Consider the following 288,358-nt stretch of genomic DNA (forward strand, 5'->3'; position numbering starts at 1 on the left):
GCACTTACAACGTCCAAGAATGAACTTAGACACTGTAGGGGCATATTGCTCATGCAGCTATGCCCTCATCTGTGGCATAGTGCACCCTGCCTTAGGGCTGTAAGGCCTGCTAGAGGGGTGACTTAACTATGCCACAGGAAGTGTCTTGCAGGCGTGGCACCCTGAGGGGATGCCATGTCGACTTTGCTTTTATCTCCCCACCAACTCACACAATTTGCAGTGGCAGTGAGCATGTGTTTGGCCAATAGTCCCTTAGGGTGGCACAACACATGCTGCAGCCCTTAGGGTCCCTCCCTGGCCACAGGGCCCTTGGTACCACTGGTACCTTTTACAAGGGACTTATCTGCGTGCCAGAGGTGTGCCAATTGTGGAAACAATGGTACATTTTTAGGGAGAGAACACTGGTGCTGGGGCCCGGTTAGCAGGAACCCAGCACATTATTAGTCAAGTACGCATCAATATCAGGCAAAAAGTGTGGGGAGGATAAATGGAACATGGGCCTGTTTCCTACAAGGAAGGTTTGGCCGAAGGGCCTGACATGACCAACCTACCATAGGCCACCAGCCCCACACAGGCAACCAATAGTCTCTGAACACTGCCTTCAGCCATTCATAGGGATGTTAGCACAAGTCAGGGGTCTGTGTATAATTTTTTGGTGTGTAACTGTGCTTGTCTACTTTATGCTATATTACATTTATTGTTTAGATTTTTGACTGTATTTAGCTTTCATTGTTTCATTTATATGTATAATAATAAATAGACTCTTATTTTGCTCTTACATAGGTTTTCATCTTGCCAGTTATGCATTTTGTTTAACAGGTCCTTTTGCTTGACAAATTGTTTACTTTCAAAGGGCACTTTTTGTGTCTAATGGTAATCTTTTTATAACCATTAGAGCCTTTGTTTCTTTAACTTTAGAGTCAAATTTCAGTTCGGATTTGCCATTAGCTTTAATTTACCTTGAGCTTTCAAAGCTTTCAACACAAACAATTTTGCATTATAGCTCACCATTTTCCAGATGTTTTGCAGTTGAAAAACACTAAACCTAAGAGGTAATAGTGCTTATGTACTGGGTTTTTGGGGTAGACATTTTATAAGGCTATATACAAGACATTGACTGTTTTTCTTTGAGTACCATTTAGGCACCAAAGAGGTGATTTAGAGAATGGCATTTTGCCCACTTGCCTGCTTGGTCAGTAAAAGGATATGGCCTTCACTCTTCGGGACCACCCAACCAATTTAGAGAGCTTCATCTGCCTGGCAGGAATCTCAGAAGCATTGAGCATAACCACTGCAGCAGTGGTCTCATTGAACACAGAGACCTTTGCCAAGTAGGTGCTATGTTTGTTCCTCCCACTCCGTGAGTTTTTTGTTGTTTGATAACAAAGGAACAAATTTGGAGTTTATTGTAGAAAAAAAGCCAAACAACTTTTATAAGTAGGGAGTTTCAACCTGCGTGTTGGAGGCATTAATTGACTTCCCTGCCTGGGACTTCCATACCTCATATAGTAGGCCTGGCAGGAAAATCTAGTAATGGTGCCCTAAATAGGGTGGAGCAACTGTTACTGTGACCTGACAGCAGGTTAGTGGTGTCTAACTTTGGATTGAGCAAAAACTCTTCCATCGGAAAACCTCTGGTTGTTCCACCTCAAAATGTGGTGGGGAAACCACGAGTTTGATGGAGGGGGTATCCACCATTTTTGAACTCTAAATGACCAACCAGGTCAGCATCACAAGTGAAACTAATATTCTAGTATGTTTGCCTGTATCCTATCAATAAAACATCTCTAAAAATAGGGGGATTCAAGCACTTCTGAAGTCTACTAAGTCAACATGAAGCATTCATTTAGGAAATGACTACCTTTTGCATGAACCTCCAGATTTTTGTCTTACCTGTTTTTGCTGGTTTTAGAGTTCTGTGCACTTTACCCCTACTAATGAGCAGTAAAGTGCCAGTCCTGCCTGTTGTGAACATGGTTGAATTGGCATAACCCTAATTGGCATATTCGACTTCCCTAGAAGTTTCCAGTATACGGTACAAGGTGTACCTAGAGTCTGTAAGTTAAATGACATTAGTGACTGCAGCACCCATTGGGCCACCTATTACATTGGCAGTGCAAACATTACATCAGGCCTGCTATTGTAGCCTGACTGTAGCAGTATAGAAAACTGCAATTTGACCTGTCAAAATACACCCCTTTACAGGTAAAAAAAAAAAACACCCTCTCCAATATTAATGTCATCCCTATGTTGGCCTTGTAGCCGACAAGGCAGGGTGCGTGATATTTAAAAGTAGGACATGTCAAAATTTAATGTTGACATGTTCTAACAGTGACTAGTAGCCTAATACTGTATCTTGTGAATGGGACCAACTTGAAAAATATTTAATCAACTATTTTCATTGGTGATCAAAAATCCAATTCAATGGTAAAGCCAAATTTGTAATAAATGTTAAGGAAAAGTAACTTTTAGAAAGTTCCCTTTTTTCGTGCCTCCAGTTCCTGAGGCTAATTTGCATTGACTCACTAGCATCTTCCAGCTAGTATTTAGCATTGAATGAGTTTGAATATGTGTGAAATTCCTCCCAGGAGCAAACAATAGACTGATCTGAATGGGTAGAGATGACTCCTCTGAACTCCATCGAATTTGCAGGGTGGGAGCTGTGGATATCTGTTTGGCAATACAGTGTCATTCTGCTTCAGTGTAAAATCCTACTTGATACACCTGCTGAGTTCACATAGGGCACACTTCGAAGGGGAGAGAACAGGATGTCGAGATAATTCATGTGGATCTACTCTCTGGCTGCTGAAGGACTATTCTTTTGTTCCGCCAGATGTCTATCTCTTGATTTTATCGTGGTTACAGTGGTTGCTTCAAACTCAATTTTAGTGTGGGAGGACACTAGGAGTACCTTAGTCCACTCCACACGCACGTCCCTAACATTCAGAGCCCATATTAGTGTGGCTGAAGACTTTTGCCATCTTGAAAATGCCCAAATTAGGTAGGGTTGGTCCAGGGAAACATTTATCCCATTGGTTAGGGCATGCCCACAAGTTATTCCCACCCTATAGGTAATGGCAGAGGATGGCAACCACTTCAGAACACTCCTGGACCTCAAGATATTCAAAAGAGGACTGGGCCTGCTCCTGAGAGGAGATGTGAAGGACTGGACCTGCTCCTCTTGTTCCCAGGACAGAGAAATATAATCCAAGGGTCATAAGTAGGCCTGGGTGGAGTTTCAATTATGCCCAAGTATTTGGAGTAATTTCTGTAATCCTGTGTTACTCTTTGACACAGAATTACTAATAATTATGTGATTACTCCTCCTTGTGTAATTAAGAGTAATTTGGGGGTAAAAATCCTAATGCCCTCACTATTTGTGTTCTGCTGCATTTAGCACAGTCCCTAAGCACAAAATGCACCTAGTTTCCATTTTGGATGCAGGAGTCCATTTTGCTCTATGAAAATCATGCTTGCTATTCGTGTTGTGTTGCATTTAGTGCTATTTTGTAGCCATTATGCATTTTTGTGTCCATTTTGGATGTGAGGATTAATTTTTGCTCTAAGAAATAGTGCTAAATGCAGTATTGCTCTTCCCGCATAGCTCATACGTAATTTCACAGAATTGTTATATAATTCTGCATGATTGCACTAAACTGAATTACAGGAGTTACACCCATCCCTAGTCATAAGGCTGACCAGGGCTGACTTTAGAGTGCTGCAATAGATGCAGTAACCCTGGCTGCTGACCTGGAAGGGTGGTGGGGACACTGGCCTCAGGTGGGGCACTGTGTTTAGCAATAACTTATGATTCAAAAACACCTGCTGCACAGTTCCTTGTGCAATCAGCTTTCAGGCACCAATACAAATGTCAAGATAACTCCTGTGATTAATGTTCCTGCTTGAGAAGTGCAGTTTTGACTCGCCAAACAGCAGCACAGAGGGTTAATATGTTTGCTGCTAAGAAAAGATCGATATTTTATGTAGTTAGCTGCGTGGATTAGTAAAGCCAGCCTTTACCAGTCCTTTCAAACAAATAAAATGTATGTAAGAGAGGAGCTATGGAGAGATGATGAGCACTTCTGCTGGGTGGTGGAAACCAGGGAGGACTTCATGGGTGCCTAAAAATATTGTCACACTGGGCGTCACCAGTGCTAATATGGACTGTGAGGCTGATCTCCTGTTCAAGAAACAGGGATACAACAAGCCACAAGAAGCCTTTCCTCGGAAGTGCCAATCTGACCAGTGACACCTTGACCTGGACTGGACCTTGCATTTGGTTTCTGCCTGACACCCAGTCAGTCCTGGAGGACTTTAGAAGTGTACACATATGGTAGATTTGGTAGATTTGAACATAAAGGACTAAGTCGGAAGGTAAAATCTTTGACCATGACAAACTTAGTTGGTATATATGATCAACATTCCTTCAAAGTCAGCCTCAAATTTTGCCTAGGTCCTGGTCTACCGCAACTAGTGACATTCATTGGCACTTTGTGTTTTTTGGCACCACTTCTAATTAAATATCTCCAGTTCCCCTTGTTAGATTTTTGTAATTTTGGAGTGTATTGGGGCTTACAGGACTAAGTCATAACTCAATATCATAGAGCAGGACCAACCTGGCTTGAGTATCTAGCTTGTGTTCCACGTGGTCAACTTCATATTTCACCCATGTCCTTGAGTACCCCAACATTCACTATAATTGGCGCTTAGTGCTGTTTGGTCTGTTGCTACTTAACATTTAAAAAAATAATATTTCATGCACCACTTGTTGGAATTTTGGAATTTTGGTGTCATTTTGCTTATTAAATTATACTGTATTTGTCTCATTCAGTTTGGGACTTTTATTGTTTTGTATTTTTACTTTATTACTGTTTTGGAACTGCACAAATACTTTACACATTGCCCTAAGTTAAGCTTGTCTGCTCTGTGCCACAGCCCCAGGGACTAGAGATCAAATTAATTTGTTAACCTTGAGGGCTCACCCTCACAAGGGTTTTGATTGTTTCTTGAGGGGAGTAGCCACATACCCCAAATAATAAGTATTTTTCTTTTTATAAAGTAAAGCAAGGAGTGGACATGAAAGTGAAGTGTTATCAGTGCTAGAAATGAAGAATAATTTTCTCTGGAAACCCATAGGTTTGGGTGCAGACAGGTGTTGTGCCATGAAGGGGAGAGTAACGAGGAACAGAGTTTACTAGTCGCCAGTCCATATGATTTTTAACATGTATTTTTTTAACACTGGTACAGCGTAGCATAGTCAGCCAATAATTGTTTTGAATTAAGTTTCCTTCTTCTATTTATCTCTACATTGCGTAATCTTGTAACACACCAATAAACTGAATGCAATACATAAAAACAATCAACATTTACACAATCTATCACAGTGGTCCTTACACAGTTATGCATAAGTCACAGTCAGCAGGTCAAAAAGGTGGAGTAGCACTGAGCTGTTCATTTCGGTGAGACATGCGTTCCAGCTATAATACTATCTGTAATGTCCCTATATACAATACATTGTTCCTCAAAAAGTGTGTCCCCTACTGCATATCAGAAGTCAGGTTATTATTCACAGAAGTATGAGTGGGTCAAAACCAAATAGATATCAGCAGCCATAGCCCACTGCCTTCTAATTGGTGGCAGAATTTAGAAAACTTTAAGAGGCCAAACTATACTCCTGATCACTGAGAGAAATCATTGGACGTGACTGTTAAAGCTAAAATAATCATGTCCATTGTGTTCCATGATGCAAGCCTGCTGTTCCCATATGCCTTAGTTTTACATAGTCTGCTTCCAAATAAATTAACAGCAAGGAAAAGATGATCATAAAGATTTCTGGCTTGGTTTATTGGCCACAAACTGCATTTTAGGGTAGAATAGGGACTTAAGGCCTTGAGAAAGTGTTTTAAGGAAATTAATCAGGTGTGGCCCCTCCGTTATGGCGGAGGAGCATCACCCCACTGCTGAAAGGCAGCAGAAAGCAGAAAAATAAAATGAAAATAAAAGTATTTTAATATCATTTTATTTTTCCACTTCAGTCCGCCAAGTATGGGGTGGGGTGGCGCGGGGCCATCCTCTACGTCAGCAGTGGGAGGAAGAGTAGTCAGTGCACTGTAAGTGCGCATGTCGGTTTGGCCTGCCATCTTACGCCAGCCAAACCGACATGTGCACTTAGAACTCTCCACTTGAGTGTGTTACACAGCTGCCAGGTGGAGAACCAGTGCAGGCTCCCAGTCCCTAACTGAGTGGCATTTCAGCCAACTCAGGCCAATCCAGGCACTTCTCTCATGCTGGGTAATAGCATGCGAGAAGCGTCTGGTTTGGGTGGGGAGGGGAGCAAGTAAAGAAGCAGTGAAGCAGCAGTAGCGGAGGAACATGGAGGGCCAGCAGAGGCAGGTTAGCTTTTTTCATTTTTTTTATTACCCCGACCCTGCTCGACACACTGCCGCACCAAGCCTTACTGGCAGCAGCAGCCACTGAACTTAGGGCCAGATGTATCATTTTATAAAATTGCGCTTCCCTAATTGCGATTCCCTGTGAATCGCAATTACGGAATCGCTATTCAAATGTATGAAACTCATGGAGTTTCCTTTTGCGTTTCCCAATGGGTCGCAAAGCGACCTAGCACATTAATATTCATGATGTTGATCGCAATTTGCGGCCCATTTGGAAACGCTAACGGCACAGAGATGGTGGCCTGCTAGGTTTAGCAGACCCCCATGTCTGTGAATGCTTTTAAATAAAGCAATCTTTTTTTTTTAAATGCTGCCCGTTCTCCTTAAATGAAAATTGGGACCACTGCCTGCTCTTAAAAAGTGTTTTCGCATGCATTCACAAAGGGAAAGGGGTCCTTTTGGGACCCCTTCCCATTTGAGAATGAGTTACCACCTACTTGAAGTTTTAAGTGGTAAAATGTGAATGTTTTGCGACCACATTTCGGTCACAAAACCTTCCTGCATACCGCTGCGATTCGGTATTAGGAATGGGCACCCTTGACACACCCCTTCCTAATACTGAATCGGTATGTAGTCACAATTCCAATTTGTGATTCGGTAACAAGTTACTGAATCGCAAATTGGAATTCATACATACCAAAATGCATTTTTGCGGTCGTAAATGCCCATTTGTGACGCAAAAATGCATGATACATCTGGCCCTTAATGCATAATTTAAACACTGTTTAGGCCTCAGTAAGCCTATATTGACATATGTTTCTATTTGCAGAAAGTAGCATGCACCTTTATATTTATTAAAACAAGCTTCTCAAGTTCATGTGGTTAGAAAACTGGATTTCTGCATTAATAAAATGTATTAATTTGTACTATACTTATGAAACCCTGTTCAGGATGTTTTTGTGTTTGTGACATTCAATTCCATTTGCTCAAACCTTTCGTAAAGACCATTCATTGAATGAACTGACTATTGCACTGTTGCATTAAATAAATGTAATGTTATTTTCATACTTGTTGTGCAAAAGTAGAGCACATGTATGAGTTTGTTCAGGAAAGTGTTTTTATTCAGAAGCAAATCAGGGTCTCTCTGCATGTGTATTTTTGTAAATAACAGTTTACTAGCTTCCTTCTAATGGACTAAAAGTAATAATCTGCAAGGTTATGTCTGTTGCTGTGAATGTACAGAAGAAGCTAACTCTGTAATGTTTCATTTCCTTTCGGTGGTGAGATCATGTATGAGCTAAACAACCACACACTTTTGTAAGTAGGCAATGTCTATAGTGATTGCAAAATAATAATTGGATTGGTTGCTTTGCAAAATTACCATATTTTTACAGCCCATTTATGGAACATCATGCTATGATTTTGTTTGTTTCCATTGTCTGAAAACCTTGGAAAACATGATGTTTTTGGGTAATTTCTCATGGAATTAAACTAGTGTAATTTTAAACAGTGGTAGAGTTATATAATCATAAAGTACATGTGATCCAAGAAATTGCTATTAGAATGGAAATTCAAATAAGAAAGATAATATATTCAAGGAGGTTTGGGTACTTCATCAGCTATGGGTTGATGTGTAAATGTTTTTGCAACTGAGGAATCTAGAAAAATGTTTATTGAAGACCAAAGATCATTTCACTTGATAGTTAGAGATATTGAAATTTGTGTTGATATGAGTGAGGAGAGTGAAAGATGGATTGAGCTTGTGAAAAAGAGATAGGTGAGTGTTTATGACTCAATTGAAGATCCCATAGTATACATTTTTCTCTCCATGCTTTCCAAAAAATAGCTTTATTATTAATTTTAAAGAGTTTATTATACCAGATTGAGGATTGAAGGAATTGATGTAGAGGTGAAAGAGAAAAAATACAAAATGGACACAATATTCTGCAATCATTTTTAAGAATAGGAAGAGACATGGAATAAGAGCATTAAGTAAAAGATTAAAGTTCTACAAAGGAGAAAGGTTGAATATAAGATAACTTCAATTATGTTCATGAGGGAGGTAGAAATGTGGTTGAGCTATCTTGAAACTTTATTGATTGTTTTAAAAAGAAAGCAGTTTAATAAGATTAAAAATGAGGAACATTAATTCCCCCTTGTTGCTTATTCCTTTGTAATTTAGACAAAGATATACAAGGTTTTTTATTATTCCATAAGAATGCAGTGAGGATAGAATACAATTTTTTTAAAGTAGATGCAGGAAAGTTAATATGAATTGCCGAAATATAGAAAAGAATGACAGGGACTAACATCATCTTAATAGAATCTAACCTACCCCACCAGGAGAGAAATGGCGGATTCCATTGTGAAGTATGGCTAGCTAAAGTAGAAAGTAAAGAAGTAGAATTAAGGGATACATGTCTTTTACAGAATTAGTGAACCAGAGCCCTAAATATTTGATTTTTGTTGGGCTCCAAAGAAACCCTGAAGGGAGGAAATCATGCTTGAGACACAACTTATTAAGTGGAAGGATTTCACATTTGTCAGAATTGAGTTTATAACCTGAAAGATAGGCAACAGTGGAAAATGCATTTAAAAAGGGTTGTAAAGAAGAATCAGGAGAGGCTATATATAAAGAATATCATCAGAGTAAACGGACCATTTAATTTGCTTATCTCTATAGCTGAAACGTTGTATGGCACTATTTTGTTGAATTTTAGATTGAAAGGGCTTGAGAGCAAGAATAAAAAGAAGAGGAGATAGAGGACAGCCTTGCCATACATCTCTGTGTAATACAAAATGAGAAGTGATTAATCCATTGACAAAAATAGATGCAGAAGGGGAAGAGTATAAAAGAGAGACTTAGTTGATTAACTTCTTTCCAAAACCGAACCACGAAAGTGTAGAGAATACAAATTTCTAGTGTATCCAATCAATGGCTTTCTCAGCATCCAAGGAAATGGCAATGTTTATAAGCTTTAGATTTACTCAGAACATCTAAGAAAAGCCTTGTATTTTCAAATAGTTGTCTACCTTTAACAAAACCAGCTTGTTTGCGACAAATTAAATTGGGGAAGAAAGGGTCAAGGAGTAATGCGAGAATTTTGGCAAAGATTTTATAATCAGAATTAACTAAGGAAATGGATCTATAATTTTTGCATAACATGATCTTTATTATCTTTTGGTATGAGACCTATTAAGGCTTCTTGAAATGTCCTTGTAGCAGAATTAGAAGAAGTAAAAAAAGGTAAATAATCAATGTGATTTAGGAATTGATTTTTGAGAAGTGATGGTAGAATTCAATAGGAAAACCATCAGGTCCAGAAGTTTTGCCTTTTTTTAATATAATTAATAGCAGTACGGATGTCATGAGTTGTGATATGAACATCAAGCGAAGAAAATTCAGTGGTTAAATCGTGCTCCTTACATATATAAGAAAGATATGAGTTAACATAAAATTGTAGAGAATCTAATTCTGGTGTATAGAGATTTTGATAGAGGTTAATAAATTAATTAAGGATAACATTGTGTCTAAAAAGAGGTATGGAGTCATCTCTCGAAATAGTTTCTATTTTAGTTTGTTCCTTTTTAATTTTAAAATAATTTGCTAAGAGTTTACCTGCTTTATTTTGACCACCATAGTATCTGGAACTAGATTCAAAAAGATAAGACAAACTTTTTCCGTGGAGAGTTTATTTAACTCAAATTTGGCCTTAATTAAATTATCTAAACAGGTCTTGGATTTGGATGTGAAGTAGGACCTGTTCTAAAGATTGAGGCCCTCATTCTGACTTTGGTGGTCTTCTGGTGAGACTGCCGAAGTCGCGGCCGCCAGAGGACCGCCAGTGCTTGCGGTCCGCCGACCGCCATATTCTGAGTATTGAAGGACTTCCGCCTCAATTTGAGCAGAAATCCTCCAGTATTCGTGTTGGCGGTCAGCGGTGCAGGGGCGGGCCCACCGCTGGCCCAGCCCTGCCAAAAGGACTCTGCCCACAGTATTACTACCTGTAATACGGCCTGGCGGTGTCCTGATGGCGGTGCAGGGCCGGCGGTGGGAGAGCTAGGTCCCGTCCCCTCAGGGAGGAGCACCTCGTCAGACGAGGTAAATGTCCTACGCAAGGGAAGGGTGGTGGGGTGTGTGAATGGGTGTATGTGAGTGTGTGTATGCGTGTAATGTATGGGAGGTGGGAGGGGACTGTTTGTGTGTGTCTGTCTGTGTGTAATTGTGGTGATGCGTGTGTGTGTGTAAGGGTGTTGTGAGTGTGTATGTGTCAGGGTCTGCGTGTGTGTATTTGGGGGCAGGGTGCATTATGGGAATCGGGTCGATGGGGGGTCTCTACTGGGGGGTGGGTGGTGGGAGGGTCTCTACTCGGGGGTCACTGCTGGGAGTCGGGGGGAGTCATCTACCGGCAACAGGAATACAAATTCCTGTTGCCGGTAGCCTTTCCATGAGGGGTTTCACGGCGGTGCTCCTGCCACGGAATCCCTTGCAGAACTCGGAATAGCTCCGGCGGTATTGGGTGGCTTGCCGGGTCGGAGATGCTCATCTCCGGCCCTGCGGGTCCAGCCGCCCTGGCCGTAGCAAGAGGAATATGGCGGTTTGGCACAGACCAAACCTCCACACTCATTATTTGGCGGTCCGCACCGCCGCCGGCGTGGCGGTTCAGGTTCCGCCGAAGTCGGAATGAGGGCCTTAATGTGTTTCATTAGATGCAGCGCATTTTTTGAATTTATTTTCATTTTGGTGAAAACCAGTGCTTTAAATGGGCCGGTACTGAGTACCGGCACTTTTCTATTTTGAGCGGGAGAGTACCGGCACATCTCAAGAAAAACGTATTACTTTTAATTGGGGAGTACCAGCACTTCTCAGAAACAAACAGGTACTCTAGCACAGAGTACCTGCACTTTATTTTTTCCATTTCAAGCACTGGTGAAAACATAATCAATTATAATATCTCTAGAAGCAGCTGTGAAAGCATCCCAAATAATTTGAAATGAGAAATCAGGAGATTTATTCAAAGCAAAAATTTCCTTTCTAAAAGTATCAAAACGTTGTGTGAAAAAGGTATCCAATAAAGAGAAGTAGTGAAGTCCTAACACCTAACTTTTGGGGAAGGGGGAAGATGGTCTAAATCTAGAATTACCAGTGCATGGTCAGAAATTAACATGGTACCTTACTCAGCTCGTAGGATATGTTGAGATAAAGGTTTAGAAATGAAAATGTTGTAAATCCTAAATTGAGAGAACTGTACAGATGAGAAAAAAGTGTATTCTGGTAAACAGGGGTTGGTTGCAAATTCTACAGGAGTCAATAAGGGATCTCTGTTTGATGGCTGTAGTGAATTGTTTGTGAATGGAGGAAGGGACAAAAGAAGAATTGGAGGAGCAATCTAAAAAAGAATCCATTACCAACTTGCAATTGCCTCCAAAAACTAAATAGTCATCAGAAATAGAAATGAGTTTGGATGTAATTGAAGGCCAAAATGTTTTATCAGGATTTTTGGATGCATAAATATTGAAAACAGATATTAGTATTTTATTTACTTGTAACCACATGAGAAGCCACCAACCCTCTTGATCTGATTCTTATGATAACAAGGTAACAGCCAGAGATTTTTAACATGTAATTACAACTCCATTACGTTTCCTGTTACCTGGTGAGGAAAATGCATATCCCACCCAGTTTCTAACACATTTTGTGGCCTCCAATTCAGTAACATGAGTTTCCTGCTGCAAAGCAATATCTGTATTTAATGCGGCTAAATGACTAAGAGCTCCTTGTTGCTCAATAGGTGAACCTAACCCTTTTACATTCCAAGTAATAATACGTAAACTCATGAATAAAAAAAAATGCATTAAAATTAGCATATGCGTTAAGTAGAGAGTAACAAGAACATAAATTCCTTTACTCGAACAAAAAATACAACTTTGAAATTGTTAGCAGAAAGAGAAATACAAAAGAAAAAAACACATTGAAAGAGAAGGAACAAGATGGAAAATATGAAATGTCAAAAAGAGAAGAGATAGAAAATAGTATGAAAACAGAAGGGAAGAAAAAGAGATGCAGATAAAGAAAAGAAAATATGAAAAGGATAAAAGAAATAAGGATGTTGACAGGGACAAAGTAAGACAAAAGACATACCAAATATGAAGACAAAATAATTGGGCATGGTGCGTCCATAAAAGGGAAGATGACAACAACTGGGATCCAGAGGCAGCCAGAGGGAATAACATCCAGACTATTAAATTAGGAGCGGTTGCTGGACACTACACAGAAATATTACCTAAGAACTGAAGAAAAAGATACATATTGGTGGTCATTACAGCCCTGGCGGACAGTGTTAAAGCGGCGGTAAGACCGCCAACAGGCCGGTGGAAACAAATTGGAATTATGACCGTGGCGGAAACCGCCAACAAAGACAGCCACTTTAACACTCCGACCGCCACAGCGGTACAAACAAACAGCATGGCGGTCACCGTCAACAGACAGGCAGAGGACAATGTACCGCCCACAGTATCACAACCTACCAATCCACCACCATTTCCGGGGCGGATTCACCGCACACAAAAACACGCCGGAAACAGGACTTCAAAGGGAAAACGCTCACCTCTACACACCCCACGAGGAACCAGGACGCCATGGAACCCGAACTTCAATTTTTCCCTGCCCTTATCTTCTTGCTTCTCTACCAGGAGCACGAACGCCGGCGGCGAAGACCATGGTGAGTACTGCACCTACGACACAGGGGAGGGGTGAGGGAAAAAACAGGGACACACACACGCAACACCCTCACCCCCACCCTCACCCACTACAACACACACACTAATACAGCATGATACATCACAGTTACACCCCCCAAGCCCCCCGGAAGAATGCAAAGACAAAAGCAAATGAGTGTAACGATTGCAATATATTAAAATCCGGTACGCAAAAATATATATACACTATCAACAAATATATACACCAAGAATAGTAGTCCAGGTATAGCTCCATTGAAGTACGTGGAACACTGGGCCCACACGGCGTGGGCGAGACCCACACTCAATACCCGAACATGACGGAGAGAACACTGTAAGAGCATCAGATAGCAATAAAACAGGCACCTCAGGGGGAAGGGAAGGGGGGGCACCTCAGCCGGTTGAGTGCACGACGCCAAATCCACGAGGGGGCCCCATGCCCACTGTTCAATCCTGGGGAGTGCAAAGCCACAGTCTCTCAAGTCTCCCAAGTAGGTGGGTTGCCCACTGCTGCATCCTGGGGAGCGCAAAGCCACAGTCTCTCAAGACTCTACAGTGGGTGGTTTGCCCACTGCTGCATCCTGGGGAGTGCAAAGCCACAGTCTCTCAAGTCTCTACAGTGGGTGGTTTGCCCACTGTTCAATCCTGGGGAGTGCAAAGCCACAGTCTCTCAAGTCTCCCAAGTGGGTGGGTTGCCCACTGTTCAATCCTGGGGAGTGCAAAGCCACAGTCTCTCAAGTCTCTACAGTGGGTGGGTTGCCCACTGCTGCATTCTGGGGAGTGCAAAGCCACAGACTCTCAAGTCTCTACAGTGGGTGGGTTGCCCACTGTTCAATTCTGGGGAGTGCAAAACCAGAGTCTCTCAAGTGGATAACAGTCTCCACTGGTTCTGGAGGGGGCTTTGTGCTCAGAGTGCTTCATCCTGCCAAGGACTGAGGTAGTGAATGTCATTCTCCACTGGTTCTGGAGGGGGCTTTGTGCCAAGAGTGCTTCATCCTGTCAAGGACTGAGGTAGTGGATGCCTTTCTCCACTGGTTCTGGAGGGGGCTTTGTGCCCAGAGTGCTTCATCCTGCTCCTGGCGGACACAGTAGCGCCAGTGCCCTTGGCGCTCATGGGCCAGCGGTGCTTGTGGCGGCGGTGTCCTTGGCAGCGGTGCTTGTGGCGGCGGTGCCCTGTACAGCAGTGCTTGTGGCGGCGGTGTCCTGTTCAGCGGTGCTTGTGGCGGCGGTGTCCTATTCAGCGGTGCTTGTGGCGGCGGTGTCCTGTTCAGCTGTGCTTGTGGCGGCGGGGTACTTTGCAGCGACTCAGCTGCTGGCGGTCCTTTCTGGCCCAGCGGGGCTGGTGCTGGCGGTCCCTTCTGGCCCAGCGGGGCTGGTGCTGGCGGTTCCTTCTGCACCAGCGGGGCTGGTGCTGGCAGTCCCTTCTGGCCACACTGGCTGCCCTGCTGCCTGGTGCACTCCAGAATCCGGTGACTACTGGCACCACTGGTCCCGGAGATGTTGTGGCTGAGGTGCTAGGTTGGGACCTGGAGAGTCGGGCCCTAGGAGACTGACGGGGTGGGGGAGGCGAGGGAAAGAGGTCAAGGGTGGACAGGAAAAGTTTTTGGGGAACACTGGGACGGGTAGCTGGAGAGGGTTTGGGAGTGGAGGAAGAGGTTGTGGTTGTAGGAGGTGTTCGTTTGATTTCTTTGGGTGAAGGTGCATGCGCTGGAGGCTGTCGTGAGGTGGATGGCTGTTGGGTGGGTGTGTGCCTGCATTTGTGTTGTGTCTTGGGAGGTGGTGTCACAGACACACTGGAAGAGGACACAGGGGACGTGTGAATGATAGTGGGGGTGGTGACTGCACATGAGCGGGATGTGGTGGTGTGTGTGCTGGTGATGGAAGTAGTGGCTGTAGATGTAGTGCATGCAGGTGTGAGTGGAGACGAGACTGGGTGGGAGGAGGGATACGGGGAGGAGGGGGACACAGTGGAGGCAGTGGATGTTGGTGTGTCTGCATGTGTGTGATACTTGCGTGAGTGCCTGTGGGTTGTGCTGTGCTTATATTTGCCAGAGCTTCCCTTGTGTGTTGACGTGTGTGCATGCTGCTCTGATGGTGTGCTTGGGGTAGGCTGAGGTACAGGGGTGTGGGTCTGGGTGGAGGCAGTTGGAGGGGGGAGGCTAGAGACAGGGACAATAGCTGCCATCAGTGCTGAGGCCAGAGTCTGAAAAGCTCGCTGAAGGGCTGCCTGACCAGAATGAATGCCCTCCAGGAATGCATTTGTTTGTTGCAACTGCCTCTCTACACCCTGGATGGCATTCAAAACGGTAGACTGCCCAACAGTGAGGGACCTGAGGAGGTCAATGGCCTCCTCACTGAGGGCAGCGGGGGTGACTGGGGCAGGGCCTGAGGTGCCTGGGGCGAAGGTGATGCCCACCCTCCTGGGTGAGCGGGCACGGAGCAAAGGCTGAGGGGCTGCTGGGAGGGTGGTGCTGGTAGGGTGGGTGGCTGCTGTATATGTAGATGCGGGGGCACAGATGTGGCCGCCACCACAAGGGAGCTCCCATCAGAGGACGAGTCTGTATCACTGGTCTCAGCTCCTGTCCCCGCCGTGGAGCTCCCCTCGCCCTCCGTCCCACAGTTGTATTCAGACTCCGTAGTGTCGCCCTCCAGGGCCATGTGGGATGCAGCTCCCTCCTGCTCCTTTGCCACTGCTCCCCTGCCTGATGATGCTAATGCACTCAAGAACAGGGAGACCACAAAAAGGGGGGGGATGACAGAAGAAAGACATGTTGAGTGCATGCATTACCGCTACCGTTGGCAGACATGACAGACACAGAAGCCCCCTGCACTACGCCGCGCACTTGGGGTCCACTGTTCAATCCCTGGGTCATGGCCTACAAGGCTATGGCTGACATCTGCACACATGGATGTCACAGGAGCCTGACTAGGTGTAGTTGGCACTGTACACAGGTGGGGTGGGGTGGCACAGGGTCTGCTAGAAGAAGGGGACCTAACTAGCACACTCGCCCTGGCCTAGGGAAACCCACAGCCTACCTCCCCCACCCAGACACCTCCACTGCGCGCTGAATCAGCTGAATGAGAGTGTACTCACTGCCTTCCAACTCCGGGTACGCCACCGCCAGGATCCTGAACATCAGGGGGGTCATGGTGCGACGGGCACCCCTCCCACGTTGGGAGGCCATCCCCAGCTGGGCCTCCGCCGTCTTCTTGCTCCAGCGGCGAATGTCCTCCCAACTCTTATGGCAGTGGGTGCTCCGTCTGTGGTAGACCCCCAGGGTCCGGACGTCCTTGGCGATGGCCCGCCAAACATCCTTCTTCTGGGGGGTGCTGACCTACAGGAATTGTACAGGGGAAAAAGAGAAGTTATTACCAACTGCACCGTCACAGTCATTGGCCCCCATCCCTACCCTTCCCATGTGGCACATGCACTCACTGCCGTTTCATGCACGCCTCATTCTCACCCCCCCTATCTTTCATCCACACCACTCCACACAGGCATTGCCCATACAGCATGCTCCCAGTGTACTTACCTGTTTGTCTGGAGGACCGTAGAGTAGCGTGTACTGGGGGAGGACCCCATCCATGAGTTTCTCCAACTCCTCCATTGTGAAGGCAGGGGCCCTTTCCCCAGACGCACGAGCCATTGTCTCTTCCAGACTGAGGTCACAGCAGCACTTGCAGTGTAGGTCCTCACCTGTCGAAGATCAGGTATCGAGTGATTGAACAGATATAAAATGGCGGACACGTCCGCGGCGGTGCGTACCATCACCGCTGGCGTACATCATCATTGGCTTCTGGGACCCATAGGGTCCAATGTTAACCAATGCAGAATTGCGCCACGGTCTTCGACCGCCTACTGCGACAGTGTACAACGCCAGCGCAGTTACCTCACATCCCATTATCCCACTTTATAGGTCTGGCAGCCGCCATTTCAGGGGCCCACATGCCTTAATTTTTAACTGCGTCACACATACCTAGGCCTTTCCTCAACACTCCTACATGCAAATTCCGGATTATGAATCGTGTTCTGTGTAAACTGTGGGTACGTACCTCTGAGTTGGTTGACTCTGTGCTCGCTGTTGTCCTTCATAGGCACCGTCCGCTGGGACATGTGAGGAGATGGCGGCATCCTCCGGTGAACAGACCGCTGGTGGACCTGTCAACAATGGAGGAAAGACGTGTGATCATCACCTACAGGCTTGATCGTGCCACAATCCTGGAACTGTGTGCCCAGTTGGAGCCAGACCTGATGTCAGCTATCCGCCATCCCACAGGAATCCCCCCTCTAGTGCAGGTGCTGTCAGTACTCCATTTCCTTGCAAGTGGGTAATTTCAAACAACAGTGGCCATAGCATCAGGGATGTCCCAGCCTACGTTTTCCAACGTGTTGTCCAGAGTGTTGTATGACCTGCTGAAACACATGCGGAGCTACATCATTTTCCCTCAGGTGGAGGATTTGCCTACAGGGAAAGGTGATTTCTATGCCCTGGGACATATCCCCAACATCTTAGGTGCCATTGATGGGACACATGTGGCTTTGGTACCCCCCCGCAGGAGTGAACAGGTGTACAGAAACCGGAAGAGTTATCATTCTGTGAACCTATATGATGTTATTGCCTTTGAAACAACCTGTTAAAGTGCCTTTTCTTGGCTTATGCTTACTTGGCCTCAGTTTGGCCTCAACGCCATCTTGTTCAAAATGGATGTCTCATCCTGCATGTTCACTGTTTATTATTTCTGCTTCATGTGTCCAGGCAAGTCTTGTTTGTTTATTTTCAAATGATGTTTCCAAAAAGTACTCTCTAACATGGGCTCAGTAATGTTTCAACCTTCAAAGTTTCTTCATCCTTCTTGCTGTGTTGCATTCATTCACAAAAGTTCATGTTTTTTTGTAACTAGTTTGTTCATCAATTCCAGATGAGATTAGCATATAGACAGCCAAATCAATATTAAGGTAGTGTGATAGTGCTTAGGTGGTAAGGGTATGTGACACTTTATGATGTCTACTATTTCTGTGATTTGATTTTCTGAAATTGTAACTATTTTGCTCACATCATGATGAATCTGCACTCTCAATGTATTACTATGAGAAGATTTCTTACATAACCCTCAACTATGGGGGTGAGCCAGGTGACTTTCCGATGCTGATGATGCGTTCTAATTTTACTGCTCATTTGGCACTTGGAATAATTCTTGACCTTGCATATTGTTTGTATTGCCCTATTGACAAGAGCCTTCATGGCAATGACTTTATGCACCTGCACCTACAAATTCTGTGTGTATGTGCTTGAATTTTTGTAATAAATGTTGCTAAATTTTCTAATTCTGCCCTAGAACTCAGACTTATTGAGTTTGTCCTTGCTTAATTGACGGCATTTTTGATATGGTGTGTTGCACCTTATCTTGGGACATATTGGCTCATGAAATTTAAGTTAAACTCCGCACCGCCTCACTCACCTACAGGACTGCTGATGAGATGACTTTTGGGATGTAAGATTTTATAGGGTCGCGGCACCCACAGTACCTAAGGGCAGTCTTATTGGCTGCTTGGAGTGAATCGCTGGCAAGCAATAGTACACACAAGTGATCCTACTGCCCAGTGACATCTGATTGCCTGAGAACCACATGAAAAAGCATTTCAACCAAAAAGTACGGACTTGTGCTAGAGATCACATGGCTGCTATAGACCTCAAGAATGTGAGAATTATTTCATATTATGCCATGTCAAGTGCATGTAGCTAGCCCAGTTCTGGTCCTTTCTTTGCATTGGCGTACATTTAGTTTTGCTTTCTCTATACAACAGGCAGAACTCCAAACACTAAACTTTACTGTCCATCTCAAAGTGGATTACAGTTGCCTCTACTGATGCGCTGATGCACCGCTATGCCTTCTCGTCCTTATTGACTGCTATGTGGCCTGTCATCACGCGTGACCCTTACAGGTTCATCCTGCGTTTTTAAAGCAGCTGTAATTTTAAACAAGCACAAGCAAAGACAAGAGGCCTGGCCTTCGTACATCTTACACTTTTTTCTCTCTTTTTTTTTGCTACCGTGTGAAATAAAAAAGGAATACTTTAAAAGTTAAAAAAAATGATAAGAGCAATTGGTCCGATAGCCCTGGCATTGAAGTGCAGTACTGTTTTGGTGGGTGTGCACGTCATGAGTCAGAAAGCCTTCCGTCAGAATGCATGAGAGCCAGCAGCTGAAGTGGGCTGACCCATGCCCCGTGGAAAATGTCAACGATAGTTGAATAGACCAATGAATGAAGAAGGATGATCAAACCTCGTCTATATATGCATATGTGTATGACATTTTATTTATCAATTTTGAAGAAACTAACAGGAGGATACTGGAATAGGTAAAGTTTTCTCTAAACTAGACCTAAAATAATGGCGCTCAATCCATACAATTACCTGGCCTCCAGTAAAATGAAGGCACTCTTCCATAATTTAAGACAGGAAAAGTGAAATTACAATTAACAGAGGGATAATTGTTGTTGGCTAAAACTAAACAGTCAGTACTGGCTGAAGGCCACATACTGAGCTCCTGCGTTTGAGAAGACAATGCCTTAGAGGCTCAAGTAGTACAGATTATTTTAATTCTGTGACCAGTAGTACTGATAAACAGGACCACAAATTCCAGAATGCAGAGAAAAACACCCATCTGGTCTGGATGATCTACTCACATCTGGAACTGGAAATGTTGATGCCAGCTCGCAGATGAAACCATGGGTCATTTTGGCAGCTAGAGACCCACCCGGGGCGCTTGAAAGTCTATAAACCCCCTTTCTCTGAAAGGCTTCTTAGAGCCAGCCTGGGGGCTGTGAGCTCAGCGCTTTGGTGTGAAAGGGGGTCTTGTTTAAAGAAGGAAATAGCTTGACTTTTTTTTATTTTCTTGTAAAAACATAGCACCCTCCTCCCACACAGTTCAGATCTCGCCTCCTGCTTCCTCCCTGACTCCGCGTTGTAGCGTACCCGTCCCTGAGCAGGCACCGAGGCTGCAGATATTCGCCCAGAGCGCCCGAGCGACCTCTTTCCTTCAGGAGCTTCTCACAGACCCCCGAGAGAGACGAACCATGAAGTTCCAGGGGGGCTTGCTTGTGACCTGCACCCTCCTCCTTCTGGGTAAGGACTGCTGACCCTCTGACACAGCTCCTGTGTTTACCTCCCTATCCTCTCCAGCTCATAACCCTCCCTTATCTTGCTGCTTAGTGATCCCATAGTGTGTAACACATTGACTTTTTAAGTAACAGTTTTTTGTGGTCTTCAGCTTACAGGACCATACTTTGAATGTTAATTCCAACACTACAAGTCCCAGAATACAAATAATTGAAGCCTGTTTAAGGTGTTACGCATGAGATTTGGTCATCTTACTTTCCACACCACACACTCAGGCGCGGGATGAAATTTCTGTTACACAGGCATAATCTTGTGTGATTTTGCGTTACGCTCGCCGCATAATTATGCGTAGTTCACGGTAAAAATACAGCGTAAGCGCGTGGTACTATCGAACAAGCAGAGCACGTGTGGCTTTTATGTTTTTTGCAATATTGTTTTTAACGCCAAATGTGTCCTCGCGTCTATTTAATTTCACGCTAATATAAGGCGCAAAATGGCAGTTTGGATTTCATGAAACTTTCGAAAAGTTCACATAAATTCACGAATTTCAAAAAAGCCATAACTCACTAACCCACTCTGCTTGCCTTGTGTCATGACTTTCCAGACATAGCCTAGCTTTCACCTTGCACTGTCACTCCCCAATGTGCTTCCTTCATAACCTGACATTCTCCTGCCCAATATCCCAACAGACTCCGCCCTCGCGTACCCCTGCCCGCCAGTCCCCATTCAGGACACCCACCCCTCTCTAGTCTCACACCACTAATAAGGCCCCCTCCATTCCTTCATAACTCAATTTGTCCTCGTTTGGCAGAGCTGGCACATTCCAGGCCTGTGGCACAAATAAAGATTTGTTCAAGCCTGAGTTGGACAACAATGAAGGCTGTTATGTACTTTAGAGTGCATGAACTGTTAGAAGTAAACTGTTAATTTCTTGTGGGTTAAGAGGTTGTTGTTCTGAAGAGGATCAATGGGTTTGGTATGTTTGAAGTTTTTTTTATTTTTTTTTATGAAAGTACAAAATAGGTTTGGATCTGTTTGCTTTGTGGGCCTCCTTCAATATCCAATTACTTTAGATTTCCATTGCAGTTTATCGTGAATATTGCACAGCATTACTACAGTGGGTTTCCCAGCGCTTGCCCGGGGACGCACACATTGATAACAGCAGAAAGATTGCAGAAAACAAGCATTGCTAATGCCCCTGGGTCTCATCTATGAAAAGCCTATTGACTTGGCAAATGTGTTTTAGCCGTGTTGTGCACCAACGTGGCTGCTGTTCAGCATGGCTAAAAGTGGTGTAAAGGTGAGTGGTGTAAATTGGAATGCTGTAGAGATGAGTGGTCTAGAGTGGAGTGCAGTGTCATAAAGTAGAGTGTTGTAGGACAGAATAGCATAGAATAGAGTGTTGAAGAGCAAAATGGTGTGGTAGAGTGGATTGCTGTTGAGTGGCATACAGTGGAGGGGTGTACAGTGGAATGGGGTACAATGGATCGGTGTACAGTGGAGTAGAGTGCTGTGGAGCGGCACAGACTGTCGTAGAGTGAGGTGACATAGAGTGGTGTAGAACAGAGTGGATTAGTGTGTCAGAGTGGAGTAAAGTGGTGTGGAATGGCATAGAGGGAGTTGCATAGAGTGAATAGAGTGTCATAGAGTGGAGTGTCCTAGAGTGGAGTAGAGAGTCCTAGAGTGGAGGAACCTAGAGTAGAGTGGAGTGTTGTCAAGTGGAGTGTCATGGACTGAAGTGGCATAGTGTAGTAGAGGAAGTGGAGTAAGGTAGAGTGGCATAGAGTTGAGTGTAAAAGAGTGGAGTAAAGTGGCATAGAGTGGCTTAGAGTATCATAGAGTGGAGCGACGTAGAGTGGACTATGCATGGCGTGGTAGTGTACTGCCATCACAGACAACACATTTTCAATTGAAATGAGTATTACAGTTGCACAGGTATACACTTTTACTGATAAAACTATGCAGCACACAAGCTATAGTGAGTGGAAATGTCATCAAGTATTGTATTGATTTGTTTTGATTGTATTAAATATTTGTTTCCAGCACTCTTCAGAATCACAAAAGGTGCTTCATTGTGCTTTACTAAATCTGATATATTCTGAAATATTTGCACAGTTCATTTACAGACATTTACATTTTGTTGTGTGGTAGAAAAAACCTTTTTCTTTCACTTGCCCAGATTGTCAAATAAATCTTCTCACTTTGAAGTCAGAGAAAGAAAAGTAACCATCAAGCTCGCCTGGGAGATAGCACCCTACATTTGATCTCGGCCTTTGAATGCATAGCAATTGTGCCAAGATAAGAACAACATTTATAAGCCTGTTTTCAGAAAGTAAGCACTCCTGGAAGAATACAGTAAAAAGGCTATGCTCCACGGGAGGGACTAAATCAAGCTGGACAACCTAAAACAAATAAAACCAGCAAATAGAAACTAGCAACTGTGAGTTACAAAACCCAAAGCCAGCTGTAAGCAGCATATGGAATACATTATTTAGAATGTACCTAAGAATTCTTAAGCAAACCAGACAGGTTTGCTATCTGGGAGGCTTCAGCCTAAAAATGAATCAACATCCATGCTTTTAGCTCTCAGTGAAACCTCATGTGGTTGCTTGTCTGGGGTAGTTTGAGTTGACACCTGTCAAGTTTTTGACTGAAGTGACAGAGATTACATTGCTACTTTTAGTCTCTAGATTTTCAAACGGTCTTTTCCAGCTTTCATCCTCTCTTGGACCTTTGAGCAGTTTTTGCTGCAAAATAGCCCTGTGATTATTGAAGAAATGCTGTCAACTGTGTCTTGAAAGGCAACCAGTAATATATCCTATGTATTCAGGTGCTCATGTATGATTATACCGATCACGACCATTCACGTTGCCCACATAATTATTTTGGCTCTTAATAATATGTTAAGTGTTGTGAACACCACCTGCAGTTTATGTAACGTTTGCCACTCAGTCTTTACTACAAAGGACTCTGGCCCTCATTTCGACCTCTGCGGTCTTTTTTAAAGACCGCCGAGGTACTGCTGTGCTGAAGACCGCCAGTGCAGGTGGTTTTCCGCGCAGTGTATTATGACTGCTGGCAGCCCTCCGTCCTTTTTTCAGACGGAGAGCCGCCAGCAGCCATACTGGCGGTCAGCGGGGAAGTGGAGGCTGCTCTACCTCCACCCCACATCATCAGAACACCGCCCACCGAATCACGTCCCATGATTCGGCGTGGCAGTGTTCTGGTGCTGGGGTGCTGGCGGCGAAGCAGCCCCCATGGATCCCGTTCCCTCCCGGAGGATCACCGGAACAGGTAAGGTGATCGTCCATTAGGGGAGGGGGTGGGTGGGTGTTGTGTGTTGTGTGCGTGCATGGGGGTGTGAGTGTGTAGAGGGGGTGTGTGTGTGCGTGTATGCATGCAGGGGTGTTGTGTGTTTGGAAATGTGTGCATGTCTTTCTGTATGTATGTCTGTGAGTATGTGATGTGTGCGTGTATGACTGTGTGTGTGTCTGTTGGAATAATTGTTAGTATGTGTGTGGGTATGTGTGGTGGTAGTGTCTGTGTGCGTGACAGGGGGTGTGTGTCGATGTTGGGGGTGTGTAGGGAGTGGGGGTCCTGCCACGTTTGGAGGGTGGTAGGGGGGTCGTGGGTGTGGGGGGAGGACTCTGGGGAGGGAGGTTGGTGAGACCCCTATCAGAGCCAGGGAACGAATTCCCTGGCTTTGATAGTGCCTACCGCCATGGATTTCGTGGCAGTTCCAAACCCCACGAAATCCATGGCAATATGCAGGGCCCTGATACCGCCGGCAGTCTGGTGACGCCCGCCGGGCTGGAGACTGAATTCTCCAGCCCAGCGATCATCACCACCCTGGCGGTCGGAGTGGAGAAGTGGCAGTTGTCCATGGCGGTAACCACCATGGACATAATTCAATTTTTTTTCTGCTGGCCTGTTGACGGTATTACCACCATTTCTCCACCGACCGCCAGGGTCATAATGAGGGCCTCTGTCTTTGCCACACAGGTAAGTACCATGAAGGCCTTTTTCAGGGTGCTTAGAGGTTTGGGGGTAGTGGTAACAGTGTTTTGGGTTCATCAAACATGCCATTTGAGATGTCATCAAAACTGCCCTTGGTCATGTCATCCGTGATGCAGTATGTGAGGTCATGAACAGTGCACGGCAGAAGTGCAAGTTATACTTAGGTCAGTAATCTCTAACTATTGAATTTCAGTGTTTTTTCTAGTCCAATTTTTTTTTTAAATATAATTTAATCAAACCATAACTTCACTTTAAACTTTGTTTTTTTCATCGACTTTTTAAGGTTTTTCTCCAATGTAGAGTAAGATATTATTACCAGACCTAACTATAATGTCACTTTAACCTTCATTTGGCTTCAGTGCATTTTCTAGGGTTTTTTAAATGTAACATAATAAATTATTACAGCTATACTGTCACATTAACCTTTGTTATTTTCTACTAAATATCAAGAGTTTATTAACATAAAGCAAAATATTACTAATCTCCCTAACTGCATGTAGTACACACATGGCTACAAAAGGAGGTTTGAGTATGTGGTGAGTGACCTCTATTTGAAGAGTTGCACTTAGAAATCAGCCTGTGTAGTAGTGGCTTGTCTACCTATTAGGGCTTGGGTGCCTAGAGGGAGCTAGCGCTCCATAAAGAGCGTTGCAGAAAGTGCATGCTGTGTGTAATAAGGGCTTCCCCACCTAATAGGAGTTGGATCACAAGTGGGAGTGGGCTCTACCCACAGTCTGCACACTGATCGACGACTGTGTGTAGAGGAGGTCTGCCCACCAAATATTGCTTGTGTGCCTGGAGGGAGTGGGCTCTCTGCCCAGACTGTGCATAGTATGGACTTGTCCACCTCATGGGACTTGATCTCTGAGGAGAGTGGGCTCCGTGCACAGTCGGAGCACTGAGTGCTGATTGTGCATAGTAGGATCTTGCCCACCTAATGGGGATTAGATCTCTGGAAGAAGTGGGCTCTATGCACAGTTTGCACACTGAGCTCATACTACACATAGTAGGAGATGACCCACCTAATGGTGCGTAGGTCTCTGAAGGGTGTGGCTCTACACACAATCTGGACACTGAGAGCTGACTGTGTGTAGTAGGTGCTTGCCAATCTAATGAGGCTTGATTCTTTGGAGGGAGTAGGCTCATCGCACAGTCTGCATACTGAGCGGAGGCTGTGTGCAGTAGGGTCATCTAATAAACAGCTCACCAGTAGATCTGCCAGCCTTTTTAGTGGTAAAGCTGGGAATATTCTATCAATTTGTCCGAAACTTTACTGAAAGTCAGTACCTGTAAATGTTCCAGTCTAAGATGGCCATCATTCAACTTTCCTCTGTGTCCTTTTTCAAATCCGTCGTGGCTGTGTAGCTTTCCTATTCCTGTGAATCTTTTCCCGTTTTGTGTTATTTAAGGAGCCATACAATGTCTATCTCGCAGAAGGTATTTCTTCACCTGTTCATTGCCGCTTCCTGCTCCAGTTTTTGGCCAGTATCCTGATTCCGTCCTTTGCCTACAATCCTGGTCATCTCGAGCAAGTCTACAGCCTGGCACCATTCAATAATTTAAGTGGAGGTTTGTTGGCTTTTTGGCTTTTCCTCCTAAAACAGCATAGCCTCTCCCGAGGCACTTGAACCTTTCACGCGTTGTTTTTGTGTGGGATCACAGTGGCTACCAAGAGCTGCTGTTTTCTTAGCAATGAAAGGTCTAATTTGTCATGAAGATCTTCACATGCAGCCCTTGACGCACAAGTAGTTTCTGTCAGCATTATGAGCATACTGGTTGGCTGGACCAATCATAGATCTTGCAGAGTGCTAGTTTTAATTATTGCAGATAAAGCACGTTCCTGCTTCTTCAACCTTCTCCTCATCATAGTTATCTCATGTTCTGGTGATTAGCCTAGTCTGCACGTTCCTGCATTCCAATTGAAAAGGCGGAAGATCTCAACTTCTCCGAACCTGTGCTCTTCGTTCCTGCAATTTGTTTGTGCTTGTTCCCTCTTGGTCCCTAGCCTGCATCTGGTCCAATACCTGAAAGCTCCTCTAAGCCACCACACAGACATTATTGGTGTAGGAGTGCCTGATGGAGGTGATGGGAAGCGCCTTGTCGCCAATAAAGAGCATTATGGGGCTTCCTAGAGCAGTGCAATACCCTTTGCACCCGTGCATCGCCCCTGGTTGCAAATTCAACCAACTGTCTCTGCCATATGTGAGAAAGAGCTCGTGGGGCACTTCAGAAGCAGTATTGCTTCCTTGCACACACCCACTGAAGATTGCATCTTCTGCTTAGAGATTGCATCTTCCTCTTCTGCACTGTGTGGGAAAGCCTAGAAAGAGATTTGACACTGCATTCTAGACAAGCATTTGCAATGCAATGGGTGTCGCATTTCTCCGAGTTAGAGCTTTTAGCATTTGTAAACTCCCAACCGGACTTTTCTTGCCTCATTCAATGGAACAAAAGAGCGCGATCTCGCCGCTAGAGTTCACTCGTAGTGAAATCTATCGGCAAAAGTGCAATTATCTATGTAACCGGCAAAAGTGCAATTAACTATGTAACAGGGTCGATGTCATGCAAAGCGCTCAACTTCTGCCAAGCGAGATCATGCTGTGAAAAAAGAGAAAAAGTAGTCCACAAACCGGACAGAAAACAACGAGCCTCGTATGTTTTCAGTACTTGGTCGCTGCGCTTGAGGAGGGCTAACCACCGGACAAGGCATGACGTATGCATGCCTTGCACTAATGAAAGCAAGCATATTTTAAAAGGCAAGCCGATGAACTAATGAAAGACACTGACGTGACATGGACGGGGCTCCGAGCCCTTTTCTAACTACTACAGCGTCTCACAAGCGATACGCATGCGCAAGTGCATGCTAGCGCAAGCTCGACCTTAAAAATGATACAGTGCAATGGTTGCTAATTGCCTTGTCTTTGCTCTTTTTACTGTCTCCGTGTAGCTGCCATCATGATGACGCCTGCAAATTATTTTCCTACCCTAAGCAAGTGACATTACTCAAGGGCTACCACTTGCTTGATATCTACCTACTAATGATTCATATGCACACACAGATTATGCATTTCAGTATCTGATTGAATTAAAACCGCAGTATTTATGTGATATGCACACAAGAATTAGACATATCGCAAGTGTGACTATTTATCAAGTATCTTATTTTGCATAATTGGAGCTTCTGTTTACTTCTGTGATATACACACATAATCTTAAAACAGCTTTTTCATATTATTTGCGGCCCTGACTTTCATAGATTATTTGGTCTAATAGTTCTGTTCTGTCATGCAATTTCATCCTCCCCCTTGATTTCTCCAATTTAAAGTGAAACCTCCTATAAGGGGGGAGTAGATGGAAATAAAAAACTTTATTTTATATGAAGGCCATAGAGGCTGACAAGATGTCTGTAGAATTCCATAAGAATGGTATGTTTCATTGTTTGGCGTCGGAAGAAAAAGTTTTTAGAACCTTTCCTCCTACTGTTCCCCAGGAGTGACAAGAGGATATTAACGAGTTAAATAAGACTGGAGGAAAGATTGAAACCGGGTGCTATTGTAGCACTGTCCATGTATTAACTTCATAATAGGTCTCAAAATGAAGAAGATACCTTAGATACATTTTTAACAGCTCTAAGTGCATTAGATATGTCCTGCAATTTTGGAGAAATATACGACAAAACGATTAGGAATGATATTGTTCTTAATGGTATTAGTAAGAGATACAGGAACAGCTATCGGTTTTATGGGACGCCAGTCTCAAAGGCACTTTTGCCAAAGCCATTGAGCAGCCAGAAATATAGATGAGGACTGTGAAGGAGAGAAGAGTAGAGAATACATTTACTGGAGCTGTATGAACTACTGTATTTTGGGAATCAAGAACTGTGAAAAAAATAAATTACATTCAATTTGCTTTCTAAACATGTAGTAGGTCGAATCATGTTTCGTCCTTTGAATTCTGCCCTGCATTAGGAAAAACAAGTTGTGGAAAAGTAGCTCATTTCAGTAGAGTTTGAAATGAAAGCAAAATAAACCTTTAGTTTGCAAAAGGGAAGGCAGCTTGCACTTCTGATGGTGAGGATGAATTGTGTGGGAAACACTATTGCAAGAAGGAACAATCTGAAGGGGAGCACCCCTCAAGCTCCTCACTCACATGCACAAAGCCTTGCACTGACTAGGCCCCTCTTACATCAACAGCCACATCAGTTGCAACACCCCAACCACAAACCTATGCTCGGCCGGCCTCCTGCTCTCTCTTATCCCCCGCATCCACAGAGCCAGAGCAGGCAGCAACGCCGGCCTGGAATTATATCTCTGTGCACATCTTAGTGGCTCCCTAGTTCCTTGAGTTCCACAAAAAACTGAAGACATAGCACTGTATCTAGACGTCAGATTCAGCCAGCACAGTCCCCTTCTTATCTAGGGCCTGACTACCCGTCTGGGTGAGCTGTGCACTTTTCAAATGGACATACATAACATGACATAACATAACATTTTAGAACCTTTGAAGATTGTTGCAGAAGCATTTGATAGGAGTAAGTGGTGTTTGACATTGTTGGGCCACACCACTGTCTTCCAGGCAATTAACTCTATGCTTTGTTCCTGATCGATTACCATTCAAACTTGCATAAGGTGAAGTTTGCAAGTCACGTTCAAGTATACATCAGTTGTGATAGATTTCCTTAATGAAGTTTCCCCTGTGTCCAGGGGAGTGGGACAGCAGTTTCACCACCACGCCCACTTAGTAATTCTCCCAGGGCCAATGAGAGGGGCGCGAGTGTAAGAATCACTCACAGCTCTCCACCCACACTGCAGAGTTCACACACAGACGGGAAGGAGACCCAGGCACCAGCAGAAAGGGAATACTGGGTAGGCAAGGATCTGATCAGAACCACAATGACTGTGTGCCCTCCCTCATGGCCCCCAGAAATGAGGTCAGTGGTACCCCACTTGGGGAAGTGGCACGAGCTTGAAAGAAAAATTGCACATGCTAGTGGGTGCTTTTTGTCTGAAAGAAAACATTGCTTCCTGTTAGACTTGGCATCCTTGGCGTGGTCTTCCCTAACTTTTTGCCTCTGTTTCCCAGGTTGTTGATATGTGGTGGACTATCCAGTGCTAAAGTGCTCCTATATAAAATGTGTATGTAATTGGATTTCCATGATTGGCATATTTGATTTACTGGTAAGTCCCTATTGCAGTGCACTAGAGGTGCCCATGGCCTGTAAATCAAATGCTACTAGTGGGCCTGCAACACTGGTTGTGCCACTCACATCAGTAGCCCTGTAAACATGGCTTAGACCTGCCACTGCAGTGTCTGTGTGTGCAGTTTTAAACTGCCAATTCGACGTGTCAAGTGTACCTACTTGCCAGGCCTAAACCTTCCCTTTTCATACATGTAAGACACCCCTAATGTAGGCCCTAGGTAGCCCCATGGGCAGGGTGCAGTGTATGTTTAAGGTAGGACATATACTAATGTGTTTTATATGTCCTAACAGTGGAATACTGCCAAATTCGGTTTTCACTGTTGCAAGGCCTATCCCTCTCATAAGTTAACATGGGGGCTGCCTTTAAATATGATTAAAGCTATCCGTTCCCTTTGGGAGCAAATAGACATGTGGCGTTTGGGGTCTCTGAGCTCACAATTTAAAAATATATCTTTTATTAAAGTTGATTTTAAGATTGTGTGTTTGAAAATGCCACTTTTAGAAAATGAGCAGTTTCTTGCTTAAACCATTCTGTGACTCTGCATGTTTGTGAATTCCCTGTCTGGGTCAGTTTGACAGTTGGGCTGTTTGCACCTCTCTCTAGACAGTGACACAAACGGAGCTGGGGTGTAGCCTGCATATCCTGATGAGCCATCTGAGCTAGGAGGAAGGGGAGGAGTGGTCTCTCACACCTGAAAGGGCTGTGCCTGCCCTCACACAATGCAGTCTCCAAACCCCTGGTGTGTGTGTCAGAGGCCTGGCCTGGGCAAGGCAGGATTTCACAAACAAGAGAGACTTTCCTTTGAAGTAAGCCTACTTCAAAGGCCAAAATGGGTATAAGATGGGCACCCAAAACCACAGTCTTTAGATCACTTTTGGACATCAAAGGAAACCTCTGCCTGGGGAAGAGCTGGAGAGCTGAGAAGTGCTGCCCTGCATGTGACTGTGCTTTGTGGAGCTATCCTGCAGTTGCTGCTTCTGCCTGGTGAAAGTGGGCAAAGACTGGACTTTGTTGTGCATTCCTGCCTGTGAAGAAATCTCCAAGGGCTTGTCCTGAGCTTGCCTCCTGTTTTTGAAGTCTCAGGGCCATCAAAGACTTCCCCTGCCAGCACCTGGACTCTCTGCTGAGACTCCTACCCTCCCAAGTGGTGCCCTATCCAGTTCCTGGGGCCTTGACAGGTGAAGCTGGCAGACCAATATTGAAAATCCACGCACAGACCGCCGTGCAGGGAAATTTCTGATGCAACCTCCAAGACACAGCTGAAATAAAACAGCTCCGCCGGATTAGCGGCTGAAATCGACACTCCGCCTGCGGCTGGAAGATCAACGCACGCGGCTGGAGAAACGACATGCAACACCGCTAACGGAGGCTGGTAACATCGCAACCCACACAGCGCGGGTTTGCTGATACCGTGCAGCAGGATTTTTGACGCAAGCCTTGCTGGGCACGGAAAAACGACGCAACGCCTGCTCAGACCTTAATGCTTGCCCGGATCGACGCATCGTTCTCCTGCGGAGAGGAAAATTGATGCACGGCGACCCGACCGCAGGAGGAGAAACGACGCATGTTCTCGCTTGCAGGTGAGAAATCAACACATTGCTAGCCTTTTCGATGCACACTCGCCCATGCGTGTTATTTTGATGCTACTCAGGTACTTTTCAGTGCTAACAGTGTTTACAAAAGGATTTAAAACTCTTCTGCTTTTAAAATTAATAACTTGACTTGTGTATGTTGGATTTTTGTTGTTTTGGTCTTGTTTTGTTCAGATAAATATTTCCTTTTTTTCTAAACCTGTGTTGTGTCATTTTGTAGTGTTTTAGTGTGTTTGCTGAATTACTGTGTGTATTGGTACAAATACTTTACACCTAGACCCTGAAGTTAAGCCTATCTGCACGTGCCAAGCTACCAGGGGGGGTGAGCGGGGGTTAGCTGAGGGTGATTCTCCTTGACCCTGACTAGAGTGAGAGACCTAGCTTGGGCAGGGGGTAACCTGACGGCCAACCAAAGACCTCATTTCTAACACTTTCTAAAACGTAAACATTTATTGGCCCACCGACCGACTGAAGGGCTTGACATGGGTGGTACAGCATGCCCCCTAGGCCATTGCAGAGGCCTGGAAAAATGTCATACTGCCTTTGGTAGTGTCCAGAAGGAACAAAACACCACCAAAATGTCCTGTAGGCTCTATGGGGCTACCAAGCAGAGCAACAGTTCCCCAGCAAGGAGCTCCACATGTTTTGGGGTCCTCAACCCTAAGATTCCCAAGTCACAGAAAGGGTGATCTGATGCGATTGTTCCCCTAATTTCAAGCATCGCTAGGGCTAGGACTTGTGTCCTTAGCCTATCGGTGCCTGGACCTTTGTTATCAGGTTCTTTAGTTGCTCAGTAACCTTGTTTAATGTAGAAGACAGGTTTTAACAATGTATACTTCAAATATTGAAATCTATTGATATGTTGCATTTTAACAGTACATCACTGGATATACTTTCTAAAGTCAATGAAAGGTGGTACAATCATCAATGTGTTTCAAAATAGATTTGCATTAGATTTTAGTTTGTATTCTGGATTTGAATAGATGATAAAGCCCTAACAAAGCCAGTAGGCCTGGCTTTTTATTAATGCATTATTTAGGCTGGATTGAGCACAAAGTGGAAGTAGTGTGAGTTTTAGCGATTACAGCATGCTGGCGAGCAGATCATGTGAGGTTTCTCCAGTGCAGGTGTCAATAGTACATTTAGGGGGTTACTGGGCCTGTGTTTCCACACAGCCCCCCATCCTGAGCCACTATGGGCCGCTGGGCCCCGATCCCCATTGGGACGTTTTTTTTAATTAAGGGGAGGGGCACACTACCCCCAACCCCGAGCCAATAGTGGCCCTAGGAACTCCATCCTCCAGGACCAAAACATATTTGTATAGGGGAGAGGGGCACTCTGACATGCTTCCCAAGCCACGAGGGGCCTTGGGCACCCCATCCCGACTCCACTTAGGGGAGTGGGAGTGCATACTTCGAAAGAGGAAACAACAAGGAGAAATAAAGCTATTTCTCCTCGTTGTGCCTCTATCCGGAATGCATACAGTTTTGATGCATTCCCAGATTTGCTAGTCTTGGTAAATCTGGGAATGCATCAAAAAGCATAGGTAGACGTGTGGGAACATCCATGCTTCACCCACGGATTGCCTTCCCAGAGCAGAGTAATGGAAGGCAATGACTTATGCTGCCTTGCGATACTCGAGATTTACCAAGCCATGCAGAGCCAAGCATTGTGGCTTTACGTGGTTTGGTAATATTCTTTAAGAATTGTGTTGCCCTTTCATCAGCTTGCATGACAAAGGGGCAACTCAATCTTTTGATAAATCTGGGCATTGGTCAAATTGCCAGCACTTTCTGGGTTGTTTATTTCTGGGTGGCAGTTGTTGGGATCGATGCGCTTTCCCTTTGACCAGAGCTTTCTAGTGGTCAGTGCTTCTTGACTGTTGTGCTGCTGCCTGACATCGTTGACTAGGGCATCCTGGAACCTGGTTGCCTAGGTTCCCATTCAACTGCACTTGGAACAGTAACAAAAGGAGTAAGCGACATCCTTTTGTCAATCAGTGGCAAGCAGCTGTAAAACTGCAGGGAATTTAACAATTTCTATTGTTTTTGCATCTGCCTAACACTGGATCAAAAACAAGCATTGGCGAAGTCAATAGGTCTCACCTTCGCAATCTATTTGCCTTGGAGTGTATATGTCTGTGTTGCAGTGCATGAGGGGCTATTTTACATTTCAAAAGTACATTGAATCATCACACTTTACATTATTTATCTGATACATGCTTCATATGCGGAAGTAATTGTATTTCTTCTTTTATATCACCAGCGCAGGCTTTCTTTCGATATTGTAGTCTGGAATCATAATACATGTATGACCTGTATGTAATATAGTCAGGTCATACATTTACAAAAACAAAAGAGATTGGAAAACAAAGATTATTATTGCCTTAGCATGCTTTAAAGGCAGTGTTGGTTGGTGGTATTACAAACGGTGGGATGCTACATACATTTACATTACAGATATCACATTAAGTACATTACAAAATGACATAAAAACACATTACAATAAACAATTAAAAAAGAGAAAAATAAAGTTTCACTTACCTTATCCTGCAGGACATCCTCGATGCTCTCCAGTCCTGGGCTCCAGCCTCCTCCAAGCGCGAGGTGACATCACACAGTCAACTGCCTTATCCAATCCGACGATGCCCTCGTGCTGTTAAGCAGCATGAGTGAAGCGTCTGTATTGGCTGGAACAGGCTGCCACACCGCTCCGAAAGGCACTGGAGCCCTGTGCCTGCTCTCCACCCCAGCTGTCGAAAACAGCTGTGGTTAGAGGTTTGGAAATATTTTATGTTTAGACAGGGAGATATAACAATCCTGAAAGTAGGAGAATCTTGGAAATCAACCCCAAATACGAAGAAACTGGTTTATTGTTTGAAAAGCAATCGGCATATAGCACATGTGTTATTTGTCCGTGCCCATGATGACGAGGAAGAAAAGCTTATTATAAGATAAAAAACTCAAGCTGCAAACTAGCCTGTTAGTTTGTAACAACTAAAAGGATGTTGTTTGATGCACACAAGACATAGGGGCTGAACGCTATCTGTTTCTGACAAACTTCCTCAAATTCAATTGACCCTTAAAAGTTGAAAGTACTTAGAGGTATATGTTCAAGGCTCTCTAGCAGTACAAGCTATAGGAGACTGCACCCCTCTCACATAAGAATGACCTCTCTACTATACTGAAAGAAAAAGCTATATAACAATCTGCTATGCCTCTCTATTTAATGATGAGAGCAGCATAGACTTGGGTGTCCCAGGGGCCAATTGATCAGAATAATGTTGCTATAATTAAGTGAAACTACGAAATAAAATTGATGCACAAATGAAATAATTTGTGTTAATGGTCAGCTCTCACGCTTTCTGGATGTGGGCATAAGATTCACAACCTCACTGTGGGAGGCAACAAGATCCCCCTCATTTATTGTGTGCAGTGATCAAATCCATCACCTCAGAGGTCCCAGTGGCTGGCTAAAACAATGTTTTCTAAATTTTATTTCCCCTTTTCAGTTGAATGTGAACCAGTGGATAAGCCTTCAAAGGCAGTAGAGAAGAAGGTTGAAAAGAAAACCAAAAAAGATGTACAAAGAGTTGTCAAACCCCCCAGAAACCAACCCAAACCAGCTGCTTCAAAGCCCAAAGCTACCACCTCTCCCAGCAGTGGAGGCCCAGAAGAGAACATTCTTGCTCAAGTGCTGCAAAGGGGGCAGTTCAAGAAGGTGGGGGAAACACTGACTGTGCCGGCAGGAGATGTGCTTGAACTACGCTGCAAAGGAAGGTCTGTCCGCTGGAGGTACCCAGAAAACCTGGGGGAGGACGAAGATGGCCGTCTGAGGTAAGTCTCGCTGTGTGCGCTTGTTCAGTAGAAAGGAAAAGCTCTTTCTGTTTTATATGCATAATGCTGGATTCAAAGCCGCTGTGAAAAAGTTCATGATTCTTTACACAGAAGTAACTAACAGTTGAGTGCTAGTCATCTTTCCACAACAGGGGTATAGTTTGGGAGGGGAGGTGTTTGGGGTGTGACTCCGCCCAAATAAATGCCCACTTGGCTTGGTAGTTGGATCTGGGGGCTTGAGTCATATCTGTTCTGCCTGTGTTAGATTTTTCTGGTTGTTCTCAAAACGCAGAGGTTTTAACTTGTTTATGTTTCAGATGTGGAAGTTAAGAATATATAGTAACCAGTGTACCAACAAAGTAGTAAATCTGCACTCAGAGAAGTGTTCGTTAAATGACTGGAAATTACTTCTCTTCGGAGTTCAGAAACATTGGTCGTAGTAAGCAAGAACAGCTATGCTTTCTCAGTTTTCCAGACCTACTACTGGCAATCAATTACCCAATGTTGATGGGATGAATGCTTGCAAATAGTCTATTTATTGGCAGCCACTCAGGGTAGCATTTAATTGTATCATTTTTCGCTCACTGTTCCACTCTAGACAGAGGCCAACCCTAATGTAAATCGTTACTGAGCCTGTTCCTCTTAGGAATAATCCACCCGAACCCTAATCATCTCACTCATCCACGCTGTGGCCCAATGCTTTTTTTTAGGAGGCCAGGGATAAATGTAAAGTACACCTGTATAATTTGCATAATTTCAGGAATGCCACATTACCCTTGTTACGTTAAACTTTCAAAATAACACCATTACACCATATTGCGTTATTATGTACGATTCGCAGAAATAATGTGCTGCAAAAGAGCCATTTACAGTAAATATTCACAGCGAATGTGCCATTTACAGTTAAAATTTCCCCGAAAGAACAAAAACAACAGAGCGAGAGCGGCTGTTGCTCACAGTGCTTTTGTTTTTGTCAAAAAGTGTTGCAACAATGCATTAAGCACTAAAATATAGCGATAAATGACCGATTTGCATTTTATGTAATTATGTTTAATGTTACATTCAAATTATGCACATTTCACACATCCCTTTTTTTTAATTTTAGAAATTTGAGAGTCACACCCCCTGAATATCACTGACTAAGCAACGCCTGTAGGAGGCTGGACTGGCTTGTAGTGAGTACCAAGGGGTACTTGCACCTTGCACCAGGCCCAGTTATCCCTTATTAGTGTATAGGGTGTCTAGCAGCTTAGGCTGATAGATAATGGTAGCTTAGCAGAGCAGCTTAGGCTGAACTAGGAGACGTGTGAAGCTACTACAGTACCACTTAGTGTCATATGCACAATATCATAAGAAAACACAATACACAGTTATACTAAAAATAAAGGTACTTTATTTTTATGACAATATGCCAAAGTATCTTTAGAGTGTACCCTCAGTGAGAGGATAGGGAATATACACAAGATATATATACACAATAGCAAAAATATGCAGTATAGTCTTAGAAAACAGTGCAAACAATGTATAGTTACAATAGGATGCAATGGGGAAACATAGGGATAGGGGCAACAAAAACCATATACTCCAAAAGTGGAATGCGAACCACGAATGGACCCCAAACCTATGTGACCTTGTAGAGGGTCGCTGGGACTATTAGAAAATAGTGAGAGTTAGCAAAATAACCCTCCCCAAGACCCTGAAAAGTGAGTGCAAAGTGCACTAAAGTTCCCCTAAGGACAAAGAAGTCGTGTTAGAGGAATAATGCAGGAAAGACACAAACCAGCAATGCAACAACTGTGGATTTCCAATCTAGGGTACCTGTGGAACAAGGGGACCAGGTCCAAAAGTCACAAGCAAGTCGGAGATGGGCAGATGCCCAGGAAATGCCAGCTGCGGGTGCAAAGAAGCTTCGACTGGACGGAAGAAGCTGAGGTTTCTGCAGGAACGAAAAGGGCTAGAGACTTCCCCTTTGGTGGACGGATCCCTCTCGCCTTGGAGAGTCGTGCAGAAGTGTTTTCCCGCCGGAAGGACGCCAACAAGCCTTGCTAGTCGCAAATCGTGCGTTTGGCGTTTTTGGACGCTGCCGGGGCCCAGGAGGGGCCAGGAGGTCGCAAATTGGACCTGAAGAGAGAGGGGACGTCGAGCAAGACAAAGAGCCCTAACTGAAGCAGGTAGCACCCGGAGAAGTGCCAGAAACAGGCACTACGAGGATGCGTGAAACGGTGCTCGCCGAAGTTGCACAAAGGAGTCCCACGTCGCCGGAGACCAACTTAGAAAGTCGTGCAATGCAGGTTGGAGTGCCGTGGACCCAGGCTTGGCTGTGCACGAAGGATTTCCGCCGGAAGTGCACAGGGGCCGGAGTAGCTGCAAAGTCGCGGTTCCCAGCAATGCAGCCCAGCGAGGTGAGGCAAGGACTTACCTCCACCAAACTTGGGCTGAAGAGTCACTGGACTGTGGCGGTCACTTGGACAGAGTCGCTGGATTCGAGGGACCTCGCTCGTCGTGCTGAGAGGAGACCCAAGGGACCGGTAATGCAGCTTTTTGGTGCCTGCGGTTGCAGGGGAAGATTCCGTCGACCCACAGGAGATTTCTTCGGAGCTTCTGGTGCAGAGAGGAGGCAGACTACCCCCACAGCATGCACAAGCAGGAAAACAGTCGAGAAGGCGGCAGGATCAGCGTTTCAGAGTTGCAGTAGTCGTCTTTGCTACTATGTTGCAGGTTTGCAGGCTTCCAGCGCGGTCAGCGGTCGTTTCCTTATCAGAAGGTGAAGAGAGAGATGCAGAGGAACTCGGCTGAGCTCATGCATTCGTTATCTAAAGTTTCCCCAGAGACAGAGACCCAAAATAGCCAGAAAAGAGGGTTTGGCTACCTAGGAGAGAGGATAGGCTACTAACACCTGAAGGAGCCTATCAGCAGGAGTCTCTGACGTCACCTGGTGGCACTGGCCACTCAGAGCAGTCCAGTGTGCCCGCAGCACCTCTGTTTCCAAGATGGCAGAGGTCTGGAGCACACTGGAGGAGCTCTGGACACCTCCCAGGGGAGGTGCAGGTCAGGGGAGTGGTCACTCCCCTTTCCTTTGTCCAGTTTCGCGCCAGAGCAGGGGCTAAGGGGTCCCTGAACCGGTGTAGACTGGCTTATGCAGAATTGGGCACATCTGTGCCCAAGAAAGCATTTCCAGAGGCTGGGGGAGGCTACTCCTCCCCTGCCTTCACACCATTTTCCAAAGGGAGAGGGTGTCACACCCTCTCTCAGAGGAAGTTCTTTGTTCTGCCATCCTGGGCCAGGCCTGGCTGGACCCCAGGAGGGCAGCTGCCTGTCTGAGGGGTTGGCAGCAGCAGCAGCTGCAGTGAAACCCCAGGAAGGGCAGTTTGGCAGTACCAGGGTCTGTGCTACAGACCACTGGGATCATGGGATTGTGCCAACTATGCCAGGATGGTATAGAGGGGGCAATTCCATGATCATAGACATGTTACATGGCCATATTCGGAGTTACCATGGTGAAGCTACATATAGGTAGTGACCTATATGTAGTGCACGCGTGTAATGGTGTCCCCGCACTCACAAAGTTCAGGGAATTGGCTCTGAACAATGTGGGGGCACCTTGGCTAGTGCCAGGGTGCCCTCACACTAAGTAACTTTGCACCTAACCTTTACCAGGTAAAGGTTAGACATATAGGTGACTTGTAAGTTACTTAAGTGCAGTGTAAAATGGCTGTGAAATAACGTGGACGTTATTTCACTCAGGCTGCAGTGGCAGGCCTGTGTAAGAATTGTCAGAGCTCCCTATGGGTGGCAAAAGAAATGCTGCAGCCCATAGGGATCTCCTGGAACCCCACTACCCTGGGTACCTTAGTACCATATACTAGGGAATTATAAGGGTGTTCCAGTAAGCCAATGTAAATTGGTAAAAATGGTCACTAGCCTGTTAGTGACAATTTGGAAAGAAATGAGAGAGCATAACCACTGAGGTTCTGATTAGCAGAGCCTCAGTGAGACAGTTAGTCACTACACAGGTAACACATTCAGGCACACTTATGAGCACTGGGGCCCTGGGTTACCAGGGTCCCAGTGACACATACAACTAAAACAACATATATACAGTGAAAAATGGGGGTAACATGCCGGGCAAGATGGTACTTTCCTACACAACCCCCCCCCAAACGAAGGACAATACGACTAGCCATGACCTGATGAGTCTTCATTGTCTAAGTGGAAATATCTGGAGAGTCCATCTGCATTGGAGTGGCTACTCCCAGGTCTATGTTCCACTGTATAGTCCATTCCCTGTAGGGATATGGACCACCTCAACAATTTAGGATTTTCACCTTTCATTTGTTTTAGCCAAAGTAGAGGTTTGTGGTCTGTCTGAACAATGAAGTGAGTGCCAAACAGGTATGGCCTCAACTTCTTCAGAGCCCAGACCACAGCAAAGGCCTCCCTCTCAATGGCAGACCAACGCTTTTCTCTAGGGGTCAACCTCCTACTAATAAAAGCAACAGGTTGATCCTGGCCCTCAGAATTAAGTTGTGATAGGACTGCCCCTACTCCTAATTCAGATGCATCAGTTTGGACATAGAATTTTTTAGAGTAACAAGGGCTTTTCAGGACAGGTGCAGAGCACATGGCCTGCTTCAGCTCCTCAAAAGCTTTCTGACAGCTTTCTGCCCATAATACCTTTTTAGGCATTTTCTTGGATGTGAGGTCATTAAGAGGGGCTGCAATGGAGCCATAGTTCTTAATGAACCTCCTGTAATAACCAGTGAGTCCTAGGAAGGCTCTCACCTGAGTCTGAGTGGTAGGGGGAACCCAATCAATAATAGTTTGGATTTTCCCCTGAAGTGGTGCAATCTGTTCCCCACCAACAAGGTGTCCCAGATAAACCACCTTACCCTGCCCTATCTGGCACTTTGAAGCCTTGATAGTGAGGCCTGCCTTTTGCAGAGCCTCCAAAACTTTCCATAGGTGGACCAGGTGATCATCCCAGCTGGAGCTAAAGACAGCTATATCGTCCAAATATGCTGCACTGAAAGCTTCCAGCCCTTGCAGGACTGTGTTCACCAACCTCTGAAAAGTGGCAGGTGCATTTTTCAAACCAAAAGGCATTACAGTAAACTGGTAATGTCCTCCAATGGTAGAAAATGCAGTCTTAGGTTTAGCATCTTCTGACAATTTGATCTGCCAATACCCTGCAGTCAAATCAAAAGTGCTTAGATACTTGGCAGATGCCAGTGTATCTATGAGCTCATCTGCCCTGGGTATAGGGTGAGCATCAGTTTTGGTTACCAAGTTGAGACCTCTATAGTCTACACAAAACCTAATTTCCTTCTTTCCATCTTTAGAATTGGGTTTTGGTACCAGTACCACAGGAGAAGCCCATGGACTGTCAGAGTGCTAAACCACTCCTAGTTCCAACATTTTCTGAACTTCTTGCTTTATGCAGTCCCTGACATGGTCAGGCTGCCTATAGATCTTACTTTTGACAGGTAAACTGTCTCCAGTATCTATAGTGTGCTCACACCAAGAAGTGGTGCCTGGCACAGTAGAGAAGAGTTCTGAAAATTGTCCTAGGAGATTTATGCAATTGTCTTTCTGCTCAGCAGTAAGACAATCAGCCAAAACTACACCTTCCACAAGAGCATCTTGTTCTGTGGAAGAGAAGAGATCAGGTAGAGGATCACTGTCTTCTTCCTGTCCCTCATCAGTTGCCATGAGCAGGGTGAGATCAGCCCTGTCATAGTAGGGTTTCAGGCGGTTGACATGGAGCACCCTAAGGGGACTCCTGGCAGTGCCTAAGTCAACCAAGTAGGTGACTTCACCCTTCTTTTCAACAATTGTGTGGGGTCCACTCCATTTATCTTGGAGTGCTCTTGGGGCCACAGGCTCCAAGACCCACACTTTCTGCCCTGGTTGGTACTGAACCAAAACAGCCTTCTGATCATGCCATTGCTTCTGGAGCTCTTGGCTGGCCTGAAGGTTTTTACTGGCCTTTTTCATGTACTCAGCCATCCTTGATCTGAGGCCAAGTACATAATCCACAATATCCTGCTTAGGAGCTTTTAAAGGTTGTTCCCAACCCTCCTTTACAAGTGTGAGTGGACCCCTAACAGGGTGTCCAAAAAGAAGTTCAAAGGGGCTGAAGCCCACTCCTTTCTGGGGTACCTCCCTGTAGGCAAAAAGGAGGCATGGTAGAAGGATATCCCATCTCCTGCGGAGTTTTTCAGGGAGACCCATAATCATGCCTTTGAGAGTTTTATTAAATCTCTCCACCAGTCCATTTGTTTGTGGATGATAGGGTGTTGTGAACTTGTACGTTACACCACACTCCTTCCACATGGCCTTTAAGTATGCAGACATGAAATTACTTCCCCTGTCTGATACCACTTCCTTTGGGAAGCCCACCCTGGAAAATATTCCCAGGAGGGCCTTTGCCACTGCAGGTGCTGTAGTGGTCCTTAAAGGAATAGCTTCAGGATATCTTGTGGCATGGTCCACTACCACTAAGATAAACCTATTGCCTGAAGCAGTAGGAGGGTCAAGGGGGCCAACTATGTCAACCCCTACCCTTTCAAAGGGAACCCCAACCACAGGCAGTGGGATAAGGGGTGCCTTTGGAGTGCCACCTGTCTTGCCACTGGCTTGACAGGTTTCACAGGACTTACAAAATTCCTTTGTGTCCTCAGACATCCTAGGCCAATGAAACAATGGAACCAATCTGTCCCAAGTTTTCATTTGACCCAGGTGCCCAGCTAGGGGAATGTCATGTGCCAGTGTTAGGAGGAACTTTCTGTACTCCTGAGGAATCACTAATCTCCTGGCAGCTCCAGGTTTAGGATCCCTATGCTCAGTGTACAAGAGGTTGTCCTCCCAGTAAACTCTGTGAGAGTCACTGACATCCCCATTAGCTTGTTTGACAGCTTGCTGTCTGAGACCCTCTAATGTGGGACAGGTTTGCTGTGCCACACTCAGCTCCTCCCTGGCAGGCCCCCCTTCAGCCAAAAGCTCAGCAGTGTCTGCTTCCAGCTCCTCTGGTGTAGGTTCTGCACAGGGAGGGAATTCTTCTTCCTCAGAAGTAGAATCCACTGTAGAGGGAGGGATAGTAGGAAGTGGTTTGCTTCTACTAGCCCTAGCTTTAGGGAGCACTTGGTCCATTGTTCCAAGATCCAAGCTTCCCTGTCCTTTTTGCTTTTTGGCCTGAGCCCTTGTCAAAGCAAAAATATGCCCTCGGATGCCCAGCATTGCGGCATGGGCCTCCAACTCCACAATTGACCAAGCTGATGTCTCCAAATCATTCCCTAATAGAGTCTACAGGTAAATCTGAAGCTACCACAACTTTCTTTGGACAAGTTACCCCCCCCCAGTTGAGATTTACAACAGCCATGGGGTGGCTTTGTGTTATGTTTTGAGCATCGGTTACTTGGTACTGGTGTCCAAGTATGTGTTGTTCAGGGTGCACCAGTTTCTCAATCACCATTGTGACACTGGCACCTGTGTCCCTGTAGGCCTGGACCTCAACACCATTTATTAGGGTTAGTTGCTTGTACTTCTCCAAGTTATGGGGGCAAGCAACCAAAGTGGCTAAATCAATAGCCCCTTCAGAGACTAAAGTAGCCTCTGTGGTCTCCCTAATTAGACCAACCCCAACTAAATTACCAAAAGTGAGCCCAGCTACTCCCTTGGATTGGCTATTAGTAGGTTTGCTCCCACCACCACTGCTATTAGTAGGGACACTAGGTGTAGCAGTAGGGGTTGTAGTGGTAGGAGCTGTGGTGCCTTTCTTTGGACAACTGGGATCTGTTGTCCAATGGCCTTTTATTTTACATAAATAGCACCATGGTTTCTTTTCCTTGTTCTGATTAAAGGAGGATTTGGACCCACCACCCCCACCAGAGTGTTTTTGTGGGCCTGATGAAGACTCATTTTTAGATTTGTCCCCACCCTTGTCAGAAGACTTACCATCCTTCTTTTTGTTGCCATCTTTGTCACCCCCTGTATGAACTTTTCTGTTCACTCTTGTTCTGACCCATTTGTCTGCCTTCTTTCCCAATTCTTGGGGAGAGGTCAGATCAGAGTCCACCAAGTACTGGTGCAACAAATCAGACACACAATTATTAAGAATATGCTCTCTCAGGATTAAGTTATACAGGCTGTCATAATCAGTAACTTTACTGCCATGTAACCACCCCTCCAAGGCCTTCACTGCCTGGTCAATGAAATCAACCCAGTCTTGTGAAGACTCCTTTTTGGTCTCTCTGAACTTTATCCTGTACTGTTCAGTGGTTAAGCCATAACCATCCAGGAGTGCATTCTTAAGAACTTGGAAATTATTAGCATCATTTTCTTTCACAGTAAGGAGCCTATCCCTACCTTTTCCACTAAATGATAGCCATAGGATAGCAGCCCACTGCCTTTGAGGGACATCCTGTACAACACAGGCCCTCTCAAGTGCAGCAAACCACTTGTTAATGTCATCCCCCTCCTTATAAGGGGGAACTATCTTGTGCAGATTCCTGGAATCATGCTCTTTTGCAGGATGACTATGGGGAATACTGCTGCTGCCACCATGGGTATCTAAACCCAACTTCTGTCTTTCCTTCTCTAATTCAAAAGACTGTCTATCCAAATCCAGCTGTTGCTTTTTAAGCTTCAGTCTGGTTTGTTCCACCCTCAACTTATTGAGTTCCCTCTCTAACATTCTGTCATCAGGGTTGGTGGGAGGGACATTTCTAGAAACAGAGCTATGATGGGAATGAACAGAAGGAGACCTGTCCCTTACAGAAGCCAACTTAACAGCTTGGTTTACAGAAACATTACTACCAGTATGGTGAGAATAAATGCTTTTGCTATGATGTGAGACAACACTATTTCTATGGTGTGGCTCATCATCATTACCATCTATGCTAGATTGTCTAGTAATGGGCAGGCTAGGAAGTTTCTTTCCTGAATCTTTTCCTGGGGGAGTCCCTGAATCTGATTGGGAACTATTAGGTACTTTTTCAACAGATGGGGCACCTATGGCCTTATCCTGTTCTCTAAGCATGTTAATTAATAGTTCCAAGGCAGGATTCTTCCCTACACTCAAACCTCTCTCTATACAGAGACTCCTTGCTCTTTTCCAGCTAAGGTTGTCATATGCAAGTTTGGACAGATCAACACTTTGGCCTGTGCCAGACATTTTTAGAGAGAGTTAAAGTGATAGAAAAAGAGAAAAAAGTTTTCAGAACTTTTTGGAAAGACAGAAAAAAACTTTTTAAACTTTTAAGAACTTTTTGAAAGTTTAGGAGTACTTTTCAGCACTTAGAAAAGAGTGAAAAGAGGAAATGCAAAACTTTTTGGCTATGTGTATATACACTGACCTTGTTTTGTATATTTTTCTCTTATGAAAAGTACAATGACAAGAGTGGTAAGCAGTCTCAAGCACTTATCCCACCACTGCACAACCAATGTAGGAGGCTGGACTGGCTTGTAGTGAGTACCAAGGGGTACTTGCACCTTGCACCAGGCCCAGTTATCCCTTATTAGTGTATAGGGTGTCTAGCAGCTTAGGCTGATAGATAATGGTAGCTTAGCAGAGCAGCTTAGGCTGAACTAGGAGACGTGTGAAGCTACTACAGTACCACTTAGTGTCATATGCACAATATCATAAGAAAACACAATACACAGTTATACTAAAAATAAAGGTACTTTATTTTTATGACAATATGCCAAAGTATCTTTAGAGTGTACCCTCAGTGAGAGGATAGGGAATATACACAAGATATATATACACAATAGCAAAAATATGCAGTATAGTCTTAGAAAACAGTGCAAACAATGTATAGTTACCATAGGATGCAATGGGGAAACATAGGGATAGGGGCAACACAAACCATATACTCCAAAAGTGGAATGCGAACCACGAATGGACCCCAAACCTATGTGACCTTGTAGAGGGTCGCTGGGACTATTAGAAAATAGTGAGAGTTAGAAAAATAACCCTCCCCAAGACCCTGAAAAGTGAGTGCAAAGTGCACTAAAGTTCCCCTAAGGACAAAGAAGTCGTGTTAGAGGAATAATGCAGGAAAGACACAAACCAGCAATGCAACAACTGTGGATTTCCAATCTAGGGTACCTGTGGAACAAGGGGACCAGGTCCAAAAGTCACAAGCAAGTCGGAGATGGGCAGATGCCCAGGAAATGCCAGCTGCGGGTGCAAACAAGCTTCGACTGGATGGAAGAAGCTGAGGTTTCTGCAGGAACGAAAAGGGCTAGAGACTTCCCCTTTGGTGGACGGATCCCTCTTGCATTGGAGAGTCGTGCAGAAGTGTTTTCCTGCCGGAAGGATGCCAACAAGCCTTGCTAGTCGCAAATCGTGCGTTTGGCGTTTTTGGATGCTGCCGGGGCCCAGGAGGGGCCAGGAGGTCGCCAATTGGACCTGAAGAGAGAGGGGACGTCGTGCAAGACAAAGAGCCCTCACTGAAGCAGGTAGCACCCGGAGAAGTGCCAGAAACAGGCACTACGAGGATGCGTGAAACAGTGCTCGCCGAAGTTGCACAAAGGAGTCCCACGTCGCCGGAGACCAACTTAGAAAGTCGTGCAATGCAGGTTAGAGTGCCGTGGACCCAGGCTTGGCTGTGCACGAAGGATTTCTGCCGGAAGTGCACCGGGGCCGGAGTAGGTGCAAAGTCGCGGTTCCCAGCAATGCAGCCCAGCGAGGTGAGGCAAGGACTTACCTCCACCAAACTTGGGCTGAAGAGTCACTGGACTGTGGGGGTCACTTGGACAGAGTCGCTGGATTCGAGGGACCTCGCTCGTCGTGCTGAGAGGAGACCCAAGGGACCGGTAATGCAGCTTTTTGGTGCCTGCGGTTGCAGGGGGAAGATTCCGTCGACCCACGGGAGATTTCTTCGGAGCTTCTGGTGCAGAGAGGAGGCAGACTACCCCCACAGCATGCACAAGCAGGAAAACAGTCGAGAAGGCGGCAGGATCAGCGTTACAGAGTTGCAGTAGTCGTCTTTGCTACTATGTTGCAGGTTTGCAGGCTTCCAGCGCGGTCAGCGGTCGTTTCCTTATCAGAAGGTGAAGAGAGAGATGCAGAGGAACTCGGCTGAGCTCATGCATTCGTTATCTAAAGTTTCCCCAGAGACAGAGACCCTAAATAGCCAGAAAAGAGGGTTTGGCTACCTAGGAGAGAGGATAGGCTACTAACACCTGAAGGAGCCTATCAGCAGGAGTCTCTGACGTCACCTGGTGGCACTGGCCACTCAGAGCAGTCCAGTGTGCCCGCAGCACCTCTGTTTCCAAGATGGCAGAGGTCTGGAGCACACTGGAGGAGCTCTGGACACCTCCCAGGGGAGGTGCAGGTCAGGGGAGTGGTCACTCCCCTTTCCTTTGTCCAGTTTCGCGCCAGAGCAGGGGCTAAGGGGTCCCTGAACCGGTGTAGACTGGCTTATGCAGAATTGGGCACATCTGTGCCCAAGAAAGCATTTCCAGAGGCTGGGGGAGGCTACTCCTCCCCTGCCTTCACACCATTTTCCAAAGGGAGAGGGTGTCACACCCTCTCTCAGAGGAAGTTCTTTGTTCTGCCATCCTGGGCCAGGCCTGGCTGGACCCCAGGAGGGCAGCTGCCTGTCTGAGGGGTTGGCAGCAGCAGCAGCTGCAGTGAAACCCCAGGAAGGGCAGTTTGGCAGTACCAGGGTCTGTGCTACAGACCACTGGGATCATGGGATTGTGCCAACTATGCCAGGATGGTATAGAGGGGGCAATTCCATGATCATAGACATGTTACATGGCCATATTCGGAGTTACCATGGTGAAGCTACATATAGGTAGTGACCTATATGTAGTGCACGCGTGTAATGGTGTCCCCGCACTCACAAAGTTCAGGGAATTGGCTCTGAACAATGTGGGGGCACCTTGGCTAGTGCCAGGGTGCCCTCACACTAAGTAACTTTGCACCTAACCTTTACCAGGTAAAGGTTAGACATATAGGTGACTTATAAGTTACTTAAGTGCAGTGTAAAATGGCTGTGAAATAACGTGGACGTTATTTCACTCAGGCTGCAGTGGCAGGCCTGTGTAAGAATTGTCAGAGCTCCCTATGGGTGGCAAAAGAAATGCTGCAGCCCATAGGGATCTCCTGGAACCCCACTACCCTGGGTACCTTAGTACCATATACTAGGGAATTATAAGGGTGTTCCAGTAAGCCAATGTAAATTGGTAAAAATGGTCACTAGCCTGTTAGTGACAATTTGGAAAGAAATGAGAGAGCATAACCACTGAGGTTCTGATTAGCAGAGCCTCAGTGAGACAGTTAGTCACTACACAGGTAACACATTCAGGCACACTTATGAGCACTGGGGCCCTGGGTTACCAGGGTCCCAGTGACACATACAACTAAAACAACATATATACAGTGAAAAATGGGGGTAACATGCCGGGCAAGATGGTACTTTCCTACAACGCCCCTGTTTCTACTACTGACACGTGGCCTCACCAATGCTTTGTCGCTCAATATCAATTCAATCTTGGCCAAGCTCACTCAGTTTGACCCTGTTTCTTTGTCTCTGCTTAATACATTGCTCATTGTCCTCAAATCTAGATCACTCCTGGACCGTTGAGAGCTCAATTAAATCAATTGTGTAGTCATTGCTTCTGTTGTGCACATTCTAAATGCCGAGTTGAAAACAGCTAAGGCACTCACTGTCTTAAAGAAAGGAATCACTTCTCCTTATAAACTCACTGAGAGTAAACCTTTTTGTTGTTGTATACGAGGTCAGTCCTGGTCATAGCCGGGAGATTTGCCACCAGGCAGTGCAGGTATACCGACTTACCATCTAGAATAGGGATAATGGGCAGGTTTCTGAACCTCTTCCAAACATACCTAGGAAATGCATGTTATTACTTGCCAGTGCTTACGGGGTTGTAGGTTCCCCCACACACTTTCCCCAAAGTGAGCACACACACAATCATTTTGCTACTATTATTAAAGGGGTTGTATTATTAGCTAGGTTGTGCACCTCCCTGCAGGGCATTTCGGACATTTGGTGCTCTGTTTTTGAGTGAATGCCAGTTCCATTCTGGGTGGTGTAGTTTTGCTTAGCTTCCATTGAAATAATTACACTTACACCTCTGGAATCAACAATTTGTAGGTGAAAAGGTCATAATTGGATGCAGTGTCCATAATGACCTGAATTCAGGTAGCCACTCTATTAGAAGTTAAACTAGTGCAGAACATATGCAAAATTAACTTAATATATGACAATTACTGTGGCTATAAGAAATAAACAAAAATATGAGAAGAAATAACATTATTTTTTATAGTTCTCCTGTTTAGTATTTGCTAATTACAAAGAACACCTAAAAGTCTCACACTGAAAGAGCTGAAGTACTTTATAGCACACTTGTTTGGTATGGGCAGGCTGACATGTACCTGCGAGGCTAGACTCTGGCTGTGAGAGCGCAGCTTGTTATCAGTCAGTATCCTTAGTGATGGAGGATTGAGCACCCTAGATTCCAAAATGTGTCACTCTGACTCAGAGAGCTAAAGGCACTGTATGTACCCCCATGAGAAATGACACAGAGTGTGAAGAATCTTGTGGGAATTATTATAGTTTAGCATATGAATATTCTTAATGACCTAAGCTAAAACACTATGGCCCTCATTACAACCCGGTTGGTGATACAGTGGCAGTAATACCGCCAACAGGCTGGTATGAAATTATGACCACAGCAGAAACCGCTCAGGCAAACAGCCATTTTAACACACCGACCACCAGGGCTAAAGCAACAGGTACCACGGCGGTAACCGCCTACAGCCAGGCGGAAGACAATGTTCCGCCCATTGTATTATGACACACCAATCCGCCACCTTTTCTGGGGAGGCACCAACGACATCAAAAGCCTGGCGGAAACACTGCACAAAAGGGAAACGACTCACCTCTGGACATTCAAGGAAGAACCATGCCGCCATGAACCCCAAGTTGCATGTGTTCCTCATGCTCCTCTACTTTCTGCTCCACTACGAACACCAACACCGGGCAAGACAACCACAGTGAGTACTGCCGCCTAGCACACGGGGAGGTGGATTAAGAGAGTGACACACACGCAACACCCCCAACCCCAACACCAGACACATAACCAGATGCAATAACATAACATATTCACCCTGTACCCCTCAGGAATAATGGAAGGACAAAACAAATTGATAAAAGTGAGTGTAATAAGATAAAATAGTATAAATATGTGCATCCAAATCGAGAAGTATATACATATTTACGAATGTAGGGGCACTGCCCAGTCCTCAATGTCCGAGGGGCCACATGGCCACATCGCATAGTCCAAGGCCCCACCTCACTCCTGCAACAACATGGAGAGAACACTGCAGGGGCAACAGGTCGAAAATAGCCAGGCACCTCAGGGGGACGGGGAATGGGGGGGCACCTCAGCCAGAAGATGGTACAACGCTACTGGTCCTGGAGGGTGCAACATGCCCATTACTCTGTCCTGGGGAGTGCAAGGCCACAGTCTCTCAAGTGGGTGACTTGCCCACTGGCTCTGGAGGGGCAACACGCCCTGTGCTCGATCCTGGGAAGTGCAATGCCACAGTCTCTCAAGTAGAGGGCTTCTTCTACTTGAGAGACTGTGGCTCAGAGCTGTGTGCCCAACTGGAGCCTGACCTAATCTCTGCTATCCGTCACCCCACCGGGATCCCCCCTCTTGTGCAAGTGCTATCAGTGCTCCATTTCCTGGTAACTGGCTTCTTCCAAGTGACAGTGGGCTTGGCAGCAGGAATGTCTCAGCCAATGTTCTCAATAGTGCTGACCAGAGTGTTGTCTACCCTGATTAAACACATGTGCAGCTACAGCATTTTCCCCCAGGTGGAGGATTTGGCCACAGTGAAAGCTGATTTCTATGCAATGGGACATATGCCCAACATTATTGGGGCTATTGATGGAACACATATTGCATTTGTCCCCCCCCCTCAGCGAAATGAACAGGTGATCAGAAATCGAAAGAGCTTTCACTCCATGAATGTGCAGATGGTGTGTTTGGCGGACTAGTACATCTCACACATCAATGCAAAGTATCCTGGGTCTGTGCATGATGCCTTTATCCTGAGGAATAGCAACATCCCAGATGTGATGGCTCAACTCCAGGGGCACAGGGTGTGGCTAATAGGTGAGCCCTGGTTCCCACTCAGTATATGTTGGTGTATGGGTATGGTGTGGGCCCTAAGGGTTAGTGTGTGGCTAACAGTTGTCCCTCGATATTTGCAGGTGACTCTAGTTACCCCAACCTCTCATGGCTACTGACCCCTGTGAGGAATGCCAGGACAAGGGCAGAGGAACGTTACAATGAGGCACATGGGCGAACAAGAAGAATTATAGAGAGGACCTTTGGCCTCCTGAAGGCCAGGTTTTGTTACCTCCATCTAACAGGTGGATCCCTGTGCTACTCACTCAAGAAGGTTTGCTAGATCATCGTGGCATGCTGTATGTTGCACAACTTTGCCTTGCGTCGCCTGTTGCCTTTTCTGCAGGAGGAGAAGTCTGGAGATGGCCGTGTGGCAGCAGTGGACCCTCTGGACAATGAAGATGAGGAGGCAGAGGATGAGGACAACTGAATTGCAATTATTCGTAAATACTTCCAATGACACACAGGTAAGACAGTGTAACTTCACATTTAATTGACAGTTTTGTGTTTGACATTGTCAGTGGCAGGCTGGCATTTCCCACTTCTATGGCCACTCACTGTACCTTTTGGCAACTCTTTTTTGCAGATGTTGGTGCCCCACTATCGCTCCTGGTGTGGTCACTGCAGCCAACTACAGGTCTTTCCTATGTATACATTACTGTACAGTTAAATTGCAATGTTTAAATCTTGTTAAACAAATACATACTTAAATCATTTGACATACTCCATACTTGTATTTTTTCAAAGGTTGTTTATTTAAGTGCTAAGAAGTAGAGGGGGAAGCACAATGGGCTAGGGTGATGATGGAGGAAAGTCCAGGATAGAATCCAGTCTATTTGTATCACAGGTGCATTGTCCAAGGGGGCATAGGAAGGGGAGCAATGGCAGTTCAAGGTGGACAGGGTGACAATCAGGAGAGTCTTATTTCCTGGCAGGGGTCTTGGCAATAGTCTCAGGCTTCTACCTGGATCGCAGGGAACGTTTGCGGGGTGGTTCTCCTTCTGCAGGGGGAGGGGTGCTGGTGGCCTGTTGTTCCTGTGGCGGGGCCTCCTGTCCACTAGCGGCAGCGGAGGTGGAGGGCTGTTCGCCAGTTTGGCTAGTGTCAGGGGCCCGTTGGTGTGCCACTGCCTCCCTCATAGTGTTGGCCATGTCTGCCAGCACCCCTGAAATGGAGACCAGGGTGGTGTTGATGTCCTTCAAGCCCTCCCTGATCCCTAGGTACTGTCCCTCCTGCAGCCGCATGTTCTCCTGCATCTTGTCCAGTATCTGGCCCAGCGTATCCTGGGAATGTTGGTGTGCTCCCAGGATCGTGGTGAGTGCCTCCTGGAGAGTCGGTTCCCTGGTTCTCTGAGCCTGTCTTCTCTCTGTCGCACAGCAGTCTTCTCAGCTTCCCTGTTGTCCTGTGCCTCTGTCCCCTGAACCGAGTGCCCACTGTCCCCAGGTCCCTGATCGTCCTGTGTTTGTGGGGTGCCGTGGGATCCCTGTAGTGGTGGACACACTTCTGATTGACGTGTCCTGGGGACAGGGGTGTTCTGGTGGTGTTTCCTGAGGGGGAGGCTCTGTGGTGGTGTGAGACTGTGCCTGGGTAACCGACTGTCCAGAGATCCCTGATGGGCCAGGTTGGTCATCCAGATCCAGGCAAGCGGAGCTGCTGTCATCACTGTGGGCCTCTTCTGTGGGGGGAATGAATGTTGCTGGCACCTCTTCTGGCTGGGATACCTGTGGGGATGTAATTGCAGTGTTATTGTTTCTTCATGTGACATATTGTGCATGGGTGTGTTGCCCTCTATGGTTGTTATTACCCTTGCAGATTTGCCTTGTGTGAGTTGTTAGTTGGTGGGCTAGGTATTCTCTCCAGTGTGCATGCAGTGGTGATAGGTGTCCATGCAGGTCTGTGAGGGGTGTCCATGCATTGGTGTTGCATGCAAGGCTTGGTATTGAGATAAGTGGGTTGTGATGGTGGGGTATGTAGGAGGTGGTGGAGTGATGGGAGTGAGGGTAAAGGTGGGGGTATGTAATGGCATGCAGGTCGGGGTGATAGTTATAGAGATTTGACTTAACAGAGTCCAGTCCTCCTCCTACTCCTGCCAGGCCCTCAGGATGCATGATTGCCAAGACTTGCTCCTCCCATGTTGTAAGTTGTGGGGGTGGAGGTGGGGATTCACCGCCAGTCCTCTGTATTGCAAGCTGGTGTCTTGCTGCCACAGAATCTACGTTCAACCTCTTCCTGATGTCATCCCTTGTTCTGGGGTGCTGTACCACAGCGTTGACCCTGTCCACGATTCTCCGCCATAGCTCCATCTTCCTAGCAATGGATGTCTGCTGCGGTGTCATTGTGGTGCCATGGGTGTAATGTGAGTGGTGTGGGTGAGGGTGTGTGGGGTGATGTGTTGGGGTGCGTGATTTAAGGTGCGTGGGTGGTGTATAGGTAATGGTGTTATGTGGCTCTGGTTGTGTGGGTGCTCTTGCTGTATCTCTCTCTGTTGGCAATTGTTTGTATTCTTAAAGGGCTGTGGGTAATGTGGTTGTGTGTTTTATAGTGGTGTGGGTGTTGTGTGTGTATGGGTGTCAGGTGTGTGTAGTTTGAATTGACCAATGTGGTGTTGTTTTGTATGTGTGTGTGTGTATTTTGAGCGCGGCGGTATGTACCGCCAATGATTTACCGCCCTTGAATGTCCACCACGGTGATTCGTGGGGCATAATGTGATGGGCGTAGTTCTGTTGGGGTAACGGTGTGGGTTTTGATACCGCCAGTTTATCACTGACTTTTCGGGCTGGTGGACTTGTGTGTGTGGCTGTATAGTGACAGGTTGGTATGTGTGTGTCATAATATGGTTGGCGGTTTTCCGCTGCTGTGTTATGTTGGCGGCAGTCGCATGGAGGTAAGTGGGATTTACCACCAATGTCATAATGAGGGCCTTTATCTTATATGCATATATGAACTAAAAGCACAGTGCCATAAGTTAAGTTATGTTAATCACCTGTGAGGGTATCCCGGTGGTTTGCTGGTGAGTGGGCAGCTGTCCCCAGTTGGCTTTATTCGAAGAGCCAGGTCTTCAGCTTCTGGAGAAACTTGAGAACAATGAGGAAGCTCTGATGTGATATGGGAGGTGATTCCTCAGGATGAGTTGTAAGAAAAAGTGTGGCCTCTGGATTTGGTTTTGTGAATGCGGGGTACATGTGCTATGAGAGTTTGGCTGAGTGGAGGTGCTTGGAAGGTAGGTGGAAGTGTATGTGGCTGTTGAGTTAGACACAGCCAGTGTTGTGTAGTGTGTTGTACATTTGTGTGAGAAGTTTAAACTGAGTGTGTTTGTGTATGGGGAGCCAATGTAGTTCCCTGAAGATTGGGGTGATGTGGGTGTGGTGAGATACGTTAGGGACGAGTCTTGCTGTGGCTTTTTGGATGGCTTGGGGCTGTTCAGGAGCTTCTTGGTGGTTTCTGCATAGAGTGTTTTGCCATTGTCAATTCTGTTGGTAATGGGGGTCTGTGTGACCGTCTTCCTAGTATTTTTTAGTAACCACTTGAAGATCTTTTGCAGCGTCCTCAGTATGTAGAAGAATGTGGGGTCACTGCATTTACTTTGGTTGTCATGTCAACTTTGTCGTCTGAAAATCACCACTTCAGTTTTGGCTGTGTTGAGTATTACTCAGGTGGATTATATCCAGGTGGCTACCATGGTCAATCAGGTGGTGAAGATGGTTTTTGCTTTGGTAGACTAGTCTGAAAGGGCGAGAATCAGATGTGTGTCATCAGCATAGGAAAGTATGTTGATGCCGTGTGATCTGATGAGTTGTGCCAGCAAGTCATGCAGATGTTGAATAAGCTTAGACTGAGAGAAGATACTTGGGGACTTCACAAATGAGGTTATTGGCCGCCAACGTATATGGTGGCAGGCTGACATTTTGTGTACTTCCTGTGAGGAAGGAGCAGATCTAATTGAGGGTGGGTCCTTGGATGCCTTTTTCATGTAGTCTTCTGATCAGTTGGAATGGGAGATAGTGTTGATGGCTGCTGAGAGGTTGAGCAGTATGATGGCCTCTATTTCCCCACAGTCAATGATCTACGATAATACTGCAGAAATGGACATAGCAGACGCCAAGCAACCCAGGCTGACATTTGACTCCCAGAAGGGGTTAAGATCACAGGAATGTAAGGTGGAGGGTGGACAGACCACCTGAGCTGACGACCAAGACAAAGATTCCAAAACCATACTGATGGACATGAAACAAAGTCTTGCCTCCATAGATGGTTAAATAGATACCCTGACACGTCATATGGATGCAATAAATGTCACAACACACAGGTGGAGGATGATACGAGTAGGCTAACTAGGACACAGAAGGAAAAGGTTTGTGAGCTGGAGCATGTTAAAGTCCACAATGAAGACCAGAAGGCCATGCCTTGACTATGGAAAGTTCATATTGTACCCCCTGGTGACAGTAACTACACACAATGGATATTAGTGGTATTTGAGGTGCTGAGCAGAAGCTTGAAACACTTTCATCCGCTTCTTTGGCATTAAAACACGGATGAACAAATGAACAGAGCGCCACCCTCTTTGAAGCCCAGATGCTGACTATGTAAGCACAGAAACAACTATGTAACAAAGAGGGAACTTAAGGTGCTGCATCTGATGGTGCAATAGTTGTGTTATAGCTGCAGGGCCACATATGGACTACCGAGGTAGGAAAATAAACTGCAGTTAATAATCAGTAGGGACAATGCAAACAATATTACAATGTTTTGTTGCCCCCTAGCAGTATTGTGTAACTGTTTGTTGATCTGACCATTTTTGGGGAAGCATTAGGTCGCACCTTTGGTGGTCAAAGCTGGTTATGGAGGGATTCTACAGACATTTTTAAGTTCAGTGTGGGAGAGGAGATAAGGGACATTTTTACTGGTTCAAAGCACATATATTCCTTGCAGTGGATATGCATAACACTGCTGCAGAAATGATGGTAAGGAACAATGGGGCAGAATAATGCATTCCTACTCACCCAAATGGCTACCATAACTGATACTCGAGGTGACGTTAAAGAAACTCAGAAGCTGAGCTTGAGGACATCAAACTTATGGGGACTAGATAATCCCATGAAAACCTGTCAATTGTGAGCTATGATAGACAAAATGTAGATACACTGTTTTTACAGGAGACCCACCTGTCCCTGGGGCGTACAACAGACATCGCTCAAAAATGGAGCAGGCTTAACTTTTGGCGTCATATCCTCATACGCTAGAGGGGGGGTCCTTACTTATTAAAAAGGTGTCCTTTGTACTCATATCAAATCAGTGATGGACCTGAAGGATGGTTCTTGATTATGAAGGGGAAATTGCAGCAGAATCCTGTCACATGGTGAACAATGAACCAACTTAAGAAGATCCAGAATTCTTCTCTATGGCCATGGCAAGATGTACAGTTCTTGGCCCTAGCACAATTATTTGGGACAGAGACCACAACCTCACATGGATAGCACCAATACGAGGCAAAAAAGTCAACATAAGAGCAAGAGTGCTGCTTTGTACTATTATGGAACAATATGAGATAGTAGACATCTGGAGAACTAGACATAGCATGGCTTGGACATATGTGCACTATTCTTCTGTGCATGGTTCTGCTTCCAAGATCGATATCTGGCTTGGAACTAGGGATGCAGCGGGCTGGGTGAAGGAAGTGGTTCATCTGCCCAGAACACTATTTAATCACTCTTAAGTCATTTTAACACTATACGTGCCTCGCCTAACCCATAAATTACGACTGTAGAAGATACAGCCCCTAATGCTGCTAGAAAATGCATTCAAAGAAGAAATTAGACTTTTGCTGTCAATCACTATTTCAAAAAAAGTAGGGGCACAATTCACTTGTCTGGGAAGCCCTATGGATAGTTATTAGAGGAGAATGCATTGCCAAGGGTCACATTTCTTAAGAGCCATATGTAACAGACTAGATAAGCTGGAGGCTAAGCTACGCCAAGTAGAACTAGATATCAAGCACAGTACCTTAGGCCACACACACACCACATGAAGGATATACATTAAAAATTACAAGAGTATATGCACCAAGCAGATAGGAAAATCAAGTTCCTGGATATAGGAAAGTGCCCCTTTGTGTATGGTCACCCCCCACTTTTTGCCCCCAATGCTGATGTGTATCACTCTGTTAGTGCACTGGAAGCCTGCTAAACAGGCCCCAGTGCCTGTTCCCTTCCCTAAATTGTTATGTCGACTTGGCAATTACCTGATTGGCAAGCCTTAACCCCCATGTAAGGCTCTATTAGATAGCACTCAGGGCATAGGTGGAAAAGGGGTCCCCAGGGCTGCAGCATGAGTTTGTGCAACCCTGAGTGACCCTCCCTAAGTACTGATTCCAGGCCTGCCATTGCAGACTGCCAGAGCGATGCAAACTGCTCGAGTTCGACGTGCTCTCACCAAGTGTTGCACAGCCCCATGCACTACCATATAAGTATGTCAAACACTCCTAAGGTAGGCCTCTGCAGCCCAGGAGGCAGGGGGCATTATATTTAAGGTGCAGCCATGTAAGCACATGGTTCCATGTCTCTATATTGTCCTTTCCAATAAAGTACACTGTAAGTGCAGGCTGGTCTATAGGATAACATGGGACTTAGGACCTAGTTTACCAGGGCTGCTAGCTCCCTGATGGTCACACCTAGATAAAAGACAAGACAAGACACTGACAAATGGACTCTGCCCCCTACTACAAATCTAAAGAGTCAAATTCTGTCCCTGAGGCAACAGGCTGGGAACCGCGTGATCAACCTTCATCTTTGGCCAAAACTCATCACTGCCCACCAGAGGGACACCTGTGGAAGCCAGAAGCACCTTCAGTCTCCCTGGAAATGTAAGCACCAGTCCCCTGCAAAATGCAGATAAAAACAGCAGAAGGATCCGAAGTTTCACCAGCCGTTAGGCCCGCCGTGGGATGGACAGAAATCAGGTGGTCCAGCATCTTCTGGGAATTGTAATCCAGCCTGCCTCCAAGTTTCAGGCCTATACCTCACTCTTTTGGACCCTGGTAACTTTCCAAAGGATTTCTGCCCCTTTACCACTACCAAGGCTTGTTGGTTGCTAGTTTGGTAACTAACCACTTCACTCGACGCTGCAGGTGCTGGGAACAGTATGCAACCTGCATCTAACATCTGCAACCCATCCCCAGCTGAGATTCTGCATCCATTTGTCAGCATTGTGGTGTCAGCTGTAAAAACAGCACCAGCATGAGCCTCGTTCAGCACCACAGACAGCCAGGACATCTCTGCATCCGGACCCCAGAGGCCTGGCAGGAGCAAACTGTTGTGGCCTGGTCCCTGGGCCCACACCACCTTATCCCTGTAAGGATTCCCTGCAGATCGATCTCCAAGTGGTTGAATTCCACCAGAGACATCCTTGCCATTGACTTCAATGTGAGGCCTGTTCTGCACAACAAGACAGCCAGGACAACTTTGCACCAGACTCCACGGGCCAGGTAAAACTGCTTTGAGTGTCGTGATCTGGTCTCAGGGACTGCACTAGCTCATTTCCCAAGGGGTCTTACATAACTTACTTTCTGAATGCATTTTTGCAATATATGACATTTTCCCATTGACTTCAATGCAATGTTTAAATGTCATTACTACAGTGATTTTCTACTACTTTTAAAATCAATATCTCTGGTTCTCCTGAACCTATACTGTTTGTTTTGGTGTCTAAAATGAGTTCTATTCTTATAAATTGGTGTTTGATTTTTTTCTGAATCGTGTCAATTACTTATCATCCATGTTTGTGCTGTGAAATGCTTAACACATGTTCCTCTAAGTAAAGCCTGACTGCTCTTGCTACACTACCAGGACTGAGCTGAGGGTTTCCTCTTGTGGATCCAAGGACCACCTCTGAGGTATTGTGATAGTATTACATTGTGAGGACAAACCCCCATACCACAAAATGCTCCACTTTCCTACACTGGGCAAATACATTTTGGCTAGACTATGTGGCAAGGGTGAGAGGCCTGGCCACAGTGGCTAAATTGATCATACCAACCTTGGAAGCATTAATTATAGTGAACATCTGTGCAGCCTTTGGAACTATTCAACACTACACTGAGGTTATCCTACAGGTGTTTTCTCAATACTACTCAGAGCTGTATGACTCAAAGGGGCCCTCAGACATTTAGTTTTCTTCCTACTTATTATGTATGGAAGGACCCTGTCCCTTTCATACATAATAGGCATCTTATTTCTTGTGAATCAGCCAGAAACCAACCTGAGCCCAATAATTAGGGATGTTCTAGAATATGATGTCTAATCATGCCTCTCTTTTAACTCGTCCAAGTCAATAATGATGCCACTGAGATATGGGGCCTCCCTATTAGAAAATGCAATCTAGTGGTGTGAGATGCCAGTTCGCTGTTTGGGTATACAAATATACTCATTTGAGAAAACTATGGCAGGTACCTAGATAACATTAGGAGTAAGGTGGAAAAGTGGAACAGGCTGCCTGTATCCATGGTGGGGTGAATCGCCATAATGAAAATTGTTGTATTGTCTTAATTGTTATAGCTATTCCAGAACATCCCCTTTCCATTCAATCGTAAATTCTTTGATCATCTAAACTCAGTGCTGATACCATTAGCATGAGCTGGGAAGTCACAAAAAAGTACAATAAAATATTCTGAAGCTTGTTTATAAGCAAGGGATTCTCAGCACCAAACCTTAAAATACACTATTTGGGGGTGAAGGCACAGCGCAGCACACACCTCACTGTCCACGATAATTATGTAAAAAACAATTAGACCACAATAGAAAATGCACACACTGGAGTACACCATCTGGGCATGGTCAACACTAGCACACATAAGTGTCATAGATACAATATACTCTTTGCATGTTCAGCTGCTGGATAAGGTTAGAAGTAGCATGCAAGCCCACCACCGAAAAAGGATTTCTGAAGAGGAACCTATCAAAACTAGGAGATGGGTATATAGAGGGCAAGATTATATTGTTGCAGGAATACCAAAACAGAGGCCCACACCCTGCATTAGATGCCTACCTTCATCATAGATTCTGTAGCACTATGGAAGAGAAATTTCCCTTATACACTGAGGAATTGCTGAAGTAGATGGTGTTAACCTATATCATCATCAATGCTGCACTGCTTAAATGAGTAATAAACAAGTGTAACGTTGTGATGTCAGATCTGCTAAATACTGAATCTCACAATAAGGCTAAGGATGCGTGGGAACAGGAATTGGGTTTAGTACGGGTGAGTGAACAATGGAAATATCACTGTCTACAAATGAAAAATGTATTTGTGAATGGTAGACATAGGCTCACCCGCTACAAATACTTGAACAGAGTATACCACATGTACAAGAGACTACATAAGAAGTGTTTAACTGAAAACGAAACCGATGTAAGTACCAGGATGCAGGCTTCATATAGATATCAATTGGACTGTTTGGATTTGCCAGATATATAGAGTGAACTATTTGCAATACTCATTGAAATTATTGAAGGTGGGCTGGAGCCTTCCCCAGTGTTGTCATTGCTAGTGTATGTCAAAAACATTACCAAACAGTACAGGAAATTTACCCCACTGGCCCTGTAGCTCTTCATGCGCGACACGCTCAAATTACAGTTTACGTTTGTTCCTATAATGGCGATGGACTTTCATGAGTCGGACCATTTCTGGCGAAGGTCATGCAAGACTGTCAGGAACTGTGGGACTTTCTGCGCTGTGACCGGATTGACTGCAGCCCCATCACAGCAACATTACTCATGCTTTCTATATGAAACGCACGCTTTTCTTTAATTCTGAATGAACTTGACTGCACCTAGGAACAAAGTATCTTTCACAGTATTTTGTAAGATTCTTCATAAAGGAGCATGCATACCAATAATAGAGCGACCGAGCTTACCTTTATACGCCTCCCTTGAAAAAGCCCCAGGCTTGCGTGGCCATTGGGGGGCGAAACACGTGTGGGCTGGATGCTCATTAAAAGTGGTTTTGAACACTTCAGGAGTCTATGAGATTGTACTCTACATTCAAGGATTCAATGTGACATTTAACTACCTTAGGTGACCATAACAATTGATATACTAAAATATTAGCTAAGCGTTTTGAAGTTTCCAGCTTTGTCCTGTAATATTTTGTATTGGCTCTGTGAATGAGCAGGGGTATCCCATTTTCCAGGACAGCTGGCCATTGTGATTACCCAATGCTGGGAGGGTCCTGCCAAGGGTTTCTATCCCTGCACTTAACAGATCCTTCATATATTTATCATTGGGCTGTTTGGATTTGCCAGATTTTTAGATTAACTATTTACAATACTCACTGAAATAATTGAAGGTGAGCTGAAGCCTTCCCCAGTGTTGTTATTGCTAGTGTATGTAAAAAACATTCCCTAACGGTACAGGCAATTTACTCCACTGGCCCGGTTGCTCAAAACGCAGGGTGGAAATATGCTGGGGGTAAAGAAGAGGGCTGCAACCCACAGATTGACTAAATAATCTTCTAAGTGTGTAACACACACATTCTGAGATGCAAAATTTAATTTGAAAAAGTAAGATCAGATCATCAGCACCACCATCATCTGTTCTCACCTCTAATCTGTCTACCAGGGGTGACAATCACCTCCATGTCCATTCCTTGGTAAATCCTGCCTGATAAGACTCAACAACACCATTTGTTTCAATGAAAACCTGGAGCTGTAACTTGGCTATGGCTACTTGCTAGAGCAACCTGGCAGAATAAGACATCAGAGAAATGGATCTAAACTTTTAAATGTCTCAGAATCAAAAGAATGCCATTTTAGAAGAGGACATGTCAATTTATGCTCTGATGGGCTAAGAATTAAAAGAGCTGTTCAACAGATTGAGGGGCATATTTATAAACCCCTTGCTCTGCCACTGCGACACTTTTTGTGATGCAATGGCGACTCAGACCTTGAACTCATATCTATGAGGCCACACAAAGCCATTTTGCTTGGCTTTGACTGGCCTCATAGATATGAAGTAAGGCAAGGTAGCGCAAATCAACGCATTACCTTACTCTGCACAATGGAGGCATTCAATGAGTGTTGCGCTGGGTGTTACCATGCATCACCTACGGATTTTGACACATCCCCAGATTTACAAGAGCATGTACACCTGGGGATGCACCAAAACCTTAAGCCTCCCCAAAGGAGGCATAACAAGGAGAAATATCTTTATCACTTTTCTTTTTTTAGGTCGAGTGCGCAAGCACTTTTCAAACTATTGTAAGTATTCTGTGGGCTTTTAACTGCTCCAATCTCACGCCCATCACTTTCACTCATTCGTGGACTTGCCTTTCAAAAATCCCTTGATGTCATTGCTAAATGCTTTACGTTTGTCCCACCTTGGGATGGTTTTGTTACCGCCTTGCAGGCTGACTCTGTTATATGGATTATTGCATGATTGCCGATATACTTTAGTGTGGGCAAACTATTTTTTTCTTTTGTCTCTCCCCTTCATGCTCCATGGCGCTCACAGCACAGAACAGCAGCATGAACTCCATTGGCAGTATTGAAGCGCTGGTCACATTGTTCACACTGTTACTTAAGCAGAGTAATTTATTTTGGCTCTCCCCTTCAGCTCCATAGCTTTCACAAAAACATTTGTAATTGATAAATGATTTATGTAAAAACCCAGAAATCCTCAAAGTGGCTCCCCTGAGACAGTGGGAGAGCTGACACTACAATATTCACTGCCCTCTGGAAACTTGCCCCATAATGCTTTGCAAGCATTCTTTTTCAAAACAGTTCTGCCCATAACTCAGCCTAGGACAATAGGACCATCACCAAAACACTCAACATGATGCACTCTTTCTGTCTAGGTCATCTTCGGGTCCCCACACCAGGTTAGTGGGGACCCCAACATAATAACCCCTCCCACCATTCAGTGTCTGTTTAAGCCCTAAATGGCTGGAACTTTTGTTTTATAGCTGGGAGTAGTTTGTGTTTTAAGGGCCTTGTTTGTAATATTGCTGTAGTAGGCCTGCCAGCTCTGAAAATGTATAATGTTCTATGCCCTCTAGGACATAAATATATGTTTGCACTACATTATTTTCTGCTTTTCTGTTTTCACGTGGTTATGCTCTCTGAGGTCCAACTATATGCTTGCATGACCATGTTACTTAGAAATGTTATTTATATTGTGGTGTGTTCTAGGGGCTGTTCTGAGCATTACAGTCAACATACTACAATATTTGCAGCACTCAGAAACTCACCCCATAATGCTTTGCAGGTCATTCTTTTTTCAAAACATTTTTACCCATAGCTCAGCCAGTAATGGTCCTAGGACAGTGGGACCACCAACAAAACCTCCAGCACGACACACTCTTTCTTTCTAGGTCAACTCTGGCTCCCCACACTAGATTACTGGGGACCCCAAAATAATAACCCCTCCCACCATCAGTGTCTTTCTAAGTTCTTTCATGGTTGGAATTTTTGTTTTACAGCTGAAATTAATTTGCGTTTTAAGAGTCTTGTTTGTAATATATTTATAGAAGGCCTGCTAGCCTTGAAGATGTGTAATGTACTACATCCTCTTAGGACTAAATATATGGTTGCACTGCATTATTTTCTGCCATCCTAATTTCAGGTGGTTATGCCCTCTAGGGGCTAACTATGGGCCTCATTACGACTTCAGCAGTCTTTTTGGAAGTCTGCCGAAGCCGCTGCAGGCAACAGACCACCAGTGCTGGCAGTCTGTTGCCTGCCATATTAGGAGTCTTCGGAGGACTTCTGCCCGTTTCTGGGCAAAAGTCAGACTCCAAAAAGGCAGTTGCATCGCCAGCACCACCACAGCCGCAAGACTCCGCCCACCGTATTACAAGCCGTAACATGGCTTGGTAGAGTCCTGCTAGCGTGGTGATGACCGCCAGAACCCATCCCCTCCCGGCCGACCTCCTGAATAGAGAAGGTAAGTGGTCATCCGAAAGGGGGGAGGGTGTCGGTGCGTGTGTGCATGTATGCAGAGGTAGATGTAGTGTGAGTGCGTGTATGTGGAGGGGTGAATGCGAGTGTGTATGTGATTGAATGTGAATGTTAGTATGCATGTATGTGTGCATGAATGGGGGTGTGTTGCATGTCTGCAAGTAAATGGGTGTGTGTGTCTGCATGTCTGCGAGTGAATGGGGGTGTGTGTCTGCATGTATGCGAGTGAGTGGGGGTGTCTGTGTGGATGAATGCGTATGCTGAGGGGTGTGTATGTGAATCCATGTGTGCGTGAAGGGGTGGGGGTGTTTGTAAGTGTGTAGACAGGTGGGGGTGTGTGTGCATGTGTGTGGACGTGTGGGGGTGCATGTGTCGGTGATGGGAATGTAGATTCCTGTCGCCGAGTGCGTGATTGCAAGGGTTTTCATGGCAGGGTGACCACCACGGAAAGCCTGGCGGTCTGCAGCCTTGCAATCCAGCCGGCAGGCTGAGGCCTGCTGCCGGGTTGGAGGTGCACACAGCTGGCTATGTCGGTGCACCCGCTCCCGTGGGCCAGGCGGCGTTGTGGAGGTTTGGCGTCTGCCAAGCCCCACAGCTCGTGATGTGGTGGTCTTTACTGCTGGGTCCGCAGCAGTAAGACTGCCACGGCGAGGCTGCGGGCCTGATGACCGCCAGCCTCGTAATGAGGGCCTATATGGCTACATGACCATGTATCTTAGAAATGCTATTTTCAATTGTGGTGTCCTCTAGAGGTTGTTCTGAGCAGTACAGTCAACATACTACAACATCTGCGCACTTGGAAACTCACTCCATAATGCTTTGCAGAGCATTCCTTTTACAAAACATTTTTGCTCATAACTCAGCCTATGGTGGTCCTAGGACAATGGGACCACCTTCAAAACAAGTTCACCACAATGTGCTCTTTCTGTCTAGATCATCTCTGGGTCCCCACACTAGGTTAGTGGGGACCTCCAAAATAATAACCTATCCCACCATTCAGTGTATTTGTAAGCTCTGTGTGAAGATATTTTATGAAAGAATTTTATGTAGGCAGCATGCTTGGACAGTGATTTGGAATGTAATGTGACATACTATGAGGTCATATGGAATGTTGCCGGAGAAAATGGAAAAAAGGAGGTGGGAGGTGAGAGGCTCTGCTGGAGATGTCATGTACACAGAATTTATATGAAAGAAATAAATAAAGAGGAACTGCATTGCTTGATCTTTACACTGGCGATGAGGATGGGATAGATTGAATGTCTGACATCTGTATGGACATATCAAAAACTTTTGTAGGTTGTCCGTCTCCCATTCCTAAAGACACGTCCGGTAAATCTTCATAAATTCTCCTCCCTTCAATTCCCAAATGATACAGAAGAATGGTTTGTTTCCTGGGTGGACCATACCGATCACCCCCAATCGCTAATATATAGGTCAGATATATTTGTTATCATTGTTTCCTGGGTATGGAAGGCTCCCCTGGTGTAGAAAGAAAAGGTGGTGGTGATGCTATACTTTGGTCCCCCATATTATGTACTATTTTGTTTACACCTACATTTATAACAATTTAATATAAGAAATTAACACAATAAATTAGAATAATAAACTAATATAACAAACTATAATAACAAGTTATAATAACTAACTAAAAAAAAGCACTCCAATGTATCCATTCTTCCTCCTTTCCTATAACAAATATTCTTATAGGTCCACGTTCTATTGCTCATCTGCAACTTTGCAAAGTTTAGTCATTCTTCTATTTCCACACTCGATACTTGTACTGCAGTATAGCTGAAGATAAGATGATGGGTAAGGATTGCAGTACAGCTGAAGATAAGACGATCGGTAAGGATTGTGTTACAAATCAAAATTCCACAATGTACAAAGTTAATTATTCAATAACCGGTATGTTAGTCGCATTGTATTGTGCTAGTGTTACGATCGCTGCACATTTCATACACGGCCATCGTGCAATCCTCACGTGCACTATTGTTGATAGTAGGCGTCTTCCTCATGCTCTTCCTCACGCTATAGCAACACACTGTATATTGTCAAGCTTGCGCTGTAGCTCGTGCTATTGTCGTTGGGTGTCCTCCCTCACTTATTTGCCGATGTATATATTAAAAGTTTATAAAATAGAAACTCTATTATCTCCTCCAGTGAAAACTCGCAAGCCCCTTGCTATATTATACAAGAAATCAGTTGACTTGCTTTAATCTGTATTGCTGCAGTGTTATCCCAGTTTTTTTTTTGAAGTCTCCAGGGGTGAGGATGTCCCTTTGTCCTTTGTCTGCCCCCTGCACAGATAGGTCCCTCACCGCCAATGTCAAAATCAAGCCCCCCGGTTCCTCTTTATTCCTTTATTTTATATAAATCCTGCGTACATGACAACAGAGAAAATGTAAAAATGGATCAGAGACTTGTAAAGGAGAGAGTTAAGGAGAAGCAGGAGAAACTTAGTAAGCATTATAACAAAAGAGTGGGTGTCAAGCAATGCTACGAGCTGGTGATTGGATTGATATAAAAAAAGGAGGTATTGTTCAAAAAGGGGATAGTAAGTACTCTATTCCGCATAAGGTAAAGGAAGTCAGATGCAATGCAGACATTTTAGAAAATGGTTTGATGTGGAGTATGGGAAACATATGTTAGATTAATCGCTAATAACCATTGACCAATTGCTTGTATCATCAGTGTATTCTGCAAAGTGTTATGAGAAAACGGGAGGAACTTGGAAACATTTCATTTGAAATTTTGATTTGATGTATATTGATCTTTATATTTTCTTCTTAGATGCTGTTAGGCATTGTGAGATTATAACTCTTGTGTTAATTTTTGTTTGAATAATATAAGGGGAGATGTGTGAAGATATCTTATGAAATAATTTTATGTAGGCAGCATGCTTGGACAGTGATTTGGAATGTAATGTGACATACTATGAGGTCATATGGAATGTTGGAGGGGAAACTGGAAAAAGGGAGCTGGTAGGTGAGAGGCTCTGCCGGTGATGTCATGTATGCGGGATTTATATGAAGTAAAGAGGAACCATGTGGTTTGATCTTTACACTCTCTTACGGCTGGAACTTTTGTTTTGCACGTGGGAGTAGTTTGTGTTTTAAGAGCCTTGTTTGAAAACATATTCTAGTAGGCCTACTAGCCCTTTAGTTATATGCAGGGCCACTGGAATTATGTGGCAGAAAGGACCAAAATATGTGACAGAGTTGACCAATTAATGTGGCAAAAGAAGTCCAGTTATAAATGTACAATGCCAATAGCTCCAACTCAAGTAAATGTGAGGCCTATTGCATGGCAAATGCGTGTTCCTTTTTTTCTTTGTGTACTGCATTCTGCAGCTCACAGAGAAAGAGGAAAATGCCGCCCAGGTTTGTTTTTGTGCAGTATGGTTCCCCTTCTTGCACAAAAGTATTCCTGCCTACAATGCAGACCCCATTGCACCACCATTGTACCATTGTGACAGGATGCCTGTGTTGTGCATCAGCACAGTGGGAAAGGACAGGAATGTGCCATACTGCATAAATACAAAGAAACACAAATGATGGACGGAATGTGGAACCAATCAAATATTCACCCCGTCACAGTCCTGGGTTTAATTCATCCAAGTATTTTGCTTACCATGCTACCCCAGTTTGGCCCCAAGCCATATGCAAATCAGTCTTGACCCTGTTCCCCATGGGAACAGTCCAGCCCGAACTGCCAGGTTAGTTCCTCCCTGGACCAGAAACAAGCATCCTGGGACCGGTGTCAGGGTATCCCCCTTCATCAGCCAGACTAGCTTGAATCGGGTGGCACAGTGAGCCCGGAACCCACGTCTGGGCATATCCGGCGCACTTATGGTGACAAAAGCAAAGAAACACAATTGATGGACAGAATGAGGAACCAATGAAACATTCATTCCCAGTCACAGATCTGGGTTTAATCCATCAATTTGTTTGCTCACCATGCCTCCCCAGTTTGGACCCAGCCATATGCAAATCATTCTTGACCCTGTTCCACATGGGAACAGTCCAGCCCGAACTGCCAGGCCAGGTCCTCCCTGGACCAGAAACAAGCACCATGGGACCTGTTTCAGGGTATCACCCTTCATCAGCCACGCTAGCTCAAATCCAGTGGCACAGTGAGCCCGGGTCCCACGTCTGGGAATACCTGGTGCACTTATGGCGACAAAAACAAAGAAACACAATTGAGGGACAGAATGAGGAACCAATGAAACATTCTGCATAAATATGGGACATTCCTGCCTTCTCCCTTTGATGCAGGGCAGCACAGGAAGGTGACTTGCAGTGCTGCTCTGCCCTTTCCTGTGTGAAAAGCCCATAAATGTAGGCCTAAGTATAAAAGGGCACAGTGCATCTTTGGCTAGTAACAGAATCTTTGAGCGGGTGTGCATATCCATTGTTCCCTGATTTTCTGACCTTTGAAAAATGCCACACTACTCGATTTACAATCTTTTCTGCAGCCTGTGGATGACTAAATTAACTATTATTAAAGCTACTGTAAGCCCCCGAGAAAAGGACCAATATAAACATTATCCCCAGAGTTGGCATTAACCAAATTAAAGATTCCAAAGCTATTGGTGAGGCTAGGGTGCCCGACCTATCTACCAGAGGATTTGCAAGGTGGCTAAAAAGCAGTAAGGAATTTGTTGCTATTACCGGAGACCTTTTTAACCAGGTATGTATTATAGTCAGCATGAAAATTTAACCACTGATCTGTAATGATCTATTTTTTGTGTGTAAAATTAAAATGATCAGGTCAGTGTTCAATCTCTATACCCACTGGCAGAGATCTTAAAGACATGCGGTCTTTCTCTGGTGTCGTACGCAGCCAACACTCAGGTGGTCGTCTCATTCTCCACCAATTCCAGCACCAACCGCTCATCACTTACCCCTTGTTTGCAGGCAGTAACCAAATGGATGTCTGACTGCAAACTCAGTTTGAATGAAGACAAAACAGATGTAATACTATTGGAGAATCATCCCCGCTTGGGGTCCCAACCAGGGTTTAATTTGTGCTTGTTGTTTCCAGTGCAAAGCACCAGAACTTATTTTGAAAGGCCTGCACTTATTTTTTTGCCTAAAGAATTTACTGCGAGCAAAAGACACACATGGGAAAGACGGAGGAAGTGAAAAATTAAAAAGCGTCAAAATGGGAGAAATCAGAAAGCTGCAAGAGTGAACTGAAGGGGCAGGGAATGACTTTAAGTGGATATAAGAGGCCAGAGATGGCTTCAGGATCACACTGCCTCAGTATTCCGTGCTTGCACGTTTAATTGCAGCAGCTGCGTGTTTAAGAGGAGGGCTTTGGGCATCAGCACTTTTTTATTTACAAATTAAGCACTGGTCCCAAACTTTTATCCTGGCCTCCCTAAGGAATCTGCCTCCCCCTAAAGAAAATATTAGGAGCCTAGGAGTCTGGCTGGACCCACGGATCACCATGCACCACCAAGCAAAAAGGATCTCTGCAACTTGCTTCAGTTTGCTTAGCTTCTTGAGGAAAGTCTTTAAAGTTCTTCCATTCTCAGCCAAAAGACTCATAGTTCATACCTTGATTATCTCTCGGCTTGACTATGGCAATGCACTGTACCTCAGCTCCCCTAAGTACATGATCAGAAGACTGCAGGTGGTTCAAAATGCCTCAGTGTGGCTTCTCTTGAACATACCTAGACATCTGTCCACCAAGAGGGCTGTCTTCTCTCTCTACTGGCTCCCTGTGGAACAGCGAATAAAGTTCAAAGCCCTATGCAGAATCCACAGGGCTTTACAAAACAGAGGTCCTTCCCTGCTAAGGTCACCGGCTTCCTTCTATACGCCTTCCAGGCAGCTTATATCATCATCGGCTGCGCTAGCTTGTAAAAAGAGCCAGGTGGGGTGGCAGTTCTATGGCCTATCTAGGAGCCAAATTATGGAATTCCCTTCCTCCCGACCTCTGCTTGACCAGTCACGAGCTCTCCTTTCGCCGACTGCTTAAAACCTGGTTGTTCAGAGTATAACCCTTAAATAAGCCTGTAGTAGTCCACAACCAGCGCTGGGAGGCCTTCGGGTAGCCATGCACACTACAAATACCCATAACATAACATAACAATGCACACTTCAGTTGGAGAACTTTACGCAGACCTGCGGCTGCTGAGGTGAATGCCGTTTAGCAAAATCTTTTTTTTTTTCCATCAGCTAGGCTCCCCTTAACTTTCTGCTGTACAGGGCACCTCAAGCAGGGAGTCATCTGTCCCCTGTGCTGGGAGCCTTCTCATGTCTTTTCCTCAGACCGCACGTCCATTCCTGGAACTTCCTTATTGCTATTGCTATGAGGATGTCACTGCAGTATTGAGATATTAGGACTTAAAAATTGTCTCACCAATGTGTCCAGGAGTGGGAGCCAGGCTATCTACTGCCTGCTTACGAAATAATTTGACAAGTTAATTTTGGCATTCATGAATCTTGGATTGTCTTGGAAAATGGTAAAAGGTCCAAGCTTAAGGAAGACTGATCTTTCACATCTATCAAAATCCTTATATAAACATCTAAAGATTTGGTTCCAACCAGAAACTCATTGTTTGAAGCAATTTCTTAGGCTATTGTCTATTTATAGACTTTGTATACACATGGCACAATTGAATGTGCATTTTCTCATTGTAACTGTGGTACTGCATTAATAAACATCTATAAAGTCCAAGGGCACTGTTCTTTACTGCATTTTGGGATAATTCAGGGTAGCTTAATTATTTGGAGGATTCTAAACCATATCTACCTCTGCCAAGACACTAGGAAGCATATATCTCAACAGTGGCTAATAGGTTTACCAAAGGATACAGTAACTACACCAGGCAAATTCCGAAGAGCAGGGACCTAAATTAATTATCGTATATTGAAAAAATCAAATGGCTTCATTTATTCATCACACAAGCCATTTTACTAGCATTGTGCATTGTTCTATATAGATTTATTAAATGTCAATAATGAATTTTAGTGAACATAATTTGGTGGCATTGTGTCTTGCTTTAGATGTTTTAGAAGGATATGATTATTAAATGACCAAGATGTCAAAACATTTTTCATAGATCTCAGAGGTTCTGTAATGTGAAAAACCTCTGAATAGCTGGAATTTTGTATACACTATGAATCGCCGAGGGCATAATTCTTAGTTGTTGATTGTATGACTAGGACAAAGATAGCTCATTTGTGATTTAAGGAAAAATTGACAAGTTTTAGGAATGGTGAGGTAAAGTGTTTCTGGCCTACCATACAGACACCACAAAATATATTTTACAAGATTACGAAAATAACTTTGACACTACATTGCCACCGTATTTTAAGAAACCGTCAATATGTTATTAAAATGTCAGTAAATATTGAATTTGATTTCCCCTCTTCAATCATTAATTCAATTTCATTTTTTATGAAATTAAGAAAAACTACTATGTATCATAAGCCACAGCTCTGATGTCTGTGCCTTGAGTTTGTGTGATCTGTGTGATTGTGAGATAGTTCAGCTGTGTTATCTCTGATTCTAAGTCTCTATGACCTGAAGAAGATCTCTGTTGACTGACGATCGAGTTTATTAGTTTCAGTGTAACATGAAATCTCTCTGACTACCCGTGTCTACCTTTCAGAATAAAACACTTTGAGCGGTACAGCCAACTGTTGATGGTGAACTCTACAGCTGCAGACACTGGAGAATATGGCTGTGGGTCCTACCTCTGTGACAGTCCCGACTGCCATGGAGGAGAGGAGAGGATGGGCAAGACATTCGTCTTTGTCACAGGTATATTTCAGGGGTGTCTTGTTGGACTGAAGCAGAATAAACCACTAGTACAATTGTTCTGCTTCTTCAAGGACCATCTTGCCTATTCCGTTACAACAAAAGGGCTGTCGTTTTAGGGAAAGCAAGGAATTGGACTTAATTTCCACAGTCCTTTGTGTGTTAGACACCTGATGCAGTCGGCTCTCTGACCTTATGTTTTTACTTCTTTCCTCAACTATAAGACAAAGGGAATTACCTTTTAGGAACTAAAGCTAATGTAATAACACAGTTGTGGTATGTGGTTTGTAGCAGCCCTGTGGACTAAGATGAATTTGCCTTAAGAGAAAATTTAATATTTTGGCCATGGTGGTGCATAAAATTCATTCAATGACCATGGCCCCACTTCTTGCAAGGAATAAAGGATAAAATGTTTGCTGATGACAAGATTCACAATGGAAACGATATCCTTAGCACCCCTTCGTAGTATTATTTAACTTTGTAATTGAGTATAACTCTTCAGCAATTGTCATAATTGTGGCACGCTGTGTATTTCTGAGAGCATTTGGGGTTCCCTACGAATCTGATTTTGATTGTTCTGTGCCTGTACACAATATTTGTGATCTCCCTTCCTCTGACAGTTTGCATCTATGTCAGTGGCCGTTCACCCCTGCATCCATGTCCCACAGTACGTGTGTCCCTATGCAGTGACTGTGCATCCCTGTTCAAGATTCCAAGTGCATCTCTCCATCCATATTTCTGCTCCCCAGTCAGTGTCTTGGTTTTCTTGCCCTTATGTTGATGGGTTTTGTTATTGACCGAGTGTTTACAGATCCCAGTGCCCTTGTTTTGTTAGTATCCACCAATGACACAACTCTGCAAGAACTCCCCAAACTATGGTTGTTGAAAACTTTGAATGTAGCTGGAATGTCAAGGATCTCACTCTGACCCATGCCAGGTTTCAGTTAGCCCTGGGTACACGACTTGCACTGCTTTGCAGACTGGTACTTTTTACCTTTTCCCATTATAAGTGCAGGCCTACAAGAACTGGAATGAAAAGTAATATCTCTGTTCTGTGGCTGACTCCGAGCAAACTCCTGATGCACCCCTTTGTAAGTTATACATGAGGCACAGCTACGTCCGGTCTATTTTCGTGTAAGTTAACGTACCCAATTCTCTGAGACTCTTTGCATTTTTCAAATGCTGCACCTTGTGCTTAATTTGTGCCAGTGTTTGCTAGTGCACGGCATTGGTATCTATGAGTCTACCAACTGGTTGCACTGTGTGTTTAGTTTGTTGTTTAAGCAGAGTTGTCACTGAAACATTGAACTTTCTAAAAATACCTTACAAAATGATAAACAAAGGACTTCCAGGCGATGACTATAGTTTAGGGTGACATGGGTTGTGTCCGTTGCAAATTAAACACTGCCTTCACCCCTATAATTAAAAAATGATGGCAATTGTCCTTGAATTTTTTTTCAAATTCTGTAAAAAATTGTGTAGATCTATTGCTGTCCAAAGTGACCATCATGTGGGAAAACTATGACTTTGTTCAGTGGTATTTATCCATAAAAGCAGTGAATTCTGCTATTTCTCATCAATGGCATGCACACGGCCCACTATTCCCAGAAAGCACAGCGTGGCCGGATGACTTCTAGGAATAATGACCGGGGATAGAAGATGCAGTGAAACCATTTACAGTTCTCTTTTCGACACAGCCCATCAGTTTGGAGTTCTTCCCGCCATCTGCTTAGCCTGAACGGTAACATTTGTCTTATGTTCCCTCAGACCCTCGAGAGCTCTTTGTGCCCACCGAAGATTACTATGAAGTGGTCCAGCTGCGGACTAACCGGCCGAGCTTGCTGCCCTGCCAGGTAACCAATCCACTGGCCAAAGTAACGCTGCATCGCGAGTTCCCTCCTGAGGACGTGGCTGTGGATGGGGTGCATATCTCCTTCGACGTGAAGAAAGGCTTCATCATCTACCGACCACAACCATCCTACGCAGGCTCTCTTTACTGCCTGGCGGAGCTGGGCGGGCTGCGGCAGATCTCCACCAAGTACATGCTCCTCTACGTCAATTGTGAGTCTTTGATCCAGTTTGTGGCCAATGGGTGGGACTCGTGAGATTTGTCTCCTGATAATTTCACATTCGGGGAAACCTAGAACCAAATAGTCAAACTGTAGTAACAGTGCAATCCACCAACCAGAATGCAGAATTGAGGGTTTCTGCAATGAACAGGAAAGGATGAAGCATGCAGGGGAAATTGCAGGAAGAGGCCATTTGGGGATAGGCCGAAGACAGGTGATGGTTTAAACTATTTTATATGGCCGCCCAGCAATCAGCCTAATGGCCTGGAAAGTAAGGTGATTGAATAATGGGACTACAAAAGCCACGGCTCGCATGAGTTTACTTAACTTTCTTTCACGGATCTCAGGTGATAAAAAGTGATCAAGGGTCCTTTCATTGAAAATGGAGAGGGCGATTATTTAATGTCTCATATTCATTTTATGCAAGGGGACAGATCATTCTACAACTCACCCAGTTAGTTAAATGTACGCCATGACAAGAACAAGAACAAGGCAGTTATCAGCAAGCACACTAGTTTCTACAACAAAATTACCTGACTTTGTTCACATCTAGATAGCAAGTAACAGGGAAGAAAGGGTTTACTGATTTCATTCGGCAGGGAAAAACTAACATACTAAATTAAACATCATCCTGACAAAGCGCTAGATTACAAGAATGTGAGTGTGTGTTGTATCCGGTGTGCGCTATATCAGATTAGAATACTCTGGAGGGGATTGTGAGCTGAGAATCTATTAGACTCCGGGTACAGGGAGAGGTAGGATTAGCAGCGTCATAAAACTTTAGAAAGCATTGGCAAATCCAATGGGTCTCACCTATGCAAGAGCTATTAGCTTTGTCAAAGTGTTTTAGGCATGTTGTACACCAGGTTGGCTGCTGATCAGCATGACTAAAATTTAGAGTGGTGTGAAGTGTTGTAGAGTAGAATGGCAAAGAGTGGAGTAGAGTGTCATAGACTGAAATGACAAAGAGTGGAGTAGAGTGGAATGGCAAAGAGTAGAGTATCATAGAGTGGAATGGCAGACAGTATTGTGTGTTAGAATGGCATATTGTTGAGTTGCGTAGAGTGACATACACTAGAGTGGCATAGAGTAGAGTGGACTGGTGTAGAGAGCATTGGCGTAGAGTGTTGGAGAGTACAGTGGCATTGAATTCTGTGTTATAAAATGTAGTGGCAGAGATTAGAGTGATGCAGAGTAGAGCGGCACAGAGTAGAGTGGCATGGAGGGCAGTGGCATAGAGTTGAGTGATGCAGAGGGTAATTGCACAATGTGTCAAGTGACAGAGTGCACTTGTGGTGTACAGTGCTGAGTAGAATCGAGTGGCATAGAGTGGTGCAGAGTAGCATAGAAGGGTGCAGAGTGAGTATAGTGCTGTAGAGTGCAGTAGCACAGAGTGGAGTAGTGCAGAGTAGAGTGGCGTAGAGTTTAGTGGTGGAAAGTGCAGTGTTGCAGAGTAGAGTATCATGATGCAGTGGTGTAGAGTGGCATAAGGAGCAGGGGCGTAGAGTACCATGATGCATAGCAGAGTGCAGAGGCATAGAGTGCAGTGACAGAGAGCATTTGTGGAGAATACATTGCCATAGAGTGCAGTGGTTAAGAGTAGAGTGATGTGGCATACAGTTGAGTGGGGCAGAGTGGAATAGAGTGGCGTAGAGTAGATTGTTTCAGAATAGAATGAAGTAACGTAGCATAGAGTGTAACTGTGTAGAGAAAAGTGGTGTTGAGTGAAGTGGCATAGAGTGCAGTCATACAAAGTAGATCAGAGTGGCGTACAGTTAATTGGCGTAGAATGCAGAAGCATAGAGTTGAGTGGTACATAGTACAGAGTGTATTGGCATAGAGTGCAGTGGCGTAGAGCGCACTGTTGCAGAGTGGAGTAGATTTCAGTGGCATACAGTGAAGGTGTGCAGAGTAGATTGGTCTGGCCTAGATTGGAGTGGTGTAGAGTACATTGGTGGTGGTTTAGAATAGAGTGGTGTACAGTGCACTGGCAAAGAGTAGAGTGGCACAGAGTAGAGTAGAGAGGCATAGTGTGAAGTGCTGTAGAGTGCAGTGGCGTGGAGTGGTGCAGAGTGTAGTGGCATGGAGTGGTGTAAAGCCGAGTGGTGCAGATTAGTGTGCAGTGGCATGAGTGGCGTAGAGTGGAGTTTTCATGGTGTTGTATCACACTCCCATTACAAACAACACATTTTCAATTGAAATTACCATTACATTTGCACAGACATACAGTTTTAATAATAGGACTATACAGTGCACAGGCGAAAATGTATGGAAATTGCATCACCTAGTGCAAGTATTTGTTTTGATCATATCAAAGAATTGGTTTTCAACACACTAAAGAAATAACTAAAAATGTGCTTCATTTATGTTTCTAATTCTGATATATTTTGAAATTCTTACACCGTTGTCATATGCTAGAAAAAAAACTCTTTCCTACCCCAGTATCCAGAAAGATTGTCACATAAAACCTCTCACTTTGAAGCCAGAGAAAGAAAAGTAGACAAGCACCATCAGACGACAGCACCTGACATTTGACCTCCGTCTCTCGGTCTTTGAATACACAGCAAATGTGATAAGATAAGATTTACAGGCCTGTTTAGAAAAAGGGTACACTCGGAAGGATACAGTAAATAAGGTTTTGTCAGGGAAAAGTACTAATACAATATGGACAGCCTAAAACAAATAAAGCCAGCAAATGGAAAGCATGTATATGCGGCTAGAATGTATTCCTAGGTTAACTTTTTGATTGTTCCCAAGATGTCTTTGGCAACCCAGACAGCTTCACTGTCTGGTAGGTTGCAACCTAAAAATGAATAGATGGATAGCAAGAAATGGGCATAGGATGATAATCACTGAAGGTGGTAGTGAGCAGTGGGCATTTATCACAAGAATGCATGTATGGAAGGCAGCAATCTGGAAATTTGTGAGTAAAAGGGTATTGGTAAACGGTAGGAGAAGCACTCATGGACGGGGATATCATGCAATATTAACTGAGTAGAGTTTGACTGACTGTAGGCATACAACTAAAGGCTTGAAAAGTTTGAATACTGTAAACGGGAGGCTAGGATGCATGTTGAAGTCCATAAATGAGCAAGGTTAGTAGCCTAATTGATCAGGAAGGAAAGGTCTCCAGTGACATACCTGAGGTAAAATTAAAACGGTGCTAAGAATAAGACCCAGAGCTAAACCAATAAGGTAGTTACAAACCTACAATTACAGTTGCCAACAAACCATGCAAAGAGAATCTTTACGGTGGTGGCTTCCCAAAAGTTGACTCATATATGACAATTGTAACCTATAAGGAGAAGCCTTACACTAAGCAAGAACCTTGGCAGCACCTGTGGATATAAACACACATACTTAGCATATGGATGCCGTGTTTGGCCCCAGTAAGCCACATTCTGTGAGCTTACCCAGCGTGCTCAGTACAGTCTGGTACCCTGTGCTCCACCAGCAGTAAAGGAGTGCTATCTGCAATGAGAGGGCTAACTGTGGAAGCTAGCACGTTCACTGTAAGCCGTAAACTCATGCTTTCAGTTTCCAAGAGTACACTACCTGATAATTCTGGAGATTGTTTTAGAAGATGAAATAAGTGAGAGTACGTCTTTAAGCTGATAGGAAACAAGGTAAGCTGATGCATAGCATTAGATCCCCTACATGGGCAACAGTGAACGATAACAACTAGTACCCCTTTCTCCCGCGCACACAGTTTCATCAGTAGGTGGGCACTGCTTAATAATTATGTGAAAGCAAAGCATTTCAAAGTCAGTATAATTAACAAGTAACGCTGGCTGCAATTCAAAGAATATTTCAGGCTTCTAAACATGGTTGTTATCCACAACTATAGTTTGAAAATAATCCTTATACACCGTGCGTAGTGCATAGTAACACCATTAGTGTGGTGAATGTCACTTGTGCGTTGACTTAGCAATGTTCAATTAATAGCATTATTCTCATCTGTCGGGACTTTCCTTGAACAACTTATTTCTATCAGAGAGACAATATGACGTTAACGTTCCCAATTGAATTAACCTTAGGAGCTACTGTCTTTAATGCATTATGTCCAGTCCTTCAAACAGAACAACTTAGTCATTGTCCACATTTCTGTGTAATAATCTTGCGTGGGATACTTATACTATTCATTACTCTTCCATGTTTAACAAAATAATGAGTACATTTATGATACATAGTCAAAACGACGTGATTACTTAAATGCAGCTGTCCATAAAAAATTACTTTAATATTTTTTCCGTTGTAAGGAGTAAACTCCTCCGTTGTTAGTTTTGGATATTTCATCTTGTCTCCCATGCATCCATGAATCAATGTTCTGTCACTAAGACACTGTGAGAAAGTAGCTTCTTTCTAGCATGGTCACCCCCACTTTTGGCCTGTTTGTGAGTGTGTGTCAGTGTGTTTTTACTGTCACTGGGATCCTGCTAGCCAGGACCCCAGTGCTCATAGTGAAAACCCTATATGTCAGTGTGTTTTGCCTGTCTCACTGGGATCCTGCTAGCCAGGACCACAGTGCTCATAGTTTGTGGCCTAATGTGTGTGTTGTCAGTAGTGCTTAACTGTGTCACTGAGGCTACGCTAACCAGAACCTTAGTGCTTATGCTCTCTCTTCTTTTAAATTTGTCACTTTAGGCTAGTGGTATATGGTACCTAGATACCCAGGGCATTGGGTTTCCAGGAGAATCTTATGGACTGCAGCATTTCTTTTGCCACCCATAAGGAGCTCAGACAAACCCTTTCACAGGACTGCCATTGAAGCCTGCGTGAAATAGTGCACACACCATTTCACACCCATTTTCACTGCACTGAAGTAACTTACAAGTCATTATACTCACCACAGTCTTTATGGTATTTTGCTATCGTGCACTTTTTTGTCACTAATGTAATTCTTAGAATTCACTTCTTTGGTTTTTTCGATTCTTTTTTCTTTATTTTTCTCCCTTGTCGGTTCTATCCACCACTTACGACTTAAGGTTGATTTACAACCAGAACTATGATCTATTTGAAGAAATTCTCTTTTTCTTGTTGAAATTCAATTTATAATCACACGTAACTAGTGTTTTGTGCCTCATGTTATGCAATTTTTTATTCTGTTTTATATAATTTGAATTTGCAATGTTAGGAATATTACTGTTATTTTACTACTTCTTTATGGTCATATGTTACTTTTGCAGCCCTGAAGAAGCCCAAGTGTATAGGGCGAAACGCGTTGGCTGCTGGGTTGTTTGTCTTCATAAATCTATTTTGGCATCAAGTGTCTTTGACCAAATAAACTCTCTGTAAGAAATCTACGAAAATTTGCGTCATTATATGCTCAACAAACTGGGACTCTTCTGAATTATCATTCATGATTTTTATTTACAACCGATAGTGGTGCACAACCCATTTCTTTGTTCTTTAATAATTGGGGTGTTTTGTCTCACCCCTCTGGTTCCTTTGTGCAGTAGGAACCTTGTTGGTAGTGCACACTACACTCTACTCTACAATGTGTTGTTTATGTACACTGTGACTACTTGGAAACTACTAGGGATTGATGCGTTCCTCTTCTAGGCTTGCTGCACTTTGTTTTGATTAACTTACAAGTCATCTACATGTCTAACCTCCATTTAATGAAGGCTAGGTGCAAAGTTACTAAGAATGAGTGCACACTTGCACTAGCAAAGGTGCCTCCATATATTTCAGGGCCAATTCCCGGGACTTTGTGATTGCGGGGACGCCATTACATGCGTGCACTACATATGGGTTAATACCTATATGTAGCTTCACAATGGTAACTCTTAATATGGCCATGTAAGGTGTCTACGATCATGGAATTGTCCCCCCATTCCAAATCTGGTATTGGGGAGCCAATTCCATGCATCCTGGGGGCTCCACCATGGACCCCCACTACTGCCAAACCAGCTCTCTGGGGCTTGCACTGGAGCTACAGCTGCTGCCACCTCACAGACAGGGTTCTGCCCTCCTGGGGTATGAGCAGCTCAGTCCCAGGAAGGCGAACAAAGCCTTTCCTTTGGGAGCAGGGTGATACAGCCTCTCCCTTTGGAAATAGGTGTTACAGGCTGGGGAGGGGTAGCCTCCCGCAGCCTTTGGAAATGCTTTGAAGGGCACAGATGGTGCCCTCCTTGCATAAGCCAGTCTACACTGGTTCAGGGACACCTTGTCCCTGCTCTGGTGCGAAACTAGACAAAGGAAAGGAGAGTGACCACTCCCGTCAATCACCACCCCAGGGGTGGTGCCCAGAGCTCCTCCAATGTGTCCCAGACTTCAGCCATCTTTCTTTGCAGAGACACCTCCTGATAGGTCCATACCTGATAAGGTAGCCAATCCTCCTCTCAGGGCTATTTAGTGTCTCTCCTGTGGGTTCTCTTCAGATTCTACTTGCAAGTTTCCAGCAGGGATCCTCTGCAACTGCTAATTCATCCTCTGACCTCGGATCAACTGCAGACTGCTCCAGGAACTGCTGTAATAGCAACAAAGTATCCAGAAGGACTACTTTTCCTTTGCAACTTCAGGTCCAGCCAGCAACTGCCACAGTTTCCACGGTGTGCATACTCTGAGGACTCTCTGTCTTCACCCTGCACCAGAAGGACCGAAGAAATATCCCGTGAAGTGACAAAGTCACTCCACTGCTCAAGCAGGCACCTTCTAAGTCGATGACCAATTCTCTTGGAATCCTCGCCTGGCGCCAAGCGTGCTTCTTGGAACACAGAGGGTGGACCTCATCAACACAGACTGTCCTGAGGTCCTGCTGTCCCAATTTGGAGGAGGTAAGACCTTGCCTTCCCCGAGAATGACATTACCCCTGTGCACTGCGTCTTCTTCACCCCCTGAGGCCTCTATGCACTATTTGCAAAATTCCTTTGTGCACAGCCTGGCCCAGGTCCACAGCACTCTATCCTGTGATTCTCAACTCGCTGAGTTGATCTCCGGCAGCGTGGGAACTTCCTTTGTAGTGCTGCACCGACTGCATTTTGCACCTCCTTTGTCCCCGTGCCCTGGGACTCCTGTGGGTGATATCTGGTGTTCTGGGGGCTCTCTAAAGTGCTGAGAGCACTCTCTTCCTCCTCACACAGAGTTGAAGCCCCCAGGTCCCTCCTGGGTCCAGATAGTGCCAACTTGATGCAAAACTCGACTTTGCCGGAGCCAAGGCTTGTTGGAGAAATCCAGGGCCAAAACTCACCTGCATCCAACTTCTCTCTGTGGGACATCCAGTACATCTTGCAGGAACCTGTTGACATCTTCCTTGGGTGCATTTCTGCAGTCTTCGTCCAACCGGGGACTCTTCTTTTGCACCCTCTTCTGGGTTGGCAGGGGCTCCTGTCCTTCCTAGAACTTCTTTTGACTTCTGGACTTGGTCTCCTTCCTTTGCAGATCTTCAGGTCCAGGAATCCACCATTTGTTGTTTGCAGTCTTGCTTGGTTCTTGCAATAACTCTAATCACGACTTGTAGTGTGTCCTAAGGAAACTTGCAGTACTTTACTCCTGCTTTTCTAGGCCCCTGGGTGGGGTATTTTATTTACCTTTGCTGTATTCTTACTCTCCCAGAGATTCTCTATTACACTACACTTGTCTAGGGGGGAATTCGTGATTCGCATTCCACTTTCTTAGTATATGGTTTGTGTTGCCCCTAGACCTAGTTTCTCCCATTGCATTCTATAGCATTTCCTATTGTTTGCACTATCCTATGTCTAATTACTTACCTTATTTTGGTGTCTAGTGTATATATTGTGTATAATACTTAACTCCAGAAGGAGTATTGCCTCTACGATATTTTTGGCCTTGTGTCACCCAAATAAACTACCTTTATTTTTGGTAACACTGAGTATTGACTTTACTTGTACAAAGTACTGTGTAACTATAAGTGGTATTGCAGAAGCTTTGCATGTCTCTTAGTTCAGCCTAAGCTGCTCTGCTAAAGGTACATCTATCAGCCTAAGCAGCTAGAACACCACTACATTTCACTAATAAGGGATAACTGGACCTGGTGTAAGAACCCAAGGTACCCACTACAAACCAGGCCAGCCTTCTACAGCCACTGCAGAGAATGTGTCCTATAATGAAAAAATATTTTGGAATCAAATTCAATGCACAGTGTTTAATATCAAAACCTACTCCCTTGCAAATAATTTTATATCATATTAATCAATTAGCCATAGCCTGTTCCCAGCCAATTTCCTGTAGATGTCTACTTATTGACAGTCTTGCTGTGTTCTAGCCCAAATTATATCCTACTTTATTGATTACGGAATCATGATTCAATAAACCTATCTCCACTAAGAATCATGAGGGAAATAAAAACTTTAAACTAAAATCAGCGTCTTTCAATAGTGTAACTGAGTTGTACGGGTAAGTTTACATATTGTGTGTTTTTCCATTGTGGTCTCAACCCGGATTCGACAAATTTACTTTCTTGTTTTTAAAGCTGGAGGCACTTTGCAGACACAAGTCTGAGCTGAGGTCAAGTTTAATTAATGTAAAAAGTTCTCATATAGCTTGTGTTGTACTGTGACTTTCATGAAGATGCGCAGTTGCATCTTCCGCGCTTGGTGCACCTTTGGTCTGCATCCGCTGGAACTAGTTTATATTTGGAGAGTTCAATAAGATAAATCCAAATTGGCTAATACACAGAAGCAGAAAGGTTCTACAATCGGCAAAGTATAAAAAGCATCCTCCTAGACTGTGATGCTTCTTAAGGATGTGTATTCTTTCTTGACAGTTGCTGAAGATTTGCAGCTGGATGTCCTCTCCTGGCATAATGCACAGATGACAATAAATAAGCTAACAGCACTGACACAAGCAGGACCAGACTGTCACATCTTGAAGAAGGATATGAAGCAAGTCTGTCTTCATCTTTCATAAAACCCATCTAATAACATTGAAAATCAATCCAACCGACCAAATTCGAAGCCATGCTATAAAAAACCTAGGGCCGGATTTAGAATATGGCAGATGGGATACTCCATCAAAATTTGCCCAGTATCTTGTCCAGCATATTACAATTGCCATGGGGTGTAGTGTATTTGTAACATGGCAGATGGGGCATCCATCAAGTTTGTGATAGAGAATCCCATAAGCTAAACTTTAAATAAGGCCCTCAGTATTCAAGACAGATAAAATCATAATATGTGTGACATATTTAAAGTTAGCATCAATCTTCTTTATTTCAAGCATGTAAACATGCTTTAGTCTGTCTGTCATTTTAGAATTGTATTTACACGGCTATTATATTTAAAGATGCATTAAATGCATCTGAAGAAGCTAAAGTAACATACAATTGAATTTATACAATTTTACAACAGTTCAATTTACTGAAAGTTACATTATGTTAAGTATCACTGTGAATGAAGATTCTTTTTTTAAAATATTTATGTTTTACAAGAGTTGCTATAAAAGCCATATTCTGGTACAGTTTTCTACTCCAGTTGGACACATAATAGAACATAAACATTGATGATTTACCACAGACCGGCAAAGAAGACTTGTCATGGTGTCATCTGGTCACACTGCAGTGTTCTTACATCTCCATGAATCTCCCAAAACAAGATGGTGGAGGAATCCTCTGGCGCTTTCCCTTCTTTCCACAGACATGCAACTCAGCACCCATATGCTGAGTGTGGGACTGTTATAACTTGGTTCTGCAGGAGATATATATATAGATATATATATATGTGTGTGTGTGAATATCTACGGTGACGTGTTTAGAATGTAAAACAATCGAGAAACGTGTACACTGTTGTTTTCAAAATGTATACGTGCAGCTCTGGCTGGTGGCCTAGGCGTCACTGTGCCACGGTCGTGGTGCCTGGCGGGACTTTAAACATGGCCCATGTTAGGATGTTCTCACGCAGGGTGAGCAGTATGAGTATTTGTTTTCTTTCTAATGCCGCCTCTTTTATAATTCAAACATGCAATTTTGCTCTCTAGTTCCGTCCTCGGCTCCAAAAGCTACGATCCAGTCCTCGGTGAGCTCCATACGTGCCGGAGAGAGCTTTCTTGTGAGTTGCACCGTCCTGGGAGAGCCAGAAATAAGCATTGAATTTACCTGGGAGTACCCAGGACAGAAGGTATGCGTGCTCTGCCCTGAGAGTCCTGAAGGCATTTGTTGCAGGGGAGCTCTTGTGGCAGCAGGTGGAGTATCCACGATAGGTGGTTTGTGATCTCAATCCGAGGGCATTGCAGGACACCACGAATAGGTGCAGGTATGGGTACTCTTAACTGGGGTTTTGAGAACAGCGGGTTTGTGTACAGATGTGGTCTCCTTCTCTGATGTCTACAATACAGGCTGCTGATGGTCCATAGGTTGAGGCACGTGCTCAGGTTTTTCTATCTTACCAGGGTCTGTAGACTTATTTACATCAGAAGTGGCCTCCTGAGCGTATTTTTCTGCAGACTGAATGTAATGCAGTATTATTGCTTGGGAAAATACCCCAATACTGGAATACTTGAGAAATAATGGCAACCCACATGAAGGTCCTAAAACGATGCCAGTGAACTACCATTCAGCCTACCGCCCAGCCTGATTGCTGTGAGTGAAGGGCCCAATATTTGTCAAAGTGATTTTTATATAGAGCTTTTATCTGGTAGAAGATGAAGATGTTAAGAGCCCAGAACAACCAAGTGTTTGCAGAGGCATGGACATGGTAATGTTGAACTCTAGATCTGCCACATCTGATGCATTTGATGTGGCTTGAGTTAAAATGCCTGCAGTGTTGAATTGAGTTCTTGGTCACATCTCTAGGCATGATATGACCCTTAGGGGAGCACATATATTTAATGTTGTTTGTAAGGTTGATTTCCCACCCAGAGCATTGACTACTCCGGGCTCATCGGGGTATAATATAGTGATGCACTCCTGCTGCTCTCGAATCCTGAGTCTGTGTTTCCTTTCCCTCCTTAGATTGGACGTCCCCCTTACGTGCGCGAAAGCACAAACCTGGTGCGCCGTGGGGGGCAAATGGTGCAGGAGTCAGAGAGCACCCTCAGCGTGGACGGGGTGCGGCCTGTGGACGAAGGGACCTACAGCTGCAGCGCCCAGAACCTGCAGGGCACCACAACTGTGTCTACTCACGTCACCGTGCTGCCCCCTGCTGCTGCCGAAGCTACTCGCAGGCCGGTGCGCACTGTGCAATAACACATGCGGGGAACCGGGCAGGAGACACCACTGGCAGCAGCCAGGCATTCCATATCAAAGAACTCCTACTTCCACGGGGACGGTGACCCCCGTTTCCGCCCCGTTAATTGCATTGGACATGCTGCTCAAAATAAGTGAATAGGTGTTTCCGTTTCAGATGCACTCTCACCCTAGGTGAAAGCTTCGAACTAGTCCATTGTCTCCAGGGCTGACAGTGGCACAATGGGCTGAACAATTTACTGCATATGTATGATGATATTTTCAATAACTCTCCGCGCGAATTAAGTGGTTTTTCATCCAGACCCTTCTAGTGAGACACCCAAGACTGATGTCCAGCTAGTTTGCTTCTCCTCCTCCTCAGCTCCACTGACTTTGCGCGAGGGTTAAACTAGGACAAATAAAAAAATTGCCATTCTGTAGCCACTACATCAGTCTAATGTGGTTCAAAGGGAAAACTGCAGTAGGACCACCAGACCACCGTGAACGGATATAGTGTTACTGATGGGACACTGATCTCTTCATGATCTACGATGATAGCATAATATGAACATCAACTGGTTGTCTCTGGTACATCAGTGTCTATCTGCTCTCTCCAGGACCTCAGCTAATAACATAATAATGTGATGATTGGATGGTGGGTGTTTCTTCTGCACCAGCTGCTGCTCACTACAGGAGCTCAGACAATGACGTAGTCCAAGAAGGGCCTGATATACAAAACATTTTGCAGTCACAAAGCAGACGAGTCACAAAATCAGTGGCTTAGCGACCTCAAAAGGGTATTTTGTGATGTACTAAAGGTACTTTGTGACTCGAACAAGTATTTTCAAAGTCTTTGTTACTAGTTTCTGTATCCCACCCTGATTGCAAACTGAAGGCAGAGGGATACTGCTCTGGAGCACTACGGGTAGCCCACTAGCTCTGGACCTCGTAATTCTGAGTCTACAAATGCTGGACTGGTCTCACCAGGTGCAACTATGTACCCAATCAAAATGCTGCAGGGACTCTGGCAGCGGGTGCACAGGTCGGGTGCTGATCAACCCCTTCAGTGCATCCCGGGGGTGGGGCAGAAAATGTTTCTTCAGCTTACCCCTAACACTGCTGTAACCCCTTACTACTCAACCTCACTAGTCCTCTAGCTGACATCTTCCACCTGCTCGGAGCTGCAGGGGGAACATATTAAAAAGGTCCCTGCATTCCTGGGTCGGTGTTGTTTTTCACCATTCTGGGGATAAAAGTTGCTTGGTTCTGGAGGGTGGATACTGGCCAGAATCATAGATTCAAGACCTCCGGTATCCACTCACCAAAAATCCAGCACACCAATTTTAAGGACCAAAGAAGAACATGTGTAAAAGTTGTGTCTCCATCGTCATGGCATTTATCATGTAGCCATTTGTGAGTGCAATCGAACCAGTCATGGGTTGTTATTTGATTCGCATATTCGAAGGTGTTCCAGTGGGACAGCTTCCATCTTGTAAATGTTGGCTCTTGGCCCTGAAGGTAGCAGACACTGGCTGAGAAGACTACTGCATGCTTCGCCCCTTTCGCCATATCATTCTAAGCACACCAACCTATTTTTTAAAGCAGCCCCTGACCCTTTCAAAGAACAAGGTAAGAATATTTAAAAACGTAAGCATTCGATAAATGCAAATACGTGGACAGAGAGAGGCCTGTTATCCCTCATTCTGCAGCTTTTGCAGGGAGGCGGGGGGGGGGGGGGGTCTAAATGCATCTTGCCTTATACATAATATTAAGGCAAACGTGTCTGTGATCATTCAGCCGATTAGACGTACAACAGTCGCACTGCAAAATAACGTCCGGGTGTCAGATCAGTCGGTGTGCAAAATTTAAAGTGACCGCATCGTTTGTGATCTGGGTTTCATACATAGGCGCTGTCGGGGTCCGTCTGCTACCGGTATGACCTCAGACATGCAATACTAAGACTGGGCCCTAGATGTCACTAGGGCACCGGTCTTTGCTTCCACCAGGACCTGTCAGAAATCCACTGGTTTGTTTTCATCAGGGTCTAGCAGCGAGCAAGCATTTATCCCTGAGACCATCCTCCCACCCATGTACTCACTCAGGGGAGGCAAAACACACACTCTGCTGTATCAGGCCACTTCGGCGGAGTGGATAAACTTTTAGCTGGACTCCTAACCCATGGCAGCCCAAGGGTTTCGTTTATCCCTGTGACATTTTCAAATTATCATGGTTTCTGTAAAGTGGAATCACTGTTAAAATTCAGATTAGGAAAAGGAAATCTATGAATACAGTACCTGGGCCAAAAGCGAACTCTGCCCCATTAATAAAACGCTTAGCCAAACACCTAGCTCAGAAGGCTGATGCACCTTAGGTCATAAGACACTAACGATTCACATGTGAAATAACAGTGCATACCAGTGTTGCTGTGTAATACAGAGATATTTTTGCACCAGGGCGAATTGGAGGAAATGGATTGTGGACTCACTGCTTACTAAACATTCATTTCTTCTACATTATTTCGCAAGTGTATTAGAGATTTTTAACAAATATATCCTAACCGATATTCCTTCAAAAATAAAATAGATATTGATCTGCACTGTTTTCGCTTCTTCTGAAACTAAATTACCAAATTGACATTTTGACTGATACTTAGTCCTATCTTTCACATTTGAAGAGTGGACAAAACATGTTTTATAACAACAGCACAGTTAGTGCGAAATAATTGTGCACCATGTTGTGCCCTGTGCAAAATGGTGAAAATACTGTTTGCACCAGAGGCTCTTATACATGCAGCAAAGTTGTGCAAATAATATTTGTTCTGCTTTTTTCACTTGTGCAACGTTTCTGGAATATGCCCCATATGTGTTATTTTATGATGTATTTATGAGTGCAATGTTCGGCTGTGGGGGGCCATCATTGTGCTGCCCAATCTACAGAACAAAAACAACTGCATGGCTCTGAGCTCACTTTAGGATTTGGAAACCAGAACATTGAATTGCTTCCCTAAACCATAGGTAATCTGTCTCTATTAACTGTATCCTTGGTTCACAAAATATTATGGTTATCCCTGTATCTTGTCCTCCTCAGCTGATTGTGAAGTGTGATCCTCGTGGAGTAGGAGCACTCAAATGTTTACGAAATAAATAGCATCACTCATTGTCTGGATGCAGTGACGCATGTATAACAGTGTAACGTCTACATTTTACAATAAATCCTTGTAGTTGTATTTTTTAACTTGTCACAGATGAAGATAAATAAATATTAGCAAATACCTGCAAACTGGCCCACTATCTGTAATTATTTCAATTGTTTTGAGGCTGGGCAGCGTGGAACTGGGCGCCTCCTAGTTTCATTTAATCAAGCCTTGCAGCTCGCCCGAGCCCTGGGGATGTGGCAGTGGTAGACATCTGAGAGAATTTAAGCCAGTCTCATCTCAGAGCTAGGAGACCACGACAGCTCCCACGGTGAAGGCTGCTATAGAGAAACGCCAGTCTGCATTGCTACAGATTCCTGCGGTGACACTGCACCCCAGCAGCATATTGTGAGTTTCATGCGGCTCCATGGTGTCACGTAACAGACACCACAGAGCACTGGAGTGTTCTAGTAGTAGACGATCTAACCTCTTTCAAGCGTCCACCATGCAGATGGCATGAGAGTGCCCCAAAAATGGAGCTAGAAACAGGCCGCCAGAACGTGGAGGAAATCCTGAGAGGCAAGCTTTTCACTCAAGTCTGATAGGGGAGAAACAGGAGATAAGAGGCATGTCATCGTGGATTAGCCAGGATGTACAGATTTTGTTTAAATATTTTTTCTAGGGTCTTTGTCAAAGAAAGACTTCCTTCGAAAATTACTACTCCTGCCTGGCCCCTTGATATACCTCTGTAAAAAAATTGTCGTCCAGAGATGTTCATTTTTGATTTGTGTTAATGCATCATTAGAGAAAGTAATTTACCTTGGGTAGACATTGATAATCCAGGCTATTTTAAAAAATGGCAGATGTGTTGTAATGATGATATAATATTTCAGGAACCATGAGACCTATAGACTTCATTTTGGTGTCAAAACATAGGTTTGGGGGTCAAGTAGTCTTATAGAGACAGAAAATATTTTTTTATGGAGGTATATCAGGGGGCCAGGATTATACAAACAAAACTGTTCGTCAGTCTAGAAGAATATAAAATGTAACCTATCCATGCACTGTTTCTGCAATCTAAATAGTGGCAAATACAATTTAAACCGGCTCTACCCAAGTATATACATTCCCTAACAAATACGTCTGTTGATAGGATGTGAAGGAATCCGTCCAAAACCTAAAAATCATGGTACCTTGTGGGTACCTGTGCATCATGAGTTGTGTCCCATGAACTGGTCCCTAGTTCGCAGGGAAATAGGGCATGGACTTTGGCCACATATCTGCTAGTCCTGTCTGTTGCCCCAGCTAACGGTGCTGTTCTCCGTGGCCATGACCTGTGTGTTTCTCTCAAATGGTGAGTGAGCAGAGCTAATCTGTGCCCAATACCTTAACCTACAGTGTCTGCGGTTACGCACAATGCCTTTGTAACTTAGTGTGCCGTGAGAGGTCAGCAGCACAAGTTAGGGCCTTTGACAACACCAGCTAAACAATATTGCTGCCCACAGTGTGTGATGGGCAGGACATGTGGTCATACGCAGGAGGCATGGGGCACTACATGAGGCTTGTTAAGTGCACTTGCAGTCCACTGATCATCCCCTAGTCCCCCTATCGCTGGGTCCTTCCCCCTCATTCTGGTGTTTTTTTGTTCAGTACATGAATTGACATGGCCAGCTCTGTGCCTGTTTAGCTGCCCTCAGAGCCTGAGAAGAATGGCTACCCACAACCCATGTGACCAATATAGATGTCTTGCCAATAAAGTACTTTTTTTGTTTGTTTGGCAATTCCTAGTGTCTTGTAGAAAAATTAATACCGCTAGTTAACCACAGTTCTATGCTACAAGTGCAAGGGATTTATTTAAAAGAAAAATCACAGATTACAAGTGGTCTATCAAGTTTTCAGTTTTTTTGCTTTTTTGTACTATACAGCATATGGAAAATATTACCTACCCTATATCGGTTCATAGCTTGTGGAGCTATAGATTTACATGCTCTGCACTCTTCTGTTACCTATTGTTGGGCCCGGATGTTTGCAACTTCGTTTTTCTTCAAAGGGGTTTGAATCACATGACTTGTTGTGACCTCACTCTTGGTCCACAATACACGAGCATGCTGTCTCCACATCTGATTGTTTTACGCCCAGCGGACGAAAAGTTTTGAAGATAGAGACAGAGTATACCGTGCATATTAAAGGGGGGGAAAAGGACATAGAACATGCGTCATCATTGCTGGCTTCGTAGAGGATGGTGAGTGCAAGTGAAACTACAGCACTACAGGTAATGACCCAATGGTTACAGGCAAAGCAACATTTTCCATTAAAAGCATGTGTGGCTTTAGGTACACATGCTATGTGTTGACTGTACAGTAGTTCCTCTTCTTAGTTAGTGAGCAGATGATGACTAGGTTTGAAACAATGTTCTGCAGGCAGCTTCACTTGCTAGACTGTCTACTCGGTATTTCTTTGCAGATTTTGGAGATTGGATGTGAATGGCACTTTCTAAAGACTCTGGTTGCAGGAATAAGCAGAGCAATGGTCTGGTTCATGTGAAAAGGTGAGACAACTTTTTGCACACATTTGGTATGAAGGACCATGAAGGATCATTGTGAACCTGGAAGAAAAATGAATGTATTGGAAAAATCTAAAACTCATCAATACATCTGAGGGAGGGGAACTGCACATCATGGTAAAGCTTTAGCCTTCAGCTATGCAATGTGTTATAACAACATAATTTTGGGCCTTTTGCATAAGAAGAGGAATACTAAATTACTGAAATTATCCTATTTTCTCCAGTGTAACACAAATTTCATGCAGATCTAAAGGCCACCTTCCAAGACAAAAACTGTAGGTCACATGAGTGTAAGGGCCGAAAGGGAGGGCCCATTGAGTCATGTGAGGACCACATTCAGGTTCCAAACAGAACCTCTTAGGCAATAAAGGCCTTAATGACTGGGACCTTTAAAGAGATGAATGTTGCCTGTTTTGTAAGTCCACTGGTACTGTGATTAAGTGTAAGTATATGGTAGTGTAAAGGCTGACTTGTGTAGGCATAGGAAGTAACAGACAACCTCTGTAAAAGGGTTTAACTGCTTGGAGATACACTAGTGCATAAATCTCTTTCACACAGGTGAATAACATGCAAAGACAGTAGACATTCATGCCTCTCACAATAATATGCATGCTTTCCCCCAAAGGTCTGAGATAGCCAAACTCTAGGAACACAGGTGCCAGATCGAGAGGTTCAGCTGTCTGAGATCTGGGTCTCTCACTTGGCCCTTGTGCGGAGTAAGAAAATCCAGCCTCAGTTGGAAATTCTTGGGGGACTGATTGACATCTCTAGGACCACTGAATTCCAGGACTGCCTGGGCCAGGTTGGTGCAATTAGCTCACTATGTGTGTGGGTACCTGGAGGCAAAGCTTTGGCATTTTGCAAGTTCAGAAGTTCTTAACAGATTGATGATCGTGGTCCACCACCAATCAGAGTACTTACTTGTGAAAGTCTTATGGGTGGATTGATGGGTCCTGCTGAGCAGGTTCACAGTTGTTCTCCACTCCCAGTAAGTGCTCCATCAACAAGTGAATGTTGCTGCATGTCGACAGTACAGAGAGACGAAGGGAATGCCCACACCACCCAATTCAGGATGGAGTTTGCCTTGTTTGCATCCTTTTTTGTTTTGTTGGAGCATGTGGAGCTTTTGATCAAATTATTTTGACCAAAAGGGACAGAGGTGCATTGTCCAAAAGATAACCATGAGGACTCTAGGTTCATCAAGCACTTGAGCTAGCAGGTACAGTGCATCGAAGGCTAACAGTTGGTAATCGTGAGGTTTGAAGTCCTGGTGTTGCGAAAAGGATCATTCGGTGGGCAGGAATGTTAGTTGTGTTGCTCATTTTGAAGTGTGAGAGAAAACTGGTGTGGAATACATTGTTCCCGGAGCAATGGTCCTGAATGTCTGAGCTCATGGCAGACAAAAACAATCTGAGGTGGAGCCAGTGTGCTGGTGCACTGTGGACCAAGGGAGGAGTCACAACAGGTCTGGTGACTCAAATTTATTTGAAGAAAAACAAGTTGCAAACATCGGATCTAACCCTACATGGCATGAGTATGCAGATCATGTGTATGTACAGCCACAGGCGCTAAAAATACATTGTTCTGTTCATATTATTCCTGTACAATTACGAATCTCACCCTTTATGAGACAGATTCTGCAATACTGCTTCACAATGCCCACATACCCCAAACCAAAGGAAGATACAGCCACAGGGTGATAAAAACTGTTTATTTCAGAGTCTCTTTGCTTCATTTCTCGACACATAAGGAGTTGGACAATGCACCCTACGTTTTATTGTGCTGAAGTCCATCAGAGACATTTGAGCTTGTTTTAAAAATCTTAAAATACAGTTTCTGAATCATCAGGTGGAGTGGGGGATTAAACAGATTTGGTATGGAAAGCACAACTACTCCTTTCAGCGCCAGCCACTGCATGGAGCAGGCCTGTCCAGCATCAGGGAGAAACTACAGTAACATCAGATGAAGAAAGATGCCAGCAATAATGAGGATTGTCTGTATGACTTGGGGAATATGTCCGCTTCCCTTTCATCACCAGGTTGAGATTGGAGTGTAGGAATTCATGCAAAGTCATCTTCATGGTGAGTGACAGGGCTGAGGAGAGATGCACAGGTGCTGCCTGGTTTTTCCATTCCATGCCAATCATAACAATGAAAATACAGTGCTACACTCTGCTGTGTGTTGTTCGGCTGCCACTGGATTCACTTCTACAACCAACTTCACTACGATAAAAAGGTGGCAGGGTGTGTCTGACCACCATGCCGTGCCTCCTACTCAGATCCTTCCTAGGAGTCCAATTTCAGTGTTGGTAAGCTGAATCAAGATGCTAAATACTGTCTTGCTTAAAAGAATACACACAAAGTTCTTTATCCCGTGTTCTCATTTCTGTAGCTCTTGGAGGTGTTTTGAACAGTATGGCGAGGATCCAAGCACAGGAAAGTTTTCTGGCTAGCATTAAGTGTCTTTTGCTATTCCTGGAACTTTCTTGCTTTTCGTCAACCTCGCACATGCATGGTGGGTGTCTACGTTGCAATTATCGGAACCTCGGCTGCTACATTAGAAAGCTGAAAGGCTGGCAAGGTCTGGTTGTTTAGAACCCGATAGAGCAGCTCTTCCTTCTCATGGTGAACTTGTTGCCTCGCTAACGTCTCTCTCTCTAGTGCTTCTTGCAAGGACTGCAGGTCCTCGGACAGCTGCCTGTAAAACATAAGGACATCATGATACACAGTTCCAGAGGTCACTCCTATCCATTGCTCAGTGCCCACCCCAACCCCACACGAAGGTACGTTTTTTTTATCTTGACTTGGAAGGTTCTAATCATGATTGTTCTAAGCTCCAAACAGAAAGAAATGACCCGCTAGAGCAAAAATAAATATGGTACCCACTTTTATTCCTGGGCATGAAATAGCCAGCCTAGGCACCATACAAGAAAACATAACTTATCTGCACACAAAACACAATGGCAAAGTTATTATGGGAAATAAGATGGTCTCAGAATAGACAGATAACAACGAGAGTACCAGGTGAGAGCCAAACAATACGTCCACCAGTCAGGATACCAAACAACACACTATCAGAGTGTGCAACAAATATATGGCATGAATAGCCTGGGCAACATCCAACAAGATAAGACAAACCTGCCATGAAACTGTAAGGCAGAATAAATCTGGTCACACGATACGTGACATGAGCAATCTAGGTACCCATCAATAGGATATGACCAGCTGGAGTCCGCTATTGGCACAACCATCAACTTTGCAAGGACCTCAATGAGATCATTTTCTCATACCTTGTGACGGACACATGGTTCTGGATCTGAACATGCAGATTTTCATTGTCTTGTTGCAGAGCAGACACTTTCTCCTCCAGTGAAAGGTTCCTCTCCATCTGCAAAAAAAAACCAGAAAGAGAAGATAAAAAGGAAGAACAGAGTACTTGAGTCAAAAGGACAGACATAGCGATTCTGATAGTCTTGAGAGGAATGGAATTTACTGAAGAAGAAAATTCATTCTGTAGCATTTTTTCAAAATATACATAACTTTGGAAGAAAAACTGTATAAAACCTGCACTGAGGTGAATATTTTTTGGAGACTTTTAAAATATAACTGCTAAACTGTCAAATTTTTCATGTTTATAATTCAGAAGGATGCAATCCTTATGGGACTCGTGTATGGCAGATGGTGTACGTGTGACTCTACTTTTAATGTAAAATGAGGAAGTTGATTGTTAAGTGAGATAGCCCAAATTCCCGGTTGCACATGAGTATTTTATTCATTTTTTTATTTGGCACTGCAGTCTTTTAAATCTGCGTTTCCTGTTAAAGACCATTGGCTCTCATTGTAAAAAAAAAAAAAAAAATCCACTGCAAAAGCCAATATGTTTCGCTTATGCAAGAGCTATAGCCTTTGACAATGTGTTTTAGCCATTATGTACACTATTATGGCTGCTGTTCAGCACAGCTAAAAGTTAGTGGTGTACAGTGGAGTGGGGTAGATTGGAGTGGGGTAAATTGGGGTAGAGTGGAATGGGGTAGAGTGGAGTGAGGGAGACTGGCATGCAGGGGGTAGACTGGAGTGGAGGGAGCAGACTGGAGTGGGGGTTGTGTAGATTAGCAAAGCAGATTGGCGGGGTAGATTGAATGGGTTAGACTGGTGTGGAATGGGGTAGACTGGGGTGGAACAGGGCAGATTGGAATATAGTATAATGGGGTAGATTAGAGTGTGGTATATTGGAGTGGAGTAGAGAGGAGTACGGTAGATCAGGGAAGATTTGGGAAGGGTGGGGTGGATTAGGGCAGACTGGAGTGGAGTGGGGTAGACTGGAGTGGAGTTGGGTTGATTGGAGTAGCGTAAATTGGAGTGAGGTAGACTGGGTGGGTTATAGTATGGTAGAATGAAATGAGTGGGGTAGATTGGCATAGTTTTGAGTGGGGCAGAGTGGAGTGGGGTAGACTGGAGTGTTATGGAGTAGACTTGAATGGGGTGGGGTAGACTGGAGTGGTATGGGGTTGATTAGTGTAAAGTGGGGTAGACTGGAGTGAAGTGGAGTAGACTGAGGTAGATTGGAGTGAGAGTGGGGTAGATTTAATTGGGGTAGATTGGAGTGAAGTGGGGTAGATTGGAAAGAAGTGGGGTAGACTGGAGTGGAATAGATTAGGGAAGAGTGGAGTGCTGTATAGTAGTGTAGATAGGAGTGGATAGGAGTAGATTGGAATGGGGTACAATAGGTTGGAGTTGATTGGAGGGGGGAGATTGGGTTGATTGTGGTAGAGTAGGTTGGAGTGAAGCAGGTAGATTGGAGTGGAGTGGATTAGAGAGAGCTAAATAGGAGTAGGGTAGTTTTGGGGAGAGTTAGGCAGCAGTGGAGAATATCTGAGTTCTGTTGGATAGGGTAGAGTAGGATGCAGTCGGATAGATTGGAGTGGGGTGGACTGGGTTGGAGTGGGGTAGATTGGAATGGAGTACATTGAGTGGAGTAGATTGGGGTAGATAGGTGAGGTAGACTGAAGCAAGGGAGTTTGGGGTGGAGTAGGTTAGGGTTGATTGGAGTAGGATGGAGTGAGGTGGATTGGGGTGGAGTGGGTTAGGTTTGGATGGCATGTGGCATATTGTGAAGTGGAGTGCAGTACATTGGGTATAGTGTACTAGAGTGTGGTAGACTGTGGTTGAGAGGAGTGTGGTAGATTTGGAAGAGTGGATTGGGGTAAATTGGAAAGAGGTAGATTGGGGTAGGATAGACTGGAGTGGAGTCACAATTGGGGTGGAGTCAGACAAGAAGGACTGGGGAAGATTGGAGTGTAGTGTAGTAGGGTAGATTAAGATGAAGTGGGGTACATTGGGATGATTAGAGTAGGGTAGATTGGAATGGAGTAGAGTACATTGGAGTGTGGTTCACTGAAGAGGGATGATTGGAGTGGAGTAGAGCGGGGTACAGTGGAGTGGGGTAGATTGGAGTGGATTACATTGGAGTAGACTTGGATAGGATGCTGTGCGATAGATTGGGATGGGGTTGGATAGAGTGGAGTTGACTGGGGTAAATTGGAGTAGGGAAGTTTGGGGTAGGGTAGATTGGAGTGGGATGGGGTGGGTGGATTGGGGTGGAGGGGGTTAGGTTGGATAAGGGTCAGGTAGATTTGGGTGGCATGTGGTAGATTGGAGGGAACTGGAGTGGGGTATATTGGTTGAAGTGGAATGCAGAGTGGTAGAGTGCAGTGGGTGGACCGGAGTGGGTAGACCGGAGTGGGGCAGATTGGGGTGGAGTGGAGTTGGATAGGTTGGAGAGGAGTCGAGATTGGAGTGACGTGAGATAGATTGGGGAGGACTGGGTAGACTGGAGTGAAGTGTAGTGGGCAGATTAGGGTACAGTGGACTGGGGTAGATTGCATGGATTAAAGCAATATACTTTGGAATGGACTGGGATAGATCAGAGTGTAGTAGATTGAAGAAGGATGATTGGATTTTTGAATGGGGTAGATTGGAGTAGAGTGGGGTAGATTCTAGATGAGAGGGTAGATTGGAGTGGGGTAGAATGGTATGGGTAGAGTTGGGTGACCGGGGCAGAATGAAGGGAGGTAGATTGGAATGGAGTAAATGGGTTAGATATGAGTGGGGAAGATTGGGAAGGGGAAAATCAGATTAGGCTAGATTGGGTTGGAGTGGGGTAGGGTACATTGTGGTGGAGTGGAGTGGGTCATATTGTAGTAGAATGGGGTAGATTTGAGTGGAGTGTGGTAGATTGGTGTGGGTTAGATAGGAGTCAAGTGGGGTGGGTTAGATCTGGGTAAAATGGGGTAGATTACAGTGGAGTGTGGCAGATTGCAGTGGAGTGGGGTAAACTGTGATAGATTGGAGTGGGGTAGATTGGGGCGGAGTGGGATAGATTAGAGTGGAGAAGAGTTGGATCGATTGCACTGGAGTTTGGAATAGAGTGGGGTAAATTGGAATAGAGTAGGCTAAATTGGAGTCAGGTAGACTGAAGCGGAGTGGGATGGATTGGGTTACACTGGAGTGAGGTGGATTGGGGACATTGAAGTGGATTGGACTGGAGTGGGTAGACTGGGGCAGACTGAAGTAGAGTGGAGTGGAGTGTGGTATATTGGAGTGGAGTGTGCTAGATTGGAGTGGAGAAGAGTTAGACAGATTGCAGTTGAGTTTGGAGCACAGTGGGATAAATTGGACTGACGGGTAGATTGGAGTGGAGTCGGGTAAACTGGAGTGGGTTGGATTGGGTTACACTGGAGTGGGGTGGATTGGGGTAGATTGGAGTGGGGTAGATTGGAGTGGATTGGACTGAAGTTGGTAGACTGGAGTAGATTGGAGCAGACTGGGGTAGATTTGAGTGGAGTGTGGTAGATTGGGGTAGACTCGAGTGGAGTGAGATTGATTGGGTTAGATTGTGTGGGGTAGACCGGAATGGGTTGGATTAGGATACAATAGAGTGAGGTGGATTGGGGTACACTGGAGTGGAGTGGGATAGTTTGGAGTGGGGTGGGGCAGATTACGATAGAGTGGAGTGGGGAAGATTGGAGTGGAGTGGGGTAGTCTGTATCATAGTGGAGTGAATTGGTGTAGATTGAAGTGGAGTGGGGTAGATTGGGTTAGAGTGGGGTAGACTGGGTTAATGTGGGGTAGATTGGAGTGGGATGGAGTGGGAAGAGTAGATTGGGGTGGGGTCGATTGTAGTGGAGTGGGATAGATTGAAGTGGAGTAGATTATGGTAGATTGTAACGGAGTGGGGTGTGGCAGACTTGGGTACAGTGGAATGGAGTAGGATATATTGGAGTGGGGTAGAGTGAAGTGGGGTAAGTGGTGTGGACTGGAGGGGTATAGAATGGAGGAGCATTGGGTCGAGTGGTGTTTTGTGTTGTGGAGTGAGTGGCATATATTGGATTGGTGTGGAGTCACCTGGCATGTCGTAGCATGTCTTAGAGTGGAGGGGAGTGGAGTGGCATGTCGTAGAGTGGAGCATCATAGCATGGAGTTGTGTGGCAGAGTGGAAGGGCATATAATATAGTAGAGTGGAGTGGAGTGGCATAGTGTGCAAACAACACATTTGTAATTGGAATGACCATTAATTCCTAATGCTCACAAACGATAATGTGTGCAAATGGCATCACCTAGTGTATTGATGTGTTTTGATTGTATTCAAATATCTGTTTCCACCACATTTCAGAATTACAAAAAATGTGCTTCATTTATACTAACTCGGATATATTCTGAAACATAAGCACAGTTCATTTTTTGTTGTGTGCTAGAAAAAAACAGACTACACCGTCTCTTCTTACATGGTGGATAGTCTGCAAGATTGTCACCTAAATTCCTTCATGTGGAAGTCCGAGAAAGAAAAATAAACACCAAGCACCCTGGAAGAGGGAGCCTGTCATTTGACCTCTGCCTTTGAATGTATAGCAAGAGTGACAAGATAAGAACAAGATTTAAAGGCCTGGTTACAGTAAGGCGTGCAAGAATATGGCAAGCGAGTTTACGGAAGAACATACTTTATGCAGTGGGTGGGACAAACGCTCACTGAATAGCCCAAAGCAAATAAAGCCAGCAAATATAAAGCCAGAAAATGTGAGTTACAAATCACAAAGCCAATGGTAATCAACAGCCAGGAATGCATCCCTAGGTCAACTTTCTGAAAGTCCCCAAGATGTACTTAGCAAACCGGAAGCTGTGCTGTCTGTTAGGCTGCAACCTAAAAAGAGAGGTCTAGTGAGGACATTACATGCGGCACAAGGCACCTTGATATTTATGGAGCTGTCTTTATTGTGTTGAGGCCATACAATCACAGCACAATAAGTGGCAGTCATCATACCAAAAGGCACACCAGAATACAATACCTGCAGAGAAGGAGCAGAAAGGAAAACACTGTTTAGGGGGCTTCTGGCTGGCAGTTATTTCCAGATAAGGAAGGTTTGTGGTAATGATTTTTTATTAGTATGATATTGGATTGGTAGAACAGTCACTCCTGTCTCCTGGGTGCACGTTTGTCAACAAGGACAGTTGTGGATCAGATTTTCATGGGGAATGTGTATTGTGAGATCATGCAGGTGACTGAGATCTGGACATTAAGTTCACCCTAGAGGTGCAGAAAGTGACAGCACAACAGTAGAGGGTGCTACAGGGCCAAGAGACCTAATGGAGCATGGTTCAGTTTGGATGGTTCATGGACTTGAACTTTGTTTGTTTAACTAGTTTTGCAATGCCAAGGTGGAGGATGATGATTATGAGGGTCCTCGTGTCTTGCCTAGTATACTGAAGTAGTCTCCAGCAGCCTTTTTTGTCCCCCTAGAGGTACTCCTGGTTAGGGAAAATACCTCCCTCACTCAGCCACAGTCCACTGGGTGTGGGTGTAGCTAGCAAAGATGATGTTCTTTCCTTGCTCGTTGGTGACTGTGGCCATTCCATTAGGTTGAGCCAGCAGAGGGAAGCAGCATTCCCGAGGACATAGCTTACTTCCTTTAGTGTGACCACTATTGTTTTAAGGGTTTGGACCCTCGACAACCGAGAAAGGCAATGATTGAAGCAAAAATGAGGAAGGTAAATACTGGATTTGCAATTGTGTGATTCATTTGCTGACCACGACATATTCTATATATGAATGTAATGTATGTAAATGGTATTTCTATAGTGCAAACCTAGCCAAAAAGCAGTGGAGCGCTATCATAACTGGGACTAAACATAGGCTGTTATCCCCACAAAGGGGTCATTTGTGATTTGGGATTAATTTAGGAAACGGGGAAATCACATAGGTAGACAGTGGCCAACCCTGCCACTTTGGGCGAGTGGAAGGGGTGGCTTTTGTGCCAGTGTAAGGAGTTACTAGAGCTCACATGGGACACTCATATCTTTTTGAAACGTTGAGCCATTAGGTTTATGGAGTGATAGTGAGGTCGGGGTGAGGGCTACTGAGCCCAACATCCTTGGTCAATTAAATTATGGGGTAAACTGAAGTAATTTGGATACTGGCTATATTACATAGTTAATTACCTATAACTACATTTGTAACATGAAATTGCTGAGGATATGAATTCCGGTTTCTCAAACAGACTTTGGTTCAAACAGGAGTGCACTCAGTGTGCATTGCCTAATACTCAGCTCCTATGTGTTTTGCCACTATTTAACCTGGAACCTCAGTTTCTCCTCCTGTGACCTGTTGACTCAGCTAATGGTGGATCATTGATGGCAATGGATTTTCCAAACCCCTCCCTCCCTTTACTCTTCTGTCCACAGTAAGAGATGTTTATCATTGGGCAGCTCTCTGTAGAGAAGGCAAGGTGCACATTGCCACAGACACTGGTTCCCAGGGAGTGTAAGGAAAAGAACCCTTATGTACCACCAAGGTGAGGTTCAGCAGCTTCTTTTCCAGCTCGTGCAGCTTCTCGTTCTTCATCTCAATGACAAAGTGCAAGCTCTGCAGCTCCTGCTCCCAGAACTGGCCCGGGCTCCCATACTCCTGGAGGGGAAGGCAAAAAAGGCATGGGGTTAGAGATGCGGAAGATCATTGCTGCAAAATTTGAGGTTTCTCAGTGTCTGGATTGAGAGGCGGAGCTGGTGATGTCATAACAGATGTATTGCAGGCTAGGCTAGAGGTTTACAAACAAAAAGCTGCAAGAGATGCCAAGTGCTACAGAAAAGGACAGAATGTCTTACGGCATAGGTAAGAGTTACCCAGTTCAGGAGTGGAATGCATCACCAGAGAGAATTGCATGTGTGCTGCAAGTTAGACATGTAGTGCATTGACAAATCTTTTTGTAGGAGACAGTACTCGAACTGAAAGGAGTGCTGCAGGCGTGGTTTTTCCTGTTATTGCATGAGAGGAGCTCAGCAGAGTAGAATTGTGATTCCTGAATGTGGTCAGTGACTAAGCTTTGTGGCCCAGGTGCTCAAACAGCAATAAGAGTTGCAGAACAGAGGTCAATCGATGAAGCTTTTCTTCTGTGAGCGATGTGAGCCCGCCTGAGGTGTTTCATCACTTGCATGAGTAATTTTGATACCTGCGTAAGTGTTGCACACACTTGCCTTAGCTGTGCTGATGCCTACCTGTAGTTTACTGTTGCTAATTTGAGCTGTACTGGTTCTTCTCAGAGTTGTGATGTTTCCTATCTACGGTGTACCACTCATTTCCTGAGTCAAGCAACACTCATTTCCTGAGCCAAGCAAGCAAAGGTCTCTGTACCAGAGCCTGTCTGAATATACAAATCTACTCTCCTGAAAGGTCACGCCTAATCTAATGAATGCTCATGTATGTGAACCCAAAAACCTGTGGCTGCTGACACAAATTCTCATGCCTGCTCACCTGAATTTCCATCAACATGCTTATTTGAAAGCCTCAACCTTCTCACCTGGATATGCCGCCTATAGTCTTGATTAAGGATCGACTCCTCCACCCGTTTCATCTTCTCCTGAAAGGATAGCACCTGTGAATTCAGCTGGTCCAGCTGTGCCTGAAGGAAAAGGCATCCAGGGTTAACTCAGGCCCACTGACCAATAAAGCCCCCATGAGTGGCCATTAGCACTACATGAAACACAGCTGACTGCTCACTACTCTTGCTGAAATGTGAGAAGGTAGCAGCAGTCTAAGGTTGGAACCTTTTTCTTGAGTCTGTGTCCTCCATCTTGCACCTTTAAAATTCACTGTTGACCACTTTCTTTAAATGACTGCACTTCCATCTGACTAATGGTGGTTTGGGGGGGATGCAGAGCTGTGTGCTTGGTCTTGCTGCCTGCAAGTCATGTCTTTGGAGGTAAGTTGGTGGACATTTACAACTAGATCAGCTAAACTGGACTCGGAAAGTGCAGGTCCTTCTTTTAGAAGTGAGTTGAATGGTTTTGCCAGCAGTTTAATTCATTATCATTTAGTGAGAAAGATTACCAAGTGCTAATCCTACAAGGCCATAGCTCTTGGCACACTGATCGCATCGTGGATATGCGACAGCCCTATTAGGTCTGCCCTTCTGTGACTAGGCATGTCACATGTTTTATGGAGCCAGTTTTCCAACCCATTCTAACATCTTATCCTGCCCGAGCACATGAGTTGTGGGTAATGGTGCGCTGCATATATGGGACACTAGTTTTTTTTTAATCCTATATGTGAGAGAGTGTGTTCCAGTGAAGTAGACATAGTTTAAGGCTAATGATAGAGAGGAAAGTTCAGGGTCCATCACTGAGAACACAGGATAAAGATTTGTGGAAAGGCATTGTTTTCTGTGAGTTGGGCCAACAAGCTAAAACTCTAACCAAGTAGTTAAACATGCAGTGGGATGGAGTGGTAGCTAACCCACTGGAGCTCATGGTATAGGATATTCTCAGTTTCCTCGCAATTAGCTAAATGCACAGCAACAGAGGACCTAGTGGAAGAGTCCAGCTCTTTCTAAACTACCTTCCCCGCGCACCCACAGCTTGAGCTGTAGCCCTTCTCTCAGTGTGTGGGAGTGTCCCACGCCTGCCCACAAAGGTTTGGCAAGATCTTTCCTAGGCCTTCAGGAACTGTCAGGAACTATGCAGTCCATTCTGCAACCAATTAGATGTTTCCAGCTACAAACGTGAGAAACCAAACGTTTGCACCGTGGGCATTTCATGCTTTCAACCCTTTATTGTGTTTTTTTGTTAGGTGATTAAGTATTTCTTTAAGTGTCCCATTACAACCATGAAATGCGCTCGGATCAGAAGGCTGAAGGATTGTGCATGGAAGTAAGCTATGCAAGGCTTGAAAATTGTCTCCTTTACTTGCTGGTGCTTAGCAGGCAAAATCTGATGGTTTTTATACCCTGGGCATCTAAGAGAAGTATACAGTTAGTACGGCTTTTTACCTTGGCATATTTCTATAAAGCGGTTGTGGTTCTGTTCAAATATCACTGTGGCATGATTTGTCCAGCCAGGGTTAATAATCACCTCAGTTGCAAGGTATATTGTTGCATAATTTACATGCTTACACTGAAATCTACACCCTCCAAATTAATACGGGATTATAGTCTTCTCTTCTTCTACAGTTAAAACTCTTTAGAATTATGGTCATGCTCACAGTCTCACTTGGACTACACTTATTCTAGGTGCACATGTAGGAACTTAATTGTTCCATAATATTGGACCAATGATCAAGTCAGAGTTGAAAACCTACAGACACTACCTCCATCTCAATTTTTTTTTAAAGTGATCACTACATTGATTTCAAGATTAACCTAGCCAGAAATATCCATGGCAAACTGTAACAAGCCAACATCTGTATAAAAAACATTGACGCCCAATCCTCCTTAGAAACAAATTCCATGTTCAAGGCATGTGTGCCTGCAGCTGAAGATTCTTTCCTCTTGGCAGACTCTTTCAGGCTCCGGCATCACCCTTTGGATTGGTCCTTGACTCTACATAACTGCTCCCACTGACCATCACATACCAGATGGAATCTTCGATATACTCTTAAATTACTCTGCAAACTTCATACAGCCATAGGTATGTGTATTTGAGCACTCTTGCAACAATAGCACGTCATTTTTGTCATTCCCTTTACACAGCCAGCTCTTGTTGCAGGATCAATTGATTGAACCAGAAGCACCAACTGTTTTATTGTTGGAGTACTCCTTGATAGAAGATTTCCTGGAGACAGATATTCAACTTGACTTTTGCCTTTATTGGCCAAAGCCAGAGCTCTGATCACTATGAAATCAAACCCATCTATCAAAGTGTGACCAGTCATCTACGTTCTTTGTGGTAACTTACAGAACCAGCCTAGAAGGGCTATACTAAAACCATAATGCACTTGGTCGCGGTACAGAGGAATACATTAATGTATCTAGGTTTCAATTCTTGTATCTAGGCTTCAATTCTTTCTGACGCATGGACGCCTAAGGTGCAGACTGAATGTGCATAATTCAGCGCAAGAGTGACAGTTTCAGGTGTACCACCAAATTCATACCACATTGGCCTCACAACATCCAAACAACTTCAAACTACATTTGCATGCCTCAGCTTGCAAACAAAACTGTGTGCTACAACGTCACAAATAATAAGTAACAGAAGTAATAATAATCTGGGTACATTTGTTTAACCTTCTCCTGCAAGGTTTGGTGGTACATCTCGCCCAGAAAGTTTCTCATCCTACATTTGGAATACAAGCACATCCAAGGTTATAAAGCTGCGCCATTTAAATTATATGTGTCAAGGGAAAGGTGCAGAGTGTGTTGAGTCTTATGGTATCTGAGGCTGAGTATGGAGACAAACTGGCTAACCAATTAACTGTGGCTGCCCCAGAAACTCAAATTCCTTTCTGCACTATCCAAGAAGCCAGCACCTGTTTAAAGAATTGATTTTATGCTAACAGTGTCTGCAGTTAGAATGAAAAAGGATTGTTTTCCCTAAAACTAGTGCCTGATACTGCCGAAAACATATGCCAAATATTTCAGAAGTCCCTATTGATCCATGAAGGAAGCCATTTAGGGTTCAAGTCAAATATCAAGAAAGAGAGAGGAAAACTAATACAGAAAATGACTTGTCACAGGGCACGCCACTCGCATGGATAATAGCTTCCTAATGCCTACCAAAATAAGACGTGTAAACCAAAGGAGTTGTACTGTGCACCACAGTCTGCACTGTGGCCTTCACAGAACTCACTTTCAGATCATCGACATCAGAGTGACAAAGAGGAAGTGGGCACCAGTATCCTAAATGTGCCCATTTAACAAGGTAGAGATGTCATGTGCTTCCTTCAAGGTGACACTTTGGAGCAACAGGTATCCTTCCACCTGCATGGATATGTACAATCGTGTAGGCCTGATTACTGAAATGACAAAACTGTTATTCTTTAGCGCCCAGACAGTCATAGGAGTGGCTGTGCACTCTGTAAATCAGCTCATTCATTATGAAGCATTCATTTATGTTCCCCCATCTTTCTACTGTATTTCCCTCAACCGGTTAGGGCTATCTTAATCTGGAATAATTAAGGATTGAGATGCCACTCACAGACCTGGAGTGCTGCTTGCATTGTCTGGAACTCTTCTGTCATGGAGGCCTTTTCCTGATCATGCAACCGCTGAAGCTCTGCAGATGCAAAACAACATTACAAAAGTCAGTGAGGTCAGACACGGGCAAATAAGGCATCAATTAAGGCAGCATCAATTTAGGGCAAGCATCAATTTAAGATCATTAACTGAAATTCAGAGGTGGAACAGGAACCATTGTTTGCTTAGCCTACGCTTGCAGCACCAGCTCAAGGTGCTCAATTCCTAACCTACTTTTTCAGCGATGAGGAACCAGTGACCCAGTCAAAGCCAAAATCCTCCTGACACAGTGTGCAGTGTAAGTCTCGATTGTGGAAGACATTGTAATGTGAAAGGGTTAATTAGGACAGTGTCAATGAGTGATAATGCATGCAAAAGAATCCTATGCACTGCACTGAGTTTGTGTGATTGTTTTCAACATTCCACAGGTGCACCACTAGTCAGAATATTCTGTTTATCGTACCAGGCTGCACTCTGTGTATGATGCTTGTTTTCAATGTTCCCAAGGCACTGCTATCTTATTTACTGTACAAGGCAGCCATGTGAATCGTGGGAGAGGCATACAGTTGCGGGTGTACTGAACCCAAAAAAGCTTGGGAGAAGTCTGAAGGCCCGGAAAGAATGATTAATGAGTACTAGTAAGAATAGAGTCGTAAACAGCGATAACAGGGGAAGAACCTGCAAGAAGGCAACAGAGTGTTGTGCAAGCCAGTTTTTAGTATATAAAAAGGGAGTTGGCGGCAACCTGTGGGAGGCTCACTTACAGAGTCATACAGAATGGCTGTCACCTCAAACTGCTGCCCCTGGTTACGTTGACGTTAGGGAGGGAGAGGGTGAGAAAGCGAGAGAGAGAGAGAGAGAGAGAGAGAGAGACGTTGATTGGCACAGGCTTCCCGGTGTTGTGGAAAGTTAAAGTTAAGTCCTAGGGGAGGGGTGAATGGGCTGACTTTACTGCTTTCTCTTGATTCATGCATTTTTCATTAATTGCATTGCGATTGTACTGTGCAATTAGATATTATTCTGTGATTATTTTACCATTAGGTTTAGCAATACAATCCTAGTGTGAAACACTTAATTCTCCTGTGTTAGTCTACATGACAGAATGACTTTCGCACCTTTAATTTACTGCATCGTGAATGATTTTAGACAGCTTTTGAACTACCTATAACCACTCTGCTAATGTAAAACAATAACTGAATACATATACATATATTTGTACTAGCAGTATTCTGCTAAACTACCATTGCCAGTATCTGTGCTTGGGTCTGTGTTTTATTAAAGCCATGCTGCATCAGCTACATGTGTGTTGCTCCTTACTGGGTGTCCTTATTGATATGTACCTGATTGACAGCATTTGGGTTGGTTGCCAGCAGCCAGACCAATACACACTACCTGCAGGGTTTGCATATCACAAGCATTACCTATTAAAATACCCTACCCTCTTCTTTTCGATGACAGATTAGTATAAACAGTCGTAACATTTGGATTGTCAATGTAAGTAATGCAGAAATTGTGTTTGATAACTGATAATACCAAAATACAAGGTGAAAATGATTTTTAATTAATGCTAGGTCAACTCAAATATAACACTGTTTTTTACCTATGTGCTAGAGATGTCAATAAAAGTAAATTATATTTAATTAATAACCAGTATGAATGAATTGTAGGCCTAATCAAATTCCACATTTTAAACATGCATATTTTCTTTTCTGAACTCTGCATGAGTTGCACTTGCGTGACTTGCTCGATTTGCTAACATTAACTCATTCCAAACTGCTTTAGCTCAGCAGAAACATTTTGATTATGATTTTTTCATGTCTTCTTATGATGCAAACTTCCGATGCTAACAAAGAAAGTTATATTTTTTATTCATTATTAACCGATTGACCCGTATTGGAATTTCAAACTTGCTAAATAAATCATAAATTTGCTTCTTTATGAATAGGTTTCTAGGGTAAAGATGTACGAGACAGAAGATGACAATGTGGTTACGCTTAAAACTTCCACAAATGTTCTTTCATTCAGAGAACTAGGCGGGTGAGAAAATGTTTATCTGTATCGCTGTAGCTAAAATGTCTAAAACTGTATCTTGTGTTTAGAGCACCCTTGGTTAGAAACTGTTTCTGCCTCACAATGTTCTCACATTTCTATTGGGTGTTAGCATAACTCATATGACAAACTGTTATACCTTCGAACCATTGTACCATGCTTAAAGGTGTCCCAGGGAAAGAACAGTGGGAACCTTCAAGATTAGAGTTTTGAAAAGCCTCAGATCAAGCTCTGTCTCTCTCTCTGTAGAGCCTGACACATTTACTCTTTATGAGTTCTAATAACTTTACTGGCTTGACAGGTTATCAGATCCTTGTTCCTTTCTACTATTTTATATTACATGACTTGATATTCTCCGACTCCGGAAAGTACATTAAAGTCTCTTAGCTCCTATAGATCACTCAAGGCTTAGCAGTAGAAATCTTCTGACCTAGAAATATAGAATAGTGACTAGATTTATGGGACACACTTTATGCTATGTTATGTAACTTATGCTTGATTAATAAAGAAAATAATCCAAGATCAAATGATTAATAAAATCTTTAAAATGTAACTACAATTCTCATTATTCACATATGAGAAATAAGATTTGATTAAATGCAAAACGTTTTGAAGTTATGAGTTGCAGTTTCCTTTTCCCCGCTCTTTTAAAGGTCCCCAATTGTATGCCTTAAGAGCTGCAGAGATTTGAAAAGAATTAGGATTCTCTGTGCTCCCATAAGCAAGTGGAAGAACAGCAAGGAAGAAACATTCTATATGACATAATGAAATACTGAGATTTATGAAAGAAAGGAATCTGGCGTGTCTTCCTTTTAATGCGAAAAATTATAAGAGCTATAAACATATGTAAAAAATAAAATGAACAATCTAAAAGAAAGCTTTACGTCAAGTACCATAGGTTCACAGGCGGTATCTAATCCTGCCTTTTTGATTTACCTGTGCAGACATTGTTTCCATAGGTGAACTTTGCTCTAAACCATTCCTGCAAGCCTTTACATCGACTACTTTAATAGGTTTCCCAAACTAAGAAAGACCTTTTTCCACATATACAGGCTTGAGAATTCTCACCTAATCATTAATACAAACCAAGGGTGATCTCACGATACACGTGAAATCATGCTTTGCTTTGAATTTTTCTTGTTCTAAACTATTACATATTGCAATCAATTGTTTATCTATTCCAACTTCCTTGGCTGGTTCTTTACTTTTAAAAAGCCAAAAGGGGCCAATCCCAGTAGTACTTTGTTGTGTGATTCTTTACAACCATAACTTCTACTCTTGCCAATCCAATCCATACGAAAATGTACATGCAGTGTTCTTAACACCTATTGAAATGCTCCACTTGCCCATTTGTTAGAGAATCATGTAGAGTATGGTAATATGGGTAACGCCTCATCCACCTAAGAATTCCCTCATTATAGAAGATGTGAGCTGAACCCCTATGTGACTGACCAGTAACTCTGGATAATTAATCTTCTGGAGCAAAAACCTATTTGAAAATATGAACCACACAATTGGTGGTGGCATGACTCCTATATTTTATCCTGGCCACTTTAAAAGATATTCTTCCAATATCAATGTAAGCATCAATTTTTTTTTTTAAGTAACTTAGTGCCTCTAACCCCGTGGGTACCCTGGACGCAACGGTTACATCCTGGGCAGCACCCCTCGGGTGCCCCTGATGTAACCGTTACATCCAGATAGGGGCCCTCGGGGGAAGCGCTAGCACTCCCATGGGGGCCTCGCACCCGCCTCCCCTGAGCAGGGATAGAAGGGGAATGGCTTCCCCTTCCGCCCCCTACCCCCCCACCCCCTGTGGCGTCTGGCCTCATCAGAGGCCTGCCCCTCCGCAGTGGAAGCTCAGCGTCCAGCACCGATGGGAGGAGAAATTATTTTGCATTTCTCCTCTGATCACGTGGAGGGGCCAAGAAAGGCATCAAAGGAAAGGAAAGGCCTTTCCTTTGATGTCTTTCTCAGCATTTCTGCTGCCTGATCGCGTTGGGCAGCAGAAATGCCACTAGACACCGGGAATTGTTTTTTAATGTAATTGAACAAGGGGAGCGGCCCTTTGGGCAAGGTCGCTCACCATGGGGGCACATTACTGTTGGTCATATTTTTGGAAGGCCCATCTGTCCCCGAGGGGGCAGAAAGCCCAGTAGAGACCAGGGAAGATTTTCTTTTCAAAATAAGAGGGAGGGGGTATGGCCATACCCCCACCCCAAATAAATGGGGCCAAAGTTGTTCTGCCCACCAGTTTTCAGATGCGTCAATTAACCCCAATCCACAACTCGGGAGGGGCAGAAAGTCTACTAGATGCCAGAGAATTAAAAAAAAAAAAGTGTGGTGGTGGCTACCAACCAGTATGGGCATGGTTATGCCCCTACACCAACTGAAGGGGGTAACAGTCTTTCAGCTCTCCCCCCGCACACTAAAACATATTATCCCATGGCAAGCAATAGGACATTTGATTATTTTGGGTTTTGGTTTTATATTTGGGCCATGAGAGCTTGCCTAACTCTCAAAATCGTCCCACTTGGAATGGTGAGGGCTGCACTTTTTGGACTTTGTGACGCTGTCATGTAGAAAAATCCACAAGACCTAGACACATCTGAAAACTAAACATCTGGGTGAGTCCAGGCTGGTGTGCTTCACATGCACCCTGCACCAATTTTTTTTTTCAAACTGCCCTTTTGGACCCGCTTTGGTTCCCCCTCAATTTCGACATGTTTTTGGCTCTTCCCTGTCACAGGCACTTACCCCACCTACACAAGTGAGGTATCATTTTTACCGGGTGACTGAGGGGAACGTTGAGTGATAGGAAATTTGTCCCTGTGAGGTGATCCCACACAGAAATGTGGGACAAATGTGATTTCTTCAGCTAAATTTGAGGTTTGCCGAGGATTCTGGATAAGAAAACGCTGTGGGATCCACGCAAGTCACACCTCCCTGGTTTGGTAGGTTTCCCTCTATGGTTGCTGAGCCCAGGACCAAAAACGCAGGGGCTGCCCCCCTCCCTGCAAAAACAGGTAGTTTTGTATTTGATAATATTGATGTGTCCACATAGGGTTTTGCGGCATTTCCTTTTGCGGGCACTAGGCCTACCCACACAAATGAGGTATCATTTTTATCCGGAGACTTGGGGGAACGCTGGGTGGAAGGGAATTTGTGGCTCCTCTCAGATTCCAGAACTTTCTGTCACCAAAATGTGAGGAAAACGTGTTTTTCTGGCCACATTTTGAGATTTGCAAAGGATTCTGTGTAACAGAACCTGGCGAGAGCCCCACAAGTCACCCCATCCTGGATTCCTCTAGGTGTCTAGTTATAAAAAGATGCACAGGTTTGGTAGGTTTCCCTAGGTGCCAGCTGAGCTAGAGGCCAACATCTACAGCTAGGGACTTTACAAAAAACACGTCAGATTTCAATGTAAAAATGTGATGTGTCCATGTTGCGTTTCCTGTCACGAGCATTAGGCCTACCTAATTGGGAGACTTGGGGCAACACAGAATAGCAAAACAAGTGTTATTGCCCCTTGTCTTTCTTTACATTTTTTCCTTCCAAACGTAAGACAGTGTGTAAAAAAGACGTCTATTTGAGAAATACCCTGTAATTCACATGCTAGTATGGGCACCCCGGAATTCAGAGACGTGCAAATAAGCACTGCTTCTCAACACCTTAACTTGTGCCCATTTTGGAAATACAAAGGTTTTCTTGACACCTATTTTTCACTCTTTATAGTTCAGCAAATGAATTGCTGTGTACCCGGTATAGAATGAAAACCCATTGCAAGGTGCAGCTCATTTATTGGCTCTGGGTACCTAGGGTTCTTGATGAACGTACAAGCCCTATATATTCCCCGCAACCAGAAGATTCCAGCAGACGTAATGGCATATTGCTTTCAAAAATCTGACATAGCAGGAAAAAGTTACAGAGTAAAACGTGGTGAAAAATGGTTGTTTTTTTAAACCTCGATTTCACTATTTATTTTATTTCAGCTGTTATTTTCTGTAGGAAACTCTTGTAGGATCTACACAAATTACCCCTTGCTGAATTCAGAATTTTATCTTCTTTTCAGAAATGTTTAGCTGTCTGGGATCCAGCATTGGTTTCATACCCATTTCTGTCACTAACTAGAAGGCGGCTGAAAGCACAAAAAATAGTAAAAATGGGGTATGTCCCAGTTAAATGCAAAAATTGTGTTGAAAAATGTGGTTTTCGGATTCACATCTGCCTGTTCCTGAAAGTTGGGAAAATGGTGATTTAGCACTGCAAACCCTTTGTTGATACCATTTTCAGGGAAAAAGCCAGAAGCCTTTTTCTGCAGCACTTTTTCCTATTTTATTTTGATTAAAAAAGCTAAATTTTCGCTGTATTTTGGCTAATTTCTTGGTCTCCTTCAGGGGAACCCACAAACTCTAGGTACCTCTAGAATCCCTAGGATGTTGGGGAAAAAAGGACACAAATTTGGAGTGGGTAGCTTGTGTGGACAAAAAGTTATGAGGGCCTAAGCGTGAACTGCCCCCAATAGGCAAAAATAAGCTCAGCACTGGGGGGAAAAGCGGTTAAAGAGCTAAGTTGGAGCAACGTTGGGGATATTCTGATGAATGCAGGGTCGTTGTTCCAGATCCCTGTGGCAAAGTTGTAAAAGGCCTGCAACCTGTATCCTAAATTTTGAGTACTGCACCATCACAGGAGCAAACGTCTCTTATCTTTTCACTGGTCACAGGACACACTAAGCCAATCGCTCATCACTAGTGCTTCAGTTTACATTTCGTATGCCTACAGTTATAGCCCATGCAAAGCCCGACACATCGTTATCCACTGTACCTTCACTTCCACATCACTTTCCGCATTGCTTTCTATGCCCTCTTGTTGCCACTGCAAACACTGATGGACCAGCATACAGCCATTGCTAATGTATTTCCATTTTTTTCAACATGAGCCTGTAGTCAACACCTTAATTTCCCGTTTTCAATGGAAGACGGATATATCAGAAAATTAAACATTGTGACTATGAACAACATTCCCATACTTAAACTCAGCAACATAGTGCCAACAGATTTCCATAAAGCTTCTTGGCCTATACTGGTCATCCCACTACAGTCCAGCAGAGGTCTTCTATGAAATTGTGTTTCTTGGTAATTCAACCATGCAGGATGCTTTTGTGGTGACAGTGTGCGGACACTTATGACCCGCCTTGCCTCAACCTGGATGTGGAGTTAGCCGACTAAGAGCAGACATAAAAACTCTCAACAGATCGTGGAACAAGGATTGTGGTTTTACAGATTCTGTACATGGCACTGGCTGAAACAGTTTTGGTATGGCAAGTGGATGAAAGCCTTTGGTTGTCTCTGATGGGCAACTGAAGAGTGGCTCCTGTGGACCCTGTTGTCGAGTGCCTCCTGTGGACCCTCCACTTCAGGTACCTTTTACATGCACACTTTAGTATTCTAATTCTCACTGAACAATGCCAATGCATATTGCGCCTTGAAGATCTCAAAGACATAGCTGTCTACTTACCTCTTTAAGCCCAGTCCCCACGTCCCTATCCCGCCTTCCCTCCTTTCACTACTCTTCCATAGCTGGCATCATTTTCGCCCTGAAAGAAACTCTCCCATGCACCACCCCCACTTTTCCACCCCTAATTGATCAAGTCACTGTGGCTATCCTATTGGGTTATTTTCAGCCTCATTACGTATTTCTCACTCTGCCCACTGGGTCCTACCCATCCTGGCTCACGTCTATTGTCACCTCCCCGTATTCAGAAACCTAGAGAGGGTTCCCAGTCTCCCACCAGCTACTGCATAATCTCCTTGCTCCCATTTTAACCAAAATCGCGAATGCCTGATCTTCAACAGACTCCTTCAGTAGCTCTCTCAGTCTCTATTGAACCCTCTCCCATCTGATTTCCACACATCACACATCACTTTTACTGAATTATCCCACATCTGATTTCCATACACCCCGCTTCGATGACACTAAACCCTCGACATCTAGTTTCAATACAGCCCCTTCACTGATACTGTATCGTCTCTTTTCCGATTTCCAAACACCCCACTGCACTGGATCCTCTCCATCTGGTTCCCATACACCTCTCTTCTCTCACACTCCTTCTAGTCACATGTCCTCCGTGTGTCACTTCATACTGCACACCACCACACTATGCTCAGAACTCCAGCCTCTCTCAGTATCCTGCTAAAGCATTCAACTAATTCTCCACTCGTCGAGCTGACCTCTCCTTCTGCATGATTCGGAGCGTATCTAAATCTACTGAAACCCCCTTTCCTTGGAGCAATGCTCAATATTAAGAATCCATATTTTGAGTTCCAGAAGGAACATGTGAATCTCGAACAATTTCATGGTGCAGAAATAGAGACTTAAGTAAGGGTAGAGCCTGCCCTCGTGCAGGGGTAGGTGCTCGAAGAATTTCCTGTCTTGCAAAGCCCACATGCTCTCATCCCATAAAGGCCTCTGGCTCTCAGAACTATTCCGCCTTTTGGCCCTTTCACCTGCCCATCCTACCTGAAGAGGCGTCCCAACACAAGTGAGAAAGGTATTCCGAATTATTTTCACTTTCCGAATGCTTGAAAGTGGTTTAATTATTCCTCACAGTAATCTGAAAAACGTTTCCCCTTGATATGCCTCTGAAATTAGTAATGAAATGGGTCTTGCTGGGAGTCAGCAGAGAGCCCCTTGAGCCACACAGCAATGCAGAGAATGTCTGATCAACCAGTGAGGCTGGAAGCACCAGGTACAGTCTGCAGACACTATTCTTTCAGACACTCTGGCAGGTAATACATCATTTCGGAGGGTTTGTCGGGTGCAGAGACTTTATTTTGGCCCTTTGTCATATTACGCCTAGTGTCCCATTTACGTTTCGTGTCTTGCAATAAAATTCGTTAAGGTGCAACCAAATATATTTTTGGATACCGCTGCATTGCAAAGGAGGACGATAACCTGGGAAAAAGTAGAGCAGTACTTCGTAGGACTCCGCCTCTTCTTTGAACTGAGCTATCTGTGTAACAGTGCTCGGCACAGAAAGAACGAGCAGGTGTGCTTGGACACGGACTTACCAAATCACTTTATGTCAGGACCATACAACAGTTGAAAGATCAGTCTTCTCTTTTTACAAATCTCTGGTTTCAGGAGTGATAATCGAATGAGTTCAATTGAACTAAAAGAACCCGAGATACGAGTCACGGAATGCACTGATATGGCAAATGAAAGCCTCGACTGGAAACCAGGTGTCCTCGTGACATGTGTCCTCGTGACATGGCTCATATGGTAAACTTTGATGAGCCGGTTGCATGGATTTCCTCCCCCACCACCCCCATCCCTGGCGACAAGGCCCTGCCTGACACTGACAGATTCCAATGTTTACCTTTGCATTGGCTCTCATGGTCCGTTCTCAGGGCTTCGGCCTGCTCCGTCAGACGCCTTGTTATCTCTGCATCCCTCTCCTTCGCCGCCTGACACACAAGCAAAGAGCAACATGTCAACACGGACAGCAGAGAGCAGAATATTAAATCACAGAGCCAGCATTCAACAACCTCAAAAGTTACTTTTATTTATTTATATTTTAAATCATATCCATGGTTCACTCAAGGAAGAGGAGGTCCGTTTCCGATCTGAAGTAGGTTCAATAAGGAGAAGTGAAGCTCAAAACTGAAGTCACTGTCATGCCTCTGATTTTAGAAAAATCAACATACAGTGAACATATGCGCATTTATATCTGACTTTACCTAGAAGCCGAAATAACAGCACCAACACAAGGCATTATTCCAAAGTGCTGACCTTTACAAGAAAGCCTATGGACGTGCGGTAGGCTAAACAACATTTGGTTAAAAAAATAAAAAAAAATGTTTTTAACTTGTGTTCTGGCAGTTTCACACCGTGGAAAAAAAGGGTCTATCAGGAGGATGGCGAGAAAGATGTGTTTCTTTCGCCCTCTTTCTTCTCCTACAGTTCGATTCACTTTAGGTAACATATCTAGTTAAGTGTCAGTTCTTCTAGGGATTGCTTGAAATGCTTGATGAACAAATTATACATCAGATACAAAAAAAGCAACTTAAAAATTTATCAAACATGCTGCCCTTGATGAACAATTGAACTTAGCAAGTCACACTTGCACTGTACCGCTCCTGTCCATATGGTGGCACACTGCCTCAATAAATGACCAAATATACTCCGTAGAGTCCATACACTTTATGTCAAAACAGGAGTCTACCATTAGGCAGAAATCTTGTATTCACTCCTTCTGAGCGGGCATTAAAAACTTCCAAAATAGAACATTGAAAACAGCACTATAACGTAGAATGTTCAGTCCGTAAAAGCAGACCATCCTCCATTTTCTTCCTCTTTTGTTTGCTACTTATGAGCAGATATGTACATATATATTTTGGCTGTGATATACTGTTTTATTAGGGTATGATTTCTTTATGGAGGTATTGTATTGCATAGCATTATACCTAAACCCAATTTATGGGTTGTAACATAGAGACAACTAGTGGTCTTTATTAGAGTGTAGATAGTTTGTAAAGTTTATTTTATGTCAAGTTTTTTGTTTTATTTCGATCAAATCAAACAATTTGGTTTTATCAAGCTTATATTAAATTGGTACCATTTGTTCTTGTGTTTTCTGCTTCAAAATTCTTTCTGAAATATTTACATTTCTATTATTTGTGTGCCATACCGATTGAGTTTGAGGATCTGTGGATGCGGTGCAGCAACCGAGGATCATTTGGTTTTAACCTGAGTGAGATGCCGCATCCACTCAGAAGAACGCGTCGGGCCGGAGACAATGGTGGTTTCCTGCCGCTGACATTTCTCGGCTCGGAGATGAGCTCGCGTGGGGAAGGTGGTCTCCTCGCTTAGCAGCGGGCTGCTCGCTTCCCCGTTGTTTGCAGGGAATCGGGGTGATTTTGAAAACACCAGCTGTTGTTTTCATAGGAATTAGATCTGCGAGTTGCATTGCAAAGCTTTAGCAAACTGGCATTTCTCCTCAGGAAAGATTGTGTGTGTGTTTCAATGACCTCTACACCTTTTTTTTACATTATATGCAGTGGAATTTCCTGTATATTTACAGTTCAAATATTGTTATAATATATATGTATATTGGAGTATTTGTGAATACCAAAACTCTGTTGGCAGCATGGAAATGAGGATTCTGAGGTAAGATCTCAAGTGTCGTTAATAAGGACAATTATTACTGAAGAGTTAAGTGTTGTGGTACAGAATTCCATAAAGGAAATATTGGATAAAAAGGGAAAGAGACCCCTAAATGAGGAACATTATTTTTCTTTATCAGAAGCTGAAGAAGGGCATAGAGGCCCAGGAGGGAAAAGTTTGAAGTAAAGAAAACACACTGAAAGTGGCTTCTTAAAAGAAAGGAGTTCTAAGCAACTCAAAAAGGGATGGTGTCCGAAGCAACATGCAGGCAAGGCAGCTACATGCTGCAGATGATTTATCTTATGATGGGATGGAGATGAAAGAGCAGACATCCAGTTTGGATGAATATATTCTAGATTTATCTTATAATGATAATGCTGCTAAGGAACTTGGAGTCCTCATAGAGGAAAGATCTGTGGGATCAAAAAAATTATTAGATATCCAATTGGAGAATGTTTATTTGATCCACATGATATAAGACATCCTAGTGGTCAGGATTAGTGGCTATTGGACCATGTTGCAGAATATATTCTTCACTGGATCAGAAGGCCATTGGAGAAGGCCGAACGTAATATTATGAAAGCAGAATGCTCGAGGCCTATCATAGACGAAAAAGTCACTGACTTACAATCTGGATCCATATTTAGTTACCTAAATGTTTAAACTGGGAAGAGATCCCAGAAAAGGTTTAGAAAGATCTCTCCAAGCAATGCCAACATAGGCTTTTGGATATTTTGGGGCCGCTAGCACAGATGTTTGATCTCACTGAAGATGCTTACATGAAAGGCTCAGATATGGATATACATTTACTTAGAGGTTGGTGCCAGTGCGTTTTTTGGGGAATGCAAATGCGGGATTGTTAGCGTAATAGAGAAAATCATTTTTAATGTGTACGAACCCAAATTTGGGTGCTATGGCCAAAAAAGAATTAAGTGACAATCCCAAAGGCCTTTTGTTTGGGGAAGGCATGGGGAAGTCTCCAGGCAAATATGTGCAGACTTTCACAAGTCTAGATAAGGCCTAATTCAACATGGGCAGAGTTTTTAACAGGAATAGCAATTTTTCTAGACGGGCTTGAAGAAGAGGGCAACCTTCCGGCCGGGCAAACTGTAAGTCCCAGTAGTATGGAAATAACTCCAGTAGATTCCAAGGGAGTAACAGAGGAAGTCAAGGAGATTTGTATCCCTGAGGGGGGAGATCAGGGAGATAGCGGCACATCAAAGGACTTGGACTAACGCCACTGTTTCACAAGTTGAGTACGAGGACATTTTCCTGTTTTATCCCACAAAGAGTAGGAGGTAGGTTAAGGTTATTCCAAAATCGTTGGAAAGAGGTCACAAAGGATGCATGGGTGTTAGAGGAAGTTTGAGGTTATCAAATAAAGTTTATAGAAATACTTCATTAAGATAAGGATCTGAAGTAATTGGTGCTCCACACAGAATTGGAGGGCATAGTCAATGAGAAGACAGAGCAATTGTTAGAAAAGTGGCATTTTCAGAAGAAAAAGGGTTTGTATGTACGCTTTTCCTAGTAGAACAAAAGGACAAAGGGTAACGACAGGTTATAAATTTGAGAGATTTAAATCAATTCATAATTTACAGGCATTTCAAAATGGAAGGCATTCATTTTTTGCGGGATCTTATTCGGGAAGGAGATTGGTTGGTGAAAATGGATCTCAAAGATGCATATTTCACAATTCCCATGGGGAAAGACAGTCAAAAATTCTTGAGGCTCAGATGGAAAGGAATCCTGTATCACTTCTTTGTGTCTTCCATTTGGAATGATCTATGGTCCCTTGGTGTTTTACAAATGTTTTTAAACAAGTAGTAGGATTTCTAAGAGAGAGGTGTATTCAATTGATAATCTATTTGGATGACATTCTGATAATATAACTGAATGTGAACAATTTAAAACAGCAGATGGTGATTGTACAGAATTTGTTGTACTATCTGGGTTTCATAGTGAATCTAGAAAAGTCAGTTTTAGAACCAACCCAGTGATGGGAGTTTTTGTTTGTGGACACACAGATGTGTCAATTACAGTTACTGGAGAATAAGATAAAAAAGATAAAACAAGAGATATCCTCAATATTGAGGAAGAACAAGGTCCAGTTGAGAGAACTTGCTCAAATTGTTGGTCTGTTATCTTCTTCAATACAGGTGATATTTCCAGGTCTGTTGCATTATCAGGCGCTTCAAAGGTTGAATAGAATTGGACCAGGAAGCAAGACTAGAATTAGACTGGTGGAAGGTAATTCTGGAAGCATGGTATGGAAAAGCTATTTTTGGAAAGAAAGAAGATTTCAATGTGGAAACAGTTGCGAGCAACTTAGGTTGGGGACCCTGTTTGTTTAGGACAAGAAACTAGAGGTGTGGAATGCAGAGGAAAGACAAAATCTCATAAATTACTTAGAGTTAAGAGCAGGTTTGTTTGCCATTCAGAGTTTCAATACACATTTAGAAGGTTGTGTTGTACTTTTGAAAATGGACAATATTTCGGCAGTAACTTATATCAACAAGTTAGGAGGAATGAGGTCAAAGTTACTGTCCCATTTGGCACAAGAAATGTGGGAATACTGTTTGAAGTATAATATAACATTACAGGCAGAGTATTTTCCAGGAATTTCGAATGTGATAGCAGATTGGAATTTGAGAGATTACACTGATTGGAATTTGAGGTTGGATCTTTCTCAGAAGATTCAAACAGCATGGGGTCCTTTTAGAGTAGAAATTTTTGCATCCAGACTAACTTTCCAGTTAGACAGTTATGCGAGTTGGTGATCAAATCCAGGTGCAATAACAATATACACATTTACTTATGATTGGAGGAGTCTAATGGGTTATGCTTTTTCCCTCTTTTCAATGATTCAGAAAGTGCTGGTTCAGGTGAGAAGACAGGAATGTTAGTGTGTTCTGGTGACCCCATTTTGGAAGACACCACGTTGGTTTCTCACGCTGTTGGAAATGTCGATCGAGATTCCATATTTAATAATGTCATGCAAAGGGCTATTGAAGGGAATAGATTAAGAGGATCATCCTTTATTTCAAAAGGGTTTACTGAACCTTTTAGTATGGAAAATATCAGATGTTCAGGAAGATTCTCACGCCTTTTGAGGACAGCTTCAGATTTACTCAATGGATCATGGGCACCAGGTACCAGGAAAAGACATAGAGGAGCATTGGCAGTGTGGGCATGTTGGTGCACCAAGAGAGATTTGGACCCCATACAAGTTGATGAAGTAGAGGTGCCTAATCTTTTTAGCTGATCTCTTCCAAAAAGGTTTGTCATATACAACGGTTAATTGTTATAGATCAGCAATAGCGGCAGGACATTGTTTAATTCAGGGAATATCCATTGGTAGGAGTCCTTTGGTTTGCAGAGTAATGAAAGGAATCAGGCTTAAAGACCTCCAAAGTCAATATATCATACTTTGTGGGATGTTAATATAGTTTTGAAATTGTTTAAGGATTGGCTAAGCAGTAAGTACCTAGGGACACGAGAACTTTCTTGGAAATTATCAACTTTGTTATGTTTAATTTCAATTAGAAGGGTATCTGATATAGGGGTGTTGGAGGTTTCAAAGAAGTTTTATCAACCACATGGTGTACTTCTTGAGATTGGGAAAAGAACAAAAACTACGGCCCTCATTACGAACCTGGCGGTCTCATGATCGCCAGGTTCGCAGTGGCGGTCGGTCTGAGTGCCATATTACGATTGCGGCGGTAGTGCTGTGGTCGGACCGCCAGCACTGCCAGGATTAGTCGTCCCAAAAGTCTGGCGGTCCTGGCAATCCTAATCTGCCAGGGCAGCACTGCAAGCTGAGATGACAACTTTGTTCTCTGCCAGAAATTTCATGGCAGTTTTACCGCCATGAAAATACAGGCGGCGAACAGGTGCAGGGGGCCCCAGGGGGGCCCCTACCCTCCCATGCACTTGGCATGGGCAGTGCAGGGGCCCCCCTGGCCAGCAGCGCCACAATGTTCACTGTCTGCTTTGCACTACAGCATTGCCGCCGGCTCTATTAAGCCGTTTCCTGCTGGGTCAACGGGCAAAAACTAAGATTTCCGCCCGCTGACCCAGCGGGAAACTCGTAATAGGCCCGACGTGGAGGCAGCCACAATGGCGACAACCTCCATGTCAGAATTTTAGTGGATGGGCTTTCCCAACTGCCAAAATCATAATGAGGCCCTATGTCTAATATAAACTGCAGCAGGGCTTAGTTCAGTGTATCATTTGGAAATGAACAGGCCTTTGAGGTAGGGTGACCAGGTTATGAGTAGCAAAAAGTAGGACAGGCCAGACATTAAAGTAGGACTGAATCCTTTCAGGTTACTTTTATGGTGGGTGGATGGGTAGGGTGGGATGTGTGTGTTTGTGTGTGAGGGAGAGAGACAAAGAGAGACAGAGAGAGAGAGACAGAAAGAGAGAGAGAGAGAGAAAGAGAGAATGAATTCTATTGGTGGTTGCAAGTAGGTAGTTATAGTAAGGATCTAGCTTCCATAGGAAAAGCATATCTTGTTTTGCTACTAACTTTGATGCTGTTTAACGAACCTTTATGAAATTTTAAAAACTAGTTTGTCAGTCACTTTAGTTGCTGCCTGGAAAGTTTTGGAGTGATTCCTCAAGCAGGGGCTAAAAAAAAAGGGGAGGAAAGGGGTACCCAAATCACATTTTTCCATATCCACTTTCCCATAGGGATTTTAGGCACGGCTACAGCCAGAACCGTAGAGTGGAATTACATTACATTTGTCAAAAAGCTAGATCGTGGTCCAGAAAGATTGCTTTTTGTAATTTGGTGTATATCTGTTCAGTAGTTTTGGAGTTTTTAAAGAAAAAAGATTTAGCTATATCTAGAGATGCTGATATACCACAGTGAATTCATGAATCCACACGCCAATAGCAATGCTGTTGTTGGCTGCTCCCACTTCAACCAGGAGGTGGTGGCAGCCATCTCGAGACTCAGGACTCAGTCCAAAACATGCAGCCCCCCTACTAGGCCAATTTCAGCCCCTTGGGGACCGCATCCCCCAAGGGCTCGGCCAAGTTTGAGAAGGGGGTGGGGAGGCAGAGCACCCCCCCCCTTCCCCAGGCAGATTTCTGCCACAGGAACCTCCTCCCACATGGCTCAAATCTATTAAAAAGTGGGAAGGAGGCAAGCGGCTTCCCTATGGGGCCGATTTTGGCCCCAGGGAGCCCTAACCCACAGGGACCATCCATATTAAAAAATGAAAAGGGGGGCACGTGATTTTGGCCTCAGGGAACCCATCCCCCGGGACCCGGCCGTGCATGCAAAGGGAGGGAGACCTCACCACCAGGGTGGGTTGTTCAATAATAATGCTTATTATATGATATTAGGTCAATAACTGTCTGTTTTCCAATCTTAGAACCATAAAGTTTGCATGTAGAATCTGCCCTGGAATGCTTGCAAGTTACAATTTGGAGTTTTATTTTGCCTTAGATTGAGTTTGATCAATCTTATTTTGGTGTAGTATGTCCATGGGGGTGTTAATGTGCACGTATGTTTATAAAGTACCAATATTGTCATTATTTAATTTTGTCAGTCACATACATTGGGGGTCCTAATGCACAGGCATGTGGGATGATAATGTAGTTTTGAAATTGTTTAAGGATTGGCTAAGCAATAAGTACCTAGGGACACAAGAACTTTCTTGGAAATTAGCCACTTTGTTATGTTAATTTCAATTAGAAGGGTATCTGATATAGGGGTGTTGGAGGTTTCAAAGAAGTTTTATCAATCACATGGTGTACTTCTTGAGATTGGGAAAAGAACAAAAACTACGGCCCTCATTACGAACCTGGCGGTCTCATGACCGCCAGGTTCGCAGTGGCGGTTGGTCCGAGTGCCATACTACGACTGCGGCATATTGTGATATTGGAATATTGTCTCTCAGTTGCCATTAATCAACAAAGTGTGAGCAAGCCCACAGGGGCATATTCGCGTACATTGCAATGCGCATAAGATGAATTAATTTGTAAATGTTTTTTGGACATTACTTGATGTAAATATGATCATTCTGGCATGTAACATATTTATTTGCTTATTCTGTAGGACAAATGTATTGTCTTTCATTCTATGATTGATTAACAGATGTGGGCACTAACTAAGGCATGTCGAACTGTTCCAAAATGGAGCTATTATTAGTTGCACTTTGCATCTGCAGCCCACTGTTTATGTCATTAACACATAGGGATGTTTAAAAGTCTTTTTTCTCTTACGAGTTGCTACTTGTGATCAAGACAACGGTGGTTGTCGAAACGCGTCACGATTTGATCTTGCAACTAAAGTAAAATAAAAAAGCCGGTTTACACCACAACTGAAGTGTGCGTGCATCTTTGGCCCAAAATGGCAAAGATTTTCACTATGTACGGTGGCAGGAGTTTATAATATACATTAATAAAATCTGAAAAAAACAAAGGTTAAAACAATGTTATAGTTTGATTCATTTGTCAGTGACAAACAAAACAGAAATTCACCAGTCATAGTTAGCAGAGCTAACTATAACTTGAACCCCAGCCAAGCACTGCATATGACCTCACATATGACATCACTCATGACGTATTGTATGACATCATTTATTACATCACTGATCACATCTCGGATGACATCATTGATGACCTCACTGATGACCTCATCCAAGCTTCGTTTTGCACACACTGCTTTAAAAATGGTTATACTACAAGCACTATGAAAGTAAGTGCAAAATATCTCACTGCTTCATTTTTCTCACGTTGCTGACAGCCAATCAGAGTGCTTGTTCCCACAGAGGTGTGACTCATTCGGGAGTGAGATGGCCCAAGGGAAATAAAGCTCCCTGGGCCAATCAGAATGCTCTATTTTTAAATTGCCACTCTTGCAAGAGCCTCTCTAGACTCTTGCGGACCAAACCGTCCAGCTATACAGTTATTTTTGTCCCTTAATTTCTCAAAAACTACTGAACGGATTTACACCAAGTTACAAAAAGAACAATCTGCGGACCAAGATCTAGCTCTTCTGATGAATTACACCAAATTTTGTTTTGCTGTGGCCTTGTCTAAAGAAATCCAGTGAACATGCACAGATATTTCACATTTTGGGACCCCCATTTCATTTTCTCTGACCCTGCTTGGTGGATTACCCAAAAACATTCCATGAAGGAGCTGAGGTGGACGAACATTCTTTTTTTTAAAGATTTTTGAAGATTTGCCAAATATGGCGAAAGTTATTAGCAAACTAAAAATGCTCTATGGAAAAGCAGACCTAACTATAACTACCTAAACAGTAGCTTTGGTAGGACCTCCACCCTCAGCCCCCTGCCCTCCTCTCCCCCCTATCTTTCCTCTGTTGTGAGCATGCAGCCACAGCCTCCTGTGCTGCCTGAAAGAAACCCATAAGCGTCCCCTGCTGAAAGGAGAACATAGTTTCAATTCTGCTTTGCAAAATGACTCGACCTTTGTCCCAAAAACCGGGACATACATTGAAAATTAGGAAATGCATTGTGACGCCAGGATAGCCTTCTGAAAACCGGGATTGTCTGGGAAAATATGGGGGTCTGGTCACGCTACCTTGAGGGGCCAACGGTTAACTGTTTAGCCCTTATAGGCATGTAACCAGGACTTTTAGCATGGAACATGTTGTGTTCTGGAGAGCAGGCGTGTGTCAAAGCGTATAAAGTAGGTGAAAGGGAGATATAGTATGTTTGGGTCCCTCTGTGAGGCAGGTGCCCGGCTCGTGTGGCACACTGCTTTTTTGTAACACACTTAAATCGTAAAATGAACCAACATCTTAACATCACAGAGGTGTTCACCTGATTTACTGACGCAGGCGTGGCGCCACTGTCCGCGAGCTGAATGAAACAAAGTCCCAGCACAATTATATGGAACACCTCCACTGAGTTTGGCTTTTTTCTGTGCACCTTATTTAGTGTCCTGGTCATCCTGCGAACCTTACTGAGGAATACTTGCCAAGAGTACTCATTGATGCAATAGCCTACCACTTTCTCAGCAGGCTTACAACCTACCAATTTTTAGCAAGTCCAAGAAGGCATTGGCAATCACTTCCACCCTACATACAAAAAGGAAACAAAAAACATTGAAACAAGGCCCAGTGCAGACAGTGGTTAATTGATTTCAGAATCCGTCTGCAGTCAATCAGTGAAAGTAGAAACATTAAGAACAGGGCTTAGCCCAGGCCTCTGGCAGTAACCAGAAGGTTCTTTTTTGCTCGAACTATATCCTGTCTTCTGCATACCATTGTCTTTACTTAGAGACGCCTGAGATAGTTCGCTGTGCAAACTATGCCGCATATGAAACATGACATGATGTATGTCTTTCCATCAGAGAACAGGTTCACTATGTAGATGCGCACATAAGTTGTGCAGCCTATACCATAGCATTACACCCAAGATTTCCCTTTCATGCACCTGTTTTCTGGCCGCCACGAAGTGTACACGCATCCCTATTCATCACCTCTCTGCATTACTAAGGAAGTAGGGGGCCCATGATTCTTACTGTGGTGCACTGACGACCCCGCTGAGGGAGTCAGACCTGCATGGAGTGTTCTCAGTCATTCCGTCTAGACGTAGGTTCTGCTTCCTCATTCCAGAGTCCGCTACTGCTCATCCTTCCTTTCAGCATTCTACCCACCCCTGAGACATACATGTGCTCCTTGCACACGGACAAGGAACTACAACACAATGTGGAACGAACTGCCCGGGCAGACATGAGCCCATAGACGCTCCCCCAGGAAAGAGGCGTGGCGAGTCCTCAGCTGACAGAAGAAAGCAGCTTTACTGTGTGTAACCTACACACGGTGCACACAGAAGGGATCTTCTCACTGTCCCAGTTCTGTTGGTCAATGTGCCTCATGCAGAGGTCTGTGGGCAATGGTTTTTCCCACTTGCTACTAATAAACTCAGTGATTTCTAGGTTTTGCTTCATTTACATTTATCAGACATGGGGTGTTAATCTACACCAAGCAAGCGATGCTGACCCTGGTATTGACAGTTTTGATTTTTTTACATACTGGCGGCATTCGCGTGAAGGCATGCGTGTCCATGCCTGCAATAGTACCACTGACTGGAGAATAATGGTGGGATTGGTTTTGAAACCTGAAAAATCCGTCTCTTTTTGGACAAAGCATGTTGGCATGCATTATATCAGGGGATATAATCACTATTGTCAGTAGAGTGTAGAAGAAGCCTCACACATCAACCAAACAAACCGCAACCAAAGGAAAGATGGTGCACAAAGCCCTGCTCTGCCTCCATTCCTCTGTGCATAAATCCATTCCCTATCACAGCGCCCTGGAGTTTATGGGAGGCAAGGGTTGCTGGCAGCAACCAAAAAACTGATGAAACCATAAAAAGCCTCCTCCTTCTCCAGTATGTAGGGGGAAATGTGCTTAAACTCCTCTTAAAGCTGCTAAAACTGGAACTGAGGGCACATTTCAGGGCATGGTCCAAGCACTGAACACATACTTAGCACAGCAGGTGAACCCAGATTAGGAAATATTTCAAATACACGCAGCCCGCACAGCTCCTGGAAAAGTGCCTGATGCATTTCATGCCTGCTTGCAGGAGCAGCTGAGCCTGTACATAGCAGTCAAGCTGGAGGAGGTAAGTGTACTACAAGTACTGTCAGTGTGCAGATCCTCCTTCGGAGACTACAATTCCTCCTGAAAATATAAATAAAACCTGTTGCTAGGATGTCCCTGGGCAAAGGTGGTGAAGGTCCACTGGCCACGGCTGTGCATATTGAGGCATCATCATTCACGACATTATGCATCATAGTACCTCTATGATGCATAATGTCGTGAATGATGATGCCTCAATATGATGACCCCCGCCCCCAAAGGGCAAGGGCGATTACTACCCGAAAGAGCAGGCCAGGTCACCATAAAGATATCAAAGTTTGCGAATTACATATCACAGCATGAAACAAGGTATAGTGATCAACCCAACTAAATACAATGCTTTACTGTACAGGTTTTGTATGCATACAATGAATCAAACTGACTTACTCAGTCCATGATCCAATATGTAGCTCTGTCAAAACTAGAAAGTTAGTATATATTTGACCCTAAAAAAAAAACAGTAAATGACACATTCATCGGAACATAAACGTTCTATGGAATGTCAGGTAGCAGCCCTAAAATGTCAGCCACAAAACATGCTGAAAAAAGGGCCACACAACACAGAATGTCGGTGTATGCTTCTACGGTTAGCACTGCGATCTACTTTGCTTTTAAACAAAAGTATTCGAGTACCTTGAGCAACCAACTGGTGTTCCTTCCACAACAAATACGTATATAGAGAGTGCCCATAATCATACTTTCTGGGGATTTTGGATGTTTCTTCAAAAAATGTCAGGTCACAGCCCTGAACATTATTAATGAAGATAGCTCTCTGATTTGGGGTAAAGGGGCATTGATCCTACCAGTGACATTCACATCTTCGCCTATATTTTTACCTCTTCCTGTTCCTTTTTGAGTCGTTCACATTCCTGCTGGTGCTTCTCTTGGGATCCAGAATTATTGTTCTCGGGCCCGACATGGACTGAAGATGATCCATCTGTAAAACAGAGACACACGTCAGACAGCAGGTACTGCAGAATATGCTCACCCCTTCTCTGTCCCATTTACACTCATCATACTTTACGTCAGTGTGGTTCATGACCTTTATCACAGGTAAATATGGACAACAAGAATGAAGTTTGTCCTCTTGTCATCGACTATCCCCAAAGCACAGTTTTCTGCTACGGGATGATCTAATGGTGGTTGTAGGAGGCTGGACTGGCTTGTAGTGAGTACCAAGGGGTACTTACACCTTGCACCAGGCCCAATTATCCCTTATTAGTGTATAGGGTGTCCAGCAGCTTAGGCTGATAGATAATGGTAGCTTAGCAGAGCAGCTTAGGCTGAACTAGGAGACGAGTGAAGCTCCTACAGTACCAATAGTGTCATATGCACCATATCATAAGAAAACACAATACACAGATATACTAAAAATAAAGGTACTTTATTTTTATGACAATATGCCAAAAGTATCTCAGTGAGTACCCTCAGTATGAGGATAGCAAATATACACAAGATATATGTACACAATACCAAAAATATGCAGTATAGTATTAGAAAACAGTGCAAACAATGTATAGTTACAATAGGATGCAATGGGGACACATAGGGATAGGGGCAACACAAACCATATACTCCAAAAGTGGAATGCGAACCACGAATGGACCCCAAACCTACGTGACCTTGTAGAGGGTCGCTGGGACTGTAAGAAAACAGTGAGGGTTAGAAAAATAGCCCACCCCAAGACCCTGAAAAGTGAGTGCAAAGTGCACTAAAGTTCCCCAAAGAGCACAGAAGTCGTGATAGGGGAATTCTGCAGGAAAGACACAAATCAGCAATGCAACAACGATGGATTTCCAAACGAGGGGACCTGTGGAACAAGGGGACCAAGTCCAAAAGTCACAAGCAAGTCGGAGATGGGCAGATGCCCAGGAAATGCCAGCTGTGGGTGCAAAGAAGCTGCTACTGGACAGTAGAAGCTGAAGATTCTGCAGGAACGACAAGGGCTAGAAACTTTCCCTTTGGAGGATGGATGCCCCACGCCGTGGAGAGTCGTGCAGAAGTGTTTTCCTGAAGAAAGACCACAAACAAGCCTTGGTAGCTGCAAGTCGTGCGGTTAGGGTTTTTGGATGCTGCTGTGGCCCAGGAGGGACCAGGATGTCGCCAATTGCGTCAGGAGACAGAGGAGGCGCCCAGCAGGACGAGGAGCCCTCTCAGAAGCAGGCAGCATCCGCAGAAGTGCCGGAACAGGCACTACGAAGAGGAGTGAAACGGTGCTCACCTGAAGTTACACAAAGGAGTCGCCGGAGAACAACTCAGGAGGTCGTGCAATGCAGGTTAGAGTGCCGTGGACCCAGGCTTGGCTGTGCACAAAGGATTTCTGCCGGAAGTGCACAGAGGCCGGAGTAGCTGCAAAAGTCGCGGTTCCCAGCAATGCAGTCTGGCGTGGGGAGGCAAGGACTTACCTCCACCAAACTTGGACTGAAGAGTCACTGGACTGTGGGAGTCACTTGGACAGAGTTGCTGGATTCAAGGGACCTCGCTCGTCGTGCTGAGAGGAGACCCAGGGTACCGGTGATGCAGTTCTTTGGTGCCTGCGGTTGCAGGGGGACGATTCCGTCGACCCACGGGAGATTTCTTCGGAGCTTCTAGTGCAGAGAGGAGGCAGACTACCCCCATAGCATGCACCACCAGGAAAGCAGCCGAGAAGGCGGCAGGATCAGCGTTACAGAGTTGCAGTAGTCGTCTTCGCTACTTTGTTGCAGTTTTGCAGGCTTCCAGCGCGGTCAGCAGTCGATTCCTTGGCAGAAGGTGAAGAGAGAGATGCAGAGGAACTCTGATGAGCTCTTGCATTCGTTATCTAAGGAATTCCCCAAAGCAGAGACCCTAAATAGCCAGAAAAGAGGGTTTGGCTACTTAGGAGAGAGGATAGGCTAGCAACACCTGAAGGAGCCTATCAGAAGGAGTCTCTGACGTCACCTGCTAGCACTGGCCACACAGAGCAGTCCAGTGTGCCAGCAGCACCTCTGTTTCCAAGATGGCAGAGGTCTGGAGCACACTGGAGGAGCTCTGGGCACCTCCCAGGGGAGGTGCAGGTCAGGGGAGTGGTCACTCCCCTTTCCTTTGTCCAGTTTCATGCCAGAGCAGGGCTGAGGGGTCCCTGAACCGGTGTAGACTGGCTTATGCAGAAATGGGCACCATGTGTGCCCATCAAAGCATTTCCAGAGCCTGGGGGAGGCTACTCCTCCCCTGCCTTCACACCATTTTCCAAAGGAAGAGGGTGTAACACCCTCTCTCTGAGGAAGTCCTTTGTTCTGCCTTCCTGGGCCAAGCCTGGCTGGACCCCAGAAGGGCAGAAACCTGTCTGAGGGGTTGGCAGCAGCAGCAGCTGCAGTGAAACCCCTGAAAAGGCAGTTTGGCAGTACCCGGGTCTGTGCTACAGACCCGTGGGATCATGGGATTGTGCCAACAATGCCAGGATGGCATAGAGGGGGCAATTCCATGATCATAGACATGTTACATGGCCATATTCGGAGTTACCATTGTGAAGCTACACATAGGTAGTGACCTATATGTAGTGCACGCGTGTAATGGTGTCCCCGCACTCACAAAGTCCGGGGAATTGGCCCTGAACAATGTGGGGGCACCTTGGCTAGTGCCAGGGTGCCCACACACTAAGTAACTTAGCACCCAACCTTTACCAGGTAAAGGTTAGACATATAGGTGACTTATAAGTTACTTAAGTGCAGTGTAAAATGGCTGTGAAATAACGTGGACGTTATTTCACTCAGGCTGCAGTGGCAGGCCTGTGTAAGAATTGTCAGAGCTCCCTATGGGTAGCAAAAGAAATGCTGCAGCCCATAGGGATCTCCTGGAACCCCAATACCCTGGGTACCTCAGTACCATATACTAGGGAATTATAAGGGTGTTCCAGTATGCCAATGTAAATTGGTAAAATTGGTCACTAGCCTGTTAGTGACAATTTGTAAAGAGAGAGTATAACCACTGAGGTTCTGGTTAGCAGAGCCTCAGTGAGACAGTTAGGCATCACACAGGGAACACATACCTATAGGTCACAAACTTATGAGCACTGGGGTCATGACTAGCAGGGTCCCAGTGACACATAACAAACATACTGAAAACATAGGGTTTTCACTATGAGCACTGGGCCCTGGCTAGCAGGATCCCAGTGAGACAGTGAAAACACCCTGACATACACTCACAAACAGGCCAAAGGTGGGGGTAACAAGGCTAGAAAGAGGCTACTTTCTCACAGTGGTCCATGATGATCTTTCTGTTGTATGATTAGTCTCTGGCGATAAAGCCTCAGACGTCACTGTGCTACCTGCTGCACTCGTTCCTCCTCCAGCAATGCCCAGTAAGCAGTGACTTAAATGACAGAGACTGTAGGACACTGAATAAACTGTCCTCAGAGGTCTTCTAAGGTGCTGTATACAGCAGGAGGTCACCAAGAGAATTTGTTTCAGAGCACAGGTGGATGAGGATGGAAAGATTACATTTCGGACAATCCTGTTTCTTAAATAGCCAACCCCGATTGTTTTCGAATTTAAAAGCTCACCATGACTGAGTACTGTTTACCAATGCTGGAGTAATGGAGAATATATTTATCTTTTTCAGTGCCGATCTTTCTCTCCTCGAAAAGCCTGATAGAGTGTGCAGTGCTTAATTTGAGCAGGTGTTTGTCAGTGCTCAGCACTGTCACTTAATTGTCAACACCGGCACATATGACAGTCTGCCACCTGGTGGCACTTTCTGCCTAATTTAGCAGTGAGCACACCAACAGTTGTTTATTAAATGAAAATACATTAAAAAGGAGTAATACCTCCTGCCCAGGCGATTCTTATTGTGTTGGGCGTCTGGGATAGTCTGAATTGTCACACTTGTAGGCGTGTGATGGTGAGTTGTGTTGGTACTGTCACTGGCAGCGGCCAGGGATGGTGCAAGCTACAGTGGCCTCCTGATGAGGGCTTGGCACTTATCTTTTCACAAATTAAGCAACGCCTGTGTGGCTTCAGCAATGGCAGTGAAATACTCACTCTGCAGCATAGTTTATAAAGATCCCCAGGAATGAGAGAGGAGTCATAGTGTAGAACAAGTTTTATATTTCTCTATGTGTTCTGTAATCACTTTCTTTGGCAGCCAGAGGTTTCCTCTGCATCCCCTTGCATGGGTACATTCAGCCACATCATCGGTCTGAGGCAGGCAGACTGCCACTGAGCCACAGGGCCGAGGTCGGAAGTACACACTGGCTATTCTGTTCAAGTGTCAGCTGATGAAGGGCGTGTAGTCTCGTGCCAAGCACAGGTGGGACACCTGGGAGTAAGTCCAAATGATTTATTTTCAGAAGGCCAGAGAGAGCACTTTTAGTAGCTTGGATTAGTTCACAAAAAACAGTATGTGTTCAAAGGCCAACATGTTGTTACTCGCGGTTTCCGTCACTGACTGAATGTTGAGTTCAGGTGGGCAAGGCAGACAAGATCACAGCTTCGAAACATCATGGAGGACAGTTTTAGAGGATTTCACGTGTTCCATAAAAGTGCAGTGTATCTATGGGTCTCTCCTGTTCCCTAATGAATCTCCTAATCATATATAGTCTGTCTGCAAGGAGTGAGTTTCAGCCTGCGAAAGGTTTAACGGGGCAGGACAGATCACTGAATGTCAGAAGGAGGTGATTGGTGGACAGCGCAGCCAGGGAAATGTGGAATCAACAACAGTGAAAACAGAATACAGTGTAAAATCCGTTCTCTGAATTAGAACTGATGATTTTCCCTTAAATCCAAAGACATTACAGTGAGATTCCAAACCAGGGTCTCTTCACACTAGTGCAGACATATTGCTTTGTCTCGCTGCGAAAATACCCCGAAAGGTAGGTCAGCATTACTCCAAGAGGGATTTACTTGGGATGGGTCTCCACAGACTAGGCTCAAAGCCCGAAGGTGTAGCTGTCGGGCTTGGCAGGAGAGGCTCCATTTTGAGTGACAAATAGTAAATTGCATAGTGCAGCATCCACCATAAAGTTGATCATTTCTGTAGATCTTTCAGAATAGCCTCACTAGGTTCCATGGTTTCGTTCTTTGGCAGCTGCAAGTAGTGATTTCTCGGATCGAACAGTATAATGAGCAACTACTGTGCAACAGAACACAATAACAGAACGTTATTCGAACTCTACGATACTCGTTTTAATGTTTGGGTTATATTTCAAATGTCTCCTTGTGTTTATTTGACCTTGTGTTTGCTTGTAATTAAAATTATGCAATTATGCAATTAAAATTATGTATGTGCTTATTAAACTGTGTTTGGTAGCATAAGTACTGCAGTCAGAACACAAAAGGGCTACACAAACGAAAAAAAAATTCAGCAAAAAAAAATAGCAAAACATACAACGAAATCCAGCAACCAGTGATTTTTGTCTGGGCAGCACTTAAAAGAAACAGAATTTTTCAACCCCACTGGCATGGTGTAGTTAATGTTAGCCCACGGCATTAAAATAAAACAATACTATGAAATGATACAGAAAGAAATTCTATGAACAGTATAACAGTGTGATGATCCCCAAAATTGGCAGCTGTACATGCCTAGCGCCGGCCCCGATATCCAGTTTCTACAATAATTGGTAAGAGATTGCAAGGAATTATTTAAGAACTATGCGTGATAGTGAACACATGTTCGCACATGCAATACAAGTCAATTCAACCCAATTCAACCCATATTTTTCCCTAGAATTGTTGATCAGCTTTGAGCACACTCTAAATAAATCCACTGGTAGACAAGTATCAATATATTTTCTTTGTAGGTCGAATCATCAATACTCTTATATTGCCACAGTGCCAATGCCAACACATGTTTCGTCAGAGCTACTTGAGTTGTAGCTGACTTCTTCAGGGCTAGAACCAAATTCAGAAAGGTTGTACATCAATTCAGGGAGGAAGAGATCCCTTCACCCAAGGCACAGCCAAGCCACTTGTGCATCAGAAAATATAGGTATGATAGTAAATTATAAGGAAACTGAAAATGATATTGGTGAGTCCACAAATGCAGGTGAAAACAGATGAAAAAAGATCATTCCCTCAAGTGAGCATTCATCTCACATTCTCCCAGTGGGTGTAAGCATACATCAGTCTTGTGAATGGTGAGTATCTACATACCTCATGGTTCTGTATTGTGTTCATAACACGTCTCCGTGTATCACTGTTATAAGTATCCTACAACATAGAAATACACTGTCTCATAATTCTTGTAAAACCCGAATCTATTTAAAGTAAAGTACCACCATATCCAAGTCTTACTTTATGTCAATGTCGCAAGTAGACACCCATATGTTTTTGGGTCAAGTATTTATGTTCATGTACAGATCAGTAAAATCAAGTATAACCATTAATATCCAGACAATCCTATCACAGTATCTACATAGTTGCTGTAATATACAGCATGCATCTAACCAAATTTGTAGAAGCTAAGTAAAGCCAATGCCAGGACACCTATATAACAAACTAATCATTTTTAGTCATTTCTTGCACTCCTTAGACGCAAACTCATGGTACATATCATGCCACATATTCTAGTTCCCAATTAATCTCATTAAATGAGCTATCATCATTACATGGTGCCCATAATGAATTACATGACTAGTAGATTACTCCCAAATCTGCGTCGCATTCATCAATAAATCTATAGCGTGGAACTAACATGCTATGATAAACTTTCTAAAGTACATGCATATACACAACACGTCCACATAATTTGTGCCACCAATCCAAACATTTATGGTGCAGACATCCATGTCTAGCTACACATATACAAAGCCAGAATTTAACTTCAACAACCGCCATCTTACCCATGTAAAAATAAAGACGTTCTGTACCTCTTTAATTATTGGTAAGAGACTCACCACATAAAAGTATACACAATCCTCACTCTCTTGAGTAAAGAACGCCCAATTAGATATTTCTAAGCACAACAAATCACCCAAATTCCAAACATACCTGGGAGAGTACTCCCGTAGTAGCGAGCGTGGCGTGTCGATCTGAATACATTGGAGTGGAACATGGGTGCCATCTTAGAATCACCTTAAATACACGGTACGCCACCACGAAAGTGCAACATGATTTCCCAAAATGTAACCATAGTTCAATGTCTTCAAAATCAAAGAAGAACTATAAGGCTATCGTGATTTGATCCTCAAAGAAAATAAAGTGATGCTTGCCAACCAATAGATTTGGAGTGTGCTCGAAGCTAATGAACGGTTGTATGGACCTTTTCCGACTGAGGAAGTAACAGTGGCTCCTTCCCCTCTTCTTGAGCACCAGATACTAGAGACCCTTGTCTCAAACTATCACACTGCAGTCACGACTTAATAGCGAGTGGGCCATTATTCCCAACCACCCAAATGTGTTAAGATTAAACCATATTTTTCCCTATTTAGTAAGATACAAATAAAACCGAGAGATGCCTAAAAACTAAAACTGGACTTTAGTTGGTAAGCTTGTACAAGAAATTAGATCCGCAAATCAACTGTTTAAAACATTGTCTTTTGGCCATCACACCTAAGACTAAAGTAAAAAGGGCTAATTTAGATTCTCCTTTAGCTATGGTGATTCACATCTATACAGGAGGTGTGAAGTAATCAAATTACTACATTATTCTGCTACAGAGAGCAAGTTATGTCTATTGAAAAAAAGCCATGAGATCCAAAAAGTGTGCAAAGTTGTACAGATTTCTTAAAAAGAACCCAACACAGAAGAGGGTTGACTGGCTTCAGAATAAAGTCCAGAGCATTGGATTTGATATACAAAGCAGTGCTGAGTTGAGTAAGGGTGCCTAAATAAGGAGAAAGAGAGACGCCAAGTGGGAAAGGATAAGCAGAGGACTTAGAGACTTTGAAAGAGTGCTTGCCTATCAGAGTTAGAAAGAGACACGGGTAAAGTGACACCAATGAGGACTTCAATTAAAACAGAGGTAGTTGGTGGCATAATGGACAGTTGCGACTGGGAATGAGTGTCTCGATTCAAGGAGGCGATGTTACACCCAGAGAAAAAGAGGAACGAAAATCCAAGTGAGAAAGGAATGTCCAATGACAAACAATTGGGAAAATTAGCAGATGAGAGTTTGGGTGTCCAGAGTAACAGGAAACGGAGTGCAAACACAGCCCGATAGAGAAACAGACTAGATTTGGGAAAGGGACATGTGGAGAAAGCAAAAACGAAGAAGGAATGGTGGGTAGAAGGTGGGGGGGTTAGGAGAGGGACTGTGGAGAGATGAACATCAGGAGTGCACATAAAAATGCTCTTGTATGGAGAGTGTGATAGGAAATGAAAAGAAAAGAAAAAAAATACCTTCAGAGTAGTAGCGAGGGGAAGGACAATGGCCCGTAGCCTGTGACTGGAAGGTGTACTTGGCCCAAGCTCCACGCACTGGAATGTACGGCAAAAGCAAAGCAGGATGGACAGGTAGTAGGTAGCAGACAATGTGCTGGCCAATGGGAAGCAAGCAAATTAGAGACACATTGGAATTAACTAATGGTAAGTTCAGGTAAGTACTGGGCAGGTTCTAAATCCCCTTGAAGATTTTGTTTTCCAAATGCAAAAGACTTTGCAAGCACAGCACAAGCCCTGTGCAGGTGATACTTAAAAATGAGGCTAACAATGCTAATCCCAACTCTGGAGGACACCAGTGTATGGAGCAGATTTTGGAAGTACTGCCAAATAGCAGTATTTCTGTCTTATCCTACTCGGTTTAAGGGCTTCATCCAAGCTATGACATCAGAAAGACAAGTGTGAGCATCATCAGGGAATATGTAAGTCAGGTCAGCAAAAGAAATAATGATGTGCATAGGATATCAATGAAAAGCCAAATCCGTGAACAAGACCAATCAAAAAGGTAAACCAAAATTAAAAAGAGGGGGCTCAGGAAAGACCTATTAGGCACACTACATAAAAAAGATTTCTGAAAGAAGAAAGAAAAACTCTTTGAGTGGGGTGTGCCATAAAAACAAAAGCCAGGCAAGTGTAGGGTTATGGATACCCAGTGAGTACAAGTGATGGAGAACAGCGGACAGACAAACAGTAAAATACAGCACTCAGAAGTGAAACAATTAGTGCAGCACGCTCTCCTTTATCTAAGAAGCTCCCCATATCATAGTATACTGCAATAAGAACCAACTCAGTCCCTGTATAGGATGGAGCCATATTTAAGGTTGATCAAGTATGGTGTGCTCTACTATAATTACAGATAACTGAATATTCAATTTAGTTTCCAGAATCGCAGAAGGAAAGGGAAAGAGAGGTTCATCTCGAAAGTTGCTCAAGATCTTAGGATCAACAGGTTCCTTCAAAACCAGAATAACCAATGCTTCTTGCAATAAGCTATGTACTGGGTCTTCAACGAAAGAGTTATAACGGAGTTTGGAATACGAGTCTTATGATGTCAAATGCAGTAGCAAAGATGTAAGAAGGTCACGGAGAGAAAAGTCCTCATTTTAAGTAATGACATCAATTGCATATACTAAATAAAATTTCACTCATCACTTGTGTTAAACCTTCTATATCAAAGTTTCCTAAACACATTCTACTCAAAGCATGGTCCTTTATACAGCTCAACAGACTTGTTGCAGTTGCTGACACACATGCAACAAGGAATGGTATGTCTGCAACCCTATCCATTTTCTTTTACACTGAATTAAATTATAAATCCATATACTTTCCTGGGCATGAAGATAACCCTTTGAAATACATACTAATGCAAGCTTGAAAATACTTCTCAGACTGTACAAAGAGTAAACGAGAGCTATGATAGCATTCCTCAACTAACAGTGAGACTCTGTAGCCCTAAAAGAGTACAGGGCAGAGGTCTTATTGTTAAGCGTTAAATTCTTAGCTATGACATTCTCTAATTTGTCCATTGCCCCCAACCAAAGGAGGCCCCATGAAATAGAATAGGGAAACAATTTCATCTCCTTGACCTGCTTCTTAACACCTATAATTATAAGGAAGGAATAGCTATAATGAGTAATTACATTACCAGGATTGTCTTCAAATCTTGAGAAAAAGAGGATCTGTTTACTTCTTTCGACAAATACAAAATGAGGTGGAGTGAAACAGATGTGATAAAGATTTTGTAACTATAAATAAGTGGATTATACTCTGAATGTATAGGAATGTCATTGTGTTTAATCGTTCCTGCCCCTCTCTACAGTCGTAAGAGCAAATACTAATCTCTGCTATTTTTCTGTTAAGTTGAAATATGGTTTCCGTAATTGCACAGTTTGTTTATTTTGAATAGCGCTGTTCTCGAAGAAGACTATCTAGCATGGGCTCAGTGATGTAACTTCCATTCACGGTTTTTTCTACCTGCTCGCTTTATTGCATTTATTCACAATAGTTCTGAAATCTATGGATGACAAAAGCATAGTGGTGGCTGTATCAATATTCATGTAGTAAATAGTGCTTAGGTGGTAAGGCTGTATGATTTTCTACATTTCAAAGCTCTGATTTGCTGGAATTGTAATTCTTTTGCTCACAAAATGATGAATCTGCACCTTAAATATTAGTCTATGAGAGGATTTCATATATAAACCCTCAAAATTGGGGGTGAGCCAGAAGACTTTCCAATCTAGGGACGATGTCCAATTTCTTACCAATTTTGCTGCTCCTTTGTGACTTGGAATACTTTTGATTTTCCCTAGTATTCTGTATTTCTCTATTATTGAGCGTCTTCTTTGCAAGGCTTTATGCATTTGCACTTTGATTAAGCTGTACTGAACCTTTTGATTTTTTGTAATAAATTTTTGTAAATTTAAATTCTGTCCTCAAACTCACTTATTAAGTCTGTCTTTCAATATGTGACTGCATTTTTGATATATTGTTTTGCACCTTAACATGGGACACATTGCCTCATGAAATTGAGATCTAACACCCATGGGGATATCATTTAGGTATCCTTTGGGATGTAAGATTTTGGGAGTACCCAGCACCGATAAACCTACGTTGACTGATCCTGTTTTCACCAAGTTCGCTACCAACCCATTTCATAGAAGCTCACGTGCTTTTCTAATCATACAGACCATGTTTTCACTTTGAATTTAGTGTGTTTGGCCGTTTTCCACAGACATCAAAGAGATCGAACTCTGGAACTGTAATGATAATGGTTCTGTTCTCCACACTGTCTCACATGGGCAGCTTCTCACTAACCTTTAGTGTAGGCTGTTTTTTTTTGTTTGGCTCGGACTCTGCATTAAGCCTGTTAAAGTGACTGTTAAGGGGACTGATGTCAGTGACATTTGTCATGTACTTATTTGCACTGTTTTAGTACCAAAATACATCTCAGATCAAATAGCAGCTCCTTTTGAGGTTATTCACTCAACAAGCTCCTGTTAAGCCTGGTGGCATACGTTTGAATCAACGGTATGCTGTTTCACAGGCTTACAATGTGATAGGATTCGAGGGGAGCTGGGTGTTGCGTCGAGCTAACAGGGATACCGGGCACGCCTATGTGTGTGTTTAGAGCCTAGGATGTTTGTTCCAGGTTGTGACATGAGCATTACTCGTTATTTCCAGTGAGTCACCAAATCCCAATACTTAATAGAGCGCTTTTATGTTTGTTTTTCTTTTATTTTTTCAATGTTGTCTATCCTTTTCTCAAATGAGCGTTTCCAGCTGAAACCGGGATTCGATGCAGTCTTAATACGAACTGATCGAGATTGTTAAAAAAAAAAACACATTGCCAATACAATTAAGCTAAGGAAAACCCTTAGTCTCATTCTAAGTCTAAAAATAGCATACTGTAATACTAACCCAGGACAGAGGTAAGAGACTAGTTACACTACAAGGATTGGCAAGTAAGTCATATAAATACTCTCTCAACAAAAGTAAAGCCAAACAGTTTTTTTAAATTCTTAAAGCAATTCCAGGACCCCATTTCGTACCAGCCACCCAGATGGAGCCACTCTACCGGGAGCACCATCTGCAAATCAGGACTCGTAACCACGGCAGGACCATACCCATTATCCATGCTGTTTTGGGGCTACACCTGTTGAAACATCAGTTTACATAAACTGGGGTCAGAATACTGTGCATGAATGAAATGGGCACACAATAACAGAAGGAGTGAAATACAGCCTGCACACAGCAACATGTGGGATATAGGATGACCATTGCCATCTTGTGGCCACTATAGGAAAGTCTTTCCTAATTTATAAGGGTTACTGGAATTATGTGGCAGAGGCGGACCATGTTATGCAGCAGGGTTGGTTAAATTATGTGGCAAAAAGCCAAATTATGCAGGGCGTTTTATTTTGTGATAGACTTACTCTTTTGTCAACTTTACACAGTTTAACACTGTCAGGGCAAATATTTAATCTCCTTAATAACAGTTTAACACCTAAATACAGCAACTGGCAACAAAAGGGGGACCAGTCAACCTTTGCCAAGGTCCTTCCACTGCATGGTAACACGTCACTGCCTTTTTAGTAGCTTTTGATCCATTCGAGCTGCACCTCAGTGTTGGCCATTTGAGCAGCTTGTGAGGTGTTGGCAGCATCAAGGGCACAACAGAGACGCATTAGAAATGAGCTTCCCCTCTGCCACTTTGTCTTTCCACCTATTCCTTTGCTGAAGAGGGAGGGATGGAGCCTCTTTCCTACAGCATGAGTGTGCTTGTATTCCTTATCTGGAGGATTGGCTTGACTTGTTGTAGTTGGACTCTTGCTCTAAGCAAGAATGCTGGTTTAGGGATGACAGCAATTTTGTTTGTAGGCGACTAATCCATTCCTACAACTAGTCGCAACTGTCGGCCCAACCCTCCAGCTCACAAGCAGTAGCTCACCAAAAACCCAAACAGTAGAATGAGATTTCTGGCAGGCTTTACGCATGGGTTCAAGAGTGCGATATCTCAGGGAGGTCGTGGTTAAACGGAGATTGCACTTTTCTTGAGCAACAAGTCTCAGTAACACATAGGCAATGAGAGAGTTGCAGTAAAGTTTTCAATACGTTTTATTAACAAGACTGCAATCTACTGTAAAATGTAGGAGCTCCAATGATTAGGATAGGATAACGAATAAGGCATGAAAGAGAAGTGTAAAAACATGAGTCGTGAATATAAGGACCCCATCATCTTGCAATAACATGAGATGTAAAATAGGCCCTAACACTCTAGCATGATGAACCTAATCTCTAACCTAAAGAGAGCAAGGTGTGTTAAACCTAATCTGCCAGTACCATGTCCATGAGAATAGCCCCCAACCCTCGTTACCTCGTTACCTTACGGAATGAGGTCTCTAGATCAGACTCCGTGGGGACACTAAGCTGGGTCTGCATCAAGGTGACATGTACTATAGATAGCATTGATGGCATCTGGTAGGAATCCCTCAAATAACCTTGTCTGCGTGAGATGTATTTATACCGATCTTGTAGGACCCATGACGCAGGTATGTTCCCAAACAATAGATAAGAAGGCATGCTTGGGGTGGCAATTACATAAACAATTCTCTCCAAAAGTACATTATGTTAAAGTCACACGTAAGTAATAAAGGGACATGATGTGAATACCTACGTATATCACTTGTCTTTGACACTGATAGTGACACCTTCCTAGAGCAAAACATCTTCCTAACTGTAAACATAGCAGCCATCTTGGAAGAAGAAATTAAATAAATGCACCAAAACAGAGCAAGTTAAGTAGGTTAAAAGTCACTACGTGATGGGGGCACAGGCCTTCAAGCCAGAAGGCTAAGCTAAACTCCTGATTCCCATTAAAACTAAATAGGATGCACTACATTGTGGCCTGTGCTGCTAGTAACTTGCAAGCAGTGGCAACCCCTGGAGAATCTGAGGGGCATGGCTTCTGATGTACAAGGGGTCAAAGGGAAAAGGTTTGTAATTGATCTCAATCCTGGTTAGAAAACCAGGACTTTACCATCTCCTTGAATGTTTCCAGGGCAGCCCTAGGATCCCATTTAGCAGTTAATGATCCATCCTGGAAAGTCCTTGAGGAAACCTTCATCCTCCGGTGTAGTGTGAATGTAAACTTTGTGGTAGGCTGCTGTGGTTGGATAATCCCATGGTGTGCAGTGATGTTATCTGGGTCAAGGTCTAGGTCCCCTGCGGGCTCTGCATGATAGGCCTTCCAAGGGTCATCAGCGGGGTGTGGGTAGAGGGGAGCATCAATGCCATCTGCAGGGAATTACAGAATAGGGCTGCCTGTGTCCAAAAAGGACTATGATGGCTCCTTAGGGGAGCAGGGAAGAGGGGTTGAAGCTGCTGTTGGTGGTAGAGGTCTGGATGGTGGGGGAGGTGGAGGGCTAGTGGCCTTTCTGATGAGTGCCTTTTTTAGGCAGGGATCCCAAGGAGGGATCCAGTTTGGGGGTGTCCTCAAAGCAAGTCTACATTTCTTGAACACAACTGCACCAGCACCAATGGAAATCTTCTCTGTCTGGTGGTGGATGATGATGTCTCCCATCAAGCATGTGCTCAATTTTCTCACAAAAAGGCTTGTTGGAGACTTCGATGCCGGCCGTCAAGTCTGATCTCAGGAATGACTGAAGTGCTAAGGATGGGGACAGGGCAGAATTTAGAAATTCCATGTAGACTTTGTTAACAAGAGGCTGCTTATAAGTTCTTCAGGAGCATTGCCATTGGGTAAATACGAAGGATGAAGGCTGTACTGCAGTTGTAGTTGTTCAAAGTGTGAAAGTTTAAAGCTGATGACAGCCAGGTACAAAGATTTCACACTACATTGTGGCCCTGTTGTGAGTATTGACATTTTACTACTACATTTTAATGGCCAACTTGTTTGTAGGAGTCTTTTTTTACATACAATGTGCAACTCAATGGGTCAACGCCCCTACTGCCGAGTCTTTGTATATGTTGTCCACAAACCCTATACTATACAATAGACTTTATTTGGGAAACAACCCATAAAAACAAAGTGGGGTATTTATGTGATCCTTTTTGGACAGAGGAGCTTTGTCCCAAGAGGATTATACAACATCGGCAGATTGTTGAACACCGGAATCAGAACATCGGTCTGAAATTTCCAGTCAACAGTTCACTTACTGAACCACATCTCGTCTTCATGCAAATCACATAGCGTATTCTGCTTGGAGTTATCCCACTGTTATCAGCTGTGAAAATGTCACTTCACACAAAAGGGATGCCAGGAAAGCAGCCTGTGAATTACATTTTAAAGGAATCAACAAAGCACAGTTCTAATGTCTTTAACAGTGGATCCACACGCCTGTCTGGAAATTGTGTATAAAAGTGGAATTCCAACAAACCCAATTTGTTCCAGCCCAAAGGGCTGGAGTTTAACTGACAGACTCCTAGAGGTGAGGAAGATCAATAGAAGAACACTTTCTGCAGGAATAGATGAAGAGCTGCTTTATGAGCTAAGAAGCCTGCTTCCCTGCTGAAAGACAGAAGGAGTATGCCTGGTATTGCAGGAGGAGACACTGTCCAAGAGGAGAGGCCAAGAGAATTCCCACAGTGAGGAGTACCCATAGGAAGATGACTATCCTGAGAGAGCTCTCCACTTGTGCCATGAACAGGTCCCCCATTCCCTTTGTTCAGATCTTCAAGAGCAGTAAATAAGCCAGGACCAAAGTATAGAATTCTGTGTTGCCAGGCACCCTGCTTGGGCTAAGTGACTGGTGCAGCCACCAATGACAAGGAAGAGCAAAGCAAATCACTGTCAAAATGGGAAGATGTCAATCCGGCGGCTGGAACCTACAACTGTTACCAGACACCACAAAGAAGATGCGGCTTGGAAGCTGCAAACATTGTGTCAGTCTGAAGCCATACCCGGAGGGCAGCCACTGCCAAAGACTAGTGCCACCACTTAAGCCTGTCCCCATAGCTATTGCTGAAAAGACTGTACTGCTTCCGGCAGCCAATGCAGTGAGCTACACAGAAAGAATAAGAATTGGAATGCTACCAACACCCACCTATCACTAACTTATAAATGCTGGACTTAGCCACACCCGAGTGTGAGAGGGTCACGCATGGGCTTACTAGGCAGAATTCAAACTTTAAAGATTCAAAGTACTTTAAGGAAGTGAGATTCCAAACCCTGCAAGCGTATTGTCAAGGATATGGTGAATGGCTCAAGAAATTACATTTAACAGGACTAGGATGCCACTCCATTTTGAAAAATCCTGTATTCCCATAAGAGCCCCGGGAATGATGAAATGGGCTTCATAAGGAATCTTTGAGGTCGGACAAATTTTGGATTCCAGTGAGGATACATGTTTTTCACAAGTGAGTATTAGATTATTTTTAGGGGGATTTTTTTCAAATATGTGAACCTCAGAAGCTATTTGATAAGCCCAAGAGATTAGCAAATACAAAGGTCTACACAGAAACGTTCAAACTCACACTTCACAAGAGGTCAATATGGCTATGGCTCCCCCCTTACTGCAGGATCTCTGAGATGGGGTGTTCCTCAAGCATAGTGGAGTGGTTAACCTAGATCTTTCATCCAACACCTTTTGTGCATTGCATTGCATGGTGGCTGCCCCAAGATGTCCTCACTATCCTCAGAGGTTGGGGAAGTAATTTTCCTTTGCACCCTATTGGCCTGCTGATGATCCCCAAGAACTGGTGATCAGTCTTCACCTACAGTTCCCACCTGGTGGAAGAGACAAAGGCCCTAATTACGAGGCTGGTGGTCATCAGACCCCAAGCCTCGCTGTGGTGGTCTTAACACCGCGGACCCGGTGGTAAAGACCGCCACATCACAAGTTGTGGGGTTTGGCAGAAGCCAAACCTCCACAACGCCGCCTGGCCCTCCAGTGCAGTCACACCGGCGCACCGTTGGTGAGCACCTCCATCCTAGCGGCAGGCCTCAACCTGACAGCCGGATTACAAGCCTGCAATCCGCCAGGCTTTCCGCCTGTCGCCGCCACACGCACCCCCACACGTCAACACACATGCACACACCCCTACCCATGCACAAATTTACAAGCACCTCCCCACCCCTTCACACACGCATTCACATACCCACCTCACGGTATATGCACACATTCACACAGACCCCCCACACACTTGCATACATGCAGACACCGCCATTCACTAGCTCACAGACACGCACTCATACACCCCCATTCCCACACATACACGCACACACCAAACACATGCACCCAGAACTACACCCCCATCCCCCCTTTCGGACGATCACTTACCTTCTCCGTCAGGGAGGTCGTCTGGGAAGGGATGGGATCTGGCGGTCTTGTATCTCCAGCACCACCACACCAGCAAGACTCCGCCAAGCCATATTATGGCTCGTAATACGGCGGATGGAGTCTTGCAGCTGTGGGGATGCTGGCGATGTCACCGCCTCTTCGGAGTTGGACTTCTGCCCATAAATGAGCGGAAGTCCTCCAATGACTCGACCACCAGCACTGGCGGTCTGGTGGCTGCAACAGCTTTGGCGGTCTTTCAAAAAGACTTTTGAAGTCAAAATGATGGCCTAAATCGAGTAGTGAAATTTGAATTTTTGTACAAGAGTGAAAATCAAGTCGAAAAGTATAATCAGGCAGTTAATGAAGAAATAAAACTGACACCTAAGGAAAATGGTATGCAGACTTTGTGAGACGTCACTTTTGCAGACAGCCATCTTGCTGTCTGAAGTGTACTGCCTTGTTAAGCAGTGCTGCAGTTTTAGGTGGTGGAATGCTCATCGGCAGTCTGGGAAGGCTAGCATGAGCACTGGGGGGAACGCTGGAAAAAAAGAAGGAAACTAGCAATCACTGCGAGGCACACACATTGAGAGAGTCACTTTTAGCCCCACAGTGAAATGTCCGAAAATCAAGGAAAACAATGTTTGAAAACTCTAAATTGTTCTAAGAGTATAAACGGACTTCCAAGGTTGGTAAGATGAGAGCTTTCTGGTTTTGTGTGTTTTTATTTGCTTGCTAATTATACTGAGATCTGATGCTCTCTTAGTATACTGTGGCGTTTGATGTCTGTGTATGTTCTATGTTAAATGTTCTAGTACCAGGCAGAGCTTTAGTATGTCTGCGATCTTGACACTAAATGTTAAGGGGCGAGCTGAATGGAAGCTCTGTGAGGGGAGATCAGAGGAGTTCATAAGGCAAATTGGGCTTGATCTGAAGTCTGAGAGGAACTGTTCAGTAGTGGCAATAGATATTTCATGTGAGGAGGTCCAATAGTACAGATTCATCGGGGAAAAAATAAAATAAAAGAATAAGTACTCTGGACTCTCTTACAGTACCCGTTTCCTGAATTCTGACCAGAATCCAGTGAACCTTCAGGATCCTGAGTTAAGCAGCATTAAATGAAGCTTTACTTGCGGCGCTTACAAAGTATACAGAAGACATGGTTAGCATTGGAGGAAATTAATAAACTGGAAGGATGTATTGTTGCCCTTTAATGCAGTAGACGTATAGGTTTATTTTCAGGTACATATTCCCGAAAAATATCAAATCTGGACTGGGATTTAGGATATACTACAGAAAAAAGGTTGACGTGCTTTACTAATCCAGTCTTAGAAGATGAATACTAAATGAGTTTGTCAAACAGAAACATGCTGTATCTTTGCTAAGTAAGAAGTTCATGTTTGGATGGGACATGAAATGGCCACCATTTGGTTACATTGTGGGATATGGGTAGAGGTAATTGGGTCATTGAGAATCTGGTTTATCTGATATATTTTGTATTAGTTACTTCGCAAGATATGCACACTTCAAAAAGAGACGATTTCAATAGTAACAGAATCATGTCACAAAAGGCCATATACAGTTTCAGTTGTAAGAGATAGATGCTTTCTATTTGTTACATGATGGGTGTTGACTGAGGAACACATTACAGACAAGACAAAAAAATACAATCAATTGAATATGCAACGTGGTAACTGCACATATGCACATACTTGCACTGGGGCAATGGATGGGACCTAGGAGTGTTCGGGTTAGTAAGCATTAGGTGTGGACACGTTTATGCATAGTGGGTCTAAAAGGCAATTTTAAGGCAGGAAGATAAGGGATGGAACACATTTCGGATGGGAGTCGATTCAAGTAGTATGGGATGAGTGGTTGAAAATAGCAGAATGAAGAATCAGCACAAGGAGGTTTATGGACATTAAGAAGTCAGCTTAGTTGAACAAAGGTTGCTGCAGGTACTGCTACAGCTACTGGAATATCGGAGGTAGGTAGCTGGCGTATAAATTACTGATAGCTGTAAAATCCTGCAGGAGTTGTTTATAAGTTGTTACTTGCATATAACCAGCCAATTTGGTAATATTAGGAGGGTGTTAGAGGTGGATTTTGTTTGTTATGAAGGATTCTTATTCCAAAGTTCAGTATTTTGTCAAACGAAAGGAGTGTGTGTGTGGAGTAAGTCTATCTAGGCAGGATGTTGTAGTAGTCCAACTTGCTCGGAACGAGTGTGCGAAGCAGTGTTTTGGTGGTGTGGAAGTGAATGTGGGGATCCTTTCTGCACATTTTGAGGTCTTGATATCTGGTGCTGGCAGCTAAGGAAGTGATGTAGGATGCTACAGACTATGTAAATTAAAAAGCATGCCAGGGTTTTTGACTGAAGGTGTTGGTGTGAGAGTGTTGAGAGGAAACAGAAATGGAATTGTTAGATGTGAAGATTCCGATTTAGCAATGAAGTGAATAACCTCTGTGTTAGAGGAATGAATCACCGCTGAAGAGAGTGAGAGATCCTGGACTGGAGTTCGAGAATGAAGGTTTGAGGGAGAGGAACATTAGTGTGTCATCAGCATAGAAGTGATATTATAAGCCAACTAAAGATGATGTACCAAGGAAATGTGGGGTACAGGGAGAAGAGTAACAGACCCAGAACGGAGCCTTTAGGAGCGCCCACTGGCAGAGTGATAGAGTGCGGTATGCGCAAAGAGCAAGACAGAAAATGGCTGGTTCAAGAGAGAGAAGTAGAGCCAATCAGGTGCTTGGTTAGTTATCCCTAGTACCGTGAGTGTAGAGAGGAGAGTGGTGTTGGTGACAGTTTCAAAGACAACTGATAGTCCAGGAAGTATTAAAATGGATGATAGTTTCTTATGGTGTGCCGATGGTAAGAAGCTAAATATGTGACAACGTGGTGTTTCAGTGGAATAAAGAGTTCTACAGTCAGCTTTGAAGGGGAACATTAGATGCGAGAAGTAAGACGTGGTGAGGCAGTTAGAACCACGTTTTTCAGATTGTTAGAGAAGAAAGGAACTGATAGTTTGTTGGACGGGTTTTTGGTCGGTTTCTTAAGTACGGGTAGGACAATCTGAAGCATCACGGAGTGAGAACCGGAAACTCCGAGTAGTAGCGTGATGTGAGACATGGCTCGTGGTGAGTAAGCAGGAGAAATGACAAGTTGTGGGATGAAAGGGTTAGGTGATGAGCAAGAAGGGTTTGCATTTTTCAGTATAGGTATGAGTTCAGCTGGAGCTGTCAGAGAAGGCAGATTACTGTAGTTAGTGGGAGCCGGATGTGGAGCGTATGCTTGTGGGATGGTCCTTCCAAGAGCGAGTCAATGGCGGTCATAATGTTTGTGACCTCAAAGGAGAAATATTGCAAAGCCAGAGGTGGAGAGAGGACACTGGGTGATTAAGAAGTGATGTAGGGAGAGAAAGTTGTTGATGTGTGAGCCCTATTCAATGTGCCCTCCCAGTGGGCGAATACTAGCAGGACCCGTATCATCTCTATTAAGGTAATGTTCATAAAACTTTAGTTTGCAGGGTTCTGAACTTCACATATTGTCAATGCCTTTGTGCACTAGATACATGGATAAGATATTCGCTCAGGTGAGAGAGAGTAAGATGCCTCACTTGTCTTACATATTATTACTGCTGGGGTATCATGCATACGTTTGTTCTATGCAGAGCAAGGATTTTATGCACCAGAATATGTCAAACATAATTTAAACATGGAGGTAGGAAAAGAGCTGCTGCATTAGCCATTATCAAATCAACATTTCCTGCAGTAAATGTGTGAGCATGGTAATTGTATGTGCAGCGTTGTAACACTTCATTCTAATACATTCTTCGTTTTCTCTGGTTACTCAATCAAACTGCTGATTATCTGTGCATTCTGTGGTTGTCACTATGTGCAGCATTTCTGGTCCTGTGCTTCAACAAATAAGATACATAATATAACAAGGATTAGCAAAGCCAATAGGTTTTGCCTTTGCCTTTTTTTCTATGCAACTGGCTTACTCAGAGAAATGTTATAACAATGTTTGATTTACTAAGTTAAAAATAAACATATTATAACACGTTTCTAATATTTGTAAGCCAGTTAAATAGAAAAAAGACAAAGGCAAACATATTGACATGCGTTTTAGAAGAAAGAAGCAAGAAGACGTGAGAAAACAGAAGACAGCAGAAGATGTGGGAAGATGGGAGAAGCTAGAAGACGGGAGAAGACAGAAGACGTGAGAAGATGGGAGGAGACAGAAGACAGGAGAAGACAGGAGGCTGAAGAAGACAGAAGGTGGGAGAAGACAGAAAGTTTGAGAAGACATAAGCTGTAAGAAGACAGAAACCAAAGCTGACAGAAGGTGTGAGAAGACAGAAGACATGAGTAGACAGAAGATGGAAGAAGAGAGAAGACGGTAGAAGAAAGAAGATGGCAGAAGACAGAAGGTGTGAGAAGACAGAAGACGGCATGCGGTAAAGAAGACAAAAAAGACAGAATATGGTATGCAGAAAGAAAAAAGAAGACGGACAGCAACAAAGAAAGAAAACAGAGGAGAAGGTATTGAAGAAAGAAAACGTTAGCAAAGAAAGAAGATATGCAAGAAAGAAAGAAGGCATGCAAGAAGAAAAAACAAGTGCCTTCAGTGTTGCAGCCAGAGGAAGGACACTTGCCAGTATCCAACAGGAAGTGACCAGAAAAAGTACTTGTCCACAGGCAACTCGACGGCAAGATCGACAAAGAGGAAGACGACGACAGGAAGTGACATGAAGATGACGTGCTGGCCAATCCGTAGCAAGTAAATAAGAGTGACATTGGAGTAAGCCAATGGTAAGTTCAAGTAAGTGAGTGGCTGGTTCCAAGCCCCTTTTAAGTTTTTTTTTTTTTTTTTAACTAATAAAAGATTTCGCGAGCATGTGTGCAATCGCACGTGCAGGCAAAACCTAAAAAAAATGGACCAACGCAAGAAATACATTAAAGTCACAGACATATGTGTCAGCTTTCAGGACCTCACACTAGGTCTTTCTTATGAAGATATTTATCTGAGAAGGAGGGCTGTGAGGTCTCAAAAGCGAATACGCATATCAGTAGCAGCAATGTAACAATTATGATGGTCTAATTAAAGGCTTCTTCAACTCCAATGTCTTCAAAGGTTTCTTGAACCAAGGTGGCATTTAGAACGTTCTCACCTTCACGGCCAAATATATGCCTGAATATATTACATTGTGGTGCTTTGGACCACACTACAATATACTTTTCACCCTACAAAAAATAGGGAAAGCGGACACTATAACGTTTAATTAGTGCAGAAAGTAACTGCACAATACAGCTGTGCACAAAAAAGGAAAACAATATGATTCCTGCTTAGCATTTGTAAGGAGGCAGCCAGAGGTTGGCGTCAGCAGAAACAGATGCGCATCACATTTACAAGCAGGTAGGATGACAAGATGCCAGGCCCTGGGCCCAAGCTTTCAGTCTGACTAATTTCCCGGCTGCAGCTCGCTGTGAAGGACTGAGGACAGTTGGCAAGTGTGAGAGAGTAGCACAAACTGAGACACTAAGTAGACAGTTTGAGTCAAGCCAGGAACCGTTCTGTGCATCTAGTCAGTCCTCTCCAGTTGCAACTCCCTGAAACACCACGGTGACTCGGTATTGCCTACAGAGCCTACGGAGCATCATGGCAATCCTTAACAATGCAGGGCCAAGAAACCCACTACTCTGTAGATCCACCTCGCTTAACAGAGCATAGGATTCACCACCCCTTATCTGGGAATGCTTATGAAAGGCAAGTTACAAGGGTGCTAAGATGTTTTTGGAGTACATTCATAGGCCACTACGCATATAGTTTATGTAGATTTTCTACCAGCTACCATGTCCCTGCCTCGGTTGCAAACATTTACCCTAGAGCTGTCCGAAACTTTCCTCAGTGTAGGAGAAGGGTGAACAGAAACATTCACAAACACAGCCTGTCATAAGAACCTGCTCTTCAATCAGAAGTGTCTCTCAAGCACGCCACTACCTGGTCTTGTGGGAGTAGCTGCCTTTGAAGATGGACAAGCACTCAGAGCTCAGTAGGATCTTCCAGGTTCTGGACACTGGCTGCCAAGTTGAGTTTAGGGCAACATTCATCGCACATCCTCTGTGCTGGTCTTTATTCCTAAACTGGCCCGACTTGTACCATCTCCCACTGCTTTTGATGTTTGTTGAATTATGTTGCTTGTATGGTTGCTTATGACTTATGATAGTTGAACTGTGCAACCATCTCACATTCCCTGTGATAGTCTTCGTCCTCTTGCTTATCTTGACTATCTTGCTATTCTAAATGACATCCTGATTTTGGTTACTGGTCCTACAGCTCCCTAAATTGTACTATTCAAATACTTGGACTGATTCCCATTGTTCCTGACTACCTCGACTTATGTGCTTGTATAGTAACTTTTGCTTACAATGACATATGATGCGTGTACGGTTTCCCATTGCTTTTGCTTATGATAAAGTTTAGTTTCTAATTTATCGCTACTATTCTTCCGCTTGTTGATGCTAGTTTCCAATTTTATCAGCACCTCTTCTTCTGTGAAAGGCTCTTGGGCCATATCCATGCTTTCAGAAAGAAAGAAAGAAATAGAAAGGAAGTGCTGCTCTTTGTCCTGGATTCATTGTTTGGTTACGGTGCTGTAGCCAAGAGTTCTGGCGATATTACAGCACTTCATGCAGTACCGTACAATCCCACAGTAAATGCAGTTCATAAAACAAAGGGAGGCCTATTCCACACACTCTACTCAAAGACACAATTACAAGGTCCTGTCTGCAGCAACACAGGGGGTGTGCAGCTAAAAGATTTATTATGTTTGCACTTCTTTTTTGCACCCAATTACAGCTCTACCTCTTTTTCCACTGCAACCAATGAAGGGACCAACACCTTTGTGGGCACGCTGGGGCCCAGTGAAAGAATGTCCTCCCTGGTTTTAGTTCATAAACCACCAGCACCCAGATGAGACACTATCACCAAACTTCCCTTTAGAGGTTTACTGAACCTTTGGACATGGAGAAGAGTGTAGTAGTCCGAATCATTCAATAAAAAATCTATTAAATAATACTATGAACAATACTATACACTATGAACAATTTAACACTCATATTCCAAACTGAATAAAGTTTCAAAGCTTTATTACAATCCCAAAATCAATGTGACTGAAAAGGTGCGCAAAACTAAATTATAAACATGCCTGAAAACCATAAGCTGGCCAAAACATCTGAAAAGATTTAGCCTGCTAAGCATCAATATTGTTAAACACTCCAAAAGAATAATATAGATTAGCAACAACATGATGTGCAGATTATTGTTAGAATTCAAAACAGATGATGGTGACATCAGTAAATCATCAAAATACAGTTTTTCACAATCAATATCAGATTTCAAAGCTGGGCCATTCCTATCACTGACACAAATTTGGACTTGCATGTGTGGGAACGATCTAACACATGGGGTCAGAGCATAAATAAAAGAAAAACAAAAACTATTTCGAAAAAAAATCTAACTAGGAAAACTCACAATAAAAATATGCTGGTGTAAGTACCTAACTGAAAACAGGAAACTGCATTTAGTTATAACTCTTCTCAGCATACATGAGTAGCTTTTTGGACAGGATGGTCACCTTCTTCTCAGTGGACAGCAGCAAGACAGTGCAGAACACAGGCTGCACATAAGACAGATCAGCAGTTCAGGATTGGTTGGCCATATTAGTACTGAACCACTTAATAGAATAGGGCAATTAAGACGGATGAGAAAACTAATCTGGGGACTTAAAGAATAGGAGGGTGACAACAGACTCAAACAAAAATTGACAAACTCCAACAAAGTTCTGAACAGCATTGAAGCAGGCATGTGACGAAGTGAAGAATGACTCCAAATTCAAAGTTTCTCACTAATTAAAATAGGCACAATCCCTTCATTGGCCCTTCAGCTGGGCACACTTAGGGTGTCTGTTTCAGCATCCAATGGCTAGCGGTGGGGCAACCAAGTTTGCAAATTTTCTGAATTTTCTCAGCAAAAGTGTATTTTCATCTAATGATTTCCCATGCTTCCAACAAAATGTTACATTCTCTAATTGTTTGTTACTTGAAATCCTTTCTCACAACACACAATAAACTAAACTAATACTTTTCACACAAGAACTACACATTTCCTGTCCTGTTCGACAGCCAGAGCAAATAGTGTAACGTTATTATTCTTAAAACATGTTTCTTGCCTTCAATACAATAAGACATTCAACATTACCTTAGCAGTCTAGGGAAATAATTCAGGTCAGAGTGGACAGAATAAACAAGTGAATTTCCATTACTGTTGCAAAAGTAATCTTTCAGACCTAGTCAAGCTAAGAAAACCTAAATATCTATTACATTAATACATTAAGAAGCCTATTGTGCACCTTACAATTTATATATGCAAAGCAACTTATTTGATGGCAAACATTATTTGTAACATGTTAGAATAATTTTAAACTTGCATTTAAATTTCTGCACACGTGATTCACATTAATGAAATCATTTATTCAACTATAAGTATGATAAATTCATATTCATTTAATACTTTCAATTCTTAATCTATATCCTAATAAAACATTCTTTAACATTAGATAATTTTAGTACCTTCATTTAAGAAAATAAAAAAACTCATGTTAAAACAGTGTTTAATATAAATGGTAGCCACAGGTTTCACCATAATTCAAATGTGCACACTTTACAACTCATGCAAATTTCTCTGTTAGACCTTTAAATGCAGGCTAATTCTTCACCATATGCTAACCTCTATGCTACTCTTATATATTAATAACATTTGATCTCTCTCACTCCTTCCTCTGACAACAATCTATGCCATCACAAAATAACTTTTCTCATTTACAATGAGAAAAGTAAAAACCTTGTAGTTTGCTAGCGCATAGATCTAGGTTTGCAATAATTGTCAATTCTCTTCATTGTATCATAATACCTTTTTCTCGTATTCTCCATTTCCATTTCTTCCCTCCTCTGTTTATTCTTTGCATTTTTCTGAAATTGTAAGCTTTGTAAAATCCAAGTGAACAAATATGCACACTGTCACAATCAATAAAGGTTTCAGGATCATCCTCACAAAACCAGTCAATCAATCAAGATTCTTATACAGCACAACTACTCATCTGTGAGGGTCTCAAGGCCATTTCCCAAATTTCCAAACCAAGATCCAACCTTTGAGAATCCTCCACCAGTCCTGTCTACCTGTCAGGGGTGCTACGCATGGTCTGAAGACAAGTGGAAATGCATCACGCCAATTCAACGCTGTAGAGGCACTAACCTTTGCCAATCAAGCTTTCAGTGTTCCATTAATTTGCTCACTCAATCCATATGCTTCTGGTCTGTAACTGCAGTGCAATTTTTGCTCAATGTTCAGTGCTGCACACAACAACTTTATGATTTAATTATTAAAATGAATTCCCCGATCTGATTCCAAAGAACTTGGGAATCCAAACCTAGGTATTAGTTCCCTGAGCAGCAGCTTAGCTACAGTGAGACTATCATTCCTACATGTTGGATATGCCTCAAGCCAAAAGGAGAATACACATACAATGACCAATACATACTTCAATCCATTACAGGCGGGCATCTCAATGAAATCAAGTTGCATTCTGATAAATGGACCTCCTGATCAGCCTATGTGGCTCAAATTAACCACTGTACGTTTCCCTACATTCATTTGTTGGCATGTAAAACATCTGTGACAGACCGCTTCTGCAACCAGTCTAAATCTGGGGTTGTAACATGTCTGTTTCAATGTGAGAATCATTGCATCTTTGCTGAGATTAACCTGACCATTATAACAATGTTTTGCTATTGAGTTCAACAAACAATTAGGCAACACAACTTTTCCTTCATATGAAATCCATACATTATCTCCCTCTCTTGAGCACAACCTGCTTTTATCCAACCTATGTGTTTTTTCTCTGTTGCCGCTTCCAGGCAACCTCTTGATTTCATCCCAGGTATCAACCACTGACATTATGAAATTCAGATTTGTCTCAATGGTGTCACTTTCTTTACTCCACTCTTCTTAGAAGGTGATGCAATGGAGTGCACACAATATCTGGCAATATCGGGCAATTTTGTCAGCATAGGCATTGCCCACGGTCATACAGTCATTAGACTTCTGATGGACTATACATTTTACAACTGCAATATTATCAGTACACTGCAATGCATTAAACAAAATATGAATTTTCTCACCTTTTCGAATGCGTGATCCAGACGAGGTCATGAAACCTTGCTGGTGCCATAACTGCCCGAAGTTGTGGACAACACCAAATCTGTATTGATTATCTGTGACTATTGTCACTTTGAGCTGCTCTGATATGCAGCATGCACTTGTAATACCAGCCAATTTGGCTACTTGGGCAATAATGACTCCTTGAAGCTGTGTGGCTTCAACTACTCCTGAGAAAGTACAAACTGCATAACCAGCTCTCAGAGTACCTTCACTGTCTCTTAAACAGGGGCCATCAACAAAAACAACTTGGTCATTCTCCTCTAAAGAAGAATCCTGAATATCAGGTCTGGGTTTGGTGCACAGTTCAGTGGCATCGAGGCAGTCATGTTCCATTTCACTAATATCATTTGAATCATCAACAGTGACAGGCATTAATGTGGCAGGGATTAAGACCGCACACCTCTTGACTAAAACATTTGGGGATCCGAGAATCAAGAACTCATAACGGGTGAGACAGGCATTGGTCAAATATTGGGTCTTGGACCAGGTCAGAAGTACTTCGACTAAGTGGAACATAGACAGTTAAAGGGTGTCCCATCACAATGCCTTAGAATTGACTGATGCTCACACCAGCAGAAGCTACAGCTTTCAAACAGCCAGGCAAAGCAACAGTGACAGGATCCAATGTGGTGGAAAAACATGCCACTGGCCTATTTATTCGTCCATGTGACTGTATCAAAACAGAAAGAGCACAACCATCACGTTCATGAAAAAACAGTGCAAAACCTTTCGCATAATGAGGCATTCCAAAAGTTGGAGCTCTGCACAAACTCTATCAACTCAGTGAAAGATTTCATTCATTCTTCATTAAAGGGGACTGGGTTTGTGACTTCCTTGTGTGTCAACTTCTGCAACGGTTTGGAAATTACTGAAAACTTCAGGATCCATTGGCGACAACACCTCACCATGCCCAAAAACATTCTGAAATGTCTCTGTGTAACTGGGGGATTCATTTGCATAGTTGCTGCAACTCTCTCTCAGGACACTTTCCTCGCACCTTTCTCAATTTGATAACCCACATTTTTTACTTCTTTCTGACAATACTGTAACTTAGCAGGGGAAACCTTGTGTCCGTTCTCACCCAAATGATTCAATAATGCTAGGTATCTGGTCGGCAAGCTTCACGCATATTGAACGTAACCATCAGGTCTTCAATGTACTGCACTAAAGCAGGCTGAAATGGCATGCTCAAGGATTCTAAGTTCTTCTTCAGTATCTGAATAAAAATGGATGGAGATTCCAAAAAACCCCATGGAGCACGACACCATGAAAACATACGGTTGCCGAATCGGACTGAAAAGAGGAACTGATTATTCTCATGCAAGGGCACTGAGAAGAATGCCTGTGGCAAATCAATAACTGAAAACCATTCTGCTTCACATGGGATTTGAAATCACATTACTGCTGGATTTGGCACTATGTGACAAAAGGATACCACAATTTGAATGACCTTTCTTAAATCCTGAACTATGCAATATTTCCGACTTGGTTTTCACAGACCCATAATTGGTGAATTACATGGGCTGCCCATCACTTCTTTCAGAACTCCCTGCTCAACAAAATCTGCAATTACTGTATTAATACCTTCAATCACTTCCAGAGTCATGTTATACTGTGGTGTTCTGGGGAAACTGCATTTGGCTTTGTAGTCACTTGACTGGTTCAACACCTCAGATTGGATACTGGGCACATTCAATTCCTTAATCTTTGCAAAGCCTAAACAACTAGTTTGTTGTATAGTTTCATTTAAAAATATCATTTGAACAGGTATCAGGCATGCTCTAAACAAACCTTCCTTACTCCTTATTTGCCAATTTCTAGTTCCCCACACACTTTTTAAGTCAATTGACTTCAGTCAATATTCATAGCCTTCTATAGCCAACCGAGAAACAAAGGAATCCGAATAGATGGATTTCGTATCTATTAATAATTTATTTACATTTTCCATTGATGGCAATTTAAAATAATATAACTTAGCATTTTTAACATCATGCCCAGAAAAATAAGCAAACTTTTCAGAATACGTTTTAGAACTGCCTAGTGGTGGAGTTGGACAATGCTCCCATTGTGTGTAATTAAAAATAGTCTTTGGGGTACTTGCTCTGTGAATGAAATGGTGTCCATAATAATTATAGCAAAACATATCACCATAATTCTCTTTAGATTGATAAACATCCTAATTTTCAAATATAGTATAATACTGCAATTCAGTCTTCATAGCATCAACTGTTTTCACATCCCAGTCATCAAAAACAACTCCGGTATTATTACATTGTTCATTGAAAGTTTAAACACATATGGTATTTAGAAGACCTCTGTCGGGCCGTATATATCAATTCCATCAGAAATTGGTATAACGAAATGTTCACGAAAGACAAGTCTCTGCGGACCTTGTGAGAAGAAAATTGGGGTTTCAGGACCTCATCCACCAGTTCAACTGTTTATCTTTCAGGAAGAAAATGATCATGTATTAATAAAAGGAAGGTTATAGCAAATACAATCCATAGGAGGAAAGCTAATGCAGTCAAAGAAAGCCACAGTTAGTTCCATGGGAAAATAAAGTAATTTATTTTAAGCCAGTTTATCAGTTTATGTGTTTTTGGCAGGTCTGATGTAAAAGAGGCAAATGAGTCTGAGAAAGTGTTGCTGATATCGGCAAAGCAACCAGAAGCAGTTTGTGCAAAAGCTGGGGCTGTATTTGTAAGAGGAGAACTAGCAGGGGTCTTCCGCGGTGGCTCATAGTAAATGAAGATATCCGTCTGTGTGTCAGTATTTTCTGTATTGTCTGTTGCAATAGATGTTAGTGGAACTAATGCAAGATCAATTTCCACCCCCCCCAAGCTTGAAGAAGTGTCAGCATTGCTGCTCAAAACTTGTAGAGGGACTTCTTGACCAGTAGTGAAAGGGATTCGGGAACTACTGGCTGCTCCTCTTGGTCTGCTGTGCCGGATCGGCCACATGGTATAACTTGACATTGTCAATAGATACAAAGCTATTTTCTTTAGCACCAGCCAACGGTGGTAGAATGACAGTTCTGGTACCGTGTATTCCCAAGACTGTGACCACTGCACGATAAGAAGGACCAGACTCCTTCTTCAGAGAGACCTTTTCCTGTACTAGATCCCCAACTTTAGGAATCCAGCCGGTAGGTGTTACTGGTACATCCTTAATGCCTGTGGAGGCAGCACTGGCAGAAGCGTTGTCATCATGGAACTGTTGTAATTCCTGCAAGACAGTGACACATTCATTTATGTCAAAAGGTGTTTCTGCTGCCTTCATGCCATGACCATCAAGATCTGGAACATACATTCAAGTTCTGAACAGGCACTCATATGAAGTACGACCCCCCAGGGACCTTCTAGGCAGATTGGTAAGTGCTCTGTGTACTCCATACATGTGATAAAGCCAACTATGACCCGTACCCAAGACTCTGGCTGTTAAGGACTGCTTTAAATTGTGGTTTTGTCGCTCCATGACACTATTTCCCTCGGGATGAAATGGAGACGAGTAATGGAGTTGGACCCCTAACTAATGCCCTTGAGGCAAAAGCAGGGCCCTAGTCTGAGTGGAAAGCCGCAACTGTATATGAACCGATAAAGACTCGCAAATCTTTAATATCAGTCCGAGCATCAGCCAAGCATTGTGGCCACACCCATAGAAATCTGGAGCATGACTCAACAGCAACTAAAATGCAGTATCCGGTGATAGGGGACCACAATGGTCCGAGTGCACACATTGGAAAGGTTTGTTGGAAATTAGGAGTGGTGTCTGCCGTAGGCATTTGACGGTGGAACCCTTAATTTGTTGGCAGATGTCACAACAAAGGACATACTGCTTTGTCTGTTTGTGTACACCTGGCCACTAATAACGTGCTAGCAACAATGATATTGTAGCCACCACACCAGCATGGGAAGATGCAACCCCCTCATGTGCTGCTTTAAACAACTCTGATCTTATGTCTCTGTTGGGAATTACCCAAACCTCCACGCCTAGTATTTTTACTTCGGCGTCTAGGCAGCCTCCTGTAGGAATATTTAGCAGGAAATGCTTTTGGATAGGGTGTGCCTTCCGTAGTGGCTTACACGGCAACCCATATGTCATCTTACTGCAGCAACAGCAGCCGTAGCTACTGGTGATTTGGTGGCATCATCAGTCAGTGTATTTCCAGCAACTTGTATTCCAACACGCTGTTGTCCAAGTGTATGTACAACATGGACGTTTGGTAGTGTTTCCTTCAGATCCGCTACTTTCCCCCACAGAAGTCTGTGTTTGATGGTGTTGCCTTTAGAATCTCTAATCCCATTCTGGCACCATTAATGCAGCTATTCATTGAAGGACTGGACACAGTTGTACAAGTCACAAACAATCTGTGTTAACTGTGCAGGATCCGTATGTTCCAGTACAATCACTAGAGCCTTTACATCTGCTAATTGTGCTGTGCAATCCCCTAGGGTTTGAATGTATGTATGTTGGGGACAAAATGTATTATCCTCCATGTAGCCACTTACGACTGCGCAAGACTGTATTGTCTGAATGATTTCAGGAATCTCTCATAATAAGCATGAACAAATGCCTTAGTTTCCTGAGATGTCCTTTCAATTCTTTGTCAATCAATATGTTCATGGGAAACTCTAGTTTTCAAAAACTCAGCCACCTTGTAATAGTTTTTCATCACCTCCTCAGATGGCGCACCTGTTACTGCACCTTTTGGCGGCTCACACGTTGGCTAATTAACACTCTGCTTGCACTCAACCCATAAATCTGCTAGAACTACAATCTCAAATAAAGTGTACGGATTTTCCCACAAATACTTCACAAGCTTAACAAACGTCCTGTTTGCTGGTACCATTCCACTGGTTTCTCCCTCAACTTAAAATAATCACTTGTAAATAAAAGTATGTCACTTCTGCTCCAAGGAACATGAACAAAATTCCCTCCGAGAATTTCTCTCATCTGTATCATTTTTGGAGCTCCTTCAGCCATCTGTACATCTGTTGTGTAGCTATTTTAGCCATGTTTTAGGCACGTCATTTTAGAAAATTAGGCCTGCCATTGTGCACTTCAGCCCAGTTACATTTTAATCAGCATCGCTTTTTACCTCTAGCATTAGCCACATTTGCGGTGTTGTTTTATTTTCTCTATCTGGTTGTTCTTTCACCTAGGAAATCATTATGTTCTTAGCACTGCATTCATTTCACTTTGTGCTTTCCTCAAGGATGCAGTCAGATAGGGTTTCTGGCAAAAGTGGTATGCTGGGTGATTGACATTCACAGAAACATCCATACCCTTACGTGGGGACATTTTCTTACAACATCAACAGTTTTATCATAAAAACACTTCTCTGTCACAATTGACACAATCTTTTGGTACTGCGTCGTAAACATATATGATATTCTATTGGCCAAAACGGATTGGCCACCTGAATTTGTCCGTACCTGCCCATTTGGGGAAGATGTTATCAAACCTTCATTCTCGCCCCTTGTTCCCGAGGAGCTCACAGAATCCTACACCATCGACTGGGCTTTGGTGCAGGCACCCGCGTTATATCGCAACTACGTAGGATGGGACAAAGATTCCCCCTATCATGTAATCCCTATTAAAAATCAACCCCAATATCCAATAAAAAAATGATGCAAAAGCACCCGTCAGGGAAATACTCACACAACCGAAGTATCAGGGCGTAATCGAACCCTGCGTCTCACCAATGAATAATCCCTTATTCCCAGTAGCTAAACCGGACCATTCGTACTCAATAGTCTTAGACTACAGACATTTAAACAGTCGTACATGCACATACGCTATACAAAACTCACATAGCACAGCACTCATGAACAACATAGAGCGCAGAAAATACAAAACACTGGACATTTCCAAATGTGTCTTCAGCCAAAATATAGTGCCTGAGAGTAGAGACTTAACGAGTTTCAGCGCACTTGGCTCTCCGTCATCTCAGGAAACTAAGGCGTTTGTTTGTGCTTATTATGAGAGATTCCTGAAATCATTCAGACAATACAGTGGCACAGAGATTGAGCCGAAAGACATGATTCATTTTGTGTTTAGATTTGTTATGAGATTGAAGGCTAGAATCAGTAATATGATTAAGAATAATTTGATTTGCTGGCAAGGAAATCTTATTGATAAAGTGTTGCAATACGCAAAATACTTAGTGATGAAACTGATTTGAAGCTGAAAAGGTTGAAGGAAAAGGCAATGCTGATGCAGCTCAAGTCTGCCTAAGCAGCAGGTATGCATGTTGGGTGAATATAGGAGGAATGCAAGGGACACAGCAGCAATGAAACATGGTGCCTCAGTTTAAAGGTAGAGGTTGTGGAATTCGAGTAGATACAAATGCGAATGTGGCTGATATTTACAACATGAAGAAAATGTTTCCTTGTCATGCATGCAGTAACTTCGGGCTTTCAAAACTGGAGTGCCCCTTTAATAATGTGAATAATTTGGTGCAAGGTGGTGGTGTTGTGCAGATGGTTGACAACAGTCAATCTCAAAATCAGAGAGTTCAAATCCCCAAAATCAAAACGTGAATGTTCATAAAGGATCAGTACAAATGGAGCTTACCTAGTAACAAGTACAATTTCCCCAACAGCAAATTCATGTCCCACAGCAAATGCAGATACCATAAGCTCCAATGGCACAAAAACAGGTAATGGTTCCCCAGCAAAATGTGAACCAAAGGCAAATGTGAATGAGTTAATCACACAATACCCATTGATTAAGTTCAGTGATGATGACATGAGTGAAGAATTTGAGTGAGTTCAGAAGAGGAAGAATGTGTGTTGGCCGCCTCATTGTAGGTAGATCAGCGTGGTCCTTACCTGAAAGCAAGTGTTATGGGTCATGATGTTTCATTCCTGGTTGACACTGGAGCAACTCGTTCCACTGTCAGATGTGTAGAAGTCTCAAATGTGCCCCTTTCAGGAAGAACAGTTCAAGTTGTAGGAAGCAAAACCAAAATTTGGTAAAGCCCATTACAGATCCCATTCCAGTTTAGATAGGAATCTTTGAGGGTCTGCACTGATTTGTGGTTTACGAATCAAGTCCTGTGAGTCTGTTAGGAAGAGACTTGCTATGTAAATGAAAATGTTCCATCACTTGTACATATGAAGGGATAGCAATTGAAACCAATAGCGATGATGAAACTTCCACTCAGTCTGAAGAGATGTATCCTCTCATTACATTGTTTCCTGCCATGACAGTTAAAGACTTGCCTGATGAATTACAAGAGATAGTAATGCTGGGAGTTTGGAATCTCTCCGGAAAAGATATTGAACTTATTTTGTTGTGCCATTTTAGTTATAGCTCCATGCACTTAATTTTAGCACACCAGGCCTGCCGCTGTGCACTTTAACATAGATATATTCAGCTTTGTTTATTATTTTAATAATAGCCACATTTGCGGTCTTGTTTAATTTCTCTCTATCTAGCTGTTCTTTGCCTAGGCCAGCACTGCATTCTTAAACAAGACATTTCTTTCACTCTGTGCTTTTCTCAAGGCAGCAGTAAGATAGGTTGCCGGTAAACATGGTAACGCTTTGTCTCTGGTATTGATAGAAACATACACATCCTTACATAGGGAAATTTTCTTAGAAAATCAGCTGTTTTATTATAAAAACACTTCACTGTCCCATACACGTTAGAGGGAGATTCCAGCCAGAGGACCACGACTGTATGCTGATTGCTAAACGATTTCTCTACAGCTGCTTGCTTAGACTGCCGGATCCCTGGCCTATATGGGGACAGTGTACCTTTAGACAACAAGCTTCCTTGCTCAAGTATAGGGGGTGATGTCTTCCCAAGGGGGAAACCTAAAGGGTGGGTTAGGGCTCATCACGTTGTTCTCTAACATAGCCTTGGTAGGAAACAAATACATCATTGGTAGTGACAGCATGGTGGGACTGTTTTTGTGTTTCACTCACCTTGTCACAATTTTGCTTCTAGTGTGTTTTATCCTCCTAGTTATTGCAATACATGCCATTTTATCTAAGATGCATTTACTTCAATAAACCTTATTGAACTAAACTCTGCTTCTGTTTGTCCTTGTGAGATTAATGTAACTGAGGGAAAGGGATGAGATCTGATTGACCATGTTTCCCCTGAGGAGTCCTCCCTGTCATGCGCTTGGTTGCCACAATCATCCCCGCTCTTGGGTGGAGATGAGGCACTGCCAGTTGGCCGGAAAAACCAGATTAGGCCGACTGGTGTAACATGGTGTGGGATTTTTTATTGCAGGTGAGCTCATGTTGGCAATGTCTCTCGCATCAAATTATAACATGTAACTCTTCTTCAACTGTTTGGATTTGTTCATTTCGATTTCATATTTCTCAGCAAAATTAAGTAATTTCTCATATACATGTCCTGCTTGAAGAGCAACATCGTTGCAAATAAAGCGCAGTTCACTTTCATTGTAAGAACCTAACCTTTCTAATTCAAGTGTTTCTTCAATGATTTCATTTAATTCTAATTTTAACATAGCCATGCTTAATGTCCTTTCTCCCTTAGGCATGTTTCCTGACACTGATGCTCCACTCAAATTGTCCAACCATTCAGTCAATTTTTGTGCTGATAACCCTTGCAAACGAATGTGATTTCCTCTCTCTCAGGCATAAACTGTGATATATTGTATGGGGCTCTCGTAACCTGCTCGAGCCATCACAGATAATCCCACGGAGCATGAGGGGCATGTCACCTCAAACAGTGGACCAACTCAATTACGTGTCTGGTTCAAGCCGAAAGAATTTGTAGGAGTCATTGCTGGCGCAGTAGTGCTCAGTCTCTCCATTTCTGCATTAGTTCCAATACTGATGCTGGATTTGGAGTCTGGGAACCACTCTCGTTATTACCCTGGGCATACAATGGAACTACTGGACCTATGGTTACAGGAAATGGTAATGCTTCTGGTCCTTACAAATTCAACTGATATTGCGGGAACATTAATCCTTTACTTTAGCCAGTTAATACTGTACCAAAAGCTTGATTTGACTGATTCGGGGCAACATTCTGTGGTGTCATTACTGGGGAACACATTGGCATGGTCCGTCTCTGGTTCATGAACGGTGCAGGTGTCTGTACATTAGCTGTGGACCCAAACAGAGTAATTCCTGCATTCTGAATTGACTGTGGAATAACTAAAACTAGAACATTCTGAACTGTGTTCACATTTGGAATTCTCAGAAAAACCTGTGCAACATCTGCAGTAGGCACATTCTGAATTATCTGAACCTGGCTTTGTGCAATTTGAGGTGTGGCAACATTCGGGACTACATTCTGGTTTACTGATGTAACTGCATTACACGGTGGGGGAGGATTCTGCAACAACTGGGTTATAAATTCATTATCTGAATCACTCTCATCATCTGCTTCCCTTTTATTTTCACCCAATTTCTGTTTTGTATCTTCCTCAGATTTCTTTTTTGGATTCCACAACCTTCTTGTGTAATTTCTGGAAAAAACTTTACTGCGTGTAATGTTTCTACTCTCCATATTCTCTGCTCTGCATCCCATCTAGCTTCTGCTAACGTCTTTCCTGCTTTCCTCATTCTCCTTTCAAATTTCTGAGCCTCTTTTTGTCTTGCAAATAATTCCCAAATAGCAAGTGCTTCAAATTGTGCAGGTCTAAGAAGATGTTTTCATTCATACAACACCCTCCTCAGATTATCTAATACTCTGGAGTTAAATGTTCCATACCTAGGAAAAGCTAAGGCACCTTCCTTCTCAGTTATTTTGCACCATTGATTTACCCAAAGACATACTGAAACTCATCTCTCTTCTATTACCTCAAATGCTGGTGTACCTTCAGGCGGAGTAGGCTCACCTCCCTAACTGGAATAAAAACATCTCCTCTCAACGTGCTCCTTAAAACTTTGAAAAAACATCATTTCACACAAATCTAATTCACAAACACAAAATCTATGAAACTAGGAAATAGTTTCCAATCCCACAATTCTATTCACAAGCTGTTCTCAACCTACAGCAGCACAGTCTTATCCACCCATCCGTGTGTTGCTTTTCTCACCACCTGTCCTATCTCAGTGCCAATCAAATGATGTCACTTCGCTCAGCAGCTGTGACTCACTTCAGAGCTCACGCAAAACTTGAATGCAAATATTGCGAGCACAAAGACCAAAACCTGTCTGCTCACTACAGGTAGGACTCAAATGCTTTGAAGGCTGTACAGGACTTTTGATTGTGGCCTTTCGCATAAACAGCTACTCTTCCGGTTATGGCTTACTCACAAACGCAAGTGAGATTTGACCCACAAACCTCACCCTGATTGGTACGGATCCTCCACGTGCACTCAAGATTCGCCCAATACCAACCAACTATACATACACTCAATGAAAATACTACTGGTAATGTCGACAGCGCTCAATTGACCAACATCTTACCTGCAGACAATAAATTAACCAAGTGTGTCTGTAGACTTGTACAATACTCAGGAGTCTTAGGCCCCATAGGACCCATTACAACAACAACCACGAGTACAATTTGTTAGCACAAGGTGCAACATTCACTTGGAATACGCCAACTACCCACTCTCTTACTTGGAGTACGCAAAATCCCTACTCAGTTCATACATCACACTTCACTGCGATTTGCCTAAGCATTGCAATTGCAAAACCTACTCAAAACACACACTTCTAACACAATGCTGGAATTTCATCAACCCTTACATTACACCAAGAGCACCTCACAATGTGTGCAAATTCTCACAAGACATAACCATACCTCTGCTACCAAAAGTCTGAGGGCACGCTTCGGCTGAGGGAAAAAATGTCCTCACTTGTTTCGGTTCACAAACCACCAGCGCTCAGGTGAGACACCATCACCAATCTCATCTTTAGGGGTCGACTGAACCTTTGGACTTGGCCAAAAGTGTAATAGTCAAAATCATTCAATCACAAATCAATGACACTATAGTATAAACAATACTAAACATCATAAACAATTTAAAACTCACTCAGACTCCAAATATAATAAAGTTTCAAAGCTTTATTACAATCCCAAAATCAATGTCACGTAAATGGTGCTCTAAACTAAGTTATAAACATACATGAAAACCATAAGTTGACCAAAACATCTGAAAAGATTTAGCCTACTAAACATCAATAATGTTAGGCACTCCAAAAGCATAATGTAGATTAGCAACAACAGGATGTGCACATTATTGTTAGAATTCAAAGCAGATGATGGTGGCATCAGTAAATCATCAAAACACAGTTTTCCACAATCAGTTTCAGATTTCAAAGCTGGGCCATTCCTATCACGGACATGAATTTGGACTTGCATGTGTGGGAGCAGACTAACCCATGTGGGCAAAGCAAAAATAAAAGAAAAAGAAAAATAATTTGAAAAAGCATCTAACTAGGACAACTCACAATACAAATATGCTGGTTTAAGCCCCTAACTGAAAGGAAAACAAGAAACCACATTTAGTTATACCTCTCCTCATGGGACAGCATACAAGAGTAGTTCATCGGGCATGATGGTCACCTTCTTCCGTCGTCAATTGACGGCAGCATCAGAACAGTGCAGAACACGGGCTGCACATAAGACAGATCAGCAGTTCAGTATTAGTTGGCCATATTAGTACTGAACCACTTAACAGAATAGGGCAATTAAGACTATAATGAGAAAACTCCTCTGGGGACTTAAAGAATAGGAGGGTGACAAAAGACTTAAACAAGAACAGACAAATTCCAATAAAGTTCTGAACAGCATCAAAGAAGGCATGGGACTAAGTGAAGACTGGCTCCAAATTCAAAGTTTCTCACTAATCCATCTAACAACCCATTCATTGGTCCATCAGGTCGGCGCACTTCGGTTGTCAGTTTTCAGCATACAGTGGCTAGCGGTGGTGCCAACCAACTTTCCAATTTTTCAGGATCTTCACAGCAAAAGTGCATTGTCATCAAATGACTTTACGCGCTTCCAACAAAATATTATATTCTCTAATTATTTGTTACTTGAAATCATTTCTCACGACTCACAATAAACTAAACTAATACTTTTCACATAAGAACTACAAATTTCCTGTCCTGTTCAACAGCTAGAACAAGTAGTGTAACTTTGTTATTCTTAAAACATGTTTCTTTCCTTCAATACAATGGAACATTCAACATTACATTAGCAGTCTAAGGAAAGAATTCAGGTCAGAGGGGACAGAATAAACAAGAGATTTTCCATTACTGCTGCAAAATGAAACTTTCAGGCCTAGTCAAGCCAAGAACACCTAAATATCCAGTGTATTAATATATTAATAAACCTATTGCGCACATTACAATTTATTTATGCAAAGCAAATTGTTTAATTGCAAACATTATTTATAACATGTTAGAATAATTTTGAACATGCATTTTTTTCAGTACACATGTAATTCACATTAATTAAATCATTTATACAACTATAAGTATGATTCATTCATATTCATTTAATACTTTTAATTCTTAATTTATATGTTCATTAAACATTCTTTAACATTATATCATTTTAGTACTTTCATTTAATAAAATACACAGCTCTTGTGTTCAAATGTAGCGTTTAATACAAATGGTAGCCACGTGGTTCATCATAATTCAAATGTGCATGCTTTACAACTCATGTTATTTTCTCTGTTAGGCCACTAAATGCAGGTTAATTCATCACCATATGCTAACTTCTATGCCACTAATATATTAATAGACTATGATCTCTCTCACATTTAAATAAAAAACGTTCAATTTAATTTCTTATTCAGCTTGTAGAAAGAACAGCAGGTGTTGATGCTTAAGATTTATGTAAATTAAAATATGGAAACTGCTAAATAAAATCCAGAGCAAGACAAGTGTTTGACTCTTAAACATACATTGGTCAATGGAAGAATCTCTAAAGCACTCACTGCCTTTTTTTTTTATTATGAATGGTATTCATATTCCCCACAGACTGACAAGAAAACTAGTTGCCAAGTGCATGAAGCTTTCACTCACCTTTCAAATTTGTCAACTCTTGGACATCAAGTTCATTTTCATCCGTTTTGGTCTTCCTCTTCTGTGAGGGTAAAGAAGAACAAAACAGGGTTTTGTGTTCAAACACTGACCAGTAAAGTAATTCATTTGCCTGGGGCAGGTTGGGGGAAGGGGGGGGGGGGGGTCATTTATTTATGAAGCTAAAGATTCAGTCTCTCCTTGTGCCTATGTAATGTATGGAAACCTGTAACTCCCATATGATAAACTGCACATTCTTTCCTCTGTGAAAATACAACTCAAGTGTAATAACACAGTGATGGCAATGCTCTAGTGTGATCATTTCTTACAGATGAGTTCTGACATTATGCTGCATGCAGTGAGAAGTGGGATGGAATGAGATAAATACACTTACCGGCCACAAAGAGACTACGGGTTGAGTTTGAGCACTTCCAGTCACTAACGTAATGTTGAATAATATATGCATATTTCAATCAGTTGTCTGTCCTTTTTCCTTGTATGCTTATGGTTATACTCTATGGGGCCAATTTATATTTTGGCAGATGGCCTGTTGTTCTGCCATGAGGATGGATATTAAACTGGTGGAGGAACTGCCCGCTGAACATATAAACGAGCGCCAAGCTGGAAGTCATTTATGAAGCACTGGCAGGAACTGCTGTAACAGCAGTTCCTGTCAATGCATATTGCTGTTTGGTGCAGGGTTGCATCAGCATGACACTGCACCAAGCAGGAATATTTATTATTTTTCAAAAATAAAAATAGCAAAATTGGAATTTCTTTTGAGAGGTGGGAGTTACCTTTCATGACGGGAAGACCATTATTCATATTTTGCTGCCCCTAACCACCAGCGTTTGTCTGGTGGTGAGGGACAGTAAAAAAAAAAAAAACATGTCAGTCCATCTAAATTTGGGCAGGCATGTAGCCATTTCTCCGTCGGGCCGTTGGAGAGGCGTGTTTATGGTGGTGATGGAGTATTCACAGCCATTGCCTAACCAAAGTTCTATTGGAATCCGAATCAGATGGGCGGACCTTCATGTTGTTAGAATATGTACTCCGTTGCAATTGAGTATACACAAAGTCAACGTGTAAATTGACCCCCTGCTCAGGATTGATGAATCAAAATGACCCCAAACAAGAATTCTATTTAGAAATCGTTAACCCCAAAATGACTAGGAGCTAACATTCCAGCAATGCATTGATAAACAATGAGGTGTATCCTCCACTGCGCTCCTACGCCTTTGGTAAAGAACTACATCTGTGCTCTAATGTATGATCAAAATGTAAGGACAATACCAACTCAAGTATCCTGCTTAAAATTTACCTCTTACAAACATCAGTGCACTTCCAATCAGAGCTAGTCAACATGTCAAAATAATACACAAGGGCAATCTTGGCACTGAAACTATCAGACTGCTATTCGAAGCTAATGCCATATATGAAGAACGCTAGTGTAGAGCTGATGTCCTGGTATAGACTGAAACGGCATGGCAGGATAGTCAAATCAAAATTTTGGAAAAAGAAATTGAAGACTTAGAAAACTGACCATGCTGGGAAACATCTACAATGTAGAATCTGATACAAGTGGGAAAGAATAGAACACTGTAATTAACTGGTTAGCGCAACATCTTCGAGAAAAGGGCCTGGGAGAAGACAACACTTCAGTCCTACATCATCCAAGTATTGCATTGGCCCACTGAGTACCGTTTCATGTCCTCAAGGAGGAAGGACCCCTAAAAACTTTTGTTGTATATTTTCAAGACTTCTGATTAAAGAGAAGATGATACTTGCAAGAGAAACATGGTGAATCACTAAAAACACTTGAGTTTACTTTTTTTTTTTTTTTTTTAGAGCAGGCATTTAGTATCACCAGGAGGCAAAAGAAGAGGACATTTTAGATCTAAGGGCTCTAGAAATCCAGTGTACCATCTGATTTTGTGTATATTGCACACCTGAAGGTTGTATGGAAAGGAACGTGTCAGAACTTTGAAGAAGTGGAAGTATCTAAGCAATTAAAAGTGCAAACCCTGAGACACTGACAGCAGGTTTCCCTGTTAAAGTGTTTTCTATAGTGTACAGGTTTAAGTGGGGTGCCTTCTTGAGGAGATGAGAATAATAGGGGAAAACAGAGATGTCATAAGATAGACTGGTAGAGTGGGGATAATGGAAATTCACAGGGATACTGGTTTGAAGCACAGCAATCACTCCTTCCTTGACAGGATGCCAAGCTGTTCATTCTAGTATAAAGGTATATATGTACCTTGTATTAACTGTGAACTAGATGCCATTTTATAACCTCCAATTAAAAAAGAAGAAATCAAACATGTTATTAAAAAAATTGACTTAGGAAGGGTCTCTGAACCAAATGAGTTTGGTGCTGACATCTATAAAATCTTTTCTAAATCACTTGTTCCCCATTTTATTAAACTCTCTTTAATTATAGCCTTATACAGGGGTGTGGACTTTAATACAATATCTACTTGTCCATGAGACAGGTTGCTTTTTAAATCTACTTGTCCGGTAAAAAAAAAAATCTACTTGCCCCTTTGGTGTCATGTAGCACGGCAACAAATTACAGCAGCAATCTTATTATGTAAGAGCTCTGATAATAGCCTCTCAGGTTATGTCAGGGCTTCTACTACAGTAGGGCTTAAATACTTGCAATTTCAATCCCTCCTATAGCAATGTCCTTATTTTGCCACCTTTCTGCTGATCTACATAACAGGGCTGGAAGAAGCAGAAAGCAACAGTTCCAGGGCTGGAGTGCCTTTGAGTCTGCAGACCTACTAACTTGCATGTTTTAATGATTTTCACCAGCCCTTGTCTAATTTTTTCCCATAGTGAGAAAGTTGTAAATGTACTCCTGACAAGGGCAGAAGTAGAAGTTTTTCCAGGGTTGGGAAAAAAAGTGGTTGGAGGGAAACTGAACTTGTAAACGCTCAATAGATTTTCGCATGAGCAAATCTACACATGCATATTTGCTTGTGCTAAAATACAGTTCACAAATATTTTCTAGGAGTACGATATCCTGGTCTACTTCTGTAAGTTCTTGTGAATTCATGAAAGCGTCTAATTCAAAGACATATACCATGGGTGCACTTCTGTGACTTTCTTTAAGAACCATTCCATAATTAGGTCAGTCATTAACAAAGACATTTTGTTTTTATTAAACTTATTTCTCTCTCTATCTAATGGTTTTACTGTGAGTGATCGCATTCTGCTCTTCCACAAGGAGCATATTGGCACACAAAGTAGTTTTGCTCAGTGCCAGGAACCACTGTGGCAATCAGTGGCGTAATTAAACTGGGTTTGCCCCCCCTGTAAAGAACATGGAGCTCCCCCCTCCAGAATCACTGAGAACAGGTGCTGTGCTGAGGTGCCCCCCCCCCAAAGGGTGGCTGTGGGGCCTTTGTTACACCACTGGTGACAATGTGTGCTTTTGAGACCAAAACTGTTTTTTTCTTTTTGCCAGTGTTTGTTACAATGGTGAGGGCCTGACAGCTCCCAGATAAATAATGTGTTACAAAAGCCATGTCAAAACAAGACAAGCATTGACGAAACCAAAAGACTCACAAAAAATGTCAGATCAGTTGGCTTTGCCAGTGGTTGTTTATTTTTATGTTTCCAATAATCTTGTTGAAAATGGTAACACTAGCATGCATCAACACATTTTACTAAATGACGCTTCAAAGAAATAGCACCTAAAATTATAGTAGCGAAACGTTTTTTTTCCCTACTTGCATTTTTTTATGAATATTTTATTTTGAAAGCAAAGAATGATCACTCTTGCTTACAAGCTTCTGAAAACATTTGCATCTAGTAAGAGAACATTCTGGGAGCATTATACTTAGCCTCATATTGTTAAACCTAAACTGGAACCACTGTCAGTAGTGCAGTGTGACCTTAAAATGTTTATTTACAGTGCTCACCCTAATAATGAAGGCTTTAATTAATGAATCATAAATACAAGTTTGAACAGCATTAACATATGGACACACATTACCTCAACTGCAGACAGTACCATTCTCTGTAAACTGGCAGCCAAAGGGTTTGTGCTGCAGGGGGTTGGGCCTACTTGTCCAAAGGACAAAATAAACATGAAAATGTGTTGCCCTTGACCCTAAACAATATGTCCCAGGTGTTGGGCCACAGAAATTACACATCCCTGCCTTATAGCCCACTATAGCAGGTTATACCAGCCATTAAAGGCCCGCTCCAGCGTTAAAGGCCCGAGTTGAAGGCAAGGGCTTTTAACAAGGTAGCAGGACTTTAATGCCGGTATAGCCGAGCTACAGCGGGCTATAATATTATTAGAACATTTTGCCACTAGAGGGCAGAATGTCCTAATAAATAAAACAACAGCTGTGCACAAAAACATTGGAATGTTGGCGCTTCGGGCTTCTACCAGACATTAGAAGCCTGGGGCACTCCATTGTTTTCAATGGAGCTTCCAACATTCCAATGTTCTAATACATATTTTCTTGAAACCCTGTAAGAACCCAGAGCAAAGCAATTCATATCAACCTATCATGCTCCTGAACACAGATTATAACATTTCCAAGATAATATTATCAAACTGGTTGGTGTCAGTGGTCGAAGCATTGGGTGGAAATCATTTCATACTTGTCCGAAAACTCACAGAAAGTCATAATTGTTTTTTTTAATGCAGAGAAGGCATTTGACTGATGACCTGGGATTCTCTTTGATCTGTCATGAAATGAGTGGGTATCCCAATCCGATTTACCAGGTCGATATACTGTTTGTACATCACACCTGGCCCGAACAACTATAAACTTAACTCTAAGGGAAAGGATAAACAGTGCAGGATGAGACGGTGTGCCCTCTGCCCCTGCTGTCATTTGCTTTGTTTATAGAGCCGCTAGCAATTAAAATAAATTAACGCTTTCAATTATGTCGTGGATTTCAGGAGAACACAAAAATCAGCCAACACATGGATGTAGAAATTAAGAAAGATAATATATTCTTGGCGATTAGAATAATAGCAGGTTTCCGTGAAGTCTCCGATTACAAAATCAAGTCAAGTAAGGTGAAAATCTTGTATCTTTAGACTATACCTGCATTTCTCCATTATCGCCCACATACATCTCCCCCCCCCCCTGAATTGCATAAGACTTCATAATGCCAGTAAAAATCAAGGGTTTCTGGACCATAACAGTTATAAAGTAGCTGAGTCGGTTTGGGTGGAATACGGGGTGATGGTGCACTCTGGTAGCGGACGTGTGGGTTGAAACACTTCTGAGCAGGATGTTGAGTTCCTGAGATATGTTACCTTGTTTTTCACCATATGACTGTTACATAATAATGAAATCTCACTGTTTACTTCTTTGTGTTTGGATGCATCTTTATGTGTGCCTTCACCAAAGACACAAGATAATTTCATGGCAAGGATAACTGGAGAAAAGCTACTAGGGCAGTTGGTAGAGGCCATCCAGAAGATACAAGAGGTGATACAGAGTACATATTTTGCAGCTTCTGAATTACGGCTCCTGTGACGCACCCAACAGAGAAAAGTTGATATAGGCAGGTTGTGTGACGAAGGCAGCACCTGCTAGATTTCTGAGATAGAGCGGTGGAAAGCTTACCACCTCTAATGCTATAGCACGGTGGAGGAAGGAGCAGCACAGGGTCTCAGTTGGATTTATGAGGACTAGCAAGAGAGCAAGGCAGTCTTTCCCATGTCACCCAGGCAGAGCGGTATAGGACTGCCTACCTCTGAAATGGTGAGGTGATGCCCGAGCTGGAAGTAGACCAGTCCTATGCCTATACGGCAAAGCTTCACCAAGAAGAGGACTGAAGTCCACCATGGGTGCTGTGTCTGCCCTCCTATCCATTCCTTCCTCAAGGGGTGTCAGCGGTCAGGTGCTGTGCAGTCCCTCTAAGAAAAGGGCGGGCTGGCAATGAGTTTGCCAAAGATTACTGTGTTGTAGGCTTTTGGGCAGACCTTTGCAGCAGGGTGGGGCATTATTTTGCAATAAATTGGGGGGACTTCAGCTTCTCAGCCTAATGAATGGGAAGCCATGAAAAGGTAGTACATAGTGCAGGCCTCAATTATATATACGGAGGTGTGGTGCAACTAGAAAAGGACATAATGCAAACGGAGGGTAGGATACTGGATTTAGAGAGGGAAGCAGTCAAACATCCTGAAATGGTGAAAAACGAAAATGAGTAAGAGATATATATTTCTATTTAAATAAATGTAACTACCCTTTCTAAAGACAGCACGCATACAGAGAAAGAGATGCCATGAGTAGAATGTTTGTGTTGTTTCCAGTGTGGCAGATGTCCCATTGGAACATCCTACAGGTCAGAAATGACAGAAGCCTACATATAGGAATTCAGGGGACTGCAAGTTAAATGTTCTATTATCATCTTAAAATATTAAAAACCTATCTGTCCAAGCTCGATGTAGGCAACATGCAGGGATGTGTCATGGGGGGTGGATTACCTAATGTGTGGGTACTCAGGAAGTCCCTCAGACGGAGAGACTCAGTGTGAAATGTAATTAATGCACTTCAAATACCCTCATAGTACCTAGTTATGCTTGGTGATCTTTCTTTTCTGCATAAAATTGTCATGTCATGACTGACATTACCCTATGAGCAAGATAGTAGGATGCAATAAAAGCAGCTTCCAGTTTGGGGATTACATTAGCAGACTAATCCGTCTGATGCACACAAATGAAAATATAATAGACATGAATATGGGAAGGGTACCCAAAGGCTTATGTGAATTGATGTCATTCTGGAATTAATTTCTCCTCTTAGTAATTGAGCACGTGCCCTTAGTTAAGGTGGTGATGTTACCATGATGTTTGTATGTAACGCTGAGACTGATGTGTTTTTCTATAAACAAATCTTAAGGAACTAGACAGTCTTTGTACCTCCTAGCATGGGTGGAATCCCACCATCCCACCCACAACACTCCTCGGGACCCCACCCTCCACACTCCTCATGAAGAAGGTGGGCCTTTCTTTTTTTATTTGGAAGTCTATTTTCTTGTGTCTCAATTAGAGCATTTGGCAGGTGCACTAAACAGACACCACAGCACAACAAGATGCTATTGACAGCCATTCGAGGTAAAGTGAGACTAAAATATCTAATGAGGTCTCCCTTGCCAGAGAGACTGTCTGTGCGTACTGAGGGTTAGTCTTATGATTCACATTTGGGATGGTTAAAGTGGTGCACCAGATGCACCACTATGAAGCCTGCCAAATATTAAGGAACTATCTGAGGGAGCTGTGGTTTTGAAATGGATGGAGAGTGGATGCTGTGAAATGGGACACATATAATGGTGATGATTGCTCGTATTCTAGAATGCCCAACTCTGCTTTGGTTTGCAAAGTTGACCAATTCTGGTGTGGGAGGGGCTCCCTGGAAGACAAGCTGTATCTGCATCTTCAGTCTATAGGGGTTTTCTAGCGAATCTGTGGAGGCAACTCTTTTTGTACCCTCGATGGGGGGCTGTGGAATGCTAAGCGTAACTTCCCACTTTTGATTGAGTCCAAGAGGGATTCCGACTTTGAGATGGCACTGTCTGAGGTAGATTTTCAGAGATGGCTTATAAAAGGAAAGAGGGTGGCCAGCCATGCCTACTTGAGTCACACCCAGTTTACACTTTGGCATAGGATGGCTCTATAGGGCCTCAGCAGTCTTACATATGATATATATCCTTGTCATCCTGTCAAATAACCACACTGAGGGGAGGATGACTCTAGATTCCTTCACATGGTCTTTAAGTGCCAGTGGATTATGAAGATACTTAAGATAAGGGGGTGGTGGGATAGATTTCTGGCACAGCTCCTAAGCTACGCTGCTTGGAATGGATACCATTACAGAGAAACGGGAACATCAGGCATAACTTGGCATCCCTATGCCACTTGCTCAGCACGCAAGGCATTCAATACACAAAAATAGTATCCCGTAAAGCTCAATCAAAACGTAAACTTTTGCCATAGTCGTTCTAACAAAAATATATTAATGTGCTATAATGCCCTCTCCTTTTTCTAAAGTTCTTACATTTCCCTTGTTCTTTAGAATTTTTAAGTGACTCCTCTTTTATGCATTTGTCATACAAATACATAAAAGAGAATTCACTTAAAACGACCACCTCCTCCCTGTGGATTGCACATTGAATGAATAAAGAACCACGTTTTTGCAATTTAAGTAAGAAAGAAAACACACTGTGAAAAAAATGGTTTTATTGTTTTTTTAATGGTGATTAGGTTTAAAAATATATTTGTAATTTTAACAATGATGATGCTTCAAGTACTTGAATGCGGAGTAAAAACACTACGGGCAATTAATGAATAATTAAATAAAATGTTTTACTCTGATTGCTTCCGAGGATCCAGTGTCAAATTAAATAATTTCACTATGGCGAAAGTTTATGTTTTGATTGATCCCTATAGGGTAGCATTTTTGTGTATTGAATGTTTATAGTCCAGGCACTGTGGGGTGAGGGTGAGTTGGGAATCCCACACGTGTTTACACAACAAGCAAAGCACAGCAATCCACTGGCTGTAGGCTGCTAAAACCAGGCAGGGGCTTTTTGAACCGAAGATGTCTGAAAGGACAAAGACAAAGGAAACACACATGATCAAAACTTGTAGTGATGAGACACTTCACAAAGATATATGTGAACAGCAATATCTGCTGCAGGATTTGTTATTTCCCCTTGGCAACGTGCCGTCAACATGCTGTGTGAACTGGCTACTTAACCCATGGTGATGACGACTGGTGTACTTATATTTCACGTAACTCTATTGTGTTGATAGATTGGCCAATAATTTACAGGCGCAGTTCCACTTATAGTGTGCACTGTGTGCCGTGTACATCGGCCACTTCATCCCTCACATCACATTAAAAAAACGTATGGATATACTCTGTTTTGTCCATTATACTTATGTGCATGCCTTTGTTTGCATGCATTGAAAGGAAGTAATCTAGACTGTTTACTATGTGGGGTGGTAGCCCCTCAATTTCAGAGCGGAGTTGGAGTTGCATTTCTTATCTGCTCCTGGAGGCTGGATGCATAGATGTTTAATTCCAACTTCTGAAATTCATCTACAATCACAAAATTGACCAGATGGAGATAAAACAATACACAAAAAAGACATTATATAGAAAGAGGCAATGTGCTAGAGAATGAAGCATTAATCTATAATGAACACCGTATGTTTAGACTAGTGTATATATATATATATATATATATATATATATATATATATATATAAATAAATATATATATATATTGGATTATTTATTTGTTATATGGTTTGTTCCCATGAGGCTTCTTTGCGGCACTTCACACTTTATTTCTCGATGGGATGGCAATAGTGGAAGATAGTAAATTATTTGCTGTAGCAAATGTAAATAATTATGACATTAAGGAGTCAAACCTATGATAAGCACATAATTAAGAAATAGCATTTTATCAAAAGAAGTACTGTATCACAAAATGAGGGAATTGATGTAAATGGTCATCTGGTTCTATAAACTGTAACTCATTACAAGGTCATTATATGATTTGGATTCTCATACTGCCATAAGGAGGATTGATTGTGTAGGAATAGCTCTACATGGTTACGTGAGTGGTTTGTGTGTGTTTATACCTTTAAGAGAAGGTGTCGGCAAAAATGAGATCCCTTTAAATCTATGTTTTGCACTGCACTATGGGATGGCCCAGTCGAAGGCTTTTTGCTGAAAGGCATAGGCCAGGTTTTCTTTTTGGCACCTCACACTTTATTGAACAAAATAATAAATCCCTTTTGAAAAGTAACTAGTCGAACTGGATTTGTGCCGTCTCTCAGAATTGCCCAAAGAACAGTGTGCAGACTGGCACAGGCTTCCTGTGAGAGAACCATATATATATAACACACATACATATATAGTATATGTAAACAGATGCATAGAGTGTAATATGCTGTTTTTATCATTAAAGAGTGTGGGGAAAGGACCTCATGAGTCATGATACCCCTTCCTCAGCAATGGCAATAATAGAACATTATATACTCTACGTATCTGCATATATGGTAAACACTAAGGTACTTTTCAAGTGTAGTTGTTTTTACAAACGCCATTTATCCACAGCCAAGATCTAAGGATCTTGTGCAGTTTTTTAATACCACATTCAAAAGATGTGTGACTACTAGGAGAGGTGTTTCCATTTGCAAAGGCGTTGCGTGCAATCTGTGAGGCTGTAAAAGCCGTTTTCCTCCTGCCAATGTTGGTGTATTATTGTAATAAACTCGACCAGGATCCTTGCACTGTAGCAATACATGTAGCGCAGGAATGTGTGCATAAACGTGTTGTTGCTCAAGCCCAGTGACATAACTGCTGACTTTGAGTCCAGACTACATGATTGCACGCTGCGATTCCACACGTCACTTTATTTCCAAGTGTCTCGGTTCCTGTGTCTGCAAAAACATAGCAAGGCCGCCTGAACTGAATGCAATAATGCAGAGGTAATGGGAATGTCCAGTACAGGACAAATGCTTTCTCCTGGAATGAGACCACAACACTGAAGTTGAGGCATCCGGGACTTAACGCCATATGCACCCACAACCAGACACTATGCTGAAGGCGATGCTTACAGAACTGGTCACAACAATGCAGATTTTGCCGCCAGAGTAAATCAATAATTAAGAGGCGCGTAATGTCCCCATTCAGCATCTCTCATACGCTGGCCAGTTAATTAAGTTTTGCAATTACATGTTTCCTAATCATTTGAGAATCATTATCAGCCGTGCGCTAATTTTCACATTAGATTTATTGAGCTGGTCCTTGGGTCGTGCCTCTGTGATGTGTGAGGCAAGCTAACACATGTGACTTATATCGCAGTTCTGTGTGTGTATGTGCGCGATAGTGAAGTTTAGTAAAACATTTTCCCTCTACTGAAGTCCAAACTATTGGCTTTGTCGGTGCTTGTTATGCTTTCGCGCCATCTTAGTGATGTCAGCTTTGGTTAATGCTATATGCTGCGTCTGCAGTATTTATGTTCTCATTAAGCAACAGCTGCCGCACACCGCACGAGCACGAGCTCAGACAACCGATTGGGCGCTCTGCCCCAAGCATGACACACGCTACTGCGCAACTTTGCGCTCCGGGAGGGGGAGCCTACAATTACGGTGGATAAGCCGCCATATTAGTGATTTCTTGGCTAGAAGCACATTGGCTGGCAAATGTGCACTGAAAAGCTGGAGCAATGTTTGAAAGCAAACACCAGAGTTAAGTTAAAACCAGCAAAGGCAAATCCAATCTCAATCACTTGTGTCTGGAGCATAAATAAAAGTGCATGGATACTTCTATTTAAGCAGTAATCACCCACGTGGCCATTCTTCTTTCACATAAGCAACTATTCATCCATTAATTGTCTCATATGTGCATTTACCCACTCATCCATTCGAAATACCACAAACACAAACTCCACCATCATTGAAAAGGAAGGCTTAGCTAGCTAGACCTGTTGGCTTTGCGGCAGGTTTGCGAGGCAGTGAGATTGCAGTCAGTATTGTTAGACTGCTAGTTTGTGAAATGCATGAGCACAGGTGGTAGCTTGGGAGTACTGTCTGTAGGTAGTTTGTGATTTCTAGTGTGAGCCGCGTGAGAGAGCTGTTTAGCAGGGCTATACTGCTAGTCTGAGGGGTCTTAAGAGCGTCTGAATGCTAGTGTGTGAAAGTTTAGATAGTATTGCATATAGAATGAGACTGCTTGTCTTTGAGTGTTCTGAAGGCTGTTGGTAGTGTGAGGCTGATGGTGGTGTGGGACTACAACTCTGAGAGTGGTGTGAGAGTATTGTCAACGTTGTACGACTGCCAGTCTGTGAGAGTACTTTTCTTATTGTGCAGCTGCTAGCCAGCCTGCCTGATGAGGTGGGAGAGCGGTGTTGGTTTGTTTAAGACTGCAGCTCTGTGAAGAGTTTCAGACTTCACAGTTTCTCTCGTCTGTGAGGGGAGTGGGACTTCTTGTAAGTTTGTGTGGCTCCTAGTCTGCATGGGATCTGAGCGGTGTTGGTAGCGTGAGACTGCTAATGGGAGGGGCGCATGAGTGCTATTAGCAACATCAGGCCGCTCTTTAACCATCAGATAAGATGCACTAACGACAAGTCCAGTGGAGAATGCTGAACGTCTAAGAGCCATGTTAGTTCTGTAATGCATGTATGCACTTAGTTGTAGACGGGGTTTTAAATGGAAATGTAGAAATGCCAGTGTTCACTGTCCAGGACACCAGCTTGCTTCTGAAAAGTCCTAGTAATCGCCTATTAAATATACTGCAGCAGTACTGAGAAGTGCAGGCACTCTTCTTTAATTTGAAAGGAAGTACAGGACCTGCCCGTTTAAAGCACTGGTAATAGAAAAAAACTACATTCCAGTAATAGGAGTAGCCATGAGAAAAGAAAATGCTGCGATCATCCTAGTGCCATGCAGAAAACTATCACTGTCAAAGTCAGTAGGTCTCACCTATGCGAGAGCTATTGGCTTTGGCAATGTGTTTTAGCTATGTTGTACACCAGTGTGCCTGTTGTTTAGCAAAGCTAGCAGTTAGTGGTGTGGAGTGGGCAGAGAAGGGTAGATTGGAGTGGGGTACATTGGGGTAGAGTGGGATAGACTGGAGTGGGGTAGACTGATGGAGTGTGAGAGACTGGAGTGTGGTAGATTGGAGCGGAGTAGACTGGGGTGGAGGGGTAGACTGGGGTGGATCGGAGTAGACTGGGGTGGGGTAGACTGGAGTTGGGTAGATTGGCTACAGTGGATAGGGTAGAGTGGAATGGGGTAGTTTGGGGTCGAGTGGAGAAGACTGGACTTGGGTAGACTGGGGGAGACTGGAGTGGAGAGGGCTGGAGAGGGGCAGATTGCAGTGGAGTAGATTGAAGTGGTGTAGAGTTGGGTAGACTGGAGTGGGTTAGACTGGAGTGGAGTAGATTGGGGGTAGAGTGGAGTGGGGTACATTGGGGTAGACTCAGGTTGAAATAGAGAGTTGGCACTAGAGTGGGATAGATTGTGCTAGTCTGTGGTGGAGAAGAGTGGAGAGGAGTGTGGCAGATTAGAGTGGAGTGGGGTCGACTGGGGCACAGTGGAGTAGATTGGAGTGGGGTAGTTTGGGGAAGTTTGCAGTGGGGTAGTTTAGGGGTAGAGTTGTAGCTGGGTTAGAATGGAGTGGGATCGACTGGGGAAGAGAGGGTTGGAGTGGGGTGAAGTGGAATGAGGTAGAATGGAGTGGGACTAGATTGAAGTGGAGTAGATTGGGGTACAGTAGTGTAGATTGCAGTGGGGTGGATTGGGGAAGAACTGGCTAAGGCGAAGTGGGATAGACTGGGGTGGAGTGGGAAAGGTTAGACTGGAGTAGACTGTAGTGGAGCAGAGTAGGGTAGATTGGAGTGCTGTAGATTGGGGTAGACTGGAATGGGGTATATTTGGGTAGATTGGAGTGTGGTAGATTGGGGTAGGATGGGATGGAGAAAGGTAGATTGGAGTGGGGTAGTTTGAGGAAGTCTGGAGTGGGGTAGATAAGGGTAGACTTAGGTAGAGTGAGGTAGATTGGGGTGATTTGGACTGGAAGGGGTAGCTTAGAGTGCGGTAAATTGAGGTACGCTGGAGAGGAGTGGGGTAGATTGGAGCATAGTGGAGTGGGGTAGATTGGATTGGAGTGGGGTGGATTAGTGTAGACTGGTGTGGAGTAGGCTGGAGTGGGGTAGAATGGAGTGGGGTAGATTGGGGTAGAGTGGGACAGATTGGAGTGGGGTAGATTGGAGTTGAGTGGGTTAGACTGTGGTAGAATGGGGATAGATTGGAATGGGGTTAATTAGGGTAGACAGAGGTGGAGTAGGGTAGACTGGAGTGAAGTGGGTAGAATGGAGTTGGGTAGAGTGGGGTAGATTGAAGTTGAGTGGGGTAGATTGTGGTAGAATGGGGATAGATTGGAGTGGGATTGAATTGGGTAGCTGCTTCATGCTTGAAACCAATGAAATATACACACTTGTTCCGCTCCGATGAGTACCTCAATGCCATCATGGGATACAGGCTACTCTGCCTGTGGCTGAGACCTTACCAAACAGCAAGGTAAGATCTCACCAAACAGCAAGGTGAGATTAAACCACAGTACAGGGACAGGCTGCTGGATACTTGGGAACTGAGACATGGCCACATGGATGGCAGATGGGGACTGTTGATGGAGGGCAGCCCTACAAGATCGGATTTTGAAGGTTTTTAAAGTGGTTGAATTCATGTAAACTGTTAGTGGAGAGTGGGAGGAAGAGGGAACTAAGGTGTGGGGAAAAATTTAAATAGGTGGAAAAGTTGATGTGAACAAGAGGAAATTACGATTTATTTAGGAGAAGGAGCACTGCACTTTTGGTCAGACTGCATTTTCCTGGCCTGACCATTGTTTTTCTTTAAGGTCAGCCGATTAGCACATTTTATTGCAAAGTTTTAAACATCTTTTTAAAATTGTATTGAATTTGTAATGAAGTTCGGTTTTTAAGGGGCAGCCATTTTTACTACACTGTAGAGGCCCACGGAGGTCCACCATCTTGGGGGGTTGGCAGTCTAGTTGACCGTTTCCCAGCTTTAATAAAACCGGTCCCGGCGTCCGCACAGCGGACGCGCGCAGTGGGCGCGCCAAAGGCAAGCCCGTCTGCTCCTTCCGTGCCAGGACGGGGTTAGGGGCCACTCCCCCTGCATCAATTAAGTATGGTAAGTCCAGATACCTTTACCTATTCGTCAGGTGCGCTAAAGGACCTTAGGAAAAGAGTAGGAGAGGGCTGCTACATTTGTCCCAGCGATGCGAGGGAGACATGGTCCTGCCCTAGATGTGATTGGACTCTGGAAAAGCCTATGGGTCCTTACTCAGATCAAGCAGAACCCTCCAAATATAATGTGAGGATTCAGCTAATAAATTGCCGCTCTCTGCCAGCACACAAACTAGACATAAATCTCTTGCTGAGCGAGGGGGCACCAGATGCCCTCTTTTTGACAGAAACGTGGCTCCATGAGGGTTCAGGGCCGGATTTAGCTCTTGCAGTACCCAAAGGGTATGTGATAGCAAGAACCGATAGAGATAAAGGGAAAGGAGGGGGAATAGCAATTATTTTTAAACAAGATTTTCTTTTTAACTATAGTCCCCTTGACCTCGCAGGGTGTGAGGGAATGATTTTTTTCATTACCTTCAATCCTACGTTTACATTCACGAGAGTACTACTCTACCGCCCCCCCGGGGATTTATGATGAATTCCTGAACCTATTACCAGAGCGGATGGCAAGTCTCATTTGCAATAGGCTGAATTTTACCTTATTAGGAGATTTTAATATCCAAGTTGATAATTTAGAACTGATGGCAACTAAGCGGTTAGTGAATGATCTGGAAGCTCTGGGATTACACCAATTGATCAGAGACCCCACACAGGAGAAAGGGCATACTTTAGACCTGGTGTCTAGTAATCTTTCATCGTTGGTCGCACTACCCCCTAACCCTGTAGCATGGTCCGATCATTTTTTAATCACCTTAAAGGCTAATATAACTAATAGGTTTGGACACCACCATCACTCCAACAGTAAGATTAGGAAGTGGAATAAACTGAAGGCAACAGAATGGGTCAATTCACTGAATAGAAATAAAAAATATTTTATGAGGGACCGGCAGATAGACCCTACCTCTTTTAATGAGTGGATCTCTGATAGTCTGGACAGAGTGCTGCCCTATACACCCCTCTCTGGGCAAAAGAAGGGAGGAAAGGCTCCCTGGTTCAATAACCACTTAATGACATTAAAGAGGAACTGTAGGAAGATTGAAAGGAAATGGAGGAAATCACTAAAGGAGGAGGACAGAGAAGAGTACAGAGGTTCAATTAGGTTGTACCAGAAGGAGATCAGATTAGCCCAAGCGACCTTTTATGGAGATAAAATTGAAAAGGCGGCAGGATCTCCAAAATAAATTTTTGGTGTGCTCAAGGAGCTATTGCATATTCCTGCATGCCCGGAAGCAATGGAAGCTTCAGAAGAACGTAGTAACAATTTTGCCTCCTTCTTAAAGAAGATTGAGGACATCTATGAAAACTTCTCAGGGGAAGTAGGGGGAGTCTCAGGGCATGCGATGGAGAAGAAGGAAGGTGACAATGTTTTACAGAGTTTTCTTCCCATCTCCGAGGAAGGAGCTTTGGGGCTCCTCAGTAAATTAAAATCAGGCTCTCCACTTGATCCCGCACCTCCCCATATTATTATGCAGGGAAGAGTAGCGCTAAATCCGGTAATAACCGAGCTGTTAAACAGCTCACTACAAAGTGGGATGGGGCCGGACTCCTGGAAACATGCAGGGGTCAAGCCCCTTCTAAAGAAGCCTAATCTAAATGGAGTGGTCTTTAAAAACTACAGGCCTATCTCGCTCCTTCCCATGATGGCAAAACTTATTGATAAGCACGTAAATATACAACTATCGGGCTTTTTGGAGGAACATAAGATTTTGCATATAACTCAAATCGGCTTTAGACCGGGCCACAGCACTGAATCTGCCATGATTGCGGTTACGGAAGAAGCGAGAAAACGAATGGACCAAGGTCAGGCAACTGTAATAATAATGCTGGATTTGAGCGCGGCATTTGATACGGTCAATCATGATCTACTCATTCAAAGAATGGGAAATAGTGGGGTTAAAGGAAGGGCGCTTAAATGGTTAAGCTCGTTCTTACAAAATAGAACCTTTCAAGTCCTGGATCGTTCTTTTTTCTCAGCCCAGTTGAAACTTTTATGCGGAGTTCCGCAGGGCTCATCTTTGAGTCCCACTCTGTTCAACATTTACATGTCCCCCCTAGCAGAAGTCATAGAACCCTTTGGGGTATCCCTGGTGTCATATGCGGACGACACACAGCTGGTGGTTTCCTTCTCCTCCAATAAGGAGGCGGACAACTCGGCCTTGCCTGCCTGTCTCCAAGCGATTGCTTCCTGGATGACAGAAAGCAGGCTGCAACTCAACGAACAAAAGACATAAATTATGTTTTTAGGAAAACTGGCCAACCCTGCTAAAAATATAGGACCAGTAATACATTAAGATTACTTACCCCCCCCCCCACCCCGCCCCAAGCTCAGATTACAGCCTTGGGAGTTTGGTTGGATCCCAAACTCACCATGGAACATCAAGCAAAGAGAACGTCAGCCACCTGTTTTGGGATTCTTAAGCTACTAAGGAAGATTATTGGTCTGCTTCTGCCATTGGCCAAAAGATTGGCCGTACAAGCCCTGATTTTATCCAGATTAGATTATGGAAACAGCCTCTTTTTGGGATCTCCAGGTTATGTGGTGAACAAACTACAGGTGGTACAAAATGCTGCAGCACGTTTGCTCTTTAATCTGCCTAGGACCACATCAGCTAAAAAAGCTCTGATTGAACTGCACTGGCTTCCAGTGGCAAAAAGGATAAAGTTGAAGGCTCTTTGCTTCTTCCACAGAGCTCTATATAAAAAGGATCCTCATTATCTAAAATCATTAATTTCACGATATACACCCACAAGAGTTTTGAGATCGGCCTCTAAGGCCCTGGTAGTGGTACCCAAAGTAAAGAGAACATCATGGGGAGGAAGATCCATGAAGTACCAGGGAGCCAGACTTTGGAACTCCCTACCCACGAATATTCGCATGATGAATCAGGAGACTGAATTTAGGAAGGCCATTAAAACCTGGCTATTCTAAAATTCTTCTAAGTTCCCCCTCTCCAGGGAAGTTTGAGATTACTCCAGTATGTTCTAAACTTTTCAAACTGATCAGCGCTACGAGGCCTCCGGGTAGCTGGCGCTATATGTCTCAATAACATAACATAACATAACAAGACAGTGTCTTGTGTCACTCCTTTTCACTGTGATTCACACTGACAACCTTCGTGCAGCCATTTTAAGTGATTCTTATGTGTATTGCCCTCCCCGATTTTCCCGATCAAACACACTTGCTTGAAAGGATGCACTGCGACGGCAGTGCTAAAAATCAGCAATGTCTCTGCTGGGGTGCCAACCACTTGACTTTAGGAACATGACTTAAACCTGAAGCTCTTTCACAGGACAGATACTCTGAGCAGTTAAGAAAGTCAGACTAATAACCTTTCTAGCAGGTGACAAAGTGATGCTTGTCCCCAGACTGTGGGAGTGTGTGTTGGGGGTGGGAGCGGAGTGGGAGGAGTAGAAGACAGTACTTCAATCACGAGAGGAGCAGCGGACAGGCACTAAATACATTTGATTAATCTGTGCTTGGTCCCTGCTCCACAGAGACAAAGTGATGCTTGTCCTGTGCTGGCCAATTAGGAGGCAGCAAAGAAGAATGAAACTGAAGCCAGAAAAATGGTACTCAATTGGCTGGCTTCAAGCCCTTTATTGAAAACAATAGTGTATCGCAAGCGAGTGCATGCGCTAGCTCATGCTATTGCAGGACCCACTCTAAAAATAAAACAAATATGTCTGCAGCACGAAGGGCAGCCTATAATAAATAAATATACACCCTAGGAGCTACTACAGCAATGGAAGATTCTACCCAGAGGTGCGCTATCATAGGGCGTAACCACAAAATGGAAACAAGCATTTCAATCCAATGGGTCTCACATCTACTCGAGTTAGAGCCATTAGCTTTGTAAATTCCTAACTGGACTTTTCTTGCCCCGCAAACTGAAAATAAAAAGTAAAAACTGTTGACATAAGCGAGCCGATTCAATGTGCCGCCGTGAGTGCGAAAGAGAGAGACAAAACGGAAAAAGAAATTCGCTTGCAGTTAAAGTTATTGGCAAAAGTGCAATTATCCATGTAACAGGGTCGATGGCCAAGGCGGTAACAAAATCGCCCTAAATAGGGACAAAGGTAAAGCAGTTACCAACGAAAACAAAGGATTTTTGAAAGGCAAGCCCATGAACGAGTGATAGTGATGGGTGTGCAGTGGGCGTGGTTAAAAGCCCAGATACATACCAACACGTGGGGACAATTTTTTTTTGTGATAAGCTTAACAATGAGCAAGAGTGCTAAATTTGTGGCAAGAGAGAATGCTAAACTCTGGAGCTATTTATTTGCTCCCCAGTGCTGACATGAACTCTTAGTCCCAAGTAACAGTGATAGAAATAGGAGTCTTCATAACAAAGAAGAATACTCTGAGATAAACTAGGAGGTTTCCATGGAAACATATGAGACCCCTGCATGAACAGGAGTCACTGACCAGACATGGTTCGACATTGACAGCACTGACTCAGAAACTGAGCGGAGCTCCAAAAGAGCTGTATTAGAAACAAATATACTCTATGCTCGCAGCCGTAGTAGCACACTTCCTGCGACACATGTGCAAGACGGATGACAGTCTGCAGCACAGTGAGTCTCAGAGGAGTGCTAATAAAAAGAACGGCGGAGCTTCATAACAACTTTTGTAAACAATGTTTTATTTTGGAAACTCCAGTGTTCTTTTTATCAGCAAAGAGCAATGCGCTCTGTCTGAGGGCTGTGGGTAAGGCAGCTACAGTGATGGAAGCACGGGTCTGATTAGTCTCGACAGCAGAGTATCACAGCGGGAGCTGTGCAGCTCTGCTGCCGAGCATAATAATAAAACAAGCATTGACAAAGTCAACAGATTTCACCTTTGGGAGCTATTGGCTGTGCTAAGAGTTTTAGACAGGTTGCACAGTATCCGTGATGCTGTGCAGCGTGGCTAGTAATCAGGGGAGGAAAAGCCTACTTGGCCAGCTCCCTTATTTTGTAGGGGCATGCACCAGGGAATGCACATGCACAGAAAATAAAGCAAGCATTTTCTTTTTTTGTTTTTGTTTACCAATCCAAGTTGGATGGTAAAAAAAAAAAAAAAAAAAAACAAGGGGTGGTGGGAAGAATGCGCCTGGGGTAAAGAATACAGCTGGGGTGGGGGGTACACGGATCCATGGATGCACGGGAAAGCAACGCAGACGGCGCAGTAAGCAACACAGAGGGTACAGGGAGGGATGCAAACGGAGACAGAGAGAGAGCAATTTGGAGGGTGCGGAAAGCAAATGTGTAAGAGAGAGTGCAACAGAGAGGGCAACATGAAGTTAAAGCACATAGAAGAGCAGCTCAAAATGCAAAGATGTATAAATGTGAAAACGTACGTAAGAGCAGCTCAAAGGACAAAGTAGACAATAATGAAACGTTTGTAACGTTATAAACAAATCTGTATAAAATTGTAAACACACTGAGAGCAAGTCAAAGGAAAAAGGTGTTGAAAGTAAGATCTTTTATAATGTTATAAAAATAAATGTGCTGGACGAAGCGAGAAAACAGAGATTAGAGGGAAATGCTTCATTCTCATGGAGTGCTTTTAGAAAATGCAAAAATAGAAGTTCCAGAAAAGCAGACAATTGTGGAAGGATAAATGGAGCCAAACAGAGATGGTAAATAGGCTATGTGACCAATTAAGACTGGCTGGACAGACTAAAACAAAAAAAACCATCAAATGGAAAGCAAGAAAACAAAAGTGACAAAACAAAAGGACCATTGAAGCAGTGAACGGAGTTCCTTTCTAAGGCAGCTACCAACATGTCCACAGTAAGTCTTTCACAACCAGATAGCTGTGCAATCTGGCAAGTTTCGGTCTTAAAATGAATACTTTTTTTGGTTTAAATGGTTTGAAAAAACACAAATAGTTGTGTCTTGCACAGAAGGAAATCTTTATGTGTGGATGTGCTTCTTGTGAAAAAAGCAAACTGCCAAAGTTAGCCAACGGCTGAAATGGGTAAACCAATTGCCCTATGCAGTAACATGCAGGATACAAAAATGAATGAACATAATACCAGACCAATTAATAAAACTACCTGACTGAAAGCCCTTATAAGCCCCATTAAAGGGGCATGCATTACCCAGTGGCAGTCACCACTGGGTAGTCATAGTTAGGATCGTGCTTCATTAGAAAATGCATTTATTGGTTTGTTTATATCCTTGCCACAGTTTGACAAATCTTTATAAAACTTTCCAAAAATCGTTTTTTTTTTCCAGCTCCTTCCTGGAATGATTTGCGGTGATCCATCAAGGAGGAAGCCAAGAAAAAAAGGAGGAGGAGGGGATGCGAGTCCCAAAACACATTTTCCCCACTCAATTTTCCACAGGAACCTCAGACACAGCTAAAACCCAAACCGCTGAACGGATTTACAATAATTTGGCAGAAAGCTAATTCTTGGTCCATAAAGAGTGATTTCATGATTTGGGTACATTTGTTCTGTAGTTTTTGAGCAATTAATGCTCAAAATAAATTGTATATTTCACACCGTGAAGGATCTGCGGCCAACAGATCACCCAGAGGGATCTGACTAGCTGCCACCACATCAACAAAGATGTGGCTGCAGCCACCTAGGGCTCAGGACTCGGTCTGGAGTCCTAAATAAAGTAGTTAGAAAGACATAAGGGAGAAGCGTAGGGATGCCCTAAATCCTGAGGTCTGGCGGGCCGGTCGCAGAAGAACCCAGCCTATAGCCCGATTTTTTTCAATTTTTTATTATGATTCAAATTTGCAGAGGATCTGCAAATCAGCTGCACTTTGTTTAAAGTGCTATTATTAAAAAGAAGCACCCCCAAAAGTCTGCTCTCACCTGGAATGATCTTTTTAAATTCTTCCGCCAGATACAAGCAGACTTCTTTTTCGCTGCAAGCACTTCTGCAGCCAGGGAAACACAAACTGCTCCCACTCAGAGGGCGGAAGCAAAAACAGCAGCTCCTTCTGGGAGGGAGCATTGCCGACTCCTGTAGCCTGGTTGGAGCTGGCTGGGTCTGCAGGGGCCCTGGGGCTCCCCCAACTAGTGGTTCGTAAGTGTCCTGGGCGCCCACTGGGTCACTCACCTCTGACCCCGATGGATGGTGTCCCCCAGCATCAAGGAGGCTCAGGGGGCGCACCGCCTGCCCCCTCGCCTTATTTAACAAGAAAGAACCCAGGGGATGAGGTCCCGGAGGGCATCTTTGGTACGGGAGCTGCATGCCCCCATCCCCAGTAATTAAATGTGTCATTGTGTAACATAACTGGTGTTCATGTAAGGCACTCCAATACATTCAGGCCGAGTTTGAGCTATATAAAACTGCAAAAAATATATATATATATATATATATAAAATAGAGGGTGCGCTGGGCATGCACCGGGACAATAAACTGAATAATGAATAAGGGGCAGTAGCTTTTAATATTCACTGTTCCAGCATGGTGTGCCCCATAATGCCCATTAAGGGCTTTTTTGATTTATTCTTTTTTTTTTTTTTTTGTATGGTGATGCCCCTAGGATAGGGAGGGGCACCACCAAGCATTAGTTTAATGTTGTCAGGGGGCTGAAGGATGTACAGCAGCCTCCCAACAACACTAGAAAAACAGTAAGCCTCCTGCATCTTTAAAACCATGACCCCAAGACAGCCTACCATATTGTTTTAAAAACACTACTATCTGGAGCTCTATGTTCTTCAGCTGGAGTACAAGGTTCTCTTATGGTTGTTTTTATGATTGCATTTTTCTGCACTGGAAAATGTTGAAAGAAAGACTCAGATATGTTTATGTTTTTTAATATGTTTCTTAAACATTTTTAAGGCAAATCACTATTATTAAACATTGCATTGAGTGACGTACTGAAATGTACACTACAATAAAAATACTGGTGATTTTTGGAGAAAGACGATAAGAGGGTCACTTTTGATGCTTTGCTGTGATTCTGTGGCAAAGTCACTAAGTGCAACCAGCACCTGTGCAAGCAGAGGGCCTTATGTGGCATGGGGATCACCATGGGCGGGGTGCTACGGCCAACACCCCGTCGCACACGGTTAAAGGCCGGTGGCTTTACGAATGGTAATAAAATGTAGCTTTGCGTTAAAAAAAACCTAAAAATTGACAGAAAAAAAACAAAGGGTAAAGGGAAATTATAGTTAGGTTACAATGTAAGAGATAACTACAATCAGTGAATTTCAATGGTTTTGTACATTTGGAATGGTGTGTTTTATCTGACTTTTCACATAACTATAAATATTTACTAAAAGTATGTGTATTTTTCACTGCATTAGGAATGAAAACATCATATTTTAGTCTGACTTATCTCAACTGAAAGCAGCAAGCACATTTTGTCCCTGTAAATTGCACAGTTATTCATACAGATGTCCACAGCCACGTAAGTATATAAAATCTGATATTATATATTTAAGCTGGCCAGACCTCGGGCCGCTCTGTGGCAGGTGGGCCCTCCGACCTGAAGGATTTGGTTCACACAAGGGGCCACTGTAATACTCCAGCATTAATCAAAAGGCCACTAAGTGATTAGACACTATAAAAACAAAAAACAGCAGTGGCATACACAGTAACACGTAAGGAGTTAGCATAGATTCACAGATGAAAGAGTGAGATTACCCCCCGTGCTATTTTACTAAGTCCCACGTATATCTCTGTCCAAGCACCTCAGATCAGAGCAACAGCAGCCTCAGCCTTTTATGTGCTGAGAGCCGTACAGCCTCCTCCCAATGTGCATCTAGATTAGACATCTCCAACAAGTGGCTCAGAATGCTACTGGCAAACTCCCCAGCTACTCAGAAGTACTTATCCTCCATACCACCCAGACTACTAAATATTTTTTTTTTCGATAGGTTGAAATAATATATGCATCACAAAAATCACACACGTGAATTTGCCATGAAAATGTGTGCATTTCAGAATGCATAAACTGGTGTTTTGAGAAAAATTGATTTAAAAATACATTTAAACCTGATATTTGAGTGATAAATCATGCAGTACCACTAATGTTTTTACCTTGGTGCCAGTGGCACTGTATCTACGGCTGCCATGTGTCACCCATGTAGTGATATTCCAAACTGATAGCACATGTTTACAATTCTGCTGGTAACCCTGCCTGGTGCACTGAGAGGATCACTGCTGGTAATCTTGCATAGGGTGGCCACTGTTGTAATCCTCCATGATGTGGTCACTGTTACAACACTAATAATGTTAATAGGTGTGAATGATGTTCAGTGAATTAAAGTATCTCTAAGGACAGAAAAGTTTGCAAACCCTGGTCTAGACTGTCCCTGTCAAAGACCAACCGGGGATTGTAGCCAATCTGGAGTCTGCAGAAACTAATTTGTCTCTATGAAACTGGGGCTGGGTCTATGAGTAAGTCTTAACATGGCTACTGCTATGGCGTGTACATATGTTTGCCAGGCAATGCTATCCAAATAATTTTAGGTCTAACAGCTAGGCTATCTGCAAGAGCTTTTATTACTAAAGTTGTAAAATATTCACAGGTGCGCTTTCGCCATGCCCTCAAGTATTCCCTTTTATCTCATGCTATCCGCTGTTTGGTGTGTCATTGAACTGCTACCGAGTGTGCTTGCTTTGCAATACATGAAGGACTATTTTACATATCTAAAGTAATACACTGCATCATCATACAACTTCTTTCTCCCACGGAGGGATTGCAAGCAAAAACATATTTTTTTTTTTGTTTTGTTTTCTTCCCTGTAGCAGGTTTTTTTAACATTTTAGTCAGGACTCAAAATGCTAACAGGATGGTTTGGCTTTACCAAAGCTTGTTTATTTCGGGCTTTTGTTTAAAGTGTAATACCGCTCGACATTACCGCTTTGTTGAAAGTGCATAGGCAAAGGAGTGGTGTAAGAAGTTCATGTTAATTATGCTGGGTGGCACTGACGAGAAACAGAGAAGAGGCACATACTGTATAACATCAGGGTTTGATGTACCTGAAATGTCGGGAATAGTTCAGTTTTCACTGCTGTGATATGTAACACTATATGGTCCACAGTGCAATCGGAGACTAGAAAGTGGGAAAGGTCAATTACAGTCAAGGTACTCCTCTTAAGGACATTGATGCAGGTTTTTTGAGTTGCAACTATGACACATTTCTGAATTTGTGCTTTTTGCTTGCTGATGGTGACACAAAAGAGATAATTCCTTCAGGCGCAGAATTAAAATGGGACTAAATTATTATGCTGTATGGATATTTAACTGCTTACAACCTGGCACTGCTACACTCCTCTGATGAGCTCAAAACAGAGTGAAATATTTCTTATTAATTGCGATGAAGCAAAATGTGAGTTAATGTAGCATCACATTAATAGATACAATGAACATGATGCATGGTAACTTATGGTACTGAAAGTTGCAATTGTGGTTTAACAATGAAATATATACCTACGAGGATCACAATGTAACAGGAGCACAGAAAATGTTTTTTTTTTTAAGCTAAGGCATACAACAGATAGTTTGTCGGAGTAGGACCACAAAACATCATTTTAGTTTCAAGGTTTCAGTCCTTTCCTGAAACTCAGAAATTAACCCTCAGAGGATGAGAAGGAGTTTCAAAGGGTGGAGTCCTGGGCCTTGAGGGATCTCACACCACCACCACCCATCCCCCGCAAGTGGGATGTTGAATGCCCAGCGGGTTCAGGTATCGGGACACCACCGCAGAATGTCCAAGTACAACAGGTCAAGGACTCCATCAATGTGAACACACTTCCCACTCACCAAAGAACTTCACTGACACCAGGAAAAAAACAAGCATTTGCAATGCAATAGGTCTCGCATTTTCTTGAGTTAGAGGTATTGGCATTTTAAATTCAAAACTGGACTTTTCTTGCCACATAAATTGGTCAACCCTGCCTCATAATTTTGTGTTTTCCTGCCATATAATTCCAGTGGCCCAGCATTTAACTAAAGCACTTCCATTTACCTTCTTCCTCTATCTTAAAACATATACAATTATCATATAAACCTTCATCAGAAATGAACTTTCAGCATTAGAGTGTAATGCTCAAAACATCGTAACAGAAAGATCATTTGGGACGGATTGGAGGGTGACAAGAAAGACAGAGTCGGGAGTAAAGATGGAGAGGACAAGTGGCGTAACGGTGTCATGGTCACTGGAGTAAGAAAGGAAAATGGTTGACTGTCATTTTGGTATGAAAATACAGCAGTAATTAGAGTTGAGAGAGGTCCATCAGTATCTGGCCCCAGTGCCACTACACCTGTTGCTCCATTGATAACTAGGCCTCAGGAGAGAAAACGGTTGGCGCAGAAAAAGAAAAACAAAGGAATACAACAGACCAAAGGAAGAAAGAGAAGGTGTTGCAAAGAAATAAAAGAAAGAAGGGAAAGAAAGAACGAGAAAAAGAAAAACACAACTAAGAAGAATTAGAGCAAACATGTGAGACAAAAGAAAAAAAGGGAAGGAAGCTAGCGCACAAAAATAAAGAGGAAAAAATAATGAATGAAGAGAGTGAAAAGAAAGAGAAAAATGAACATTAGAGAAACAAGCATTTACAATGCAACGGGTCTCGCGTTTGCTCATGTTAGAGCTGATCGCGTTGTAAACTCTTAACCCGACTTTTCACCTATCGGGCAAAAGTGCATTTATGTACATAACCCGAAAAAGTGAAATCAAGTATGTAAAGCGCTCGACTTCTGCCAAGCGAGATCGCGCTCGTAAATTACAGAAAAAAAAGTCCACAAGCCCGATGGAAAACAGCGAGCCTCGCATGTTTTCTGTACTTGGTCGCTGCGCTAGAGGAGGGCTAGCCACCGGAAAAGGCATGCCATATGAGTGCCTTCGACTAATGAAAGCAAGCAGATTTTATTAGGGAAGCCCACGAACCAATAAAAAACACTGATGTGAAGTTGACAGGGCTCCGAGCCCTTTTCTAAATACAAAAGAGTCTTGCTGCGATACGCATGCGCGAGCGCATGCAACGCAGGCTCGACCCTAAAAAGAAAGATGGTGAGAGAAAAAAGCAGCGAAAGAACCAGGGCATGTATTTACTGACATATTTCCCACAGACCCAGAATGGGACAACCACTTTGATACTTCGGGTCCTCACAAGTAACTTGTGGCTTCCACATACAGATGAGAAAAAGAAGGATTTATAGTAAAACGTGAATTGACAGATAAAGATAAGAAAAACACCAGAGAAAGGAAGGAAGGAAGATCTAAAAAAAAAAAAGTGGAAGGACGCATATCGAGTCAAAGGAAAGAGCAAATAAAAAAGACAAAGAAAGAATGAAGGGAAGACAAAAAATAGTGAAAGAATGAACCTGATGAAGAAAAAAGACAAAAATGAAACAAGGAAAGAAATAAGCAATTTTTTGTGAGTTTGAAAGAGGCGGTAGGAAGAGGGAAATAAAAAAAAAAAAAGAGGAGAGGAGTAGAAATAAACAGTTGAAAGAAAGAGTGAAACTGTTAACTGTGGATTTTTAAGTGCTGAAAAAAGAAAAGTGAAGGAGAAAGAAAACAGAGTAACAGAAAGAATGGCGTAAGATAGGTGAAACAGACCCTTTCAAATAAAGATGACAGCTAAGAATAGATTTGATTGGCTCCCCCACATACTCTAACAGAAGTCAGGGTGTGGAACAGCAGGGGGCACTGCAGAACAGCAGGAGGTGCATTAGCAGAGTTGTATGTAAACCCCAATACAGTAATACTGGGGTGATTCAGATCAGAATTGCGGGCATAGACAGAGCTGTGCTCCTAAGCAGTACTGGAATAACAGAAAGGCAGCGGGTGAGGAATGAGAAACGGAGTGCTGTGTAATTCCTGGTATTGGAATAATGGGGCGCTCCACGTTAGGGTTGAGGTGCACTGACAGAGTACTATGTGGGATGCTGTACTGGAATAGTAACGGCTACACAAGGTCAGAAGTGAGGTATGTTAATGGAGCTATGTGTGGAACCTAGTATTGGCATGCCAGAGTTGTCAAGTGTTAGCCTTGAGGTGCCCTGGTGAAGCTGCGAGTGGGGCCCAGTAAGGGAGTGGCAATGCCCCTGAACCACAGTAGTAATGAGTCCTCCAGGGCGTGTGTGTGAGCCTTAATACTGAGAAGAAATGTGCACAGAATGTTAGGATTGATGGATTGTGGAGGAGCAGTGGTGGTTCCCATCAACAGTGGCATTGGATGTTAGACTTGAGGTGCACTGGCTGAGCCGTGTTTTGCTCTTTTGGGTCCAGTATTTTCTTGGCAGTGGGACTGAATATTAGAATTGAGCTGCTGTAATGGAACTGTAAGTAAGCGGTGTCCCAGTATAGGAAAAGAAGTTACTTTGCCGGGATAGAACTGAGGTGCACCGATGGAGCTGCGCCCGAGGTCCTAGTACTGGAACAGCAGAGTATACTGACTGTAAGAACTGAGGTGCTCTGGCAGACAGCATGTGTAGGGTTCTAGCACGGGCACGGCGAAGGGCTTGGAGTGTGTGAACTGAGGTGCACTGATGCAGCTGCGCTCGAAGTCCAAGTACTGGAACAGCAGAGTGTACTGAATGTAAGAACTGAGGTGCTCTGGCAGACGGCGTGTGTTTTGCTATGACACGGGCATGGCTGAGGGGCTTGGAGTGTGTGAAGTGAGGTACACTGATGAGGCTGCGCAAGAGATCTCAGTACTGGAACAGTAGTGTGTACTGTGATCTTAGGTGCTCTGGCAGACAGTGTGTGTAGTTTCTGAGACTGGCACAGCTGAGGGCTTGGAGTGTGAGAGCTGAGGTACACTGATGGAGCTGCGCCCGAGATAGCAGTACTGGAGCCGCAAGGTGTACGGACTGCAAGAACTGAGGTGCTCTGGCAGACAGCGTGTGTGGGGTTCCTTGCAAACAATTACAAGTGATCCTCTGCCCCTGCTCTCAGCACACAGGCAGGCACACTTGGTAAAGAAAATCCAAGGAAGGTGTGAGCCAGGCAGCTGAGAGAGGGTTCAGGGAGCCCACAAAGACCAAATGTGACCAAGATAACAGCCTGATTTATGGGCTTGTTTACAGCTAAGTGCTGAGGAAAAATGCTCAGCAAATGAAGAGGAAAGCTTCCCAGGACAGGAGCAGAAATCAAAGGAAAAAAGCCCCCTACAGACCAGATAAACAGGACAAGGCCTAATGATACAGTAGTTGAGCCCTGCTCCCACACATAAGAAGGAGAGACAAGGAGGCATGACTGACCACTAGCAGGCAAGCATTTTTAAATTACACTGAAACTAACAAATGAAATAGCTGGAACCCCACAGAAGAAGTATACTTAAAAGTATACAAGAGGTTGTATGCTTACGCCCGACCTAAAAAGGTGCGCTGCTAACGCAGAAGAAGGCAGTATATGGAATACCAACAGAGCTAATTAAAAGGCAAGATTTTCCAGTATATAGCTGTGTGAATCCTAGAAACGCTATATTTTTAAAGCATGAGCACTCACATCATTGAGCCCACCTGCTGCTAAACCAATTCAGCTTGTGTATCTTTTTTTGGAAGTTTTTATATACCGCCTTGACACCGGAGAAAGAGTAAAATTCTAGCCTTCACAAATACTTTCTATTGCAGTAGTAGAACCCAGTCTGATTATGCCAACATGCCTTACAATCCTGACCTCAAATAACCCTTGCCTCAAATAATTGTGCAAATTTTGAGATTTACCTTATCTGACCACGGAGCACTCTGTGTCCACCTCTGAAAGTGCCCCACCACACAGAGACGTTACCCCTTCAAGGAATCTTCTGATTTGCTTACAGGCCTTACTAACTTTCAAGAAACTGACCAGCCCTGGCGTTTTTCGTATAATTATGGATTCACTACATTTTCCACATTATCCATCATCTGCTGCATAAGATACAGTTTTGTTTTATTGTGTCTAGCTTAAATGGCTCGAAAGTTGCTAAAACGTGCAGGGAAAGGCCTCTTGCCAAGTATGATTGGTTACCTTTCTGTTGCTTATTGCTATATTTGAGTGTTAACCTAGTACTAGAAAAGTGTAACTTGTGCATAGACAGTGTTAGCATGGCTAAAAATGAAAATACAATGAAGTTATACTATCACAAAATGTGAGACATTATTTGTCTTTTCGTGAAGCATAATTTGGGGAATTCTGCTGCATAAGTTGGCCCATAATTCCTATGTATACCAGAGGGACAAGCAAGGCAGATATCTGCACCAACAGTTTTGTTGAACTTGTGCACAACGTGGTTCAGGAATGGAGGAATGGTGAAATTGCGAAGCAAGCAGACACCGCCTTCATCGCCAGAGGGCAACATCCTGTGGATGGGGCTTTGATCCTAAATTGGTGATTTCAGAAGCCTCCCGTTTTTTTCACCACTTCAAAGAAGTGAAATTGAAGAACAGCTGTTCATCTGGATGTTTAACAATCGGGCTCTACCTCACTAACCAAAACCAAAACGGAGAAAACAAGCTTGAAGCCCCAAAGCTGCCTTGTCTACATTTGGTGAATTTTCAAAATTAGGAACATTCTTCTTATAAAAACACACTATCAGGAGTTCCAGCAAAAAAGTAAATCAGAAAAGGGGGTAAAGGAGATAAGCAAACGACACAAGAAAACAGAAAAAGCTGATAGGCACTGATGCCACCTGTACTGTGCTGAAGATGGATGAGGGGCTGTCGTGTTGCACCGTTGTGTTTGTGGGAAGCTGCTTGCACGCGCATCTTACTTGATACTCTCTTAAGATTTACTTCCGCTACTTGAACCTGCATCTATTGGTTTCATTTTTTCCATTCACCGTTAAATTTGTTAGCTTGGGCGGAAAGAAGGAGGAGCGCCTTGCTGTGCTACGTACTATTTAGAAATCGGTATTTAGGTCGACGATTGACACAGGAAATAACATTAATCCCAGGTAGAAGAGAAGCAAAAACCACCTCCTTTGGTCGCTGATTTTACTAGTTTTTGTTCTAAGGCGGGCCGGGGCCGGGGAGCTCGCGAATGCGAATCGACTGATAGTATACACGTTCACCAGTTCAGCGCACAAAACTGAACTATCCTATATAAGAGGCCTCCCCCCAAGCTTAATGTGTCTACTTTTATTAGGTTTTAGAAAAATAAGCACTGGCAAAGACAACAGTCTAGACTTTGTGCAATTTTGTAGCTTTGCAAATGTTTTTGCCGATGCTGTGCAGCATCAATCTGTACATGTGCCTATCTATGTATCAAGACGCTATGTCATCCTAGCATGATGACGTATGCACGTGCATGCATCACCACACATGCGTGTCCATACAGAAGGAAAAGGCTGCCATTTTTTTTTTTTATTTACCATTTCAAGGTGCCACTTTGAATGGTAAAATAATTTACGCTTCCGCTAAAATATTCTTTGACTACAGAGCGACCCGGCAGCATACAGCAGGTTCTGGGCTCTCTCTAAAGGATGATAAAAACATTCTACATCAGAATGGGAGGGGTGGGGAGCAACAGGGTGGCATGAAGGGAGAGCCAGGTGGAAAGAAGGGAGAGCCAGGTGGAAAGAAATTAACACAGAGGGCTGCAGGGGAAACTGAGGAGGAAGGAACAAAAGCCAGGGTGGGCAGTGCTTTAAATGGGCCAGTACTGTCCGGTACTGAGTACCGGCACTTTTCTATTTTGAGCGGGAGAGTACCGGCACATCTCAAGAAAAACGTAATACTTTTAATTGGGGAGTACCGGCACTTCTCAGAAACAAGCAGGTACACTAGCACAGAGTACCTGCACTTTATTTTTTCCCATTCCAAGCACTGAGGGTGGGGGAAACAATATATAAGCTTGGGGATTAGGGAGAAACATGGAGCCCAGGGGAGAAGGGAAGGCGGTGGCAGCAGGTTGGTATTGGAGGGTGGAAGCAGCACATATACAGTAAAAAGAGTAAGAAAACACATGCACACTGAGGAGTGGTGACAATTTAAAAAAAGTTGTTCCCTAAATGTGAACAGCGGATTGATACAAATCATTCAAACAAAAGCAAGAGTAAAGAAGCTGTGTTGGGTGGCTGTTTTGCGCAGGGTGGATAAGAAGCAAGATAAACCATTGAAAAAGAAGCAAACGAGAGTGACAAGAAAGCAAACCAATGGAAAGCAACAGACTGGCACAAAGCCTGCTGTAAGCACTGGTAGGGTCCACAATTGGTCTTTCAACAACAAATAGCTGTCTGTAAGCACAACATAATAAAATGTTACACCAACTCTATGACCGATAGGTACCGGTTAGAAATGGCGTTCCTGGTTGTCAGAGTATGGACTCTGTTCAAGCAGGAATCACCACTCTAAGTTAGATACACAACTAAATTAACCTGTGCTCACACTCTGGTAGTTTGACATAAAGCAGGCAGGCTTAACTGTAGAGGCAATAGGTAAAGAATTTGTGCAACTCACTCACACAATTACCCACTAAAAATACCACAAAAGACTCCACACCAGTTTAGACAAATAGGAGATCTTTATCTGAATAAACTGAGGCCAAAACAACAAAAATCCAACCAGTATAGCATGAAATATCAATTTTTCATTAATAGATGCAAAAGCAGTGCTTCAGAAAATCTTTAGTGACTTGGTTCCAGTTATCATTGCTTCCACAGCAATAAAAACACATTGCTGCTGTTTTGCGTGCGAAGCTGGTCACTAGACAGAGTTAGTTAGGCAAATACAGCCACGTGGCCGGGGGGACGCAAGCCGGGAGCAATCACCCTGTTGGACCCCAACTCACTTAATACCTTGGAAAATAGATGCCGTTGACGAGTCTGCTTGGATGCAGGGAGAGCCAGTGTCTCACTCAGGCTTCTCGTGCCAGTGGGAGTTGAGCAACGTTGGAGTTGCCCTGGCAACCGTGTCGTTGCAGGGGTAATGCTGAGGAATCCTCCTTAGTGGGGTGGTCACATGCAGAGTAGGAAGGTGGTGCCTCCTCCTGGCACTTTGACTCTCACAGGGATGCTGATTCTCCAGGGCATGGGCCTCAACAGTGGTGCAGGGAGAGCAGTAAAGCAGAGTAGATGCAAAGATGGGGTGCTAAGGTAATCGTAGTGCTCACCTTTTACCAACAACATCAGCTGACAGTCTGGCACACTTCCCAAAAGCGGAGAGTTTGTTTTTGCACACTGGCTACTTGTAGTAGCGATGTAGTAGTGATGCAGATGCAAGCAGCTAGTGAGGGCTTTGATGTCACTGAGACTTTGTGGAGAACAGGGGGCAAGGCAGCAAGTCCTTGGAGTCATTCTAGGTTTAGTCCTTGGTTCTGTGGCAGAGCAGAGGGCAGGTCAGCAAAGCAGTCAGTCATAGCAGAGTGGCAATCCTCCAGCACAGCAGCCTTTACTCCAGCAGAGTTCCTTTCAGGTCGAATAGTGTACTGATATTAGGGGGTCAGATACCCAGTACTTATACCAAAACTTGCCTTTCATGTGGGGGATGACTTCAAAGGATCTCTCTGAAGTTCGCTGGCCCCCATTCAGCCAAGCCCTGTGTGGGCTCAGGCCACTTCCCTTTGAAGTGTGTAAGCCCTCCCCCTCCAAAATGCCCAGGAAGACCCATCAGTATGCAGATGATTGCAGATGCAGTTGTGTGTTCTGAGTTGTGGGTGTCTGGAGGGAATACACAAATGTAGCTGTCATCCAGACCAGACGTGTACTGGAGGCAGGCTTTCAAGTACACAGAGCAGTGAGAGCAGAGAAATGGCCACTTTCTAAAAGTGGCATTTCTAAAATAGTAATAATAAATCCAACATTACCAGTAAAGAGGATTTATCATTACCATTCCAATTATATGAATCATGAGCAGCTACTCCTGTGTGATCAGGAATTACAGCGTAAAATTATATTAAGGAATTCTCAATGGTGGCCTAAGAGGAGCAGGCCTCGCAGTAATGAAAAACAAACTTTTGAATTTTCATTACCAGGAAATGTAAAATTTAAAAGTACATGTTCTTCCTTTTACTTACATGGCACCCTGCCATCTGGGCTACCAATGCCCAACGTTAGGGGTGACATACTGTATATGTAAGAAAAGGGGAGTTTAAGGCTTAGCAAGAGGTTTTACCTGCCAAGTTGAAGTGGCAGCGAAACAGCACACACAGGCTCTGCAGTGGCAGGCCTGAGACATGTTTACAGGGCTACTTGCGTGGGTGGCACAATCAGTGCTGTATGCCCACTGGTAGCATTTAATTCACAGGGCTTGGGTATAGGGTATAGCATTTTTCAAGAGACTTAAGTAAATTAAATATGCCACTTGTGGATACACCAGTGTTACCATGTTTAGGGGAGATGTACATGCACTTTAGCAATGGTTAGCAGTGGTAACATGTTCAGAGTCCTAAGGCCAACAAAAAGATGCAGCAAAGAAAATAGGAGGTGAAAGGCAAAAAGTCTGGTGTAAGACCACAAAAGAATGTCAGGTCTAACAGTACCTCATAGATCTCTGTTCTCAGGTGTGGACCACACACTTACTATTGCGACCTTATTCAACCTTCCGGTAGACATGGTAGACTTGCTCAGTAATGGAATCAGTGCACGTCACCACATCTAGATATTTTAAGTTAGTAAAAAATTCACAGTCATTCTGCATGCCAAAAATCAAGTAATACAATTAAAAATTATCTCTAACAAAAACTTGCAGTTATTGATAACAATCACTGAAATCGTTACTGCGAATGGTGTTACTCGAGTACAACTGCATGCACATATACTTAACACAATATGAGAGCATGCACGTATACTTAACACGATATGCAAGCAAGCACCTTGGAGGCATGTATATACATGTAAATTAAAAACATATGCGTATACACTTGACAACAAAGAAACTCTGACATGAAATACTGTGAGTTGTGGAATGGTGCTTTCTTATAGACTTCTTGTGGGAAAGTATGAAGACATGGAACAGATATATAAGCCTATATTGTAATAACTTGATTTAAAAAAGAACACTTGTTACACGTGTCATTGTGCACACCTCAACCGTACATGCCAACATACCCAATTCAGGCAGGAGACTTCCGATTTTCAAAGCCAAATATCTCTTTAAATTAGGTTTCTCACATCTGAAATTGTCCCCAGTTCAATACAAGTCAATAAAAGTCAATGGGGAAAATAAATGCTACCCAAAAAATGTTTCTCTCTTTTTACTAACCACATGGTTTTATGTTTGATTTTCAAATAAGTCAGTAAATCTACAATTGGAGATTAACAAACACATTTGGGTCAAGATTTTCTCATTGTTGGACATCAAAATGGTTTCTCAGATTACATCTTGAAAGAAACCTGTGACTGTAGCAGGCTTTCAGGCGTGCTCTTGGACAACGATTTTGGATTAGCACTTGTGACAATGCTGACACATTTCCACGAGCACGTAGTGCAAATATGACTGTGGGAAACGGTACTGCAGCTATGCAAGATTTGTTTTTTTATTCTGTCACCAATGACAATATATCTTTTTATAAATATGCATTCAGTTGTATACAAGCTCTATCGCTGCAGCCTGGCAGGTTCATGCCTGTGATGTGAGTGAAGAATGCTGAGGCATGTGTTACTGTATTGGATGAATGCCAGTTAAGATCTGAGAAGGAAAGCAGGTGGGTGTTCCAGAGTTATGTCCTGACTAGGCACTCTGAAGAAGATTGGTCCTCTGCAGAACCCCTACATTTGAAGGTCAACTATATAGCAAGCCCGTTTAGCAGTATGGCGATTAACGTAACATACACGCAAATTTATTGACTGATATAGCAGTTTCCCAGTCACAAAGAATAAAGGGAAGGCCGATTTTCCACAGGAGAAATTCCAGAGGAAGATCCATATTAGCTTAGTTTAGTATTAATCTCCTAAACACTGCATACATTAACACATTAATATTCCTGCCCCTTTGGGGAGCCTCTGAAAACTAAGCCACTAGGAAATCAATTTTAGAAGGAGAAATGAGAGGAAAGGGAGAGCTAGGGAAGGATATGAAAAGCCAGGGCTGGCTTTAGGGGATGCAACTGGTGGGGACACACTAGGCGCTGACATAGAACGGGGGCAGCAGTGACCTGAGAAGAGAGCGCTGTGTTCGGCAATAAATTTCTCTTTTAAATCACCTGCTGCAGAGTTCATTGTGTCCAGCTTTCAGGCAGCACTAAAAAAGTCAAGATAACTCTTGTGATTACTGTTCCTACTAGAGTGACAGATCCGAGTTTTGTCTAGTTGTAGTTTTGACTCGCTATAAAGTAGCACAGGGGGGGGTTAATTTGCCCGCTGCAAAGAACAGATCTGTATTTTATGTGGATAGCTGAGTGGATTAGCAAAGCCTGCATCTTCCTGCGCTTTAAAACAAACAAATTGTATCTGAGAGAGGGGCATGGAAAGATGAGGAGCACTTTTGCCAGGTGGTTGGGAGGAAATCAGAGGAGGAGGTCATGGGGGAGGAGGAGTTCCAAAAATGATTGTCACACCAGACGCCACCAGCGCTAAAGCCAACCCAGTGAACATTACTGTTCAACGGGGCAAGAGGAGCAGTAAGGGAGCATAACAAATCTTCTTGATACACAGTCAGTGTGGCTGTAATCATGAGGAGGAGAGTGTGAGGTAGAAGGCCTGGTTCACAAGCAAAGCAAAGTTAAAGTAACATTATAGTTAGGTAAAATGTCCAGTAACCACACAATGTTGTAAACTCTAAATAAAACCTCTGAAATTCACCAGTTATAGTTATCTCAAGTAACTATAACTCATGCCATAAGGTAACTATATTTCGCGCCCCTGCCATGCACAGTTTTCTCATCATATATTTTACTGTAAATGTTGCAGTGATATTATCAATGATGTTATATAAGATGTCATGAGTGATGTAATATGTGAGGTAATTAGCAGTGAATAACAAGGGCGTGAGTTGTTGTTACCTTAGGGCACAAGTTATAGTTACTTGAGATAACTATAACTGGTGTGAGTCTCACTATGGTAAGAGAGCATGGCACATACAGAAAAATCCACTTCTAGTTGAGTAGAGATGGAGAAAGGAGTGTGTGGTGGGAGAGACTGGTCTGTAAGATAGGGCAAACAACAAAAAACAGAAAGGGATAATTATAAATGCCTTACTTTGACCACTCAGCAGTTATTCGGGTGCAGCACACTTACTTCAGATCTTAATATTACAGGAAGAATAAGCCAGACACACAGACAGCGTTAGTAATGGACGGGTTGTTGTGATCAACAGCTCGTAATTTTATAGCCCTAAAATGTTTGTTCTATGAATGCATATATACTGGTTGGTGGACAATATAACCCTGGTCTTGTGAAAAATTTGATATTTTGTTCAGTGCAGTCTCAAATATATGGCAATATCTCACTGGTACAGAAAACACAGTCCACATCATGACATTGCGCATGCCTGCAAGCTGATTGCTTTACCAACAGATGATCTAAATTGCCAATCAGAGGTCTCAGTCCGTCTCAAATATTCCACATACAGTGTGGTGTTCGATGGGCTGTGCTAAATAGCCATATTTGTTTTTTTAAGAAAGTGTTTCTGAGAACACCAAACAGCGCCTTTTTCCTCTGTAGAGGGCGTGCGCAGAGGAAGGACTAAAATAAGTTATTACCAGCGCACTTTGTATTTCACATAGTGCAGTAAAAGTCAGCTGGATTTTTATGAAATTTGGCAGTATTACATATTGGGGTGGAGATGATTCTGTGAGTTACAGCAGGTAAATAGAGCAAGTAAATGTTATAAGGTTTTCCAACTTTGTGATATCTTGTAGTACAATACATGTCCGTACACATTTAAAAATAAATACATTTGCCTACCTATTACCATTTAAATGAAGTGGTAATAGGTAGGGACCTACTACTACTTACCTATATCTAAGGCCCTAACATGTACACGTAACACAGCCAAAATGTAGTAAAAACAATATGGCTGCCATTCATTCTCAAAAACAGCCATTACCCAATTATATACCAGCTTGTCATCACCATGTACCACGGAATACTGCAAAGTTATCATGGTAAACCATGGCCCACAATATAAGTAAGGTCTACCTGTGTTATTGGATTGTGGTACCCTTGCCGCAAGAAACGCAAGGCAGTGCAATTTGCTACTACTCTGCACACCATAATCTACAGTGCTGCTAAATTTCACATGCATCTGTATGCCAAACCACTATAGCCACTCCACTGTACGCTATTCCACTCTACACCATTCCACTCCAAGCCACTCCACTCTATGCCTCCCCACTGTACGAGTCTCCCCTGTACACAACGCCACTGTACACCATTACTACCACTGGAGGCTACGCCACTATATGTTATTCCACCCTATTAGGGGTGTGGAATTCCTGTAGCCCCACACCCAGGGCATATTGTTTAAGGTCAAGGACAACAAGTTTTCATTTTATTTTGTCTTTGGTACACATAGGCCCAACCCCCTGCAGCACAAGCCCTTTGGCTGCCAGTTTACAGGGAAGGGAACTGTCTGCGGTTGATGTAATATTTGTGTCCATATGTTAATGCTATTTGAACTTGTATTTATGGTTCATTAATGCAAAGCCTTTATTATTAGGGGGAGCACTCTAAAAAAACGTTGTAAGGTCACACTGCACTACTGATGTAACAATATGAGGCTACGTTTAATGCTCCCAGAATGCTATTGCTTGGTGCAAATATTTGCATAAGCTTGTAAACAAGATTGATGATTCTTTGCTTTCAAAATAAAATGTTCAGAAAACAAATTCAAGTAGGAAAAACAGGGTTGTGCTAAATTATTGTGAAATTATTGGTACTATTTCTTTGAAACATCATTTAGTAAAATGTGTTGATGCATGCTAGTATTTAAAAAAAATAGTCATAATGGAAAAATCAGTTTAACCGTTTTTAACAAGATTATGGGAATCCTGGAAATAAACAAGCACTGGCAAAGACAACCAATCTGATACTGGTTTTCAGTCTTTTGGTTTAGTCAATTTGTGTCTCGTTTTGACATGGCTTTTGTAACACTTTATTGTTGTGGGAGCTACCAGGCACTCCCCATTGTAACAAACATTGCCAAAAAAAACCGTTTTTGGGTCTCAAAAAGCACATTTTGCCACAGTAGTTCTTGGCACTGAACAAGATTATGTTGTGTGCCAATATGCTCTTGTGGAAAAGAAGAATGCTACCACAGGCAGTAAAGCCAACTGATAGATAGAGAGACAAATAGAAATTTTAATAAAAACTAAGGCCCTCATTCTGACCCTGGCGGTCTATGACCGCCAGGGCGGAGGACCGCGGGAGCACCGCCGACAAGCCGGCGGTGCTTCAATGGGGATTCCGACCGCGGCGGTAAAGCCGCGGTCGGACCGGCACCACTGGCGGGGTCCCGCCAGGTTACCGCGGCCCCATTGAATCCTCCGCGGCGGCGCAGCTTGCTGCACCGCCGCGGGGATTCTGACCCCCCCTACCGCCATCCAGATCCCGGCGGTCGGACCGCCGAGATCCGGATGGCGGTAGGGGGGGGTCGCGGGGCCCCTGGGGGCCCCTGCAGTGCCCATGCCACTGGCATGGGCATTGCAGGGGCCCCCGTAAGAGGGCCCCTAAATGTATTTCACTGTCTGCTGCGCAGACAGTGAAATACGCGACGGGTGCAACTGCACCCGTCGCACAGCTTCCACTCCGCCGGCTCGATTCCGAGCCGGCTTCATCGTGGAAGCCTCTTTCCCGCTGGGCTGGCTGGCGGTCTGAACGAGACCGCCCGCCAGCCCAGCGGGAAAGTCAGAATTACCGCCGCGGTCTTTCGACCGCGGAACGGTAACCTGACGGCGGGACTTTGGCGGGCGGCCTCCGCCGCCCGCCAAGGTCAGAATGAGGGCCTAAATGTCTTGGTTAAACACCAGACCTAATTACGGGCCCAATTTTTAAAGAAAGTGTCAAATGTGCACCCATGGTATATGTCTTTGAATTAGTGGCTTTTTTTAATTCACAAGAATTTACAGAAGTAGACCTGGAAATCATTCTCCTAGAACATAGCTGTGAACTGTACTTTTGCACAAGCAAATATTCATGTGTAGATTTGCTCATGCGAAAATCTATTGAGTGTTTACAAGTTCACTTTCCCTCCAACCACTTTTTTCACCAACCCAGGAAGAACTTCTACTTCTACCCTTGTCAGGTGTAAATTCCCAGCCATTCTCAGTATAGAAAAAGATTAGGGAAGAGCTGATGAAAATCCTTAACATGTGCACATTGGTAGGTTTGCACAGCCTCAAAGGCATTCCAGCCCTGGAACTATTACTTACTGCTTCTTCCAGCCCCAGTATTTAGATCTGCGGAAAAGTGGCATAATAAGGAAATTATAGTAGGACTTCAAACTACTAGTATTGAAGCCCTACTATAGTATCAGCCCTGGCATAATCAGAGAGGCTATTATCATAGCTCTTACATAATGAGATTGCTGTCATAATTTGTCGCTGCATTACATGGCACCAAAGGGGCAAGTAGATTTTTTGCAGGACAAGTAGACTTATGAAGCAACCTGTCCCATGAACAGGTAAATATTTTATTAAATTCCATACTCCTGCCTATGCCATTCTACTGTATACTAATCCACTTTATTCTACTGCTTGCCCCTCTACTCTGCAACACTCTATTGTACACTTTTCCACTCTATGGCACTCCAGTGTATGGCATTCCTCTCTACACCACTTCATTCTACACTTTTCGATTGGACCCTACTCCAATGTATGCCACTCTACTGTATGCTATTACACTCTACCCCATGCCACTGTAGTCTTTACCACTCATTATAAACACCCCTCCACTGTACACTACTCTGCTATACACTATTACACTCTACACCACTCCACAACACTGCTCTCTGCACCACTCCATTCTATGCTATTACACTGTACACAACTCCACTCTACGCTATTACACTGTATGCAACTCCACTCTATGCCTCTTCAGTGTATACCACCCCACTGTATGCTACTCTGCTATACGCTACTCCAGTATATGTTATTCCACTCTACACCATTCCACTGTATGCAACTCCACTATATACTATTCCATTGTGTGCTACTCCACTGTATGCTACTCCACTCTACACCACTCCAGTGTATGGCACTCCACTCTATGCCACTTCATCCTTTCCTATTCGATTGGACTCCACTCCAATGTGTGGCACTCCACTGTATGCTATTACACTCAACCCCATGCCACTGTACGCCACCTCCATATACACCACTCTATTATACGCCACTCCACTATATGCTACTCCACTATACACCATTGCACTCTATGCCACTTCACTGTACAACATTCCACTCTACGCCAATCCACTCTACGCTATTACACTGTAAGCAACTCCATTCTACACTTTTTCCGTGTATGCCACTTCACTGTATGCCACTCTGCAATAAGTAACTCCTGTATATACTATTCCACTCTATGTCATTCCACTGTATGCCAACTCAGATATACGCTAGTCCAGAATGTGCTATTCTAGTCTATGCCACTCTGCTGATTCCACTCAACGCTATTCCACTGTATGCCACTCCACTATATGCTAATCCACTCTATGCCACTCCAGCATACACCGTATCACTCTACTCCAATCCAATCCATTCTATGCTAGTCCCTTGGATGGCACTTCACTCTACTCCACTATATGCTATTCATTCTACTCAACTCCATTGTACACTGCTCCAGTCTACACCATTTCACTGTATGGCACTCCACCTTACTCTATTCTCCTCTATGCCATTCCATTCTACACTATTCTACTCTAGGCCACTCCACTCTATGCTACTCCACTGTACACCACTCCATTCTACACTATGAAACTGTACACAACTTAAGTCTTTGCCTCTCTACTGTATAGTGTTCCACTCTATCCCACTCCAGTATACTCCACTCCACTGTATAAAACTCTACTCCATCCCACAATACACCACTCTAGTCAAAACCACTTCCTTGTATGCCACTCCACTGTATGCTACTACACTATACTCTATTACACTTTATGCTATTACACTTTACACCACTCCACTGTACACCACTCCAGCCTACATTACTCCACTCTATGCTATTCCATGTTATGCTGCTCCACTGTGCGCTACTCCACTCTACAACATCCCAGTGTACTCTCCTCCACTCTACAGAACTCTACTACACTCTGTGCCAGTCTACTAGGCTGTACTCCACTCTATCCCTGTACACTTCACTGTCCAAATGTGCACTCAACCCTATGCCCATACACTCTATTGTACAACACTCTTCTCCACGCTACGACAGTTTCCAACACTGTATGACACAGCACTGCACTGCACTTCAGTGTATGAGGCACCACTCCAATTTATGACAGTTTGAAGCTACACCACTTCAATCCCCATACACTCAACTGTTCAACTCTATATTCCACTCTATGCCTATACACTCCAATGTACAACACTCCATTCCATAATACAACTTCCACAATACAATACATTGATACAAGACAACACTCCACTCTACTGCACGAGACCCCACTCCAATTTATAAGTGTACTAACAACGCTGCACCAGTACACTCTACTATATGACACACCAATACACTCTACTGTGCTTTACTCCACACTACATTGCAGCACTCCACTCAACTCTATCCACTGTATGAGACTTTACCTTACTCTACGCTACAATAAAACAACCCACTCTACACAGCTCGACTGTTTCAAAACCTGCTGTGCTTTGTAGAACTCCACTCTGCAACATTGTATGCATCTCTCTGACACTTTACTCCTGCCTATATGCCCTCCCTCCACTGGACAACACTGTACTAGACTGTATGCCGCTGTACAACACTCTACTCCACTCTAAAATACTCTAGTCAACTATACATCACCATATACAACTCTTTGTATTCCACTGCACACTACTTTACTCCACCTTTCTCTGCCACTGTACTTCACTCTACTCCACTCTACACCACTCAATGCCATAGCACTCTATAACACTGTATGCCAATTCACTGTACCACACTCTACAACACTGTACTGTACACTACTTCACTCCACAAAAATCAACTTGACTGTATGCCACTTACCGTAGTCAACATCACTTTCCAATACTCTGCGACACCCCACTACCAGTGCTTAATTTGTGCTTGTTGTTTCCGGTGCTGAGCACCGGCACTTATTTTTGAGGGCCACGGCTTACTCTTCTGCCTCAAGCATTTGGTGCAAGCAAAAGACACATACGGGGAAGACGGAGGAAGGGAAAAATGAAAAAGCGTCACAAAGGAAGAAAGTAGAAAGCTGCAGGACTGAGCTGAAGGGGCAGGGAGTGGCTTTATATGGATTGAAGAGGCCAGAGATGGCTTCAGGATTACGGCGCCTCAGTATTCCGTGTTCACACATTTAATTGCAGCAGCCGCGTGATTAAGAGGAGGGCTTTGATCACCGGCACCTTTTTATTTACAAATTAAGCACTGCCCACTACACTCTACTGTACAACATGGTACTTCAATTTATGACACTTTAAACAACTGTATGCTACTCCACTCCACTGCGCTCCATTCTATGACACTTTACTCCCTTCTACGCTATCCCTCTCCACTGTACTCCACTATCTTCCGCTCTGCTACACTTTATCCAATCTACGCCAGTGTACTATACTCTGCTCTACACTTCTCCACTGTCTGACACTCTACTTACCTGTATGCATCTCCACTCTACACCATTGTACTACGCTCTATACTACTCTATGACACTCTACTCTATGTCCATCCACTCTACACCACCACTTCACTATGTGACACACCACTCCGCGACACTCTCCTCCACTGTACTCTACAACACTCCACTTAACGATACTCCACACTACTCCACTTGATGACAGTCTATTACACCCTACTCTACTGTTCGACGTGCCATTCTACTGCATAATTTGCTGCTCCAGTCTACTATACTTGACTCCACTATATGAGACACCATGCCACTACACTATATAACACTTTACTACACTGTATGATACACTACTACACACTACTCTATTTGATTTCAATCTGCAGTACCCAATCTATGACAATATACTTTACAACACTCTTCTCCACTGTACAACACTAAACCTAACAACTCCCAACTTGCCACAATGGACTCTACAGTTTGAAACACATTTTTATTAAAAATGTAAAAAAGAAAACACTGAAATTCAAATAAAAAAAACAAAAGGTTAAAGCTTAGTTATAGTTAGGAAAATGTATTTTCCATATACAAAAAAGTTTAAACTACACAAACTTTAAAACTTCTAGAATAATAACTTTAATTTACAATTTATCCACCAACTTCAAAATATTATAAGAAGCGGACCTCGTTACTTACTCCTTTCAGCTTGATATAATTGTTCTCCATTATAGCTTCTGAGCAAGTTTCCATTTTATTTCCTTATTTTTGTAGTTGGCGGACTTTTTGGGGAGCTAAATGTGTGGATGTTCCTTCAGGTAGGATGTTCCTATAATCTAAATAGGTAGTTCACCAGTGAACATATTAGAGACTATGCACAGTGATGAAATTGATGTTTTTTATTTTGTCGTGTAGTTCCTGCTACGGTAATAAGACTTGGTTAGAGCAGCAGCACAATCGAGTGTGGGAGACGGAGTCAACCACACACCGCTTGGATAGTTCTTGGTCTAACTCTTGGCTAGCTCGCAGTGCCTCACTCACCCTACTAGGAAAGAGGTGATTAATAGCAGCCTAACACTATGACTTCTCAAGGAAGCAGTGAAAACACATCATACCCCTTTCACTCAGTTACTCAGACATGCCAAGGTAGGACATGAGAGGCAAAGTGGTTTTCAATGTATTTATTGAAAAACAACTTCATCCTGGTGTAAAAACATGCACTTCTATATTAAGATAAATCAATCAATCAAAGGCATTTGTATAGCGCACTGCTCACCCGGAGGGTCTCAAGGCGCTGGGGGGGGGGGGAAACGCTACTGCTCGAACAGCCAGGTCTTGAGTTGCTTCCTGAAGGCGAGATGGTCTTGCGTTGTCCGGAGGTGGATGGGGAGGGAGTTCCATGTCTTGGCTGCCAGGTAGGAGAAGGATCTTCCTCCGGCGGTGGCTCTGCGGATGCGGGGGACGGTGGCGAGAGCGAGGCTGGCGGAGCGGAGCTGGCGGGTGGGCTTGTGGAAGGTCAGGCGGCTGTTGAGGAACTTGGGGCCCAGGTCGTGGAGGGCCTTGTGTGCGTGGGTGAGGAGTCGGAACGTGATTCTTTTGTTGACGGGGAGCCAGTGCAGGTCTCTCAGGTGTTCGGAGATGTGGCTGTGTCGGGGGATGTCCAGGATGAGTCGTGCTGAGGCGTTCTGGATCCGTTGGAGTTTCTTCTGGAGTTTGGCGGCGGTGCCGGCGTAGAGGGCGTTCCCGTAGTCCAGCCGACTGGTGACGAGGGCCTGGGTGACCGTCTTCCTGGTCTCGGTGGGGATCCACCGGAAGATCTTTCGAAGCATGCGCAGGGTGTTGAAGCATGAAGATGAGACGGCGTTGACTTGTCTGGTCATCGAGAGGGAGGAGTCCAGGATGAAGCCTAGGTTGCGAGCGTGGTCCGTTGGCTTGGGGGTGGCTCCCAAGGCGGGGGGCCACCAGGAGTCGTCCCAGGCGGATGGTGATGATCCCAGGATGAGGACCTCCGTCTTGTCTGAGTTCAGTTTCAGGCGGCTGTTCTTCATCCATTCGGCGACGTCTTTCATCCCTTCGTGTAGGCTGGCTCTGGCGGCGTCCGGGTCGCTGGTGAGGGAGAGGATCAGCTGGGTGTCGTCGGCGTAGGTGATGATCTTGAGGTTGTGTTGACGTGCGATGGTTGCGAGGGGGCTCATATAGACGTTGAGGAGGGTGGGGCTGAGCGATGACCCTTGTGGAACTCCGCAGATGACTTCGGTGGCCGCTGACCGGAACGGGGGGAGGCGGACTCTCTGGGTTCTTCCGGCGAGGAATGAGGCGATCCACTCCAGGGCCTTCCCCTGGATGCCGGTGTTGTTCAGGCGCTGTACCAGGGTGCGGTGGCAGACAGTGTCGAACGCTGCGGAGAGGTCCAGGAGGATGAGGGCCGCAGTTTCCCCATTGTCCATTAGGGATCTGATGTCGTCTGTGGCTGCGATGAGGGCGGTCTCCGTGCTGTGGTTGGCTCGGAAGCCGGATTGCGAGTGGTCGAGGGATCCGTTGGTCTCGAGGAAGGCAGCTAGCTGTCTGTTGACGGTCTTCTCGATGACTTTGGCAGGAAACGGGAGGAGCGAGATGGGGCGGTAGTTCTTGAGGTCGGAGGGGTCTGCAGTTGGTTTCTTCAGCAGGGCACTGATCTCGGCGTGTTTCCAGCACTCCGGGAAGGTGGCGGTGTTGAAGGAGGCGTTGACGATGTCACGGAGGTGGGGTGCGATGATGTGGTCAGCCGTGTTGAAGATGTGGTGTGGGCAGGGGTCCGTAGGGGATCCGGAGTGGATGGTGTTCATTGTGCGTGTTGTGTCTTCGGTGCTGACTGGGGTCCAGGTGCGGAGGGTGGCGGTGGGGGGCATCGGTTCGGTGGTGGGGTTTGTGGTTGGTGGGCCGAAGCTGTTGTGAATGTTGGCGATCTTGTTGTGGAAGAAGGCTGCGAGGGAGTCGCAGAGGTCTTGCGAGGGAGTGATGTCATTGTTTCCGGCGTCGGGGTTGGAGAGCTCTTTGACGATGCTGAAGAGTTCCTTGCTGTTGTGGGTGTTGTTGTCCAGTCGTTCCTTGAAGGCTGTCTTCTTTGTGGCGCGGATCAGTTGGTGGTGTTTGCGGGTGGCGTGTTTGAGGGCCGTCATGTTGTCTGTGGTCTGGTTGGTGCGCCAGGTGTTATCCAGGGAGCGGCAGTTCTTGTTGGAGGTGATGAGCTCGTCGGTGAACCAGGAGGCTTTCTTGCTGCTGCGTCTGCTGGGGGGGTTCTTCTTCAGTGGTGCGAGGGCGTCTGCGCAGTTGGTGATCCACTGTGTGAGGTTGTTGGCGGCTTCGTTGGGGTCCGTTGAGCTGGTGGGGGGGTTCTGGCTGAGGAAGGTGGTGAGCTGGTCGCCGGTGATCTTGTTCCAGCTCCTGCGGGGGGTTTGTTGAGGGTGGTGGTGGGTCGTCGTTTTACTGAAGCTGAAGTGGACGCAGCTGTGGTCAGTCCACTGGAGATTGGTGGAGTGGCTGAAGGTGACATATTTGCTGGATGAGAAGACTGGGTCAAGCGTGTGGCCGGCGTGGTGTGTAGGGGTGGTTACCAGTTGCTTGAGTCCGAGGTTGGCCAGGTTGGCCAGTAGAGCAGTGGTGTTGCGGTCCTTGTCGTCCTCCAGGTGGAAGTTGAGGTCCCCCAGGAGGATGTAGTCGGTGGAATTGATGGCGTGGGGGCTGACGAAGTCTGTGATGTCTTCGCTGAACTGTGTGCGTGGTCCCGGTGGTCTGTAGATGAGGGTGCCTCTGAGCGTGGTCTTGGGGTTGGTGTGTATCTGGAAGTGGAGGTGTTCGGCGGAGGTGAAGGTGTCATCAGAGTTGGTCGTGATGCGGATGGTGTTCTTGTGGATGATGGCGATGCCTCCTCCTGTCTGGTTGACGCGGTCCCTCCTGGTGATTTTGTAGCCTTCTGGGACGGCGATGGCGACGTCGGGTGCTGAGGAGGCGTTCATCCAGGTTTCTGTCAGGAAGGCGATGTCTGGTGCTGTCGAGTCGAGGAGGTTCCAGAGTTCGACGGCATGCCTGTGAACGGAGCGGGTGTTGAGCAGGATGCACATCAGGTGTTTGTTGCTGGGGCTCGGTTTAGTAGGTGCAGTGTTGGGTCGTAGGCTGGTGAAGCGGCAGGTCAGGCAGGTGAAGGGTCCGTGGGTGCGTCTCGGGGTGGCTCGGTAGCAGGCGGTGTTTCGGCCGGCGTTGAGTGCGTGGAGGGTTCTGGCATCGTAGCTGTGCAGGGTGTGCTGGCGAGGGCGAGGACCAGGGGGTCTGGCGCTGGGCGCGGTCCAGGCGCGGACGGGCGCAGACGGGCTTACCTTTGGCGCACCTTCGGCGAAATAGAGCACAGTAAATCAACATTATGCTGTATATGAAGAAAATATATAACATTTTGTACAGTTCTAGAAAGTCTAGACATTCCTGCTGAAAACCTATGTCTGGATCTGAGAGCATAGTTGTTGTAACACTTCTGACTGTCCCGATCTTAGGGAGAAACCTCAACCTCAAACCTGAATAGGATATCAGGGGTCTGCCTGCTGTCTGGATGGCAATCCTAGTGGGAAGCTGAAGATTCAGCACCAGGATCAGCAAAGCTGTCTGTAGTGTGGTACGCATCATAGCATGGTCATGACCAGAATGTTCTCTACTCTTGTTAGACCTATGTTCTCTTTAGGCTTATAAACCATACAGAGTTCAGAGAAAAGACATGATTAATGATGTGTCTTGTGGATAGAAACTTGCTCCTGGCTGGCAATACAAGTTGGCATATCATGTACCGTACATAGCAGCCTTGGACAAGGCACATGGTGCATGCTGTGCAATGGCTGATAAAAAAAAGTGCAGCATGAACTCTGTCTTGTTACAAAGAGGCAGCCAATCAGAATATAAAAAGTAGCTAAAAGCAGGCCTTGCTAAAAAAAATATGAAAACTAATAACAAGTATGCAAATGTAAAAAGACACATGCCAAGACCTAATGCTAAAATAAGGGTGTCCATTCTGCTAATGGTGCTGAAGGGGCCCAACCACAGTTTAGCTGAAAGAATACCTAATTGTGATAGGATTCAGGCATACAAGGATCTGACCTGCATGTATACATATGTCAAATCTGGCGCGAGTGCACATTAGCGTTCTACATAATTATGAACCGCTGAGAGACGACCCATGTCACACCGCATATGACCCACAGTTCAGTATGAACCACAGCACGAGTCACACTGCACTCACAATGGCTTGCCATGTCAGACATTGTTATTAGGTAACTGTTTCATAAAAATATATATGGGTCACTGTTAGACCCTAGTGAGATTTGTACAAAGATGTGTGATTTAAACATTGCTGATTCTTAGCTTGCGACACAGCTCAGTGTCCAGGAGGCTGCAGGAGACCTCATTCTCAAATGATGGGTGTGTGTCTGAGGACTACTCAGCTGGTTATTAACACATAAAAACACTAGACATAAAACGAGAGAAATACGAATGTCCAAGCTTTTTATATGTTTATATTTGGGCTTCTTTATAAAGGTGTTCATTACCAATGAATACTTTAAAAAGTGTCCTTGACAATGCTATATAATGTCAAACAGTGGGCTTTCTTATGTAGATGTTCCAATTGATCAAACACAATGCCCTTGCACAATTTGCTTACGTCAAACACTGGGCTAGTTTCATAAATTGCTAATAAATGGACCAAAAACTAGTGACCATGAAACCACAGTATTTTCTTCACAATAAATTAATGTTCCATCGGGAGTTATTAAAAACGCTCTGACCTGCCCTTCACCTATTTTTTCAGTAATAATGGTGATTTATCAAACTGGCCATTGTGCTTTTGAAGTGAACACTTGCTGTGTCCTTGAACACAGGAGAGATCTACAGGGACACAGAGACTAGAGCAGTAATGGCCCCATTAGCATGCAATTCCGAACTAAGGGCCATATGGATGAACACTTTTTCCCATGGACACCGAATGGTCAAAAACCTTTGCTACATCTGGCCCTAAGAGACATCCGGCTAGCAGACCAAGATACTATTTATGAGAAGGGCTGGAGCTGTCCTATGAGAGTACCTGATCATTAGCTTCCCACAGGACCCGCTTCGAGTGGCCATAAAGGTGAAAGGGGCAATACTTGCATTAGCATGTTCTGGGATAGCTGATCAATTGGTGTCTATTTCAGCTTTCTGAGTACCTTCATAGGGGTAGGAATAGTCAAGACATTCCTCGACAACGTATTTTACAGTGTTGGTAACAAGAATATATTGATGTGTGAAGTGGCGATCAACAGTATTTAATGGTTAAAGGCATTGCATAGGCATTACTAATCAAAAGCCTGTGTTGCAGCTTGAGGGGGAATCCATAGGTAACGAGTGGAAACAATACTGGCGCCCTTAGCAGCTGCTTCAGGGTTTGTACCTTGGATTCACTGAGGTTCACCAAGGAAGAGGCCAGTCTGCAGGGTGGCAATATTCAGAGCCCTAAGCAAAAACGTGGCGCAGCACTAATTTGTTTTTTCACGGGACAGGCTTCCTTATTTGTGACCATATTAATCTATTGCCAGCTTGATGGTATGATCTGCATAAGAGCAGGAAGCAAACTAGGGATTTCAGACTACAGCCACAACATGGGCATGCCATGACAAAGTCTGCAGTCCCCTGGCCAGTTTTTCATTCAGTGCCAGGTTGCTGGGTCCACCAAAATCAATCTATTTTGCAATAAGGAACTATCCTGGCTGAGATAGAATGCTGTGTAATAGCCTTTACTAAAGTGCTGCTTAGCTTTTTTGCACTCATGTTTCATAGATGTTCAGCTTGATCGTTCGAAAAGCTCCTTTATGCATATATTTGGCTCTGTGAGCCATCTTTAGCCTGTTTTGAGATCCATCCACGTCTCATTTCATCAGGCGATAGACTGTGAGGTTCAGCTGAACTTGCCCAGTTTGTCTACAAAGTATCAGCAGCTGTATATAAACCATGTATTTTTCTGTACAGAGATATTGTCTGCACCCTGGAAGGTCACAAGCGTAAACAGAGCATGCAGCCCTCCTGGCATCTGTGTTTCAAAGTTTAAACAGGATGGACATAATATACCCCTCTATAGTTAGTAGGCACGTTTAAGCGTCTAGACTTACTGCTGAACCCTAAAAGTAGAGACTTCGAAATAAGAACTAGGCTATGGTATTCTATACGTGCACCCAACTATACGCGTACGTCTTTTCAGCTAGATAGCCAAATATGTACACTGTACACATACTGCATGGCAGTATAGAAAACGTAATAAACGTCATGTCAAGTGAGTGCTATACATTCAAAGGACTAGGTCTTGTTTTAGCAGGAAGCTAAAAACTGCAGGTAAAAGTCAAGATGCTCAGACAAAACCACAAGGCGCTAGTGTTTCCTGGGACTGAGATATGACTCGAAACATGTTATAGTGTTTTAAATAACTTGGCGTCAATGGCGAACTGGGCAGTGTTCGAGAGCCCCTGACTAGCTTTGTGAGTGCTTTGGATTTCCTCTAGTGCTTGCATACAAAATATGAGACAAAGGTGCCACATGAAGAAATACAATGTTGCAGGACTGCAATATGTTTGCTTGGCCCTCGCTTTCAATGTTCTCTGGTACACAATCGTAGATTTGCGGTGATGTAGCTAAAAGAGAATTGTTACAAAAATATAAACAAGAAATGTCTAAAACTACAACATTAGATTACAAAATGAGTACTTTGGGTACAATGTCTAAAACGCAGTCAAGTATTTTAAAACATTGCTTCTAACAAAAATAAAAATGCACTTTAAAAGCCCAAAAATTGTTACAAAATATCTGCTGCATTAGAGGGCTGACAGCAAAGCCTTGCCTTCAAGGAGCAGTCTGTGCCTGAAAACAGAGGCCTGGTGCGTGGAGGGAGACAATACAATGTCTCGGACAAATGGAAAACAAACACTGGTAAAGCCAATTGGCTTGCATTTTGAGTCCTGAGAAAAATCTGCTCCAGTGTAGAAACGAAGCGAAACGTGACTGTTTTAAGTATAAAATGCATCCATACAAGTAAAGATTTTAATGTGTGCTGTGATTCATTAATCCTTTGAGGTGAGAGAAAAAGAATCCTCCGAAGGGAGCCAAAAAAACAGTAAAATGGATATTGAATTTGTAACAAAGGGTCTTGTAGACAGACGCGCTTGTCAAGCCAAACTTAAAAATGAAGAACATGAGCTAAGTGGAAGGACACATCAAAAGGAACAAAAGAGATAGGGAACAAGGAAGGAGTGCGATTCAAAAGGGAAAACAGGAGGCACACGGGCAATTTCACTGTAAATACCAGTAAAAATAACAAATGGAGGGAGAAACCGATGTAGAGAGGAGGGAGGAGTGCCAATGGAAAACGTCAGGGGGTGCAAGAGTTAGCATTCTACAAATAAAACAAGCTTTTGCAATGCAACGGGTCTTGCATGAGCTCGAGTTAGAGCAAACTGCCGTTGTGAATTCCTAACTGGACTTTTCTTGCCATATGAATTGAGAATGAAGTGCAAAATAGTTGACAGAAGCAAGCCGATTCAAAGCACCACCGCCGCCATGAGCGCAAGAGTTATTAGCTCCCTGCCTGAACATCTAAAAAGGATCACGGCCGGGATGTAAGGCAAACCGAAATGGAGGAGGGGCCATCACACGCTGTAAGAGGAGGAAGCGTGACGTAGTGTGATGGCCAACAGAAATGTTCAGGAATGTTCACTTAGTTAATACGCCAGGGGAGGGAACTCAGCACACAAAGGAGGGACATTTCACAAAATGCACCAATAAAAATGAAGCATTTAAAACAAGCACAACAAAGAATGAATAGCAAGAGTGAACATGGTTAAAAGGCCATGGAGAGATACAACAGGCTCTAGACCACTTACGCGCATGACCCTAAAAAGGGAGAAAAGGTAATGTGATGCAAGAGAGGAGTGTGAATAGAAGATGAAACAAGGAGGTACAAAGGGTTGATGGGACAAAGGAGAAAAAGCAAAGGATGCAAAGGGTACTATGAAGAAATATGTAAAAAGGGAAAATAAAAGAGCAAACTGGCGAACGCCAAAGTGGAGAACAAATGTAACATCAAGAAAAAATCCTACTTAAAACTGTACAACAGACAAGTAATAGCAAAATGTCAAACTTTCCCCATTACACTTTTACAAAAAAAAGCAGAAATACATGTTATCTGCGCCTTTTTTCGTACAACGTTTTACCACTAGATTTTTGTAGTCAACATTTTTAAGGGGCTTCTTTTACATACAGTGCAACTCGGTAGGCTGAATCCCCCACTCCCGAGGTTCCTGTATAAATTGTCCACAAAATCTAAACTGTACAAAGAAGCCATTGGATAAACTACCAGGTGGGGTTAGACGTTTGTCCCAAAAGACGCACCGTCCAGACAAAGGGGTGAACACCACGATTAGAACTCAGATCCTAGATTTCCAGTCAGCTAATGGACCACATCTACACTTGATAGAAATCGTGTAGCTTAGATCTTTAGGTACAGGTCTTGGGAGACATGGGCCTGCGCAATTCTGTACACGTTGTCCTACTTTGCTAAATGATTTATATTATGGAAAACCCCATGGCCTACAAAGTGTCAAAATGTGAGAATGTGCCTCAGCAATGTAGTGGTCACGTGTGCGAAGTCCAGTTTCCTGGCTACTATCTATGTAACAAGAATGTATTACAAACAAGAGCTCTGTTGTTAGGGTTTGTGGTTTTAGACAAGCCTAACAGCTTTACAGCGCTCCAGCTTCTTCACTAGTCTGGTTCCCACCCTACAAAGCCCTAGAATAAATATACTTTATAAGGAGCGCACGGAGCTGAACCACCTCTTGGTATGGGGAACATTCAGGGAGGAGCTAGGGGGACTGCCTCTGTGCAACAGACGGGGGATCCCCCGACATGAAGGTTGTCACTAGATTATTCACTTGTTGTGTAATCGATACAAAGAGTAAGCCACACCTATTAATGTGAGAAGTTAAGAATGCTAGCTAATTCATAAACATTTCCACGGAAACCTGATCTTGCATCACTTAAAAAATGTGTAAATACAATCTGAACTAGATGTTATTAACACCGAAAGGGAGCTCGAGCCTCTTTGTGGAAGGCACAGGATTAAAAAGTGATGGATGGCATTGGGAAGTATAATCTCAGCCTCTAGTAATTACTGTGGGCCACATTCCAGCCAATGATCTTTCTCATACTGACACTGCAGAGAGAGGCACACAATATGTAAATCAGTTTTGGTCCTACTACAGAGGAAAGTCCAGCCTGAAATGGGACTCCGCCTCTCGTGTGGACATGAACACAACCCCAGACATGTTTGTCCTCATCATGGAGGTACAGACTACGTTCTAGGACAAGGTGAGCTACAGGCCCAGTGAACTAAGTTTGGACATGCACCAGGCGCGGCCCGTCCTTTAGGCCAGAGGGGCCACCCCCCCACCACCTTTTGCCCCTCATGAAGAGTGCCGGTCAGGCTGAATGAAGATCAGCCTGACAGACACTCTTCATGTTCAGGTCAGGCAGCCAGGAGCAGACATGTGCAATTTGTGCACACTCCTGGCTGCCTGAGCTGAACTTTGCTGGGTTAAAGAGGTCACAGCTCCTATGGGAGTGACCTCCTTGGCTCAGCAAAGGTGCCTTGAGGCCCTCCCCCGGGTGACGAGGGAAGTGTCACCCATTGACTTCGACCTGGGCACTTCAGGTTTAAGCCCTGAAGCGCCAAGGGTGAGTGTTAATCAGTGACACCTCGTCACAGAGTGGGATGAGGTCATAAGTCTCACTGACCCTATCCCACTATGTGACGAAGTTGGAACTGCTGCCTTCCCTCACTGGCTGACCAGAAGGCAGCAGTCCCAACCCTCCTGGGACCTCCGAGGCTGAAGGAAAGTGTGTGTGTGACCTTTTTACATGAATGTTTGGTGAGTGCGTGTATGTTTGTATGTTGATGAGTGTTGTTAATGGATGTGCGTGCGTGTGTGTGTGAAGGAATGTGTGAGTGTGCTTGCCGCCTGCCCTACTCCCCCCTAAAACTGCAGGCCGCCACTGGCATGCACAACCCACAGGAGGTGACTTTCTAAAGGTCGTGGATGTGGCCTAAGAGTTTGGGCTGGACTGGTCCTTTTATGGGATTCTTAGCAGATTGGCATATGGATGGTGCCCTTTTGTAATGGCACAGACTAGCTAAAAACTATGGAATAATGTGCACCCCACGTAATTTCTGGCGGCTTTGATTAATTTAAGCATCTCTATTCATCTCTTCCATGAACCTTCTGAAATCCCACATATTACAAAGTGAGAGAGTAGATAAAGGCAGAGATAAAGTAACAGAAATAGATAGAGACTGATTGATGTAGGTTCGAGACTCCAGAAGAAAGGGAGAGAAGAGAGAAAAGGTAGAACAAGAAAACTATGTGGAAGTAAGAGAGGGGAGGCAGAAGAGTGAAAACGATGGTACGGAGGAGGTGAGTGAAGGGTTTTATAAAGAGACAGGAATGGGGAAAGAGAAAGTACGTTTGTAGAGCTAAAAACAAAGAAACACAGAAAGAGGCGTGGCAAGAAGAAGAGACACGTAGATAACAGAGAGGAATAGAGAGCACAGAAGCAAATATTTGTGGAAGAGTCTACATAAATTGAGAGGAGAATTGAATGGATAAAAATGTTCTTAAAGGGTGGAGAAAAGCCCCTCTTAGAATGCATGCCTGTTGTTGCAGGTCAGCCTGGGACCTCACAGTTGGGTGTGGCAGTGCCTATGCTTGGGTTCACTGGGAATCAGCAGAACTTGAGGGACAGGCACATGTACTACAGAACGTTCTGCCCAACCCTCTTACCCCTGGCCACATGACAGAGGTAAAGATAGGACTCATTAACTTGCAATAAGACTAGGCCTGGGCAGAACTTCAATTACACCACAGAAATAGGAGTAATGTTGGTACTTCTGCATTACCCTTTGAAGTAGAATTACCATTAATAATTGGATGACGCCTGCTTGCACACCTAGGAGGACACCTCCCTATACTGCTTTTCTTGCTGTGCAGAGGAAGCTTGACTGCTGTTAATAACGAGATGTGTGAGGGACATCTTCCCTATTACTCCAGTTGTATATATATGCAATATAAACTTGCTCCACTGCTGCTTACCCTATGTGTAGAGGAATGTCAACGCTTTTTCTACCCATCGGTGAGAGTCCTGCAGGCTAACAGCAGCTAACACCTCCTAGCAAGATAATTACACTGCACCAGCGTGTTTTCCCTATGGCGATGTTATAAGGTAATGTCTGGAGAATTTGTAACAGGGAAAATCATGGGTTTATTCTTAAAATCTGCTCAGATTCGTGTATCCAGCCAAGTCTGGATGTACCAAGTATTTTAGGATTGAGGGCCTCTCTATGGCTGTGTGAGAGCATGCGGTAAGGTTTGAAGTTGCTTACCACCTAGAATTGCTATTAGGGTCTCCAGACAGGCGCTCAGGAAGGAGAAGGGCTTGTCAGCCCTGCACACTGAACAATACAGGGAGTCTTACACTTGTGCAAACTTCACAAAATTGAAAGACAATAGGGTGCCTAGGGCCGGTGCACACATGCAATATTTGGACATTATGTGCAAAAGGTGCTTTTCTAGCTTCAGTGTCCACTAAAATTGGTCAACACTTAAATAATTTCATTTTTTCAGCAGTGAATCAGTCAGTAAGAAGATGGGTGCAAGGAGTGAGTGAGATTTCCAGTCAATCACCAGATTTTACCACTAAAAAGGACCGTGTAAAGCGTGCCTATAAAGGAAGTGGGGCTAGAGAGTTGAGAGGTGTTAGGGTCTCAGAAGGGGGAAGGCCTTTATTCTAAAAGTGTATAATTAATATAGAAAATCCTAACCTCAACATAAATCAATAAAAGTATCTCAGATGTCAGCGTTATTGACAGCAGGGTTAGTCAATATCCCTAGCTTTAGGAACTCACAGACTTAAATACAGGAGTACAAAAGGAAGGCAAAGGGCTATAATTAACATTATTGTTTTCACCCAGAGTCTAGTAATGCTATTAGCACTTGGATTCTTTACTAGGCAGTTGCCTAAAGCGAGAGTGCAGCGGATGGCCCTTTTAGTAGGTTTATACTGTGTTAAGGCCAATTAGATCCTCTGTCCCATTTAACATTGCAGTGCATTCTTCAGTAGATATTTTATACATTCCCTAAGTGTTTTATTTCTTATGAAGGAATAATATTGGAAGTCAACATGTTACAATGTTACCTGTTAGAGAGCATTTAGCGCATTCCCTACTTCATCCTTTGAAACCATAAAAAACTAAGAGATTTGCTTACTTTCAGCCACGCTCACATGGAGCTGGATAGTAACGCTTGTTGCTTAGATTTACATTGTTACTAAGCTACGGCACTTAGGAAGTAAGTACTATGTAAAAAGCAAGTTAGTGAGCTGCGTAAATTAATGCCGTAGAATTGAGTGAATGCACTTTCACATACAAGTTAAGTAGCCAATATCGTGAGTTCATTTTCCTAATGGCAAAACCGAATTACATTTCCCAGCATGCAAAGTGCTGCTAACTAAAACTCTAGGACTGGCTTATGGCGTACCATTACCTAGGGCCATTCCTCAGATATGATACGTACAACATAGACTAATTATTCATTCAAGCCGAAATCAAACTATTTGTATTAATATAAGAATAAGGCACATTAATATATGAGCAATACATCAAATGTGTTTCCATGAGACGATAAGCACCCTTATCACTGTTCCACCTATTACAACAAGATCATGGGAGTGACTAAACAACCCACATATCACTCAGTGAGTTTAGTCGAATCCAGTGTGAGCACATTCACTCTCAGTGTGAGCAAAGTCCCGATGATCAGGTGGGGTTCACATCTTGGAGCCTAGTCTCATGCAATCCAATGTTGTCATAATACTTCATGCCTGGGACCCAAAATTCATTAAAACAGATTTCCACATCAAACTCATAGTTGACGTAAGAGGATGCTTGCGCTTTAGCATTAGTAAAGGGTCTTTGGATACATGGCAATGAGTGCCATGCCATGTGTGACAACTACAGCCAGACTTGCCTCTTTCACCAGCAAAGGACTGCAATCTGGAGTCTGAGACGCTGCATATTTTTTTTGTGAACTGTAACAATTTTCAATAACATTATGTGAAATCAAGCACTTAACTGAGAGGGTATCTCGCATAAAAAAACTCCCACAAGACTCATGCACAAGAGCAGTATAAACAGAATTGTTTTCTCTGCACCATTTTTTTCCTGTGAAAAACTTCCAATTGTATCTCGCGAGATGTTTTTATGCAAGGGTGCACACTCGCTTCAAAAGTTATGCAAAATGCCAAATTCCGAGAAAGAACAAATTGTTGTTGAATTAAAAAAAAAAAAAAAAGTAAAAATAGTTAAGCATGACATTGAGGCACCTGATTTCTACATACCCAGGGCTACTGAAATCATGCGATTCTGCAGCCACTGCGTTTTTTGCATAATTATGGTTAACCTGGGAATAATGAGGTGCTGGTTTTGCCCTGACAGTATTGCGTGTTAAAATGGCAGACAGTGAAATCATAGTGCGGCGGAGAGGCATGTGTTATGTTTCATTATTTTTCTTTTCAGACCGCATATTTTAGTCAATCAGAATGAATGATTTCTTCCTCCCCATGCCGTACGATTCCAATGGACAGAACTCTATCAGGGAACAGGTCACTGATATTATTACCGAAAGAATCAAGATTACTTCCCTCAACTAAAGAAAGAAGGGAGCTCCCCGAGGATTGCTGTCATGGATTAAAGATAGGAGACCTTTTGTAATGGACTAATGAAAAGAATGAGAAAAGCCGCTATTCAGCAGTGGAAAGTAAAAAACACCCCATCCATCATTGGTGAACACTATTGAGGTGAAATGGAGCCTTATGCATTATTGTTGTGGGATGCTATAGAAAGAGTTGGGCCCTCCAGTTATTGTTGTTCCACGCTAGAATGAAGCACGGGTACTCAGGCTGTTGATGAGATACACTAAAGAGAACATGGAACTCTTAGGAGCGGAGATGTGATCCACTGTAGACCACACAAAAGGGATATTCCAGCTACCGATGACTTATTGTAAATAAAAGGGGGCCTCAGCAACTGTGTCTACATTAATGAACAATTCCCCTTCAGTTGCAGTTGTTATGAAAACACATACCACATGTACTAAGGTTACGGGCTGGCCTGGAAGGGGTGACTCGGGTGTTATTGTTACACTCCTGGAAGGAGTCAGGGCGCTACCAGCTAATGTTTTGATGCAGTACGCATTAAACACATTCTCTCCCGGAGGTGAAGACAAGACACAAGCTCTAAGACTGGTGTAGTGTGTAAGCGGAAAAGCCCCCTCCGGTCGCTCTGACGATGCCCTGAAGAGCGCCGCGCACTTGACAGAAGAAAGGGGCCCTCCAGCTATTTTAAGGATGCGCGACAGAAAAGGCGGCTCGACAGATCCTGACATCACTGACAGGAGTTAGGATTTGGGGGCGTGGAGGGGGCACGGGTTATTAGAAGCCACGGCAGTGCGTGCCCCCGCTCCACAGTCACCACGCACACCACAGGAGGGGCGGGGGCTATCTTGTGTTTTGGAAGAGGCACCGATTCAAACTTCTTCTGTTAAGTAATTCGAGTACAATGTATTTTAACGCGAGACAAAGAATTAAAATACACAAAAAAATCCATTCTACTTTCTATTCTCGGATATTTGCTGAGCCCCTATCCGCTGACCCCTGCTCTGCAGAACAGAAACCTCCTATAAGATACCCCTTCGCCGCCAACACGGCTGCGCGCCCTCATCTCCTCCTCCGGTACTTTATCCCTTACGCGATCTTCCGTCGCCCGCAGCCTGGCCGCCCCTTCCACGGCCACTTCCTCAACTAGTGCAAAACGTTTACAAAAGAAACTAAAAACAAACAGCAAGCTGCGGATTTCCCGCCCGTTACCTTCCTCCGGGGTCGCAGACAGCCTCTCATTTTGCTGCCCCTGCACCCCATGTCGGGCTTCGAGGATTGTTGTTACTCGGGGTGCAGGGAAAGATGCTGCTCCATTACCCCCACCGCATCAACCTCACTACTTCATGCACTTTCCAACTCTGACTGACTTTAGACTAGTCCCCGAGCCCCACCCGGAACCTGACAAAGTCATGAACTTCTCCACCGTAAACATCAGAAGAGCAGCGCGTTCAAAAAGCTGAATGTGTGCAGCTATACAGAGTTAAGCAGGGTCAAGGTTTATGATTGATGGCTTGTTACTCTGGAGACTCATATCTGTAGGTAGATTTTTCGTTGTTTTTCCTTTTTAGCAACTTTTCATCTAATGATTCTTTTTGTGATGTTTGTCTTTAGGACGTAATGCATTTTCTGCCAGGTGGGAATGTGGAGGCTGGCCATTACTGCTTTATTTGTGACACAGATGCTCTTGAAGAGGATGCAGCACTCAATGTCAGCCATTGTGACGGAATAAGTGACGTGGAAGACAATTTCAGTCATTCAGTGTGGAATTAAGGTTGCCACATTTGCAGAGCTGGACTGGGACGACAAATCGGCCCCACATAAGAGTGCCCCCGATCAGTGGATGAAATAGCTACAAATGTGGCCTAATTTTTTCCAATCGGTGCGGTTTTGAACTTGCAAAAATACTCTGTATAAATAATTTGCAAAGTGCGAAAGGCTGCATGGATTGGAGCTTGCTGCATGCAATGCTTGTTTTCAAATCAGGGAAATCAACAGTAAAAACTGGCTCAGCCTAGCATAAAAAGGTTCACAAGCAGCACCCAAAAAAACACAGTCCATACATGGACCTGTGAGACTAGCCTATTGAGCAATGCTTGGTTATCCTATAGCCCAGTCCGACCTTGCACCTTTCCTATAAAAAAACACCGACCATCTCTTCACTTTTAACATTCTACAAAACCCCGGACATGATTTTTAAGTAGCACTTTATAGTGACTTTTCTGTATTTATTATTATTAACAAGGCCTTTCTTTCTTTGTTTATTTTAATTAGCAGTCAGGGTTCATTAGGGCGGTTGTAGGACAAAAAAGTGTTTTCTTCTCACATTCACTGTTCAAAATATGTAGTTATTTTGGGGGGCGGGGGAAATGGCTTTTGGCGACTTTTCCAATTTTGTACTTCCTGGGACATTAAGATACCGGTCATGCCAATATAAAACTGGCCAGGTAGCAACCCTAGGTGGAATACTTGGTCACATTTATAGAGTCATGTGATGAGGTTTTCAGATTTCTTAGTCAAATATAAAGCATCTGTGATTGCTGCATTACTAATACATTCCCGCATTATCTGCTCTCAATAATATCTGCAAGTATTTACATTCTTTTAATATCATGATTCAACAATACAATGGGAAGATCCCTTCAGAGGAATTATCCTTAGCAATGAACAGCCACATATCAAGTTGGACTAGGTGAAGAAAAGAGGAGCTGTGAACAGCTTAGACTGAGACAGTAGCAGTGTCTCGGGCAAAAAGATGGGTGCTAAGGAAATAAAAAAAAACTTCAATATGTGTGTGTGAGTATGTTTGTGTTTGTATGAGCACCTGCCTGAAAATGCTATGGTGCAGGGCTACCAGGTTTATAGCCTGCTTATGTGTGACATTTCCATGTTTTCAGTATGGGAAATTTGCCTGTCTGATGAGTGACCCTTTATAACAAACTTAATAGATGAGTCCAACAGAGAATTATTCACCAGAAGTAGGAAGGCCCCACGAGAATCATTGATCTTTAGCCATGAATGTCTCCAACAACTGAAGAAAATGCCTCTAAGCAGCACAAATCAACTACCCAGGGCGAGGCACCAATCCGGTCCTGCTGTCCATCTGGGATGATCAGGAAACCATTGTGGATAGGAATGGCTTTGTAGTAATTCTTCTATTAAAATTGTCTGCTACTTTCAGCACTGTTCATTACTATGTCCCTTTAGAGGTTAATATAAACCAGGCAGATAGGGATGTATTCTTGACTGATCAATAAATATTCTTTTGCCAAAAATAAACAGAAGAATTACAAATAGACTGAACATTGGTTAAAAAATGACATTAACATTAGAAGAAAAACCTAACTAACTGATCAAGCATTATCTAGATACCTCAATTCACATCCTCACCTTTAAACATCAAGGCAGGACTACCTTAGAAGTCAATCATTGATCCTCTATGTTTCAGGTTCTAATTCTGCCCATTCTATGAACTAATCAAATATTTTAGCCTGACATTCTACATCAACAAGTTTGGCATACAGCTTATTATGAATTTGGAAAATTTGAGCAATCTGGATAGCTTGAGACTACACCACTGTCTTCGAGTAATGGATCTTAACAACAAATTTTAAACTCAATGCATCCAAACAATGATGTTCATATCTGAAGATAGGAAGGACTGCTATCATCCCATGGTCTGGGCACCGCAATTGTACAACCAATGGCACGGACAGAATTGAGAAATGGGATTAATGATCATGTATTCCTGCTTTTCATAGCTCCATAAGTACAAGTCACAAAAAGTGTCATCCACACAATGTGAACCTCAAGACAAATCCTTCCTCACCAAAACTTCCTAAGTAAGATCCAGGCAATTACCTTCCTGGAATTATGTCTGGATTTTGAAAAGAGATTCTACCTTGTGGTTAACATTGTCAATTTTTTTTAATGCAGCAGCATTATAACTCATAAACATACATCAGCATGACCATGTCTCACTAGCGGCAAGCCACTGAATCACTGAATCTCTTCACTACATTCTTGTCACTGGAAGATCAGTTTTTACAATACTGTGCATAACACTTCGAAGCATCAGTGACAAAGGTCCTACAAATAAAGATCAAAAGATATTCTCAGAACTGAACACTGTCATCTAGACTGAAACCATAACATACTGTAGTGCATTGCAAGAAGAAGTGCATAGTGAGATCCTCCTTCTGTGTTCAAAGGACTAAACTCTGGAGGTTGCTTCTAGAAAAGATACAAACCATCAGTAACCAACAAGAATTCAAAAGGACTGTGGAGACGTGACTTTTCCCAAGATGAGGTATCAAGGACTGGCCCAGACTTGACACAGCCAACTCTCCCAAGGACAGAAAACAATGGTGCCTTATTCTTCACTGTTTAGTCTCTGCAACAGATATGCTACAACTCAACTACAAATTATGAAACCTACAGCGACCAGAAAAGAAGCACAGTTCCCACCCCCAGGTAGACCCAAAGGTTTTGGCCAGATCCATACCAGACAAGTCCACTCATGAAAAATGCCTTGGAATTCAAAAGAGGCTGTAATTGAAAGATATTGCAAACTGTTCGGGTTGGCATTAATTGGACCACTGGGGTTGCATTGCAACACTCTGTAAAGCCTATGGAAGCCTATGGGAGCAGAAATTCAATTAAAATAGTCCGGGGAACTTGTAGCTTATTGCACTACTCTTGGTATGTGTAGACTGACTCCTTGAACTGAAATCAACCTAAGAGAACATCTTGTCAGAACTGGCAAGGTCAACTGTTGAAATGTACTGTATTACCACTATTATTTCTACTCATGTAAGGCCCAATAGAACTGAAATGTAATTATATTGCTAGTATTAACAGGGCCTTTGCCAATTGTGTAACCGACTGGACTACTCTTTTACTGTGTGTGCCAAATCTTCTAAATTCAAAGAACTGAGATTTAAATAAACTGCCCATGACTTGTCAGAGCTGTCCACATTCTCTGCTCAACAGAGCTATACCACCTCTTATATGGAAGGTATATGTTTTTCTACAGCTTGAAAGAAGGCTTGCATTATAGCTTGCACAACAGCATGTATGACCTCTTGCCTGCCCGCTTACATGACTACTTGCATGACAAATCACATGACTTTCCATAAAACAGCTTTATTTGTGCTTAAGCATCCTATTCGTAATCCTTTAATTTCTTTAATTTCAAGTTCATGCATAGGCCCAGTGACGAAAACAAGGTAATGCAGCAGGACCTTTCACAGCATCAAGACTCCCCTTCCAGCAGTTCTCCTAGGTCCTACACCGGTGCATAACACAGGCCCCTGTAACCAATTCTGCACAGCCCCCAATCCTTCAGTATCCTCCAAATCACTCATTAAAATCTCATTGATGATAATTATCATGCTCCTCTCATAAGAGAACCTGAACAGATGTCTCTAATCAGAAAATCATCTTCAATGACAATATTGTGTTAAATGCTGTTATTTATGCTGTGTCACAAATGCTGTTAATTGGATTCTGTTTACTTTCCCTACATACTTTCTGCACTTTCATTTGTATTACTTACATAAAGGCACTTGTACCACTATGCCGCGCTTGGTCACAACTAATGCTTATAAGCCCTTGTTTCAAAGTGCTGTGTCACCTCATGGGTTTAGTTCCAAAATATGAAAACAGAAAGTGTAGCAGCATCTAATTGGCATCCATACATGAAGTATTACCAATAGATCTGTCAACCACAATCTTCAAGGTCAAGTATCCTGCTAGGAAAGGGTAGGTTGGAAATCAGATGGTAGTTGGCTGAACTAATGGGACCCTACATATATTCTTTCAAGAGCTTGTTGGAAACCCTGTGGTACTTTGCCCTGAGTTGAGGACCTATTGAGTAGTGCAGTGAGGCACACTTCAAGTGTTGAGATCTATTTGGATCCATTTTTCACCTGGGTGCACCATCCCCTTACCAATATCTCACTTTTAGCTTTACCCTCAATATGGATCTTTATCTGAGAGTGGCTGAAGACATTTTATAAGCTACAAAAATCAGTTCAAGATACAAAATTATTTAATAATTTGATTCCCTTAGAGTCAATAAAGAGAGTTTTAGTAGTTTTGAAATATTTATTTTTAAAGGAATTAATATACTCTCTCTTGGTCTCGGAAAGTAAGAAAAGAACATTCAGGACCTCATTACGAGGCTGGCTGTCTTGAAAGCCAAAGCAGCGGTCCAACTGAGACATTACGACTGTGGTGTTACTGCCACGGTCAGGCTGCTGGCATTGCCACTTTTCAGCCGCCCAATGGCCCGGTGGTGCCAGCAGTCTCAGTCCGCCAGCGCAGTGCTGTAAGCAGCGCTGCCCTGGGGTTTACGACCCCTCTCTCCGCTGGCTTTAATTTGGTAGTGTCACTGCCATGTGAAGGCTGGCGGAGACAGGGTGCCGGGGGTCCCAGAGGGGCCTTGGCACTGCCTGTGCACTTGGCATGGGCAGTGCGGAGAACCCCAGCCAGCCCTGTCGCACAAATCACTGTCTGCTTTGATCTATTATGAGCTGATGTCAGTGTTGTTGTGTGTTTCCCGCTGGGCCAGTAGACCCAGCGTGAAACTCATAATAGGGGCCTCAGTCTGTTACATTAACTAAGATTCTCACGGTTATCTATCTCATGTGCTCACAGCTATCATACTATTCTGAAACAATTTATCAACTCTAAGACTGAATAGAATCTCTCTAAAATCTCACCTCAATCCTTCTATAGTTCATTCAATGCTCTCTAGTCACCCACAGCTCTCAGCTCCAACAACAGCAGCGGCAAGAAATAGTGGCTCATGGTGAAGGGCACAGTGCTCATCTCTTGCTCTCTGCTTCTATCGAACACACAAACTGTGTTATGTAGTATTGATGCTCCAAACCCCTAGCTATTTCCCTACCACACCATTTAAAATTAATTTGATCAATACATGTATTAACAAAGTTATACAATTCTTGAGATGTTGCAAAAGTGAACAATGCTTCTTCTTGTTAAATGGCAAAGATTGGATACTCGTGCTTCCTTTTTCATTCTCTCTTCACATCTGTAAGAACAATTCTACATACATAAGTGTAACACCCACTTGATTCCCAACATTCATGTGATGTTAATGTTTTAAACTCAAGCAAGTATTATTTTCTAAATACACGTCAGTGCATTCCAAGGCAGGTTAGTAGGTAGGTAAGGGTGTAAGTAATACTGGTTCTATTGTTTTAATGAAAGTTGTATCATCGCGCAAGTCAATAAGAGGTTATAGAAGAAACATTTTTTAAAACAAAATATGTGCCAGCCTAGCAAGTTTCTCTAATCATGCAGCACGGGTTATGTAAAGTTCAGAGCATGCTTTTAAACGTTCAAACAACAACAGTTTATTTGCCTAGCAATTCATCCTCATGTTAGTGATTAGTATTGTGGTTGTTTTTTTCTAATGGGGGCCTTATCAATCCTCCCATGATAGTTTGAAACCATCATAAACCCACTTCAATAATTATTCTTCAGTTATTTCAGTTTCTTGTCTTTTTTTAATTTTAGTTTTTCTTTTTCTTTCATTTTCTTATATTCTCCACACACTCTTTCACTCAGTTCTATATCCTTTTTCATTATTCATTTGCATTTTTGTTTCTCTGTGTTTCTTAATTAGTAATCCTCTTATTGCACAGAAGCAGTAAAAAAAGATAATGCATATTTTCATTACTATAATTGGGATTAGCATATAATTTAGGATTCCTCTGCCCATATTTTGAACCATGTTCCTGCTTTAGCAAAACCTTTAGAGATACTTTCAGCTATAGTTGGAGTCTCCAAAGGTTCTAAATCTAGTTTCAAATTGGTACTTTTATTTGCATGTGCATCTGCCTTTTCACTTTCATCTGGGATGTAAGTGCTGCAGTTTTCAATTCTTAAAATTTTATATACTCTGCCCTTTTCAGCTAAAAGAATGTTTAAGGCATATCGATTTTGTAAAATGATTGATCCAACAGCAATAAGCTCAGTATTTTATAATATTATAGATCTAAATGTACTTGTTGTTAATCGAACTACAACTGTGGATAATTTTCTTAGTTTTTCATCATTCAATACTACTCCTGCAGCCGGAATGATTGCTTCAAATATATCTCCCACCATGTGTATCTCTTAATTGCAGGTGTCATTGTTAGTGCATCCAAAGAATCTACATGATACATTTTGGGAAAGATCAGTCCTAGATAACACGTTGCCTCTCGAAATGCAGGTAATCTGAAGTAAGCATTTTTTCCACAAATTAAATGCACTCCTGGTATAGTTTTATCATCTTCTTTACAAAAGAAAAATTGCCACTCACCTCTTGATAATTCAAAAGTATCTTCACACCTTCTATTCCCCACTACTATTTCCTTTATTTGTATTTGACATATATATAAACATATCTTTCCAAAAAATCTCTTTCATACTTATTTTAAGTACAGTTATCTTTTTCTTAATTAATCTTCTTCTCTTTTCCACAGATTCTTTTGTACATCATTCTTATTATTCTCAATTTTTGAAAGTTTTATATTTCTTTCTTCTAACATTCATATAAAAACTTTCTCTTGTTTACTCATTTTATATGTTCCATTTCTCTCATGTGCCCTAACTGTATTCATAGGGGAATAAGATCTAAAGTAGTGCCAAGCTGTCTCCATTTCCTTAGATTTTGGGTGTAAAGTTCATGTCTTTCATTAATGGTACTTTGGAAAGCACCATTTTATAATTCAAAAAAATATATTCAAAATGTTGCAATCTGTATACTAAGCCAAGCAATAAATTGCAAGAAGTAGCATAAGTGAGTGGTATGTGATGATATGAGACTTGTTCATCTGCTGAAGAAGGCATGTGTTCACAGACATAACAATCTTTAACATTTTAAACTCTAGTGTATTCTAGAATAAACATTCATCGCATAATCATCTTTCATATAGTCTACAAAGGATGTCTTCAATCTGTCTTCGCCTATTGTGGAATGATGTGTTGCATTCTTTAATAAAGATATTGTCTTTCTCAGTTTCAGATGTAAAATAAATCACTAGAAAAATTGCTCTAGGTATTAATACTATTAATATAAGGAGAGTCCCAAAGGTATCTTAACTCTGGATCTAGTTAGAGTACACATTTTCTCTACAATCAGATGTATTACAAAAGTAATCTGTTAATAGTAATATTGAGGAGAAAAATATATTTATATATTTTTTTTCTTTTCCTGTTCTTTTTCTTATGTTTGTTTGTCAGTACATTTTTTTTTGCTATTTCTTTTTTAGTGAAATCCTTGCTAGGCAATCTCTAAACCTACACATGTTCTTTTCAATTGTTAACCCTAAATGTATTCTTCCTAATCTCTGCGCTACGTACATTTCTTCTTGTTATTTCTCTTTTTTTTTATTTTATTCATTGAATGTCTTTTGCAATTTTAAGTTTCTTGTTTTTCTTTCAGGGTATCTTTCCTTTCAGGGAGGATCAGGTTGATCTGTGCTCTATTCAAGTATGTCAGAGATTGGTATGTTCAGTATTTGTCTCTGATAGTATATCCATTTAAGTAATGAATATCTTCAACAAGGTACTTGCGCTCTTTTTGACCTTCTTCTGGACTTCTTGCCTTTTGGGTGTGTGAGGCATGAACCCAATTAGGAATTCCAGTACACTTTACTGCAGTGTTTGTGATCAGAATTATTATTGCGAGGTGGTATTCGAATATTTGCATCCTGTTGAGGGGTCCTACTGATTTGCTTACCTGCACCCTTCCCTCTCACTGCAGAACAGGATGAATTCTTTAGTATAATCTGGCATTCCCAATGCAGGTGTGCAGCAGAGACTTTTTCTCAACTCCAGGAATGCTTTCATGCATTCGTTGTTCCATGGAATTGGATCAGTAATATCCTTATGGGTCATTTTCAATAAAGGCTTGGCCACCAGTGAAGACAGTTATCTACAGTACCCAATCATTCCAAGAAACATTCAGAGCTCTTTTTGTGTTCTCTTTGTGATTTTGTGGGGTATTCATTTTTAAAATCATGTCAATCCTATCTTTGGACACCTTCCTTGTCCCTTTCTCAATTATTTGTCCCAAGTATTGTACTTTTTTGACAATATTGCAGTTTCTGTGGTGACACCTTGTGCCCATTCTTAGCTAGACTGTTTAACAATGCTAAGTAATCATCCTGACATTTCTTTCATTCATTTTTCAGTACTGGATGCGATCAATAGATTGTAGATGTACTGGATCAGAAATGAGTTTCCTGGCAATTTCAAAGGTCCCAAATTTTTCTTTAAAATCTCATTAAAAAGTGATAGGCTCTCAGAATACCCCTGTGGGACACAACACCAAGTGGTTACTTTCTCTTGAAAAACAAAGGAAAATAAGAACTGACTGTCTTCTTGTAAAGGTCTGGAAAAGAATACATGACGGAGGTCAATCACTGTGAACCATTCAGCTGTACATGATATCTGATAAAATATGGTGGCTGGATTCAGTTAGAGAAACACTTATGAAGAGTGTCCTGAATCTGTCCCTACTCTATGTATCTACAGGGAGTGCAGAATTATTAGGCAAATGAGTATTTTGACCACATCATCCTCTTTATGCATGTTGTCTTACTCCAAGCTGTATAGGCTCGAAAGCCTACTACCAATTAAGCATATTAGGTGATGTGCATCTCTGTAATGAGAAGGGGTGTGGTCTAATGACATCAACACCCTATATCAGGTGTGCATAATTATTAGGCAACTTCCTTTCCTTTGGCAAAATGGGTCAAAAGAAGGACTTGACAGGCTCAGAAAAGTCAAAAATAGTGAGATATCTTGCAGAGGGATGCAGCACTCTTAAAATTGCAAAGCTTCTGAAGCGTGATCATCGAACAATCAAGCGTTTCATTCAAAATAGTCAACAGGGTCGCAAGAAGCGTGTGGAAAAACCAAGGCGCAAAATAACTGCCCATGAACTGAGAAAAGTCAAGCGTGCAGCTGCCACGATGCCACTTGCCACCAGTTTGGCCATATTTCAGAGCTGCAACATCACTGGAGTGCCCAAAAGCACAAGGTGTGCAATACTCAGAGACATGGCCAAGGTAAGAAAGGCTGAAAGACGACCACCACTGAACAAGACACACAAGCTGAAACGTCAAGACTGGGCCAAGAAATATCTCAAGACTGATTTTTATAAGGTTTTATGGACTGATGAAATGAGAGTGAGTCTTGATGGGCCAGATGGATGGGCCCGTGGCTGGATTGGTAAAGGGTAGAGAGCTCCAGTCCGACTCAGACGCCAGCAAGGTGGAGGTGGAGTACTGGTTTGGGCTGGTATCATCAAAGATGAGCTTGTGGGGCCTTTTCGGGTTGAGGATGGAGTCAAGCTCAACTCCCAGTCCTACTGCCAGTTCCTGGAAGACACCTTCTTCAAGCAGTGGTACAGGAAGAAGTCTGCATCCTTCAAGAAAAACATGATTTTCATGCAGGACAATGCTCCATCACACGCGTCCAAGTACTCCACAGCGTGGCTGGCAAGAAAGGGTATAAAAGAAGGAAATCTAATGACATGGCCTCCTTGTTCACCTGATCTGAACCCCATTGAGAACCTGTGGTCCATCATCAAATGTGAGATTTACAAGGAGGGAAAACAGTACACCTCTCTGAACAGTGTCTGGGAGGCTGTGGTTGCTGCTGCACGCAATGTTGATGGTGAACAGATCAAAACACTGACACAATCCATGGATGGCAGGCTTTTGAGTGTCCTTGCAAAGAAAGGTGGCTATATTGGTCACTGATTTGTTTTTGTTTTGTTTTTGAATGTCAGAAATGTATATTTGTGAATGTTGAGATGTTATATTGGTTTCACTGGTAATAATAAATAATTGAAATGGGTATATATTTTTTTTGTTAAGTTGCCTAATAATTATGCACAGTAATAGTCACCTGCACACACAGATATCCCCCTAACATAGCTAAAACTAAAAACAAACTAAAAACTACTTCCAAAAATATTCAGCTTTGATATTAATGAGTTTTTTGGGTTCATTGAGAACATGGTTGTTGTTCAATAATAAAATTAATCCTCAAAAATACAACTTGCCTAATAATTCTGCACTCCCTGTATGTCCCACAAAGTGTATTACATTGGTATAATACTGTCTCTTAGTCTGGGAAAGTTAAAAAAGAACATTCTGTCTGTTACATTAACTAAGATTCTTACGGTTATCTAGCTCATGTGCTTACAGCTATCATACTATTCTGAAACTATTTATCAACTCTCTCTAAGATCAAATCCAATCTTTGTAGTGGAATGAATGACTCTGTTGTATCTAGTAGCTCTGAAGCTGGACAGTTCTCACAACTTTCTCTACACTCAATCCTATTTCCCTAAGCTAATGTAATCAACTCAGTAGGGCCTCTCTAAAATCTTATATCAATCCCTCTATATTTCATATAATGCTCTCTAGTCACCCGTAGTTCTCAGCTACAGCAGCAGCAGTGGCAAAAAATAGTGGTCTAAGTTAAAGGACACATTGGTCGTCTCTCACTCTCTGCTCCTCTCGAACACACACTCTGTTTCATGTCATATCGACACTCTGACCCCTTACGCTTTCCCTAGGACACATTTAATAATTAATTTGATTGATACATTTGTTAACAAAGCTACAAAATTCTTGAGATGTTGCAAAAACTGAACAATGCATCTTCTTCTTAAATGGCAAGGATTGGATTCTTGTATTTCTTTTCTCAAATATGCTCTTCATTTCTGTAAGAACAATTTTACATACATAAGTATAACACCCACTCCATTCCCATCATTCATGTAATGTTGATGTTTCAAACTCAAGCAAAAACTATTTTCTAAATACACGTCACCTCAATCCAAAGCAGTTTAGTAGGCGGGTAAGGGTGTACGTAATAATGGTTCTATTAGTTTAAGGAACGTTGTGTCATCTCACAAGTCAAGAAGAGGCTATAGAAGAAAAATGTTTTTTTTTAAATAAGTGCCAGCCTAGCAAGTTTCGCTAATCATGCAGCATGGGCTACGTAAAGTTCAGTGCACACTTTTAAACGTTTAAGCCACAACAGTTTTTGGGTCTAGCAATTCATCCTCTTGTTAGAGATTAGTATTATGATTTTTAATTTTCTATTGGGGGGTTATTATTGCTTTACAGGGCCATATCAACTGGTTTGACTCAGTTGTGTTTGCTCTACATATGTAGTACTCACCTGCTTGAAGGCAATGAAGGATGCTCGTAGAATGGGTGGGGTATATCAAAGAAGAGGTCTTCTTCTGGTTTGTGTCAACATTTTTAGGATCTTTGCAACTTCGGAGATGAAGAAAGTCACAATGATTATGTGATACCAATCCAGTACAGTTAGCATGTCTGTGCCTGTTATTTCTACATCCATTATATTAACTCAACAGATCTGTGGTTACATCATCATTCTCAGAAGTGTTCGAAAGTGTTATGTTATACACTTATGTGGACGTAGCAGCATATTTTGTTGGACCCAGGCTTGGATTTCCACCAAATGCATTCTAGGTTGTGAATCACCCTGTTCAAAATGGCCTACTGGGTGAGAATCATTTGTTAGTTAGCTTTAGGTCTCCCTCCTATTGTGGGCTGAGACAAGAAAAACAACAATGCACTGCCTGCATCAGTGTTGGAAAGAGGTTGCTTTGTGTTGCAGGATCAACGAGGAAGGGAAATGGTTTAATGTTCCACAACAATGTCAACAGACAGTGGACAAGATCTGAATAAAGCTTAAAATGTGGGTTCAGAAAGATGATTTGCTATGACTTAGACAACATGATAAAGAAAACAAAGTGAGAGTAGACTGTTCGTAGGTTAAGGTCTGTTAGAAATGGGAGCTCTAGTTGGCAGTCGTTTGAACCCTGTCCAAGTAGGGACCCTCACTCTAATCAGGGTAAGGGAGTCACACAGCTAAGGTAACCCCTGCTCACACCCTTGGTAGCTTGGCACGAGCAGTCAGGCTTATATCAGAGGCAATGTGTTCAATATTTGTACACACAGTAACACAGTCAAAACACCACAAAAGTACTTCACACCAGTTTAGAACAATAACCAATATTTATCTGAGTAAAACAAGACCAATATGACAAGAATCCTACATTCACAAGCAAAGATACAACTTTTTTAAGATTAAATCTGAGTAAAGCGCTTAGAAACACCATAGCTTCAACTGGGACTATCACAACGTCTTGATGGAGTCATTCCCAATAGTCCAGTGCCACTCTCAAGGGAGTGCGGGCTAGTCACGGAGCCGCAAAGACCCCAGGCACCATATATTTGAAAACGTTGAGGAAACAAAGACGTTGCATGGAGCAGGGGAGGTGAGGTGTCGCTGGAGCTAGTGCAGTGTTGGTTTCTTACAGCTACTGGGGAGGTGAGGCGTCTGTTCCATACTGCGAGGCAGGTGAGGCATTGGTTCCTTGTGGTTGCATGAGGGGTTGATGCAGCATCAGTGGTGAGGTGTCGGTTCCTTATGATCCGGTGAAGTCAATGAATCCAGCAGGTCAAGATGCGAGGCATCGAATTTGCGATCACACCACGGGGCCACAAATGCTGTGGTAGAGTCGGGTCATAGACGCCGGTGACACAGCACTCAGGACTCATGCTGTGGCGGGACTTCAGAGGTGCTGCAGCGGCATTGTGCCTGCAGCATCGGTCGTGGCCGTTGAACTCAGTGGGAACAATGGCTCCGGTGCAGGCAGCAGTGTGGAGTCGGACAGCGGCACCGGTTCCGAAGTCGCTGTGGAGTCGATGTACTTGGTTTCTTCTTAGTTACACGAGAACTCATTCCCAAGGGCCCAGAAACTGGATTTGGCACCACTTGGCGAGTTAGGACTCTCAGCAAGAGAGTTCAGGTGCTGGAGATGAAATTTTTGATGTTCCTGAGACTTCTAATAGGAGGCAAGCTCAGTTCAAGCCCTTGGGGTACATTTGGAAACAGGATATACTGAGTAAAGTCTGGTCCTTTCACTCCCAGGATAGAAGCAGCAAGCAGCAGGCCAGCTCAGTAAAGCAACAGGCAGTGGCAGTCCCTCCTATAGCATCTAGCTCTTCTTCCTGGCAGAATGTCCTCAGTCCAGAAGGATTCTAAGGTTGTGGTCTCAGAGTTCTAATACTTATACTAATTTCTTCCTTTGAAGTAGGCAAACTTTAAAGGAAAGTCTTTGTAGTGCACAAGACCCTGCCTTTCCGGCCCTGGCACCAGACACACTCTACGGGTTGAAGATTGCTTTGTGTAAGGACAGACACAGCCCTATTCAGGTGCAAGTGTCAGCTCCTCCCACCACTCTATCCCAGGAAGACCAATCAGGACATGCAGGGCACACCTCAGCTCCCTTTGTGTGACTGTCTAGAGTGATTTCACAAACAGCCAGCTGTCATCCTGACCCAGACGTGTATTTCACAGCCATGAAGAGGCACAGATTGGTTAAGCAAGAAAATGGACACTTTCTAAAAGTGGCATTTTCAAACTTACGATTTAAAAATTAACTTGACCAAAAGATGTATTTTTAAATTGTCAGTTCGGAGACCCCAAACTCTTTTCAAGGCAAACCCCATGTTAACCTATTGGGGAGATAGACCTTGTAATAGTGAAAATCAAATTTAGCAGTATTTCACTATCAGGACATGTAAAAACACACCAGTACATGTCCTACTTTTTAAATACACTGCACCCTGCCTGGATCCTCCCTTATCTTTACATTTTACATTTAGTAAAAGGGAAGGTTTGTGCCTGGCAAGTGTGTTCAATTGCCAGGTCAACATGGCAGTGTAGAACTGCACACACAGGCACTGCAATGGCAGGCCTGAGGCATGTTTGCAGGGCTACCCGTGGGTGACACAATCAGTGCTTCAGGCCCACTAGTATAATTTGATTTACAGCAGCGTCAGGATTGGCTGCAGGGCAGGCTGGGAGGCTATGCCTGCAGCAGAGAAGTGGCAGGAGCAGTGCGGCAGCGGCGATCAAGGTAAGTGTTTATTTTTTTTAATTAATTTAATTTCTACGCGCCGCTAGCTGCAACTGCATGCAATCCTATAAGAATATTTTTTTTTTTTTGAGAAGCATAAACGTACAGCCCCATTATGAGTTCCACGTTGTCTCCTCAGGAGAAACAGGGACTGGAATTAGCAATACCAGGTGGTATCTCTATGTGACATAACAAGGATTACAAATTATTTCACCTATAACAGGGAATAACAGACGAACTCGGTAATAAAGGGTCCAATTCCGCCTTTCCAGGGGAAGTAAAGGGCTCAAATCCACAAACATTTACCACCTGCTTGAAAAGTCGGTAAACATTATAGGGGCTTTTTCTTTTTCGAGACGGAGTAAAAGGAGGCCAGAGGACAGCTGTGGGGAAGGAATCTTGTTTCTTCAGCCTGGGGAGCTTGTTCTGTCCCTCCCATGTTGAAGGATGCAGGTGGGTAGGCGCCCACAGAGCAGATACCTGCAACCTCCGCATGTCTGCACATGGCTCTGAGCCTGGTGTCATTGGACCCATATTATCGGGTTTGGAGCTTGAGGATCTGATAACTTTGGCACAGGAGAAGTTGAAAACCTGTAGTTGCCTGGAACTGCACACACTCCACCCCGACTCCTACACCAGAGATACCACTGCGGGCAAATGGTAATGGGGCCTTTAGAGTCCAAAACCTCTTAAAACACTCAGGTTTTGAACAGTAAAAGGCTATGCTTTTGGCAGCAAACATGCTGCAAAGTTTAAACCTAGTGATAAGGATGGGCCTTATCTGTGCCGCGGTAAGTCTGAAAAGCCTACACTGATCCTATAAATTACCCATCTATTATGTGTAATACGGCTCCTTGGCAGTCGATAGAATGGGCTCCCCGTGGTCTCGTGAGTATTATTACCCATCTATTATGTGTAATACGGCCGCTTGGCAGTCGATAGAATGGGCTCCCCTGTGCTCTCGTGAGGCAGCCGGCCAGTGTTGTGGTTCCACCACCTTTTTAAATCTTCACCCTCTGCACGGGTCTGGTTACAGCATCAAGGACCCGCCGACACACGCTTTTAAGGAGACATGACCCAAAACAGAAGTTAATTTTTGAGCAGCACGATGACGTTTCTACGTTAACGGAGGCACAATATTAGAGGTACCGCTTTAACTGAAACAGAAAATCAGGAGTGGCTGACAAAACGTTTTTAATGTCAGAATTGACCAAGTAATAATTTTAATATTTCTCAGTTGTCATTTCTTTCAAAGCAAGAATCCCATTCTGTGAATATAACGTATCCTTTCCATTCTACATCAAGAGTTACTTTCATTACGGTGATTAGGCATAATGTATGCAAGGAGGGGTGGCGTTCCGACGCAGGTAGGCCCAAAAAAATGGTGCAGTAAAATTTACATTTCACTGCGCCATTTTTTCTGTCATTTTTAGCGCCTGCTCAGAGCAAAACTTTTGACACTACTGCAGCAAAGCGCCACAATAGCTTCAAAAATGTTCACTCTGTTGGCCTAACGACTGCCATGGTGCGCCATATTGTAAATATGGAGCAACCATGGTGTTGTTAGGTGGGGCAGGGGCGACGCAAGAAAAGTGATGCATCAAGACCGATGCGCCACTTTCTTGTAATATACACCATAGTTCTTTCATGATGTCTCCCTAGATGTATCCTATTCTCTCACATACCTTTAAGCTTTGTGAAAAATAGTGGGAAATGGTGAACATTTGTGCATAATTAACCCACAAAAGTTTAAAAAAAGCCTTCTGTGATAGAGGCAGGTCAGGCTGTTGAAGTGAGCCTGCTCTCAAATCAAAGTCAGGAACACACGCCTCAATGGTTCTCCGAGAGTTGGAAATTGAGGTGCAATTTGCTAGTGCTTCGTTGTGCAAAATTATTATTTGAGGAACTGTCTTGAGTACCATATATTTAAGCAAGTCCTGCAATTTGCATTAGATATTTTTAAAAGGCAACATTTAAGTGGTTGAAAGATGTACTCTTAGAAAGGACAGCATGAGCTACCATCAATTCATGATCGCTGGTTGGTCAGTGGTTCCTAAGCCAAATCTCTTGACCTGTGACAAGACTACCTCCCCCTTCTAGCTGACTTCTTTTCTGAGAACAACCCCATTAAACCTGGTTCTCAACTCACCCACCTCAAAGGTTCTGTACTGGAATTGATAATCTCCAATAAGGTCCAAAACTCAAACTTCCACCACCTGTTGATTGGCCAGATCGACTTCAAATTCCCTTCTTTGGTGTTGCTAAGGTACTTGGCATCACTAAACAGCCTAGAAAACTCTCTCCAGACATGAGATACCAACATTTGGACCACAATGAATTATCCTGTTTCTCTTTATCTGGTCTCTACAATCCCTGACTTGGACTGAAGTAAAACCTCTCACCACCCACTAAGACGAGGTAGCCTCTGGCACCACCCCTTAAAGTTAAACATGAAATCCCCAAATTGCATGTCAAAGATGAAAGAAAATATGTGAAGTTGACTGAAAGGAACTGTCATCAAAGTCCCTCAGAACATCTTCGCTCTGTCATAGAACTTCTAGAAGATCCTAAGAAAAGACAATTGGGAAGCCAAGCTGTCTATATAAGGAACTAGACTCATTGTACTAGAAACTGTAAAAGACAGCTATTCAACATTGTCAGGGCATGTCAGTACATCAGAGCCTTACTTGATGTTTGAAACTTCCTCTGCTCAATTCAAAGTATTTGGTTCACACTTTGGGGAAAAAGCAAACCTATTTGGTGTTACCCAGTCACTGACCAATCTATTTGAGTGTCTCATACCATTTCCAAAATGACAATCTCCAACTGTTTCTCTTTTGAACCAGTGTCTCAAGATCACATCCTTCAGGCTGCTTCTGAGCAAAGCTTTCAGCCACCGATTGCTCCCTAATAGACTGACTATGCTAATACCACTTTATCTTGAGTCATTTTCCTCAGCGCCTAAAAACTGATGAGGTGACAATGAAATCAGTGATGTTCTTGATGACCTTTGTAACAGTAGACCCATTGCGGGTCTCGCCTTTATCTAGTCACAGCAATTGAACAATATGTGTCCTGGCAATTAAAAATATGTATCTCGGCAATAAACTTCTGAATGAAATCCAGTCTGGGTTCAGAAGAGGCTACATGACTGAAACTATTGTGTTGAGAATCCCAAATAACTTCCTGCATATCATTGCCAAAGAAGATTCTTGCATTATGATCCTCCTGGATTTAGTCACAGCGTGTGATACAGTTGATCATCAGGTTATTACTGATGGCCAGACCTGTTCTCTGGGATTTGTATGTGAGATTCTTCATTGCTTCTTCATACTCTTGGGTAACCTCTTTCATCAAGTCATGAATGAGGTCTCCCTCTCGTTCTCCACTCCTTCCAGTCACATTGATATAGTCCCCCTAGCTTCCATCATGACCCCTACAATATTCAACATTTACTACTAGCCTCTTAGTAAACTGCTGTAAGACTCCAGAGTGTCCTATCAGAAAAACGGAGATGACATGCACATTTACTCACAGGTTCCTTATTAACAATCTTTCCAGAGTCCTAAACATCATCCAGTTTGCTATACCCCCTCTTTGCCTCAGACATAACCCTAAAATGACTTAATTTCTCGCCTTTGTCTCTTCTCCATTGGACTTCCCCGTTCCAGAATGGTTATCCATCCTCAGATGTGAACATTGCCTCCTCGCTTGATGATAATGGGATGACCATTTATTTTTCTACAACGTGTTGTGAATGAGACACCTAAAATGGTAATTTTCAGGTCGGACATTGGCAACACTATTCCGCTGTGTTTTCCTGCCTTAATCATAGGTTTTCTCAATTCTTCAACTCTGTGACTTTATTGACGGTAGGTGATGAGGTATTTGTTCTCGCTAGTCCCATTTTCAATACTTCACACAAGCTCCTTTACCACACAGTTTAAATTGGGCAGCATCAGCTTCAAGTTAGTCACCGCGGACCAGCCAGTTTAACTTGCTCTCAAGCTGGCCATATGGAGAGGTTAAGGCAGACACATAGCAAGCACCTCTGATGACTGGACGTTCACCAGCTCAAGTATGTCAAGTAATCAATCTTACAGGTTTCCCCACCCATCTTTGAACTTTCCTGCCTTGGCAATTCTGATTGTCATATCCTCTGTCAAGTTGTCATTGGTATATTCTGTGAGTTATTCCAAACTGTGGCAAGTTTCCTTTGGTATAGTCTCTCAGCTATTACAACCACTTGCCTTTTTATGACATATCTATTAGATATAGTACAACTCTTTTAGAGACTTCCAGGGTGGATAAGAGGGATTATCCATTCATTGCCTTGAAGTAAGGCAGATGAACTGTGTTGTGTTCACTCCAACAATAAAAACTGTATTTTTAAACATGGCTTGTTGTAGCATCTAAAATCCATTCAGGACCGACCATCAAAAGTATAAGCCCCAAAATATGCAAACATTTTGGAGATTTAGGTGATGTGTCTGCACACCTGTGTCAGCAATCTGATGTGGACGTAACAGAAAAATAAGATGTAGGTAATGAAAATGTTATTGTATGTACTGGCAATGTGCTTATTGCACCATACTATGTTTCATGTATTACAACTAGTTTCTTCTTCATATCAGAATACTAATATTCCCATTGAGTAGAAAACCGAGAATCCTAATAAACAAGAAGGCCAGCCACCAAGCAAATTCACATACAACAAAATTAATGGAAATGAAGTTAAGACAAAATACATGGAAAATAAACCGGAAATTAATGAATTCTCCAACGCATCAAAATACTATAAATAGACACATTAATATATTGACTGCAGCAGCTAGATAGAGTATTTAAGCCATCCTTCATATCTTTAAACAAAAGGAGACTATTAGCTGGCATTTTGTATTGAAACAGAACGCATTGGAATAATTACACAAAGGCGGGGATTGCTTTCACTAGGTAACGTATCTTCAATTTTTTAAAACATCAGGGGCAAAGGTCTTAAGCCTATGTTAGTTTGTTTTTATCAGGATTCATTAAAGTTGAAATTATATTCAAATTTTGTATTGCAGCACATCATAAACTGTCAACAATAAACAAAAAAATGGCTGCAGTGGTTACATATAATAAACAGGATGGGACTATTAACCTACAACTGGAGGACTTTTAATGCTCTGCAACTGATATCGAATGCTGACATTTTGTGTCCTAACACATATGTGGAGAAGGAGAAAGAAAACAAACGTCTTGTGATGAATTACAATCATTTATATACTTATACTGTGGAACGGCGTGAAAGGCAAGGATTGCAGGAAGGAACTAAAGTAGTGGTGTAGGATTTTTCATTGCATCATTGCAACCATGCCTGCAAGATGTTACTGTCCAGAGACAGCGGACAGGTAGATTGTACAAAATTGCTGTCTGTATTCATATAATAGACAAGGTTCAGCGACGATCAACTGTGGACATTAAATATGGCCTGTGCTTAATTATTTAAAATTAAGTGCAGGGGCAAAGATTTTCCTAGGGGCTGCTGCCAAATACCAAGCTTGCTTAGCTTTGATTCCACTTCAAGACTCTAGCTGCCACTATCTTAGACTTCCTCTCTTGTTATCTAACTACTCTCTCTTTTTATCATCCCTACTTTCTTCCTTTGACACTGTCTTTGTCTGCCATTCTCTTTCTTCCTCTGGATCAGAGGCTGCTGACGAATGACATGTCTAAGTCTAGGACAAGCACTGGCAGAGCCAATAGGTGCGGTGTTGGCTGCTAGCCTCTTTGTTAATGCTTGTTTTTTTATGGTTTATGAAAAATGTTATTATTATTTGAGAGGCAACCATTGCTTCGTCAATCTGAAACAAATGGCTAAAAGAAAACATTTTTTGTGTCTCAAAAAGCATATATATCGCCACAGTAGTCTATGAAGGGAACTACTTTGTGGGTGTGTTCCTTGTGAACGGCAGAATTCCATCACTCCCAATGCATTGAGCCAATGACTGACGTGGCTGACCCACTGCCCCTTCCTGTATGCTCTAGTGGGCGGTTGTATGATGGAACCACGCATGCGGCAACCACGCATGCCTGAACAACGTGGTCGGAACAATGACCGCGTCATTTCCACGCATGTCCACGCATGCCTTTACCATGCATGCCTTCACAACAATTATTGTTGTAAAGGAATACCTAGTAAAGGCATGTGTGGCAACGGCATGCATGGTTGTTGCATGCCACCACCCCACCCTAAAAACAGAAGTACTCCGACTCCCCCACCCTTAAAAACTACCCTGATACACCCAACCCACCCTGAGCTCTAAAACCGACCCCACCCCCAAAAATAAAACAACCCAACCCCTAAAAACCAAATTTCCCCGACACTACCACCCCGCCCCTAAAAACAGAAGTACCCCAACCCCCATCTTTAAATACTACCCCGATACCCCCACCCACCCTGAGCCCTAAAACCGACCCTCACCCCCAAAAATAAAACTACCCAACCCCTAAAATCAAAATTACCCTGAACCCCCCAGCCCCACCCTGAATACAAAATTACCCCAACCCCCACCTAAGTTTGCTGGTTTCTTGTCCCGGGATTTATCCCGTAATTTTGTTCGCCTTGAGAAAGCCCCAGGTTTATATACCACTAGGGGGCAAAACACGTGTTGGTGTTTGCTCGTCATTAATGCACATTATATTGGCTTCCGGTCATCTATGTACTTCATAATAAACTATCTTTGGATCTACTGACCTGTTTGGATGTGCTGACTATAATTTGAACTGTGAAAGTGAAGACATGAATTAACCAATTGAAACATGGGTTTACCAATACTTTATTATTAGCATCTTAACGGAGTTGCTTCCAACAGTCTGATGCCACTCACGAGGGAGTGAGGGCTAGTCATGGAATTGCACAGACAGTGTAGTACAGTACAGTACCTTGGAAAATGATGAGGAAACAAAGACGTTGCACGGAGTCGGGGAGGTAAGGTGTCGCTGGAGCCAGTGCAGTGTCGGTTCCTCACTGCTACCGGGGAGGTGAGGCATCATTTCCTTACTGCTAGGCAAGGGAGGTGAGGCATCAGTTCCTTACGGTTGCAGGGGAGGTGATACGGCCTTGGTTGCAAGGCATCAGTTACTTACGACAAAGTGGGATTGATTAATTCAGCAGGTAAAGATGCGAGGCGTTGACTTTGCGGTGTTGCAATCACACCACGGGGCCACAGGTGCTGTGGCAGAGTCGGAGATGGGTGTCCCGCACGTTGGTGTCAAGGCACTCTCGGAGGTGCTGTTGTGCCATTGGGCCTGTGTTGCAGGTTGCGGTCGTTGCATTCAGCGGGGACCACAGCTCCAGTGCAGGCAGCGGCTCGCAGTCGGCACCAATTCTGAAGTCGTTCTGGAATTGATGTGCTTATTTCTTCTAAGTAGCACCAGAGCTCACTTCCAAAGGCCCAGGAACTGGAGTTGGCACCACTTGGCAAGTCAGGACTCTCAGCAAGAGAGCCCAGGCGCTGGCATTTGAAGTCTTTGATGGCCCTGTGACTTCTTAACAGGAGACATGCTCAGCTAAAGTCCTTGGAGAACCTTTGGAAGCAGGATATAGAAAGCAAAGTCCAGTCCTTTCCCTCCCAGGACAGAAGCAGCAAGCAGCAGGCCAGCAGAACAAAGCAACAGGCAGTTTGGCAGCTCTTCCTCTTGTCAGAATGTCCTCAGTCCAGAAGTGTTCTAACTATGTGGGGTCAGAGGTCCAGTACTTATACCCATATCTGTCTTTGAAGTAGGCATCTTCAAAGAGAAGTCTTTGTAGTACACAGAACCCTGCCTTTCCCTGCCCTGGCTCCAGACACCTTCCAGGGGATTGGAGACTACTTGTGAGGACAGGCACAGTCCTATTTAGGAGGAAATGTCAGCTCCTCCCATTCTAGCTTAGGAAGACCCACCAGCCTGGTGATGGGCCATCAGGATATGCAGGCACACTTAAGCTTCCATTGCGTGACTGTCTAGAGTGAATGCACAAACAGCCCAGCTGTCATCCTGACCCAGACATATATTCAGCAAACAGGCAGAGGTACAGAATGGTTAAGCAAGAAAATGGCCACTTTCTAAAAGTGGCATTTTCAAACTCACAGTTCAAAAACCTACTTCCCCAAAAGATGTATTTTAAAATTGTGAGTTCAGAGACCCCAAACTCCACATCTCTATCTGCTCTCAGTGGGAAATGAAACTTAGAGCAAGGCAATCCACAAATTACCCTGTAGGGGAGATATGTCTTGCAATAGTGAAAAATGAAATTAGCAGTATTTCAGGACATCTAAAACACACCATTACATGTCCTACCTTTTAAATACACTGCACCCTTCCCATGTTGCTGCCTTGGGACTACTTGAGGGGTGGCACACATGTAGTAAAAGGAAAGGCTTGGGCCTGGCAAATGGGTGCACTTGCCAGGTCGAAATGGCAGTTTAGAACTGCACACACAAACATTTCAGTGGCATAGCTAAGACCTGTTTTGAGGGCAACTCATGTGGATGGCACAATCAGTGCTGCAGGCTCACTGGTAGCATTTGATTTACAGGTCCTGGGCACACCTGGTGCACTATACGAAGAACCAACTAGTAAATCACATATGCCAATCATGGATAAACCTATAACCAATACAATTTAGACAGAGAGCATATGCACATTAGCTTTGGTTAGCAGTGGTAAAGTGCCAAGAATCCTAAAGACAACAAAAACAGGTCAGAAAAAATTGGAGGAAGAAGGCAAAACGTTTAGGGATAAGCCTGCAAAAAGGGCCAGGTACAACAAACACTAAACCACCCCTTCAAACCCATCACCTAAAGGAGGTAATGCAGCCAAATTCAAATGAACATCTATGGAGGTGAAGGAGGTAAGTGACCCCCAGTGCAAGTTTTAGTGAGTAGTGCTATAATAGAAAATTCTAACCCCACAGAGTTCATGGTCTATTAGCTTGAAAACAGAACCATTAGCATGGGAAACTTTAGAGGAAATTGTCAGCTAGTCTGAAGCTTCTTGGTTCAACCAGGTAAGGGAATGGGCACAGTCATAAGACCATGTACAGTCCTTCAGAGGAATCAACATTATTTAGGAGTGTTTCATTTCGAAGCTTTTCTCTAAATTATTTTGGGTCAGCTGGTTAGTTGTCGACCATGCTGTGACTGTGCCTTTAAGCAGCCTAAGGGTCCCATAAGAATGTGAGGTCCAGTAATCTGTACAAATAGTCAAAACGTATTATAGATAAATATATTGGAAATAAAGAAGGACAATAACTAGGCAGACTCAAAATTCTTTCTTTTTGCTCATAGTGTACACTAAACATAAACATGCATATTTACACAATAGTACTAAAACAACATGTGTAGATAAACATATAAGTGGCAGCATAGAAATATAAGAATATAATTAAAAAAGATATAGGCCCTCATTATGAACATGGCAGTCTGGGTAATTACCGCCACCGGCATGGCGGCCCAGACCGCCATATAATGTACGTGGCAGAACCGCCACTGGAGTAACTCCGCCACCGCCAGGCTTCCACCGCCAGACAGCCTGGCGATGGCAGAGTTACAAATCTGACAGGGCAGCACTGCAAGCAGCGCTGCCCGCCGGATAATGTACCTGATCCCACCAGCCTTTCTCTGGCGGTTTACCTCGCCAGGGAAAAGATGGCCAAATGGGTGACTAGGGCCCCCGTGCACAGCCCCTTTGAGCATGTCACTGCCCGATTTACTGGCAGTAATATGTGCGACAGGTGCTGCTGCACCTTCCGCACTGCTACATTGCCGCCGGCTCCATGTGGAGCTGGTGTCAATGTACAGGCCCTGCGCTCAGCTGGACCGGCGGGCGGAAACACTGTTTCCGCCCGCCAGTCCAGCTGAATGTTCATAATGTGATCTTCATCGTGCTGGTGGCCTTTTGTTGACCGCCGAGTTCATAATGAGGCCCATAGTTCATGTTTTAGATCATGATGCATTCAAGAACAAAACACAAAAATATGACAATTATATTCCATGATTATGATAACATCAAATTGCTATCGGTCATATTTGATAGGTGAAGGAAGGGTGTAACAAAGGAAATCATCATTTTTTTAATATACTAGCCTAAACACACAGTTTCTCTGTAGACACAATGTTTCTGCTCTGTGACTAATTTCTATTAGGAAGTCACTTTCAGGGCAAAATTATGTTGTGGAGTCAGGTTAATATGGATTGTGCACAGACATCGTAGACAGTAGCCTGAAGTAACAAAGCATGCAATATTGTATTTAAATCAATATTCCTTTCGTTCTAGCGTTCATGTTATTTTTGTTTAACTTGATATTTTTGTAGTAATTTGAACATTTTCTAATGGAAACAACCATGCTGCAGTGTACAGAACTGTTTTCTTGGCATTGGCTGGACTAGGCCTCAATTCGGCCTTGACTCCCTTTTGGATCATGAAATAGCCATGTTTGCACTTCCTGTTGACACACCATGCAGTAAAATGTGCACTAATGCTTTGTGTTGATGTGCTCTTCCTCGAAAGCCTTCTGGGAAGTTCTTTAGTTAAATTGTTGTTTTCCAAGGTCTCTTTCTTGTGTGTTCTCTGTGAATCTATTCATTTGTTAGACTTTTATTATTTATGTAACCACATATGTGCTTACACATCCAATGACATAAGGTCAGAGGATACTTATTATTAATTTAGTAGTATAGTGCTAGGATCAATGTATTATGTAACATTTTATAATCCTGTATTATGATCTCAACCTCTGCTGACTGTGTGATTTCCATTGCTTCCTATGGTGACTTTGTCTGTAAAAAGATGTATTTTGGGGAGTGAGCCAGATTCTTTTTGAGGATCTTTCTGAGCCTTAGTGATGCTGCCTGATTTTTTTATTGATTTTTGTTCTGGACTTAAAATATTTTCCAGATCTTACTCATGCTACATCTATTTAAATGATTTTTGAGCTTTGTGCTGAGGACTGAAATATTATGCATTTCAATTGAATTGATATATGTTTACCTTCTGCGATGCACATTAATATTTTAATTAGCCTTTATGATTTTCTAAATTACTGATCACGTGCCGTTTTGAGTTAAGACTAAGGGCCAGATTACGACCCTGTCAGAGGGGATTACTCCGTCCTAAATGTGACGGATATCCTGTCCGCCGTATTATAAGTTCCATAGGATACAATGGAACTTGTAATACAGTGGGCAGGATATCCGTCTCATTTGGGACAGAGTAATCCCCTGCTCTAAGACCATAATCAGGCCCTAATTCTTATTAATTGCTATTTGAAACACAATTTTTATCCTTATTCTTTAGTGACACATTTCTTCATCTATACCTCAGGACAAAACTGTTCCCGGCCCAGCGTCAGGCGTATTATTTCTAACATGTCAGTCTATAAGAAATAGCACAAACACTGGTGTCTTGGTATATTTTTGAAAAAGTAGATTTTACTAGACATACCTAATCATTACTTTCATTGGAATATAATTTTTGGCTATCTGTAACTGCTACAAGTGCCAACTTAATACCTAGTGTTTAAAAAGCAGCTTGCATGCTAGAGAGGCAAACGCTTACCTCTGCTGTTTGACTATTCAGGTTTCAAAACATGAGGTGCATTGATTTCACCCATTAAACAATGTGCATAAATGTGTTGAGATAATTTGCGTTCTAGGAATAAATGGCATTATGTGTAAGTAATACTATGGCAAAATGTTATTTTTCTAGTTTGTAAATTAGGGCTAGTATCATTAATTTGTATTAGTTTAAAGAGTATTTGTCTGTATTAATGAACCTCTCCAATTGGACAACTGATGCATTGCCTACAATGCATTACTTGTGCCCATTTCAGGCATTATAGTAATACATCAAGTACTCTAATTCATTGTAAACCACAAATAAGCACACATATAATTTATTGGTCACATACCCACTGTCTTATTTGGGAACATCTCTTTGCAGGATTCCTGATGGGCAATGTTGGGCTCATATCTGCTGTTCTAAGGCAAGCCTTTGATGGATACAGCAACATAGAATTGTACTCTTGCGTTTGTCTTTACTCTAATACTCTGATAAGACACACAGCTTCTTCTTAAAGGAACAGATCAACTGAAGAATGGAGGCCTGATTGTCTCATTCTAAATCCCGGCCATGCAGAAGGAATCCAATTGTCCAATAAATAGAGATGCTTCACTTGCATTTCGAGTAGGCTCTCATCATTGCAAGGTACACCTGTCCCAGGATTTCTCTTCCAAGAAATTAGGAAGAGGAAGCACAGAGCACAAGAGTTTACTTTTGTGCACTTGGGCAGACAGTCCCAGGGTCAAAGAAGATACTGCCAGGCAGTGATTCACTTCTGTGTTACTGAAACAGAAGAAGGTGATCTGGAGTTACGCTGTGCCAAAGTATTGAAGATGTTCAGATAACTGACCAAATTACAAAACCTTTCCTCACAAGTAACTGTGAATGGTCCATATTGTCATGAGTGTGGAATCACAGGGGTTCCCACCTCAATCTTCTTTCTAGTGAACAAATAGCTTCTACTTTCAGCCACCTTGTTTCAAGCGGCGGCTACGCCGCTGAGGCGGAGGTGTGTCGCCCCACTGCTTTGTCAAGTGGAAAAAAGTGAAAAATAAAATGATAGCACAATGTTATTATCATTTTATTTTTCAGTGCTAAAACCAGGTTAGGGCGGCACTGGGCTGGGCTAAGAGACAGGGAGGAGGAGTGCAGCATAAGTGCTCAAGACGGTTTGGTCGGCTGTGTTGGGCCGGACAAACAGACATGGGCACTTTGCATTTCTCCACCCAGCTGTGTTGCACAGCGGGGTGGAGATCGTGCACAGGCTCCTACTCCCTCTCTGAGCATCAAACAAGGCTGCTCAGACCAATCACAAAGCTGCTGTCACAAAAGGGGAGTCTGGGAGCCAGTGTGCTGCCAGGACTCAAGTCAGGAAGAGGACGAGGATGGAGGAGAGATGGAACCCGTCACTTGACGGGGCAGGTAAGTGTTTTTTTTTTTTATTCCCTCCACCCCCATCCCCTCACCCTCATTCAGTAGCAGCCTCAAGTGTGAAGAAAAACAGCCCAGAAGCTGAATCGAGCTCCATAGTGAGCATCAATGACGGAACACCACCAAGGAGCACAAAATGGGGGAAAAGTTGACATGCAATCTCCAGTCTCTTCAGTGGAATCAGCTTTTTCTGTCACATTCATTACATCGCTATACAACTCCATTCTCGTATTCAAACGGTAAAGCTGTCCCCTAAATACATTCGTTATTGGATTTCAGGAGTCCCAGGTATGGGAGAATGAATGGATTGACCACAAGAAGCTATTAGTCGTTTTGCACTAAGAATACAGGCAAAAGGCTGACAATCAGTTGAAACTGCCAAAAATTGCCTGTCAGATTTGCAGACATTTCACTGTCGGCTAACACTGAGTTACTTGATGCCGGTGGTTGCCCCGTGACGACTGCTGTTTCCTTTGTTTTAAAGAAATGCCCCTCCCCATGCCTGCTCCCCTTTCCACACTGCCAACAGCAATTTCCCCACCGAAAACTGCAGCACTGTACACATTTAATCTACAAAAGATAACAATTGTTGCATTAACCCCAGGTCACCATGCGTCATTGGGAGCACCTAAGGCAACAGATAGGCACACATAGACTCACGAGCCAAATTTTGGTGGGTCAGGAAAGTGCAAGCAATAAATAAAGATGCATGTGAATGATGTGTGTATCTTGTCACATTTGGTTTTTCAAATACAGATGTCAAATGGCAGCCTATGCCTTCTGACAAATTGCTGCATATTCTTTTAACATGGGATCGGTGTTTACTTTTCTTTCTCTAACTGTAAAGTGAGAGGAGATTTTTAAATGAAATATGTGACACATTTGCTGGAGTACAAGGACTGTGCATGGAAAGGGTTTAGGATTTTTTTTTTTGCAACACAATCAATAAAATGTTAATACGTGTAAAATAACTGTATGCATTCAGTAGTTAGGAAAGCAAAAAAGCACATTTTTTGGTAATTCTGAAGCGTGCTCAAAGCAGATTTTAAAAGGATTAAAACAAATCCAGACACTTTACCTGGCGATCCACAAATGGTAAATATTCATAGAAACCCGATTTCTCAACATTATAATTTGAGTGCTTTTTAGATTTATATGTAAAACTGTATGTCTGTGCAAAGATAGTACCCATTACTGTGGAAAATATGTAAAAGATAATGTGCTACCACATGATACTTTAGTTACGTTCAGTTATCACCCTTGAAAGGTATGTGGGTCATGATTCATAGAATGCAATGCGTTTAAGGCGACTTTGCGGGGACTTTGCCTGGGGGTACAAGGAAATATGAGGCAACTCATTAGTAGAAACATACCCAGGGTAGAATACACACTGCTGGACCTGGAAACGCAGGCAGCTGGGGACCTCAGTGTAGTGGAGGGGCTCGCAAAGCTCAGAGCTAACACGCTGCACTGCTAGAAAGGCTGCAATGTTTAAATTATGCTGCACACTCACCCCTCACTCATGCCCCAGCACACAAAGTGGGGGGACGTTTCACTTAACTTATTCGCCTATAGCGGCAATACATTCTGCAGCTGGTTAACTTTACACACAACACACTATGCACAAGTTTACACGCCATTATACACAGTTGTATCAGTTATCAATGAATGCGATTCCTTCCTTGCCAACGTGACATTGCCCCACATTACCATGGACCAGCAAGAGGTACTAGATGGCCCTATTACATAGGTAGAAATTAAAGTGGCAATCAAGGCTTTGGCTTCCGGTAGGTCTCCAGGACCTGCCGGTCTGCCGGCGGTTCTACACAAAGCTTACGCATTGCACTTGGCCCGCACTTGTTGGCAATGTACAATGAGGACCTTACTATTGGCTCTCTATCTGCCACCCAGAGAGAATCAACAGTCACCTGTTTACCTAAACCCAACAAATACCCACTACTTGTTAGCTCTTACATGCCATTAGCATTACTCAACACTTACTATAAAGTTCTGGTGAAGATAAATGCGGATCAATTGGCACCTGTGGCCCCATCACTAGTTTACACAGATCAACATGGTCTTGTCTGCACACATAATACCTCCCTAAATTTAAGTCATGTTTTTTAGAGTCCTGACTTATGCTCGTCAAGCATGGTCTTGGGTCAGTTGTTTGGTCTTAGACCTTGAAAAGGCCTTATCACCCATACTGTTTTCGCTGGCAATTGAAGCACTAGCACTGGCAATGCGTCAAGATGGGATAAAATGGGGTATCCCTTTGGGTGATGGAATGCATGTTATCTCATTATATGCAGAGACATGCTACTACATATCAAGTACACACGCAACATTCCATCAAGATTGCTGCAACACTAGCAGATCTTGCAACCATTTCCGGATTGCTTGTCAACTTCACAAAGTCCTGTCTACTCCTCTTTCTTCCGGATGTCCCCGATCCATGCTTCATTCTAGATTGGACACAATTGGAATGGCAAAAACATAAATTCCAATATTTGTGGGTGCAGGTATATCACTCTGTGACAGATCTGTTGAGGGCAATGTCACTCATTCAGTAACATCTCTGCAAGCCCAGATGGTAGTTTGGCACATGCTGCCGCTGGGGGTGGTGGGGAGAGTGGCATTGTTAAAGATGGTGGTCTTACCCCACCTTTTACATTTCTTTACCAAACTGCCCATTTACATACCTGTTGCATTTTTCCATGTGCTTGACCAACAGGTCGGAGAATTCATCTGGAATAAATCGAGTTGCAGTGTAGCACTGATGAAACTCTATTCGCCTACAGACAAGGAAGGTCTAGCTGTTCCTCATTTTGAGCAATACTACCTTGCGGCCTGTCGCAGGATGGGCAGTAGCAATCACACAGGACTCGTTGATTCTACAGGTAAGTAGATTTTATTAGTGGTAAAGAACAATTTCTGGTGATGTAAGTCTTTTAGTATTAGTCTTCTGTTCTTCAGTCTTCTCCTCCAGACATGGTTTACTGATCTCTTCTTCTTCTTTCTGATTTCTTCATAGGCCTCTCGGGAAGCAGGTGTGGACAGAAGAAGAAGAATAGGCTCGGTAAGTGATTATGCAAGTTCTTTCCCTTCTTTTCTTTCGGTCTCTGGCTCTGTCTTTCCCTTTTCTCTTTTGTCGTCTGGCCGTATCCCTAGTCTTTGGGGGAGGGGTGGGGGGGAGAATTTTCCTTGATCCTTGTTTCTTCTCTCTCTCTCTTCTCCTGTTTCTACTTTACTCAGTTCTGTCGGTTGAGGTTGATTATGACTTTTCTGTGTTTCCTTTCCTGTGCTTCCTCTCTCTCTTTCTTTCTCTGCTTTCTCCTGAGTCTTCTGTCCTTATTGTTGTAGTTCCTTTCTCCTCACTTTCCTGTCTGTACCCGGAACCTGTTCTTCTATCGTTAATGCCGTCCTATATCTTCTGTACTCCCAATTCCCCTTTTCCCCAACCGTGCACCCAACCCCTTCGTGCTTGCCCTTTTCTTTTCACTCTTGCCTATTGTAAACGTGTAACCCAAAGTGTAACCTCCTTCCCGTCCTCCCTAACCCTGCCCGTCCACAGCTCCGTACCTGACTTGGCCACGCTTCTCCTGAAGCGTGGCGGGTCTTAAGGTTCTGCCTCTCGGGGCCAGCTTTCTTCGTCCCTGGTTGGGACCACGGCGGTCCCGTTCTTCGCCCCTGCACCGCACTCGAGGGTTGCCGATGATCCTAGGGGTCTCCTTGATTCCTGGGTCCTTACGGGTCTTCTAAATTCGTCCTCGGTGTCCTTATTTCCGGCTCTCCTCCACTCGTCCGCCGACCTCCCTCTCAGCTCCTGGCCTTTTGACCTTCCAGGTTCCCGCGGAGACAGTCTCGAGCCCACCAGATTGGTTGACCCCGGAGGCATTTCCTGGTCAACCCAAGAAGCGTCAGCACCAGTCGAGATATTGTGCGGGTCGGCCCGGTCCGGCCCGGTCCGGCCCGGTCCGGCCCGTCACAGACACTCCCCCTAGAGAGCGGCAGTCGATGACGCTCAGGAGGAGGATAGCGAGACAAGAAATCTGCATTCAACATGTGGCTGCCAGGAGAGTGCAGAATCTGAAAGGAGAAGGGTTGCAAAGAGAGAAACCACCTTAGAACATGAACATTAGAGTCTTTGTTGCGAGCAAGCCAGGTGAGGGGTGCATGATCTGTAAGAAGTGTAAAAGTTTGCCCAGTGAGATAATAGCGCAATGCCTCAATAGCCCATTTAATAGCCAAACATTCTTTCTCAATAGTGGGATAGTGAGTCTCTCTCAGGAGGAGTTTTCTACTAATGTAAACTACTGGGTGTATAGACCCATCCGACTGGGTTTGAGATAACACCGCCCCAAGTCCTACATCAGACCCGTCCGTCTGTAAAAGAAATGGTCCTTGGAAGTCCGGACAGCATTACACCGGGTTGGTGGATAGCGCATTTTTCAAGCGGTCAAAGCTGTTTGCAGCTTCGGGAAGAGAGTGTAGAGTGTTGGAAGTAGATTTCTTTAGCAGGTTGGTGAGAGGTTCTGCTACCGTGGGGAATTGCGGAATAAACCACTGGTAGTACCCAACAAGACCGAGGAAAGCACGTACATCTTTCTTTGTCCTTGGTATGGGTATCTGTTTGATGGCATCTACTTTCTCTATCTGAGGACGAACCAGTCCCTCCCCTAACACGTAGCCAAGATATCTGATATTCGTAAACCCTAACTTACATTTCTCAGGGTTTGCAGTTAAATGGGCTTCCCGTAATGCCTGCAAGACCGCCACCAAGTGTTCTAGATGCTCTGTCCAGGTGTTGCTGTATATTACGATATTGTCTAGATACGCAGCCGCATATTGCTGATGAGGACGTAACACCTTATCCATGAGTCTTTGAAACGTGGCCGGGGCCCCATGGAGCCCAAAAGGGAGAACTGGGAACTGGCAAAGACCTGATGGGGTGGCAAATGCATTTTTTTCCTTATCTTCTATTCTCAATAGGATTTGCCAATATCCTTTTGTGAGATCAAGAGTGGACATAAATCTGGCTTGACCCAATTTCTCCAGGAGTTCTTCAATGCGTGGCATAGGTTAAGCATCGAAATAAGTTATCTCATTGACTCTTCTATAATCCACGCAAAAACGAGTACTCCCATCCGGTTTTGGAACCAATACTACCGGAGAACACCAGGGGCTGTTGGAGGGTTCTATGATCCCTGCTTCTAACATTGTTTGGACCTCTTGTTCTATTACTGTTCTTTTGGCTTCTGGGATACGATAGGGTCGTTGTCGGGATATGGACTCATTTTTGGTTCATATCGGGTGTTCGGCTAACTGGGTACGTCCGGGTTGTTTGGAAAAAACATCCCTATACAACTCAACAACGTGTAAGAGGGGTACAAGCTGCGTATCTGGAAGGATGGCATTGGTTTGGGGGATAGGTTCCTCAGGACAGTGTGTCAAGGGAAGGGATAGGAATGGGATGTCCTCGGTGCTTGTATTTGTGATATACCGGACGGATTGGGCACTCATTGGCTCTTGCCATTTTTTTAGGATGTTTATATGATATATTTGTTCCCTACCATGGCCGTGGGGTAGAGCCAGTTTATAGGTAGTGGGATTAACCTGCTCAAGAACCTCGTAGGGTCCTTGCCACCGAGCCAATAGTTTGTTCTCACAGCTGGGAAGGAGTACTAAAGCCTTGTCCCCTACATTTAGACTCCGGAGTACACTTCTAGCGTCGTACCCTTTTTTTTGCTTCTCTTGGGATTCGCGTAAGGCATTGTGGGCTTTTTCCCATACGGAATGTAGGGTATCCCTCAGCTTCCTGGTGTATGTTAGGAGGTCTTTAACCTCATCGTCTGACTCTTCCCATTGTTCAGCCAGCATCTCGAGAAGGGTTCGAGGTGGCCGCCCAAACAACAATTCGAAAGGACTATGGCCTAAAGAGGACTGAACGTGCATGCGAATCGCATACAATACAAGGGGCAATTTATTTTCCCAATCTCTACCATCTTCGGTAATACTCTTTCTAAGCAAGGACTTAATAGTCCGGTTATATCTTTCCACAAGACCGTCAGTCTGTGGATGATATACTGATGTTCTGATCTGTTTTACTCCAAAGGTCTTGCTTACTTCAGCCATGAGTCTGGACATAAAGGGTGTGCCCTGGTCGGTTAAGATTTCCTTAGGGAACCCTACTCTGGAAAAAAAATCAATCATGGCTTGGGCGATTACTTTAGTATGCATGCTAGGGAGGGGAATAGCTTCTGGATACCTGGTGGCATAATCTACCAACACCAAGACATACTGCCGTCCCTTACTGGATGGGTTGAGGGGGCCAATAATATCCATGCCCATGCACGAAAAGGGGGTCTCTATGATTGGTAAGTGTTGTATTGGAGCGGGTGGGTGTGGAGCGGGATTATATAATTGACATTTCGGACAATCCGAACACTGCCTACGGATATCCCTGAAGACTCTTGGCCAATAAAACCGCATAAGGATGGCCTCCTCTGTTTTCTCCCTACCTAGATGCCCTTCCCCATTGTCCCCATGAGCAAGGTGTAGGACCTGCTGTCTGTGACTACTAGGTACTATCAATTGTTTTTGCCTTCCGTCTTCTGAATTTGGGAGTCTATATAAGAGTTGGTTCTGTATGAGGAATTTCGGACCTACCACATGTTACTCGTGATTCAAGGCTTGCTGCCACGCGTTTTTTAAGGAGGGATCATCACGTTGACTCTGTCGAAAGTCTCCTGCCATGGTACACACTTTGCCTGTGGCTCCCGGGTTCGGCCTGGTTGTTCCATTGGAGTTTTGTGCATATTGTTGTAGTTGTATCCTTTTCTGCCTTTTGCTTAGATGTTCTCTAGGACTTCGGCTCACTCCCTCACCTGCTTCATATGGAATTCCCCCCACCACATTTTCAGAGTGTGCGCCTGTCCTGCTTTTGTCAACAACAAGGGAAAGGCCACATAGTCAGTTCCGATAATAACGTCCTCATCCAGGTGAGGTAATACTCCCACCTTGAGAGTTTCTTTTTCTTCCTGCCACTGGAAGTTGATCATAGCCACCGAATAATATCTATGGTCCCTGTGTACACAGGCGATCAACACTTGTGCCTGGGGTACCCCTTGACCTGGTTCAATCAATTCCTGGCGGATGACGCTCTGGCTGCATCCGGAGTCAATCAGTGCTACCCTTTTTACTCTATTGAGAAGGATAGGGAGTGTGTAGGTGGGTTTGTCTCCCCCAGCCCAGAAATCTTTTCCCTTTGCAACTCCAATCTCCATCGGTTCTTCCATGTCCTTTTTCTGGGGGCAATATCGGGCTAGGTGACCCCACTCTGAACAGTTGTAACACTGAGGACCCGTATTGGGAAAAGTTGTTTGAGGGGGATGTTGTATCCGTATACGCTCCGGGTCTTGAGTCACCATTTGTCTTGGGGTTGCCCCTCTCCCTATGGTTGGACGAACAGGGGAAGGAACTGGGGTTCTGCTAGAGGTAGCTCTGAAGTCTGGACTCCTGTGAAAGGCACAAGCAAGGTTGATGGCTGTTTCATTGGTCAACCCTGGGTGCTGTCGAACCCAATTACTGGTAGTGTTAGGTAGGGCATCTAAAAACTGTTCCAAGACGATGACGTCAAACATCTCTTCTCGGGTCTTTTCAGTTGGATGCAACCATCGTCCTGCAGCATGTTGAACCCTGTAGTACAGGGTTCAAGGGTTCTCCTGTGATTGCCACTTAGTTTGGCAAAATTTGGACCGGTAACTTTCACTGTCGAGACCAACCCTTTCTAATATGGTTTTCATGATCACTTTATAGAGGAGAGTACCACTAGGATTGATTGCTTGATATGTAGCTTGTAGATGCCCAGTCAGTAGAGGGGCGATATACTGTCCCCATTTGTCCTCCAGCCAACTAGCAGTGCTTGCCACTCTTTCAAAATTGAGGAAAAAGGAATCCGGATCTTCCTGGTCCTGATATCTTTGTAAGACGCTGCTAGGTACATTGGGATGCACCTTCGTGTGGGCTATGGTGTCGGTAAGCTTTCCTAGGGCGGTTTCATGGATCAGTTGATTATTTGCCATGATTGTGGCTTGGCTCTTAAGGGCAGTCTGTAGGGCCTCGCGTTCCTCTCTTGCTTCCTTCATTTGTTGCTCCCACATCAGTTGTAGATGACGTTGTCCCTCCGCTAACTGTACAATAACGTCCGCCATGGTGGGCTTTTCCTCCATTATAGAGTTTTCTGGAGATCCCACTTCTGACACCACTTTGTCGCAGGATGGGCGGTAGCAATCACACAGGACTCGTTGATTCTACAGGTAAGTAGATTTTATTAGTGGTAAATAACAATTTCTGGTGATGTAAGTCTTTTACTATTAGTCTTCTTCTGTTCTTCAGTCTTCTCCTCCAGACATGGTTTACTGATCTATTCTTCTTCTTTCTGATTTCTTCATAGGCTTCTCGGGAAGCATGTGTGGACAGAAGAAGAAGAATAGGCTCGGTAAGTGATTATGCAAGTTCTTTCCCTTCTTTTCTTTCTGTCTCTGGCTCTGTCTTTCCCTTTTCTCTTTTCTCGTCTGGCCGTATCCCTAGTCTTTAGGGGGGGGGGGGAAAGGAGGATTTTCCTTGATCCTTGTTTCTTCTCTCTCTCTCTTCTCCTGTTTCTACTTTACTCAGTTGTTTCGGTCGAGGTTGATTATGACTTTTCTGTGTTTCCTTTCCTGTGTTCCCTCTCTCTCCTGTCTGTAACCGGAACCTGTTCATCTATCGTTAATGTCTTCCTATATCTTCCATACTCCCAATTCCCCTTTTCCCCAACCGTGCACCCAACCCCTTCGTGCTTGCCCTTTTCTTTTGACTCTTGCCTATTGTGAACGTGTAACCCAAAGTGTAACCTCCCTCCTGTCCTCCCTAACCCTGTCGGTCCACAGCCCCTTACCTGACTTGGCCACGCTTCTCCTGAAGCGTGGCAGGTCTTAAGGTTCTGTCTCCCGGGGCCGGCTTTCTTCGTCCCTGGTTGGGACTGCGGCGGTCCCGTTCTGCGCCCCTGCACCGCACTCGAGGGTTGCCGATGATCCTAGGGGTCTCCTCGATTCCTGGGTCCTTACGGGTCTTCTAAATTCGTCCTCGGTGTCCTTATTTCCGGCTCTCCTCCGCTCGTCCGCCGTCCTCCCTCTCAACTCCGCGACCTGGCCTTTTGACCTCCCAGGTTCCCACGGAGACAGTCTCGAGCCCACCGGATTGGTTGACCCCGGAGGCATTTCCGGGTCAACCCAAGAAGCGTCAGCACAGTCGAGATATTGTGCGGGTCGGCCCGGTCCGGCCCATCACATGGCCCAAGTCCAATGGATTGCTAAACAACTGGCAGGCCTTCATTTGTCAGACAGCCACATCCTCTCCTAATTGGAACCTGCCTGCCAATTTACATCTGTTTCACCCTTGCACGCGGGCCCTGGAATCTGAATCACTGTTACTGGGGTGGCATATCAATGTTATCATAGATGCCTACGCAGTACTAAACATGTGATCACCTATGCACTGGGGCTAGCACTGTTGGGCAAATCTAGGGCTCGGAAGCTCACGTCAGCTGCAGAATTGATGACGTGGCACGCTCTGGGTCTACACACACTGGGAAACCTGTATAGAGAAGGTGTGTTAACCACATCTGAGATGTTAATGAAAGAGGACGGACTTCTCCCCAGTCGATTTTTGCTTCATGAATCATTGCTTGCCATTCTTGGACACTACTGGGGAGACATGACCACAGAACTACCAATGCATCTCAGGGTCCAATAATTACATGTGATGGGCAGGCGCAGTCACCTTGAACGCTGGTTTGCAGATTCGCTTCGCTCTCACACTGTCTCACAACTCCTCATTCTCCGGAAGCACTGGGAAGCAGATTTAACATATCCTTACACTGAGAAAGAATGGGCTGCTTCATTAGAAAGCCCAAAGCACATGCTGTGCAATGCTCAATTCAAACGTATTCACCTTTACATAGTTCATAGAGCTTATGATGTGCCTGCTAACATCAATGGGTTCTATAATAGAGGAGATGCAGCCTTACCCCTATGCAAGCAGGTAGATGCTGGTTTGCTACACATGCTTTGGTCTTGCATATATATTGGTCTGATCTGGTATCACAACAAGCTTAACTACCTGCACTGAATGCTCTGAGCCCCCACTGGTTACTGCATGGGAACGGTCAATGGTAAATTGGGCACAAGCGGAAAGTGTGACTTTACTCAGGGAAGACACTCTTGGGCTGTGGAAATACCCCATTGCTTATTATTGGGATACCATTTTGGCTGACTTAAAGACCACTCTATTACATGAGACAGGCAGTAGTGCTGAGACAGGAGTGAGAGTCCATGGCACACAGGCCAAAGCAATGGGCCAAATTCAATAATCTTGATGGATATGAGGCACTTTTGTGTACAGAGTGCTTGCGGCTACAGTTCTTTGGCACTGGAAGCAGTATCACATCAGGATACAGGATGGGGGAAGGAATAGAGGGTCGGTATGAAGAAGGGTTGGTTAAGTTGTGTTGTCACATCATTATGGTTATTATGGCTATATGTATATCAAAGTGACTATAGCAAGCACTAGCCTCACCAGCACACTGTCTTATCCTAAGACACAAAACAACACTCTTGTATTTTAAGAACTGCAATAGAGTAATATCACCTATCATGTGGCTAAGTAAACTCAAAAATATGACCTAATTAGAACTAAACTCCAAAGGTTACCATATACAATAGGTTTACCGGTGTATGCCCAACTATATACATCAATGGGGCTGTTAGCATAATATACCTGCAACTATACTTTTTAATGTGTCATGCTGCTTTGCACCAAGTAGTATTTTGCTTGTTTTCTATAGTATAATTGTATTGTAAAATTACAAAATGCCAACAAAAAGATTTTTTTTAAAAAGGTAGGTGGGTCGTGGACCTAAAAGGTTTCGGAACCACTGGCTTTAAGTGGCTTGGTTCAGGCAAAACAAAACCAAATTATTCATGTGCATAACTGTACGGTGCCTATGTACTATATATTTGTAGCTGCTCAACACTTACAGGTGGGTGCTGTCAAGAGCCCACTTGAGCAACTGAAAATGTAGTATAAATTTTATCAAAAGCTCCACCTAAGACTTATTTACCAAAACACATTCTTCACTATCCTCTCAATTACTAGAAGAGCTGCATATGCCTTGTGTTCTGCTCAATGTGCAGGACAGCTAACATGGGTATCAGTAACTTCTGCAAATAGTTACCAGGTATTGTGTGCGTGCCTCTTAGGGAATGGTGGTTCAGGGAGATTCCAAACAGGAACAAGCAGAACATCAGCCAGAACACATGGAAGGATCCTAAACTCAAAGTTGTATTTGAAGCATTGTGAAATCTGTGGAACTCTTTATCACAGTGCAGGAAATGCAAGGATGTTTTATCTGCTGGCTTGCTTAAATACATGGATGACCTATGTAGAAGGAAGCTTCAATAAATGCACATATGCAGTTTATAGAGAGCCAGATCTCAACTGCAAGTTGGGTCTTAGGTTTGGAAGGGTGGGGTGTGTAATATCGTGTAAATTGCTCCAAGATGAAAGGAAGATGCCAAAGATGTAATCCAATGTAAGTTTATTCCAATGACAGAGGTCCCATCCAAACAGCATCCAACTGCCAGCTTCACTGTCCAGCCTCTTACATCGCATCCCACAGTTCTATGACCTCACCCAGTTCTACACTACTCCTAAGGATTCTCTTACTATTCTCTCATGCATACTACACACCTCCCCCTTTTATCAACTAACAAACAAAACAAAAACAATAAGAACTAAAAGTTAAACAAAAATTGCTATATACATTTGTTCAAGAATAAGTATCAAGAAAAACAACATTGCTACATGCATTTGTTCTAATTAACATATTGGTGAAACAGAATTAACCAAACTATCATTAAGAGTCTTTCTAAACTTATTACATTTGAGAACCACCACCCGATTAAGATTCCACATCCTAGAATCTTCTGTTCTTATCGCATTGTTGAACACTTTAACCACTCTTACAGGCTTAGATTTATTCATGCCTCTCCCTTTGTTCAAAGGTCCACGAATAAGTACCCAATCACCTACTTTAACTTTAGTTGTTTGTGTTGACTTCCTTGAATCAAAATATTTTTTCCGAGCTTCTATTTTCTTTTGCTCCCTCTCTCTCCAACATTTATCTGATAATATCACACCTGTCCTTGACTCCATATCATTCACCCACCTGGGAGACAAAAAGGTATTAGGGTGTCTGGCTCTGAGTAATTCAAATGGTGTTTTACCTGTAGTTGAGTGAGGCGAGACCCTGTAAGCCTCAACCCTTTTCGTCACTTCTTTCCTCCAATTCAATCCACTACCCTTGGCCAAAGCTATAGTCTCCTTCAATACCCTATTGAAACGCTCTACCATGCCGTTGGTTTCGGGATGATAAAGCGCACACTTCTTGTGCCGTATGGAACAGTCCGCTAAAAATTGTTCCATCTCTCTAGACACTAACTGCACACCATTGTCAGTGAGGATAACTTTGGGAATACCCTCTCTGGCAAACACTTCTTTCAGAAAACCAATGACGTGCTTTGTCTCAATGCCCCTAGTAAATTTGATCTCCGGCCACCTTGAGAACACATCCACCAGCACAAGGAGATATACATCACAACCCTCTCCACGAATAGGCCCTAAAATATCAAACGCAACTTCCTCCCACGGCTGAGTGGGACGATCTCTAATCTCCATGGGTTGAACCCTGGGTTTGATAGATTTCTCGCTCATTACACACTGCATACACTCTCTAATGATTCTCTCTACCTGACTGTCCATTCCTGGCCACCAGTACGTCAAACGCAATCTTCCTTTGGTTTTTGAAACACCTTGATGACCCGAGTAGGCAAGGGAAATAAGCTCCTGTCTTAATGTGATGGGAGGAATTAGTCTTGTACCCCTAAACAGCAGACCATCTATACAATTCCCCTCTCACATGCCAAAACTTCTGAGTCTCCAAACTCCCTTCATTCCTGTTCTCCCAACCTCTCTCTATCAAGGAAAGTATTTCAACCATTGTGCAATCTAACTTGCATTCTCTCCTCCATCTTTCTTTAGTCACAACACTGTCATCAAAACCAACTCCTTCAATTTCACATACCACTTCATCATCCAAATCCTCTTCACTCCCTTCTCCCAACTGGTTATCTTCTGTCAACCGTACCAGCCTTGATAATGTGTCAGCCACCCTGTTTTGCGCTCCAGGAATGTATCTAATCTCAAAATCAAATTCCTGTAATGATACCACCCACTTCGTGATCCTACTTGATATCGCATCAACTCCTTTCCTTTTATAGATCTCACAAAGAGGTTTATGATCTGTTCTAACCTCGAATTTGGTGCCCCACAGCAAGTTCTTGAGCTTCTTCACAACCCAGTGTACCGCTAAAGCTTCCTTCTCGATTACCGAGTAATTCAACTCAGCATTCCTTAGAGCTCGCGACAAAAACAAAACCACTTGCTCAGACTTATGATCACCTTGTTGCAGAACAGCTCCAAGACCTTTCGCACTGGCATCAGTGATCAAAACTGATGAAAGATTATGATTAAAATTCTTCAATTTGGGAGCCCTAACCAACTTCTCCTTAATTTCTTTAAATTCACTTTCACACTCCTCACTCCATACAAACTCTACACCTTTCCGTAATAACCTCCTCATATTCACACACATTTCAGCAAAATTCTTGATAAACTTCCCATAATACTCAGCCATCCCAATGAATTTCATCAGTTCCTCTTTATTAAGTGGTGACTGTAACTTCCTAATGGTATCTACAAGCTCTTTCTTTGGTGATATACCTTCTCCAGTGATCGTATGTCCCAAATACTCAATGGAGTCCCTTTGAAATTTACACTTCTCCATTTTAACGGTCAAACCACACTCTCCCAGCCTCTCCAAGACTTCAAATACTCTCCTTTCATGCTCAGAACTATTTTTCCCAAATACCAAGACATCATCTTGGTAAATCCTAACACCCTCCAAATCCTTCAAAACTTTTTCCAACATCCTTTGAAAGACCGAGGCTGCAGATATCAACCCAAATGGTAACCTGGTGTACCTGAATGTTCCAAACGGAGTGACAAAGGCAGTGAGATCTTTAGACTGTTCAGTTAACCTAATCTGATGATATGCCGACGTCAGATCTATTGTGGAAAACACTTTTGCTCCTTGCAGCAACATCAACATATCTGAAATGTTTGGTAAGGGATATCTATCTACAATCACATGTTTGTTTAATTCTCTCAAGTCCACACATAAACGAAGACTCCCATTCGCTTTCCTGGCTGCAACCACTGGTGCCAACCATTCAGTTCCCTCGACTTCTTCGATGATCCCTTCCTTCTGAAGCCTCCCCAGTTCCAATTTCATTTCTTCACGCAAAGCTACTGGTACACCACGAACTTTGCTGCATACAGGTTTCGCTCCTTCTTTGAGGCGCATATGATGTACGTAGTGTCGAAGACACCCCAGTTTATTTTGAAAGATCAACGGAACTCTCAACTTAAGTTTTGCCACAAAATCATCATCACCTGTGGTTTGTTGAGCAGTAGCCCCTCCCGGTTCTACAATCTCATTCACCCCCACTTGATCTCTAATTTTCACAGGGGGGTCATTATTTGGATCAAGTATCACGTCCAAATCTTTCTGATGGAACCAACTCAAAACACTGTCACCCTTCTTGGACACGTAAATCTTCGCATTAGTATATTTGTGTTTGTATTGAAGTATACCCCAAAAATACCCATGCAGCTTTATAGGTTCTCCACCATATGCATGAGGTGTTATAGCTGGTTTGAATAACTTTACTTTGTCTTTGAGTTTTCCCAAAAAGAATTCTCTCGAAATGATTTTTATCTTTGCTCCAGAATCGAAAAGAACCTTAGTTCTTTCACCATCCACCAAAACTTCATCAATAGGTCCTTTCCTTCTCTCTCCTCCAACCTGAAGAACGATTTGGCCACACTCGAATTCATCCCCATCATTGGTGTCTGAATCATTATTAACACCATATACACTATTTTTAGTCTTGCACACACTAGCAAAATGCCCTTTCTTTTTACACAAGTTGCAAACCACCTTAATTGCCGGGCAGTTCTTATCATATGCCATGTGACCCTGCTTGCCACAACGAAAACACTTCCCTTGAAAAGTAGCTCTCTTTTCCTTTCTATAACTCTGCTTTACTGGAATCTCTTGTTTGTCCTTGACCAGTTGTACATTCTCACTCTTGTTCTCTTCCTTCTTTATTGTTTCAACACACATGAGTGAGTGTTCAATTTTCTAGGCTAACACTAAGACTTCATCCAATGATGGATCATCCTTTTGCCAAATTTCCTCCCTAACTCTTTCTATGTTACAGCCCAACATAAACTGATCTCTGATCCTCTCCTCTGACAAAGGTCCAAACTTGCAAGATGAAGCCAATTTTCTAAGAGCTGTAACATAGCCTTCCACAGTTTCACACTCTCCTTGATTCCTCCTGCCAAAATGATATCTTTCGAGTATGGTGCTAATTTTCGGAATGTAATGTCTATCTAGTTTTTCTATGCATGTCTCATATTCATTTAGGTTCTCATCAAAAATGTCTGGAAGATTGTCAAACACTTCCTGACCCTCTGAACCTAAACAATGTAAAAGTAGCGCAGTCTTCCTTTCAATGCTTAAAGATGCGCCACACACCTTTGCATATCTCTCAAAAACCTTCTTCCACTTTTGCCATTTAATAGGTGGTTCTCCTGGCATGGCCAAAAAGAAAGAAGGTGCAGTGACATTCTGCATCATGAAGAACTTCCGTTTGAATGAAATCACAGCTTCCCAGAGTGCAAGTCTTTTAATGGCACGACACTGTTGAAAACAAAACTCAGAATTTAGAAATGTGGTTTCCAATCTTTATTCCTGTGTGTTTACAAATTCACAGTTCAAATCGTGAATTATTATCCCTTACAGGCTGTCCATCTGCTTTGGTTGTGGCATTTACTGCCCAGTACTGCTATTTGATCCCTAGTTACTCCTTAGATCACTGTAGATCAATGTAGAAGTGCTTGAATTTCAAATTTGTTGCTCCGCTTATAGCTTACAGCTATAAGAACACAGACGATGCAGCTGGCGCACAGCTCAGCTGAAGTCTTATACTATCTGTTGCACGCGGCAAATTCAGAATACAGATGATGCAGCTGGCACGTGTGTTAAATATCCATGGGAACGCATGCGGCACAGCTGACGCGCGGCACGTCCCAAACACACAATGTAGCTGGCGCGCGGCTGAAGCTATGCAGTCTCCATGGAAATGCACGCGAGACAGCTGGCACGCGTTCAACTGCCGGCCTCAGCTGAAAGCGGTGAAATTGTTTTTTTTTTTTTTTTTTAAATGAACGCGCTTAGAGAAGAAAATGTCAAACTTCCTGAATACGGAAAAAGTGCTCACCTTTCTTGTGCTTCGTGTCCTTAAAGTTCCTTGTTGAGACCTCTGTTCCCCCGTGTGCAATGAAATAATGGCATTGGGTTAAAAAAACTCTCATCCCATCCTCAGTCGCCAGTGTAATATCGTGTAAATTGCTCCAAGATGAAAGGAAGATGCCAAAGATGTAATCCAATGTAAGTTTATTCCAATGACAGAGGTCCCATCCAAACAGCATCCAACTGCCAGCTTCACTGTCCAGCCTCTTACATCGCATCCCACAGTTCTATGACCTCACCCAGTTCTACACTACTCCTAAGGATTCTCTTACTATTCTCTCATGCATACTACAGGGTGGAATTGGGATTTGGGGTATTTCAATGCCCAAATGAATGCATTCTTGTCTTGGTAGTGGATTTGGGGACCCTGAGGCAGGTCTGCTATGCTTCTGTTGATCAGGAACTTAAATATATATAGTGATCTGTTTACCAAAATAGTAGAAGATCTGCATCAATCAATCACTCAACCAGTCATTATTTGTATAGCGGACACTATCACCACTGGGGGTATTGAAAAGCCAGGTCTTGAATCTTTTCCTGAAGTTGGTAACGGAGGATGCTGTTCGGGGTGAGTTAGTTTCTCAGTGATGTAGGAAAAGGAACGGCCGCTGCTGTGATTGATTCAAGGGGTGTGAATGAGGGCTAGTGAGAAGTAGTGCAGGTGTCTGGTGGGTTGATGGAAGTTCAGTCTGTGGTTGATGTAGCCTTGTCCTTGATCATGTAAGAGTTTGTAGGATTGTGTGAAGATCTTGAATTGGCATCTCTTCTGGATGGGGAGCCAGTGGAGGTCTCTTAGGTGAGGGTGATGTGGGCCTATTTGAGGGGGACCAGGATGAGTCTAGCTGCTGGGTTCTGTATGGTCTGGAGTCATTTGAGGATATGCCGGTGTAGAGTGCGTTGCCCTAGCCGAGGCGGCTGGTCATGAGGGTTTGGTTACAGCTTTCCTGTTGTTGACATGCGGCGAGTGTGTAAGCAGGAGGAGGTGACTCTGCTGATTTGTCTGTTCACGGTCAATTCGCTGTCAAGGGTGATATCAAGGTTGTGTGCTTAGCTAGTTGGTGTGGGAGTGGGTCCTAGTTTGGCTGGCCACCAGCTATGATCCCATATGGATGCGTTTCTCCCAAAGATCAGTACTTCTGTTTTGTCAGAATTGAGCTTGAGGCAGTTTGCTTTCATCCAATTGGTTACATGGGTCATAGCATTGCTGAAATTCGTTCTGGTGGTGGTGGGGTCTTCAGTGAGCAAGAGGATAGCTGTGTATCATCTGCATAGGATACGATCTTGAGACCGTGGTATCTGACGATGTTGGCAAGGGGGGGTGATATAGGTGTTGAACAGTGTAGGGTTGAGGGCTGATTCTTGGGGTGTGCTGCAGATGACGTTTGTGAATACAGAGGTGAAAGGAGGTAGTCAGATGTTCTCAGTACGTCTTGTCAGGAAGGAGGCAATCCCTTTGAGGGTGTTCTCTTGTATGCCGATGTTGTGGAGTCTGTTGATGAGGGTCTGGCTGAAGATGGTATTGAATGCGGCTGAGAGGTCAAGGAGGATGAGGGCGGTGGTCTCCCCATAATCGCAGAGAGCTCAGATGTCATCTGTGGCTGCAATGAGTGCAGTCTCCTTGCTGTGATTGGAATGGAATCCTGATTGGGAGATGTTAAGCAGGTTGTTATTGTTCCAGCTATTCATGAGCTGTAGATTGATTGCTTTCTTGAGAACTTTGGCAGGGTAGGGGAGCAGAGAGGTTGGTTGGTAAGTTTTTAGTTCACTGGAGTCGGCTGAAGGTTTCTTTTGAAGGGATCTGATATCAGTGTGTTTCCTTTTGACTGAGAAGACTGCCTTGGGCAATGGAGGTGTTGAGGACGCTGGTGAGTTGCAAGCCAATGTGATTGGTTCTGAGGTTGAGCATGTGATGGGTGCTCCAGAGTGGATGGAGGACAAGATGGCTGAGGTGGATTGTGTGGAGAGAAGTGTCCATGTGGTAATTGGGTGGCTGGTGTACACTGGTTGGTTGAGGACACTGAGGAGGAGGACTGTGGGTTAGGGGTCGAAGTTATTGTAGATGGTGGCAATCTTGTTGTGAAATTGGTTTGAGAGGCTGTCGCAGAATTCCTAGGAAGGGTGGATTGTGTTCCCTGGGGCAGCTGGGTTGGAGTATTCTTTGACTATTCTGAGTAGTTCATTTGTGAGGTTGGTTGCTGTGTCGATGTGGGCTGTGATGGTTGCACTCTTGGTTTCCTTGATTTGCCAGTAGTAGTCGCTAAGGGCTGCTTTGTAGGCAGCTCTTTTAGAGGGGTTGTTTGTCGATCGCCATTGTTTCTCGAGTTGGTAGCAGCTGGGCTTGGAAGCTCTGAGTTCTGGGGTTCACCAGTGGACAAGTCCTGTGGTTCTTTTGGCTGTGGCTGGCTTCAGCGGGGCGACTCTGTCAGCACATTCAGTGATCCAGGTGAAGAAGTTCTGCATGGCTTGTTCGAGGTCTCACGTAGCCTTTGGTTGGGAAGTGCCGAGGGCCTGAGTCCACTGTATCTCTGTAACCTTGCCCCAGCTGCGTGGTTGAAGCTGTGGCACTTGGTGATGGTCTGCTGTGTGCCGGACATGGCAAAGTGAATGATGGAGTGGTCAGACCATGTGAGTTCTGTGACGTGGCCAAATTCAACTCTGTCACTGGAGGTGAAGATGGGGTTGAGTGTGTGTCCAGCTTTGTCCGTGGGCTTGGTAACCAGATGAGGAAGGCCGATGTTGGGGATAGTGTTGCAGAAGGCTGGCCCGGTTCCGGGGGCCTGTATTTGAAGCTGCCACTAACCTTTGTCTTGGAATCGGTTTGTAGCTGGAAATTGAGGTGTTCCATGAGAGGTGTGGGGTCATCATCGGTGGTGAAGCATCGGATGGTGTCCTTGAAGATCATTGCAATGCCTCTGATGTGTTTTTGGTGCGGTCTTGGTGCAGCATCTTGTAGCTGTCTGGTGTTGTGGTGGCCATGTTGGGGGTCAGGGAGGGGGTGAGCCAGGTTTCGGTGATGAAGGCTACGTCGGGGGAGAAGAAGATGATGGTGTCCCAGATTTTTGTTGCATGCTTGCAGGGCGATCAGGCGTTGAGCAGGGTGCACTAGGGTGGCTTTGAGTGGCTGGTGGCCTTCCAGGCAGGTGCAGCTCAGGATTCTGACAGGGCTGGAGGCCCTATGTTGCATGGGAAGCGGTAGTGTCGGCAGGAGCGTTGAGGGGAGGAGGTGCACCAGTTCCTGTTGCAGCATTCAGGTTTCAGGGCCCGGAATTCCTAGGCGTGTCTTTGATGCCTCCATTAAGTCGGTCCTGAAGGGGAGGGAGGGGTGCTGGGTGGAGAGAGGCAGCAGGAGGGAAATGGCGGGGAGTGGGTGGGAAACAGGCAGCAGAGGAGCACCAGAGAGGAAAACAGAGGTGGATGCAAACTGATTATGTTTTAGAATCCACAAATATCTGACTTAGTAGACTTAGAAAGCTACACCTGCCTCAAGTCTCCAGGCATATAACTGGCAATAAAACATCCAAAAGGTGAAGGAACCAATGCTTGCAAATAGTCTCACCACTGGCCATGCCTTGGGTTAGAATTTCACATCAGATTCTTAACCCCTGTGCCATTCTAGACAGAGAGTCTGATTTACAGTTTGACAGATGGAATAAAGGCAGACAGGGCTTTAGTGCATTTATTACCCCTGCCAAATTTAGACATGTCTGCTAGCCCCAAAGACATTTCTATATGTTGGCAGGAACTGCCACCATGTCGGTTCCTGCCAGTGTAGGACAAATTATACGATGGCTCCATCAAACATGACAGCTGGCCATATCAAGCTTTCCAAAGTTTTTTATGTTTCAAAATCAAGTTCCCAAAAGGAATGTCTGCCACACTATGGGAGCTTTCTCCCATGGTGTGGGAGTCACTTTCCTTGTTTTGCTGTCCCTCAGTGCCAGGATATACCTGGAAGGGACAAACAGTAAAATAATAATAATAATAATCTGACCAACCACTGTAAATAGGGTGGATGGTTAGATGGCTTACCCTCAATTGCACCTAGTCTGCTAGGACCTCAGAGAAAGTTTCCCTTTATCGCTGTAAAACTTGCTTTCCGCTCGACTCAAAATCAGATGCCTGGCCCTTGAGTTCAATGGAAAGGGTACTCAGTCATCCTTGCAGTTGGCTACCTGTGTGCGAAACTCTAAATCAGCCCCACAGGCCCACCTAATGCCACTCAATACTGACCCTACTTCTCATGGGAACAATACATCCCGAACAGTGGTCGCCTCACCCATCACCCTGAGGCAAGCTGCTTTTTTATTTGAGAAATTTTTAGTTAAAAAACCTGAATCTGACTAATGTTGGAGCGAGAATTTTGGTAATGCGTTTTAGTAACCCAGATGTCAGCATTAGGTGACATTTATATTCACGTTTAAAGCCTAACGTGGAGAAAACTGCAATGACGGGTATTTTAAAATGCTCACGTTTTATTTGTGGCGGACGCCATTGTGTCTACCAGAACTGATAATGTGCTAACAAGATTTGAATGATTCCAAAGTATTATTTAGATATTAGAATAACTGACAGTAGTTAAACATATTTGATTACTAATTTTCTATGTGTGAATTATGAGTTTAAATATATGTGCGCATAAAAACAAATGCATTTCTCTATCTAACGTGATGCTCTAATGATGTTTGCAATATTAAATGTAATGTATATTTTGTTAGTGGACATATTAATTAACATGAATTTATGTTTGAATATTATGCGTGTTTAGTTAATTGCTACATTAATGCGTTCATGTTTCTTGCATTAGCATAAGTAGGCCTGAAGACTTCATATTTATAGTCATGTAAAAGTGCTGAATCATTCTTTTCCTTTAACATGAATTTTTCTATTAGGTTGTTTCTTATGAATAAGTGAAGAGTCGCCTTGTTCAGTATGCAAGGCATGTTTCCCAATTAACTTGATTTTGGAGCATCCAGATCCATAGACTAAACGTTAAAACATTTGATAATGTTGGAGTAAGTTTTCTCATGAGAACAGTTGGAATCATCATGTGCCATGGAAATAGCATGAAGTGTATCAAGTAGTGTACAAAATTGCCATTGACTGCCGGAGTCACACAGAAGAAGAAGTGACTTCACCCTAAACCTGAGAACTTTACCCTGTGTTGCAAATTTATTTGGAATTTGATTTTAATTGGACAGTCACCTTTTTGCGTATTATGGGCTCATCGAACTGAACAATTAAGATGTTTTAGGTATTTTGATTTAGGGACTGGGCTCTGTAAGTTTCAAGTTAGTATAGAGAACGAAGTTTACAGTCTAGTTAGTTGTTCCGGAGTCCCCTTCTGGCGTTTGCCCTGAGCAATTGTCTTTTACTGTGCAGCCCATGTTCTGCATTTCCCCTGATAGTGTGTCTAATGGGCTTTGCTGATGAATCTGAATTGAATGCTGTTCTTAGGAGAGGTATATTCTATTACAAATGCTATTTTCCCTTGTTCTGTATAATCCCTAGTAGAAGTTAGCATGCTGACACATGCTATTTATTTTTCTAGTTAGTTTAACTTAGCACGAGAAAGAAAATTTTCCAAATTATTTTCTCTCTCTTTTTGACTTTTGCCTGCATGTGTTAGCCTGTTCCCACACATGCTTGTCCTAATTTGGGTTAGTAGTAGGGATAACCTATGTCCAATCCTGATTTCTAATTTTGTGTAATTTGATTTGACTAATGTCTTCACAGTCTGATTTAAAGTATGTATCTATTTCTCAAATTGCCTCATTATAAGTATGTATTCTTCTTCTTGAATGTCTAATGGTATTGATGTGAAGTAGATTAAACTTGTTTCATAGATTTGGCCAACCCATGTTTTTTCTTTATCCTTACAATATGATTTTGTGCACAATTTTCATGAAGGCTTTGGAACTTTTATTGATTGGAGTTTTCTTCTGTGGTTACATTGGTCATGGTGTTTAAATTTGTTGTTGTTGGATTGGAAATGATTGTGTATGGTTAACCACACTCCTCACTGGGTCCAAAGATCCCTTGAACTCAGTGAAGCGTTTTGGAATTCTGTGAAGGAAGAGAAAAACATGTTACCAGATCAGGTAGCAGAGGACGGTTATGCCCCTTGGAAGGGGTAACCGTATTTTTGTGCAGTATTAGGCTTGACAACATTGATAGTAGAGGGGTGGTTATGTTCCAAACATTTTAACCACATTGTGAGTTGTTTTATGGCTAGTTTGAGAGGTTCATGAAATTCCAGCATTGTGTTACAAGTGTTACTGTGTATGTACAGTAGGGATTCGTGCGTGGGGTGCTTCTTGCTACAAATTGAGGTGAAGTGTGATTGTGTGAGGTGCTTGTGGTGTCGTGGTACTCAAAGTGATTATGGTGCTTTGTTCTCAAAAGGTCCTCAGTTGTTGTTGTTGTGTACTGGTCCATCGTGGCCTAAGACCCCAGGGTAATGCACAAGAGTAAGAAGACACTTAGTTAATTGCCTGCAGTGAGGTATTATTCATGAGGCCTCATTGAAAGTACAAGTAGTTTTTTTCTTTGAGTGAGTGTCAGTTCTTGGTTGCTATTAGATGAATGCTGAGTGCACGTAGAGGATCTGTATCAACCAGAGTGAGAATTGCTCGTCAAGGTTCACTCGTGTAAGTGCAAAAGCCACAGTCAGAAGAAATAGTCGTAAAGCTTTCAAAAGCGCTTGAGTCCTACCCATAGTGTGCAGACAGGTTTTTTTTCATAGTGCTCCCAGTATTTTGCATTTAGTGTGTGAAAGAAATTGTGCATGAGATGATTGTGAAGTGCCTGAAGCTGTCGAGTGGAGAGAGTGTGATGTCATTTATTCTCAACTGGGATAGGTCAGTTAGTGAGAAAGTTGCGCACATATTGCTAGACAGTACTACATTGCCATTCTTTGAGAACAGCTTGCGAAAACAATTGTGGGATTGAATTTACTTCCTGGTTTCTTTGAGATTCGTATTTTTGATTGAATTTGTGTAAAAATGAATTTTTTCGAGACTTTAAGAAATGCACTGAGAGGAGACGTGTTTATTCCAGTTAGGGAGGGTGAAAAAACACCACCCGAGGGAACCCCAACATATGAAGTGGCAGAAGCAAGAGGAGTTTCAGCATGCATTTGGGTTAAACAGTGGTGTAAGATCACTGAGAAAGAGGGTTCAGTGGCTTTTGCATGTAACGTACCTTTCGTTTGAGAATTTTCAAAAATTTGAGGAGAATTGTGAATTAAAGCTTCCTCCAAGACCCGCACAATTTGAAGCCCTTTACATTTTGGAACTTATTGCTAGACAAAAAGAAACGTTGAAATTAAATTTGAGAATAGAATGAGGAGAGCAGAAAGTACATTGGCAGAAGCTGGGAGGGATGAGGAACAGAAAATATGTAGAGAAGATATGTTAAATGGGGTGAGAATTTTTCCAGCTTTCACAGAAGAAAGTGATAAGAAAACAAAACCTAAAACGAAAAAGAAGCAGACAGAAAAGACAGAGCAGACAGTAAATGAGGGTAATGGTGATGTCTGGGTCCGTAAAAAGCATTTCCCAAATTCTCACTCCAGCACTAAACGGTGCCCCTGATTGCAAGTGTCTCTTGTGTGTAGATGCAGGAAAATGGGATTGGCATCCCCACAAAGCAATCATAGATTCCATAACATTTTATTTCTGAAGCGATCTGAAGGAAAAAGGAATCAATATGGAGGCCACTGAGTGCTGTCCTGATCGCACCTGCACAAGGTGGAGGATTGGAGAGCGTTGAGCTTTTGTTGTTATTGAGGCTGTCAAATGTTGGGTTGCTTGTGTGCCACTGCTGGGTCCAGATAGACTATCATCTCTTGTCAGAATTTGTAGTTATGTTCTTTAGGAACAGCTGATTTCTGCTAACAGAAATTAAGGGGGTCATTATGACTTCGGTGGACAATTTATACCATCTGCCTAAGTCCCGACGGTCAGGTTGCTGCCAGTGCGGCCGCCTTCCTGCAGGCCCAATTAAAAATTCCCCTCTGGGTCAGTGGGCAGAAACACGTTGACCCAGCGGGGAACGGCCTACAACATTAATGCCAACTCATAATAGAGCCGGCTGCAATGCTACAGTGCGTAGGGTGCAGCAGCAGCCTTCGCAATGTTCACCATCTGCAAAGCAGACAGTGAACATCACGAGGGGCTGGCCTGGGGGGCCCCTGCACTGCCCATTCTAGTTGCATGGGCAGTGCAGGGCCACTATGCCCCACCCTGTACCCCTGTCTCTGCCAGCCTTTACATGGCAGTGCCACCAGGACCGCCAGTCGCTGTTGTGGAGGAAAACTGGCGGTGCTGGAGGTCAGACCACGGCATGACAGCCACAGTCATAATGTGGTGGTCAGACCACCACCGAAGCGGTCGGACCACCACTTCCGCAGCAGTCAGACCGCCACCACGACCCTGCAGTCTGAAGACCGCCAGGGTCGTAATCAGGCCCTAAGTGTCAAATATAGTAGGAGGGGGGATTTGCAGTTTGTTACACCCTGACAGATACAATAGAAAGAGTTTTAACCTGGTGCACCCTCTGACAAAATCAACTTGGAAAGAACTTACAATGTGAACTCAGATATACTAGCAGATATAGTTGGACTAGGTATTACATTGTAAACCTGTCATAATCTGCTGTGCTTGTAGTGCATTCTATGCACACCTCCAATGGCCTCTGCTCTTCGCAGCCAGTGTGTGATATCATGGGATGTTCGTGAGTATCTGGAGGAGTGTGACAGTTAGAGAGACTGGGCCGAGCAGAGAGGATGCTGCTCCTGGAAGGGTTTCCTTGTTAAGTAACTTGTAACTTATTCTACAACCTTTTAAATAAATCTACAACCTCTATCCCACGTGAACAGGCTATCTGACTTCTACTTACTAAGGAAGGATTTTTAATTACATTAAAACCCTATGGCAAACAAAAGTTGTAAGGGGTTTTACCTTTTGACCCAGACGTGGGCTAGCATTTGTATTAGCCCATCTGTGAAGTACTTCCATTGCTTAAACCTGATAGGAATATTGTTAATGCACACCCTGTACCACATACAGTATAGAGAGACTCTGCATGATGTAACAACATGACAAGTTTTGTAGGAATGCGTTTTAAATGGTGGTCGCTTTGGACAATGCAAAAGGAAGGAAGGAGTTGTACCTTTTGAATTATTAGAAAAATATAACAGGAAGTACTTTTACATTGTGAGCTATGTGAAAAACACCATTGAAAGGGGTTTCACATTGTTAAAACTGAGCAACCTTCTTACAAAGACCTTTTCATCAAGAGAGGCAAGACAAGTCTGGTTTTCATTGTGCACATTTGAAATTCCATGTTTAGGTGTTAGTTAGTTTTGTAACTAAAAGTAAAAACACATTTTTTCGTTAAACCTAAACTGATCTGCTTCAGTACTTTTAAGTGTCAAGCACTAAAGGGATATACTTTTACTCAGTTTGAATCCAGTACTAAGGTTGACACTTTGTAGATCTTTTTCTTTACAGACATTTGACTGGGCAGCAATTTGTTAGCCTGCCTACAAAGTAGTGGGGGTGGGCAGAGCTCACGGAGTTCTACTCCGCTGAATTCCGCAGAGTTAGGTAAAAACTCTGTGGGAGTACCACCTGCCCTAACACCCTGGCCTGAATGTGCCCAATCTCGGACGCGCTAAGCAGGGTTGGGCCTGGTAATCAGGCCCAACCCTGCTTAGCACTTCTGAGGTCAGACCTAAGCATTCTTAGAGCCCCCCATCACATAGAATTCAAGCGATTTGAGACAGCATAGAATACCACACACCTGCTAAGATTTTGTTATAAATCTGTTCTTGAAAAATTACATTGACGCCAAAATATTTTTATGACTCACAATTAAAAAATAAAGTGAAACCTTTTAAACCTGATACAATACCAAAAGTTTATGGAGGGGAGTCTCTTAAGCTACTAGGATGCTTCAATGGTGTCATTGAATTTTGTGGCAGAATAACTGCTAGAAAAAGGTATGCCTCTATGAAAGGAGATTACCTTTTTAGTTGGTCCCACCAGAGAGACCTAATGGTTTATTTTGACCCGAATGAATCACCTTCTGTGAGATTGAAAGAACAAAAGAATAGTGTAAAATTTCTTCTATTGATGCCTGTTATAAAATTGCTTTCCAAAATGTGTTTAAGAAGGAGTTAGGCTGTTTAAAGAGCTAACTTATTTCTATTAAGTTGGGCCTGGCTCTGTATTGAGGGTTATTAAAGTCAAGAAATGTACCTTTAAAGGTAAAAGGCACATGAATTGGAAAGACTGGAGAAGGATAGAATAATTGAAAAGACTGAAGGGTCTGCATGGTTGTCACCTGTGGTAATGGCACAAAAAGCTAATGAGGAAAAGAGACTTTGTATTCATTTAAGGGAACTGAACAGATGTGTTATTGTGGATCACTGTCCCTTGCCAAACATCTCTGAAATGCTGAGTTTATTGCGTAATGCAAAATATTCCTCATCTCTAGATTTAGGCCCTCATTACAACCCTGGCAGTCGGTATTAAAGCGGCAGTAATACCACCAACAGGCCGGCGGTAACAAAAATGGGATCATGACCATGGCAGAAACCGCCAACACATACAGCCACTTTAACACACTGACTGCCACGGCGGTAGCAACAAACACCACGGCGGTAACCGCCAACAGCCAGGTGGAAGACAATGTACCGTCCACGCTATCACAACCCGCCAATCCACCAGCTTTTCCAGGGTGGTACCAACGCCATCAAAAGCACAGCGGAAACAGGACTTGGAAGGGAAACCACTCACCTCTCGACAATCCACAAAGAACCAGGATGCCATGGACCCCGAGCTGCAGGTCCTGCCGATGCTGGTCTACCTCCTCATACACGACGGATATCAAAAGTGGCGGCGGTGGTGATGACCACGATGAGTACTGCACCTAGCACACAGGGGACGGTGGGGAGGAAAAAGAGAGTGACACACACACACGCAACACCCCCACCCCCACCCTCACCCACAACACCATACACACAAACACATGCAACAACATTACATATACACCCCGTAACCCCCTGGAAGAACACAAGGACAAAAGGAATAGAGTCGAATCAGTGATATATTAGAAATAGGCAGATATACGTATTGAATATAAAAACAGTATTTACAAATATTTACAATATGTACAGAAGGCCGTACACTGTCCTTTGCAAATGTTCGTGGCCCACTGGGCCAAATAAAATGGGCGAAGCCCACACTTGACTCCTGCCTCAAAACGGAGAGAACACTGCAGTGGCATCAGGTCATAAACACACAGGCACCTCAGGGGGAAGGGGAAGGAGGGGGCATCTCAGCCTGAAGATGGTACTACTCCACTGCTCCTGGAGGGGGCTACATGCCCAGAGCGATGTCCTGGAGAGTGCAAAGCCACAGTCTCCCAAGTACCCCAAGTGGGTGGTTTGCCCACTGCTTGGTCCTGGTGAGTGTAAAGCCACAGTCTCACAAGTCTCTCAAGTGGGTGGTTTGCCCACTGCTTGGTCCTGGGGAGTGCAAAGCCACAGTCTCACAAGTCTCTCAAGTGGGTGGTTTGCCCACTGCTTGGTCCTGGGGAGTGCAAAGCCACAGTCTCACAAGTCTCTCAAGTGGGTGGTTTGCCCACTGCTTGGTCCTGGGGAGTGCACGGCCACTGTCTCTCAAGTCTCTCAAGTGGGTGGTTTGCCCACTGCTTGGTCCTGGGGAGTGCAAGGCATAATCTCACAAGTTCACAAGTCTCTCAAGTGGGTGGGTTGCCCACTGCCTGGTCCTGGGGAGTGCAAGGCCACAGTCTCTCAAGTGGGTGGGTTGCCCACTGCCTGGTCCTGGAGAGAGCAAGTCCACAGTCTCTCAAGTGGATGGCTGCTACAGTGGTTCAAGAGGGGGCCTTGTGCCCAGTGTGCTTAATACTGCCAAGGATAGGGTGAGTGGATGCATATCTCCACTGGTTCTGGAGGGGGCCTTGTGCCCAGTCTGCTTCATCCTGCCAATGATAGGGTGAGTGGATACAGTTGTCCACTGGTTCAAGAGGGGGGCTTGTGCCCAGTCTGCTCCATCTTGCCAAGGATAGGGTGAGTGGGTGCAGTTCTCCACTGGTTCTGGAGGGGGCATTGTGTCCAGTGATGCTGCACTTGGAGTATGGCAGTTCACATTCCCTCACCTGGGTGTCTGAGGCACGAGATTTGCAGGGAACAGGTAGCATGATACTCCATGGAGGCAGGGCCAGACGCCATCCTGCGGCAACTAAGGCTGCAAACTGGTGGTAGTGCCGGTGCTGGTGCTTCAAGTGGTGGTGGGAGGCTCCAGGCCATCTCCCGCAGCCTCGGACGGCTGCCCACTGGGGATGCTGTTGCTGACAGTAGTTGTGGCACCGGCTGGGCAGGTGGCGGTGCAGATGGCGGTGCCAGTGGTGGTGCTTGCGGCAGTGCTTGCATCTGTGCCTGCGGCAGGGATGCTGCCGGTGCTGGCCGTGGTGCAGGTGCTGGTAGTGGTGGAAGGAGACACGAGGCCATCTCCTGCAGCCTCGGACGGCTGCCCACTCGAGATGCTGCTGCTGACAGTAGTTGTGGCACCAGCTGGGCAGGTGGCAATGCAGGTGGAGGGGCAGGTGGCGGTGCTTGTGGCACTGGGTGCGGCGGGGATGCTGCTAGTGCTGGCCGTGGTGCAGGTGCTAGTAGTGGTGGAGGGAGACACCAGGCCGTCTCCTGCAGCCTTGGACGGCTGCCCACTGGGGATGCTGCTGCTGACAGTTGTTGTGGAAGCGGCGGTGCAGGTGGTGGTGCAGATGGTGGTGCCTACGGCAGTGCTTGCTGCGGTACAGGTTGCGGGCTGTTGGTACTGATGGTGGGCACCAGTCCCTCACCTGGAGCCTCCGAGGCCTGAAGTGCCTTGCCTTGGGTTTTCTTCCCCTTCCCCACCTTGGCAGATGCTGCTGGGACCTTGGCACTGGGAGCTTGATTTTTGTAGGATTCCTTGCTGGGTGGGTCGTGCACCTTGGCCGTGCTGAATGCTGGCCCCTTCTTCACCTTGGCAGGCGGCGGAATGGGCTGGTCCTTTGCAGGTGTCGGTGGCACACTGGCTGCCCTGACGGGTGCCCCCTTTGATCCTCTGGGACTTGCAGGTACCACAGTGTCTGCCGACTTGGTGGCTGAGGTGCTGGCCTTGGATCTGGACACCCTGGCCCGAGGGGAAGGATTTGGGGGGGGGGGGGGAGGTGTAGGGAAGAGGTCAGTGTTTGCCAGGAAAAGTTTTTAGACACACTGGGACGGGAAGATGGAGAGGGTTTGGGAGTGGAGCAAGAGGGAGTGGTTGTAGGAGGTGTACGTCTGCTGAGTTTGGGTGAAGGTGCATGGGCTGGATGCTGTTGTGAGATGGATGGCTGTTGGGTGGGTGTGTGCTTGCGTTTGTGTACTTAGGGAGGAGGGGTCACAGACCCATTGGGAGAGGACACAGAGGATTTGTGCATGGATGTGGGGTGGTGACTGCTCGTGAGGGCTGTGTTGTGATGGGGGTGCTGGTGATGGAGGAAGTGGATGAAGATGTAGTGCATGCAGGTGTGAGTGGAGACGCCACTGGGAGGGAGGTGGACAAGGAGGAGGAGGGGGACACAGTGGAGGCAGTGGAAGTTGGTGTGTTTGCATGGGCATGGTGCTTGTGTGAGTGCCTGTGAGATTAAGTGTGGTGCTTATGTTTGCCTGAGCACTTTTGCATGGTGATTTGGGTGCATGCTGGTCTGAAGGTGTGCTTGGGATAGGCTGAGGTAGAGGGGATTGGGTCTGGGTAGTGGAAGTTGGAGGGGAGAGGCTGGACACAGGGACAATGGCTGCCATCAGTGCTGAGGCCAGAGCCTGAAATGCTCTCTGTTGGGCCGTCACGCCAGAGTGAATGCCCTCCAGGTATGCATTTGTTTGGTGCAAATGCCTCACAACACCCTGGATGGCATTCAGAATGGTTGACTGCCCAACAGTGAGGGATCTCAGGAGGTCAATAGCCTCCTCACTGAGGGCAGCAGGGCTGACTGGGGAAGGGCCTGAGGTGCCTGTGGTGAAGGAGATGCCCACCCTCCTGGGTGAGCAGGCACGGGAAACACGCTGAGGGGCTGCTGGGAGGGCGGTGCTGGTACAGGGGTGGCAGTTGTACCTGTTGTTGGGGTGGCCACAGAGGTGTCCGCCACCGCCAGGGAGCTTCCATCCGAGGAGGAGTTGCAGTCCGTGGTGTCCCCTCCTGTCCCTGTCGTGGAGCTCCCCTCGCCCACTCGTGGAGTGACCCTGGCTAAACCCATTACTTACAGTTTGCACGCAGATCCTTGATGCTGGTTCATAACTCACTCTGCTATATTATGGCTGCAATTTATGAACTATAAGTAACAAAAGTATCTCAGTGTTAAAAACCATTACCTAACCATATAAAATAAAAATGTGTCATCTGCATGTTACAGCATGTGCTTTGCAGAATACACATTAACCCTGTATGTTACTTTTTGAGTCATGACTTGACAAAACAGATCCCTCCAGCAAGTGCATTAGCCACTAGAGTTATATTATTATTATTGCTATTCCCTGAGATTTACTGGGCATGCGAAGATATCTGTTGTTAGTACCTGAACCCCATAAAATATTTTGAAATGTAGCCTTTGTGATCAATTAAACCAAAATAGATTTACTGTTGTGTTTCTCCTTGGTGAGAAATTTCCTTGTTGCAGAGTTTTTAAAAATAAATATATAATTTGACTCTTAGACTGCTTTTTATGACTCTGCCCTTGTGACTCCACTTCCTCTTTTTGTTGCCATACCTTGGCGCCCAATTTATGTATTCCTGGAGTAAAGTTTTTCCAGTCCCAGCACTGCTGTAAGGATCATGCACAAGTCAGTAGAAAGGCAGGAAAACTGTTTCAAATCTACCTCCTGTCCGCCCTATGATTATTTAAAGCATTCCCAGTGCCAGAAGCCTGGAATAAATCATCAGGAAGAACTTAAAGAAATGTCCACTCTGTAATTCTCTGAGAATGCAACACATCAGAAAGTAAGAAGATTAACATTTGTTGCACACTATTTAAAAAGGTAGGCAGCCAAAATGTTGGCTTTTGTGCTCCTGAAACCCTACACCTGCTTTGGCCCTTCTGCACCTTGCTTTCCGTTGGAGCTGGAACACAATGTGTACACGGACAGAAATAGGAAGAAAGACGCCCAACAGAGATTGCTGGTTGAGAGAGGTCGACTTTATCTAAGTTCTTATTGTATATGGAACAACACTGCAGTCTATTAAATTAAACACAAGACATATTTTTGCCTAAGGTCTCACAATTTAGTCAAGCGGGGAAGCTGGCATTGATCCAAGGTTTTTTGCTTTCACTTTGTGTAATTCTGCCACTAGATTGGTGTGGTAAATTGGGTTATTCAATGGGGGGGAGGAGGACAACCTTTCTCAAGCAACAACCACAATCCTTGTCAGGGTGAACCACAAAAGACACTAAAATAACCTGTGCTTAACCCTCTAGTAGCTTGGCACAAAAGCAGTCGGGCTTAACTTGAAGGCAATGTATCAATTATCCATGCAGCACACAAACAGTAATAAAATAAAAACACAACATAAGATAAATCCCAAACTAATTTAGAAAAATAGATTATAATTTATTCAACAATTTGAGGAAAAAATTACTAAAATCAAATCAATACAACTGGAGGTATGCAACTTCAAAGATTTAGGTTAGTATAGTGCCTAAAGCACAAAGTGCCACACGCAATCATCTGGTAGTGCTAGTCAGAAGGAAAATCACAAGTTCAGACTGACTGCGATGGAGTGTGGGCCGATATAGGAACCAGGTCAGTACCCCAGAGAAAGTTACCTTCTCAACATCTGGCTTGAAGGGTCCACTTTGCCATGGAGAAGGCTGCGAGGATCAGAGAGAGCACTGCAGATGGTTGTCGCTGTAGTGGAAGGGCAGGCCAGGCGTCGAGGGTGGCTATCGATGTAGCACGAAGAACCTGTCTGACTTTGTGGATGGTTGTGGCTGGAGCACTGCATTGGCAATTACTGCAGGCTTTTCCTAGTGTAGTGCAAAGTGCAGATCTCGCATTGCCGGTCAGCGCTAGTGGTTGCTGTAGGGCAAAAAGTCAGGTTCACCGAAGCTTCACATTGCCTGTCAGTGCAGGCAGCAGGCTATCCCCGAGATGCCTGTGCGGAGGGAACTGATTGACTCAGCCCTAGAAATTCAACAGCTGATCGCTTGAAGGCTTTCATGCATTGTGACGAAGGACTAGCCACCTACCAAGATTTGAAATTTTAGATGTATTCCACATTAGCAGACTCTCTATTGAAGAATAGGAGTATGCACCATTTCCAAAAAAGAACTTTTTGGCTATCCAACACTCTGGGCTGAACACTTACCTTTGAGGCTCCTTCAAAATCTGTAGGCTGCTTTCTACCCTCGTTGAGGTCCTTGTTGGTGGAATTTTATTTGTTGGTCTTTGCTTAGTGCCCTGCGGAATGTGTATGACTTAGGAGTTGTTTTACACCACAATCTGCATAGGCACAGCATGGGAAATCTGACAAACTTACAATATTATGACACAGTGTGGGAAGCCTGTCAAACTTACAATATTATAATTCAAAGAAGATTAACATATGAAAAATATGTTTGATGACACTACAGGACAAGAATATGTTATATAAAGTAATACAAAAAACTTACAACACACCTCCTTAATTGCTTGAAAGAGTCAATAAATGTATATTCACAGGCATTACTTTTGTTTCTCAATACATCATTCTTTATTAAAATAAATCAACATCTTCAGGTATAAAAGTCTATATTTAATTCTATAAATGTTTGCATTTAAATATTCACATCTATTCAATCACGCTTTGTTGTGCTGCCATTCCCCCTAAAAATGTTTATGCAATCATGCTACATCCCCACCACTCACGTACATGTTTAAACTTTCTCTTCAAGTTCACTGAAGAGTATATGATAGCTATTTGCTCTGAAAATCGCAATAATTGAGCTATTTTAGTCAAACATTCTTCGCCGTTGTAATCATTCTTCCTCCTATGGACAGTGTTATCTTATACTCAATTATTCTCAAAATTATTTTCTAACATTTGGAAATGTCACAATCCTGAAACCATATTCTTGCTACATGTCTGTCATTTCTTCAGGTTGATGTACTTGTGCTTGCAGCGTGCCTATGCATGTTTCTGTGCCAAACGGACCAAGCCGTACACCTTCTTTAGGGCACACAAGATATAGTATAAAATCCAAAGGGTGGCCCGGCAGCATGATATGCCTTTATATCACTATTTTTAGTCAAGTAACATGGAGGGACTACAGCTCACTAGAGTCTTTTGAGTGCCAAAAGACTTCCACAGTAGTATGGTGTGGATGTAGCATAATTGCATATTGTTTTTTAGGGGGAATGACAGCACAACAAAGCAACAAAGAGTGACTGAATGGATCTGAATATTTCAATGGCAACAGATGGCTGACTGTTTCATTATGTGGATAATACTCAGTCTAGAAAAATAGATCCTACTGCCCATCACAACAAACATACAAGATACATGGTATTTTTAACTGATTTTGCCACCCACATGTTAGGGATTCAGTAATGTAAAAGGTCTCACTCATTACTAATTTTTTATGGTTGAACATCCTGTGGCAATATAGCATGGCCCATAATGTCTGAATTATTATATAGTGCAAAATATTTGGTTATAACTGTATCTTTCATAGGGAATATTGAGTGACATGCTTGGACTACCAAATGCAGTGTTGAACTTGCATTTTTTTGATAATGGTCAAAGTGGGCTTAAATTTGTCAGTGTATACAGTGGTGGTTCGCTAGGTAGGTTAACACATTTTTTTGTTTGAATATGCACTATTATAGTTTATAGCATTCTTAATGAAAAGCCCTAACCATGCTTTATTATTGGTGCAGGTTTAGTCCACCTAGCTTGTAGCTCTTAGTGGCTTCTCTACTTTAGTTAGTTAGTCACCATTGTCATCCACATTTGAGCTAATTCCTTCAGGCAGGAAACACAAGTCTCAGACGTAAGTACTGATCATCTTTCATTTGTTAAATCTCTTAATGCACTCAAATCTACCCATGATACACCACTAATGTGGAAGGTCCTAAGATCTCATGTCACTTCTTGTGATGTCACTTCCTGTGAGTTCAAGGACTGTCATGCCACTTCCTGTGATATCACACACAATTCCATGCACCAGGATGTCACTTGCATACTGCCTAACCTGGTTAGT

The 288,358-nt window shown here is 43.6% G+C and overlaps 2 protein-coding genes across 3 annotated transcripts; one reads left to right on the forward strand and one right to left on the reverse strand.

Moving 5' to 3' along the window:
* The first annotated feature begins 20,065 nt into the window (after nucleotides 1–20,065).
* LOC138245724 (platelet-derived growth factor receptor-like protein) lies at nucleotides 20,066–87,252 on the forward strand. The gene is made up of 6 exons (XM_069199583.1): nucleotides 20,066–20,256; nucleotides 34,572–34,896; nucleotides 70,636–70,787; nucleotides 72,552–72,845; nucleotides 82,790–82,929; nucleotides 83,763–87,252. Exons 1-6 carry the CDS (start codon nucleotides 20,208–20,210, stop codon nucleotides 83,994–83,996), a joined length of 1,194 nt encoding a protein of 397 aa, XP_069055684.1. The 5' UTR covers nucleotides 20,066–20,207; the 3' UTR covers nucleotides 83,997–87,252.
* A 4,111-nt stretch (nucleotides 87,253–91,363) lies between these two features.
* Nucleotides 91,364–225,905, reverse strand: CCDC69 (coiled-coil domain containing 69). 2 transcript variants are annotated; one of them, XM_069199581.1, is made up of 9 exons: nucleotides 225,732–225,905; nucleotides 166,403–166,463; nucleotides 125,847–125,947; nucleotides 113,593–113,680; nucleotides 104,132–104,205; nucleotides 100,518–100,619; nucleotides 99,509–99,628; nucleotides 92,961–93,058; nucleotides 91,364–92,368 (listed from the first exon to the last, which is right to left on the reverse strand). In XM_069199581.1, the coding sequence occupies exons 1-9, from the start codon at nucleotides 225,780–225,782 to the stop codon at nucleotides 92,194–92,196; spliced, it is 870 nt and encodes a 289-aa protein (XP_069055682.1). In that variant the 5' UTR covers nucleotides 225,783–225,905; the 3' UTR covers nucleotides 91,364–92,193. The 2 variants fall into 2 exon arrangements, with proteins under 2 accessions (XP_069055682.1, XP_069055683.1); XM_069199582.1 differs by lacking the exon at nucleotides 100,518–100,619 and having other exon boundaries at nucleotides 92,055–92,368.
* Between the last annotated feature and the right edge of the window lie 62,453 nt (nucleotides 225,906–288,358).

Source organism: Pleurodeles waltl, chromosome 7 (assembly GCF_031143425.1).
Source record: "Pleurodeles waltl isolate 20211129_DDA chromosome 7, aPleWal1.hap1.20221129, whole genome shotgun sequence".
NCBI classification, from domain to species: domain Eukaryota; kingdom Metazoa; phylum Chordata; class Amphibia; order Caudata; family Salamandridae; genus Pleurodeles; species Pleurodeles waltl.

Excerpts from the sequence above, each read along its gene's own strand:
- LOC138245724 (XM_069199583.1), top strand. The coding sequence starts at position 20,208 with ATGAAGTTCCAGGGGGGCTTGCTTGTGACCTGCACCCTCCTCCTTCTG. Across the intron at positions 20,257-34,571 it reads CTGCACCCTCCTCCTTCTGG|TTGAATGTGAACCAGTGGAT; the intron begins GTAAGGACTGCT and ends TCCCCTTTTCAG. Across the intron at positions 72,846-82,789 it reads CATGCTCCTCTACGTCAATT|TTCCGTCCTCGGCTCCAAAA; the intron begins GTGAGTCTTTGA and ends TTTGCTCTCTAG.
- CCDC69 (XM_069199581.1), bottom strand. The coding sequence starts at position 225,782 with ATGGGGTGCAGGGGCAGCAAAATGAGAGGCTGTCTGCGACCCCGGAGG. Across the intron at positions 113,681-125,846 it reads TCAAAAAGGAACAGGAAGAG|GCGGCGAAGGAGAGGGATGC; the intron begins GTAAAAATATAG and ends CTTGTGTGTCAG. Across the intron at positions 104,206-113,592 it reads CCATGAGAGCCAATGCAAAG|AGCTTCAGCGGTTGCATGAT; the intron begins GTAAACATTGGA and ends TTGCATCTGCAG.